This window comes from Cinclus cinclus, chromosome 2, assembly GCF_963662255.1.
Source record: "Cinclus cinclus chromosome 2, bCinCin1.1, whole genome shotgun sequence".
Lineage (NCBI taxonomy): Eukaryota > Metazoa > Chordata > Aves > Passeriformes > Cinclidae > Cinclus > Cinclus cinclus.
This window is the reverse complement of record NC_085047.1, coordinates 54,462,803-54,748,618: the sequence shown is the minus strand read 5'-3', so window position 1 is coordinate 54,748,618 and position 285,816 is coordinate 54,462,803. Positions and strand designations below refer to the sequence as shown.

Sequence of the window (285,816 nt, the reverse complement as noted above, 5' to 3'; positions counted from 1 at the left end):
TGTTGGTAATACCAATTCCATGGATTTCTGAATGGGGCAGCCTGGCTGTGACCTCTCCTGAACAGGTGCTGCAGAGCAGGAGAATGCTACACTGTCACTGCCCTCATGTCAGATTTTTTTCATCTTTATCCTACCTTCTAATATTAGTTCTCTGGAAATAAACAATTCTTACATCTGGGGCCTGAATTAAAATCCTTGTAAACCAAATGCAGGCTTACTTATCTATGTAATAGCTGCTGAGATAAACGTTCGTATTTGAAGACAGGTGGTTCCCACAGATGTTATACTGCTTTCAGCCTCAGGCCCAGGAAGGATGGTTGAGCAGACCCTGTTCAGCTGTGGCACATTGTTGAGCTCTTTTACATATCTCACCCTTTCACAAGTGTTTTATAACCCTTTTGGGTTTCTCTAAAACACAAGTTTCAGCCGTGTGGGTTTTAATAGACAAAGTACACAAAACACACATCTTTTTCCTGTGCCTTGGGCCACCCTCAAGCTCATTTAGAGGGGAGCCCCTCCATTTTGGCCACATTAACATAAGTGCATAAGAGCAAAAGCAGAAAGAGCACTTTTACACTGCATTCACCAACACATTAAAAAAAAAAAAACAATCTACCAGGACCACTTCTGGGGTTGTTCCATTACATGTCACAAAAAAATTGTCTCTATGCATGCTGGTGCTTTTAAAGCTGCTGCTGCTGACTGAAAAGCTGTCAGTGTTACATCTGTCCATTAAGTACAGATTCCTGTATGTACAGCACCAAGGTGAACAAATCAAATGTACACTCACACCACAACCAGAGAGCTGCTGTAGTGAACACATCTGCCTGAAATTCTCATATCCCTGACCATGTCTTATTATTGTGGTTTCTAGTCAAAATACCAAGGTAATGCCATCAGGTTTTTTATGAACTTGATCACAATGGTTTGACAGTTATCTTTGTGTTAGTGTGATACTGACAAATTACTGCTGTAGAAAAGTGTATCCCCTGACTGGGGAATGCTGAGCCTTGGTTGAAGCACTGATCTGACACTCAGTGGCTCAGTTCCTTGTTCTGCCAAAGACTTGCAAAGCAGCCTTGGCTCAGTTAGGATGTATTGGATATGTATGGATGCATTCATACTGTTTGGTTTAGCCACCAAGTTAGACATAGATGTTTCCTAGTCCAAGTTCAGAAGAGACCTGAGGGCCATATTCAGGCTGCCTTTTATACATGCTGGTATTGCTATCACAGCTGCTTAGTGGTCAGTCTGACAGTCTGAATAGCTCTCCAGTGAGCATCTCAGTTACTGTCAGAGTCCATGCGCCATGCGAAGTGGCCTGAATACAACCCTTTGTCTCAGCTCCCTCATCTATAATACAGGGACAATAACAAACCTCAGCAAGACTATGGGGAGATGTTCAGATCCCAGTGAAGAGGACAACATGGCTACTTTTATAGGCAAAGATGTACTGTGCTATATACAACATAAGGGGAACCTGGGTTTAGAAGAGTTTGCCATCTGCAAGGGCTCGCTCCTGATAAAACATCCAGAGTTAAAAAAGGGATGTAAAAGTTAGCAGGAGTACACCCTGGCACCTGCAGCAGCATTTTTGCATAGACTATGCTGTATTCCAGCATAGCTATTTCAAGATGGCACTGTATTTTTTAATTTCCTCTTGAAGTTGTCTGCTATCACACATGAATTCTGTACAACAAAAGTGTACACAAGGGTGAATTATTGCCTGTTCTTTGTTGCACATGCTTTCCCAAACATCTGGAGATTTATTTATGTAGCATTTAGTCTTCCTCAGAAGAGAATCTTTGCCTGGAAAAACAGTATATGCAGCAGCTACAAAAGATAAGGAGAAACAGAACAGTATGGCTAATAATGAGAACACTGACAGCAAAAATGTACAGGGTTTTGTCACAGTAATCTTGAGGCTGATGAAAAGGTGGGATGAAGTTTGGCAGATACACAGAAAAAACCCAGTAGTTCCCAAGAATGAACCAGAGAAATAGGAAAAGGCTGAGGGTTAGATGGATGTAGTACTTGTGAGCATTCTGCCTCCAGGGATACTCATCATCATCATCATCATCAATCACAACAGACTTGGAAAGCAGCTGCCTCATCCTGGTTGAGTCGTACAGCAGGAGAGTCACCTGGAGGCATTGGAGGAGAAAAGGGAATAAGTAAAGTGGCTGCAGAGAGTCTGAACACCTTCTGGCCACTGCCAGTCTGGGTCAAATAAAATTGGGTGTGGGAAATAGTGTAAGGGGAAGCTACAAATGAGGCAAATGACTGCTGGACAATAATGTATTTTTTCTTTGTAAATTATTCACCAGTGGGGGGGTCATACATTGGAAAAAAATTGCTGATGGAAAGGCATGAGAACAGATTGTGTAGGGAGATGTCAGCAGCTCCCACACTGGAGCCTTTTAAGAACAGATTAAGAGTAACAGCTAAATGACTTAAGTAGTGTAGTTCCTGCCTTGTAGTGGGTAGAGTTTTCTATTCTGACTCTATTTTGCCATGGTTATAAAGGTGAATCAACCTATATCAAATTATGAAACATGTAGACTATGACTTAAAACTCAAAGAAATTGCTTTAGATACTTGCAATGTACTGTTGTCCAATTTTCTTCAGTTAAGTGCCATTTTCTCAGATTGCCCCATTCCTGCCTTCCATCAAAACCAGCAGAGAAATGTGGAATACCATGATGCCAGGTGATTAGGAAGGTCTGGTATATAAGGAAATGCAGTAGGACTCATCAGTGATGCCTGGATTTCTCATTTAGTCTTGGCAATACAAAGAACACAGGCAGACTCACTGGAGTTCTCAGTCATGTTCTCGTTCACAGAGTTATAATCTGTGCTCATTTTTCTGCTTGAAATGAAAGAGAAGAGCCCCCCTCATTTAACACTCATCTTTCTCCAGAACATTGGCCAAGGAAAACCTGTTTGGGAATATATTTTGCTGGTTCAGGTTTTATTCCATGTGCCCCATTTTCAATAGGAAAAGCTTAGCAGGAGAGTACAGAGTTTTCTCCTATTCTTACTCTTTCCTGTAAAACTGTTTGATTAAATACAAATGATTAAATAATTGTTCACAAAACCAACTGGTTTTCCAGCCCAGATGTTGGTACCAGTTTTTGAGAAATGCAGTTTTAAGTCCCAGCACCAACATAGCCATAAAAATGGTGTTTCCACTGATGTCTCACATTCAACTGAGCACTCAAAGTGACAGGCTTGCTAAAACCATCATTTACTCATATGAAAATTTATTTTACACAGACTCATGAGACACAGGAGGGAAAAACTTGCCTGGCCAGTGGCACTGAGGTTTCTGCATTGGGGTGCCTGTGGCTGGACCTGAAGCCTGCTGCAGTCCATTTAGCTTTCAGCTCAGCACTCAGGTTCTATCAAGCTCAGCAGTGAGAAAGGGGTTAAATGAGAGATGAGTATTGGGTTTGAGGCAGTCAGAGAAACCTCCCAGGTAGATTTATGAATCTCAACTGCATCTAAGTAGTTCACGGAAAGTGCATTTAATTCTTATGGATATTGCCTTGCCAAGCATGATTGAAGAAATTGCTGGCAGTCGCTCACATTGTTACTAGCTGCTGAATATACATTTATGGAACAGCATGGCATGAATTCAACAGGCCTCTCTGGGTGCTGAAGAATGGTTCAGTTGCCTCAGAGAACAGTTACCATTGCTTTTTAAAAGACTGGAGGTGATAAAGAAATAGATGAGGAGCCTGCAGTCTGCACAGATCTGGGCTAGAATGACTTGCCATTAGATGATGTTCATCACAGGACAGCATCTGTTCAGACTTCATCCTGCACCCATTCTGTGACCTTTTAACTTTCAGAGCTCAAGCAAATGCACTGATCGATGAAATCAGTGCAGTCCAGTGAACAGAACAGAGGGCAGAGTTCAGGCTGGCAAGAGACTTGAATTTGGCTGCAGACCAAGTGCTGAGATGACCTGTGAGTGAAGCTAATCAAGTTCTGACTAAATGCATTGCCAAACTACAAAATAAGCAGTTTGCTTATATATGCTTATATGCTGCTGTCAACAGAAGTAAAATTCAAACCATCATTTGACATCAGCATGAATATTAACTGATCCATTTGCCACCTTATTTGTAGTGAGAAAAACTGACTTTAAACCAGAAATAGCTAAGAATCAGTCAACATTTTTTATGAAAGCTTCAATCCACTAGCCTCAAAATTTCCTTTCAGTTCTGCCTTAATCTTCTCTAAACTATTATTAAATCAACCTTTGATTATACAGATAAGTCCACTGGTGTGATCGAATGACTAAGCATTTGCCAGTAGAATTCACAGCGTAGCAAATTCCTTCTCGCTTTCTTTTTTTTTCCCATTTTGTTATTAACTGACCAAAGGTCCTTGGAGTGAATGATTAATATCCCAGTGATGTACTGTGCTTTGGTTGGGTTACCACTGTGAAAGAGTGCAGTGAATGCAGAGACCTGCAGAGGAGTATTCTTTCCCCTTTCTTTCAGTCCTGGCAAAGAAAAGAGGTTATAAATGTTGTGGCAAGACTCTTGGTGCTCCCTAGCAGCCAGTTAACACCACCTGCAAAGGGACTGTCAGAACAGTGTGATCCTTTAGAGTCAATGCAGAGTTGCAACTTTATAGTGACCAGAGTTTATCACAGGTATGAGGGTGTCTCTACTTGTCAAACTGCCCAACTGTGGCTCAGTGAAGATTAAGCGAGCACAGTCCACTAGAAGACAGGTAGTTGTGGTTAGAAAACGCTGCATCTAGATTAATAAGCCCTCCTGTGTTGCAAGGATATATTTACTTCGAAGGAAGTGATTCTGTTGCAGTCATTTACTTCTAGCCAGGTCAGAGTGGGAGTGAACTGTGAAGGATTGTGTACAAATACAAGTGATTCTGTAGTATTCCCAAAGCAAGGAGAGTAACTTTACTTTTTGTCCTGTCTCTATGAAAATAATGGAGAAAGACTTGACATGCTTGGAGGATTGCTTGTGGAAAAAGGACCCCATTTACCACTGGCATCCATGTTAAGTAGTCATTTCCCTCAGTAGGGATGGTAGCACAGCTGCTGTGATGCAGGAGAAAGTCACACCACAATGTGTGGGACAATGCTGAGCTCATTAGCAGCTCACTTGACTGGCAGGTGCTTTTGGTGCTGGAACAAGCACAGTCCAGTCCCGGTAGCTCTCCAGTACTGGGTGCATGTGGCTGTCTGGAGCTATCATTATGTCTTAACTAGCAAGTCAATGTCGAGTCACACAAAATATTTTTCACACACAGAAGGCACATTACCTTTAAACTGCCAATCACGCCACCCACCAACAGATATAAGGGAATCAGTGGCTGAACTGGGCAGTCTTCCAAAAACTTCATTCCTGAAAGGCAAAAAAAAGAATGTTTGTTACCTCAAGTGACCAGAACTTGCAACAAGCTGTATAGTGAAAACTTACAGATGCTGCAAGTGAAGTGTAGTGCTCACACCCAAGGCTTGTATCCTGTGTCTGTTGAAATGGGGGGCTGAAGTAAAAGGGGTTTGCACATCCCACTACAGGAGTGAGGGCCATGAACAAGCAAAAGGTAGGAGAAGGAAGAGAGAGACCAAAGGCAAAAACAACATTACTGTTTTCTGGCATTACTAATTGGAGCCACGTATAGAGGTCATTAGCTTGAGCCATAGCTTTGTTAAATGAACCATTGACTGTGCTGGACAGGAAATTTTCATCAGCAGTAGAATATTCACTGAAAATCAAAACTGTGAAAAGAAGGAGTTCTGATAGGCTTCACCCAGGATTTTCCTGCTCATTAATTCCTATGAGTGTGGCATGTTCCTGAGTCAGATGCCCGGAAGCTTGGAAGCCAATACCCGTGGGAGCACCTGGAACCATTTTAGCTTTCCAGGCAGCTGATAGGGAGCTGTAGAAACTCAAGTTTGCAAGCTGTTTGATTTACTGGAGGATAAAAGAATTGGTTGTTATGGAGCTAGGGACCCTGACAACCCGCAAATCTGCTGCAAGAAGGAGAAAGCTGGGTAAGTTTTAGGGAAGAGAGTGTATGGCTGTGTGAGGATGTTGCTGGCAATAGAGAGTGAAGCTTGTGATACAGGTCTGTGGCAGTGAAACTCATCTGTCCAAATATAGATGTCTGCAATGCAGGCATCCATATGTGAACTAGTTTTCTACACTCTGTAGTCAATAGGGAGAAATAGGCACTTGTAAAATTCAATTCATTTATCCTAAGATAGGCGCTTGAAATGGGTCAGGTGTATTGGTCCCTGAAAGTGCTTCTGTCTCTCCATGGCTACTCAAGAAATCCAGACAGCCAGCTGTAGACACCTGCAAGTTAGCTGGGATGAGTCCCCCACCCAAATCTCTTATCCAATGGCATCTTCAGAAATTTTAAACAGTTCATTACGCTGTAATTTTATTGGTATTGATCCCATGTTTCAGGGCTTTTACCAACCAGTTGCACAGGTTAGAAAGGATTTTCTGTTTTCTTCTTTCTGTAGAAATAGTTTCCAGGAGATATTCTGAACTCTTCTCTGGATAATCTGGGTTACATAGTCACAGGATACTGAAAGGAATGTTCTGGTCTTAGTGCTAAATATCTCTCACATGGAATGTCTTGCCTCCATTTTCAGAACTACATTGAATAGGAGGAATTAGGAAAGAAGTACCAGTGGATTTTGGTTTTGTGGGTTTTTTTGTTGTTTTGGGTTTTTTTGGGGGGAGTTTGTTTTGGTTTGGTTTTTCTTTTCTGTAGCTGTAATCCTCTTCAGCTTGTCAGTTTGCCTACCAAACCCACTGCTATTGCTGGTGCAGAATATTGCTGATGTCCTGAACCTCTCCTGCACTCTTTGCATGGCATAGTACAGGTGCTCTGGATTGTGGTTGCCTGCTACAGGTCTGACTTTAGTCACAAAACATGGGACAGTGTTTTGTGGTCTTCAATTTTGTGATCCCCTGTGTGAAAGGGCCATGGAGTCCAGTGGACTCTTCTGTACTAAGTATTTATTACCAACCTTTGTAGAAATGAAAAAGGCTGTGCTTAGATGGATTTGGACTCTCTCTCCTTTCATTCTTACTCAAAAGCTGTAATTTTTTTGTCAATTTTGCCGCTATGTAACACTGAGACCAGCTCAGACTCCCAGCTTTACAGGGGTGGGCAGCAGGGGAATTGTCAAAAATTGCATCATGTTCATCAGAAAGCTGCTGCCAGGGTTTCCAGAGTTCTTGGCCATCTAATAGCCTACCACAAAAGCAGCTGGCCAGGGATCACTGGGAATATATTTCAGTTTAGGCAATTTCTATTTCCATTGTGTGCTAACTGAGATTTCAATTTGAGGGGGAAAAATATAGAAAAAAAATGCATTTCTTTTTTTTTTCCCCCATGCAGCTATGATTCTCTTTCCCAGATGAATCTATTATGGAATCCTTTCATATATATAACATGACATCAGTCAGTCTTGGGAAGGACTTGAGTGACAGACAGCGGCGCTCTGTAGGTTTTGGGAGAATATTGCAGACAGATATGACAGCAAAAGAGTAGGTCAAAGCAGGTGGCACAGTAGTAACTTTAAAAATACACCCCAAGATGTGAATAGGAAATATGGACCTACAGTTGGCAGATGGGCACTGGTGTTTGTTACAGTGAAATCAGTGAATGTGCTAATCAGTTCTCATGCAGCGTGTGTTTGGTTTATCTGGGAACACCAAAACCAGTAGGAAAGCATCAGTGCTAGCTCTTCTTTCCCATAAACAACAGATAGGTTCTTCTTTGACTGCTAGAGATGGGATATATGGACCATGGGAGATCAAAGGTCTGCTTCTACTGCAGTGCTCCCTGCAAGCCAGAGCAATATATGGTTCAGAGCAAAAAGCAACTGAGCCTGACCACAAAACAGACCAGCACAGGAGTGTAAATGAATGAATGAAAGACCGTTGCAAGATCAGACAGAGCCTGAACAGTATCCAAAAGGGAAAAAAATTAAAAAAAAAGAGATGGGAGGCATGGGAAAGCAGAGGTACTTTCACATTTTACCTCTTGGCTACCACAAAACAACACTGCAGTGTGATCCAGGACACAGGGTCCAGCAAGTGGAAAGAGCACTTTTGAGCAAACAGGACATGAGCACCATTTGGGGCAGTGCTTTGGCATGGCTCACAAAGAACAGCTACCAGCCAAGTGTCCTTGTGACTCATGATTATCCATGAGATGAGGGGTCAGGACAAATGAAAATCAATACAACATTGACCTCTTTTTAGCTGCTTTACTCTTCTCAGCTGAAAGTGGCTGAAGTACACACATAGGAAAGGAAGGCTGCTGTGTAGCAAGGCTGATCCCCTGTTTGGTAGCCGCTCAATGGGAGGTAGAGACCATAACATGCCAGCCATTTTCAGGTGCTCTTCGTGGATGGCTGCAGCTGTCATTACTTAGCACAGACCTCAGTCAAGTCCTGACTGTGGGCCTTACACTTGGATCTAGGTGCTGCAGAGAATTTATCTCAAAGTAATTGCTTTTGGGCACTATTTTATCTGAAAGGATATCAGCAAAGCAGAGGACTGGCTGAAGGACTGAAATGCAAGGAAAGATTGTGTTAAACAACAACTGCTAAAGCGCAAGACTGCCTCCCACGTAAAGGCATGGAGTATGAAAATAGGCTGCAGACAGTTCTCAGGAGCATTTGAGATTTGAGAATTATTTGGTGTTATGAGTGCAAGGAGTAGTACTGGGCTGAATTTGAACAGGGTGCAATTTAGACTGTTTATTAAAAAAAACGTGTCATCAGCTTTCAAATGTGATTTACCTACCTTTGGGGAATTCTGTATATAAAGGTACTCTGGACAACATACAAGAATGGGTTATTGAGAGTAATCCTTCACTGTCCTGGAAATAAATATAAATCTCTGAATCTTTGGAGTTTTTAGTGGAAAAAAAAGGGTTCTTCTCCACCAGTAAAAGTGAAAAAGCTGCTAAGCAAATAAATGATGTCACAAGTCTGCAGCTTGGAAAATATGCTGAGTCCTTTTCATGTATCTTGAATTATACTGTGATTTACAGCATTATCAAATTTTAAGAGTGTTAGCATGTAATTATTACCAGGGCTGCCTGTTATTCATCTCTGAGTTTTAAGTATTGTATCTCACAGATTTCCTCTACAAAACAAGAGCTAAAATGACTGGAGGCACATCAGCAAGGTTTTTCTGGGATAATGGCAACAGAATGTTATCAGAAAATCATAGGGTTTTGCTTGGAAAATAAATATCTGCATTTTCCTTGACATTTCATTTTCCTATAAATGCCTTTGCTGATAAGGAGCTGCAGGAAACCAATATTCTCTGACAACACTATATTACAGTGACATTATCTCTTTATTTCAGTAAGTTGTAGGGAAAAAAAAGGGCTTGGTATCTGATACAGGAGATATCCAGAGCTCCAGGCTAGTATCTTACCATAGACATTCCAACTCTCACTGATTTTAAAGATACTGTGAAATATTCCTGAGAAATTATAAGTGGTCGGATTTCAGACCTGGATTAATTTCCTGAAGGCAGGATGTCAATATGCCTGGAAGCCATGCCACATTTTGTATTATACCTTCCCCTCCCTCTTTCACAGTTCAGACATATTCAGCCTGGGGAAAAGCTAAAGCTAGAATCTTCTTAAGGGATGAGGAGCAATCTTAAGTCATGGATAAGTATAAGAGCAAATAGTGTTGAGATTTAACAGTTCAGTCCATTTCCCTACTTCTTAATTGCTCCCCAATCCCTCATTAGAACTCCCTAATTCCTAATTAGGACATCCTCATCAGAATTCCACCATAGTCATCAGTGGTACTTTGAAAGCCCCACATTAAGGGAGTAGCACCAACCTTTAACTTATTATGTGGGTTTAGATAACTGTTTGCACCAACGGGCCAGGTGTCCCAACTGCCTTAAAAGTCACCTCATCTCAAGGCAGACACCTAAGAGAGGGTGTGGGAATTTCACTGTCAGGAACATCCATTTCCCTCAACAGCCTGCAAGAACAACACAGAGCTCAGCCTGGCTGTGGATGCACACAGTCTGAGTCTAGGTGGGATGCAGCTTGCCCTCAGCATCTTCATATAGAGCTCCTTTGGACCATCCTTCATGAATAACAAGGCACAAGGTGAACAGCTTCTCAAAGACAAGGGCTCTTGAATTCAAAGTGATCTGGATACACTGGGAAAAGGCATTCAAAACCTACGAGATGAAAACTGATAGAGCTGAACACTGCGTGTAGAGGAGGCAACTTCAATGTAAATGAAAAATGAGATGTGTCTGGTAGGGAGCAGCACTGCCAAAAACCATCTGGGCTTACAATGTGCCATAAACTAAATTGGAGGAAATGGGTTGGTGCAGAGAGACCATGTTTCATTTTGAGGTGTGTTTACAGAAATCCTGCATGTCAAACAGAGGAGCTAATTACTCTGCACTGCTCATTCCTCAGGTCTCAGCTGGAGGCCTGTGTTACATCTTTTTTTTTTTTTTTTTTTAATAAGGAAAAATACTTACATTGGCCAGAGGTCAAAGGAGGGAGGCAAAAATAAATTAAAAAAAAAATAAAGCTACAGAAACAGTGACCTGTGAGGTCAGGATGAAAGAATTAGGATTTTAAGACTTCTGGGAAAACAAAAGAGAAGATGGAGCAGAGTTATAATAGCAGCCTTCAAACAGTTCAAAGGATCTCTTGAGTAGGACAGTGACCAATGTGTTTTTGTGACCACAGTGGGCAGGACAGGCTGTAATCTATTAAATTTGCCATAGGGAAGATTTAATTTGGGTATGGGGACAAATGTTTTGTTTTTGAGAGCAGTAAAATGTTGAAATAGCCTCCTGGGGAAGCCTTGGAATTTGCTTGAGCAAGGGCAAGTCAGGCATCTATCAGGGATGCCGTGAGCATGCGAGCCTGTCAGAAAGCAGAGGTGGATTGGTATCTCCACTGATGTTTCTCAAGTGAGGTTCACAACCCATATGGAGAATGTGAAAGGCTCAAAGGGAACAATGAAGTGTTAAAGAAAAAATAAAAATCTATGTTAATGGTAAGGAAAAGGCAATGCCTAAGAAAACAGGGTCCTTATGCAGTTTAAAAATGTTTAAAATTCTGCAACTCAAAGGATTTTCCTTTCTTTAATATTTGATCTTAAAATTCTACTCACAAATCCAGCCTTCAAGAAGTTATGCAGAGACAGATCAGCCAAAAACCAGGTCTGACTTCTAAAAGAGTGGAGAAATAGCAGCCTACAGCATCTCTCTTTCCCTTCCAGCACTATGCTTCTGCAGTTTTTTGCAATGTAGTTAATACAGAGGGATCCTGAGTAATGAAATCTTCTCATGTGTCAAGTTCTGAGCTTCCTCCCACAGACAAAGCTGGGTTTTGAGGAATAACACACTGGAGGGGTTTTTACGATAAACAGGGTCAGAATTCAAGTAGTACTTCCTGATAATGGAGTGTGGGCTGAGGTTCTGTCTGAAGCTAAAGTATCAAGACAGAGTTTTAATAGTTGGAAACTCTGAATTTTCCAAGTCCTTTCTTCCACCAGATGTGTTAACCTGCCACATAGTGCCAGGAAGTTTCTATTTTCAATTTGCTTTAGTAGTCAACTTACCTATAAAAGTCATGGACAGTGGTAAGGCAAGGAAAGCGAGTAGCCCAAATATGAAGCAAGCTGTGAAGGAGAAAAGAAAGACAGTGTTATTTGGGCTAGTTCAAGTTTAGAGGCCAGCATTCCCATCCAGTTCTTTACAGATGTTCTGTATCCACACAATTGTGTAGGAAGCAATGCAGTGCACTTGATGGTGTGGGAATATCACCTCTGTGGTGCAACTTTTATGGTGATGGGACCAGCATATTTTACCACTTCCAGGGTGTAATGAAAGACACAGACTGCTTCTGCAGCTACTACTTGCAATTTGTCTTATTTCAAGGGCAAGAAGTCATCCACTGCTGCCTTATCCTGCATCCTTTCCAGAGGCACTGCTAAGTGATTTTGCAATAACAAGTAATTTTGCATCAGCTAATCCATGGCAACTTATGAGCCATATCTGTTTGCTAAGCAAATAGCAGCTTTAATGCCATTCCACTTAGTTTTCACTGGTAGCGAAATAAACTGTCTTTATCACAGATGTGAATAGTTTCTGGCTGGTCTAACTCCTGACCCAGCTTAACTCATGAGTGCAAAGGCAGCAAAGCAGCCCTGCTGCAAAGAGTGGGATTTGTCATTGGGATAGATCAGCTGAAGCTGTGTGGAAGGATGCTCTTAGGGGTGCACCTAGACTCTCCCTGCAGGTGAGTGGACCTGAGGTGCTTACTTACTCCCTAGAGAGTTGCTGGTGTATCTGAGCCCTGATATTTCCCCTGCACAGGCAGGTGCTGCAATGGATGAATACTTACCTTCACAGTGGGTGAGGGACACTAGCATCAACAACAGTGTGGGCGGCCTGTCTCACAAGAGCTGCCACCTCTGTGCCTAATCATGAACACTTGGCAACATTAAAGTGAGACGCTACCCTGCCAAATGAGAGTAAAATATAATGAGGACATTCTGTGGCAAGTGTCCCTGCAGAGCCCTTCCAGAAAGGACTCAGGCTGCAAGTGGGTGCCTAAGGGTGCCAAAGTGCAGGTGGGCATAGATTGCAGAGGAGCTGAGAAGGGCACGGATAAGAAAAGGAGTAGGACGTCTCCTTGGAGGCTTGTGAAAAAAATCTTGGGGCAAGTATTTGGGGTTGGCTTGGGACGAGCCCTTTCCCCGGGTAAACTGTGTCCCGCAGTTCCCCATGACAGAGAGCTGCAAGCTCTGCAAGGCACGTGGTGTCCCTGTGGCCGTGCAGGAGCAGGGACACTGCCAGCACCCTGTGGACAGTGCCGCTCTGGGAAATTCTGCAGCACTACCAAAATATCTCCCTCAGGCTGCTTTAGAGAAAAAGGGCAGCATCACTGCCTCTGTTTTACAGAGGGAGAAACAGAGAGGGGACATAGGAGCAGCATCAAAATTCAGAGCAGATCCACCAGGCTTTCTGACTCGCAGGCACTCTTCATGGGAACACACCATCCCCCACATACTGCTCGTGTTTTCTCCACAGAGAACCGGGATCTTACACTTTAGCACTTGGGAGACATCTTTCTCAGAAGTAGCTTGTTTGTAATCTCTACGAACTGGGAGAGACTGAGGGTATTTTGAATTGAAGAAAGCAGTTCTGTTCCTTTGAGCAGCCCTCTCCTCTTTTTCCCTGTCGTCCAGTCTCTGTCTCTATATCTGTCTCTCTCCCCCTCTCATTTTTGCTCAGACTCCTACCTCTTGTATGCTGCACAGTACAGAAATTCTTCCTCTGCTTGAATAGTGTCCTACACTTGACTAAGCTCTTTCAACCACTGACAGCCTCTCATTAGAACAACTCAGCCTAGAGCCTCCCTTTTCACCACATCACATTTTGCTAGCTCTTCTTGCTGTTGACTTACCTAGACTATTCTTTCATATTAAGAAGCTACGGTGTTGTAAATGAGTTGGGCTTCCAACATAATTTGTGGGCAAACAGTGCCCACAGGCCGGGGAACTCATTTATCTGGCGCCCAAAGGGGTGCAGCTCAGGTCTACAGGCATTTCACCGACTGTCTGGTGTTGACACAAGTCCTGTCATTGCAGCGCAGCCCTCCGAGCGACGTCGTCCCTCCGCCTGTGATTTCGTAGCTGCCTCCTGTCCCTGTCCGTGCTGCACGGGAAGTGCTCAGTGCCCGGGAGGAGGAGGAGGAGGAGAAGGAGGAGGAGGTGGTGGTGGTGGCGGTGGTGGCGGCACGGTGTCATTTGTTAATTGTGCAGCTCCTGGTCTGCCTGACCCCGGGGAGAGATGCTGCAGTAAGCTCTGAAAAAGGCTCAGGGGGTTCATGTGCATGTGAGGCTGCACATCTGGCACACAGGTGTCCGTGTTTGCTTGTGTCTGACATCTACCCAGCAGCCCGATCTTGGAGGGGAGAAATGGGAGGTGGAGACCACTCAGAGCTCAAGAGAAAAAGATAATGGTTCATTAATTCCGCTCCCAAAGCAGTCGCTGGGAATGTATTTACTCATTATCTCCCCATTCAGCTACAGCCTCTTAGGTCTCGAATTGGAGGGGCAGATGCATAGTCTGGGAAGGCTTCCAGATCCATGTTTAACAAAGTGAGAGTCTTCAGCAATTGCCTACATAACTGACAGGGCTCTGCAGCCACTCTCAGTGTCGCTAGCAGCACTAAAACCTGATTTTCCCTAGATAGGTGGGGTTTTCACAGAAATGCTGCTCAGCTGGGATACACGCAGTCTTTGCCTGGGTTTGTCTGGGCTGTACTGCCCCGTTCTGGTCCGAAGACAAATTGCTCCAAAAAGCGGTACTTAGCCGCAGGGTAGAGCAGCTCAGGAAAAAGCAGCAAAAAAAAAGGGCTAGTATTCTCTAAAAACACAACACAACCCGGGAAGCGTTTCCAGGCATGCCTCCAAAGGGTATCTGTTCCGTGAAACTGGTGCCGGGGCAGCAGGCAGGAGAAGTCACTGCCCTGGACCAGCACGGCAGCACCTGATGGGGCACTGGTGAAGCCCTGATGTGGGATCCTCATGTGCCGGGAGAGGGATGAAGGGAAGAGCTCGTGTCTGGGATCACAACAGAGGAAGAAGAGAACAAGCGGCTGGATATCTTACACATTCCTTGAAATCTGTGGTCACAAAAATTAAATCATTGGGTGCAGATTTTGTGTCACTGCCCAGCAGTGCAGTCAGCTGATACAAATCTGCTGTTTGGCTGAGCTCCTCTTGCCAGGATTTCCCCACAGAAGTGAATACACTTGAGATCACTGTTGACATTTTGGCTGTATGTCATGGTCTCTCTTGTCTGATGCCTTAACCTTTGTATTTTCCATGGCCATGCCTCTGCACTGCAGCTCTCCTGCCAGTCCTCTGCCGCTCCCTTATTGTGCCTGGCCTCTGGACACACAGCTTATTGCGCTCTGGAATTTGTTTGGGAACTGGAGACACTACTGGTGCTGACACCAATTCTCCCATGACTCCTCAGACTTTATTTTGCTGCCACAAGTTTTCCAAGAACTTGGAAGTTTCAGATCTACTCAGGCTGTCTCTATTTATTTTGAAGAAAGAGAAAAGTTTCTTTCTTTTCAGGTAAGAGTCTTCACAGGATTTTCAGAAGCAATTTATGAATATAAATCTCAAACTGCCTACTCTTCTCAGTAGCATGCTAATACAGCTGTAGTGCAAGCTCCTCAGAAGAGTGACAATCTCTCTGTTAATAAATACAGTAATAAATGAAGTGTTGGTTACATTACCATCACTCCCAAGTGCTATTTGTTCTGTAGCCAGTCAGGTTCAGGATAAAAAAGGATTTTTTTTTTTTTTAAAGAGGTGCTACCAGCTTCCAAACAAATTCTGCAATTACCCCAGGATTTATCTGCATGAACAAGCTGAGGAGCAAAACTGTGTGAAAATATACAGTATGCCCTTTGGACACCCTGTGAGAGTGCTGTTCTGAAGGGGCCTCCCCCTCAGCAGTCTGGGTGTCAGGAAATTTGGGTCAAATTCAGTTGGCAGGACCCCATGCCTGCTGATACCCTGAGGCAGATGCAGATGGTATTGCAGTAGCTTAGCAAGCAGTGTCACAGTGTGCTGCACTGCAGCATGGGTGGTGTAACAGGCTGGAGTGCAGATGGGGAGCAGGTATTTTCATCCATGTTTTATTCCTTCATGGTATCTGCAGGCATCCCCTGCAGTACAGATAGGCATTTGGAGAAAAGAAAGAATGCAGCCTGTGAGGGTGTCATGGTGGCAAAGGAAGTCTTGATGGATCTTTCTGAGGAACCAGCCCCAGTAAGATTGTATGTTTTACACACCAGGAATGAGCCCGTGATTTTGGTAGCTGTGGATACTGGCAGTCTTTCTGTGCTTTCAAGTCACAGGAAAATGTCACTATCTCAGATAGGATATGCAGAAAAAGCTTGAATGAAGTAACATGAAGGAAAAGAATTAAATCTGTTCAGCTTAGCTAGCCACCACCAAATAAAATAATAGCAAGGTTTGAGCACTCAAAACCAGACCTGTGAGTGATCTGAAGAATAGAGACAGGAGATAAACTTGAGCAGAACCAATGACTGCTCTGTTCATGAGACTAAATGCCATAACATTAGTCCATATTGATGGACTAGTCTCTGGGGCTGAATGGCAGGAATCCCATCCCTGGTGTGATTTAACCCTTGACTAAACTGGATACTCAGAAGCTGGAGGATTCAGGGTAAGGAGCAGCCATTCCCATGGAGGCCTCCAGTTCCAGTGCAAAGCCACCATTTGAGGCAGGGGAAGTGTGACAAAACTGACCAAGTTCCAGGTCAGGGGCACCAGCTCTTTGCTGTGTTCCACCACTCTTTGCTTAGGCAAGGTTGAAATACTGCAAAATGGAATTTTGATACCCAGATGTCAGCATTGCATCACTTAAAATTTGTGTTGTTGGTGTAGGTGCTTTGGGAGTTGAGCAATACTGCAGAGTGTGTAGCCTGAATTTTATATTATGCCTCTGGATATTGAACTACAGTTACACCATGGTCTAAATTCTGGATTTGGCCCCTTGTGAATAATTTCCAGAAGTAATTTTAAAACAATATTTAGGCATTACATATAGAGTCATTCAGTTCACTTTGCAGTAGACCCAGGGTGGTGGATTAGGCTTTTTTATTTTGGTCAGTAAATTGAAGACAGAACTTAAGTTGCTACACCAAGAATGAAAAGATGCTCCACAGGTGGGTCGGCTCTTGGGAGTTATTGAAATACCAGGAGACTGAAGGTACAAATGTGGGTTTTTGCTGAAAAGCTCTTTGAAAAATATATACAGGACGATGAGGAGAAGTGAAATTAGGCATCATTGCACTTCATGAGGGCTTGCATTTTAATGAATATAAAATCAATTTTGGATGCACTAGCAGATCCATAGCTAAAGCTAAGCTTATTTTGAACTTAAGCATGATAAGAACCTGAAGATACTTTCCTGGAATGGTATTTCTGAGTTCCTGACTCATGGGTAACTTTTCAGGGCCCAAGAGGGTGCTTCTGGTGTAGACAAGCATAGCTGGGATCAGAACTAATCCCAGTCTTTCAAAAATAGTTCAGAAGGATTAATTATTTTCTCTCTCATCATTGAAGTTTCAGTGGTAATTTAATAACAGGGAACAGTAACATTTTGCTTGTAGGCACTAGGAACAAAAATCAGAGAAAATACCACTTTTGACCTTTTAAATAGTGATATTCACCAATAGGTCCAGATCCCCCCTGCATATCCTTTGTGCAGGATGTGAGAGATCCCACAGGGACCAGTTGGGTCCCAATTCCAATCCCAGGCTCTTGTCAGGGTGAAATGAGGGTGCATGCTCTGCATTCCTTGTTTTCCATTGCTCCCCAGCCCTCCTTTCCCCTGGGACAGTGATGATTGTGATGAAAAACTGGGCCAGAAAATATCCTCTCCTACCCTACCTGTGCCAGGTTTCTGCAGGGAGGCCTGGATCGAGCTTTCCATCCCTTTGGCCTGATTTTCTCTGCCAGGTTGTACAGCAGCAAGGAGTTGAGGGGTTTAATCATTAAGAAAAGTTCATTCTGAACTTGGAGAGCCTTTCAAGCGAATCAAAGATCAGGAATATAGAAGACCCCAAGGTAGCACTGTAGACTGGCAAATGCAGGAATTAGTGTGGGTAAAGTATCAATTATGAGTGGTCAAGGGGTTTGCTGCTTCTTGCATTTGAATGGAATTAGAAATTGCTACTGCCTAGAAGTGAAAGCAAAAGGCACTTGCAACTCAGAGTGAAAAGGAGATGCAGTCAGAAGGAGTAAGGTGCTTGAAAACCCATGGATTTTACCTACTGCTGAGGACACTGTTTCCCTGATCTTACAAAACCCCACCTCTGAAGTGCATTTCTCCTGTGCCTCTGTGCAGCTTGCACAGCCCCAGCCCAGGTCAGTTTTGTGCTGCGTTGCTCCTTGGAGAGCAAGAACCAGCCTGCTCAGCCAGCTGTTAGTTCATTACAGCCCTCTGTGTCCTCCACCCTGGGTGGGAAGAGCCAGTTGTTTTAAAACCTGAGCAAGCCCAGGCTGTCATGCAAAAAGATCCTCTCTCTGTCCAGATAACTTGTGCTTCCAACCCACAGCAAGGAGCTGCTGATGGGGGATACCCGCACCTGCAGTGGCCCTTGTGCCAGGGAGCAGACAAGCAGAGGGAAGAATAACCTGTCCCAAATCTCACTGGGTGAAAGGGGGGTATTCCTGACTATATTCCATCCCCAGACTTATGTCCCTGTGCCATCACACAGGTTGGCAGCAGTTTTGCTTGGCGGGAATTGCTCCTAGGAGAGGTTGCTCCCAGGCTGGCTGTGCTGCTCTTCACAACGTGATTTTCCCTGTGGATGCTTCTGCTGCACGATTTCTAAGGTAATACTTCAAAGAGGAGGCAAACACATTATTTTGCTTAGGCTGTCTGTTGCTGCCCATATTAGGTACATGGTGGTGTTTGCATTTGTTTGAAATTTTGTGCTGCTGCTATACTTCAAATACTGCAACAGGCATGTGCAGCTGTTAGGGTAGAGTTAGTATTGCACACTCCATCCAAAATTGTCTAAGAAAGGAAACTTCAGTGGAAGATTCAGGTTGGACTTGATACCATTGTGATTCCTATATATAAATACCAGGCTTAGCAACAGGGCTGCTTAAATAATTGAGGCAATTGCTACCAGAACTGCCTTACCATTGCTGGCAATTTTAGATATGCACCGGTGGCAGGCTTTCTCCAGGCCAGCAGCCATTGTGGTGAGCCTTTTGGGATACCTGTGGAGACAGAGAAATTTATGTGTCTATGAGAAGTGTCTTTACCTTATTAAGTATCTTGATTCAGAGTACTCACGCATGCTGGCAGGCTTTCACTGCCCTCAAGAACTCCAAGCATGCACAGACCCAGCCAGCAGTGTGGCATACCCAGAGGTAGGTATGGCTTCCAGCAGCTCCAGCCTTGCCTGATGGTGATGATGCTCGAGCTCTGGGGTCATAGGGAGGCTGGGGGAGAAGTATTAATGACATCTTCCAGAAAATTATGAAAGGTTCTCTCCTCACTTTGATTTGGTTTTGGGCAGAACTGCATATTTAACTGTTATGAGAAAACCCAGGGAAAACAGGTGGGGGTTGCTACACAAACCTCAGCATGAATTAACTAGTGAGCAAAAATGAATTAAAGAAAAAAAGGAGGAGAGAGGATGAAAAGAGTTTTAAGACTGAGGAGGATTCTGAAGAAGAATATGGAATAAAATCTTCAAACCACAGGGAGCCCAGAACAACATGGCTTTGACAGAAAAGGGACTGAATTAGAAAGTAGCTCCTTATAAAGAAGAATTTTTACAAGGTGGGGTGAGGGATGAGCAAGCAGCCAAGCATCCAAGGTCAGGCTTCAGACAGCAGCAGCCAGTTAAATAACATCCCACATCAACAGGAGTGTGGAAATGTCTCTCACACACACAGACACACACACATAGAGACACACAAGCTCCAAGCCTCAGCTTCTGGCCAGGGTCACCACAACTCTGCCACCACCAGCAGCTGTGTAACAGAGTAAGGTGTGTGTGGAGGAGGCCAGGATAAGGGAAGCTGCATTCCTGCACCTACCTCAAAATAACCTCTAGATTTCTTAATGGTTAAAGAGCAGTATTTTAAGCTTAGCCTCATTGTGTTCCAAGTTGACATGAAATCCACCCTAGGGCTTTCACATGCAATGCTGTGTCCAGCTTGGCCCAGAGCCTATGAGGGACCATGGGCATGTATTGAAGATAGAGATATATTCAACCGACTGATCCATAGTCATACCCCCCTCCAAAGTCTGTCCAAGCCCTACTAGTCATGGCTGAGCAGAGGAGGCTGTCTCCAAGCCCAGACAGGACCCTCTGCTGCCATGGGGAAGGGGATGGGGTTTGCTCCTTGCACAATCACTTTGCAGATTCCGTTTCCTGGTGGTTAATAGAGGCAGGTGTGGCTTTACCTTTGGGTGAGTGACCAAGCAAGAGTCAGGGACTGAGACATTCACAGACATCCCAGCGGGTCAGTATCCCTTGCAGGTGGCAGCCAGCCACCAACATTTGCATCCAGGTTTCTAGTGTGCCTGATCTCATCAGATGTCTCATGGAATTTAGCTCTTCTTTTCCAGCCCTCATCTTCATATCCCAGAGGACATCTCCATCAGTTCTGCACGATGGACTGGAATGGAAATGACGTATGAGTGCCTGACCTCTGGTGAGTGCATGTGTCTCATACCAGACACCAAACCTTCTTCAGCAGAGCAAATACTATGGGCTGTATCTAGTGCTGAGCATTTCAAGGGAAAAAATAAGCACTGTTGCATGCTCAGGGGAAACAGAAAGGAGGCAAGGAAAGTGGTACTTTTCCCAACCAAATAACACATTAACTTTAAAACTTTCAGTGCAGGTTTGTTCCTAGAAGATGCACAAACATGCATTCATTTTGCATCTGGCAATGGCTGCTGACAAAGGTGTTCTAAATTATGCAGAGATCAGGAATAGTAGTCTTTATGTAAATGTTTATGACTAAAATTACTTTTATAGCAGTAATTCTTACAGAAATTATGTTAATCAATCCAATGACATATTAAGAATCAGTTAAATATCAAATTATCTTAAGCAGAATTTATTGCGGCTGGGAATGCTATGTTATCATAAGCAGAGGGTAAAACGGGCGTTTTGTCTTTATTTATCGCTCTTTCACACTAAACGAAGACGAACTGAAGGAGAACTTGGTCTCTGTAACCATGTCACCACCTAGTGACGGAGTCCAGGAGTGAGCGCGAATCAGAGCTCTGTGTGTGCAGCCCTAACAGGTGAGATAAAGAAAGCAATTTCATGATGGCTGCGCACAAAGTGCGTTCACATAAGAGCACAACACACCTAACTACCGGGTCATGGTTTCAGACCTTCCTCACACGTTGGCTTGGACTTCTCCAGGACTGACAAATCCCTCAGAGAAGTCATCATATTTGCCAGATAAAAAGGTGTTGCCCCTTTCCCCCACACCTTTGGTGGTTCTGCAGAAGCTGCTGGGGGTGTTAAGGATGGATTATTTTCTTTTGTTCCAGTGCATGAGGATGCTGAAGTGCAATTCAGAAGCCAGGCAGCTGCGGAATTGTTTTGTTTCCCAGCTGGAACAGGGAAATTGTCACTGAAACTCGCAGGAAACTGAAATTGGCACAGCACGAAGACTGGTGGCATACAAGGGCAGGAAGGTTTCCTGCCCCACACTGTACCTGCTCCCAGTTTGATAGTGAGTTGGGAAAATCATATGCAAAACATAAAACTCAGCCACAAGTAGGAAAAAAAGTTCAGGACCAAAGCCAGCTTCTGGACCTCCTGCCATCAGTCCTTCCCTGAGTTTGCTTTCCCGGAGCAGAGGGACCTGCCCTTGGGCTAGAAGGGTTAGTAAGCAGCAGGGACAAGTCTCTGAACCCCTCGCAGGAGGCTGGAGCCTTTCCATACAGCTGCTTTTCAAGGTGGCAGGTTACAACTGAGCCACCCTAGAGTCACAGCACCCCCGTCCCTCTTCCAGGCTGTCCAACACTCCTCACCGAGTGCCTTCCCTGCTGGTGGTCGGCAGCCAGGTTTGCCCACCTGGAACACACGCTGTGTCTCACATTACTGCCTCCTGTTGTAACTCGGTTCCTTGTTCCTCACAAGCAGCAGTGATAAGTGTGTGTAGCACAAACAACCACCCCCCCCCGCCCCCCTCCCACCTCCCCAGCCTGTTTCCTTTGTTATTTCAGCTAGTTTTAGCTTTAAACTATTTTTATGGTCATTATTGTCATCCTAAATGTTTAGGCAATAGGAGTCAAAAGAAGGTGAGCACTGGCTGACTGGTGCATGCCTGACCTACAGCAAAGCCAAAAGACAGTTTCAGGCTGGCCCCACCATGTGTCAGTCCAAACAAGAGCCATGTCCACATTTGTACTGTGGTGTTCAGACTTTGCAAACTGAGCCCTTCCCTCTCCCAGGTGCAGGTGCCACACTCTGCACTGGCAGACACAGCAGGCAGAATTGCTGGGGCATCCCAAGATCCCAGTTCCCACTTGATGGCTTCTGACTGCCAGGGTGTCCCTGCTGGGACACAGGAGGTACACATGGGCCAGCAAACCCCTTCGGAGCAAGGGCTCTTCTCTAAGGACTGCTAGAGGGAACGATTTCTTTTCATTTTTCTGAAATATTCAGAGCAAGGTCCTCTTCCAGACCCGGTTTCCTAACAAACCACAAAGCCCCACGCTGGCTTTTATGCCAGCACATTGCCCGCTTCCCAGCAAACCCCTCTTACCTGAGAGCGCTGTGGCTGCCAAATCCCTTCACCTGCACGAGTGGGAGATGGGGCAGAGGAACGGCAAAACCCAGCCTTCGGTGGAAGCCAGCTGGGAGAGCCCTCTCCGGTGGGACCCCAGAGCTCTGCTCCGCTCCCTGGGACTCTGCCCGTGGGCGGTGAGGCACGGAGGGGGGACTCGGTGCTTTTTATTCCTGCTGGCCTCCCGCTCTCACGGCTCTCGACGGCAGCACCGTGGGAGCTGTGGGATGCGGGAGCGCCTGCCGGCAGAGCCCATCCTCATTAGTTTCCCCACTCCCACGGCTGGCTGGAGCCACAGCCCACCCTGTGCCGTTTCAGGGTGACAGCAGGGGGAAGCAAAGGACCCCACACAACTGTGACTGTACAGGAGGAAAAAAAAAATAAAAAACAACCCCCCCCACACACAAAACCCCCACAACAACAACAACAGATTTCTTTTATATTAGAGTGGGGGAAAATTATTTATTCAGTAGAGTGGTAAGTATTCTTTGCAAGCTGCCAGATGTATCACCTCAGCTGTTGGCTCGGTTATGTCTTGTGTCACGCTGGCAGAGGTCTATTTGTTAGGTGGCTACCTGCTAGGTCGCCTTCCCATCAGCAGGTGACCTGGCATCTGGCATCTCAGGCGTAATTATAGATATGGATAATCTGCTGGAGAGCCCTTGTTTCTGCACAAGGAAAAGTGGGTTTGAGGGAGAGCACCTCTGCAGGAGGAGTGACAGCATTAATAAGGATTGATGTGTGTTTTGAGTCCATTCAGGAAGGCCCTGCAAGAAAGAAAAGGTTATCTCGTGCATTAGTCATTGGCAGGGAGCTGACAAAGTGCCTGCTCCAGCTCTGAAGGAACACTTCTGCCTTCAGCTGCCAGGTTTGCACTAGTAAAGTGCACTATTATAACTAGTATAGTTATAGTATAGCTAGTATAACTCACTAGTATAACTTCCACTGCTACACGTTCTGCATTAAGGAAATGGGTCCACACTGGGTCAGCCGAGGTCAAGAAAATGATGGTGTTTGATGGGTTACTTTGCATGCTGCTGGGCCAGCACGTGCACAAACACAGCCACATGCTGGTTCTTACACTCTCTGTGCTTTTCCCTGCAGCAAGGTCCAATATGCTGGAAAAAGCCCTGACCTCGTGGTGGTGTGACTGCCTGATTTCCGTAGCCTTGCAGAGTGAAAACTTTGGTGGAGGAAGTTTGGCAGTGAAGCAGAAGGTGAGACTGTGGCCTTTATCCATGGCACTGAAGCAGGGGTTTATCTGAGTACTTAGACAAGGAAGCCATGCACTCTGTATAGGCAATGAAGGGAGCAGGGAGACACTTCTGGAAGACTCTGGTGCTTTCCACTGGTTCTGGAAAAGGCACAGCAGGAAGAGACTGAGACACACAATCCAAGAGGCCAAATTGGACAGCTGGGCTTTCTGTGCTCCTAGTTCTTCTTTCCTTCAGTGTAATAAAGTTTCTTCTTCCAGCAGAGAAAGCTGTTTTTCCAGTGGTTATTCCCAGGCCAGTGCCTGGCATTAGACATCAGCAAGGATTTCATTTATGTCTGATATCACTGCCCGCTTTTGGGGTGCTTTTTCTCACCCTCCACAAAACCCTGAGGCAAGTGTGAGTTGCCTGTGTCTGCTGAGGTGATGCCACAGGGTCACACATTCTAACCCAGGGCATTCCAGCTTGTGTGCTGCTCTCCTTGTGACTGCTGAGGTGAGCAAAGGGGCTCCGTAATGCTACCACTGAAGGCACAAACCAGAGCATGCTCTCCTCAAACACAGCCCCCACTTAGACCAGGAGGGTGTTTTACATCCCCACATAATACACATTTGGGGGCTTTTCTCCAGGTGCCTTTTTGGAAGGGGTTGCACCTCACCATGAATTTTCCTGGGTCCATAATGGTTAGCATGGAGAGGGAAAGGGCCATGTAGAGATGCTCACTCCTTTCCACTTTGTGTTCATGTGTTCATGTTTAGCTTATTTTCACACTCTGTGTAGGGTGAGCACTTTTGCCACAGGGCCTTCTCCTAGCTTGATGACTCAGAAGTCAAAATCAACATAGAAATGTCCCCATCTCCTACATATTTTTTTCTTTTCAAGTTGGAAGAACCTGACTGTTTTCATAAATGCTTGCTGCAATCATGAATGTTATATTTTCTTGTGTAAGTTATCCTTGTGTGTTGAAATATAAACAGCCAGTGGGAAAGAAATTCAGTGTTCATTTCTTTCACTGTTCAAGGCAGAAAATGTGTACTTATCTGCTGAGAAATACTCTGCTTGTGCAGTGGAAACCAATCATCAATACCAACTTGCCAGTATTTTAATGATTGCCTGTGAGGATCCTGGAAATTATAACATCCAATCGTCACACGAAGATCATAGCAAAAAAAATAGCAGGGATCAAGAGGTCCTGTGGCAAGTATAGCCAATGTGGACAGTGACATTTAGTAGTACCATTAAATTGCTTGATTCTGGTGTTTTTGAAGGAAAACTTAAAGGCAGTTTAGGAAGATCCTGCGACTAGAAGTGCTGTTGATGCAATGAGTCACTGTGTGCCCAGCCTGAAGTCCCCTGAGCTCTGAGACCCACAAGGTGACCATCTCCATCCCCTGGGACAGTCTGGAAGCTGCAGAGCTTGGTGCTGGGCAGAAGCTGTGAAATGCTTCTACCTGCCGACACACATAAGATCAAACCAGGCACTTTCCTCTGATCTACTTCACTGAGAAAATGTTTTGTGTGGCTGTCACTATTAATTACAATGCCAGTTGAAACCTGCTGCTGTGGATGTTTCAGTTCCTTGGCTTCTTCCCACAAGACTGTCTTGGGAAAGGGATGTTTATGTGCTAGTCTCCATTGCAATTTACTTGGCAATGCCCAAGAAGTAAGGCAAGAAATGAGAAAATATCAGACTGTCTGCTTCACACTTTCCTTTACTCAGGATAATTTTTCACAATGTAATCAAGGCCTAAGGAATAGAGAGACAAAAGACAAAGTGTGCTGGATAATGTCCATGGAAAGTAACTTTAATGAAGTCTAGTAAGGGATAACTGCTCATGTTGCAGCTTTCACTCAGTCAGGTTATTCAGAGGGTCTCTTTTCCTACTTTAAATATTTGTCACGCAAGCAGAATAGGGCAAGATTTGCCATGGTTTTGTAGGAAAGATTACAAGACACAAAGGAAGCAGCTGTGGCTTGGAATACCTGAGAACCTCCGGATGCCAGAGCATAGTCCTGGGAAAGTAACAATAGATGTTCCCTGGGTCCATAGCCATTATCTATCCAAGGCATGGTAATGAACCAGATGTCCTCACCTCATTTGCTTGTATCACTAAATCTTCAATTACTCTATCCAATTAAATCAAAATTGGCAAATAGATTTGCAAGATATTAGAGGGAACAACCAGAGAGCAGAACCCATTGCAACGAAGGCACATGGTGTGTGTCTATAGAAAGCCAGGCTAAACCAAAGCTCCAGTGTTTGAAAAGTTACTAGTGGACTTACTTCCTTAGGAATGGTTGCTGGTTTCCTATAGAAAAAAAACCCCAAAACAACAACAACAACAACAACAACAACAACAACAACAACAACAACAACAACAACAACAAATGTTTATTTCATTTTTATTGAACGGCATTCATCAGAGATTCTCCCAATGCTAGTTCAGGAAGTGAACCTGTGTGTTGTTCTGTGTACAGAAAATGTTCCTTTAAATAATAAATAAACTTCTTTAAATTTTCAAGTCCTCTTTTCCCCTGCTTATCCACCAAAGTAACAAATAGCCCAAATTAATGTGAGCAAAATTTACCCCCAAGCCCAGAATATCAACTGGGAAATTCCAGTACTCTTGAAACTTGCAGTAAGGGAAAGTGGAATTACTAAAAATATAAAAGCCAAAGCCCCTACTGAAGTCCATATATTCTTTGTTTATGTTACTACAGAGTGTGCTAGACAAATGTGTAGAGTTTGCAAGACCCTTTGGGAATCCCTGAAAAATGAAGTGGGGGATAAAAAGATAAGCTGCTCACACAAGGGCATAATAAAGCTACTGAATATTTCTGTCTTAATCGTGCTTCGTGCTAGAGTATAAGGGAAAGTTACCACAGCTGAATAAAATGCTGAACTCTCCTAGCAGCAAAATGCCTCCTTTAATATAACAGCAGTTATATAAACATCTCAGTTATAAGATATAGCTGACAAAAAAGGCTTATAACTCACAGAGGTTTTACATGGAATGAAAAAAAAGCCTATAAAGTTACTATTCTTGAAATACGAAAATCTAAATCAGCAGTTTAATTTGCACTTCCGCGTATCAGACTTAATATTCCCATTGCATACAGACATAATAAAAAGTGCTGTTCCATTGACAACAGAAGATAACATTTTGCATTTTCATTTTTTTTAAATTTCATTTTGTCACTCATGAAATATGCCTTTTGACACCTTTCAGTGCATTTGTCCTCCTCAGCTGGAGCATAGTGAACCATAATTAACACCATATCTGTTCAACAGAACTGAAAATTCTAACCCTCCAAAAGGGAGGAGCACAATCCCTGCTTGCAGCCTTAACTTGTGGAAAACAGAACAATGTAGTTACTGTAGACTAATTATGGTGAATGATAAGGAGAAAAAGCAGGAATACCACAGAACAGCGAGTGACCACAAATGAGCTAGGATAGAGTTCAGTGCAGCATCCACATGTGTGGAGCGAGGAGTCTTCATTGCAGTTGCCTGAATATGTGATTTCTGGGAAAGAAAGAGAGGAAAAAAAGTCTTGCTGTGCAGTCGAGCTGAGAAACAGGATTTTGTTCATTCTCACTAATGGATCAACTGAGAGTCAAATGGAGGTATCTACCCAGGAATTCCCATTAGGGTCTGCAGAGAGGCATGATCTGATGTGGTTCCCTAAGTGCATCTCACCTGTCCCAAATAGAAGGATGTAGGTCTTGTCTTGCTAGCCTTGAAAAGAGGGGTAAGTGAGGGCACCTCGAGCAGTTCCAGAAACCAGTATTTGTATTTACCTGAATGGTTACTGCTCTGGCTCTGTCTGCACTGTGATGTGGGGCTGGACACCTGCAGTGTGTGTAGATGCCCATATTGCTGACAGCCTCATTTAGTTATCTGCAGTATGGATTCCAAAGTCATCCCTGTGATCTGTGCAGGCAGAAAAGACAGGAGTTGGTTAAGTTTGTGTTTCTTTCTTCTGTAGGGCTGTGTTGGGGGTGGGAGGAGAGGTGTGCTGTCCCTAATACAAGAGAGAAATGATTCTCCCTTCTATGCACCTGGACGTGTATATATTTAGGTAATGCATTAAAATCTCTACTTTGAAAGGTGAAATTCTGCTTTATGCAGCCACTCCAAGTCCCATAAACTAGAAATTACCCCAATGATTCCTGATCATCATTGCGTGACCACAAGGCTGGTGTCAGTCTGCAGCTCCCAAGGCGGGAGTTTGTGTTCATGGAGTGCTTGTGAGAAGGATCTTTTGGTGGCAGCCAGGACCATGAGTTCTCACAGCCAAGTGTTGTCATGCACAGAACATCTCATGCCTCAATAAGAGAGCATGTGGAGCAGCCCCTAAACACTTTGTAGAGAAGATATTTCCCTCCATGCCAGTTTCTATTTGAGCAAGAGCCAGAGAGGATTCCCTGGGGACCCCAAGACCTTCCTCTGCAAAGGAGAGCTCTGTGGGAGCAGTTCTGCAGGCAGTGATAGAGTGTAACAAATCCAATGGCATGCCGAATCCAGTGTCTGTTCAAGGACTCTTCATATCCCGGACTCCATGTTCCGAAGGATTCAGTTTTAGATCTAGCTACAGTGGATAAAGGCTGGATTAGGAGCCAGCTCATCTTGGGGCTGTAGTAAATCCATCCTCTAGCTGATACCTGAGCAAGAAAACTCATGCAAACGAGCCATTTCTGTGAAATTCTAGGCCTATTGTTGCTTCTCCTGATGAGATTATGTCTCAGAGCTGGCATTTAGGCTCAGGCTCAGGTTTCCCCATCCAGTGGGGTTTGTGAGTGAGAGGCAAGGCTCGTTTGGGCTGCAGACAGTCTCACCAGATGGCACTGTGCTCACGGGCTCAGCACAGAACCAGGGTGGACATGTGTCCGAGCAGGAGGTGTGGAGGGGTTCTTGTGCTGCGTGGGATACACCAGACCCGGCTGGGGGGCTGCAGCTCCCATTCCACAACCTTAGCATGCCTGAAATCAGACTCCACTCAGAAGTGGGGGCAATGTTGAAACTAAGTCACGTTCACTTGCATGTTGGATGGGCTCCGAGTGCCATCCAGCCCTTCCCTTGGGGAAACAGGGAAGCAACATGTCCCATGCATTGAGCACACCAGATGGCAACACCATACTATCTACCATCATGCTATCTCCTTGGGCAGCACTTCCCTAAGCCCTCTTCAACTAAAACGAGCCTTAAGACTCTCAGATGTAGCATGAGGAGCAGTGGATTAGTGCTGCTAGAGCAGAGCCTGCCACAGAACTTTCCTCTCAGCAATATCTGTGTCTTCCAGACAGTTTTCCAAAGTAGGGGAGCTAGTGAGGAGGGTAATGACACCCACAGATGGGTTTATATTATGCCTAAGAAGCAACCAGCATGAATATGGAGCAAAGTACTCATTATGGCTCATAGCCTGCCAGGAACCCAGTGACTCCTTCCAGCTCCACCCAGCATCACTGGGCTTCAAACCAATGGCTCCAAACTTTGTGAAATTCTGCCACTGTAGGTGAACAAAGGATCACAGTCACCACTGAGTATCAAAGACCCAGCTGCCATTAGGACTGCACTTCTCTAAGTGTTGTGTGTCTCTGTTCTGGAGTTTTCAAAATGGTACGTTTTCCAGCAGCATGACACAATTCTTTGGGTCTTTATTGCTTTGGATGGTAAGAGATGGTAACAGAGAGGAATAATGAGTCTTAACAAGTAAAAGCATAATTTTTTTCAAATTTATTTTGCATCTGTTCACATAAGGCCTCTCTCTAGTCAGAGAGCAGGTCTAAACTAGCATCAGACTTGATAGCCATTAGTTCTGCACTCTTAGATTTGTCTGCAGAAAATTATCTTGATAGCAACCAAAAGAGTGTTTGCAGACTTGTGAAACAAAATTATATAATTTAGTAATTTTCTGTGAGATAATAATGATGTTTTAGTTGAAAAATATACTCTGATATTATTACACTACATTTTTATAAGCCTGCCTCAGGAGCACAGTAAGAGAACAAGTGGCAATATTTTTACTGTACCATGTGAGAAAAGGTTCTCAAAGCCTTATCTTTATAATTTTATGCATGTTCAGGTGATGGAAGCCTCATAAAAGCAAAATGATTTCCTGATTTTCTCTGATCCAAAGGAAACTTCAGCCACATGAATTAGAGGCAGACTCAAAGGTGGGACTCACTCATACACCTGGGTGCCCTGTGCCCAGTATGTGTTGGGATATCTCCCTCAGCTTCCACCTGCAGCTCCCAAAGGACATGGGTCTCCTATGTGTTGTCTTATGCAGACCATCTGCAGAGGGTTTCAGTGTTAAAAATGTCATTGGATGCTTCTGTTTAGACACCTGGACTGCTTCCTCCATGACAATCAAATTTGTTTTCCTAAGAAATTTTCCAGCTGAACCCTGAAAGGGCAGGGAATGGTATATATAAGGAAGGAAGAAGAAATTATTCTTTTTTTTCTCCCTGCCTTGGGTTGCTGTTCCTCTGCCATGCTTTCAGGAGCAAGTCCTTTTTTTTGCAAAGAAACCAGGCTGAAATTGCTGCACAGAGAAGTTTTTTATTTATAATGCAGCCTACTCCCTCTGTGGAGCTGGAGGCACTGTGCAAAAAGTCATAATAAATCTAATGAAACAGGATAAATAATTAAGCCCTCTGAATCCTAGCTGTAGAATTATGAGGTAGAATAGTGAACAGAAAATAAGATTTTTGTGGTCTTTTTGTTGTTCAAGTTTCATGTGATTTAGGAAGCTGTAAATATTTTGGGGGAGTCTGTGAAGGGGCAGGAGACTGCCAAGGAAGAGTTCCTCGAGCACCACAGGGAAAAGGGCAGAGGTGTCTGTCCCTCAGATGGGAACCTGCTGATCTGGGATGCAAGGAGCAGTGCACTGCAAAAGGCTTGTCCATCCTTCTCCCAACCATCAGCACCTGGAATCATGGTGGGAAATGACTTAGAGAAATCCCAGGATAAGAATTTCTGGAAAGATCAGCTCCTCTGGGGGAAAAACAGGGCCCTGCTGGATCAGGACAACATTCTATGGGAAGAAAAAGAATCTCTGTGGACAGATAAAACATCTCTCCTGGAGGAGATAAGGAGGCCCTTCAGGAATATGAAATAGCCTTAAGGATTATAAAATGTCCATCTGAGTGGAGGCCTTTGGTCCTGAAAGAGGATATCTCCATGGGGAAAAAGCATTAATTTTTCTGCTAGGTTCAGAAACGTGGAAAGCCATGCATACTGAAGTGAATATTTAAGTAGTGATGAATTTCAACCAGTTCTCTAAAATAACATCTGTCATCCTTGGTATAAATCAGAGGAGGGGTTTTAGTGTGATTTTTTTTTTTTAAAGCCGTTGCACTCAGGTTTTCAGGGCACTATTCATTCTTTCGAGATTCTGCAGCCTAAGGCATGGGGTACACCTCTGTTTTTCTGGCCTGTCAACAGGACATTTGTGGGTGGGTAAAGCTAGAAGAAGGTGGGAACTTGATGGCTGAAATCACCTGGAACTCAGAACAGCTCACCTGACTCAGCGCAGTACATGTCAGCTAAATAAGACACTGACAAATGGTAGCAGTCAGATCCCCAATATTTAAGGCTCACCGTTAGCACCTAAGTCTTAATGAGGCGACTTGTGCTGTTCCACCAGGTTTGGTGGAACATTTAACTTCCCACTGCTCTTGGGAACATGATGGGAACATTTACCCTCTCAGGTGAGCCTCTCTCATCAAGTGTCTGTCTGAGAGAAGTTTTGGCATCAACCTTGCTGCAGAGGGCAGGGAAGAAGTGCGAAGGATGACAGAAATCAGCAGTACATGGGAAAAGATGCAAGCTGGAGGGAAAGTTGGCAGCAAGTCCCTCAGCAAGAAGGAAACAAATTTATCAGTTTATGTATATTTGTGTGTATGTACGAGCAGGAGAGGGTGCACACAGGGATTATTATTCATCTCCTGAGCTCGTATTGCCAGTGCAGATACAGGAGCCTCTGACAGAAAGTCCACAACAAATGTAACACAACATGTGGTCAGTATTAAGCGATATTTCATAGAATCATAGACTAGTTTGGGCTGGAAGGAACTTTTAAAGTTCACCTAGTCCAACCTCTCTGCAATGAGCAGATGCCCGTCTAACCTGACCTTGAATATTACCAGAGTTGGGGCAGCTACCACCCCTCTGGGCAACCACTGTGATTTTATGTGATGTGAGTACAGAACCAGAGCCTTCTGCCAAGCTTTGGCACAGCAACTGGAGCTGTTATTTCATCTTGAGAAACCACACTCAGATGCTTTATGCTTTCAAAGGTTGAGCTGTACAGGCTGTTCTAGAGACAAATCTCTATTTGACCGTCTGTAGATCCAGAAGGAACATGAGGGACAAAAGCAGCAGTGAAAAGAACCAGGTATTGAATTTTTCTCTGGAATGGTAGCATTAGAAGCTCATTCTCCTTCTATACAGGATTTTAGCACTGAATAGACTCAAGGACACAGCGTAAGAAACCTTCACAATTGCTGTTAAAGAACCCGATACTTCTGTGACTGTCAGGCATTCTTAGGCTGTCACTCAGGGCTGTCACTCAAACTCAGTCCTTTGTCATCTCCTGAAGAAAAGGGCTGCCTGTCCTGTTTCATTTTGCTCAAGTTAAATTATGCACTATGTCTTTCCTGTCAAATCCATGCATATTTATTGTTCAATCAATAACCAGTCCATAAAAAAAGCCAGTTGATTCAGCTAGGGTAGGAATATTTTGCTACCTTGGTTATTATTATTCTATTATTGCCATGTAAGGCAGAGATGAAAATGACCTATTAGACCATTCAGTGCAACTTCCTACAAATTCAGGACTCTAATATGTTAGAGCTTTATTATTAGGTGCTATAGAGAAAAAGAACCTTTCAGAAAAATAACTGTATTCAAAAAGCGTCACTTAATACATTCTAATGTCAAAAAGCCAATAATTTATCTCAGTTATTCAAAAGCACATGTCAAATTAACATCCATTTGAACTAAAATTAGGTATGCTCTCTCTGGCAAAGAGCTTGAAGCACATGAAATGCTCTTAGGAGAGCTGCTAGTGACTTCAATTCTGTGAGCAGTGTTCCTCTGACACTGCTGGTGACAAGACAACTGGTGTGAAGTTTCAGGCATTACACAGTGCAGCACGGAGGAGCCAGAAGTTCAGCCAGAGAAAAGCATAAACCTGCATGGTTTTAGGATGCTGGTAGCTCCCCCCAAAATATTGTATCCACCTGGTTGATTCAGAGTGGCCTTTGCTTGGGTGGCATTGCTGGAGAGAGACTGCATGCAAAAGTGGGTATTTCCAGGGCTGGGTATTGGAAGTGGGAAGTTAGAGGGCACCCGATCTCTCTCCAGCAGCTCTGGACTGAGGATGAATTTCAGCCATGAAAGAGATCTCTGCTAACTCTCTGGAGTGGTAAAGTAATGAGAGGGAAAAAAATAAAATAACTCCCATATATAAAAAAATAAAAAGGAAAAAAAGCAGTTACATTTATCACCTCTGCAACATGCAGGGAGGCTGTCAAGATATGATATTCAAAGTGAAAAAATACACCTCAATTGGAAGAGCAAATCTGCTGATTTGGCACAAGTTGGCTGGAGGGACAAGAAAAAAATTGTAGATGTCTGAAGAGCTGAAGAGGACTGAAAGAATAACTCACCTGGAGTGGAAGGATCTAAAGAAGCTGCCAAGCCCACTTGTGCCTCAAAAGCAGCTGAACCTGTAGTGCTCTGTGTAAACACTTCTCTAAACTGTTTTTCTTATTTAATTCCCAGCACCGGTGTTTCACAACCATCACTTTACCTCTAGGATTTTATTTACATTAATGTAATGTAGTTTTTTCTTTCAAAGGTTCTGCTCAAGCAATTCACATCAGGACATTTTCTGCTCCAGGCCACAGCAAAAGTAGAAATTATGGACACAGCTTTGCTACTCTAAAACCATTGAACATCCCAAAGCCCCAAGTATCTTACAGAGGGATGACAACTCCCACACAAAGCAATAAAGAGATTGAGTCAGTCGTGACAAATCAGCTTAAATATTTGAATGAGAGAAAGAAATAGCTCCTGAGCTCACCTGCGCAATTTTGAAATGCAGCAGTGTCATCATAAAGCATTCCTGACACAGCTGTGGAGCTAACCCGTGGGAGAGACAACATGCAAAATGGCAAGAAGTCATTTAAGTCAACAGACACGTCTAGCTGTGTCACAAACCAGAATGGTAAGAGTGACAGAAGAAAATTAAATTTATTCAGTATATATATGTGTATATTTAGCTAAAATTATTGACTCTATGTGTCAGTCATTGCATAGGAGGAATGTCAAATACCTGTAAGGCAGTCCTGTGAATCCTGGGAAAACTGGAGGTATGGAGACCATCCAGCCACAGAGAAATTATGCTGCTGTTCTTCCAGTAAATCTAACTGAATTGCTGAAAGTCAGAGCAGAGAGTTCCCACAGATATTAAAGAAGATAGATCACTGTGACTGAAAATACCAGATAAGAAAAAATAACCATACTTGAATCCTTCATAAATTAACATCTAATGTGGGTTAAAGAGGAGAAGAACCACAAGGAAACTGTATTTTAAAAACAATTCTATGATGCTGCAAATCTCTGTATTTCTCCCTTTCTCTCTTTGTTTCGCCCCTCTTTTCTACTTTTTAAAATATTTTTTTTATTGATTGAACTAAGAGCATGGCCTGGAGAGAGAGAGGGAATTTCAGATTCTTGATATCTGGGGAATATCTGGGAAGGGTTTTGTCCTGATCCAGTGATTCACTCAATCTACACAGTCCCTCAGAGGATCCAAAATCCCATATAAATCCATATTCACAATTAAAACTGGGATTCTGCTCTTGCTAGTTCACAGGGGGTATGAGAAGCAGGCAAGGGGAGCACTGAGAAGAAGTTGTGAATTTGAGCACAAGCACACCTCCCCTTGAGGACGCGGGCTTTTGTCAAAAAGAAAGACAGTACAGATTTGCACCCAGGATCTTAAAAAACCACCGTGGCAGCCCTGGAGTTGTTCAGATAAGCAGAGGTTGTATCTTGGTTCTTCAGGTTTGCAATACATGACACAGAACCACCAAGCAAGCAACCAGTTTCCCTGGGGTGCAAAGTGTCCTCTTCTTTGTGATTGCTGTGTGTGCACCACTGTGTGTGTGTACACAGGCACAGACAAAAAGCAGGAGAGAAAAAGTGGCCAGGAACCAGTCAGTGGTGCACTGCAGGTAAAACACTGCCACCTCCCTGTACTGCCCCTGCTATTAGAAGTGTTGTGTTAATGGCTAAGAGCAGGAGCTGTGCAGCCACGGGTTTACCAAACTTCGGCTTTAAGGCTGTGGAAACAGGCAACCTCAGCAAGTGACAGGACACCTTCCCTGCCATCACCACCTTCATCAGCATCCTGTGCCTCACCACACTCCTCAAGAACAGCGTGAAAAGTTAGTTTAGAATGGTAAATTTTTGGTGTGAATGGCAACATGACTGCTCGGCCTCTACATTTTTAACTTGAGTTACAGCCTCAAGGTTCTGCTATCTTGCAGTACAGCTTTCTGAGTGTTCTGGCGTGGGAGCTTTTCCAGAAGAATTACTGTTATTAGTCTTCATGTGAATGTTGCCTTTGCAGAGATAGCTCTCAGAACTAGCTAAGCTAGCCTGAGAACACCTAAATGGAAATTGGGTTGAAAAGCTGTTATTTGGTTGCTCTACCTGACGTTAAATTTTCAGTTCATGTGTGGATTTTCTGTCCTGTTCCTCAAGAATTGTGGCTTGCTGTTGTACTGCAGGAGGGAAGAACAAAGTGTGAACCAAGGCAAAGTCTCTCTGGGAGCACAGTGAATGCCTCTACTGTGAACATCCTCTCTCTCTGCTGACTTAACAACAAGAAAACCAGTTCTCCCTGCATACTCCATTGCAATTTCAAGATTCAGCCCAAACACACCAAATCCACTGAAGAAAGAGACATACATCTCTCAGTTGCTTCATACCTGCCATATGTGCACCAAATCTGCATTTGAAGTGACCTATATTGCCTTTACATCCAAGATACACAGTATTTTCTTCTCCATAGCACTCAGATTTGCATTTATGCAATTAACAGCAATGTTTAATTTAAAAATCCAGCCAATCATCAGCCTGATGGGAAGGCTTTAGTGCTGTGAAATCAAGAGATGAAGAAATTATCTGTGACCTGAGCTTTTGCACTGCTCACTCAGGAGCAGCACTTCCCTGAGAGCAGATGCAAACGAGAGCTGGTAGAGGTGAAACTGATTAACAGGGCAGATAACCCTTCCCAAGGATGGGGAGAGGAAATTTATGTTAACTGATCTTCCTTCTAATGAAGGCATAAACAACAAAGCCTGCAAGGATCCCCCCACAGGGAACCATCAGCTCTGCTCCAGCCTGCTGGAAAGCAGCAGCAGCAGCAGCACAGCTGGGCACTTTCTGCGTGCATGGTACTTATACCATACACTTATATAGAATCATAGGTTGGAAGAGACCTCTAAGATCACTGAGTCCAACAATTAACCTAAAAATGCCATTTTCACCACTAACCCCTGTCCCCAGGCATTTTATTCTGATACGGTTCATGGTATTTTCCATTCCGAGGTCTCACAGGGTGACACACATCAGTGCACATATCCCGTTGTTCTCTGGAGAGATGTGCAGAGGATGCTGTTGCCATTTTAAGGAGCAGATCACAAAGAAGGGCTGAGAGGTTCAAGCTAAAAAATTATTTTGTGGCAGATCTCCACTGCGTCCATGGCACCAGCCTGCAAAGAGCACTCAGAATACTCACAGATAGTAACTTTATAAAAGTTTGGTAACAACTGGCCATTCCAATCCACACCACTGTCTCTTATGGCTCCTGATATACATATCTCTGAGACAGATAAAAATGCAATTCTTTTTACTTTTGATCCACTCTGTTGGAGATATTTTTCAATTGTGAGCTTACATTAAATCACAGGTGAGTATGTTCCATCTCCTTAGTCTCCTGTTTACACCATTAGTTATGATATATCCTTATTTTCCATTTAAACAGCCCACTTACTACCACTGATTCAAAATACAACTTTTCCACAAGACTGAATCTGTTTTTCAACACCTGAAGTTTTCTTTTGTCAGTCCAAGGGTCACAGCTGACTCCAACACTCTCCAGAGCCATGGTCCGTGGCTTTCCTGTGGAGTCCTCTATAGAGCCCTGCTTTCCAGAACATGGATTTCTTGATCCTGAGTGAGTAAAGACACTAACCTGCAGCTCCAGCTGTGGAAAGGACTATGGATTTCATGTAAATTCTTGGCTGGGGATGTTTGGGGCAGGCAAGGAGCAGCTTGTGGTGCTCTGTCTCAGGTCCCCAGGCCTAAATGGCCCTACAAAGCATGCAAGGAATTTACTTTCCTCCTTTTGGGTTGTCCTCCATGTGATCTTAATTGTTCTTTTAAGATCTCAGCCCTTGCACTGAATCCTGTGTTGCAGCAGCCCAGCCCTGCTCAGCCCCAATCTTTCCTCTCTCACTTGCGATTTCCTGGCTCATGTCAGCCTACCTGGAGGCAAGCATCAGACTATGGTATAACCTACAACTAGACACTTTGAGGAATAGAGAAAATGCACCAAAATAAAGAAGGTAGAGGGCCTGGCTGGAAAGAGAGGACATGGCCAGGAAAACCCAAGTGGTTGGCAGCTACAGCCAGCACAACTCTCCTCATCATGTGCCAGTTTCCCACTGAACAGCAAATAACAGTGACAAATACATGTAAAGTTTCATTGCTAAAACGACTTGTATTTTGGGCACAGATGCTGGACTCCTCAGTTTAATGCTGGCATGTGAAATTATCAGTTTGCAGCCTCAAGCACAGAGACAATAACTGCTGCTGCACACATTGTCACTGCTGTGTATTTTTAGACTCTTGTAGGCGTTTGTAGTTGTTTCAAGGTGCCTTGATGATTTTTTTGACATGTTTTCCAGCAGGAATGAAGATGATTTCCTGAGCTAGCTGGATATAATGACCAGTGTTAAGAAAAAAAGCCAAGTGACTCTTTTTATTTCAGGTCCAGAGCAATTCTGAGGCTGCACAGACATTTCCTTTTGCTTTTCATATGAAAGACTTTGTGATGGCAGCTAGAATGGCAGCTATTTTTCATGACTGCCCATTTTACTATGCCCCCTACCAGGGACATGCTGCTCAGGGATTGCAGGATGATTTCACTCTCAGATACTTAGGATGGGGCTGGTTTTCTCCCTTGGGCTCCCTGAAAACATACTGTCCTTAGGATAATTGCAACCAATTGCCTTCATTTAATTATAAAAGAAAACATGTGAAAATTAGATTTTAGTTGGAGTCACAGTTCCTAGGAGATCAGTGCTGGATTTTTCAATAAATAATGTTATTTTTCCACAAGAGTCTGGAAGGGCTGAGCCGAGTCCTGCAGGGAGCTGGGGCCAAGGAGCCACAGAAGAAAGTTGGAGGGCAGCACTTGCCTCCTTTCAACTCACCCATTGCAAGGATGTAAAGTGGGGCCAGGAAGGGAGGGAAAGCCCCAGCCAGGGCAAAGGAGGAGTCACGAGTGGGCAGAGCAGGAGTGGTCAATGCAACTAGCCAGGGAACAGAAAATGTGGGACAGGCCGTGGGCAGCTCGGCCTGAAAAAGAGGTGAGCAGAGACACAGGTGAAAAAGGTCTGTAAAATCCTGAGGGGCACAGCTGAAGCTACTAGTCTCCACTACTACAAAATTCAGGAGGCGTGAAAAGAATCATTTCCATGAGCAGTATTCCTCGTTTTAAGTGGTCAGCATTCCCTAATTTCCAGAAATTTAGTTTTAAATACTAGCCCTTTCGAAGTCTTCAGGGTTTGGAGTATGTGGCCCCAAACACTAAATGTTTAAATGTTTAAACTAGAGGCAATTAATTCCCCTTTAACCAAGGTCTTCTGCAGGGTTTTGTGCTGAGTGCCTGTCAGCCAGTCATTTCCAAGGGACTAGAAGCATTTTAGTACCTGCAAATCCATCAAAGAGGTCCTGCACAGTTTTTAGGTTCACATTTCTGTGAAAATTCTCCCATGTTAAAGGATGATTTCTTCAAGGGACACCAGCACCACAACCAGCTCCCAAGTATATCCACAAAAAGAAAAACCAGGGCATAGCAGGTGAAGAAGGGAGCATCCATGCAGCCTCATGTTCCTGTTCCTGCTCCAAATGGCTTTCTGACCTGTCCACACCAGTCCCAGAGCTGGCACAAAGCATGGCTGCACAAGGACAATGAACACAAGAAATACAAGAAAGCCCTAGGAGCAGCCTGCTGGTGGCTGCCCCAGGGCCTGCCTGGGCAGCCTGGGTATGCAGCAGTCCCAGTTTCTCACTGCTACACTGCCAGACAAGCTTTTAATAGTCTTGTAGGAGCTTAGGGTTTATTACTGCCTCAGCAAAAGTGTTCCCACTCTCAGCAAAACCAAACCAAATTTATGGGTTCACATGGAAGAAACAGACACTGACACCAGTAAATTCTCATCATCTGGTTTATTATATGTTCTAAACAACCTATTTGGTGCCAATATTTCTTGTGTTAGATACCATCAGTAATTCTGTCCTCCTCGTTTATCAATTAAAGTTTGTAATGAAAATGTACCCAGCCAGTTTAACTCACTGAGCAACTCTGCTGCGGTTGTAATCATGCCTCTAAATGTCCAGCATTACAACTGCAATCAGTGGTAGAGATCATCTATGGTATGGCTGTCCTCTCATTCTCTGGAAACAGCTAGAAGAAAACAGCAGTGAGAGACAAAATAACCCTCTTGTTGCTCTTAAACATTAGCCACAGCCTACAAGGAGCTGGAGAAAAGGATCTCTCTTATTAAACTGTAATCAGCACTGTCCTTTTTTTTTTCATTATTATTAACTGAGTTTGACAAAATATCCAGAGAATCACAACTAAGCTCCAGGATCTCCAAGATTTCAGGAAGCAGTGTCTCTGAGTGTGAGCTGGAAAGACCTGAGACCACCAAGTCTGCGTCACTGAACTCTCTCTGCAAAGGGTTAACCTGGGTGATGGGGCAGAGTGCACCCTCAGCAAGTTTGCTGATGACAAACAGGCAGAGGTGGATGATACACCAGAGGGTTGTTCTGGCATCCAGAGAGAACGCAACAGGCTGGGGGAAATGGGCTGGAAGACATGCCATAAGGTTCAACAAGAAGTGCAAAGTCCCACACCTGGAGAACAATCTGAGGCACCAGTCCATGCTGAGGGCTATCCATGTGGGAAGCAGTTTGGCAAAAAAGCACCTGGGGGTCCTGGTGGACACCAAGTTGATCATAACCCAACAATGTGCACTTAAGGCAAAGAAAGTGAATGGTGTCCTGGGCTGCATTAGGAGAGGTGTTGCCAACAAACTGAGGGAGGTGATCCTTCCTCTCTGCTCAGCTCTGGTGAGTCCACTGCTGGAGTGCTGGGTCCATTCCTAGACTCCCCAGTACAAGAAGAGAAGGCTCAGAGGGATCTCATAAATGTGCATTCACCCACCTGAAGGGAGGGTGTAAAGAGGACACAGCCATGCTCTTCACATTGGTACCCAGTGTGAGGACCAGAGGCCATGGGTGCAAATTGAAACACAGAAATTTTCCCCTAAACATCTGGAAGCTGCCATTGTGAGGTCACCAAGCACTGACATAGGTTGCCAGTTTTCAAAAGCTGTCTGGAAATGGTCCTGGGCAATTGGGTCTAGGTGGCCCTGTTTGAGAATGGGAGGTTGGCCCAGATGACATCCAAAGGTACCTCTCAACCTCAACAATTCCATGGCTCTGTGAACCTAATTGCTCCCACCACTGTGTGCTCTTAGCACATTGCTCTTTCACATCAAAACTTTCTTCACAATGAAATGACATGGAGAAAAGGTGACCTCTTTCCAGTTCTCAGCTTCCGGAGGCAGGGACAAAAAGCACATTCCCATACAGTGACAGGAAATGCATATTCCCAACATGGTGCCATGTGATCCTTGGCACAGGACCAGCAATGGGAACAGCATATCTGATGTGGACAGAAAGACAGGATGTCCACATGGACTTTTGTGGCTGAAATGCCTTCCCAGCTTTCTGAGACCATGGGAATTCTGATTCCTGGCTTTTCCTATAGTCAAACCAGTCTTTCTAAGTGGGAAAACCATGTCCAAGATCCCTGGTAATTGCTTTTGTGGTAAATAGAGTTGGGGCTGAAAAACACTAAAAACGATAGCTTTTCAGCAATTAATTATTTTCAAAAGTAACTGGGATTCAGCCAAATGCTAATGAAGCCAGAGAGAAATGGGAGCTGGGCCACTCCTGAGGCAATGGAAAACCTTTACCAGCAGTTTAAGAGCAGTATAATTGTATTCACAAAACCAGACAGATACTGCCCTTTGCATCCACTTTTCACACTTGAATTTTCCATTCATTCTGAAAACAGTATCACTAAAATCCTGCACTAGTATTTTAATACTAAGATTAAAGACATCCATACAGTGGGAAAGTCCAAAACAGAATTTGAAAATATTAATTAATGAAAAATGGGGTTTTTGAAAAATGTCTGAAACGGCTTGCTTAGTGTGGAAAATATGATGGAAAGAAAAACAAAACTGAATGAAACCTGTGCAAGAGGGACTGCCTAACATTTTTTAAGCGCGGGTTGAAAAAGAGATGTAAGTACACAGGGGCATGCAGGGCTCTAAGTTGTGATGTCATGCCTGGTCACAGGATAAATAAATGAGACGGTCTAATGGGTTTGATACTACAACTACCTGCAAGAGCAGCAATAAACTAAGGCTGGGAGAACTGCTTGATTACAAGGAGCTACCAGGGAACAGAGGGCAGGGTGAGTGGTAGACAAAAGTTTTGGAGTCTAGGCTTGTTCCATGCCCCATCATCCGTCTGAGCAACTCACCAGATCAAAGAAAATGTAGAAAAAGCCATTTCTGTCTCAGGCTTTTTTGGCTCTTGTGTGTTAAAAGCTCTTTTTTTTTTTTTTTTTCGCTGAAGCCAGCGTACACGTTGCAAAAAAAGCTGTGGCCATTCTCAGCACCAGATGTGCATGTGTGCAGCACTGTAAATCAAACAGAGAGTGTGTTAATGCTGGTGTAGGTACTGTCAACCTCATCACAGCCTCTGCCACTCCTAAATGTGTAATTTGATTGATAAAGAAGTAAGCAGAAAGGGAGCAGGCAGAGGAAGTGCTGCCATCATGCAGATGGAGAAACACGATGTACAACTACACACCTTGGCAGAACACTAAATCTGCTCTTTTCATTACTCTTCAGGTCTCTTGTTACAGGGGTTTCCAACAGATCTCTTTTCTGACTCATCACAGGATCCTGACAATTATGGAAGAGCTGTTGAGAATGAGGAGGGTGAAGATGCTGGGAAAACAGTCATACATATCTGAATCAGAGACCAATAACCTGACTGCTGGCAAGTTATATTTTTGTTTATTTGTTATTATGGAGCTAGAAGTTCATTTTATCAAATTCAGTTTTTATTTTATTGGTGGCTTTTGAGTTTTTTTACAAACAAGTCAGGCAATCAGGAGAACAAAGCAAGATAATGATGCAGAGAGAACTGAAATGCAAAACACCCTTGTTCTGCTGGGGTCAGACACTGCTTAGGTCACTTCACCTGTGCCTTAGCTCAGCTTTGTATAAGATGCAATCAAAGCTTTCCTTGTGGAAGTGGCTTGATGTTTTATTGCTGTAAAGCAACTTTATCTCAGGGCTTACGGTTAATAACTGCACAGGGAATTATTTAACAACATTAGCAACAGCAATGGCCACATTATCAAATCAGTGGTGTGCTTTCCACAGAATTCAACATTTTTTAAAGGAAGAAAATAGTGAGGCTGCTTTGAGCTCAGCCTGCATCCCCTGCCCTTTCTGGCCTAAGATCCTGGAACCAAATTTTCCAAGCAAAGTTGCTTTTCTTGTTACTTTAAAGACATCTTGCGAGCAAACCAATTTTTCTGCTTATATTTGTCCAACCTGCTTGTTGTTTAAGCAAGAAGACATTTTCCTACAGCTTAGTGTGATCAGAAGGAAGGACTTTCTGCCAAATTCCCATTTCTTCCCTTCTATTTAACTTGTAAAGTTTTTGCTGTAACTATTAATAACTGGTTAATGGTTTCCTTGGGAAAAGGAGTCCTGATGTAACATCTCTTTCAGTGCAGAGGTGAAGTGTGAAACTTACGTTGGACTTGCAGGTTTTGGGGTGATCATGTCTCCATCTGTAGGCTGTGGTGGGTGTTGGTCAGACCTTGGCTTCCCCCTGAATGATCGAGGCTTTCCACTCTCTGAGATCCTCCAGCGAAGTGCCCTGGTGGCCTGAAAATCACGTTTCCTTCCCTTCCCCCCCACCCCCCAATAAAATCCCATAAAATCAACCTTTGTGTCCTAGTTTCTCTCAACCCTGCACTTGGGTCACAACAACCCCTTTCAGTGCTACAGGCTGGAGGAAGAGTGACTGGAAAGTGGCCCAGCAGTAAAGGACCTGGGGATGCTGGTCAACAGCCACTGAACATGAGCCAGCAGTGTGCCCAGGTGGCCAAGAAGGCCAACAGCATCCTGGCCTGTATTAGGAATAGTGTGACCAGCAGGATCAGAGCAGGGATTGTGTCCCTGCACTCAGCACTGGTGAGGCCAGACCTCAACCCTGTGTTCAGTTCTGGGCCCCTCACTCCAGGAAGGACACTGAGGTACTGGAGCATGTACAGAGAAGAGCTTATACCTCACCTTACACACATGGATTTTCTCAGCCCACATTTCCCACCTGTGGGTACCTGCACCAGCAGAAGCAGGTGAGTACAGGCATCTTCCACCCAAACCACCCTTCCAGCAGCTTCTTATTATTCTTATATTATTCTTATATCCAGAGCTACTGTTTTAAACTTTCCCTTTATAACATGGCCTTGGCCAGAGTAATGTTGGCCAGGCCCTCTTTTCAGCCCAAATTTGCCTCCCCCACAAACTTGAAGAAAGCAGCATGCAACCCAAAAGCCTTGCCTACCTCTTGTCCATCCCTAAGATGATGATACACTTAAAAAGCTCCGTGGTCTGTAAAGGGAGTGATCAAACAAAAGCTTCTGAGTAAGTTAGTTGTGGCACAAATATATTGGCAGATGTATGGGGCTTTTAAATCCTCCTGCCATAGCGAGAGGATAAAATTCCCAACGCAAATGGCAACTCTGCAGCAAGATTCTGACATAATTACTGTAATTATATTGTCTCTGCACTCTCTTATAAATCAGTGACAGTACATATTTAATGAGCCCTTTCCCGTTCAGCAGGTTGCTCCCAGCCGCTCAGATTTGCAACTGCAATGCAGAGGTATCTTAAAATAAAATTAACCCTTGGAAGTGAGGCCCCTTTCTGTGAGGATGCAGGAGAGCCTCTCAGAGCCTGGCACTGCACACCCTTCCCTGCATGGCTGAAGCACATGGGCAGGCTTCAGAGCAAGGGCTGATTCATCTTGGTGAGTAAAATTTTGGCAGTGTTGCCTGAGCGAGCTGGGTGTGGTGGAGGTGAGCAATGTCAGAATGTGACCTGCTAGCAACCTGCTCGTGGGTTACACTGGCTCAGCCCACAGTGGTTGATGTTGCAGAGTCTGATGCGGTGCCCTGTAGGAAAGCCAAGGGTTGCTGTGACTTCCCCTAAGGTCTACCTAAAACAGAACCCCACCAAACCAGCAGTCTTGCACCCTGGGGAATTTAAACTCATACCACAAGGTGCGAGTTTGTCCTGATGATGCAGGCACCTTGTTTTGACTTCCTGCAGTGCATATTTTCTCCTTGAACCTCAGCTTGTCAAAGGAAAAAGAAAGGAATTTCATCAGACACATCTGTGCAACCCGGGATTTGCTTAAGCATCAAATTATACAAAGTACCAATTCAGAGTTCAAGGCAGACAGACACTAGCCTAAAATCTGTTCCTGGGCTATATAATATTGCCAGACCAAAATTTTAGACATGAATTAAACTATCCCTTTACAGTTTTTCCCTTGCAGGTAACCAGCAGTGAATGTACTGGATCTTCAGATGCTTTGCAGATTAAGGGGTTTCTGTGGCTTGGACTGGACCTGCAGTGACATCTCGTGGTCCCCCACGAGGTGAGGTGCTGGCTGCTGAGTGGCACAGCCCCCTACTCAAACCTTACACCGACGTCCCCAGAGCGCAGAACTGCTCAGCGCTGACCAGCACAAACCTCCCTGGGGACATGCCTCCACCTGGGGTGCTGAATGCCCACATGCTGAATGGGGGAAAACAACACACACCTCCCGCTGCCACATCCCTTCACCTTCACCTGCAGCACCAGGGGAGACTTCAGAAATCATCATTTTAAGCATGAAGGTAAATCAGTCATGAAAATCAGATCATTGCACAGAGAGACTGTTGGTGGGCTGTACTTGCCTGCAAAGCCTTGTCTGTCTCCTCCTGTGCTTATGTCTGTCTGAGACTCACATGTGAGCAGGATGTTTTGCGCTTCACCACTTCTTTTGTTGTGACTCTCAAATAATTTCCCACTGTAAACCAGCATGCTTGCTGTTGGCGTCTTAGCAGAGGAAATTAAATCCAACATTTCAGTGTTATCTGATTTCACATCCCTGCACACCATTGTATAATTTCACCACCTACTCGTTCTTTTTCTTCACACACAAGTTCATTTAGAGAAAATACAATCCTTGAACAAATACTTAGTCAGAGAAAGGTTGTAATCAGCTTGGATAGAAATCAGAGAGCTTATTTGCTTGAAAAAAGGTGAAAGGAGGAGGAGGAAATGAAATGGAATAATTTCTTTCCTGTGAACTTAGGGCACCAAAAAATTGTATGGCAAAACTATAACCAGAGAAGAAAAATAGTTGAAAACTTAACAGACAACAGTACTCCTGAGCTATTACACTAAAAACAACATGAAACTCAAATATCTGATTCATTATATATCTTGTGTGTTCATTAAAATATAATTTAAAAGTTTCAACAAAAGACAATTTTTTCCCAGAGCAAAATAACTGGATATCCTCTGTAAATCATCAGATATATCAACACTTACCATCAGATAGGCAGCAACTGAGTCATGCTGGGAGAGCATGCACAATGAAGAAACCTAAGATTAAAACTGAATTTGAAAAGTTGTTCTGCACTGTCTAATCCATCAAAATACTCAGTCCTGGGAAAGAGGAAAAGTGTGGCACACTGCTGAGCACCTTGGGCACCAATCTGAGGAGTCCACGAGTCCACCCTCTCAGGCACCTTCCCCCAGCTCTTTTGCTGTAGGGACAGCACAGGCAGCAGTCCCAGACCAGTACCTCACTCTGCAGGCAGGTGGGCCTGGTGGGGACAAGGACAGCTGGTAATTACATTATGCAGAAATGCAAACTCTGAGTGAGCTCTGCCTCATACACCCCTCCAGTGAGACGGATGTGCTTCAGGAGCTCAAGTTTAACAAGAACACATGATCCCAAGTGTCAGGACTATCACTTATAATTCTATTTCTTGACTATGTATAACTATTCTAACTATCTCACAGACATTTTTGCCTTGGGGGTGTTGGTTGGCGAGAAGTTTAACATGACCCAGCGATGTGTGCTCACAGCTCAGGAAGCCAGTTGTATCCTGGGCTTCATCCATTGCAGCATGGCCAGCAGGGAGAAAGGGAATTCTGCCATTCTGCTCCCCTCTGAGACCTCACCTGGAGTGCTGCATCCAGCTCTGGGGCCCTCAACATAAGAAGGATATGGACCTGCTGGAACAACTGCAGAGGAGGGCCATAAAGCTGCTCAGAGGGCTGGAGAGCTGCTCCCATGAACACAGGCTGAGAGAGTTGGGGGTCTTCAGTCTGGAGAAGAGAAGGCACCAAGGAGACCCTAGAGCACCTTCCCAGTGCCTAAATGGGGCTACAAGAGAGCTGGAGAGGGACTTTTGACAAGGGCATGTAGTGATTAGACAAGGGGCAATGGCTTTATACTGACAGAGGGTAGGTTTACATTAAATGCTGTGAAGAAATTCCTTACTGTGAGGGTGGTGAGGCACTGGCACAGGTTGCCCAGAGAAGCTGTAGATGCCCCATCCCTGGCAGTGCTCAAAGACAGGTTGGAGAGGAACTCTGAGCAACCCAGTCTAGAGGACAATGCCCCTGCCCAAGGCAGGGGAGTTGGACTAGATGAATCCTAAGGTTCCTTTCATCCCAAACCATTCTATGATTCTGTGATTTATGCAAGTTTCACAGCCATTTAAAGCCTAAGACATTATGCAAACATAATGAACAAACATTTTCCAACTCATTTCAAGTATAAAATAAGTCAATCTTTCTTCTGGTTCTTCAGCACTTCTTGAGAGCAGAAAGTGTGGTCAGTCCTCCTGTCCAATAGTTTTTTGGTTCATATTACTTTCACAGAAATAAGAGAAAGCCTATCTGGGGAGAAGGTCAGGAGCTGGTGTAGGGCAGCTGCCTGCCCCAAGGCAGGATTCTCCTCTGGCTAACACATTATCACCAAATATGTGCCTGATTGCCGTGTGCATCTGAAGAACCCCTATCTGCAACCTCTTCCAGTGCTCCACAATCTTTCCTGTGACACAGTTCCTCATCAGTGACTAATCTAAATATTCTTTGGTTCAATAAGCCTATTATTTTCTTGTTCTAGTCACCATGAACACAAAAGACACTGAAAAGATGAAAGGAATAATTTGTTCTCTGTGTCTTGAGACCTGTACTTCTTTATGGCATTCAGTAGGCAAACCTACTCAAACTCCTTCAATCTTCTTCTATTTTCCATTCTCATATACTTATGTTCTCACGTTTTCTAGATTTCTTTTAAATCTCACTGCTCTTCTCTGAACTTTTTCCTGACAAGTATGACATAAAACTAGACCTGCTATTTCAGCTGATGCCTCTCCAGAGCAGAACAGAATGAGGTTTTTTTGTCATATTGGTGATGCAGTCGTTACACCTCTCTATGTTTCTCTTCATTTTGCAGCATCAATGTGGTGTTAGAATGGGTCACAAAATGAATGCCAGACAACTACCTGGCCTTTTTCTGCTGCATCGACCTTTAATTCCTCTCTGTTCTGTTTGCAAAATTTTCTGGTTCTGTCCAATTTCCCAAGATGATTTTGAATCCTGTTTTCACCCTTTAACGTGTGTGCAACCTCACCTGTCTCAACATGAAACAACACTCTTTTTCCCTCCTATATATCCTGCCTGAAACAGATCACAAAGCAATCAGAAAACCCTGTGCATATGTACCCTGCAATCCAACAATCTCTTTTTATGCTCTTTTTATTCTGAACCCTTCAATAAAAAGAGAAAAAACACACAGTTGTTTGATTTTTTTTTTTTTAAAAAAAGCAAACCGTATCTTTACTGTAAGAACTGGTAAGAAAACACAAAACAGTAAAACTTCAGACCCTCTTTCCCACAAGGACATGTACCTATGGCATGTTTGAAAGGTGTGTGTGCTGTGAAAGTAATCTGTACTTATATAGAGTTTTAAAACTGATTTATAATTATATTTGAGTGCTGAGAAAATAGGAACACGCATCCAGTGCTTTAAGAACAATTCTTTTGCTCTCTGACTTGTTCTTCATTTCTACATTAGGAGAAGGATTTGAACCCACGTTAGAAACAGCTTTATGTTTCAGTCAATGAAAAGAAGCAGCTATTTTATGTTGTTTAGCAAAGTATTTCCCCTTCTTTCAGTTTCTAGATTAGACTATAAAACTGCTTACATCAGAGTCCCACAGCTGGACAACACAGCACTCTGGGACTGGAACCAGTGCACCAAAGCTGTTGATTTCTACTGTCCTGAGTCTAAAAAGTGTTAAGGTAAATCTGACTTCCACAGCGATGAAGTTACTGCAAGCTTTGGTAAAGATGTTAAAGCAAAAAAAGGTTGTCCGTCACTTTGATTTTTCACTGGGGGTAACTAAAACAAATACAAATTTAAATTACAAATTTTCTTAGTTCGGGTCCTGTCATTTATTCATATGGTGGCAAATAGAAGCCCACTTAAGGACATTTTTCCACCTTTATAATTTAAACATTTTAAGCAACCAGCAAGCTGGGGTTAAGTTATGCAATAAACTCACTCTGCTCAGCTACGCTGGAGTCACACAAGTGTTAGTTCTGCTCAGCCACACAAAGGTAAATATCACCTTTGCTCACACTGGCATAAATTTTTCACTCTGTCAGAGGAATGAGACTGACAACTGCCCAACTTTAAGGACCTCCCCAAGGTCCAGCAAGGTATCTTGGATAACTGTGACCAGGAACTGTTCTACCTTTATGGACTTCAATAGGAATGGAACAGTTCCTGGTGACTTAAAGGAGTTTGTCCCAAACAGGAATATCTGTAAACATAATGATAACTCATAGATCTCTTGTGCAAGAAAAGGGGAAAAGAGCTCACATGGAGCAAAAGAGAAAATCAAAGAGAGCAGTAGAAATGTGCATCAAAAGGATGCAATACCTCAAAGCAAGTGAAAATCTTTGAGAAAGACCTTTCAGAGAGTTATACCAGGTGAAACAACAAAGCATTTTTGGTCCCAGGAGGTGCCAAGAATCCTAAATACAAAGTGTTCTCAAAGTGATATTACTAGTTAGAATTATGTGTAAAAATTCAACTTCTGAACACAGAGTTCCTTATGCCATTGCTAATTTCATTTAGACACAAATTGATATTTGGCAGCTCTGAAAATACTTTTGCTTCATGTGGTCTTGAAGTAGGAAAGTTTGAAAGAGTAAAAAATATGAAATTTGGTTCTTAGCAAAGAGTCATAGATAAACAGTTTTAGACTCTGAAAATTACAATTTTACATTATTTCACTAAATGCTGTGTACAAACAAGCCAGTTCATCATAGTGCCACAGATTATTTCTGCAACTATAAATAACTGGTGACCTGAAAAAAATCCACAATCCATACAACCCAACACTGAACTGAGTTGCAACTGTCTTATGAGCTGAAAGAATATTTCACTCACAGCACCAAAGCTGTTGATGAAATAAGTCAGTCCCTCCCTTAACTGGAGAGGAGGAACATTTCCCCCTGTACTGAGTCCAACGTTTCAGATGTACTGTTCTTCATCCGCTCCATTTATGAGCAATGACCACTTGCCCCTTTCCTCCTCAATGAAACCATTGTGTCTCGGCAGCTTGTCTGAAGCCAGGGAAGAGAGGGACACTTGGCTACTCTGATCCCAAGGAGGTTTGGAAGAATCCCTCCTCCTGTCGTCCATTCCAATGTGAACACTGATTTGAGAAGGAGTGAGTGGCTTCATGCGGCCTTGAGCTTGTGCTTCATAACTTTCTGTGTCTGGCTTCTTGTAACTAAGAAGAGAAAGAGAAAAGATATTGACAACTATTCAACATGTAGAAGCATGTGGCACTAGAACAAATCAGAAATTTTGGATAACCTAAATGTATTGAAAGTGTTTATATAGAAAAAAAATAATTACAGATGAATTACATATGTTTAAATTAATTTTCTTTTCTAATAGCTCACAAACAATTAATTTAAAATGTGTGGTGTCAAGAGTGTAATGGTCTCAAAAATCAGTTACAAAATAATAACTTTTATTACTACTTTAATTTTAAGCCTGCCAATTCTCTCAAGCCAAAAAAACCCACAGAAGAATAAGGGAGGATAATGGAGAAATGCAAAACACTCTTCAAGATGTTTTGATCTGAGTTTTCAGTCATTCAAGACCACATACCACTAATTGAGCACTCTTGCATTTAGGGTCATGGTTTAGTGGTGGACTTGGTGGTGCCAGGTTAACAGTTGGACTCGATGACCTTAAAGGTCTTTTCCAGCCCAGATGATTCTATGATTCCATGCACTTCAGACACAGTGTTAAATAGCTAAGGGTACTCATCACACGGCATTAAGACATTTCAATAGTAAAAGAGAGGGACTCTCAAAGTGAGGTTCTTTAATAAAAATTATGAGTTTGCTGAATTATTAGAAGGTTCATAGAAGACAATTACAGATGAATGGACTCAATGACACAAAAATCACTTTCTGATTCAATGTATACTAAGTGAAATCCCAGCAATGGCAAGTATGTGTGGTCTTCTTCATATATATATGCACCATTGTGCTCTTTGGAACCTGAAGTTCTATTTACCTGATCTGAAGCTTCAAGAAAGATTATTGTCCTAAAGTATATACTGTAATACAGCTTCCGTAAGTCTGAAGCCAAATATTTTTTAGGAGGTTCTCAATATCTACGCAAAATGGTGTCTGACACTTAATGCAATCAACATATGGCCAAAAGAAATGGAGAATTAAGGAACCCCTTTATAGAAATTTCTCATCCTTTGGATAACTATACACTGAAACCTTTTAGGATGAAAATCCTATAGTGGTAGGGCTGATTCTGCAAACAGATGTGTATGTATGTCATTTGTATCCATACTGAGCATTTGCAGGATTAGAAACATGATGCACTAAGACATTTCCTACATTAGTTTATATTATACTGTACTGTATTATACTGTTAACACACAGAAGACCCAAGCTACAGCAAAAATATGTGAAGGTTTGGACCAATTTCAGACACCATAAAAGGTCTTATTCTTGAAAGGTGTTTGCTTTCTATGCTGTTAAGAACAGGTCCACTGTAACTGCCAAAAAGGGCACCCAAAAATGTAACATTAAAATGAATAGAACTTGAAAAATTTTGTTGTAGTTCAGAAATGGATTTGCTTCCAAAAGAATAAAGAAAGATGCCTTATCTGAATCATGGTGCAAAAGAAGAAATACACTGCTTGCCCATTTCTCTCTGGCTAATTAAAATAGACAAAAATAAAAACCAAACAGGTACAAATATTTTTTTCCAAAAATCTATTGTTACATTATGGAGAATTATCTTTCAAACTAATTGTTAATTTGATATTCACAGAAAAAAAAAAACTCCTGATCATTACTTTACTTGAACTAGATCTCCACCACATGGGCCCAGGTGATATCCAGTGACACTTTTAGCTGCTAGTTAAAGCATACTGCCTATTGTCTTAGTCCAGGTAAGTTCATAATAGTGACACCTGTCTCTTTTGGAGCCAAAGATTAGACAGAACAAGCCCAAGCTAATGGACTTTGAGCTACTTTTAAATGTAAAAAGCCCAAAGTAGTGTCTCACTTGAGTCCCAGCCTCAGTACTGGCACAGCTCCCCAGCTGATAAACACAAGACAACTTACCATTTCAGCTGCAGGGAAGACAGCAGGACAGAAACAGAAGAAGCTGCCATTGCAGCTGATCCCATCCAAGGCTGAAGCACGAGGCCAACAGGCATGAACACACCTAGCAAAAGAACATATGGACATGAGCCAGAGCTGCTCATCCCAGCATGGGCAGTTCCAGCCCTGCATATCACAGAACAGATCAGTAGTTCTGCAACACAACCTGCTGAGACATCCATAAACACAGCTGGATCAATATTTGTATTTACTCACTTATTACTAAACATGTCCCTTCCACTGCAAGGGATGACCTTTGCACCAATACAGGTACAAGACTGCAGCCACAGGGTGAGAATACTTGCCCCTTCCAGATATTCTGCATATATGAAACACAGCAAAAGCAATAGAAAGACAAGGCAATAGTACGGGAAAAGGAGGGAGAAGTTACTCATAAACAAAACAAAGAATACTTGAAGTAAGTTTTAAGTAGGAATTCAGAGCATGAGAAAATATCTGACAGAAGCATAATGAATGCAAGCAGTAGGAGAGAAAATGTGTGATTCAGGTCACATAAGAGGGAGCACCCAAAAGTAGGATGGTAGATCTGATTAGTGCTGGGTTTGAGTATACTGAAACTAATCCTCAAGTACTGCTACATGAAGTAAGAGCATAGTTTTAATTTCATCTAGAAGTATTTATTCCTAAGAGGCAAGCAAAGAAAAAAAAAGTATTTATTTTGCCCTTCTTCCACCAAGTTTTAAATAATCTAGGAACCTGTCTTTGGTTCCTTGAGCAAGGAATCAATGCCACAAGAGGCACCACAGAGATCAACTGCACTGCTGTCTTTGACAAGCTGAGCTTTGGCAGCCACATACCTGCTGCTATGGGTATTCCGAGCATATTATAAATTAAGGCAAGGATCAGATTTATTCGTATTCTTCGAACTGTTCTCTTGGATAAGTGAATACTGGCAACTACATCCAGCAAATCATTCTGGAAGACAGAAGATTACTGAAAGTTTTTCACATGCAGTCTTCAGAAAACTAAACCAAAATGAAGAGTGTCAGTGATAAAAGAGGACAGGCCAAAACTGTAGTGCTCACTCGGATAAGAACAACATCTGCAGCTTCAATGGCAACATCAGTGCCTGTTCCAATTGCAATTCCAACATCAGCTTTGGCTAGTGCAGGGGAATCGTTGACTCCATCACCAACCATTGCAACCTTCTTCTTTCCATTTTGGAGTTCCTGGACCTTTGCAACCTTGTGAGAAGGAAGAACCTCCGCAAAGACTTTTTTGATCCCAACCTACGTACAAAGAGACATTCCATTGTTGACATGCTTCCTGCTGGAAGGAAGAGCCACTTGCTGTTCCAGGTGAAGGGCAAACAGGAATATCAACCAAACTGATTCCAGTGAAAGCAACACTTGCAAGCTACACAGAAAACGTCCTGTTCTGCTGGGCAGCCTTTCAGTCACTCTGCCCCCAGCCTGTAGTGCTGCAGGGGTTATTGTGACCCAAGTGCAGGACCTGGCACTTCACCTTTTTGAACCTCATACAACTGGTCTCAGCCCACCAATCCAGCATGTCCAGATCCCTCTGCAAAGCTTTCAAGCAGATAATGCAACACATGAACCATGTATGATCAAGCAATTACAGCAGGGGAAACACAGAGACAACAAGTATGTGCAGGTCTCAGGGAGGTTATAAAAATAAAGCAGATGGCTGGCTAAATGCTTCTACACATCATAACTTATGTGGAGTGGCTAGCAATGGCTCTAGTGTTGTAGCTGGAAAACAGAGAAGAGTATTAAATAGTGCTGGGATAATGCCCTTTGTTTGGCTGCCTCACCAAATAGAAACAGCTTTTCACCACATAAGAGGCTCCCTTTTAACCTTTTAAAAAGTAACACTTTATAACATTTTTAAAACTGCTTACCATTTCTTTCCATTGGAAAGTATGTTCCAAAAATTCAATGAAAATGTAGGTTGACACAAACTAGCTTCTTTAAAACATTCATCTGTGTTCCTGGAACCATAAATTCAAGCCTGTTTCTGAAAGACTTTTCTCCCTTGACAAAGGAAAAGTTGGGTGGGAAAGCACTTTACCATAACTGAACACAAAAGCAAAAGTGTGAAACCCAGTAGGAGTAGCATTAAAGCATCACACAGAGAAACAAAACAGACCTCACAGCACAGAAGAACGTGCATACCACAGTGCTGGCTGAGTCAGCTGTGTGGTGGGATACCTGAGGAAAGCAAAGTGGCACATGGTAAGATTAGAAGTAGACCTTTGCAAAGGGAAAGAAGGAAATGAAGATTGAAAGAGTGGAAACATAGCAAGGTAGAGTGAGAATCTGACTTTTCATTTATAGTTTGAGATGGGGGAAATCCTCATGACCCAAATCTCCTTTAGACTGCTATGCTTCTTGACAACAATTAGCTATATTATGTTACCCTTTAAGATAGTGACAAATCCACACTGTGGATTCCCTCACTGTGACCAGGACTGGACCTTCAAGGAACTTTCCTTCATCACTAACCAAACAGGTCTGCCTTTCAGCGAAGGGAAACAGGAGGCTTCAGTTCAGCAGCAATTACTGCAAGAAACTCCATTATTCTGGGGAAGTACTGACTGCATGTCTTCAGTGGGATCTTAATGCAGCCACTAGCCTCTACTATGCCATAAGACTTGACCTGATTCATTCCAGTCCAAGAAAAATTAGTCTTCATTTAATGTATCCAGGGAAGCTGCAGTTCCAGGGAAACTGAAGCTTCAGCTTCAAATTCACCAAACAGGAGTTTTAGAACATCATCATGTATCTTTTTGAAACACAAGAAGCAGATACCTGAGTAGCGATGGCTTTTGCAGTTTTCCTGTTGTCCCCTGTTATGAGCGCCACATCTATTCCCATGCTCTGCAGTGTGTGCACAGCAAGGGCTGCCTCCTGCTTCACAGTATCTGCTATTGCGATCATTCCACACAACACACCTGCACAAATAAAAACATCCTCTGTCAAAGAGAGCTATGGCAGGCAAAGTGGCAGCAAGAGAACAGAGCTCCCCCTCCATCGCACTGTGGCAGCTTGTGAAACAACACATTCTGAGCAATATTAACACTCATACCTGCAGCTTTCTCACTTATGCTCTCTTCTTTTCATCATTTGCCTGTTTCAGATCAAACAAAAACACCTTTGATATTTAGGGATGAGGAAGATAAGGAGGAGAGTAGCTTTTAAACATGCCTGACTTTTATGTTTTATGGTATGATATAGGTGTGTGACAGTGGGTCAGAGAAAGTGTTGGTGTTTGTGCCCAGGTAAGATGTTGAAGCCACTCCTCCAAGAAGAAGCGTATAGACTCTGGTTTTATGTCCCCCTAGACTTTCAGGTTTGGATCTCTGCTAGAATTAATTACTTTCATTCAGAAGTCTTGCATCTGCCTTCCGGTACATTGGCTCAAAGATGCATTCACACTTCCTTCACAAGCAAATGCCTTTCAAAATTGCTCTTTGGGAGCACTAAGAACATTTGTACAGTAAATGAATCATTGGCCTCATTTCAAGATCACAGGTGTGCTGGCAATCTATCACCACTGCAATAATTTCTTGTATCAAGGTATTGTCTGTGATCTCTTTCTGCATTGCACAGAACAGAATCCCACAAGCAAAACTTATTTAGTCTAATCTGTTATACTTGAGTGATCTAATGAATCACCATGTTTATTCACTGCATGTTTTGAAACCAGTGATGTGATAGTTTGGTCCGTGATCCTTAACTGATGTAAATTAAGGATTGGACATGGCACCATGATCCTTAATTGATGTAAATTAAGGATTGGAGATGGCACAGTATCGGCACCGCTTGTTTGAACAATGATCCTAGACAACAGGGGGTTCAGAAATTATTTCTTAAATTAAAAACTACAGAACAAAATCTTATAAACACTGTTCTGTGGTAAAAGATTCCTTTAAGAACACCTTGATACTTCACAGTTCACAAGCAGTTCTGCACTAAAAAATTTGTAGCTTTTTTTGACACTAAGCCAGTGATCAACCACTTCAGATTGTTTTCATCTGTTCCACAGTAGGACTGACTCATATTTGTTAAGTCACTCTAATCAAGAGCAGTTACCATCTATAGCCACTAGTATGGCAGTCTGTCCTTTCATTTCATGGCTTGTCATAGCATCATTTACATCATTTGTAATATTCAAGCCATTGCGTCGCATCCACTCACGATTTCCGATCAACACTGAGTATTTCTGAGAAGCTGATGGACCTTTGTGCAAAAGAAAGAAAAAGACAAAAAGAAAAATGAGCATCTCAAAAGCAGTGTACACAGGCGGAGATGTTTGAGGAAGACAAGTTAGGTGGAGGCACTGCCTGAAGAGAGCCTCATACAAATTTTCTCTTTCAAGACTCAGTCTGTGCCTGTTTACACACAGAACTGCGTCATGGACTTAATGGAAGTACTTGCTCATGTTTGCCCTTGTCAGCTGGCATTGTTTCCCTGAATAAGCACAGTAGGCGCATTTAGTAAATGTCATCCTGCTTTGTTCTCACAACTAATGACTTTCAAATATAAAGGCTATTTCTGACAAGAAGAAAGGAGTGTAGTTCTAACAAACAATGCACCTCATTATTAATTCAGTCCAACTTCACAAGAACCATATAAGCAGGTGAGAAAATATTACATTAGCACCATTCACAAATGGCACAGTTCTGATGATTGAAGTCCTCATTCTATTTAATTCTTCTAATAGTTTTCTCAAAAAGGTCAAGAGCACCACAGCCTCCTTAAGAGAACTGATGAGCTCCTTCAGGAAAGCTTTAAATACCTTTTCTTTCTCTCCTACACTACAAAATAGCAAAGTGGCTTCCAGAGAAGCAAGCCTGAATGTATTGATCTAATCAAAAATATCAAGCACTAAAATAAGATATAGCATACTTCATTTTTCATCTGCTGAATAGGTTTGGGTTTGGGTTTTGGTTTTGGTTTTGTTTTTTTTTTTATAATTAAGTGCCTTGAGAGGTATATGAACAGGAAACAAAAGGTCCAAGTAAATATGGAACTAAAGGGGAGGATATAAAAAGTTGCAGTAAAATAATATATGTTAAAGGTAACTGCTCTAGATAGGAAGATAATGCTAATGGCAAACTTTGCTGTTTGCTGGACCATTCTTATGTCCAAAAGGAACATTGCTTGATATGCCCTATTTTTTATTGAATTTTCAAGTACCCATCAGTATGCCTAATTCTCATTTAAGTTTCTGAATTGCAGAGAGAGATCAAGAGTTATAGAGAGGCCTTCAATTTTTTGTTAAGGCACATTTTTGTCCCTCCTGTTCTTTGCCTTCTTCTGCCCCATATCCACCTTTCTCTTGTACATAGTCTGGTAGGTGTTTGGTGCTACTGATTCACTCTCCCTCACATTGCAGCTGGCACAGGGGCATCACAGAGGCAGATAATCACTTACCTTGAGATTCCAAGAGTGTGATCACTGCATTATTTCCCAGAGCAGCACTGCTGTCCCCACTCCTGTTAGCATTCAGCTTATTGGGACCTTCTTCAGCTGTGCCAAGGATGGCCTCAACTCCTCCGACCTTGCAACTGATACCACAGCCTGGGACTGCCTGGAAGTTGGTGCAGTATCCCAGGCTCTCAGTACCAAGCTCCTGAAGATGTAACCAGAGGCCATCATCAATCTGTGCTGCCCACATGGGGTACAAATATGAGATAACTCTTGCCAAAAAGAGGCCTCATTCTTCCTCTTGACAATGACTGACCAACAGAAAACTAGCCTGGAGTATCAGCAGCACAGAACTAAAAATAAGGATGCTCTGGGTGTGCTGCGTCTTAGATTTCTAGAAAGGGGCAGCCACACAGATCACAGCCAGGTCTCAGCCCTAGCACCAGCAAACCATAAGGAACACCCTTTTCTGATAATTCAAGGATGAAAAAATGAAACTGGAGGTTCATTACTTCAGGCAAGACTAGGAATGAAAGAGAAATATTTCAGCATCAAGCCATTCAGCTTCTAAAGGATGCAACTTCTAATTAACCAGACAACTGGCTGTATGGGTCAGAATTTTTGTATAAATGTAAGAGTAGAGTGAAAAACTGTATCTAATTCCTGGAGGGATCTATCTGGATGTTAGGGAAACTGGGTTTTCCTGCTGAGTTAAGGAGAGAAGCCAGTGAGTACTTCCAAGACCCTATGAGTTAGAAAAAGAATGGAGAAAATATTAATTTATAAACAAATTATTCTGGGTTGCCTCTTAAAGTTGGAATTATATGTACCTTTCAGTGATTTTAAAACACAGGGATGATAAGGCAGGTGGTAAGAACATCAGCAAACAGTGTAGCATTACAATTCATATAAGCCATGATCCAGTAATAACTGCTGCATGGGATGACTACAGAACTGTCAGGGTACCAAAACAAATTTTAAATAAAAATGTAAAATACAAGAAGGACAACTGGTTTGTTGCTTATATTCTCTTTTTCCTTCTGAGTTTATGTTTTACTTCTGAATTTTATCACTGAAAGACCTAGCAAATTTGATATTTTTTTTAAATTATTTTTTCCCTAAATCAGTTAATGATTTTTCTTAGCAGACATAAAATGTTTATTTACACAGGCTCCTTATTTTCACTGTATTGTGTTTTAATTCTTCCTGAGGCTTGAGGAATACATGACAAATATAAATGATCTCTGAGGATATGCAAAATTTGAAAAGACTTGAGTAATCTATTAATTCATTTGTGAAACTCACAAATATTACAGTTTAATATTCAAGCTTTAAAGCCTTTTGCCTAATTTATTCTAATGAGTAAGTGACTAAAGAAGTGACTATAGTCAGGCAATATGAAATGTCATCACATACATTTGCTTCATGATGTTATTTTAAGTATTCCTCCTGCACATTTTCCTTATTTTCTCATTAGTTCAAGATAAACTTAGCAAGATCTTCCTTCAGAACTCTACATTGTTACCAGAGAAGCACAGCTTAGAATACACTGTCTGGTGATGCCCAGTCCAAGATGCACAACCATGCAATCTCCCAGCTTCCCAGCCTGTTACTGCTTAGACAGGCCTTTTCCTTTGGGACCTGCTCACTTTGTATGACATTGCTGCATTTTCACATATGCCTTCAGGCCCTAGATGATATAGGAAGGCTAAGTACCTCTTTGCAGTATTTAGTGACAGCCACTCCTAAAGGATGCTCACTGCTGGCTTCTGCTGTACCAACAACAGCCAGTACCTTCTTCAGGGGGAACACAGCTATGTCTCCCATCAAAAGCACCCTCATGACTTTAGGAACTCCATAGGTGATGGTTCCAGTTTTATCAAACATCACAGTCTTAATCTGAAAGAAAAAAAACACAGTTGCTGCCTAATCCCTGCAAGTGCAGGGATACTTGTATGCTTATGGCACATAAATACAGCCAATACTCCATTAAACAGGTGACAGTTTAATCCACACAAAGACAGAATAAATCTACAGAAGCAGGGATTCCTGTAGGTACCTTGAACTATCTGTACAGCAGGTCTTCTTATAATTTCTTACTCATTCCTCATAAAGCTACAAGATCCTCCTGTGCCCATATCAGGATCTCAGACAACAGTGTAATTGTAGGACTGAGATGCATACACAAAGGACAGTACATGCATTCACATGCAGGATTCATGTAATTGCACCTTAATCACTTTTACCACAACATATGTGATGCAAAGAGGGCTTTTTTGAATGCAGTTCTAAACAAATAACAATAACACTGAGGAGGGAGGACTCAGGAAGTGGTTTGGTGATAGAGAAGATTGAAAGAGTGCAAGAAGTTCAAGAAACAACAACCTAAGCAAAATTGATGTCATGCTATTCACCAAACTCAGCCATCACTTGTCAGCCAGGCAAATGGGTCTTGAGGAATCAGAAATGAACCAAAAAAACACAGCACCACATATACTGGAACACAAAGATAAAGTCAATTCTAACCCTGAAAATAAACACAGCAGAGAGAAACACAAAACCCAAAAACTTAGCAAAAAGTAGGCATTTCTTCCATATCCAGCCATCCCAACACACAGACCTTGCAGTATCCAACAGGTCACATAATTTTCAAAGCCCTGACCTTGCTTGGATCCAAAAGGTTAAAAGTCCTAACATTAATTAGAAGTCTTTTTTTTATTTTTCCCAGAGCCTCAGAAAAGCTTCTGGTCAAGTAAGAACAAGAATTATCAGTTGGTTTAACTTGCTGTTACCATCCTCTTCCCTTAAAATGTTCTGCATATGCTTAACACAGTCTATCACAGCATGGTTTTGATTAATTTTCTTTTCAGCTGCTGTGGACATGTCAAACCTCTTTTTCCTTCTCCTTCAACCTCTTCCTCCTCTGCACAATTTTTCTGTCTTTGAAGGTTTTTTTCTGCCCCCCTTCTATCTTTCTTGTCTATGCACTAATACAACTTCAAATAATTCTTTTTTCTTCTTGCATTCTACATTTTAAACTACTAATCATGAACAATATGCATTTTGCAACAGAGGAAAGAAAAAACCCCAATGGATTATTGGGCTCTTTTACAGAAGAGGTAAACGAAGTCCAAAATCAGAAACTTCTGAGGCCATGAAGTGGATTAGCAATCACACAGTCGTTCATTTGTAGGATATGTTGGCTCTCAACACTTTGCTGTGACTACTTTGAAGAAGGTCTGGTTTGTCTCCTTAAACTTAACAAGCAGCAGTCAAATAAAAAAAAGGAAAAAAAAAAAATTTCCACCATATTTCTTTCAACCTGCAGGATTTCCCAGGGAATTTTAATTCATGTAACAATACCATGGTAAGCTACAAAAGTACAGAATGGACTATTAACCTGATGTGCCATTTCCAGGGGTTTTCCACCTTTGATGAGAATGCCATTCTGCGCAGCCACTCCTGTGCCCACCATTACAGCTGTGGGGGTAGCCAGGCCTAAAGAGCAAGGGCATGCAATGCTCAGCACAGTAATCGAGGTTTGAAACGCAAACCTCAGTATTATTTCAGCTTTTGAAATGTTTTTGCTCTGATTCTGTGAAAAGAGGGAAGAGAAGGGGAAAAAACCAAAGAAAGATATGTAAGATTGCCAGTAGCAGATAACTTAGTGTACAATCAATCACAGTCATTTCAGAAAACACATTTATCTGGAAAACTTCAGGAAACCAATCTATTATTGTTACTGTAATTATAAAGAAAGGTCAATGTTATGAATTGTTTCTGGCAGTATTTTCTGGATTTTTTGCTGCTCAAGCATACAAATGCTTGTCTCTGCTCTGAGTCTCCCAGGTGTCAACATAACTTGTTGGAATTTCCTTTAAAGCTTTGCAACGGAGAATGTTATTTCCAGATACACAGATCCCCCCAGCTGCTGAGCATAGCAAATACACATCCTAAAGATAACAGCTCAGCTTCTTTCTCAAGCTGAAACCACTATCTGCCATCAGAAACAGGATTGCCCACAAAAAATTCAGACACAGCAGGAATGGCTCAGCTCCTTGCAATGCAGCTATATGTTTAGTGTTTAATGTTTAGTCCAGAAATGCTGTAAATAATTACCATTTGTAAGAAATTACTCCATGCAGAACTATGGATAAATACAGATATACTTATACTTGCAAAGAAATTTTAAATAGCATAATTATCTGCTCGGTGTAGAAAATACCATGTTTTACAGAAGTATTTACAGAATATTCTGAGTTGGAAGGGACTCACAAGGATCATGAAGTCCAACTCTTAATGTAAAAGGCCTATACAAGGACTGAACCCATAACTTTGATGTTGTTATTATCTAACCAACTGAGCTTCCTCTGAGGGTGATTAAAACATCAACCCCTATATAGAAAAAGTATGTTAATTACATTGGAAGACATCCTAACACAAAAATCCAGTCATAATAATAAAACTACTTACAGGAAAATATTTTTTAATAATATCAAAATTTACAAAACCAATTGTGATCCATACTATCAATGTCACCGTTGAAATGATGATGATAAATGGAACAAAGTATCCACTAAATTTATCTGCCAGTTGCTGGATGGGTGCCTATAAAAAACAAACCCAGTTATTTGCATGTTCATGGTTGAAACACATAAATTCGCAGAGTCCATGAAAATACACAATTGTTCTGGAAAAACACAGTTTGCTGAAGTTTCTATCAAAACATAGAATCATTTTATTATTCAATCAAAATCTGTGAACAAAGTTTTCTTCTCCATTATTTTTACCTTTGACATTTGAGCTTCTTCCACCAATTTCACAATCTGTGCCAGAGTGGTGTCATTACCAACATGAGTTGCATTAATGAGAAGTGAGCCATATGCATTTATAGAACCTGCAATCACTGTGCTCCCAGTCTTTTTAATGACTGGCATAGGTTCCCCTGGAAAGAAAAGGTAAGAATAAATGAGCCAATACCCTTAACAGCATAATCCATTAGCACACAGCTCGCTCTATGCTAGCAAAATCAGTGCTAAGCAATAATGACCAGAAATTACATACTGTGTATCTCTGTCTGGTGATGACATGGATAAGTAGTGTCATAGTTTTATAAACCTTTTTATAGCATTAGTTTCAAAGCAAATGATGTTTCCTTGGTTGTAGCTTTTCAGTACACCATCCCTCAAAAGGGCAAGGAGTAAATTGGTTGGAAAAGGTACTTCTAGGAATTTCTCCATTAACAACTTGCATAGCAATGGGAGTTTGAGAAATCTGTCTTTATCTCCACAAAACTCAGTTGTCAAAGACCAGAAAGCTTTTTTTCTGTGGAAAAGCTCCTGTTCTCCTGCTACCTCTGCCAGAATACTAGCTCTAGAACATCTTTATTTTCTCTAATTAATGGTTGTGATAACAACTGGTTTCCTGAGGCTAAAAGTGTCCCAGTTCCCAAATAAAGCAAAAACAGAACTGGAACAAGTAATCCAATGCCAATGTAAATTTTTTATATCCTTTATTTATAAAGAATTGTACAATGCATTGAATCCTTACTATATTTAAAAAATGAAATTAAAATTTCAGAAGTTGTAAAAAAAGTCCTCTGACCCTTCATAAACATGAGATTTTGAGGCTTTCTTTCCCCCTCCTTGCTCATTGAGAGAGCCCTGTCATAGAAACTCCAGCATCTCATCAATTTCCACATCATCCTTTAGAACTTATTTCTGAGAAGGTACCATCTCTGCAAATACATTCCAGGGGAAACTCTAATCAGATCAGTGGAATAATGGCAATACTGTTATGACTCTACCCATCCCATCAGTAGGGTAGTAAGAGAGGAAAACCTTCAGTTTTTTAGAGTGTGCACAGATGCAGGATTTGAATTCAAGCTCACAAAGACACAGCATCCATTAAGGTGGGAGGCTATTCAGACAGCAGTGTTTGGGTTGGGTCTGCCCTCTTTTCTTGTAATAAAGAGTTCCAGAAGATTTCACTTCTTTGCGTAAGATAAGGGAAGTTACCAGTAATGAGAGACTCATCTGCCATAGAACTGCCATCAATGACCTTTCCATCCACTGGGAACTTTCCACCAGGAACAACTTTTATAATATCACCCCTTTGAACCAGTTCAACAGGTACTTGTTCCTCCCTGCAAAAGACACAATTAGAACAGGCAGGTTACTTATGCCATCAGCTTTCAGGTTAACTGGATCAAGCCTAGACTGTGACCCAGGCAGGTTGAAGGGATTTTGATTCATAAATACATACCTGACAATAGAGTGGCCAGGTCCAAGAGTCACCACAGTGGCTTCAGTGGCCTGAAGAGACATAAGCTTAGCAAGAGCTTCTGAGGTCTTACCCTAAGAAACAGAAATTAATGTTTAAGATACATTGAGATACATAAAACCTGATAAGTACTTAACACAATGAACACTAACCAATCTTTCATGTTATAGACTACACCAGAAACATCTGACTCAAAATTCCTCTGAATAGGTTATTCAACTCCAATCACAAACACACAATATTTGTTTGAAGATGAGTTACCTTGGCTATGTGTTCCAGCCATCTGCCAAGCGCAATGAACACAAACAACATCGGAGGAGTGTCGAAGAAAGTGACTGGGCTTTTCTCTGCCTTTTCAATGATTGCTACTATCAGGATCACACAGGAATACAGATAAGCAATCGTTGTGGCCAGTGTGATGAGCACATCCATATTGGCCGTCTTGTGGCTCAGTGACTTGTAAGCTTGTACATAAAAATACCATCCACCAAGGAACTGTTGGTGCAAGCAAGGACAGACTCGTATTAAGATCAGTAACTACAGAGTACATAATACTGCCCACAGCAAAATTAAAACCATGTAGCTCATAAGGGAAGGCATTGTTGACCCAAGCAAATTTGATACTGATATAACTTCAGGTCTACTAGGAGACTGACTCCTTTGACATCCTCTCATTTGCACTACCTTGTTCTCAAAACCAGCAAATATCATCCTTTTCCTCAGCAATGCAAAGTAAACAAGGCATAGAAAATAAAAGGATTTACCTGCAGCTACCAAATTAGTTTGTAGGTATCACTTTATTTTAATATCACCTCCTCCACTTGGAAGCTATCTGATGCAACTTTGGCAGGAGTAAGATCTATGAGCAAATACAGAACGTATAACTTGCAGAAAAGTGCCACTTTGTTCCGCATAGGTGGCACAGACAAGAGGGCTGGCCTAATCCACTAAATCTTTCTGTTAGCCTGTCTCTATCACATCAGATTACATAAATGGAAAATTAATAGAAAGCAAACCCCTAGGAAGTAGTATGGACATACCTGAACAAAAGTGCACAGGATAAAGAAGAGAAGATTCAAAATAGATAATCCAGGGACAAGGTTCTGTTCCAGCACCTTAGATCCATGGTCTTCACCATTGGGTATTTGCATATAAATCATTAGGACTACAACAGGGATGCCAAACACTAGGCTGTACAAGAAAGATTTCCTCCACCTGAGAAAGAAAAACTGTAAATCCATGGGTTTTTACATCCCACTCAGGCCCAACTGTGCTGGTAGTGCAGAGCTAGGGTTATTAGCACTGTAGTAAGACACAGCTTTGGGGTATTTGCAAAGATCCAGTATTTTGGAACAGCTTTTGTGTCTGCAACATGTTTAACTGTATAGACTTCTGGCAGTTAAAAACTAAAACTAATGAAAGTAATGAAAGTACTTCAACCAAATGGTGAATGGTAAAATTAAATATGTTTTACATAAGAATAATCTAACTAACTGGGAAGAGTGCTGGGGGAGTAGAGTTACAAGATATGATCTAGACATATTCATTAGTGAGAGAGGAAATAATTACTTACTGCTGTATTTCCTTTTTATGATCCAGGTTATGTGCATTTGGAGCTCTTTTAGCCACAGAAGCATGAAAGCCAATTTCCTTATTATTGAAAGGGAAGGAAAGTTAAGTTAGTTTTGATGAAGCTAACCATATTACTTACAACAAATTTAAATGACACTACTTTCAGAAGAAATGTCAGAAAAGGACACCGTTCAATGTTTAATAAATTCAAGCCCCTTATTTATTTTTACATTCTGCCAAAATGAGAGAATATTTCAGTCAGTATTCAAAATTTGGACTGCAAAGGACTTGTGGTACCTATACATGAACACAGTGTATAGATGTTGTAAGTGTCCAAGTTCTTAGGCATGGGAAGCTTGCACTGACAGGTGGAATCCTACTACCCTCCTCCTAAAGGAAAATAAACCCCCTTTCACATCCACTGGAATAATCAGGATATATGGCACATACCACAAAGGAAGTTAAAATGCACAAGCCACTGGGAGCTAGACAACCTTGTAAGCAAGTCCCTAACGCTATAGTTTATTAAATACACCTGAAGTTGAAAATTAAAGTGTCTAAAGTTAGTTTAAACCTGTAGGACTACAAACCGCAGGACAAAAGATCCCAACCAAAAATCCATCTTTCAGTTACACTTGGGTGAGTTATTGCAGTAGAGCCATACCTCCTCCCCTAAAAACCCTAAGAATGCTCACAAGAGCGATACACTTAACTTCCTACCTGCATCATGAAATGCTTCTGTGGTAAAGTATGCTTTAGAGAACTACTCTGCCTGCCTGAACAGTCTACTAGTTAACATGTTAATAACTGCTGCTGCATTGGTTCTTTGGTCTAGCAGATCTTTTCTGAGTAAATACTCTACAGCATGGAAGGCAAACAGTCTCTGCTGTCCTTCTGACTGCTCACTGCATGCACCTCATATGGTATTATCCCTTCTGGTGGGACAAAAAAAGAAAAAAGTTTTGTCCAAATCTGGGCTGTGACAACAGTAGATTTTATGATCTTTGTGATTATTAGTAAGCCAGGATTTTTTCATTTAATATCAGGCTGTATCATAAGCTGTTTCCATACAGAAAGATGTGGGAATAGATGACAGTGTGTACAGAGATACATAATATTTATGGCATGAGCTGTGGCAAAATTTCTTTGCCACTGTCAAGAGAAAGAAGTACTTTTTTCTGAATTAGCAGCACTTCACTGAAATGACTGTGATTCTACACACAGAATTGCAAGAAATGAATATATAAAACTTTTGCCAGATAAAGATAAAAAAGGTTCATTTTGTAGTGTGTGTTTTTAGAGTAAAAGCTGGGGAGCCTATGCATTCCTGTAGAGCACAGCAGCCCCTTCACAAGAGCATAAAAACATGGCAGTAACGATGGCATCTACAAAATCAGTGAAACCTCTCAAAATTTCCAAAGCCTACCTTGATTACTTTTATAATATCTCGAGGCCCAATAATTTCGGGATCGAACTGGATGTGAGCTTTGCTAGTTGCAAGTGCAACTGAGGCAGAGAATATGCCGTTTGTTCTCATGAGTTTGGATTCAATGTTGTGAACACAAGAAGCACAAGTCATCCCTGTAATCTAAAGAAAAGACAATTTTGTGTAGTTAACAATCCCCCACATTCACCCAATATTTGTAGATGTACTTGAGAAAAGGCCTCAGCATAAAGGTTTTATAGCTATCCACTTTCATTATAAAATTGTGCAGACAGCAGATATAGTCATAGTCATGTATTTGCATGGTAGCCCTCAGACATGCTATTAAATGTAGAAGCATAACTAATATTGTTTTATCAACACCTATATTAACCAAACTCTGCACATGTAACTTCATCTCTCTTAAATTTTTCCATGACTTCAATAAGGCACGTTACCACTTTGTGATCTATTAACACAGCAGCAGATTGCTGTTCTCTGTCTTGCAGTAAGTATCTGTCAGAGAATAAAAATTAGTACTTGAGAAATCCATCCTTCATATAAGCAATTTACTAATTTTACTGATTTTAGCCAAAGTTCCTAGACCTCTATGCAAAGCCCTTAACATTAGCAATACATATTTGTTGACACATTCTCAGTTACTCAGAGTCTGTATTAAAGTGCCTTAACAGAAAACTTCTGTTTCATTTCTGCTTGCTAAGAAAAAATCTAATCTGTACATAAAACTATCACTTTTTATTTCAGTGCTTTTGGATGGGTTCCTCTAAGACAAGTTGATTTTGTCTTTTCAGTTATGGAAAAAATAATGTCACCAGCCAGAACTGAGCTGCTGAAGCCACAACTGCTCGAGCAATGCTACTTGCAACAAAATGAGTCTTCCAGACCTCACTTCTCCAAAACAAACATATCATTTCAAATACACACGACTTACAAGAAGCTCCACTTGCCCTTCTGTTTCTGCATTATTTTCCATGACGGTAGCTTCAAAACCCAAACTCTGGATCAGCTGTGCTATTTCAAGAGGCTGTATGAGTTCTGGCTTGTATTTTATCTCTGCTTTACCTGCCATCAGTGCTACCAACACTGAAACAATTCCTGCAGTTGCAATAACAAAAATATTAGACGATGTAGCTCCTCTGAGGGAAAGAAAAAATAAATATTACAAGTGACTGTCAGTGAGGACTGTAAAACTTAGAGATACTATAAGCCTAATGATTTCTCTCTGCCTCCTTCTAGTGTTGTTCCCTAGCCACAACAGCAAGTTTTTACAGAGATCCAGCCACACTGAGTGTCCCTTTAGCAATGAGAGGAATTGCAAGATCTATACATGGCAAGAGGTGAGTTTTGCTGTGATCTAGTGAGACAAAAAGGACGTTTGGAAGCAATCTTTACATCCACTGCTGCAAGATCTACCCTGGACTCTTGTAGTTTGGAATGAGCCCTGCCACACACTGACTCTTTTATTTTCCTGTTCTCCATCCCTCCTTATTTTTAATAAATAAAAAGCCCACAGAATTCTACATTTAGAATTGAAAATCAAAACATAAAGATCACAAGGCCAAAAAAAATTGTTTTGAAGAGCTACTGCTTTTTTTGATTTCTAAGTCAAGGCAGTGAGACCACCACTGGGAGACTGGCGAGAGAATAATCAAAAAGCAAAACCTCCCAAAGGCATGCTGACACAAATGAAATCAGAAATTGTTAAGGCTCATCCGTTAATCTTCTACATGGCCAGAAGAAAGGCAGCCCCAGCCTACAGATTTCTAGACTAGTAAACACCACTCTGCCTAAGCTTACCCTGGCAGTGGAGCCATACATCTGCTTGCCCCTGCTTGTGCAAATAGGCCCAAGCATGCCTGAGCTCTCAACAGCTCTGGGGGAGATGGATTTCTTTGTAAACCAACAAGGCCCTGAAAACTAAATGACAACCATTTTTTTTCCTGTCTTCAGAGTTACTTGAATTTTTTATCACATTACAACCTGTCAGAAGTATGTTCATCATGTTTGTCCACCAGTGCAATAGGATAGCTAACCAGTGACATCGTTATGTTAGCACTAAGAAAGAGCATTAAGTCTATTTAACTTCCAGATGTTGTATGACAGCCTCTTATTAATTTCATAGAATATCTTTTCCATCCCATCATCCCTTATTATTAGACTCGTTATAGGAATCTTAAATTTATTACCATCTTCTTTCTGCAAGTTTCTTTCAATGGTAGACACACACGATGCACAGGTCATGCCTGTGATTTGTAAAACACACTTTTCTTCTGTGGCTCCACTGAGCTGGTTTGACCCATCAGGGTGAGGACTGTCTGCAAGAGCACCCGAGGTGTTGCCTTGGAGAGGAGGCTCTGGAGCTCGAGGCTGCACAGCTGCTTTGCTGGCATCATGCTGGCACCTGTGTTCTCCAGTGGCGGTATCTTGAATAAATGCACAATACACTGAACTATTTACAGTGTGATTGGATAACAGAAAAGTACAAACAAGTCACATTCATCAACCCCACAAGCCCTCATAATTGTTGAGAAGGTGACACAATAACCTTGGTCTCTATATGGAAATAATATAAGTTGTTACTATGCTTATAAAAATACATATTAACCAGTACCACTTGCATGACCATCTAACTCTACAGAACTAGCTTTCCACATTCAGATGGCAAATGATTCCCTCCAATTTCAATGCCTAGAGCTGTCAGCTACCTACATTTGATAAAGATACATTGGTATCTAGAGGGTCCTTATCCAGCACAGAGAATGTAGTCCAGTCTTACCCATTCTGTCAATGTTGCCATCTATGCAGCACTCCTATCACTTAGTCTCAAACAAGGAAAACAAGTTTCTCAACAGGTTTCTCCTTATGGCACAATATTCACACTGCAAGTGCTGCAAAATGAGTATTGGAAGTACCCCAGAGACCTGAACACAAACAGGCCTCTTGCAAACCTTTTTATTCCTTGCCAGATATTGAACAGACACACAACAGCTCCAGCTGTGTTCACAAACTACCCCCCTTGGGCAGAGGTTTGTGTAAAGGAGAAGGAGCTGCTTCTGAACATGTTAAACATAGGGGGGCGGTCCCTTCTTTTCCAGATGGAGTGGAAGGTCTCCTACCAACAATATTATACATAGCCAAACAAATATAATTAAACACCACATACAGGACCCTCCTTATTTGTAGTAGCACTATAGATTCAGAGGGATTGGACCCATGAGAGAAATGAACAGGATGTGTATTTTTTGTGATCAAACTACTTAAATTCAGGTAAACTACATCAGAATTTCAAATATGTTTAGTTGAAGCAGGTAAAAATTGCAATATTCGAAATTTACAATAGAGGAGATTGTGTATCAAAACAACTTTTAAAATCTTGAGCACATGTACAAAATGCATACACTGCTGCAGCTGATATGTAAAAGCAGCCGTTCCCACCAAAGAGAACCTGCATTTTGCCACTTACCTTGCTTAAAGCAAGGTTTAGTGAAGTAAGGCAGGTAAAAATACTCAAGAAATAAAGGTCAAAGGCTAAAGACACTAAAAAGAGGTTTTATCTAGGTAAAAAGTGGTTTTAAATGAAAGATACTTTATTAAGTTTGTAGGTTTTAGTATTCTGGAATGTAAGTACAAACATTTGGTTTGATAGATCTACTTACACCAGCCTGTAGACATAGGAGGAAACCTACTTCGGGGGTAAGCTATTTTTGAAAGACTTTGTACCTCTGACCTTTTGCCTTCATAATGTAATTCAGCTCTTACACCCACTGCTGCAGGAAAGAAGCTGCTTTACAACTTACACCTCTCTCACTTGCTAAGTGAGGTTGAATCAGGCCAGGCATTCGGAAGAGACAATGGCAAAGTGATGCTTTAAGAGTTTCTCTCCAGAAATGAATCTCAATGAAGACATTGCATGACTCACCTTGGCACATGACCCACAGAAGAAAAATCACTGTTACCTGTCAGCACAGAGGCATCAAATCCCATGTCTTCTATGGCAGCTCTTAACTCTTCTCCACTAGTGACAGCTGGATCATAGTGTATGGTCCCAGTACTGCCAGCTAGAGAAACTGCTACGTGCTGCACTCCTTGCCTCTGCGACATGGCCCCTTCTATGGACTGTACACAAGAATTGCAGGTCATGCCACCAATCTTAATAATGGCCACATGTGTCATGCCTTGTGGTGGCTTTCTGATGACATTGTATGTGAAAGTACCCGAAGGAGATGCTGCTTTTTTTGCTTCTGAACCATTAAGGAGGCTTACTTTAAAGTTTCCAGGTGGAAGGGATTCAATAGCTTGCTGCAAAGCTGACAGGGTGATTAAATCTGGGCTATACTGTACCACAGCACATTCATGCTCCAAAGACACTTTAATACTTTTTATGCCAGGAAGATCTGATACATTTCCTTCAATGTGCCTGACACAGGACTTGCAGTGCATGCCCTCTATCCATAGAGTCACTGTTGCTGTGCTACCCCTCTCAGTGACCAGCAGATCCAGCCCATCACTCTCAAGACTTGCAGGTGTCTCCCTGGGATTCACATTCTGCAAGAGCTGGAGATCAAGGGCACCCAGCTTCAAAGGGGCTGATTTACTTTTAATGGTGCAGTCATATCCCATGTCACCAATGTGTCTCTTGAGGTCATCAGGTTGAATGATGTAAGGATGGTAAGCAATAACTGCTTCTTGGTTATCAAGTGACACCTTGATTTTTGCTACACCGTGCATTTTCCTAATCTTTCCTTCAATGTTGGTGACACAGGACTGGCATGTCATGCCTTCTACCCGAAGCTTAACTACTGCTTCTTTCAAGGTCGGCAAATTTACAGTTGTTGTTGTTGTCAACTTTTCTTCTGCTATGTTGGCATCAAAGCCCATGTCCAGAATTTCCTGGCAAATTTGTTCAGGGTTTATTTCCGACTGCAGATACTTGATAACAGCATTGTTCTGTTCGAGGGAGATTTTAATTCTCAAAACACCCTTCACCTTGGAAATTTGGCCTTCTATCGACTGCACACATGATTGGCAAGTCATTCCCACAATGTTGACTACCACAGTATGCTCTTGGGAAGGTGGAGAGGGCACAGTTTCAGAGCTCTCCTCATAGCCCATGTTGTCAAAAGCAAAATTATGTTTCATTGTAGGCTTCAGCTCACAACCAGGAGGAGAATCAATGTTGGACAAAGCCTAAGGAGAAAGTGGAAAAGTAAAAATAAATGCATGTATCTTCAGCCCCATAAATGCAACAACAGACTTCATATGCTCTCGAGCACATACTAGAAGTGCTCTGAAATTAGTCTATACAGCCAAAACCCTTTACAACATTATTTTGCACTTTGAATATATTACCAGTGAGTTATGTGCATGGTAATGAATCAGGCTTCTGAAAGTCTCTTGAGCAGCAATTTAGAAAATACTGACTAGGGATATAAAAGCAGAATTGACTCAATATTCCTATCCCAACCAAGTAATTTAAAACTCGAGTCCTCCGTAGCCACGGGACACTTCCATCACACAGCCTGAGCGGCTCTTCAGAGCACACTTTCACTGGCACAGTGGGTCACAGTAAGAGTGTGCGCTGACTCCTCTCCAAAAAGGTCATAAACTGGCCCAGTTTGGCCAACCTGCTACTTCCCAGGAGGAGTTAAAACCAAACCAAAGAAAACCAGAAAGCTAAAGAAAACAGAATCATGACTTTTCCAGAAACCTGAAACAAGTTGGTGCAGGGTGGGTCAGGTGCATGATATTTGAAGAACTATGTGCATACACGCAAAGGCCTGGGCTCTCTGCATTCAATATATAATCCTTCTAAGTTGAAATCTGCATCTAACAAAGACCTTGAAAGACAGAACTGTAAGCAGATATTCTCACTATGGCTTAATTTTATTTACCTACTTGTGAGACTATAAATTGTGTTACAGTAACTCACTGATTTGTTCCAACACTGATTTTCAGGATGGCCATTATTGAAATAGGCCAGCCAGAAATGAACTATCTCTCAGTCAGATCACAGGCTCTGCAATAATGGAACACTATAGCTGAATGCATTAAATTCAACTGATTTTTTTTTTTTTTAAGTGCCAATGCCTCTTACAGAACAAGTATTGAGAGCACAGACGCTGTCTCCAATTGCTGGAGCCATGTGATGAAAAAGATTGAAGAGGGCAGGGACAAGTCCTAGATTGACAGGTTCCATGGAAAGAAAATGAAAATTCATGTCCACAATTTAAGGCAACTTGAAATACTAAACATCTAGATGAAAGTAACTAGGATAAATCTGTTCTCTTGCCTGCAAAGCCTTGGGCTCTCTGACATTCAGTAAAGCACCTGATGCTTTACAGTATCATGGGCATTACAGCAGGAAGAGCCTGGAGAAGGGCCCACCGGATCAGGCTCAGTACTGCAGATCCTGTTCCTGTGACCCACAAGAAAACTCCCTTCTCAGTACCACATCATGGATGAGAAGCATTTAGGCTGCTTAGTAACGCTAGACTGCATGCAGTTCATTTGATGAAGTATTCAAAATTAATTAACTTTATTTTGTTTCACGCTTAAACAGCTTGGGAATAATGAGGTCTGGGGTCACAACAAAACAGCAAAAATTTAAGATGAGAAATTTGCTTTCAGCCTTTTCTGTACTGTATTTGTTAGAACAGGAGGAGGAAGGAGCAAGTTCAACTCCTCAAGATTATGGTCCAACCCCTCAACTATCCTGACAACAAACTCTCCTTCCTTCTCCCCACCTTCTGCTTGGCCTCATGGCTGCACTCCAGGGATGCTGGGGAAGAAGAGTCAGAGGAATATTATAGTCCCGGGTGCCCCTTTTTTCTCCTCCTCCCACAGGCCTGGCAGCACCCAGGACACTGCTCTCCTTGACCTTCCCTTATCATAAGTTAGTGGAATCCCCAACATACATGGAAATGTGCCACAAACACCTCCTTTCAAAACAAAGCATTAACAGTTAGTCAGACTTCCCTGCGAAAGTGGTGCCCTTTTAAAGCACCACACAAAGACAGCCAAGACACACCCCTATTCTTGTGTCTTATTGTTGTGACTTTCTAAAATTTGCAATAATAATCTGGCCTGATGTATGAAAAAAAAAATCTGAAAACAGTCTGCCAACCACCACATTTCAAATACAGCCTAAACTCAAACTCACATTTATTGCAAAATTCTGCCTCAAGAAGTGTTACGTGAATATTGTCCATCATCCCCTCTTCCCTGTCCCCAGTCTCCCAAGGACACTGCCTGCTCTTATCCAAAACACTTGGTGAAATCTGTGTGACAGCTACAGAAGATCACCTTGTTAGGTCACCTTGTTATGCATGTTCTTAGGCAGGACAAAGGCATTTTGCCATCTGCATCCTTTGGTGAAACAGAGCATGAATGGAGGAAACAAGCATCCTCCACACTCTGTTTCACTGCCTGTCTGGCCATCTGTCTGCAGATGAAACTCAGAAACCATCACAGGTCTTATGTCCTCCACTGTGTTCCCTCCACCCCCACACTCACGGTCTCACTTTTCCTAGGTACCCTGTGATATAAAAGCAACTCAAATTAATAGTGTAAAAAGATGAGGGTATTTCTCATTATTCAGTCTTTTGAAAAACATAAAAACAAGGACTCATCCCACTATTTTAATGCATTGCAAGCCACAGAAACTTCAAAACTTGGCCACTGCTTTTTGTTTTGCATAAAAAGCTATCCCAACATTCAAAAGAATTGGAAAAAATATTTTTGTTTGCTACTTGTCAAAACCAGATGCTTATGCTCTGTAGGAGAAAAATCCTTGCACACAAATTTTTAAATGACAAGATAGAGAGGGCACATGGATATAAGAAAATGAAAAATCTTTCCCTTAAAAAACCCAAAAACATACAAGTGCCAAAACACTGAAGAACCTCCCCCCAAAACCAAGAAATGTGCACAGGTGCAAATACAGTATTTACAAAGCCTTTAGTATTTAACAGCTTAAAAAAAAAAAAAAACAACAAAAAATACCCCCCAAAAAACCGCAAAACCAGAATAGGCAGACATACATCTATGCGTGTATTTGCAAGAAGGGTGTTTCTACACCAGACAAGAGGAAAACAGCAGATTCATATCAGGACACAAAGATGACACATACAGAAATGTGTCCATAGTTTTCCTCAGGTACACGCTGTGTCTCAGAAAAAGGTTTCCTGATACCAGCTAACACCTACACATAAAATGGCATCTATGAGGCTGCGTAGTAATTCAGAGACACTAATCTGCAAGAGGACCACAGAAGCAATCACCACCAAAAAATGCCCAAAAAAGTGCTTGGGAGTGTCAGGAACTGCCCCTTCTGCTTTTTTTCTGCCCAGAGAGAAATATGAACAAAAGAATGGAAATGGATCTGACTCTACATCCAGAAGGGAATGTGTAAAACAACTGGCTCAAGTTACTCTTTTGTCTTTCACACCAAAGGAGAATGGCCCACTTTTAAGGGCAGGTTTACACCAAGTCTGTTTGCTCTACCAGTCTCATATATATTTTTACACGATGTATGTGAAGAATATGCAAATAATTACACATGAAATTATGACAATTTTTCCCTCCTTTGTTCTGCATGGAAAAGTTGGAACTGAAAGCGCACAGCAGAGTTAGTCTCTACTCTGAAAGCTAAGAATCCTGACACAAAGAAGTTATGAAGCTCGTGTTAACAAAAAATTGAAGAAATTTGAGAAATCATTGACACAGAATCAGTAGTAGATGGAGAGAGCTTTAAAGAAAGCACCAGAACTGGCTGGAAAACACTTGCATCTACAGGAGCTCTGAACTAGACCAAATATGAGTAGCAAATGTGCAGGAGTGTGGCATCTAAAGCCCAAGCCCCAGTATGAGGATTTCAAAGCAAGAAACAAGACATGAAGAAACAATCCTTGATGTCCCAGACAGGAGCTGTAGCACTCATGCCTGTCCAGGGGCAAAGCAGGGTTTGGGAACAGCTGGAAGAGGCAGTGGCTCCTGCTCCCCTTTCTGACTGCCTCCAGCCAGCAGGAAGATCATCCAATAGGAATATGCCCTGGGGCTGGACTAACTTTTTGTGAAAGCATGGAGGTGAAACAGGGCAGGGAGATGTTGCTGGACTGGAAGCACCAAGTCTTGAGCACTGGTTTGGGGTGAGCTCTTGGTATCACCGTATCCAGTTCATGGCCGGTCCATTTGGGGAAGGTAGTCCTTGCCCATGGTCTGTATGGCTGGTGGGACAAATCCACCCCACTAAGGGCTGCCCTTAGAGTCCTAGCATCATGCTGACCCAGGGTCCCCCAAAACAGGCTCCTTCTTTTGGATATTGCCATTCAAATATGCAAAGGCTGAGAGTCCAAGCAGTAAAGGGATACATAATAAATCTGAAAAAACCACCTGAACTCAGAAAAAAAACCCCCAAACACAAGTAAACCACAGCACTGGGTAAGACCTCACACATGTACACATAATTACCCCTGTCTTGAGAATGGATGCAACACCAGGACTGTGAACTCAACAAGGTTTGTGCCTTCCTTGGCTTCACAGCCCAGCCACCAGCCACCCCTGTCCAAGTCCCCATGCTGCCTCCATTGCTGTGTTTTATGGTCACCTCATGAGGTGGCCTGTCACCAGGAAAACTATCCCTCTACATATTTTCCTTTCCCAAGAGGTGCAACCACCTCCAAAGTTACAGTATAACTCTCCTGGCCTCTGCAGCACAAGACTGAGGTTGTGACAGGCACACTCCACAGCTCTCTGAGCATCACCCACACCAAGATCCAGCACAGTACCTCTCCTCTCTGTTCATCCAGCAAGGCTCTCCCCCCTTGACTGGCACTGCTCTCCCGCCCTTCATTGCCTGGCCTGCAGGTATGGGAATTTTCACATCCTAGAACTCAAGCACCAGGCTCCTCAAAGTGATGCCAGGCAATCAGCTGGGGAGGAGATGGGGCCCAGCCCCCTCAGCATCTTCCCCTCTGCCCCTCTCTGTGTGTTCATCCACCAATGCTGGAGGTCACTGAACCCTTCATCCACCATGTCCTGAAGTTTTGGGCTGCTCTTTTCCCTGTGCCTCTGTGGGCTGAAATCAGTTATTGCCCTCTTACCTTTGAGCGCACAACTGACAAAGAATAATCTTATCTGTGTTTTACCTTCCCTACTTCCTTCTTTCACAAATGCCTGATTCATGGCTTTGGATTCAGGCAGCAGCAGCACACAACTGAAAAGCCACACACTAATAATTAAACGCTTCAGATGTTTCCCAGTTCATTTTAGGCAGACAGTAAACAACAAAATGAGGGCAGAGCAGCCACAAAAACATCAAAGGTCATGAGTCTTCAATTTTGTGTCTGTAACAGCAGCACTCTGGCACACAGAGTAGCCAGAAATTCAATCCTTATCCTCCTTAACATTTTTCAGTGCATCTCATTACAGCATATTGTTTAAATGTATCAGATCATAACCAGTTGTTCTTTCTCCCCTCATCTCCCAAACAAAGATTAATAAATGTCAGTAGCTACTATATTCCGTAACTGCTTACAGCACAGTTTGTTATTTTTCAAACAGTTCCCGAGTCTTAAATGAAGGAAAAAAACACCTTCTAAACCTGAATATCAAGATTCAAAGAGAATATTACTACAAAGCAGCCTTTGTGAGGCTTCTGTTTCCAAAATACTAAGTTAATAATACTAATGCTTCTGCCAAGGGACTGCTATTCCCCATGTGGGATCAGGTTTTTCTAACAGTACAGATGACAGGGAAAGATTTAGGCAGTTGCAGCTAGTCATAGTGAAATGACACCTACACTGTAGTCAACAAACCTCAGAGATCTTAACAGGCACTTTTAAATTAAAGGGAGCTGTGTAAACCAAGTTTGGTTTATAGGAAGGGGGAAAGGAGTGCTGTAAATGAAATGTTTCTAATTTAGAATTAAAACAAGGCAAACCTCTTCGTGACGTTCTTCACAGCACCAGTACAAGCAACATATATATCCCAGTAAACTGAATACAGAGAAGAGACCCTTTGGTAGAACAAAGTCATTTATGTCATGATTGTTTTCTAACAAACATTTATAATACAAGAAGTAACTTGAGGCAGAAAAAAAACTTTGGGTATATTTGGTCTCTTCTGGCTGTTATTTCATTCCAGTCTGACACTATTTGAGCCATTCTAAGCATACATAGTTTCAAAGAACATGAAAACGCAGAATCACAGAACATTCTGAGTAAGAAGGGACCCACAAGGATCATCAAGTCAAATTCTTCAGAAAGCGACACATGCAGGAAGCAAACCTGCAACCTTGGCATTATTAGTATCATGCTCCAACCAACTGAGCTTTGTTCTGAGAGTTTCTTTTCCTTAAATATTCACAATATTCACTGATCCAAACTACATTAATGCAATGTACATACATTTTAAACAGCAAAACTTTTAAAATAATAAACTGCATCATGTTTCTAACAGCACTGATCTTTCTAAGTCTCTTCACCACAGCAGGTAATCTCTAAAAACTCCACAGTTACATAGAACATGAATTTTAAAATAATAATAATTAAAAAAAAGTCGCACAGATGTATTTATCAAGAAATTCATTAACACCCACTAGGTAGATATAAATAAACTACTTACATACAGTGAGGACCTTTTAATGTTTCTGCATTTTCTGTTATTCCAAACTAGTATGAGCTTCTGTGAAACTACTGGAGCAATTTGAGTTCCAAAGGAGAAATACTATTATGCTTCCTTCCTAAGAATCACCACTCTGTATTATTAGAGGTGGAGCTGAAACAATGCTCGTTAGCTTCTGCAGCGTAAGCCATCATTAATGTCTAGTTTCAAAGATTATTTTCGGAGGATCCCCAGAGGACTTTGTATTTGTGCTGCTTGTTATGGGGCTAGCATCCCTGCTGGGGATTGAGACAATTTAGATAAAGAAGGTTTAACCTCCTTTAATATACAACCCATGTCCAACATGCTTTGTTTCAAATTCACCAGTTCAGAAACATCATTTCCCTCCCAACATGCACACATACACACCCACACACCAGTGCTCACTGACCTGTGTTTCAACTGTATTGACTTCTGTCATTCCCATGGAGTAACAGTGCAAAAGTTTCTCTTCTTTCTGCAAGTTACTTCTTGCTTTTACCGGTGACGCCGTCTTGGACTTTTCACCAATAATCAGTAGTTCAGGCACATCACAAGTTGCCTGCTGCTTACGAATAGACACCAGGGATATGTTTCTGTCATTTAAAGTAGCTAAGTAGGACAGTCCCCTTTTCATTTTATTGTCCAGATTTCTCTCCATTATTTTTCTGGACTTTAAGTATTGCAACGCCAAACAAAAGCTTTATGAGGGCAGTTATTTGGTGTCCCACAAGCCACACTTCTTTCAGCTACATTTACAACAGTTTGAAGAGTTCTGCCCGTCAAATCCATGTGCTTATTAGGCATTCATCACGAAATCCCAGATGGAACCTCTGATCCTTATGTAGGCTGCCTGCTGCCCTCAGCTACCTGCTCTCCCTGCCAGTTCAAATGTTTCCCACCAATTGAATCCCTTGTGCTTTCCAAACTGCGTTCGGCACTGCTGATCTCTGCACACGGCGTTGCAGCAGGCTCAGCCAAGGCTGCCTTACACAAGCTGCTCAAACATGACCTGTGTGCAGCAGCCAGCACATAACCAGCCCACACAGACAGGCATTAGCTCCTTGTGGCCATGTGCACAATCCCAGCTCCCACACAGGGAAAACGCTGTTCCATTTCCTCCTTCTATGAAATACGGGGGGATTCTTGGATAAAATGACGTCCCTTCTAACACTGAAAACATGCCCACGATTACCTAATTAGGTAAGGCTCCTACACCAAAGGTCTTTCACTCATTCAGGGCACAAGAACATTCATTCTTTGTTTCAAGAGGGAGAACAAAAGAGTGAATACAATACTTTCACTTTCTAAAATGTGCCTCTTTACCATCAGCAAGTTTCACTAAAAACCAATGGGCCAAACAAAATTAAATGAGCAATTAGTGCCAGAAAGGCAAGAAATAAAATATATTCTCCTTAAATTCTCTGCAAGATCAGAATCTAATTTAGACAGCCAGACACACAACAGGTACCACCACTAGAAGTGACTTGAGCCAAACCTGAATATATTTCTCTGGGATTGCCCACAGCAAATTCACAGCACTGTGCTAATGCAGTAAGTGGGATCTCCTGTTACCAACTCCACAGTAGTGCAGTCCACTTCTGAAGGCACTGCTGAACAGGGCCATACATTTGTGCATTTATAAAATTTATAAAATATAACAGATGTTATTATTTATTGATTTATTTATTAGCAATTTCCACCCGCCCTGCCTGTGCAGTGACATCACTGCATATGCAAACCTTAAAATAATTGTGTTAAATTTAATTATAATCTCTTGGACTTGTTGGAAAAAGTAGCAAATTTACTCCTATGCAGAGGCTAGCACACAGGGTCAAAAACTCAGCACATCTCTGTCACATCACGAAAACCTGAGGAATAAATTACTGAGGGATAAATTACTCCACCTGATGAAAGAATTAGTATAATATTTATAATTTCAATAATGTGCCTCTTTACCATGAGCTAGCTTTAGCAAAAAACAATGACAGGAGAAATTCAGATTCTTCTTATTTCTGAAGGCAGAGGTACATCCCTCACACCACTGTCACATAGAGACTAGTCCAGAAAGCCACCATGCAGGACACTGGCATCCTAACTTGTCTCCCTGTCATAACTTCCCCACAACTATGGATCCTCAGTTACTGGAAAAAGATCTTCTGCCAGAGAAGTGAAACTCCAAATACTGCTGCAGCACTATTCTGTATCATTGTATTAATATAAAAAATCAGCAATAATATTAAACTTTTAAAAGGGCTATTTTGAAAACATTTTGAGAAATGGTCCTTCTAAAGAGAATTACTGCAAAGATTAAAGTGCCTCTGTTCTGCATTTATCAAGCCAACCAGAGCCACATCTGACTTCAGTTCAAACACTTTACTGAAAAAGAAAATTGTGCTAAAGGTGAAATAGTTCAGGAATTACTGATTTTAACTGGTTTTGAAATGAGCAATTGAAAATCATACAATTTGATGTATGTGAAAAATTTCAGTACAACGTGTTTAAATACCAAAGCTATGTCTACATACTAAATGCATATATAAAGTTAAAAACTAACATTCATCCTTCTAAAACAAAACAGGCCTCTCATCCCAAATCAAGGTATTCAGAAATTCAGCTCTGTGTTCTAGTTCCAAATAATGACAATTTCAAATTCTTCATTTTGTAAGAAAACAGGGATTCTAGTTTCTGGCCATCAATAAAGCATATATTCAATCCACTCATCTCTGACAGTATCTTTGCTATTAAAAATATCCCAAACCCTACTAAGCAGGTAACTAATATTCAAAAACACACTGTGATGAAAATGACTGTAAAAACAACTTAGGGTTTGGTTTTTTTTCTTCATTTCAGGTTCACCAGCAAATCTCATCTTAGACTGACAGAATAAGAAGATGTTGAATAAGTATCTTCTCTCCAATTCCCCTCAATCATCCCTCCCCCCCACCCCCCCCCCGCACCCCTGCCAACTTCTGAGCAACCCTAAGATAAAAATCTGTTTGTTTCTAACAGCAGTGGAGAGAAGTTCTTGCTTAGTGCCCCACCGTCTGTCTTCAGCAGAGTCCTGAATACTGATTTGGAGATAGAGAAGAAACACATGAAGTTGTGCTTTGAGCACATTCTGTTTACAACATATTTATCTACATTATAAAGGATTTGGCTGGGGGGAAAAAAAGCTTAATAGAGTTCTTCAGACAAAAGGGACATAAGATATATTTTAACAACTTTAAATACCTAGTTTAGCTGTGGGCTGGAGCAGAGCAGTGGCAAAAGAAACCTGTGCAGCTGACAGTCTCAAGCAGCTCTTGGAGAAGAGGCACCAGTGACAAAGCAGAAACCACTGAGAGTCTTTTAAAGCTAAGTAATTCCCATTTACATTAATACATGAGACTGAAAGCTCAGAGGTTCTGCCCCACCTCAATCACTGCACAACTCTCTTATGGCACAGGAGACATTTCAGGAAGGGATCCAGTATTGGCACCTCAAGGATGGCAATGTCTGCCAGGGAAGTGAGGCAGATGCTTGGAATTAACCTCTGTGATTGTCTGCTGCTGCTGCTGCTGCTGTACTCTAACAGACTGCTAGTGGCTTCCAAATTATTTTCTCCATTCTATCTCAATCAATTGCCCCTTTAGAGTCTAAGCTAATTGTGTCAGCTGCAGACTGAGGGTGAACATTTTACTTAATGCTGAAATAGGAAAGGCAATACTTCCCTTCTCATCTGATAACAGTGCCACTCTTGTTTAAGGCAGGACTTTGCAGAGCTTAGGATTTTCACAAGGAGGAATCATCCTGGCTTGGTAGTATGAAATTCAGATGGTAAATAAAAACATGTCTGCTAGTGTCTGGCAATGGTTGCATTTTCATGAGAGAAAACACAGCACATTCCAAGAAAATCAAATCTCATTGATTTAAAGGCTCAAAGCTGATCAAACATGGGTTTTCCCCTTCATATTACCTGCATTATCAGACTACGTCATAAACACACAAGAACAACGTGTTCTCATATAAATTTTGTTTCCCAGGTGGTGCATTCATTCTTGGCTTTATAGGATATCCTGGCCTGTCTCTAATCCCTCTGCTTCCATGACCAAAGAAAGCATCTTTAATAGTCTTAACAATGCCTTGAAAGATGAGATGCTTGGGTTGAAGGAAAAAAATGGGGACTGAGAGGTTAGGGGATCATATTTCTTTAATCTGTGGAGGGAAAAAGAATGAAAAACAAAGTTCAGTGAGAAGGACCACATGTGTTGGCTATAGTTCACCAGGAACAAAGTGCTGCACACCTTAGGAGCAGAAACACTGAAGGAGTTTGATATATCACTCTAAGAGAGGAATGAAACAAAGGGTGGAGCAGCACGGAGGTGTAGTGGTCATGCCCTGTTTAAGACAGTGAAGCTATCAGGAACTAAACCACAGGAATGACCCAAATGGTGAGCAAAAGCTGACCTTTGGTTCACTAACTCAAAATACATACTACTTTTCATGCCTCTGTACATGCTAACAGACTAAAACCTGTACATGCTAACAGACTAAAACCTGTACATGCTTTAGATGTATGACTGCAGTCTCTCAAACTACACTTAAACATGGAATGACATCAACTTTAACTTTTCCCTTTTTCCTCCTCCCTCAAAGAAAACAATGTAGATATAGCTTAAGTGGGGCAGGAGGCTAAAGGAGACTCTACCTTTGTGAATGCTTAAGAAGCAGGACTCGAACACTCAGCTGCACTGAATGCTTTTTTGGGAAATTTAAAAAGCAGTCTTGTATTTGTCATCATACTTTAGCCCTATAGAGCCATCTGGCAATTTAATGTCTTTGTCACCAGCTGTATTATTCATATTTTGTGTATTCACACATTTTGTGTATACACATTCTGTGTATTCTCAGATGGTGTATTTATCAACAACAATCCAGTAACAATCTGCATTTCTGTTGCTCAATAAATGACACTACCTTGTACTTGGCCATAAGATATATTGAACACCACCAGACTTCAGATCTGGCTGCAAAAGCTCATTGGGCACAGACTTACAGTGAAGTGCACTGTTTGTGCATCTATAACTGTGATGCTTCTTACTGAGCACAATTGGACTTGCGGTGCCACACTGGCTCTGCATTTCTGATGCTCAGAGCTGAACTGACTGCCACACAGCTATCCCAAGTCCCTGTGATACCTGTGATCCAGCTGGTAACCAAAAGGGGGGTTATTTTGTGCCAAATCTCCTTCCTCTTAATGCAACAGAAAAGTGAGCCTTACTCTTAAGACAATCCATCAGACAGACAACAGGATTCAGTTCAGTTATGCACACTTCATGTCAGTGCAAAGAGGGATGTATTGGTATTAATTTATCACCTTAGAAATCCAGTCTGCCTTAGAATGTTAATAATTTTCCTACTCTCCAGACATAATTTTCAATCACCAAAATACAATCATACAATCATCAGCAAAATACAATGAGGCATACAAACCATGATACAAGGCTAATCCACAAGTCACGTCATATTTGACAGTATTTTGAGTTATTCCTAATTTGTCTTCAGGATGTAGTCAGATAAAATGTTTGAATTCCTCCCCCCTCTGCCAATCTTAGCAGAGTTAGGTTGTATTTGGTTTTAACACATACAATGCCACTGCAGGAAATTGAGCATTTAGTTAAAAAAAGTGAGTGGGGGAAGTAAAGTATTGAAAAACTCATAGTAATATCACAAACAACAGTGCTGGCAATTCACTAGGTATCAACAAATTGTTTAAACATTGCTTGAGTGTGAACCCGGGAAACACCCAGTCCTTATGTGAAACAACTATTTCTCCTCTGTCAGTGCTCTCTTTAAGCTAAAAGCAAACTAGTTAGCAAAGGTATCCACTTTTTTTTTTCAAACAAATCCTTCTGCTTGTTCCACATTCATTTTTCTGTCTTACTAAGCAACTCAAGCCTCCCATTTCCCCCATGGATCAATCAGTCACACCTGAAAGTTCAGTGGAAGCTCAGTCACATTCATGGTACAGAACTACATCCATTATTATCCGAACTGATATACTTCTTGCTGAGCACAAAGAAAAAGGCCATACTTCATTTTTATTGAAGAAGCAACAAAACTCTCTCTTTACCTACATTTACACCTAGTTTTGAGCTGCAAAATCAAACAAAACTCTTAGACTACAGTTGTAAGAAAACTGGCAGCAGCCAGATAAACAAGTGTTTCTATAGTATAAAAGATGTAGATATTTCTTTTAAAATATGAAGAAGCACGATCATTATTTCTTACATTATAAGGCAAAAAGGAAACTACAGAAATCTGAAATACAAGGAAACAAATTCCTACCTGCTATGATTAAAATTGCTTAAGAGTTTATGACCTAATTTCAAATCAAACCAGCTCAGACTTTGGCTTCAGTTTTTCAGGAAACAGGCTCAATCTTCTCCAAATATTTATAAAAGGTTTGTTTGCTCGAAACCAGCAAAACTCAATGAAGAACCTCGTTTGTAACAGGGCTCCAAAACGTGTCCTGATCTTTTTCATTCCACAGCTTTTTGTATGATCACAAATTGTGTGGACTTGGTACTTCGTCTGCTTTTAAAAGTGCTGGTTTCAGTATGATAATTTCTATTATCTGTTTATACTGCAGAAATTTGTTTTCAATACCTGGAACCACGAGGCTGATCTTATTATCACACAAAAAGGCACACCCTTGGGGTCAAGGTTTAAGTGCAAAGAACAATTGCAATCTGCATGAATTAGAGTCAAGATTTTCACTACTGCTTATGCACCAAGCAGTTTAAGAAGGCTGGCAGAACCTGTCAGGCAGTGCCACAGCAAACCTTGTATTTTTATTTCTGTGTTTCCAACATAATTTTCTTGATTTGCTCTTGCTCAAAGCTGGTTTTGTCTCGTGTAGTTTGTGCAAAAGCTGTTCAGAATTCCATGTAGAGAAAAGAAACCTGCATTTTACCCATTTTAACTGCAATATTTAAAATTCAACTTGAGAATGAGTAACAGAAAGGGCTATTACTTGGGAACTAATATTTGCCGTCCACATTTAGAAATAAGAAATAATTAGTGTTGCTTCTTAAAATTTGTAAATTTCTCAGTATTAGTTGTAGCGCTTAAGAAATATCTCCTACGCTTATTTTGATTATATGAAGTGATCAGTCTCTGGATTGTGATTTACATAAATAACAGAACTGATTTTTTTTTTCCCCAGAGTAAGCAACCATTCACCCTGTAGCAGGCAAACTAATACGATGGGGCACCTGGGACTACATAAACAGCATAAAGCACATCATATTTATAAAGTATACTGAAAAAGAAAAACAAAACCAAAGACAAAAATACAAACAACCCCCCCCCTCCCCCAGAAACTGATAACTCTGATTTAAGCTTGTATTTCAGGTTCTGTGGCCAGTCAACTGCTCAGCCTCTGAATTCAAGGAAAAAAAAAGGCAAAACAGCATCTTGTGTTTGCATTACAGATGCCACATCTAAAATAAAAACATACTGCTTTTGTTAGGACAGGCTAGATATGTAAAGGCAAGACCAAATTCAGTTTCTTTTAACAACGATTTCTATCTATCTCAGACTGGCAGGAACCACCTACATACACACACAGAGGAGTTTCCAGAAACTCCCAAATCCCTAAGTAAGCCTGAAAGCTGCACTCCTCACCACAGCACCTGGGCTCCTCCAACATAGTGCCTGGAGCAAAGTCCTGTCTGCTTTCTTGGCGGTCCAGGCAAAACTCTGTCTAGAAAGAACTGTTTGGTTCTTTTACTTCTTCTTTCCTTGCTCTCCCTGTGGACTGGTTGCAGTTACTGGGTAGAAAAGGCAAGACAGCATTAGAGCCCTCTCTGTGGTGTCATTCTTGCAGAGAGCACAATTTCTCAGGTGACCCTGTGTCTCAGGGCTCAGGTACAGCCCCGCCAGGCTGGCATGAGAGCCCTTCTCACTGGCCTTCCACCTCCTGCCCTTTTGGACTGTGCCATGTGCTGCCGAGACAAGGTGACTGCCCTTCCACGAGGGAACAAACCACAGCACTGCTCACACGCGTGGCCACGCTCATGATGGGACTGAAGGGACACAAGGGGAAGCAGCCAGGGTCTCCCCAAACACAATGCTGCCCTTAGGTGCATTTTTTCCTCCCAATTAAGGGAGGGAAGAAGATGTGCCAACTCTCTGTTGTCAAGAGTTCAAAATTGTAACATATGCAAGCTGCTGTTTAGCTAACTTATATTTCCACAAAAGTCCTGTAGATTATTTGCTATCCAGGGTTAAGAACTATACAACAGTGCCCTATCCAGGTCTAATATCTCACATAAACTTACAGTTTACTCTCAGCAAGAGCTAAAGTCACAGAGCTGCCAGTTTCTATCAGTGGAAAAAACATACTTCAAATGACCATGGAAGTTAAGTAGAACATGCCTGGACAGAGACATACTGAATCATTGCAGAGCCTTACAGAAACCAAGAAGAGAAATAAAAACTAAACATGAAAATATATTTGCTCTCATTGTTTTTTCATTTTATGTTTGTTTGTTTTTTTCTGCTGGAATACCTATTGAATAACATTACACTAGCAGCCTACACTAATTTGGTAAGAATTCAGTACAAATGCCAGAATTAAAGCAGCAGTCAGGGATGAAAGTGTGAACACAGGAAACTGCTGCTAGTTTTATGCAATCTCTTCCATACAAACAGCTGTTTTGGAAAAACATCTAAGGGAAATCATAATACTGAGTAAAACTCTTTCTGTTTATAAGTATTTTATCTGAAATATTTAACACCTGGATTGAAATACGGTTAAAATCCTGGTTTCAAATGCAAACATGTTGTTTCAGGTTGTTTCCTGTGACATACACTCTGGCTCATCACAACTCAAACTCACTTTAAAAACAGCATTCATTTATTGCATGAGGATACAGAGGAAACTGGAGATATCTGACTCCTGAAGAGCGAGTTCCTGGGAGCCTGAAGCTGTGAGTAAAAGAAAACACAAAAAAACTTTCTAACTTTAAAACTGAGTTTATGCAGCTCTCAGCAATACTCTCATTTCCAGGGGTCATGTCAGCCTGTTCTCTAGGTAAAGAATGATTCTTCCAAAGACACATTTAGCCAAAACCAATCCATTCCACAGCTCAGCATAAAAGATCGTACCAACCCTGGGAGTTGCTGAGCAACCATCTGAGATTTGTTAACTGCCCTCAATTCCTGGAAAACATAGATGTTAGCCATGGAAATTCAGGCTTGGTTCATTTACCATTCCCTTCTGGTACCTCTGCTTATTGAAAGAAAAGGTAGTGCAGCAGGGAACTACTTTTAAGCAGCCCTGGTCCGTCCCCTGGAAGAGAATCTTTGATTGAATCTACTTCATGGGAAAATCACCAACCTTTCAAGCTTTCTTCATCCTTGGAATAGAAATAAGTCAGAGGAGGTGATGAGGGACAGTATCCACAGCTCTCATGCCTGGACTAACTAAACAGTCTCTTCCAACTCCCCTCTGTCCTGCTCTGCATGCTGCTTCTGGCTCCCTTCTCTTTCCTAATCAGTGCCAAGGAGCCAGAGATGAGCACAGAATGCAAATGTTGCTTTATCCTGGCTCCATGTGAAACAACTTGGATTTTCATCTGAATAGCACTCTTCCTTGCTTCCTGAAACAGGCAGAAACACATGTGGCAAAATGCACATTGAACGAGTCAGTGCAGTGAACAAGTTATGCGAACCCTTTAAAGTCTGAAAAGAAAAGCATGTCACTCAGTAAAATAATTTACAGTGAAATTTGACAGCTCCCTGTGGATCCATAGCTGATCTGAGCAGGTGTTAAGATGGTGAAACATGTGGTCCTTCATGAGCCACTTCAAGTTTTAATTAGATGCAGATGGCCACAGATATATTGCTATCTATCTGCAGATAGCAGATAGCAAAAAGGGCTTGGGTCTGCTATCACAAACCCTCAAAAATGGTCCCTAGCTCCTCAAGAATCCTAAACTTCCACCTGAAAAAGCTGGGACTTAAGATGAGTCCAAATGTTCTTTTGCACTCAGTGATGTTATCATTAGGGGTACATCATTTGCCATCTCATTTCTGCCAGTGCTCTAAGTTGCTTGAAAATGTTTTCTTCAGCCACCTTAAAAAATGGCAGATGTTTAGAACCCATGGGAGTTTAAAACACTGTCACCATCTACAGGAACTGATTTGTTTTCCTTCATGGTCCTTATCCAACTGGGACAATTTGTGTGAGAATAATCTTCTCTTCATCAAAAGATATAGGTTCAACCTGGAAAAATAGTTTGGTGATACAAATGAATGTGCTTTATGGGCTCTCCTGCAAATATAATTTGTAGTTCCAAGCTGTTTAATTCTTCATTGCTTCTGAAAAAAAAAAAAAAAAACAAAAAAAAAAAAAAAAAACAAAAAAAAAACAAAACAGAGCAGCTTTTGCTCACAGATTCATAGCATGAACACCTATGCCCTAGAACATGTAATTCAGAATTAAGGATGAGAGTGAAAAAGAAATTTCTAGAATTGCTTGTATTTAGCAGCTCCAATATTACAAGATACCAGTAAAAAACAACCCCATAGTGTTTTATCAATGCCACAATTTCTTACCAATGCTTGGGCTTTGCTTCACAAATATTTAGCATAGAACTCGTGAAACTTTATTTCCACTCCTGTTACTATGCAATGAAGATGCACTGTAATGTTCAACAGCCTATCACAAGACACATACAAAAGTGAAAAAACTTACTCTGTGTATGAATGATCTGAGATTCCATCTACTAAAAACAGTCCCAGACATTTTCATAACTCAGACAGCAGCGCTGAACAAGAGACTTGGTGCTACACACTGAATATTTCTGAAAGAAGTAACTAACTGCACAAGAAAGTATAACAGACCACATGACTGTCATATGAATATCCTTACACAATACTAATCCAGTTTCTTTCTATTATTATTTGCCAGTGGTTTTATCTTACTAAGTTATTCATACTTGGACTACTCAGCAAGAAGAAGAGATACAAAAATATACTTTCAAACTGTCTCAAATGTCTTGAAGGCCTGGGGAGAACACATAGTGAGTGGATTCTATTCTAATTACTCTTCACTTTAAAATGGCCATTTGCATGTGCTTTCTTTACAGTAAGGAGTTTAATAAGGAAAGCAATTAAAACAGGACAAAAAAGCTTACAACAGAGGCAACAAAAAAATTAAAAACTTGGTACATCTCTGGGAAGGTGAAAACAAAACTGACTTCATAACAAGGCTAATTTACTTTCCCTGGCATGTCAGCCTTTGGAATTTCTACAGACAAGGTTTTGAATAGCATTCTCACTGCTGGAGTGGGAACATCACAGAGAGCTCATCACTGCTCGTGCTAAAGCTCTTGTCAGTACCCTAATATGCATGCATGCAATATCCTCTTCTACATATGGATGTGAAGTGTTGATGACTCAATTCATTAGCCTGTGCTGGATGTTCACACATAAAAGGTAAGCTTTCTGCAGTCTGCAAGTCTGTCAGCAACACAGGTTTCATACTGCTCGCATCAGCATCTGAAAACTCTGTGATTAATGAAAGCTAACAGAACAACTTTTAAAGCATTAGTACATCTGTTTTTAATTACCACTAGAGGGACTAAGAAAAAAAAATTAAAGGACCAAGATGATTAAAAATGTGGGACAATTTTTCTGTGAAGAAAGGCTGAGGGAACTGAGATTGTTCAAGCTTTGACAAGGCATGACAAGGCCTTCAGTGTGTGAAGGAAAGGAGAAAAGAGGAGCTAAGCTCTCTTCACTGGGGTCCAGTGACAGGACCAGAGGCAATGGACACAAACTGAAACATGGAAAGTTCCCTCTGAACATCAGGAACGCTTCTTCACTGTGAGGGTGACCAAGCACCGGCACAGGTTACACAGTCAGGTTGTGCAATGTTCATCCTTAGAGGTATTCAAAACTCACCTGGACTCAGTCCTGGACAATCTGTTCTAGGTACTCACTTTGGGTAGGGGGGCTGGAGAAGATGGCCTCCAGAGGCCACAGAATCATAGAAAGGGTTAGGTTGGAAGGGACACTAAAGATCATTTAGTTCCAACCCCTCTATTCTGGTCAAGGATGCTACCCACTACATCAGGCTGCTCAGGGCCCCATCCAACCCAGCCTTGAACACTGTCAGGGATGGGAAATGCAGAATTTCTCTGGGTAGCCTGTTGCACCCTCACAGTAAACAATTTTTTCCTAACAAGTAATCTGAATCTCTCCTCTTTTAATTTAAAAATGCTTCCCCTTGTCCTATCACTATCTGTCCATGTAAAAAGTCACTCTCCCTCTTTTTTTATAAGCCCTCTTTAAGTGCTGGAAGGCTGCAATGAAGTCTCCCTGAAGCCTTCTCTTCTTCAGCCTGTCTCTCTTAGACTGTCTTCACAGGAGAGATGTTCCAGTCCTCTGACCATCTTCAGGGCCCTCCACTGGACTTGCTCCTACCCTGTCTTTTCTGTGTTGAAGACCCCAGAGCTGGATGCAGCACTCCAAGTGCGGTTTCAGCAGAGTGGAGCAGAGCAGCAGAATTCCCTCTGTTGTTCTGCTGGCCACAGTGTTTTTGATGCTGCCCAGGATGCTGTTGGCCTTCTGCACTGCAATTGCACATTGCCAGCTCCTCTCCAGTTTTTGTTTTTTTCCATGAGAACCCACAAGTCTTTCTCTACAGGGCTTCTCTCAATGAGTTCTTCTACTCTGTACTCATGTCTGGGATTGCCCTAATCCAGGTGCAGCACCTAGACGTTGAGCCATTAACTGCATCTTTCTGTCTGCATCCATCCAACCAGTTCCTCCCCACCTCAGACATTCTGTGATTCCGTGAACTGTAAGTTATTAGAGATGAGAAAACTGTCTGACACTCCCACCATTATGCAGATTTCTCCCTAAACGAGCAAGTGAAACTCGAAAGCCAAGTATGTAGGTGTCTCCCTCATTAATAAGTTCTCTTGCTTCCAGGAACTCTTCATCATTATTACTTAAGTCTCATCTTAATTAAGGCATGACCTGTGGTCCTTCAACTTCTTAAAGACTTGGTGTAAGATTCATACCTTCCAAGGGAGTGACCATGGACTCCTTTCCAAGTCAGTGGGGAGAAACATAAATTTCATCATCTAAAATAGTCTGGACTTCCTGCTCCCTAGAATAACTTGCCTCTTCCTCTTCCTCTGAACTCAGACAATAATCTTCAAATGTTGAAGAAAGAAAGGTGCTTTGAGTTCAGAGATGTAAATCTAGCAGTGATCTATTCTGTAAACATTCCACATGCTTTTAAGGCAACTGCTCTGTCAGGGAAGAGGAAAAAGATTATGGGAGAGAAACCAATACGTGTTGCATAGAGACATCCTAGTAAAACCTACAGTCAAAATTTAGGACAGTCAAAATATTTAAATAAAACTATCAGTAAAATAACCAATAAATTTCTGAATTTCCACATTTCTAGTTTCATTCTTACAGGGTGAGTCCTCCTGAACGGAAAACTCAATCCAGGCAGGTCAGAACCAAATAACTATTGTTTAAGTTGGACTCTTCTCACTCCAACTGGAGCAGAGCCTTTGTCTCTCTGCTTCTGGTTATAGCATTCATTTACGGCCACAAAATGCATAGGTGGCTAGAACATGAATTAGATCATGCCGACCTCAAAGACACTGAAGTATCACAAGTTCTGGAAAGGTCTTGTTTAAAAAAAACAAGGTTTGAAACTCCCTCAAATTTTGGACAGCTTCAACTCTGCAAGAGACTGAAGAAGGAGTTATCTGGATCAAACTTCCCACATAAAGCATTTTATTATTTTAAAATGGAGAATGGAGGGGGGGGAGAGGAGGGGGGAGGAAGCATGTAGCAATGTGACAGAAGATCAGAAATGTTTCAGATTGTTCTGCCGAAGTCTCTCCTGATTTAGAGTCTGGTAGTTTCACTCAATGCTTCCCAGGACCCCAGAGATCAGGGTGAGTTCCTTATGTTGTTCAAAGGATGACATTTTGGGAACAAGAAGTCTTGATGTGGACTGACACATGATTAGTAGTATTTTGAAAAAACAGCACCATTCAGTCTTACTGCTACACTGACCCTCTGGTATCCAATCAAGACAAAATCGGGGGAAAAGTATATTACATAGAGATAATATCACTGGCAACTGACCCCATGATCGTGTTCATGGGATCGTCTTGGAGACGGCGCCAGGCGCAGCCCTCCCTCACAACATTAACCTGCACACAGCGGCTGGCAGCTCCCTCTGGATGAGGGATTCACTGACAAGTAGATTACGGCTGCAAGGGCTGCAAGCCAGGACGTGGAGCTCATCGCGGACATCCCCTCCTGGCCAACGAGAAGGGCCAGCACTTACACAGGCTGAACCTGGGGGAGTGTGGGATGCAGAAGGAAACCCGTGTGCCCGGGAGGCCTCGGCCTGCCCACAGCGCCCTCCCTTCCATCCTGCCCAAGGAATCCGAGGACGCCACTTGAGGAGGACGCGATGTAATTCAAGAAGCAGCACGCCTCATGTCTGACTACACAGTGCCTCGGATGCGTTGTTGTCCGCTCTCTTCGGCGTCTGTAGGAAAAACGCTCCAAGAATCGGCACAGGGCTCCCAACAACGTACTGCCCTCACGGGGCGCAGATTCTGTGTTTGATGGGTGGGGCGAGAGCAAGGAGGGGAAGGAGGCGGAGGAGGGGAAGGACGTGAAGGAAGGGAAGGAGGCGAAGGAGGGGAAAGAGGCGGTGGTGGCGCCGCTCCCGCCCCTCCGGAGCCCCGCCAGCCCGGGAGCCGCTGCCCGGCTGGTCCCGCCCCGCCGCCCGGGAACCTCCCTTTCCGCCGGGAGGGCGACGCAGCGCTGCCCAAGATGGTGGCGGCAGGGCTGTGCCTGTGTGGGCTCCTCAGGTACCGGGGCAAGGGGGCGGCGCGTCCTGGCGGCGGGCAGGGCAGGGCAGGGCAGGGCAGGTAAGGCGGGCAGGCGGCCCGCCCTGGCCCGGCCGCTCCTCCGTGTGCCGGGGTGGCCGCTCCTGCTCCGCAGGCTCGGATGGGTTAATGTGCCTTTCCGCCGCTCCCGGCCCGAAATGAAAGTGCTTCCTTACGTGTCAGTCCTGACGCGTGGGTCGCTCCCTTGGTAAGTGGGAGCGGCAGAGTAAACGCTGTTTGTTCCCGAGGCTCAGCGGCGCTGTCCCTATGAGCTCCTGGGCCGGGAAACCTCCCGCTACAGGATTAGCAGAGCTGTCCGGGAGGCGGTGCACATCGCACGGAACACCCCTGGCAGTGACTGAGAGACCAGAGGAAAATGCTCTCTGCGCAGAGACTGTACAGAGCTGCTGGGGACAGCTGGCATAGCTGTTCCTGCCTCCGGGGAGTGGGAAGTGCAGGTTGGAGTAGGAGCTGCCTGGTCCCAGTAACCCGGCACCAGAGCAGCTCACAGTAGAGTGAACCAAACAGGAGATTGGGCTGAAAAAAACTCGTTGAAAATCCACTGGGAAGTCGCTCTGCTGGTTGTGTATTGCCAGGTTGCTATGGGCGTACAACTTGTACCAAGTGTGTAGAGCACGTGGAGATACATAACACATACAGGGCATGAATAAACAATAATAAATGATTGCAAGGTAACAGCAGGGGGAAAAGAGATCTTTGGATAAACGATGCAGAGTAGCGATCTCATTTCTATAATTGTCAGTTGTACACACTGATGATTTCTGAGATTAGAAGAATTCAAGAGGTTGTCAAACTCCCTACAGCTCTGTTTTTAAGTCCTTCTCGTTCAATGCCATACACAGTAGTTCTTTAAAGCAATTGCGTATTTTAAAATTTCTGGCTTGTTTCAGATTGCTGTGCTCATTGTTACTCCCTGCATTATTTCTAAGTGGAATTTTGTGCATCTGCTTGGTGGTACTGCTGTGGGGAGTACGGCTCTGGATACAAAGAAAGAAACAGTTGAGCTCGGCAGGAAGAGATGGGAAGCGGCCACTGCTGGTGGCCTTTTTTCACCCATATTGCAATGCAGGAGGTGGAGGGGAGAGAGTCTTGTGGTGTGCCATAAGAACGCTCCAGAAAAAGTAAGCTTATGTGTTTATCAAAGAACATATTTAATTCTCAGCTTCTGTTGCTATTCTTTATGCACATGTTGGCGTTTTACATATTTAAGTATGTGTCATTAATCTGCTGGTCTTACATTTTATTTTACAAGATTTTCATGTGGTTGCATTCTACTTCATCCTTTTATGTTTTGATATTTCCTGCTGTGGCACCTTTAACTTTTTTCGTTTCTTTCCTTGAGAAAAACACTCCTCCCTCTTCAGTTTTCCACTATTGGTATGGAATTTTGCATAGTCATATCTCCTCAGTAGATAACTGATCATCTTTACACTTGCCTCTTGGTGCAGGAGGCAAAACAAATTAGTACCTAAAGTGGATTTATCATAGGCACATCCATTGATTTGCCATCATTTGCATTTTGCTCATGCTATGCACTAGACAGATATTTCCTAATGCAGAGCAAGGTGTTCTGAAGTCTGTAGAATAATACTGAGCTCCTTTTATGTTTTACTCAAAATATTCCCCAGGTTCTCAGCCATATGTTTTTCCGCAGATCAGAAAAAACCCGTGGAAGTATAGGAAAAGTATCATTTAGTTAAAATCATTTCTGGGCCAGACATTTGTTCTCACATTCTTCTTGAGTACTTCTAAGTGGATTATATTTTAGTTTATTGCTGAAAAATATGAAGAGAAGAACATATGCAATTATTTTTCTTTATTCTTACAGGTACAGAAATGTAACATGTGTTGTTTACACTGGTGATAGAGATGCCACTGGAGAAGAAATAGTAGAAGGTGCTTTGAGAAGATTCAATATTAAGTTAATCCATCCTGTGAAGTTTGTATTTCTAGAAAAACGCTTCCTTGTGGAAGCTTCTCTTTATCCTCATTTCACTTTGCTGGGACAAAGTTTAGGATCAGTGTTCCTTGGCTGGGAAGCTCTTCTCAAGTGTGTTCCTGATATTTATATTGACTCAATGGGTTATGCCTTCACAATTCCCCTCTTCAAGTACCTAGGAGGTTGTCGCGTTGGATGCTATGTCCATTATCCCACTATCAGCACCGATATGCTCTCTGTGGTGAGGAATCAGGATACCAGGTTTAACAATGCTGCCTTCATTACAAGCAGTCCTCTCTTCAGCAAATTTAAACTTGTCTACTACTACTTCTTCGCTTTCATGTATGGGTTGGTTGGTTCCTGCAGCGATGTGGTTATGGTGAATTCTTCTTGGACACTGAATCACATCCTTTCCCTCTGGAGAACTGGGGTTTGCACTAGTGTTGTATATCCACCATGCGATGTTCAGACTTTCCTGGATATTCCACTGGAAGTGGAAAAGAGCACCAGTGAATATTCCATTGTTTCTGTCGGCCAGTTCAGGCCTGAAAAAGATCACCCTTTGCAAATCAGAGCCTTTGCTAAGTTGCTGAAAGAGAAGAGAGTGGGGCAGCAGCCATCACTGAAGCTGATCTTAATTGGTGGCTGTCGTAACCAGCAAGACGAAGAGCGTGTAAATAATCTGAAAAGCCTGTGTGAAGAGCTGGGTGTCAGTGATGATGTGATATTCAGGATTAACATTCCCTTTGAGGAGCTGAAGAGACACCTGGCTGAGGCCACCATCGGCCTGCACACCATGTGGAATGAGCACTTTGGGATCGGTCAGTAAGTTTCCTGAGTGTTCAGCTGCTTGTCCCTGGCTGTCTAAGCATAGAGGTCTGCATGCCAAGCAAGTGTCCTGCTCCTGTTCTTGTTGGAGACAGTGTAGCTGCTGTAAAGCCTACAGGACCTGTGCAGATGATGCACATCTAAGTGCTACTGTAGTGCAAGCTGAAGTGCTGTAGTCATAGGCCATTAATTCTGTGCATCCTCTGGTCACGTGAACACAGAACTAGTCTGTGTGCTGCCCAGGATGTTCTGCTGACCTCCAGCTATCGCCCTGCGAGGGTCATCCTGTTGTCCTTGGGTTAGATTTTCCAACCTTCCAGAGCTTAAAGGGGCTGCAGGTGCTACTCTTTGAGCACCTTAAATTGTGCCCTGGTGGCTCCCCTGACTGCAAGGGGAGCTTAGAGACAGTTCATATGTAGACATCCATGTCAGAGATTTTGGTTGTGTTTCACCTGCCTCAAATGCCATTTGAAATACCCTGTTTATGTCATGGGACTCCAGCTGCTGTTTCAGGGGTGTGAGTCTCCCACAGATCCTGCCTGGTACAAATAAGCCCCATGTAGATGCCACCAGGTACCATTGGTCATCTCATTGCATTAGGCATCTCTGCTGAGGCAAATGTATGAAGCCCTTAAATTGGTGGGTAGAGCATGGAGCAGACTGCCAGAGAGGAGCTGGGGCCCAGAATTAAGGTGTGGGGCTCGGTTTATTTGGATTAGATTACTCCTGACCTTGAAAGGGAATGCCAAATTGCCCATCTAAATAAGTCTATACTAATAAATAAAAAATCTATACTAATAAATCTACAACAGTCAAGTAAGTTAGTAGCCAAGCAGATGGATGGTATACTCTGCTATAACGTGACTGAACTGCAGTTAATGTCTTCAGACTTGATCAGAAAACAAGTTCAGTAAGTATAAGGAGCAGTAAGTAATTTATGGTCTGTAGGAGCTTGGTATAAAAAAAAATGATGCTGAAATGTCTCTCAGAAGCAATGGCAAAATATTGGAAATTATGTCTTCCCTTTTTTGTTTTTCTCCCAAAAAACAGTTACATTTTATTTTAAAAGTGATATAATCGCACTATGTTTTTGAATTTGAGCAGGTTTTAACCTTCATCTCACAGGCTTTTTATGTGTGAAAAAAAAAAAAATTCCAAAACTTTGGAGCACTATTTATAGTAGGCAATGTTTGAGCTGAGGGAATTTATAACAATCAAATCAGAACTGAGAAGAATGAGCATTTCTGAGGTCTGCTTTGGAACTGTGGAGGAGAACTGAAGTTGCTGTGTACATTACATATTGTTCCTATCCCACAGCTTTTGGCTGAGGAAAGCCTACTGATTCCCATTTCATTAAAATTTCTTCCATCAAAAATACGGATGTAGAGATAACAATTTTTACTAGTGTCTTGCTGAATTGTCAGAAGCTGTAAGATTTGTTCATATGCAAAATACTGAGCTTCTGAGTATTTTCTGATTGAAATGTGCATAGTCAGCTTTTTTCTCAGGATCTTTCCAAACGTTTAAAGTCAGGTATTTTACAAGACGCACAAATTAGCCACTTATATATGAAATCTAGTTTCAATTTCATGTGCTTACGAGAAACTGTCATTTCAGTCCTTAGAACAGAAAAATTTAAATTTGTGTTTCTTATGGGGCCATTTTTACTGTATTTTTCTAGCAGATTTGGAATGGCAGCCTGTAGTGAATTTTGCTGTTGGTTTAACTTTCCAGTATTTTACAGAAGGCCAAAGCACATGATGTGCAGACTCACATCAGCATTTTTTGTATCTCTTACAGGAGTAGTTGAGTGTATGGCAGCTGGCACAGTTATCCTGGCTCACAATTCTGGTGGCCCCAAATTAGACATTGTGGTGCCCCATGAAGGACGTGTTACAGGCTTCCTAGCAGAAGATGAGGACAGTTATGCTGAGACAATGGCTTGTATCTTTTCTCTGTCTCCTGAGAAAAGACTGGAGATCAGAGAAAACGCTCGTCGCTCTGTGCACAGGTTTTCTGACCAGCATTTTGAAGACACATTCCTGTTATCTGTGGAGCCATTATTTAAATTAAGTGTATATAACTGAAAATGAACATGAGTAAAATTAACTTTTTATATTTGACTGTGTGGCTCTTGTAAATATATCTAAGCTATGTTCCCTTGGTTCCTACCAATAAAAAGGTGTTTTTTTCTTTCTGTCAGGCTGTCTGCTTTATGTGACAGACTTTTTCCTGGGAAGGAAATGCTTCTATGTTAACTACACGAGAGTATGGTTCACTTAAAAACCATGTGACTTCACAAACCATGATACTGCTTCAGTAACAGAACTACATCAAGGAGTTATTTATCAGGAACCCCTTTTATTTATTGAGTATTTTCAGTCTTCACCTGTTTCAGGACTCTCTACCTGCAGTCATACTTCTTGAAGTCAACATTTTTGTTTTATGGCCTTTGTACCAAGAATTGTTTTTTTCCCAAAATCTACAGTATGCTTGTATTTGGCACTGGTGAGGCTGCACCTCAAATCCTGTCATCTGCTTTGGGCCCCTCAGTTCAGGAAGGATATCAAGGTGCTGGAGCATGTCCGGAGAAGGTCAATGGAGCTGGGGAAAGGTCTGGAGCACAAATCCTGTGAGGAGCATCTGAGGAAGATGGGGGTGTTCAGCCTGGAGAAAAGGAGGCTCAGGGGAGACCTTACCACTTGCTACAAGTGCTTGAAAGGAAGGTGGAGCCAGGTGGGGGTCAGTCTGTTCTCCCAGGTAACAAGTGACAGGAGAAAATGGCCTCAAGTTGCACCAGGGAAGGCTTATATTGGATATTATAATATTTATATTATAAATTTTAATACAGAAAAAGTTGTCAAACATTGGACAAGACTGCCCTGGGAAGGGGTGGACTCACCATCCCTAGAGGTATTTAAAAGAAATGGCCCATAGGGACATGGTTTAGTGGTAGACTTGGCAGTGTTAGGTTCACAATTGAACTCAAATGATCTTTTCCAGCATAAATGATTCTTTGAAAAAACTGCTAAAATCAGACTACAGACTAGTTTTCCTTTTATTTAATATTTACTTGGATGGCATGAATTTTTTTTATGTGAAAAAATATGGTTGGAAGAACCTACATACCTACATGTCTTTTTAGGAACTGGGGAATGCACAATTCTCATGGCGCTAATAAACACTTTTACTGCTACTCTATAAAGCTCCTGAACAGTTAATGATACTACATAAGGTCAGTACTATGTAAATGAAACTGTAGATTACAAAGCTGTTCTGGCAGTACACATTGATTATGAAAAGCTGGAAGACATTTTTAAAACAAGGAGTTGATTTATCTAGGGAAAAAATACACAAACTAGGAGACTCGCTTACATGATACAAAAATGGTTAAACAGAGTACACAATCAGAAACTTGCTCAAGCAAGACTTGTCAGGTATGTCCAGGTAGTTCAGAATAATAGATGAAACAGCATTTCAGTCTGGATTTTTCAATATTCAGACATCTGAAAAGTACCTTGTTTATTTTTCCTTAAAAGCAAAAGAACTGCAGCCTTCTATTAATTTTAATTCTTTTTCATGATGTGCATCAACATCAAATTACCCATGATTATTTTCTAAATCATCATCAGATTTTCCAAGTTTGTGAGGTAAACTCATTTTTTCTTCATCTGTTTGACCTGTATTTATTGAAAAGTTGTGAGACTCCATGGTTCTCTCTGCTGGAGAAGTTGACAATTTTTCCAGAGATACCTCCAGCTCACGTCTGAGTTCATCTTCAGAATCTTCAAAATTCCTGCACAGTAAAACAAGAGAATTATATTAATTAAACAAATATAACTTTATTACAAACCCTTCTCAGTTCAAGGACTCTGGGGTTTTTTTTAACACTTCTAAATAATATACAAGCGACACACCTAATTGTCAACTGTTTCTTCTGTCTGACAGATTGTTTACCTGTATTTAAAAGGCAAGAGAAAAGAGCTGCAAGGCCAGCATTTTTAATGACAGCGTTGGCTGTGGCAAATTCCAGAATTAAAAGTTAAATTAGCAGACTCTGTAAATTTTATTTATGAATTTTTAAGAACACAGAAAAACTTTAGGCAATGCAACCTAAAAACTGTCCAGTCGTGTGGATTAATCTTCTGATGTGCTTGACTTACGTGTCTTCATCATCTGATCTTGGCTCAAGTCTACCTTCATCAACAGCAACAGAGTATGTTTCTGAATCATCTTCCTTCTTTTCTTTTGGAGGCAATGGAGTTAATCTTCCTTCTGTAAAGAATGAAAAACTTCTTCAGTTACATAGTAGAAAACTATAAATGTAAAGGAATGGCAAATAAAATGCTTGAAGTGTTACGTTGTTGTTCAAATTACAACAATGTAAATGTCACACTTGTGTTGATACAAAGTAAAAGTAAATTTTTTAAACAGTCTGTTACCTAAGGAAAGTGGGCTGCAGTGTAGGTGAGTTTGAATCAATTGCAGTGTCAGCTGTATCAGCATGGACCCTGTTGTAAAGTGTCCACTGTCATTTAAGTCACCGTGTATGCATGCGAATAAATGCTTTTTACAGGGTTCTTCAAGCAGTTGCAGGGGCTAGCTCCAGGCTCGTGGTACCTACCAGCCTGCTGGCAGTAGTAGTTTTGCTCTGTATACCCAAGCAAATGAAAGAATTACATATGAAGGTAATAGCCTGTAAGTAGGGCTTGCCCTTTTCCCTGCTTTCTTTGTGTTGCTTTCCAGCAACGTGCTGGAAGAGGCCTCTCAGTACCTCAGGGAGAGAGCAGAGGTTCTGTCTCTGTTTTTCTAGGTTGCTAGCTGCTTCAAAATGTTTCTCATCACAGACCCTCTGCCAAGGGTAGAAGAAATACTACACTAAAGAAAAACATGCAGAATTTACAGGAAAAAAAACATCCTACCATTGTCTTCCTCAAAACAGATAAAGTAATCATCAGACAGCTCTGCTTTTGCTAAGATGCTCAGGAGTGTCTCTGGTGGTGTCTGTTTCCACTGCTTCCTGTTTTCTGGGATGTCTTCAGGCAGGATAACATGGTCAGCTGAAGAACATCAAGGTTCTCAGGTCACTAAAGGGTTACTGTAGCTCGGTACTGTCTTTGTCAGATTCCGACTTTGTAGTCTCAACCCTGATTTCTGCCTTTTGTGCAATTCTGGAATCTATTTTATTTTTCCTTTATGGAATACTCCTGATATTTATTTTTGTTGTTGTTGTTGTTGTGGGGTTTTTTTGTTTTTTTGTAAGTACTTGACCTGATGGATAGGGAAAAAGAGTCTGGACTACTCATCACTAAAAATGTTTAAGACTGGTTTTAATGCTTAAGTAACTTCTTATTAAACGTGGAATAAGCAGGTGCAGCTTCACTAAGCAGTCCTTGCTCTGAAACTTGTTGGCTTCTTAGTTTGAAAGAGCTTAAGAAAAGTTCCTGTTTCTTTTGTGCCCTGTGGTCTTTCATCTAAGGCAGAAAGAACAAAAGATGGTGTATTAATAATATCCTGCTTTATCTTTACTGTTCATGCAAGCTCTTCAGGTTATTTTTTGTCTCTCTCGGGTGTGTGGAGCATGCTGGAATGCTGGAAGAGCTCCTTGTTTGCAGAAACCAGTTACTGGAGATACTTGTCTGCCTGGAAATACATACAGTGGTGCTGTAAGAAGCCTAGGTACTTTTCTAAAGTGGAGCATGGCCACAGCCACAGCTGGGTGAGGTGGCACTCGTGACAGTGGTGGCACCACTACTGTGTGCAGACAGAAAACAGAACTTCACCATACTCCAGAATGGCACTGGCACTCACTGCCCTAGTTCCTGTTGTGTCAGCAGCTCAAGACCTGAGAAATTGGTGATGATTAATTTAACGGATTGGCATTTTGACCCAGGCCACAGAGTGATTCATAAAACAGCGCTTTGATATGTATGAGCAACACAGCATGACTGCAGTGTTAGAGGGGAAGGTGACAACTGTTTCCTATGGCTTAACACGTGCAATAACCTCTGCTCTTGCAAAGTCCTGCTGGACCATGTGAACATTCAGGTATAGATGAATTCAGTCTGGCTGAATTTTAGGTGCTCACTGCTTTCACTGAAAGCCAAAACCTTCTCACCGAGTTCATTTTCAGCCATAGTAGGACATGCAGATGTCAAATCAGCACCAGCTAAAAAATTCAGTAGTGTCTGAGGGGCTCCAAGTTGCCAATGTTTTCTGGGTTTTTTCATATCCTGTATGGACTCTAAGAGGAAGAAAAAGAAGAGGCAAAGTTCTCTGGGTTTTTTGTAAAGTACATGTCCATGTGATTATAATATTATGTGATATAAAGAAAGAGCTCATGAAATAAACTTGCTATAGCCTTGAGTTACTGGATTTACTTCTTATGTAATTTTCAGGATTAATGCTCAGCATTGCATTTCCCCAATAAATACCTGTTGGGCAGTCAGACAGTTTTTCCAAAGCACTGTCTGTACGATTTTCATAAACTTCTACCAATTTCTCCTTAAGATTCTCACCATCCACAGAAGTTAAAGTCTCATTGAGTTTATCTAGTACCTGAAAAAACAGTAAGTTACTCTGGAAGCAGTAAACAAATACGGTACAATCGCTAATCCCGTCTCATTTTACTGTGTTTGCCAGCCAACCTCACGTATGCACAGGAGAACTGTGTAGCAAAACGTGAAGCAGCAGGACTCAGAAGTCACATTGTGATTTGTGCATCAGAGGGCTGCATGGGGCTCCACAGAAATGGGAAACAACAGAATGACAAAATAGTGCTTTATAAATTAAAAATATATGTACTAGAAATAAAATGTTTGTTGCTGTTAGGAATATTTTTAAAATTCTAATATTCTAATAAAAATGTTAATAGGTAGCTATTGCATGTAGATAACCCACAAATACAATTTTACTAAATGAAAACATAATATTGTCTGTAGTTGTTTTTGCTTTGTGAAACGGTATAATACTGCTTCATTTCTGAAAAGTAACAGAAATGTACTAAAACAATCTACAAATCAAATTTAGCATTTGCAAACAAACTCAGTTTTGAAATAAGTTCTTCCTCTCAAGCCCATTCTAGGAAATTTAAGTATCTGCACTCCTTCATATTTTACCATGTGAAAGGCTGATCCAAGTATCACCCAATTTTCTTCTGAGCAATTATCCTCTTGTAGAAGGGCAAACATATGCAACATAACAACAAATCCTCAATAGGAAGCTTCATGATAACAGAGGCAGAGGATGATGGTAATGGAAACAGATCTCAGATTATGGAGCTGTCATGGTTTCCAATTTCTAATGTAAATGCTTTGAATATAACTAAAACATACCTCTGCTTCTTGAATACTGTCCTCCTCAGGAAAACATACATCTAAATTAATTTCAAATTTTACTCCTCCCTAAAGAAAATTCACATGTTATTAATTTGTTTTAATAAATAAAAGCATTTAATTAAAAGTACACAGATTATACGGAACTACAAATTTGAAAATTATTCTTCTGTTGAAAATAGCTTCTATTTAACAATATTTTTCTTCTATTTAAGAAGACCAAAGTTGAACACATTGGACAAAAATATATTTCCTTAAACATAATCCCTTTTCTTCAGTGATATTTTAAAATTACTACATTAAATTTTGATTTTAATTTAGATAAACACTTAATTCAGACCATTGCAATACTCAGAGTTGGTTCTGACAGCTGGTTGTCAACCAGAAATAAAACTGAGTACTGTACTGCTTCCATGCAGTATTTCACAAAAGACTTCTAGTCCACAGTGATCTTGTGGTCAGAAACATTCCTGGTATCTTATGTGCATTTCTAATTCAATTCCTACCTCCTTCTATGATTTAAAAAGCAGTATAGGGAATCACATTTTATAATAAAATATTTTAAAATTAGCAATTTGACTTGACTTTCCTTAGACTTTGTATAAACATGAATTCCAATGCACTACTAATGCAGTTTGATATAAGAAAGAGGAGGTCAAGATTGATTACTAAGTGGGAATATCTAAAGGGAATCTCCCTCAAATGATCAGAAAAGCTCATTTATTTTCTTCTGATATAAACTTCTAGCAATCAGAAAACCAGCACTCTTAATTGACTCTCAAATCACTTCATTTCCAGACCTACCATGATAACACAGTAATTTGAAATGTACAGACATAACAAGAAAATTTAAAAAATACAATAAAGACGGATACTTTTGTGTTATGTCTCTTTTCTAATATTGTTTGATCTTGCCTATCCTGGAGTCTGACTTGTTTAAAGTTTTCCTCCATATCCTGGAAGGAGAGAAAAAAACAGTTTTAATTACACTCTTCCTAACTATGTGCATACCACATAAAGAAAGACAATTCTTTAAGTAGCAAGTATAGTAATAAATTTCCTTTACATAGATCTGTAAGAATATTCCATTCACTGCCAATTCTGGCTTATCTGGCAAAAAGAAAAACAGAAATTCTTGCATAAAGTTCAAGCCCCTGATTTTTCATAAACCCATCTTAGAAAGATACAGAACTGTGTCAAGATATAATACATCTTTTATGATCACATGCAAGATGACTCAGACTAATTTCATTCTGGAAAACTCTGGAAGTGATCAAAATCAAGATTTTAGTGGAAACCTATGCCTCTAGAAAGTATAGCCCTGTTTTGCAGTATCTTGTTTCCTGGCAACAGCTAAAAATATTTAATAACTCCTTTTCATATTATTATGTCTCCTGTAAGAATGTGTCAGAGAAAAGGAAATTAAGTAATGGTATACAGCTTCTTCTGTGATCTGTGGCAATCAGTGCATGCCTTCAGCCTCAGAAGAAACCACATTTCACAGATTTTAATTTTATGCAGTTCTCCAAAAAATGGAGAGCCCGTGAAACAAAGTGCTACTAGGCAGGCCCAAAATCTAATGTTTCTTTTGCATTATCATGCATTTCCTATTAAATTTCTGGGAATCCAAATTCTCTCCTAATGTGGCTCTGGCTGCCTACAACCCACTTAATTTCATCAAGTGGTGTGAATTCATTTTAGTAAAAGTCAGATCCAGGATCACTGAGGTGGATACTACTGATATTGGCAGATTTGTCCCAGAGAATGAATCAAAGACAGTGTGGGAGTTGTTCAGAAAGATCTATTTAGATGGGATTATACTGATACCTGAAGTGATTCTTCTCCTGTTCCAGATTCATCTTTGTTTTCAGACTGCTGCTGCTCAGCTTTCCCTTGCCTCACAAGATAGGTTTTATCTTGTATTTTCTGGTTCTCCTAGGGAACATTTAAAAAAAATGTTTATTTAAATTCCTAATAAAATATTCTAGCATAAAAAAGTAAGTATGAATACCCATATGCTTGAGCTTTGTTACCTGGAGTACTCCTGCTCTAACTCTGAATTCTTTTATCTCACTGTGGTATTCTTCCCGAATTTTCTTCAATTGTTTCAAATATTCCTATTAAAGAATAGTAGGGTAGAATATGTTTTTAATATGTTTTTTTAAAGATAGAAAGATTAAATGTATTTATGTACGCTCACATAAGATAGAAGTATTGGTTTGTTTTCCCTGTCTCCCAAAAGCAAAACTATAAAAGTATTATTGTTTCTCTATTAAAAGATGGTAAAAGAATCGATGGTGAAAAATAATTCTTATGCAAGGAATACTACTGTCAAGAAGTATAAGAAAAGAGTTTTAGGCAATTACCTGTTCTTTCATTTCATTCTTTCTAGACATGTTTTGCTGATGGTTTTTGAGATGCTCTTCATTTGTTTTCTGCTGCTCTATTTGGTGTTGATAAGGGTCAGCAGAGGATGGTCGCAGTCCCTATGGATGTACAAATGAATCTCAGAGCAAATGAGCTTTCATTTAGAATCCTCTCCTTCAGTGCTCACTCAATTCACTCTCCCTGTTCCACTGAAGAATGCAGTAAGGCAAGTACACATTTTTGGAGGAAAAAGTCACAGTACAATTTTACACTGTTACAGTTTTGTATGAGAAAATAAAACTTCAGGATGAACATTGCAGAGCAGATCAGGGAATTTGCTGAAGAAGAGCAAAACCTTCTACCTGACGGTGTTACAGTTTGATGTTCAAAAGACATCAATTCATCTTTGGACTTTCATTCTCCTTCTTTTACAGATTTTATTCTGTGGTTCAGCATTTACCTACCATCTGTTTTTCCACTTTAATCTTGTACTGCTGGGCTTCAAACCGCCTTTGAAGAAATTCTGCAGTCCTGAGAGAAGAAAGTGATGTACATATACTACGTTTTATTTCATAGACTCTGCTACCTTTGCACAAATAATTGTCTAGGTTCTACCACATACGAAAAACAAGAGCTTGCTTTGCACTACACTAATATTTAAATATGGATAAAATATGTGTAAATAAGGCACAACAGTAAAATAAGGAAACATTTCTCCAAGCACTCCCTTTCCTATTACTTCAGTTACTTAAGCCTTTTGAAGAGCACAGCAAAGCCCTTCCACCTTTTATTTCATAAACGGTATTGAAAGCATTAATTAAAACAAAATTGATTTCCCTGGTCCTCAAAATGAATGAAAATTGTCAAAATGGAGGCTGTATATTCAGCAACCTTTTTGTTGTCTTTCTCCTCTGTGCCTAATTCTATCAGTCAAACTTTGTGTAGTTTCTAAACTTCTCCTTTGCTTTTTTATATAAAATAACCATTTGTCACTTGTAAGCTCCCTGTTGCCCATTTATTTCATTTCCTACCTCAGGAATCCACTTGTGCCGCAGGGAGCCAAACTGAATTGACTCTGTCCTTAAATAAGGCACCAAATTCAGGTCAGGAAAGATGTTCTAAATCTGAAGATCTGTCACTGAAACATTCTAAACACTGTAGTTGTTGAATGAAAACTAATGATTCTGTCAACTTTAGAGGAAAGCTTTGGAAGTATTCAAAATTTCTTTCTCAATATTTTCAATGTTCATCCACATCCAAAATGGCCAGTCACAGAATGGACAGGAAATCTCCTAAGGTTGTACCTCTGCTTCGCCACAAAAAAGCTTTGAAGTAAATAAACTGCTAGAGAAAGGGTCTTTATATCTGAAACAGAAATATAAGTGCTGCATGGGAAAAGAACCACTTTCATGGCCTGCCTCTCACTCTGTTCCCTTCAGCGCAGAACTCCTTCTGATCTTTGTATTATTCTCCTCCTGGTGTGAAAAACAGACAGTTTTTGTTCTTGGTGTAATCAGATTCTACAGAAAGCTTATGTTTTACTTTTTGCCCAGTAAAAGACTGGGCTGAGACTTAGGAAACATTCTGACAATGAAATGTGAAACACCAGGTCAATTCAAATGGAATTTCTGGACAAACAGGAACAGGAATTGTGTTGCTGTGTAACAAACTTACATTAAAAAGAAAAAAAGAAAAAATTTCAAAGACTAAGCAGAGAAGGCATTCCACTAAATCAGCTGTGCCCAGCATTACTTATTCAGGAAGGCTGATAGCTCAAAATGCACAAGACAGATATAAATAGGGTGAAATGTTTACCAGTTGGGTGGTGGAGGTGCAACTCGTCCTTTTAGTTTAATGCAATCTTCAACTCTTTGGCTGATATGAGAAAGGTCATAATGTGCATTAGCTTTCCTTTGCAAGTTGTCAAGCTCCTCGTAGTAATGACCAAAATGGCCATGTACTCTAAAGCTTTCTGGCCTCTCTGCCACATTAAATCTGGAGGTCTGTGGCTGAAAATATAATAAAAAATGTAATTTTACCTGTACTCATTTGTAGCAGCACAAGTTTGAATTCATCTCCTGTACTTCTCAGTCTGAGTTGCATGGTAATATGCATGGCATGTCTATGGTATTGATAATTTTCCAAATCCTTTCAACTATAACCCAGAAACTCCCAAACTTCTCAGGGCTTATGTGATCTCAACATTTTTCTTTCCCCCTGTTCCATCAGCTCCTGTCATTAAGCAGGAGCCCACAGTGTTGTGTGAGTGAGTCAGCATGGAGCTTTGTAGTGTCCTTGCCCTAGAGTCACTTCATTGTTCCAGAGCCTAAAGCACTGAATTATTTCCAGGAGAGCCTCATTTTGACATGTGATAGCAAGGGGAACCTGGGATGTAGTTTTGGACAGTACAGGCATTGATGGCTGCTTTCAGGGGAGCACTGTGCTGCTTCATTTCACATCTCTTTGATTATGTGCATGTGAGAGTTGGGCTATCATTTCTCAAAGCCCTGACTGTGATGAAACACCCCTGTATTTCTGCTTTGAGACAAGACTGTCATTTCCATTTCTCATAAGAACAATGGGAGAGAAGATTATCACCTAGCTGCCACTGCATGATATAACTGTGGTCAGACATCCACAAACTTTTCCATTGTGGGAGACTATATGGTGCATGAGAAAAATGCTAAATTTTGCTTACTTTCTTACATGAATGTAAATGCATCTAAGTATCACTTTCACAGATGGTAAATACAATAACGATTCCTCTGCACTTTCATTCTTAGATACACTGAAAATAGGCTCATGTATCTGTGGTACAGTCCAGATTACAGCAGAATATAACTTCCTATCTGTATAAGAAGAAAGTTTCCAACTGTCAGAAAAGTTCCCAAGGAAGAAGTAACCTTAAAAAGTGTTTATCTCATTCCTCAGTGAAGTAGGTTTTACAGGACAGTATCCAGAAGTATGGGAATCCCAAGCAGCAGGAAGAACAAATTAGTCTATCCAAATAAATGCCAGAGGACTGAGAACTGTGACTAGTGAAGCAGGAACCACGAAGTCATGCTTGACCAACTCACTAACGATCTACAATTAAATGACTGCCTTGACAGACAAGGGGAGAGCAAGGGAACATTTCCTACCAGGCAACTGCCTTCAAGGAGGCTTTTGACTGACTGTATGCCTTAAAATCCTCACAGAGAATCTGATGAATTGAGGGTGGGATGAGCAAGCACTGAAATTGCTTGAAAAGTGGCCCAGAGGGTAGTGATCACAGGATGAAGCATAGCTGAAGGCCAGTAACTAGAGTTCAACATCTTCACTGATGATTTAGATCACAGGGGAGAGGGCACCTGTAACTTTTTCTTGTGTCCCCTGCCCAGTTGTTGTCGGGCAGGGGAAAGTTCCAAGGTTTGTGAGTGCTGGCCTTTCAGGCACTCAGCTTCATGGTTTCTCACAGAAACCTGTAGTTTCCAGGCAGCATAAAAAGACCGGGAGAGCAGCTCAGACTTTTTCCACAGGCTTTATTATTATCCCTGAAGGGGTCAGGCCACAAATCCAAAGATGGGGGATCACACATGTAATTTATAGGGTTTGGGGGGATCACAAGTAAACCAATGGAAAACAGGGTTAACACACTTTGGCCAAGTACATTATCTTTCTTTGTTTGGGACAACCAATTATAAAGAATCAAACCTAACCAATAATATTCTAAAAAGATAAGAATAAGAGCTTACATTTTTCCTAGCATGAGTCATTCTAAGCAAGTAGTTTTTCTTATCTCAAAGAAAATGCCAGGGGCCCCCCACAGGGGTATCTGCAGAGGGATTTGTCTCCTGTACAGGCACCCTCAGCAAGTTTGCTGATAATACAAACTGGGAGGAGTGGCTGGTACACCAGAGGGCTGTACTGCTGTCCAAAAGGACCACAAAGGGCTGGAGAAATGGGATGATAGAAACTTCATGGAGTTCAACAATGCAAGTGCAAAATACACTCTGCACCAGTATATGCTGGGAGCCATCCAGCTGGGAAGCAGCTTGGCAGAGAGGAAGAAGGGGGGCCTGGTGGATAACAAGTTGACCATTAGCCAACATTGTGCCCTTGCTGGAAAGGTGAATGACATCCTGGCCTGCATTAGTAAAAGTATTCCCAGCAGGTCAAGAGAGGTGATCTTTTTGCACTGCTCAGCACTTGTGAGGCTACACATGAAGTGCTGTGTCTAATTCTGAGCTCTCCAGAACAGAACAAAAGAGACAGTTAGAAGCTTGAAAAAGTCCAGTGAAAGGCCTGGAGCATTATTCCTATGAGGAAAAGCTAAAAGAGCTCAGACTGTTTAGCCTGAAGGTGGGACCTTACCAATGGTTATATCTACCTTAAGGGAAGGTGCAAAGAGAATGGAGCCAGACTCCTTCCGCTGGTACCCAGTGACAGAACCAGAGGCAATGGGCACAAATTAAAACACAGAAGGTTCCCTCTGAACATCAGAAAACATTTTTCTCACTGTGGGGGAGGGTGCCTGAGGGTGAGGCACAGGTTGCCCAAATAGGATTTAGAGTCTCCATCTTTGAGATATTCAACAGACAGCTGGACATAGTCCTGGACAACTGGATCGAGATGACCCTGCCTGAGCAGGGGTGTGAACAAGGTAATGATCACAGGTCCTTTCCAACCTCAACCATTCTGTGATTCTGTGAATCCTGAAGAAACACCTTCAAAGTATGGCACTAAGCAAGTATCCCTGGAACCCTGCACACTATTTAACTGGATGTTGAAAGAATATGGAAACGTTCCCCATGTAGGTCAAAACACAGTGGGCAATATTCTGCCTTTGATTATAGCAGTGCACAGTGAAAGGAAACTACCTTTGCAATTTAATCCATGTCTGGATTTGCATTGGAACAAATGTAACTGTGAGGAAAACAAAGTCCTATGTTCCACAAAGGGCCAGTATTATTCATAGTAAGTGTCAGTGATTGCATGATGGATGAAGTTCTGGCAATTCCATGTTCCCTATCAGCAGTTAAGCTCATGGAACTGCAGTGTGTAGATCTGGGGGCTCCCCTATCCTAAATGCACTGTGCTTATGTTCACCAGCATTCAAGGTAATACTGCATGCTCTTAAAGATAAACATAAAGGTGTGCAGTGATGTTAAGAAAGAGGCTGGGCATAGCATATGGCTGATACCTTACCTGAGGAAAGGAGGGGGTGGAAAACAAGTGAGAGACAAAGTGGTTGTGAAAAACTGGGCTTGCATTTGGGAGAAGGCTGTCAGTGACAAGCATCTGAGGCAATGGCAGTGAGTACTGGTGATTTTGCCCATGAATGAGCTGTCAGAAGGGCTGAAGCAACAGGATCACTGTATTTGCTCCTATAGCAAAAAATGCAAATGTGGAGCCTATGTGCCTTTGTGCAAACATAAATGCAAAGCATGCTGGAATTCTTTGGTTACAAAGGACCATACCAAAGCAGCCTAGATTCAGTATTTACCATTTAGGCTTTCCAAACATCTGTTCTGAGGATTCAGACACGTTTAACTGTCTCTACTGTCTTAGTAGGCATTAAGCTAAATATGCATCTTCCTGTCTTAAGCATTTTAAAGTATCTTCCTTAAGTGCAGGTATTTGCTTTCTGAAGATTATATATGTGTGTGTGTCATAATGTATAATTCTGAAGGTGTGTGACTGTGTGTATATATATGTATACACACAGACAAACACACACATAGATATATATATTCTCATATATATACATATATACATGAGAATGTGGATACACAGTACCTGAATAATAGGCTGTTGTACTCTTGAAGGAGGCTTCCATTCATTTCTTTGAAATAATTCTTGTTTCTTGAAAGTCATCACTGTTCTAGATTCCAAAGAAACTGGGTCCTGGACTCTTGATTTCTGAAGTTTATATGCTTTTAACAATAAGAGATTTAAAAATTGCATTCTGTGCTCTCTATGTGATTAATGATCATGTGATTGCAAACCATAGTAGGATGCCCACACCTAACACTGACAGGTTGGGTCAATAAACATTCCTTACATCCTTTCACCAACTTCACCATACCTCACACCTCGTAGGCATTCTGCTTTCATTCTGAGAATGACATGCTTTGAAAAACATGGTTTGTCACATTTATGTAAAGAAGATCTTATTGATTCATTTTGCACACTGAATCATGAGTATCATGTTTGGGAGATAAAATGTATTAAAACTATGATTAAATGACCAGAGATTTTTTTTTTTAAGTGCCTAAGTTATTTGCTTGTTGAGGTTTCTGTCCAAATTGCACTAGTTGTGTGGGCAGATAAACCTCATTGAAAGTAATTTTAAAAATAACATAGGTTCCTACACTACTGATAAATATTTGGGCAGGGATGGGGGAGAGTCCAAAGTGTAGTTAAGTAACTACATAGGTTATTTTCACAGAACTGTTCAAACTGTTCTGATATTCCAAAGATAAATTTGAGGACTTCTGATACAATGAAGAATACAGAATTAGAACAAAGTTACACTGCCAGAAACACGCCAGATATTCAACAATTCATAGACATACATTTAGTCTCATTCATGTTTTCTTAGAAACAGCATACATAATCTGGTCTATCAATGAGCACTAAATCAAAATAGATTTCACTGTCTCACAATTTAATCAAATTTATAAGACCTTGTAAAATACTTTTTATTGTTTTGTAAAATACTGTGGAGTAAGTTTTGCAATATTTACACTTTTTTCACACAGTAAGGATGTTTTCCTTAACATAAACTAGACCAAAACCTCTCATTACGGAAATCTGGGTTTTTTTAAATATGTTTCAGAACTTGGCAGCTCTTCTAGATGACTGTAGCTAATGAACTAGTTTTAAAGCTCTCCTTCCCCTGAACCAGACACCAGGGCATTGCCTGGGTGAATGGTTCTGCTGTTGCAGTTCTCTCTTCTATTTACTTTTAGCTTTGGGTGAAACCTTTCATCCAGATGTGCAGTAGAGACTGCTGGAGAAAGTTGCCGCCAACAGCTGTATCATAACTAACAAATGTTACTGCAGAACTAATGATACATAATATTTTTATCATTACCTTGCATCTGCTTGGCTCTTGAGTGAGATGCTGAAGGCCTTTTCCTATGCACCACAGTGTGACTGGGTTCTTCCTGTGCTACCTATCCGAAAAAACAGTATCTGATGGAACTGTCCATACTACTTTCATACTTATTTTCTCTCAGCAGGCAGCAGTAGTCACTCACCTCAGGGGGCAGATACCTGAGAACAAGCTTCTGCAAGAAGGGTTTCCTTAGAATAGAATTGATGGATGGTCGATCTCTCGGAGATATTTTAAATAACTGGGAAATTAATATCCTCAGATCATAGGAATAGTTAGGAGACACTGGCTGAAAACGTCCTCTGCAAATCTTCAGCACCAGTTCATGCAAACTATTGCCTTGAAACTTAATTAGGGAAAACAATAAAAAGAGGACAGTAAATATTGCTGGTTCAGAAATGATGGACTATGCACTCTAACTTGAAAATAGGTACTTGTTGACACAGTCATAGAATGGTTTGGGTTGTAAGGGACCTCAAAGATCATCTTGTTCCAACCTCCCTGTCATGGGCAGGGACACCTTCCACTAGACCAGGCTACTCTGAGCCTCATCCAACCTGGCCTTGAACACTTCCAGGGATGGAGCATCCACAGCTTCTCTGAGAAACCTGTGCCAGTGCCTCACCACCCTTACAGTAAAGAATTTCTTCCTAATACCTATGTTTACCATCTTTCAGTTTAAAGTCATTCTCCCTCGTCCTATCAATACATATCCTTGTCCAAAGTCCTTTTCATCTCTTTCAGGCCCCCCTTTAGGCACAGGAAAACTGCTCTAAATCTCTCTGGAGCCTGTTCCCAGGCTGAACAGCCCCAGCTCTCTCAGCCTGTCTTTGTAGGAGAGGCGTTTCAGCCCTCTAATCATTTTTTGTGGCCCTCCTCTGGGCTCATTCCAATAGGTCCATGTCCTTCCTTTGTTGGGGGCTGCAGAGCCGGATGCAGGACTCCAGGCAGGGTCTGACAGAGGGGAGTAGGGAGGAGAAGCCCTGTGCTGTGGAATCCCTTCACAAATCCTTCCTTGCTAACCACGGTTTGCTGTGGAAAATTAATATAGCCACTCTCTGATTGTGCTTTCTGGTTTCAGCTGCACAACTAAAAGGTCTACTGACTTCTGTACCTGGAAGAGTTTCATTCACCTTCTGCTGTCAAACAGTAACACAAAAGCCCATCCTTCCAGAATGAAACATGATGTGTTTTGCCAAAAGCTGTCCAACAGAGATCTACATACACACTGTCTTCACAGGGCTCCTCTTCAAAACCTCACTTCACCCAACAACTTCTGCATTCTGTGCTCCCTCCAGAACGAAGACACACTCCTGATTTTTTAACAAGTGATGCCAGTCAGGTAATTCAGTCCTCTCAGTTTACTAGATCTCTTAAAAGGCCAGTATCAGTATAGTTTTTAGGGCCTTAGGCAAAAACCCAAGTTCTTTCTAAAATCACCCTTTTATTTATGTGGGTATTTTGAAGGTGGTAGAATTGAATTCACCTTAGTTTCACTTGCATTTCCTATCTATGTCTGCATTGAGTTACTGCCCTCACACTGAAACAGTGGGCAGCAATACAGAATAAAGCACCTAATATTCATACAAAGTAATATTTCACATTTTGCTGCTCTGTGAAATCAGCAGTTTTCCTCAGGAGTATCCCCCTTGCTCCTAGCTCAGCACAATTGCTCCATTAATGCTGCTCTACCTTCTCCCCCATTCGAGCTCAGCAAAAAGTCAACATCTGCTGGTCCCAGGAATTTGATCTCTCTCCTGCTGTCAAGATTAGTTTCTGCTGTGTTCCCTTCTCCATGTAATAGTCACAGGCTGAGGATTACCTAAGGTTCAGACCAGGATGAGGACAACTCAACTTCCTGAAGATGTTATCTCTGTTATTTTCTGACATAAATGTGCTTTCAAACAAAATCTGTTTCTTTTAGGAAAATCCTTCCAGCTACTCAAACCACTTTCTGGGGAAATGTGGGGTTTAGATTCTTTAATAAGTATAGACTGGTATTTTCAAACAGAAATGAGTGAAATTATATGCCTAAGCCTAACCTTGAAGCCTGTCTTTAATTCTTGCCATTATTCATCTGTCTTGAGAAAGTTTAGTAATTTTTAAAGAGCAAATACTTGTTCAAAGTATGTACCCACACATGCATATATGTAAGTTATAGAAATACAACATAATACTTTTTATTTTATCATGCACAAAACAGATACAATATGAAAAGTTAAATACTAGCAGTCATTCTTCAATGTCACTAAATAAGATGAAAATAACTCTTGTAGCTGACGGTGAATACTATTATTACTACTACAGGCTTTGCAAGGTGACCACTACATTTTTGAACAATATGGTAATGAGCCGATTGTACAGTACTTACAGGATGCTTTAGTGCACACAGCTCATAAAGCACACAGCCAAGAGACCAAATATCTCTGTGAATAAGAAGTAATTAAAGTTTCAGTGAAAAGTCTATATTATTTTCACTCATGTAATCAGCTCTTCTCAGCTCCCAAATTTATTACCATTATTCTGCCACAGACTGGTGCAAATTTTATTTTTTCTTAAGATGCACTAAAAAGAACAACTAAACATTTTTTTTTTTTAGTTGTGGCACCAATGTTTATATGGTATCTAATTAGGTTTTATCATTATAATTGGAAAAGGCACATGATACAGGAAGTTTGCCTAATATTTCTAGCAGGATGAAGGACAAAGCTAATTTGATAGCTGAGGAGACAATAAGGGAGTAAACTTGTCTGAATAGCACCTCAGAGCTGAGATGCTGCTCTGAGCTCCAGAGCATTTGGTATTGATCATACTCCCCACACAGAAAGGGGGTCTAGGCCCACTCACCTCCTGACCCTGCAGTGTTTCTTATCTGATATTTTGTGGTAAGCCTCAGGCCTATTTGTCTTTCCTGCAAGTGGATACAGCAAATTTCCAAAGTAGCCAAACTAGCAGCTTTTATTTTAGTGTATTTTTATAAATGGTGAGTGTATCAAAAATTCACTAACTTGGAACTGTAAAGATGCATTGGTTATTACATCTTGGAAATTAGAGAAATTTAGTAATTCATGAAGAAGGCAGATTAAGAAAGGAAATAATACTGGCTTACATTTCCCACCACTCCTAACAAAAAGTATTAAAATAGAGTTTAAAGTATAAGTAATTTTATAAAGCCGAAACATATTTTAAGCCTGTAGATTAATCACAGCAAAGTGATGATTGCTATATTTTGGACATTGTGAGTCAAAATACTACGTTACATTGTTGTATAGTATAAGGTAGTTGTGTCCAATGATGCACCTGATTATTGTACACAATAGTGCAAAACTTCACAATAGGTCACCATGAGAAATTCCCATGCTCTACACAAATACTGATTTAAACCATATTACTAAAGTGAGTTCTTTCATCCTCACACACGTAGGAAGGAAAGACAGAGACTTACGTTTTGTTGTTGTATGGTCGATTTTCACATATCTCAGGTGAAAGGTAATAGGGGGTGCCTACACAGGTATGGGCAAACTCTGTAGTACTAACGAAACATAATGAACAAAAAGGTTCACACACTGAAAAAGTTTACATAAAACAACTACAGGCTTCTCTGCCCCAGGTTAAAAGCCTATGGGGGACATTACATCTGCTCTCCAAACAGTTCAATAATGGAACATCCTATGAAAAACTACATAATTTCCCAGTTCTGTGTAAGATGACCCACTATTTTAATAGTGGGGAGTGTTTGCAATTCAACAGAAAGCACAGCAATTCCCTGTCCTTATCCTGGCCCACAAGCCTTCCATTTCATTTCCTCTCTTCTGTATAGCTGAAGAGGGGAGTGACACAGCTTTTGTGGACACCTGGTATCCAGACAGGGTCAACTCACCACAGAAACTTAATTCACTTGTTACAGGAGGAGAAATACTGTCAAGCTCCAATTATATTGTTGTATAAGCCTATTATATACTTTTGTAAATGGACTTGGACATTCAACTTGTGAGGTTTAGTTCCTATCTGCTAGGTACTGTTCTGCTGTGTAGAAGCAATCTTTACAGCAACTATGCCAGAACACTTCCAAAGGAAGGTACTTTGGGCATCAGTAGTTTATATGCTGAGAGTTGAGTTCTGTCAAAGATAATAAAAAATAACAAAAGGAGATCAGTTCTAAGCATTTTCCTGTTGTTATCATGCCCCTGGCATGTTTTGGCCACACCTGGCCACTACACAGGATAGGCCAATCTTGTCCCCAAAGTCATTAAAGATAAGGCCTCTCTTTTTGGGAGAAGAACACAGCTGCAAGGCCAACCATGCCATGTTCTCGGGTCCTGGTTGCCATTCTGGGTATTTTTTAAAAATTAACAGAGGCTCCAACTTGGAGGACACACATGTCCAAACCCTCTTCCTTTACTCTCTCTTTAGTTTTAAATGCTCTTCACTTTTGTTTTTATGAGGTAACAGAAGTTATTATCAATAGCTGCATGGGCAGCAACTGTGCCTCAAGAATCGCTTCTTGTCAGTTCCACAGACAATAGGCAAAGGCTGTAGCTGCTTCACCCTATGTCCTACACCTAGCAGAAGTCCAGTTCAGTTACTAGAAGTTCAGTTACTAGGCTACATACATCTGTGGTTCCAGGCAGGATGGCACGTTCTAGGATAACAGGAGAAAATGTAGCATCAGACCATTTGTATCCCAGACCTCTTGAGCAAGCACAGTCCACAAACAATTTGCATGTTCAGGTTGCATTCTGGACACTCACAAATATTCCTCTTCTGTGCAGGTCACAGACTGATTAAAAACTGAGCTTACCTGTTCAACTGTCTTGCTATGCCAAAGTCTCCAAGCTTTGCTACCTTTCCATTATTGCTAAGAAGAACATTCTGCAAATAAACCCAAAAACAGTATGTGATAATGAAAGATAGCAGAACTTCTTAAACATATGTTTCACAGGACAAAACAACCCCCTCTCCAGTACCACTTTTAGTACCTGTGCTTTTACATCTCTGTGTAAAATCTTCTTGTCATGAATATGCTTCAAGCCCAAGGAGATCTGCACAAACCAACTGAGAATCTACAATGAAAGTTACAGACAAGTACCTATAAATCTGTGTGACTGTAATGGGGCATCTTCCTGAAATATATAAAATAAAGACAACAACAAAATCTAAAATATATAGAATATATACAATGTAAACCAGTAAAAAATGTATTTTTAAAGCTAATGCCATAGACTTTTCCTTTCCATTTAGTGCTACCACTAAACTAAACGGGAATAGATACCTACCCTACTTCCCTTATCCCCATCAAGTTTTCCCTGACTGTGCCAGGACATACACTTGAACAGGGACTGAAGAATCATGCCAAAGGAAAGTAAGAATAATAGACATTTTTTAAGAAGAAAGGGAGTGTAAATAACTAAGACAGAATTGGGAAGTGGCTTCTTAATCCTCAGTGATGGAACTCATACCACGCAGCAGTAGTATTTGCAGTGCTACTGAATGTGGTCCAGGTGCACACACACAAAAAAAAAAAAAAAGGAGAAAAAAAAAAAAGGACTGAAATGTTATGAAAGAAGAAAGCTATGAAGAAACTTGCATAATAAGTAAGCACACGTGTTTATCCTTTATCCTGATCCAGTACAGCTTTCAAACATATATTTAACTTCCAATATAGACATGTCTTCTTAATGGCCTTTTGGACTAAATTCAGAAACAAAACTATAACCTGCTGATATACTTCTCTGTTTAGGAAAATTCATGCAGATGAAAGACTTTGATTCAAGTAATAGAGAACCTTCTATTTAGCAATGTTTGGCATTAAAAAGATGATTTCCTGATTAGGGCTGATAGCACAAATGAGGCTTTCTCAGAAGTACATTTGAAAATATAAAAATATTTTAATACTATTATGTTAAATTGGGAAAATTTTCTTTAGTTTCTTTGATCAGCAGATATGGTATTAGTTTCTGTAATTCATTCTCCTGTCTGTATTTCTTTTGCCTTGCTTTGGATATGTATTATTCTGTGTCATTGTCAAGGGGTTTCTGTGTTGGTTCTCTCCTTTGTGCTTTCATGATCTGTGGGTTTGTCCTCTCTTTATTTCATTTCATGTTCTCTCTGCCTCTAGAATGACTCCCAATAGGATCTTAAAATTCATTATTACTGAACCAGTAATTCACTTTCAACTGACATCTCCACCAGGAGAAGGAGCTTCTCTTTTACTACTAAAACAAAAAGAAAAGTCACAATACTTTTTTTTCTTCAATTTTATGCCTTAGAGTATATTTCCACTAGCAGGTTGGATACTATCTCCTTGGTTTCTAAGCAAAATTTCATTGTACCTGCAAAAGTATATTTTATTTATGACTAAATAACCCCAGAGTTCAATCCACTAATTCCTACATAAAGAAAATTTCCTTCAGAAAGCTAAGAGTAAGTAAAAAAATAAAGGAGTAAATAAGGATTAGTGTGAAATTCTACTTCTGTGAATTGCAATACTTATACTCACCTATTTACAAAATAAAATATACATTAACATGGCCCAAAAGCAGTCATATCTGGGCTTGTTTCTCCGTGCTGATTTAACAATCTAAATGGCATCAGAGAAGTTTTGACCAAAATGAAATGAAGGAGAGATTTACCAAAGACTTCAGCATAAAGGAGGCTATGTCGTAATCCAAATAGCACCAAGAAATTAAGAATTCATATATAATACATCCTCCCCATAATTGGAAAGCATTATTTAAAAGAAGATCTTCATGGTTTAATGGGTATTTTACTAATGTAAAGAAAAAGTACATCTACAATGCAAAGAGCAATAGGAGGAAGGGGGCATTTAAAAAGTCATCATCATACTGTTAATGAATTAATTTCAGATCTTAAAGAGTGCTAAAAAGCCTTCCTACACTCCAACTAAAATTAACAAAGTTTTCTTTAAAAGTTCAGTCATTACTGAATAATTGAAATGTGTCTCATTTATGTTCTCCACTTTAAAGAAAATCTTTCACCTGGTCCTCATCAAACAGCACTCCATGCTGCATATTTATCCTCTTCATTAAATCTCCACCATCACAGTATTCCATCACAATATATAGTTTGTTCTTTTCTGAAAGGAAAATCATAATTTTGCCTTTATTCCTGTATTATTCATTATCACAGCAACAACTTATTTTTATTTTTATGGTCCTTCTTTCAAGAGGTAGCAGTTAACTTCTACCTACTAATCCATTTCAAAGAACAACTGAGAAAAAATGGATACTTCTAGTGAAACCTGATGCAAAAATAGGATGTGAAAATATATTTAAATGGAGATTCAGCAAAATATTAAATATATGAGGAAATCCTCAAAAGACCACACTGACAGATGCTCTCACAGGAAGCTCAGCAGAATGCTTCGAAGTTCAGGTTTTTTGCTCTAAGTATGCAGTAAGGCTTAGGGGAAAGGTTAAAAGTAGACAATATCCAAAAAGCAAAAAAAACCCAAAAAACCAGCAAGGCCTGCTTAATATAAAAATTCAACCTATTCTTACCTTTCTGGCGTCAGAAGACTATTTGATGTACATGTCCCCTAAAACATTTACAGTCCTGGTCACAGACAACAATTTGAACAGAAGCTGCAACTACAGCTTTTATTGCATAAGGCACTGCTTATGGCAGATATCAAAGGAAAAATAAATACAGGGAATTTGATTTCCTGGTGAATAGAATTCCTTCTATTTGTTTCAGTCCTGAAGAATTATTTATCCTTGAGTGACAATTCAAAATACATCTGAAGAAAAAAGACTAGCATAGCATTATGAGATTGATATTGGATCACTGGAAAGATAGTGCTGTTTCAATGTATGAAATGCCAACACTGTTTTTACATTCCAGATGCTGAAATACATTTTCAGATGTATTTATAGATTGCATTTCTATTTAATGGCCTTTTATGTGCTTGCCTGTTTTGTCTGTGTCTATGTATATGCATACATAAGTATGTATATATATGTGCATGCATATGTGATGCATGTATCATAACCATATAATGTCATATGTACATGATGGGGATAAAAAAATAAAGATGAACCTGAGGTCAGATCATGATCATTCTATTTCTTGCCTATTTCATTAGCCTTTTGTCCTATTTGATCAGTCTGTTCCATGCTTTACTCAAATGCTCTCTTCTGTTGAAACTCCTAGAAAATACCCATAAAACTTTGGACTCCCATAAAAAAATCACGACTAAAGTTCAACTTGTACAGTACAGACACCTCAGGATCCAGGATCCATTCCAAGCACCCACTCACACGTGTGAAAAAAGGAAGCGATGCTTGAATTTGATGCCTCATGCCCATTTCTAGTTGAGACCTTTACCCACATTTAAGTAAGGCATTAGGAACAGGGCTAAGGGTGGTCACCACTAGCAGGGTAGGTTTCCTGCCTTCCACTCCTTTCACCACAATTAAAACAGAAAGTTTAAAAGTAAACCTTGCAAAGAAGCATAGAAGGTTACGATATTTGCATGCTTCATCTTGGCCAGCAGAATGACTTCTTTCTCAGAGGCTTCTTTTTCTTTCACAGGCATCTACAGAGAATTAAGAAACTAAATGCTAGCAATGATACATTTAACCCTTTTCAAAAAGTTACATCATTACCAAACTATTCCCACTAATACAAAAATACAGTGTACCAAGACAATGTAGAAACATCATAAAACATGAAGTATATATCACATAAAGAATAAATTTGCAGTGTATGTTTGAAAGTGTATTGGAACATTACTGCAGTCAAACCCAATTTTGACATTTTACAAACAGGTAAATATATACCTTTAAACTTAAGTTAAGGATTTGAACTCTAAAGTTAAAGAAGTCCTTTAGGAATTTGAAGAGTATGGATGTAGATGACTCTGTAACGTTAACAGAGATGATGTCAAAAGATCAAAGTAAAAAGAAAAAAATCCTTCATTTTACTGGTGTTACTTGTTGTTGTAACACTTCAGGCAAACTCTGTGCCATGTTACATTAATGGAAAACTTCCATTTAGTTTATTATGACCACACTTCCATCAATACTACTTAAAAATTAATTTCTCTGAGTATCTATCCTTCAAAATGTCCTCTTAGATTTATAAAGTTTCTAACTCTCATTCTTAAGAAATATTTTTGAAATGTAATCCCTAAAGATTAAAAAATCAGTAACTGGGTAAAACACACTCTACTATATAAAAAAAAATCTTTTGACTTCAAAGTAGCAAGTTTCTGCCTCCAGCTTCTGATTTTTGAACAACTGGGATTCACAGTAATATTTCATTAGCAGCCATTCTTCTAGCTGTACATCAAAATCTAAGATTAGAAATGCATGCGGTTTATTGGTCATGAGCAGAGAGAGAAGCTATCTATCTTTTCATTTAGCTGTCATTATTAATGTATGAGCTCTTCCAGGTTTGAATCTGGAATACATACAGCTCTTTCTAGAACCCTTTCTTCTACTGTAATTTTCTAATGTATTAGAAATTCACTGGGGTGGCCCAGAATAGCAACAGACCTGTCAAAAGCATGTAGGCACTCGTTGAAACTGACTGTTAAAAACCCTGTATTGAAATCACAGAGATTTTAATTGCCTTTATGGAACCAGATAGAGCCATGGTATTCCCTTAACACCTGAGCAAGCAGCCCTAAACTGCCTCTAGTCAGTGGGAAGACAGAAGTTTCAATGCCCAACTGAGCTCCTAAATCAGAAATCTAAAACACGTTATCAACAGCTTCCTAAAAAGTTTTAATTCTCTTATTCTCCTTGAAAGGGTGTCAGCTCAAGTGCTGACAGCAACAGAATGGAAACTTAAAATCAGATGAGATGAATGGAACTGCCATAAACATAAATGAGAACTGGAAGGACTCCACTGTGAATTACTCATGTCTGAAAATATGGATGTGGGAAACAAGGAAATTAAAAAGCTCAGAGAAATTTACCAAAGAATTGTGATTTTAGTGGCAATATTTTCATCATAGTTGAATCAACAATTACAGAATTGGAATTAGGCAGTGCCACACACTGTAGGCAGAAAGAAGCTTTGAAAAGAACAAAAATGCAGTAAGAAGCAAAGATTTAATATCAAAATATGTATTTAATCTATGTTCTTAAAATAATAAATTAGCAAAGAATATAGTCTTTGGAAAGCTTAGCTCTACATAATTGAGATGGAGCTACAAAGTAGATAAAATATAACCTAAGTTCATACCCAGCTAAATGCGAGTAGCACAATCTGGTAAATGCAATTCAGGTTTTGTTGGTTTACCTTAGTTAAATTGATCTCTTTGATAACACACTGCTCATTATCCATTTTTCCTTTTGCCAAGAATATTTTGCCAAAAGATCCTTCTCCAATTTGTTTAATGACTTCATACTTATCCATGATGTATTCGTCTTGGAGCGGTGACTAAAATAAAAATTCCTCAAATTAGTAGTGCAAATAGGCAGTGCTTTAACGTGAATTGGTGCTACTGAAATAGACACTACCTTTTAAGACTGTAATTTTTATTACTTTTTGTAACGTTACTGTGGTTGATTCTTCCTAAAAATATTATATCCTGGAAGTATGCAAATTACCGCAGATCTTAACTTTTAATAAGCAGCAAGTTTACGAGTGTCTCCTAAAGGAATGCACAGTGCACCCTAAAGTTAATGCATGAGAAGGAAATAAGAGTACTGTGCAGGATTAGGACATGATTTTGTAAAATGTGATGTTATTTCACGAGTGGAATACTGTAGAATTGATCTTTTAATGGGAAAAAATAATCTATTCCATATTGATTCAGTTCATACTAGTGTGATCTAACGTTGGCAGCAAAATGAAAAGCCGCAGGAGACCACGGCCAAGTGAAGTCAGGCATCAGCGGCAGTCCGGAAACCTCTGCGAGGAGCACTGATGTCACTGGGTGCTTGCAGTGGTTCCTTCCATAGGCAAAGCTGCACGCCTAAACACGAGCGAACACTACAAAACTGTTCCTGCTAGTTGTCCTGAGCTTTAGCAAGGGAGATGAGCTCCGGCACCAGACGGTCCCCGCCAGGCAAGCTCTGCAACACGCTCCGAGCCCCAGCAGCCGGCAGTGCCAGCAGGCACTTGGGACGTTCGGGATTTGGGTGTCGGGGTCAGAGCCAGCTCCTGCCGGCAGCCGCAGGGAGAGGCGGCACTCGGGACAGATGCCCCGGCAGGGTGCGCTCCGCCCGGGCTCAGCCCCGCATCCAGCGGGGCGCATCCACAGGGGAGCTGGGGATGGCGGCGGGGCCCGCCCCGAGTCCCGCGGGCCCCGGGCGCTGCTCGGCCGGGGAGGACACACCGTGGTGTGCCCGGGCAGGGCCGCCCTGCGTCCCCATGGCGACGGGACGGGACGGGACGGGACGGGACGGGACGGGACGGGACGGGACGGGACGGGACAGGACGCGCCGCCGGGCAGCCCTCGCCGGGTCCTCCCTGCCCTGCGGACCTGCTCGGCCCGGCCTGGCTCGGCTCGGCTCGGCTCGGCTCGGCTCGGCTCGGCCGTCCCTGCCCCGGCAGCGGCCGGGGGGACGCGGTACCTGCGCAGGAGCCCTCAGCCGCCTCCGGAGCCCGCCGGGCCGCGGGGAGGAGCCGGCCCCGCAGGTGGAGCGGCGTGTGCAGCAACGTTCGGGAGCGGCGGGAGTCTTGTTTCCCTGGCACGAACCGCCCCTCCCTCCCACGGACACGGACGTGTGGTTTGCGTGGGTAGTGCAAGGAGTGGGGCGGCCCGGAAGGAAATCTCCACTGCCTCAACGTCTTGAATCCTTGGTGGAGACTCACGTACCGGCCTGTGTGCAGTAGGGGAGGTGAGGTAATGACTGGCTGCACACCAGAACTACAGATTTCCTAAAGCTTTCCTTGTGCATTATTCCTAAAATTATTTATTACGGGGACATAGTCCGGGACAGCTGCCCCAGAGCTCTGCCAAGAGCATTTGTGCTCTCCCTTGCCACATTTTTCTTGTAAAGTGTCTATTTATTACCCAGTTACCAGAACAGAGCCGAAACTTGACATTGCCCATAGCACTCTCTGCAGCAAAATTTCGGATCAAAGTCAGAAAATTTGCCCTTATTCGTGAATACAATTGCTGCCTTTCACATATGCAGTGGCATATAAAAAACTCTTTTCACTGAATCAAGGCAAACGTTCAGTCTCAAAAGTTTTCAGGGGATTAATAATCGCACGAAGTAAAGCCTCACCTATTTATCACAGCTAAATGTTTCCCATAATGTGCCCTTCAAACATCAGTTATGTATGTATGTATGTATTGGGTTTATGTGGCAGGGTTTCGGCAGCAGGGAGACGCTACAGGGGTGGATCTGCCAGAAGCTTCCCACGTGTTTGACAGAGCCAATGCCATTCCATGTCCCCGTCCATGCCCCCACACCTTCTCCCCTTCCCTGATCTCTCATCCCAGAGGCGCCACCACCATCGTTGATGGTCTCGGCCTTAACCGGTGAAATGAAACTAAGTCCAGGAAGTAGGGAGGGTGGGAGAAAAGTGTTCTAAAATTTGGGTTTATGTTTCATTACTCTGCTCTGATTTGGCTGGTAATAAGTCAATAAGTCAAGTCTCTTTTGCCTGTGACAGTAACTGGTGAGTGATCTCTCCCTGTGCTTATCTTGACCCTTGAGCCTTTAATTAAATTTTCTCTCCCCTTCCCACTGAGGACTGGAGCAGCAGAGGCTTTGGTGGCACCTGATATCCACCCAGCATCAACCCACCACAATACTGCATTTCATTATGTACTGAGGAAAAATACCTTTACACCTTCTCAGAGTGCTATACCATCTCCTCGAGATATGACAAGAGGACAATTTGAACAATGCTGTAATTCAACTGAACATTTCTGCAAAGCTATTACCAACTCCAAACATACTTAATACATGGACTTGTTTACCTGTCTGCATGTTATTATAAATGAGAAACAAACTCTCGATATTTAGCAAAATTTAGATTGCTTTTTTTTATATAGATGGAGCAAGCAGCGCTGGGGAACGTGAGGGGTCACTGCTCACTCCACGCTCCGTCAAACCTTGGTTTGCAGCTCCTTTTCATAGTATGGTTTTCCTTGTAGTCTCTGGACAGTTTGTTAAGCAGCCATGTGGTCTTGGTAGATAAGGAACAGTAGACATGGAGGGTCTGGTCTTAACAGGTAGGTTGGGATTGATTACACCAAGGCAGGAAATCTGCTATTGCAAAATCTTTCAGGCTGCAATTGATTATACAAAGGCAGGAAATCTGATTTTACAATATCTTTCAGGCTGTGGGAAACGCCTGTTTTACAAACTGGTATCAAATACAATTTACTAAAAAACACAATATTCATAACAGGGGATTTAAACAGAATGATTTAATCACATATAATTTTCTCTATCTAATGTCCATGCTTCATTTCAGACCTAAGTATCCTGGTTTATACAAATCCCAATGCTTTTATGGTTAGCACGGATCTTTTATCAATTATCACAACGTTTGTTCTAAAAAAGTTTATTGTGCATTTTCCATCCTCAGTTTTGAGACACAGAGAACATGCCCACTCAGATTTTTTGATTGAAATTACTTAATGAATAACCAATTATTAACAACTTGGATACCGGCACACTTAACTTCACTCATTGTAGGTAAATTCAGGTTTTCAGTCACACTGTTTCAATACCATTTTCAGTTCTGACACCCAGTCTGGGTCATCTTCCTCAAAGTCCCTAAATATAGATTTCAAAAAAATGTTATTTTGAAAAACAAAATACAACTTTATAAATCTTTAGTTTCTTTTTCCCCATAAGAAGTTACCCTGTAATTAGGATGAATTATGTTAAAAGTATCAGCACAGGAGACTTCCTGCCCCACTGTGATTAAAGAACCAATAGATGTTCTCTATGGAATTCACAAAAGTAAGTTTCATCAAAAGCAAAGACAAATTAATATATTAAGAGACTGCAAATGTGTTGATAATTGACAGCCTGCAGCTGAACTGCAGCAATACAGGGCTATATAATCACCTCTAGGTGCCACAAAAATAAACAGTGACACAAAGTGAGTTTCTGAGAATCTAAGAACCACCCCCAAACCACACACACATCCAAAAATCACAGCATTTTTGTTCATACACTGTAAAATATCAAATCCTACTAAATTTAAATTTCATTATGTAAGAGAGGGATGGATTTAGATGCTGAGAAAAATACTATTTTTTTCCCAGGAGAATGTTGTTATAGAAAAATCCCATTGAGGAACCAAAGAAAACATAAATGCAAGGACGTAATTTGGACGTACGTGTCATCTTCATCAGATCTAGGTTCAAGTCTCTCAGAATCTATGACAACAGCTTCATGTTCACCATCTACTTCATCAGATGCTTCGCTTTCATCAGAAAGTGGACCTCTTAATATGTTTTCAGAAGCTTTGAAAGCATAAAAATTAAAATGTCATCAAAATATTTTAATTTTTAAAGTAAAACTATTAAGAAACTAAATACAAAATAGACTTTCTAATTCATCCCCAGTTTGTAGCAGATTCCAGGATTGTTACCTATTTTAGGTGGGAAGATAAACTAGTAGGGCAACTGAAGTGCAGAACATGTATTTTTGACTGTGGCTGTGAACATCTGTAAACTGCAGCTGTCTTCAGCAGTGCCATCTGACCATCGTGCCTTCAAACCAGGGCACCACTGCCTTACCTGATGGGGCTACAGTGCATTTCCTGCACCTCCCTAACACACAGACACACACCCACACACACAACTCAGTGGGAGGGAAGACATAGGCGGTGTCTGTGTCTGTCACAACCTCATTCAGCTCTTGAGCTGCAAGTGCAATTCCATCACGAAGAGCTGTAGTGGAGATGTACAATCATCACTCATGAATTCCAAACTTGGCTTTTTAAAGTCCATATTTCACTTGGTAAACTTAAAAACCCCCAAAATTAGCCTGTTGTGATATGAACAGAGATGCACAGTCTTTATACATAGGAGACAATGTATATATATTAAAAAAGCCTTTATTAATAAACCTGTTTGCAAAAGTGTATGTCCAGAAAATGGGGATTTACCTGGTTTATAAATTGTGTATGTTTTAAATGCTAAGCTGACATCTGCATTGCTGAGCATGTCCATCAGGGTCTGAGGGGGCTGCTTGTTCCACTGCTTCCGTGGCTTATTTTCACTGTAGTTTGTAACACCACCACCTGGGTGTAAAATCATTCATAAATGCTATTAAAATAAAATTGCATTAGCAGTATGGATTAAATTCAAGGTCACATTCAAGACAGAAATGAGAAACAGAAAGAAACAGGAAGAAAAGAGTCTAGATCACTCCATCTGTCTCACCACTGTCCCCTCAACAAACTGAGGAAAACAGTGGAACCTCATTTTGGCCAGGGAGCCCGCAGGAACTGAGGGGTATGAGGAGGCAGAGCCTCTGCAAACTTATGTGGTGGCTCTGCAAGTCTCACAAAATGAAGCCTGAGGCTGTTCCTATGCCTTTTAATAGGAGAACACCTAAAATCTCTGTCCACTTCCCTTGCCCTGTGCATAACTATCATATAACATTCCTACCACAGCTTGGGAATTTTCTGACTACTCATATCTTGATTATTTATTTCCACAGCATTTATTCCCATTTACCTAGAACGCAGATCTAGAATCACATTAATTATAGCAACTGCATCAGTGTGGGGCATTTTAAAATTGAAACCTTTCTCAGAAGAAACCTCATGGTAAGTGTATTAATCAAAAGCTTTTAATCAAAAGAAATAAAAGTCTCTGCCTCACATCTGAGGTTCATCACCGATAGTTCCTGTCACTGGTCTTAACCTGTATGTTAAATCACAACAGAAGTAGAGGTGTAGATGTTCTATCTCCCAATAGTATGCTGTACTTGAAAGACAGGTGGTTGCATCCTGCACCAAATGAATTCCTCGCTGCTACCTCCCCAAATGGTGTATAAAAGGAGGATTGTAGGATAATTTCTTAGTGATGATGATAATTTTAGGGTTGCTAATGTTACCTGTCAGTTTCGTCACTCTTTGCAATCCTCCTGTCACACAAAAACACGAAGAAATTCTCTTCAGCACAGTGAACTTTTTCAGTGTTCAATAATGAAATATTTTTTTAGTTATTTTAATGTAATTTTAAACATGCCACAAAGTTCTGGCTTTTAAAATCTGTAAAGAATCACTGACATTACTTGAATTAAAAGAACATTTAATAAAATCTTACTTTCACTCTCTTCAGGTGTAAAACTTGAAGAAAGCAAGGACGCATTTTCCAGGACATCCAGCACAGTACTGGATATCCTCTTTTCCCATTGCCTCCTGTGGGTGTGTGACAGATCAGCACTTCCTGGGAGGACAGCAGAAGCTGATACTGTAACAAAAAAACCTCATGATAACCAGTATCTAACTTGATTCCATGTCCAAACTGCCCTGTCCAGGCAAAGGAGTACTAAGAATCACTTAACTAGCAGTGATGTTTGATTCTATGGGTGCAAGTCTGAACTGGAAAGTGTTCCCCATGCATTTACTCTTCTCCAACTGCTTTCAAACAGTCATTTTTTTTTATTCCCTGGACAAGAGAAATTTTTTTAACCTCAGATAAGCAGCATGAATCAATGTACTTGCAGAAGTAACTGATGGTGGCACAGTTTTCTTGTCTTGAGTTACTTGAGACTAGTTTGAGCCACCTATTTAAATGGCTGTATGTAAGATACCAGCACACAGAAGGAAGTGCATCTTCCTTAAAACTGTAAAACTTACCTTCTTGATAAGATTTCCTTTGTTCCCTTGTGCCTTCACTCAAACCCTCAACATTTTTCCTTTCTAAGGGGCTATGCTTGCTACTTTCATTTTTCCTTCGCTTTAAAAGAGTAAAGACTGTATTAATTATTATCCTTGTTGTCAAGAAAGACAAAGCAGTCACATTTACAATGGCGTTAATTATTTCAGTTTTGCTGTAAAATACCTGGCCTACAGACTGGAAGATTTGAAAATGAAACCACTAACACTGTGAAGCCAAACTGCAATTGCACAGTACCTATTATTGCACTGTATTTCACACTGTGTGCCCATGACAGACAACCTCAGTTTCTGAAGCTAAGCACATGTGTAGTCATTTGATATAATTTTTTGTTTGTGGTTTTGTTACATTTAAGAACACATTATAACTATATAAATTATTTACATTCCCAGAGAAAACAAGATGCACCCAAATATTAAACTTCTCAGACTGACAGGTTTGTGAAAAAAAAAGCAAACAAACAAACAAAAAAAAAAGCCCCAGGGCAACATGCTTTTCAAAAATATATAGAATATGGCTGAGTCTGGCTATGGTAATGTATCCATAGGGGACATCTTGGCCATCTGTGACTTAATTCTCCTCTCCTGAAATCTCATATAGGCCCTAAAATCTGGTAAGAACTATATCCAGACCAGACTGTTTCCACAGCAGCCAGTTCTAAATGTGTCCCAAAAGCAAAGAAAATGGATTATCTTTCGCAGTATCAAAAAAAAAAAAAAAGTTAGAAACACAAGAGAAGGTTGTTTTTTTTTTTTTGTTTGGGCTTTGTATTGACAGGGTTGTATGAAAACCCACTTTGGAACTAAACTAAACATGGGAAGAATCAAAAAGAGTGGTGGGAAATGCACAGGAAAACTGCAATTTTAACACTGATAGGCTGATTTATGGTTTAGCATAGAAATAATTTTGTGTAATAAATTTTCTCTAACACAGAATATTCTAAATTACTAAAATATAAATGTTACATGTATATTTGAATACTTACTATATTTTCAGTCTTACTGTTTGAGCTTCCACCAGCCATGACACTACCTGATACATTAACAAACAAATCCAAGAGTTAACACTTTTAGCAAACATTTGTAGTCAAGTGGTATTCCAGAGGTATGTCAGCAATGCCACTGAACCAAGCAAGGACAATTATGTGACAACTTCTTCACACTTCTTACAACAGAACTCATTCTCGACAGAGTCCTGCTACTATTCCATTCCACATGGACCCTAACTGTGGTGTAGCTAAATTTATGCAGAAGAAAATGGTCCAACATTCTCTCTCTGAAAATTAAATAATGACATAACTTGCTTCAACATATTCTGGGAAAGAAGGAAGTGTCATATTTAAAATACATGCCACTGTTAAAAGTTTTGCTGATTCTAAAATGGAGAAGTTTATTTCTAGCACAGGTCTTAAGACTTATATATATGGCAGCTTTGCACTCCACTTATGTTGGAGTATAATTTACACCCTTCAAGCATTTTTCCATGTAAGTTAAATAATATTAGATTTTGAAGTAATTTAAAGTAGATTTGGACTATAATACTAATGCTTCATAGCTGTATTTAAGATCTTATATCTCCTACTCATTTTGTCATTCCTTACATCAACACAAATGTTACTGACTTACCCTTTTTTCTTGCTGCACTGCTTTCATGTTTCTTGGTTTCCTTTAACACCTGCTCAAACTCATTTGCCATCTGAAATGTGTATGAAGAGATGCAAGTACCGTATCATTTTAAACTTCTACAAATTATAACACATACTATCTGGTGAAAATAGACTCACTATACAAGTGCACTGCTCCAGCTAGCAATATCTAATTTTATCAACATCAGGTCAATATCCAACTTTAAGTTTCAGAAGAGACACTTTTAAAAACTCAAGTTTTCTGATAAGTCTACAACTGTATGGATTTTAGAGTAGGACCTACACAACACTACATTTTATAGTTAACTACACACTAACAAACTGCAAATGAAAAGGATTTAGTATCTAAAAAATGTAGATGGTATTGCTTAAATCTAGAGACAAAGAGTATACCATACCTCAGAAGGCAAACAATTTTTTACAAGTTTGGTTAGGCAACCTCTTGCAAGAATAGTACTGGCTGATGGACGATTCTGTGGATTTCTCTTAAACATCTGTTTTATTAAGTAATGAAGTTCGTAGGAATAGTGAGATGGAAGTGGATCATAGGACCCTTTGCAAATCTTAAGGATGAGATGTTTCCAGCTCTTGGCTTGAAACTGCATTAAAAATAAACTGATATTAGAGCACAGAGTATAAGCAAAAGGTAAAAATTAGCTGATATAATTTAAGATAACTTCTACAAGTGAAAAGCAGATAGGAATTACTCTTGTAAATTTATGATTGTTCAAATTTTATTTTTATAGACATCAAATTCATCAATTAATATATTTGAGATCAGACTCAAACTGCCAGAATGAAACAGTAAGCTTGGAAATATAGAGATTTTGATTTAAAAAAAAAATCATCAAAAATAGCCTGTCAAAGCACAAACATCCTCTTGCAAATCTAATATCTGAGAAGTTCTATGTCCCATGCAGGAAGTTTCCTTGGATTACACCCCACTGGCTTGGCTGCAGGGTACCAAGCACTCAAGCAGCTTCATCTTTTTGTATCACCTCTGATAGATTATGCAAGAACATATGTGACCATCACATCAAACCAGACACATTTTTCAATACTGCTAATAAGGGAAGAATACTCCCCTCCTTGGAATTCCAGCTCGGAGCTCTGCCTCAATTCCATGACACTGCCAAAGACTTGCCAATGACCTACTTAGGCTAACACACATCTATGCACAAGCTCTCTTATCACTCAGTCACATCAGTATGAACTCCCACATTTTTGCACAGCTTGCAGCTGTGGAGGATCTTTTGCTGATACACAGGATTTGAATACTACTCTCAGGTATATGTGTGATTCTTGGGCTGTGCTTTGCAGGGTCAGCAGCTGGTACTTTGATGATCCTTGTGTGTCCTTTCCAACTCAGAATATTCTGTGGTTCTGTGATTCAAGATTAACTCACTGAAAGGAAACTGCTGCCTATAAAAAACCTGAGATAAAAAGACCCTCAGTTAGGATCTCATTTTCCTGCAAAACAAACATATCCTGATAAGGGCTCTCATCTTACCTATGTATCTGTATTTAAAAGCCAGAGGAAGTTTAATACATAAGAAACATAGCAACAACACTGTACAAGACAGTGTCCCAGAAATGACAGAAAGACAGAATCATTCATCAAGGTCCCTACTGCTCCAACAGTGGTGCTTGGACAGTGACTTGTTTGATTTGAAGAATAAGCAAATGTGTATCACAGATATAAACTACAAAAATGCTTATTCCTTACTACATTTTGCTGTACTCGCACACAGTATATTTTCATAAGCAAAGATATTGAGTGTCTGTCACTATGTCCTGGGATTATCTTGATCCTGTAAAATGCAATGCTCTTGCAACTGCAGGTATCTGGAACCAGCCTGGCAGCTGCTGGACTCAATACACCCAGACCACCTCACTGATATCAAGGAAAATTAACCAATCAAAAAAACCCAGTTGTTTCCTAACAAATTTGAAAATTCTACAGAAGGTCCCAAGAACTGCTGAAACAGAAGCATACAGTGGAGGAGGCATAGGAAGGGTGAAGCAATACTTCCCTCTTTTGGAAGCAGCAGCAAGCCCTTCAGACAACTCTACTGTACAGCTAATTGCTAATTAAGTTTCAAGGAATTCCAAATCTTTTCTAATAGCAGTAAAGCTGTACTTACCGGGTGTTTGAGAGTGCACAGCTCATACAGAATGCACCCAAGAGACCATATATCACTGTAGACATAGAGAAAGATGAAAAATGTTGAGCCAGAAATTACAATTTAATATCTTGCTTAAAAGCATGAGATTTAATCTGTGTAAGTAACTGAGCTGAATAAGCTAAACATGAGTAACCAAAAAAGACAATGCAATTACGTATTTAACCTCTCCTGTCGAAATGTTCTTGCTTATTTTATCCTACCCTGATGTAAAGAAAATATGACTGTCATACAGTTGTAGTTGGCTTTTTATTCCTAGGATGCCTCTTAAGTAATTTGCTCCAACAACATTTATCCTCTTGCACTTGAAAGCCTTTGCATTCTGTGGCCCTTAACATCAAATGGCAACCACACAATTCTAATTGAGAGCTGGAATTCTGGCCCCGACAAAAAGAATTCTCCTACTGAGAAAAACACCCCCATCATTTTCCACCAAAAGTGAGTACTGACATTTGCACAAGAAGCAACTGAAGCCTTTCTTGCAAGAAGAGCAGGAAACAATTTGAACTGTAGAAGGTTTCTCACCTCCCCTGAAAAATCAATCACAGCTCTTGCATAAGGACCACAATAACTGGGCTCTGTAAGTCTGAGTAATCCATTCTGTGCCATTATTCTTACATTATCAAGACTGGTATGAAGAGGTTAAAAAATCATCCATCAACCATCATCCAAATAGCAATCCCCCAAAAAATAAGACCAGCAAAAGCTGCAAACACATACCTATGTTTGTGCAAATATACACACTTACAAACATAACACACAAATATGTATGTATTTACTCTCCCAGACAGAGGGCTGCACACTCTTTTTCAGACTTCAAGGACTAAAGATACTGTGCTCTCAGCTACCTAAGTAAAGAGGAATTTGTGCTTATTTTTAAGATTAATAAAAAATGCCAGATTGAGAAAGCAATAAAAAAAACCATCCATCGGCCCGGCATTATTTGTGACCACTGAAAACACAAGTACCTTTTGTTGTTGTATGGCAGGCTTTCCCATATTTCTGGAGGTACATAATAAGGAGTTCCCACATAGGTGCAAGCATAGGACACTGGACTAATGAAACGACAGAGAAGAAATGCCAGGTGAAAACTAATGATTTATGAACTCTGTACTGTTTGTCAATGGTAAAATAAAACCTGACAGCACTGAGATCAGTTGGGATGTCCACATACTGTGCAAGAAGGCGTGCAGATCCAAAATCTCCCAATTTGACTTTTCCACTTTGAGTGAGGAAGACATTCTGCATTTCAAGAGCAAAGATTAAATATTACTAAATATTAAATATACTTATTTTTCTTCTACTAATAATTTCTGCAGTTTGGATATAAAGAAAACACAGCAATAACCACTTCTGATATTTTGTCTTTGTATTTCTTTTTACTTGCTTCTCCTAATACTTCTACCAAAACAGAAAGGCTCTATGGGCCTAAGGCCCCAGCATCAGTAGCAGGGGAAGAATCAAGACTTAGAATTGCCTTAATCTCTACGCTATACTCAAAGCAAGGGGCAACTTTCTTCTGAATTTCCCTCTTTCTGACAGGGTAGAGTTAAAAAAAAATTGTGAGGCAAGATATTTGCAAACTGCATAATCCATACACTTTTTAATAGTTCTGTAATTCTTTTAAGTTATATCCAGTATCACAAGCAATTGGTGCTATCAGCAGTGTGAATATGAAGGATATAGCTATACTTAGATGATGTTTACACCCACAGTATTACATCATTCCATGCACTCAACTATTTCATTTACATAATATACTTAGCCCTAAATAAAAAACACAGAACTTAGGAGTCATGGGAAATTGTGAAAGAGGGGGTTTAGCTTTTGCATACAGGAGAGTTTCTTTAATGGCAACAAAACTTGCCCTATTCACCTTGGATTTTATATCCCTGTGCAGCACACGTTTATCATGGATGTGCTTCACGGCAAGGCACATCTGCACAAACCAGTCAAGGATCTGAAAAAGAGCAGCCAAGAGTTATGCTCAATGCTCAATATAATGAATACTTTACCGACAGATTAAATAAATAAATAAATAAAATAGGATAACAAAAGCATTCAGAACATTTGAGACTTAAAAGTAACTCCAGCATAACAGCCTCTAACCAGCATAACTGAGTTCTTCAACACAGATTATATTTTAACATGGCATAAGGAATGTTTATTGCTGTATCCCAGAAGTTCTAATAATACATAGCAATAATGAAGTTGGGGAATCACTACCTGGTGCTTTAGCTGATGGCCACTTTATAAACAAGTTAACTAAAGTTACACAGTAAATTAGCAAATAGAAAAAAAACCTCAAACCACCGAGTAATAAACAAAAACAAAATTCACATGGAAGTAACATACTATTTCTAAAAGCACATGTGTCCCTTCCTATCCACAAAAGAAAACTCTTAAAGGTGCATAAAAAATCTAAATATTCAATTAGTTGAGGTTTCTGGTCCTTTCATTTTAATGAAGGTGATGCTCCTAACTGTAGCAGGAAATAGCTTCTTATCACTACAAGGTCCCTTTGAACCTTCTAAGTAATTTTATACCTTCTCTGCTTTCTCTGGTAAAAGGAGTTAGCTCATACTGAATGGTTTAAACATTTAATTGCTACATAAAAAGCAGTCATTTATTCTCTTGGTTAGCTTAACTTATCTTACCAGAGTGGTTTGTTCACTTTTCATTTGTAGTACTCTTACTATGTTTTAAATTCTGCCTGAAGGTTGTGTAAAATTCCTACCTAACTGCATACAAACCTGACTGATTTTCACACTACCTGAACAATTTTCAGATACAAGCACCAATTTCTTTTTTTATTCCTTTCAGTCCAATTCTTATCTTGATCTGCTGGAAACTATAAAAGAAGTAAAGCTCCAATTCTATCTGTAAGTTACTTTGTTTCATCAAGATGTCTGCATATCTCTAATTTGGTTTATGTAGCATGCTTCAGTTTACATGGAAAAGGATTCCCAACCCCCTTGGTTCAAAACAATGTCTTTTCTTACCATATCTTCAGGGAACAAATTTCCTCCTTGGTGTTTAATCTTTTGCATTAGATCTCCAGCATCACAATATTCCATCACTATATACAGATGTCCATCAGCTAAAGTTTTGGTAATTTAAGAATAATTAGTATTTTCATTAGCAAGATATGTATTGATTTTTTATTATATGTAATACTTTTTTACTACAAAGCACCAACTACATGGTATGTATTATGCTACAATAAAACGTGTTTTGTTTATAACATATACTATAAACAAAAAAAGTAATCTTAATTCTTGAGGAATATGCAACTTAAAAACAAATGAAGGAATTAAAATTTTTATACTTACCTTCAAATGATTCTTTAAAGGCAACGATATTTGGATGTTTCATTTTAGCCAAAAGAACAGCTTCCTTCCTAGAATTCTCTACACCAGAGGAAGACTGAAAATATAAATACCCTTATGACTGACTTCACACTATTTTCATGCATACACATGAATATTTTTAAGAATTGTCCTTCAGTTATTATAAGCAATTTAGAAACTCTGAAAGCCCCATATCTATGGTTTATTACTAGCTGAAGACTTCTTTGGGTTTTTTGGACATTTGGTATTTTGTTGGTTTTGTTTTGTTAAATTTGAATCTTTTCCTATTTCAATTAATGACTTTTTCTATTTTAAAAGTGCAGAACTGTATAACAAAACAACACTCACTAAATTTGAAACAGCTGATAGTCTGCATAAACTCAATATAAAGTCCAGGTCTTAGCTGAGCTTTGGTGTCAGAAAGCCAGTGCCTCCCATTTTATGACTTTTAGCTTAGCTGAGTGCAGAGAATGTAACCCAAATACCTGATTACTAGCAGTAATAAGACATTAATTTCCTCATTAGACACTGAAGATAAATTTTGTTTCAAAAATACACTCAGGATTTTTTAATTTTTTTTTTTTTAAGTGATGGGTGAGGTGATGTTTCTGTCACACTTACCATGGGAAGCCTTATTTCCTTCATTACATACTTCTGGTCACTGAATCTGTGATGAACTAGGAGAGCTCTGCCAAAGGATCCCTCTCCCAGTACTTTCAACACATTGTATCCTTCCATTCTTTATAAATTCAGTTCCAACACTTTTCTTCATTCACAGGATTATCTTCTAAACTTTATCATGACCTTAACACTTTAAAATTTTTTATCTTAATATAATCTGCATGAGAAAAGACCCAAAAACAAAATAACAAGAAGGGGTGATAAATGTGGGTACCTAATTATCCAGCATTACCATGACACATCTCCCTGCACTGTTACCTTGATTTTACTGAAGATGAGACCTCCAGAAAGTACAACTTGAAACATTATAGTGCTAGTTCTACATTTTTAATTTAAAATGCTAAAGATCTTACAAAATGTCAGTTACAGGCTTACAACTTCACATCTTATCTTTGTTACCTGCACTCCTACAGGTGGTTTCATAACACTAAGGACAACTCACAGGCATAATAATGGAAACAACAAGATCAAAGCTTTCTGTGACATTTCTCATCTAAAACATCATAAGCAGGATCAAACTGGTAAAAGTTACTCTGCAAAGACTTCAAGAACTAGAAGATATGGAATATTTTAGTTGCAAGGAACCTACAATGGTCATCTGGAGCAACTGCCTGACCACTCCAGGGATGACCAAAAGCTAAATTAGCATGACTGTTTCTTGAACAGTAACAGGTTTAGGGCATTGAGCACCTCTCTAAGAACTCTGTTCCAATGTTCAACCCTCTCAGTAATATTTAGTGTAAGCTTTCCCTCATGTACTTTTTGAAATGTTCCCAGTTGTCCTACCACTGCATTTAGACTCCATCACAGGCTCACAGAATCCATGAGGTCGGAAAAGACCTCCGAGATTGTTAAATCCAGCCCCTGACCCAACACCATGTCAACCAGACCAGGGCACTGAGTGCCACATCCAGTCGAACACCTCCAGGGATGGTGACTCTGACCAGCTCCCTGAGCAGCCCACGCCAATGTCTAACCACCTCGTCTGTGAACAAAGCCTTCCTAATGTCCAACCCGCAAATCCCATGGCACAGGGCGAAGCGAGGTTGTATCCTCTCCTTCCATACCGAGCTTGGTCCCAGCCCTCCTGAGAGCTCCCACAGCTGCTGAAACTCTTCCCTGCTAAAAACACATCATGCAGCAGGGGACCGTTATCCGTTTTTCAAAACCTTGATGCTTTTAAAATTTTATCCATAGTTCAAACATAGTGTTCGAAGGGGCTGATGAGCTCTTTACTTCCTCCACCTCCTTCACGCCGAAGAGGAGCAGCCCAAGCCCGCCCCGCTCCCCTCAGGGGACTCACCTCGGCGGGCTGGGCCGAGAGCAGCGATAAGGCCGCGGCACAGCGGGGCACTGGCTCCGGGCTGCCCGCCCTGGCTGGGGCGGAGGACGGGCAGGGAGGCGGCGCTGGCTCCGGGCTGCCCGCCCTGGCTGGGGCGGAGGACGGGCAGGGAGGCGGCGCTGGCTCCCAGGGCGGCCGGCGGGAGCGCTGGCCCCGCCCGGCGCACGGCAGCGGCACTGTCGGGAGTGGCCGTAGCAGCGCGGCGCTGATGGAGGCGCGGGCGCTGCTGCTGCGCTACGCGGGCACGGACACAAGGGAAACATGGGAAATATGGCAGCGTTCTCCTTTGTCAGCTCACTTTCGAGAACAGACTAAAGAGCTTTAACCTTGAAATAACGAACAAACACAACTAAATTGATGAGTTTAATAAGTATACCATAGTACAGGCTAATACAAACCGACATTAAAACTGTCACATAGTAAGTAGTGTATCAGACCTCATCTACGCGTACTTGATAATGAGCAAATCTCAGTAACTGGAGCTTGAACTCTTGTCCTGTTGAAACAGCCCCAGAATACATAGAACAGTTTAAATTCAGCACACACCTTATTAGCTAGCTTCAGTTTTCCAAGCTAAAGCTTGTCAGAGTAGATGCTGCATTACTGGAATACCTACAGTACTTTGTTTTCTTAAACTAACTGATTGCATGTTTCTAAGGAATTAATAGGAATTACAACAAGAAAACAGTAGGTATTAGTAATATACTAGTATCAACTACTAACATGAAGCATTATACCTAGGCCTTAATTGAGAATTAAATGAAACACAGTCAATAACCAGGGCAGTCTTATTACAATTTTGAGAAGGCAGAAACTTAAAAGCTTATTTAGTGACTCCGGCAGTCCACAAAAGTTTTAGACAGCTCCTTTCTCAAAGCTATGTAAAACAAGTACCCTTCAACTCTCCCTAAAAGCTATAAAATCTTTTAACACCCCCTGTAGCAGTAGCACTACACATTTACTCTTCTATTTCAGCACTTGTTTCTTGGAAGGCATGGCTCTGTTTGTGGATAAACACAGTAGCTTTTGATTCCAAGTCTCCCAGCTGCTCAAGTGAAGAGACACATGGATCTTGATCTTTAACAGCATCAGGCAGCTTGCACATCTTCTCCCGAATGCGTTGAGAATATCGCAAAGGAGTTACAATGTTCAGATCTTTAGCACTGCCGTTTGCCTCAGGATGTGTCTTGACACTTGGGAAAAGAAAAAAACAAACCAAAAACACTAAACATAGGCACACCATCATACAAGTTGCCTCTGCAGCAACCGGCAGCAATAGCAAGTCAGGATTCCTATTCAACTCTTTCCCATTCCAATAGCCAAAGGAAACAGGTCCCTTCCCACTCATTCATTTAAAACCAGACATATAAATCTTTTCTTGGGCAAAATATTTTAAACCAGAAAGCGTCCTGAAAAGAGTTCCCAAGGAAGGGCTCTTCCCTCTGCAAGGGACAGTGGACAGCCACCAGGACTAGAACTCCATCAGATGTCAAAAGCTGAGCACAACTTCCCAAATCTACCATCTTAGTAGATTTTTATTTTTTTGCCCTAAGTATTAGTTGGTTTGTACTGAGGCTACTATCCAGGTTTTTGCCTCAAGATACAATTAAAATAATCTTTACAGGCCAGTAACATCTTGTTCACTAATTCTGTATTATATGACATACCACCTTATCTACATTTGGAAAGGAGAGGAATGGAGACCTCTTTGTCTTTACATAGCTCACTGTAGAGCTGCTACTGCCATGTCAGCAATGGGAGGGAACCCTCACTCTGGAATTTAGGTCTCTGCCACAAAAGTTTGGTTACTCTGTAGTGAACCATTCAAAAAGCAAAACAATTTGACTAAATAAAGAAGCTTACTTAATACTTCCTTCTGAAGAAAAGGAAGCAATCCAAAAAAAATAGGACTCTTGAGAGGTTTTAACTAAATATTCATAAGTTGAGTGCCTCCCTATTTTAACAGGACACAAACAGCTATTTCAGACACTACAGATTTCCATGATCACCTGAAATAATCTTACCTTTCCAAATATGGTGTGGTAGGAGGGTTGTATCCCATTGAATAAGATGTGTCATTCTCCTTCTCAGGAGAATTAATTGCTTGGCCTGTATTTTTTATCCCATCCTTGTTCTGTTCTCTTTCGCATTTTCCTTTCTTTCTTGCCCGTTCTTTAGCCTTCTGCTTTCTATTCTTTTTTGGCAAGGTCTCTCCTCTTGGTTTTAAGTCTAAATCAATTTCTTCTCTTTCGGTAACTTCACTGTTTGTCTCTTCCTTCTTATTATCACTCTCCTCTTTTTTGTCATCATCAGGGCAGAGATCTTGGAAGGCTTCCTGAACTGGCTCTACAGATGAATTTGGTTCCTCGCTGACTTCCACTACCTCACTTAAATGAGTTTCTATCACAGATCCCCCTAAAAATGAAACATTGAAGAAAGTACACTTGCAATTAGTTACAACTAAAGAAATTTTTTTAGAGATATACCTGAAATCTTAGAGCTTTACATAATAAAGGTTAAGTATGGATTGGAGTTTGAGCCACAGCAGTTTAAGTTCCTGATAATGTTAGCCACCTCCAAGAACCTGCAACCTGAAGGCTCAGGCTAAGTACACATCCTGAGAAGTCATTGTCTTCCTTTTCAAATGCAGCAACTCTCAAGAGGTATTTCAGCCAGTTTCTGGGTTCAGATACTTAGCAGGTTATGTTACACTGAAGGGAAATACTTATAGCTACTTTATATCCAAAATTAGAATATTTACTACCTTTAATTGACAATATACCATAACACAACCAGGCTTCTGGTAGTGAAGGAGTTTGTGTCAGAGGCACTGATTTCTTAGCCCACAAGAGTATATTTGATTATCAGGCTGAAACACTTGGACGACACAGCTTAGATAAAACTTAAGTAACGAGTTTGAATCAAAGAGCATCTCCAATCATTTTAACATGCCCACTGTTGAAAAGGATTTGGTTAGCCAAGACTGTTTTCAAAAACAATGGAGTATAAAATGATCATGGAAAATTCCCCATGAATGAAAATTTAATATCAGTACAAACAGCTAAAACAGCTAGTGTTGCCTATCAAGTCAGAAAAGAGTAGTTAGAAAAGAGACTTACCATTGACAGAGTTAAGAAGGCCTTCAGTATTTTTGATTGTATCTATTAGTGTGTGTCGCAATTCCTCTTTGGGCTGAAAAAAAAGGTTGTACTGGGTAAGAAAAACAATTCCAGAATTAACTATCTCAGCTTATTTGATTGGTATAACAGTTACAGGGAAAGTGGAGTAGGCTACATGTTGTTCATATTACAAATCCTTTATTTAATGGTGGTCAGACTTAAGTCAGAGCACAAGTGAATCCTGTATTTTCAGTATTTGGTGTACTAAGGATATTTTTGATGCTCTGAAATCTTGCTGATATTAAAGCATAGAAATCAAGTTCATTAGTAAGTATAAAATTAAGTTCAATTTTGTGTTTCTAGTGGTACTAGAAATCTCAGTCCTTAATTACTTCTAGGCAGAGCATCATATGGCAATTTGATGATCCTAAACCTTTCTTGTTCAAAGTAGTACCTACAGTGGTTGTAGAGCAAACCAAATCCATTATTTTTATGGTCCAGTAGGTCATGTGGCCCTTCTCCTATTATAAATGTATTTCATAAAATCAGAAAAGCAGTTGTATTTTACATGCCATACTTTTGTCTTTTTAATTGTTGATCTCAAATTTTAAGAAGAGTTGCTTACCATTGCTCCTGCCAAAATGGCATCCTCATAAACAGCAATAAACTTTCCAAGATGGCCCATCTGTTCGAGACGCAAACAGCAGATCCAGTATTTTGCAAGCTTTTTAACCCCAGGAATGCTCAGTATCAGATCTTCCAACATGGCACGTACTTCATCACTTCGTTGTCCCTAAAGTCAACACAAAAGTAGCTATTTAAGTACATTTGACACACTGAGATGCTGTAGTTTTGCTGCTTTTGAACTAGAAAGCAAGGATTTTTTCTTTGGCAGAATTGTCATTCACCTATTCTTCAAAGTTATAATTACTCATACAGTATTGTAAGTAGAAGGGGCAGTAAGATGTACAAGCATCTTCTGAACTACTTGAAACAGACTTTTTGAAACAGAAGTACAGAAAAGATTCTGCAAATGCAAACTTGTTTTAGGTTAATTCCTTCTAGTTACTCTCATTTGAACATTATAGTTCAATTACTATTATTACCATTTTTGCCTATACTTTTTTAGCAGCTCAATGACTTAGTAAAGGTTAATTTCTTCAGCTATTGGCAAAAGCTATATTGCTTAACTTGGGGAACAATTAGACTCCTGTATCTGACTCGCACGGGTCTAATGTGCCCAGAGGATTTTCATATTGTCAGGACCTATACCATCAGAACTCAGTAGGCAGGGGTCCAAGTACCTGTTCTGTTAACTGCAGGCATTCACTCAGTGTCTTGTTGACCTTTTCTGTTTCAGCAGCAGAGAATTCCTGTTCTTCACTTTTAGACTGAGGTCCCAGAAGTGCATGTATAGGAGGTCGTCTCATCACTTTTCCTCTAGATGCCCTCCATTCATCCAGGCGAGCTCTGCATGTAAGAATATTATCAGCTGAAGTGACAAATGGTTTATATTTTTTTTTTACATTGACTGACACTAATTAGGGTAAGTCATGCTGAGATATACTTTTCAGGTATCTGAGTACTCTTCCTTTAATTTCAAGAGGAATAAAGTTGCCTTTTAGATCTGCATGGAAATTTCAGAACTATGCATATTACTGTCTGCTTTAGGCATCTACCAGGTTAAAACATTTTAATCTCTTCCCTTCCAGCTGCAACAAGAGACTTAGGTTACAGACCCTTCTTCTCAAAAGAAGCTTCTAAATTACTCACCTATGTCACCTTCCCTCCCATTCCCCTACAAACCAGAAAAGTAGAAACCAATATCTTAAGACAAAGTGTAGAGAACAGCCCAAAACAACCCTATCACCCAATTTATAAAATGTGAAACTGATGCGAAGGGTAATTCAGTTTTAATGTTTCATTTCAACCCCACCCCATAAACCATCAATTTTTAGTAAATGTGACTTACTACAAGCAGCACTATATAAAGAACATTAAATAACTTCTAGACTTTGAATCGTATTCCCATCCAATGTCTAAGCTGCACTCACCAAACTGAAGAATGTCATTGACAAGTTCTCTCCTTCAGTCTGTAAAGATGCTCCTGCCTAGGTCAATTTTTTTTTTTTAACTGTGACATGCATGTGAATTTACATGATTATCTGTCATCCTTAAGGCTGTCACAACACTTAGACTAAAAAAACAGCTCCAGCAACATCTATCTTTTAACTGCATAATAAAAGTTGTAAGCTTGGAGAATTCCTGCAATTAGTTTGAATCCTGATTTCTCAGTTTAAGCCTAAAGTTTTAGTCTGCTGCCTTTGGGCATCAAGTCCCAACTCTTAGTTCACTGTTTTTCAGAGTCCATACAGCAACAAATAGATCAAACTATATTTTTGGGAAAAAGGCCTGAATAACTTCCAAGACTAAGCTACAACAGTAATTTAGTTACCTTCTCTCTTCTGCTGACTCTTTTGGCAGAATAGATTTTCTGTCGCCGTTTGTTTTAGAAATCTGTCCTGATTTTGCTGGAGCTTCTGGTCTTGCATCTTTACAAAAATCTCTATGTTTCTTCACAGCCCGCCCTTTGCGATCAGGATTGCTAGAAGCAGCATTCAGTGGCTGTGGTCCCCTTCCACCAACCACTTTTGGGACTGTTATTTTCTTTGTTGCTACAGCAAATGTCAGCTGTTTCTTCAGACCAGACTGTGAGTTAATAGCTTTGTCAGATGGTTTGCTGTGAAATGGCAGGACACCATTTGATTTTACAGACTTAGTGTTGTTTGAGACTTTGATGGTCTTCAGAACTGCATTACAGCTTTTCGTGGACAAAAGATTAGCTGCTTGTTTGGTGGCAGAAGGAAAATGCTTCTTGTCTGGCAAAGAACTCTTTTCCTCCTCAGTTTTTCCTGCTTTCCAGAAAGAATTTACCTTGGATGGGATAACTTTGCCACGATATCTGCCAAGAGCTGGTTTATTTGGTACGCTGATACTTGCATTTTGCTTTTCTGCTGTCAAATGCCTCTCTTTGATTCTTTTAATTTCCAAGAAAGCCTTGCTAAGTGATGCATGCTGAGATTTTATCTCAACAACTTTGTTCTTTGGAGCTTGATTTTTAAGATTACAGTTTATCCCTGATATGTCAGTTGTCAGTGGGACTGTAGAAGGGTTTAAAGCAACATTTGTTTCTGAGTTTACAATTGATTGGTCCCATGACACTTTATCAGCATTCTCTTTATTTTCCTGAAATCGAAAGCAAATTATGGAAATGTTAGAAGTATGTTCATGCTACAAGTCATTTGTTTCTAAAGAGGCTTCCAGTGATTTACAGGACTAAAGTGCTTAATGGTAAATGTGTTTGGAGGGTGCCTAAAGAAGTAATGTATAAATACTGAGTAGAGTATTTGTCACCTATTACTGCAGAATGAACATCAAAAATCAAAAATTGCTTAAATTCTGCCTTGCAAGTAAGAAATAAAACTCTTAAAGCAACTGCTGACTTTAAACTGCCTAAATTGCCTCCTTAGAGGAGTTATAAAATAGAAACATGCTTTAGGCTGTACAAAGTCAAGAGCATACCTCATCACCTAATGGCTTAGTGTGAATAATAATAATAATCTACTAACAAAAAGTAGTGAATAAAGTAGTAATTAGGACACTAGGAGATGGTACCAGAATAGAATTTTTCTTACTATTGAGACATAGAATGCTGCAAGTTGAGAATAGTTCTATCAGTTTTACATGGCTTTACTGAAACTCTCAGCCATATGCTCTCAACACAACCCCTCATGAAAAATGGAATTTAGTCTTTTCCTCAAAAAAAGTTGCTCTACAACAATTCAGCACTGTCCAAGCAGCAGCTTTTGGAAGAGTGAAATATCCAAAGGCAGGAGAAAAGCATGCAATAGTCACATGGAAGTCTGCAGGAGCAGACTTTAAGGAAGATGCCCTTGACCTGAAAGAAAAGAAAACTACACGGCATCTAATTTCCTGGTCTGTCATTGAGGCTTACTAGTTAGATTTGATAAAGCCTGCATAAGTAGAATTTGAGGGTGAAGACTGTCATTTCAGGAAATTATGTAGCTTAACTTTAAATCACACAAGACACTTATACAGAAAAATATATGTCCCTTCGGGAAACTTCTAAAAAAAAAAAAAAAACAAAAACCACTTGTTCTTAGTTTTGCAATTTTTCTCATCAACATTCAGTTTTAAAGTTTTTTGCTTTTCTCCTCAAATAACTCCATATCTCAAATCTTCTGAAACCCAAACTCTAACCTGTCTAACATGAACTCAGGTCTTATGTCTATTTTTTCCTTACATTTCCCTGAGAACAAGACTGGAGAAGAATCTCTGTTTTGTTATTTCTAAGCTGCACCACCATTTGTATCTTAATTCCAGGAAAGTGACATGAAATGATACAGAGAACACATTCCCTTAAACTCTGATTAAGTATTGGCATCTACTTCTGATTATGTTACTTTTGCCAGCACACCACTGAAAAAATACACACGCTCAACAGTGCATTTTGTTGATGGTTTGGATTTCTTTCAAGTAAAAGCAATTTTTTTTTTATTGTGACAGAAGACCTTACTCAGATTTCAAATAACTTCCCTGATGACTCAAAATGTATCAAAAACCCCTCTGACTTTGAGAAGTGTTGTTAAACTTCAGCATTATTTCAGCAATAATGGTATCCTCTTTAACTCTCCTGTTGGGTACAAACTGAATACCAATATGATCCACTTCATACTGTAATATGACATTTCCAGAAGGCATATAATAAGCAGTGACTAAAAGTTCTAACAAACCACACCTCCACACTCGCAAACTTCTCATGATGTGGAAGTCATACAACATAAATAGATTTAAGTAAGTGGAATGTTGTAGCCATAGAAACAGAGTGCCAATATTTAAGTATCAGTCAAAAATTTACCATTTCTGGCTTGGGAGATGTTGAAAGCAGTAACTTGTCTTGCAGTTTACTGGTAGTCACTCTCCTAGTTCTGCTACTGTTTAAAAAGAAAAAAAAAAAACTTAAATCACACAACAACTTAATGTATTTTCAGAGGATGTTCATATGTTTCAGTTGGCAGTCTGCAGAATGTACTTATCATACTGAAGCATTTCTGTTCAGCTTGCACTATTCCTCCAGGGAAAACAAATGGTTAAGCAACCACTGATCAGAACCCAGGCTGCAAAGCATCCTTTCTTACACCATAAAGAGTTGTCTAACAGATTGGAATTTACTGCAGGTGTAACCTCTCATATTTAAGAATAAGTACCAACTTGTCTGGTCTGATGCATCTGCTACAGAAGGCCAAGTTTCTAAATGCTGCAGTTGAGGGGAAAGTGGGAGTAGCACAAGAAGCTGAAGCTCAGCCACTGCAATCGTGAGAGTCCAGACCATTCTGAGGCAAGTCTGAACAAGGATATGTAGCTCCTACCACACTGACGGGTTCTAAAGCGTTCTGTCAGGCACCAGAGCTGGCATCAGACTACCCAGAAAGTTACAAAATCACCAAGACCAATATTGTCTCCTAGCAACTATGAAGATACATTAACAACTCAGAAGAAAAACATCTCAATTTAAAGTTACAAATCCAAATTCTTCCTCAGGCGCTTTGTGTTGTGTTATACAAGATGTGGCACTACTGCATGTGACTGAAAATGAATATTCTAGTTGGCAAGCGGTATCTTTGCATCAGAGGGTCTTGCAGAAGCCAGCTGAGATGAAATTGAAGGAACATTAGTGAATATGAAAATAAGAGAATGTAGGCCGTAGCAGAAGTACTACCTGATCGATGTCTGGTTTTCTTGAATGGGCAAACCAGAAAAAGTCTTCTTTCTTGATAGATATTCTTCAACTTTCTGTCGTCTTTGTTCTAGCAGATTTTAAGAAAGACAGACTTGGTACATTTTCAGCTAAAATATTAATGCTAAACTTTCTTATTCAAGAAGGAAATTAAGTTGGAAAAACATGAAGACATTACAAAACATAGACACCAAGGATTAAGATATCTTTCATTTTTAAAGCTCCATGTCTTACACATTCTTGCATTTCTTGAGAAAAGCAATATTCAAGGAATGGCTGAATGTAACTTCACAGCTATACAAAATGGCTGGCTTGCTGTATTAAGCTAAAAGAAACACAGTTTTGTGACATGAAGAAGTCAGGCTTGCTGTTATCTTCTGTATGCCAGTATTTCACAGTTATTGTTGATTCAGCAAGCACACTTTTCACTTGTGGCAGTAGCAAGTATAGCACACATGAAAAGCACCATGCATGTGAACCCAACTGACCATCTGTAAAATCATTTGCTTCTCTTCCACTATCACTCAGACATCTGCACAAATGTTAGACATAACATGTGAGTGTTATCACCAGCATGAAGTGATCCGGCAATGGCCCTAAAGAACAGCTGTCACTGTCCCTCCAGGGATGGCAACTCCACCATCTCCCTGGACAGTCCATTCCCATACTTAATCACCCCTTCTGTCAAAAAATTCCTCCTAATGTCCACCTAAACCTCCCCTGGCACAGCTAGAGCCTGTGTCCTCTCGTCCTGTCACCTGGGAAGAGGCCGGTCCCCACCTGGCTCCACCCTCCTTTCAGGCAGTTGGAGAGAATGATAAGGTCTCCCCTGAACCTTTTCTCCAGGTTAAACACCCCCCAAAAGCTTCTTCCTCACAGGGCTTGGGCTCCAGACCCTTCCCCAGCTCCTTGTCCTTCTCTGGACAGAGAGTACAGAAGGCGTTGCCCATCACCTGCTGCTGAAGGAACTGCCACAGCTGGTAGAGCAGGCGAGCCCCTGCGTAGCAGCGAGCCTGGCGTGCATCCCAGAGCTCCCCAGCACCTCCTGCTTCAAGAGCGGCTCTCACCGCCCCTCGCACGAACAGCAAAGCCCCACCAATGCCAGCCCTTTGCTTTAACTTACAGAAGCCTAACCGGTCAGAAAGTAAATAAGCACAAGAGCGCGCATCTAGGTCGGCGCCGCGCTTGCTGCTGTCAAGAGGATGCTCTTAAATATCAGGGCGTCCCGTTGGTCATGAGGGAAGGTGTCCAGCCAAGGAGCCCTACCTGAGGCAAGGGATGGGATGGGATAGGATGGGGCCCGAACCGGCCCCGGCCCTACCAGAGGAGGGTGAAGTCTCGCACGCCCGCTCGCACCGCTCGCGAGCTCTAAGACCACAACAGCGAGCGCTGCTATCAAGACCTGCCCGGTCTCCGACCTCGCCTGAAGCGCCTGCCCTCCCCTCCCACTGTCCGGAGAGACCGGCGGGCTCCTCTCCCGCACCGGCTCTCCTCCACCCACCGCGGCGACGCGCGAGGCTCTAAGGGCGGCCGGTAACGCTCAGCCCCGCGCGGGCAAGCGAGCGGCCCGCAGCTGGGAGCGGCTCTGCCCCTCGGTGCCCAGGTGCCCGTGCCCCGTCCCCGCTCAGTGTCCCGGCCTTACCGCGGAATGCGGGCTCGGACCTGCGGCTGGCCGAGAGCTGCGGAGCCGCGCGCGCCGCCATAGCCACCGCGCAACGGGCGTTTGAACCGCCCGGCGCCGCCCCGATTGGCCCGGCCGCGGGGCTTGAACTGGCCAATGGCGGGCGGCGCTGCCCTCCCGCCGCTCCCCGGGGGAGAACATGGCGGCCGCTGGGCGAGCCGCCGCTAGGGGGCGTGGGGCAGCCGCGCACGGTGCCTGCGCACCCGGCGGCCGCGGCCCGGTGCGGGAAGGGAAGGGTAGCCATGGACAGGTTCTCGTGGACCACCGGGCTGCTGGAGCTGGGAGAGACGCTGGTGGTCCAACAGCGCGGCGTACGCCTCAGCGATGGGGAGGAGAAGGTGACGGGAGCTGGAGCCGCCCTGCGCGGGGCCTGGTGGCGCGGCCGGGGCGGGAGAGGAGGGTAAAGGACGCGGCCGTGGGCCGCAGGAGGCGACGGGGGGGGTAGCAGGGCTGTGAGTGCGGGCGGCGTCGGGCGAGAGATGCGACACGAAGGGTGTGAAGGGCTTGGGCTGCAGGCGGAGCATCGATCGGGGGTGTGGGAGGACGTTCTGCGCCGGGGTCTGGCAGGGTTTGCCTCTCTGGGTAGATTAGGGCGGAGTTGCAGGATTGGAGGGGCTGTGCTGGTCGACAGCAGCTGGGCGTGAGCCAGTGTGTGTGCCGAGGTGGCCGAGAAGGCCCGTGGCACCCTGGCCTGTATCAGCAATAGTGTGGCCAGTAGGACCAGGACAGGAATTGTTCCTTGTACTCAGCATTGGTGAGGCTGCACCTCAAATCCTGTGCTCGGTTCCGGGCCCCTCAGCTCAGGACAGGCATTGGAGAGGATCCAGAGAAGGGCAAGGGAGCTGAGGAAGGGTCTGGAGCACAAGTTTCAGGAAGAGCAGCTGGCGGGACTGGGATTGTATAGCCTGAAGAAAAGCAGGCTCTGTGGGGACCTTATTGCTCTCTACAGCTGCCTGAAAGGAGGGTGGAGCCAGGTCCGGGTCGGTCTCGGTCTCTTCCCCCAGGCAACGAGTGACAGGAAAAGAGGAGGTAGCCTTAAGCTGTGCTAGCTGGAGTTTAGGTTGGCCATTAGGAAGAATTTCTTTGCAGAAAGGGTAATTAGGCATGGGAGGGGGCTGAACTGTGAGGTGGTGGAGTCACCGTCCCTGGGGCTGTTTAAGGAAAGACTGGACATGGCACTCAGAGCCGTGGTCCGGTTGCAGTGGGGATATTGGGTCATAGGTTGGACCCGATGATCTCAGAGGGCTTTTCCAACTTAATTGATTCTCTGAGAAAGGCCTTGGACAGTGTGTGTGACGCGGGGTGAGGGTTGGGACCCCCGCAGGGTGTGTAAGCCGTGTCACTGTCGCAAAGCGCTGCCCACTGCTCGGGCTGCCACTCCTGTGCGGGGCTGAGCTCTGGCTTTGGTGTGGTACAGGGCATGACGCACAATTCACACTTGAGTCGTCCTGGGTCCTGACGTACCCTCTACTCTTTTCTGAGCCATCCTGCTTATTGTTTCATGTCACTGCCAGACTGACTCTTGATCTCTGCATTTTCCTACACCATGGTAATTGCATGCCGTCACAAAAAGTTGTGAAAACGTGCCTCCGATTTTACAAGTAGAAAGCAATTTGGTAATGCAGATTTCCCAGGTACTGTTTTGCCGTCTTTGATAAGTAAAGAGCTTTTCAGCAGCAACACAGATAGAAGCAATACTCCTGTGTGACAGGATGGAAGATTTCAGACTGTGCAGTGTCTTTGTATTAGGGTGCTTTGCTTTTTTTGCATAACTTCTACCTTCTTTGTCAGCATATAGTGAATAGTTCCAAAGCCAATAGCCCTATTTAAAATACATGTAAGAACTTCTGTGTATCTTGCAGAGTATATGGAGGGAGGATCCCTCAGGATTTCCGGGGGGAAAGTTTGTGTTTATCCATCTAATCCTTTTATCCTATTTTTCTCCATTGTTTCCTAAACTTCATTTATTTTGTTTTGTGGAAAAAAAGGGAGTGTTCTCAAAATACTGGCTTGTTAAATCTGATTGCTGTGTTGTGGTAAGGTGTAATGTTTCCAAGACCAGTATTTATGTAACTTACTGGTTCAATTTGTTGTTGATCTGTTTTATTTTTCCTACCCAGGTGAAATTTGATAGTGGAGTTTTACTGCTGAGCACACACAGACTGATCTGGAGGGATCAGAAGAATCATGTAAGTCCCACTTTTGTCTCCTGTATGTCATTCAGTTGTAAATTCCATAATAAACAACAAGGATTTTGCAATGAAAAGCCTGGACACAGAGAGGGGATTATTCCTGGCTTTGTGTGTGCTTTGTTGTACAAGTATAGTCCACGTTTTGGCTCTCACCAGAAAGAAGATTATGTAGTGTTCTTTCACCCAGTCCTGCTTTAATAAAATAATCATGCAGAGATGAGAAGGCATAAGAGTGTATCCTATACATTTTTCTTTGCTACTGCACAGCAGTAAAGGAGAAAAGAACCTGGTGTCATGTACTAAAAAACATTGATTTGGAAACTGAGTGTGAAGTTCTCTCCCATGCTTATTGTCTAGGAAAGCCTTTTGTTACTTGTTGGTTTCAAGTCCAAGTTTCCCCACCATGTGGTCCCAGACCATGATTTGATAATAGGATGTGTTTGGTGGCAGTATTGTTTTGCACACACCTTGCCCTCCCAGCTGCGTGTTCCTGCTGTGAACCATCCCTTCAGTCAGCCAGAACATTTACTGTATTGTTGTGGACAACTGGCCACAGGTTAAGTGGCACTGCCAGAACTCCAGTGTGGTAACTGTAGTAAAGCTGCTGAATGCTTTGTGTCATCAAACACAGCCTGGGAATGCAGGCTGGAAGTGGGAGAAGGTGATCACAAACACATAAAGCTCTAAGCATAGACCATGACAATGCACACCACTCCACAGATACAATTAAAGGAGAAGTCTTCCTCAGACCAGGTTGTGTTATGCCTGTTTTGGACACAATAAGTTGAGAATTTTAACCCTGAAAACCAAAGTTTAGACAGAGCACGTTTAGATGATAATTTTGCAAAAGCAAATTGTATTCCACTAGGCTTTGGTGCAAGGGAAGCTGAAGCACCTTCCACATTCAAAGGATGATCCCTAGAAAATATTAAATCCTTGCTTCAAAGCAGGGAGCTACTAAGAGCATTCTGAAGGTAATGCCAGCAAGGATGTTCTTAATTTGGCAGAGCAGTATAATTTTTTTCTCTAGGGATTGTTTGCAGGAACAGTAGACCTATTTTTAATACAATTTCATCAAAATGTTTAAAGAGCTGTGTAACCCCCATGGTGGGGTGACTGTTACCCAAGTTAGGGCTTGATTGTCCAGACCATGAGCTGTTCTGTATAAATTAACATGGGGCTTTTTATCACATGAGATAATGTACTAAACTCTGTGTTAATCACTTTTTATTTCTTCATCAGCATCTCTTTTTGAGAGCTGAGCATGTACTGCAGCAACCTCTGCATCTAATCTTTTCACTTGGACATTTTGCATGCTTGCAGTAACATTGTGTGTTATGGCTTCAGCAAGTCATAGAACCAAACATATCTCCATTCTCTCCTTTCCAACAAAAAGATTACATTTGTCTCTTTTCCCAATTTCTCCATCTGTGCCTAGGTCATGTGATTTCTTGTACTCTTCAGAGGTCATTGAATTAGTTAAATCAGCAGAGGAAAACCTTGTAGAAGAAGAAAAATAATAATCAAGCTCAGGCTTGTTAAACAGAAGGGGCAGAAATGTGGCCTGGAGATGGGCAAAAATTACCCAGTTCTGACTGGGAGTTGTAATTAACTTTGTTAGTTGGGTAAATAAAGCCAATTAATTTACAAGCTCTCACTACTGAAACATGGTGCCCTTTTGTTGTCTTGGTGAGTTGTTGACTAAGCTCAGCTGTGGTTTAACATCAGACTTAGGAACCTTAGCTGGCTTACCTAGAATAAATTTGTAGAGAGAGTCCCCTTCTTACTGTGACAGCAATGTATAATAATTAATGGGGTACATGTCCTTAGGTTAACGTAGCAGACCTTCTTACAGAAACAGACAGCTGGGTCCTATAGCTGCTGTTTTTACATGCCATCTGCAGTTGAACAGTGTTTAAAAAAAATGAATTCTGTAAAGTTTGTTACATAGCTAGATTTGTACAAATTTTTAAATTATAAAATCATAATGTGAGCATGAGGCATTAGAAGACAAAATTCAAATAAACACACAGCATATTTAACACATTTCTGTTTTTGTATCCCTTCCTGTAGCTTCTCTCATCAGGAAGGGGTGATTCTAAGTCCTTGTACTTAAAATAAGTTCATAACTCTCTATCTTGGAACTAAACAAATCAGTCACTTTGACAGTGCACAAACTGTGTATAATTGAACTATTTTTGGCACTTTCAAAACCTTTTTTTAACAGAAGCATAATATTGCCTATCTTTTAAAGTGTCCAGAACTTTGTGGCTGTTTTGCAAACATTAAATGTTTGTAATGGCTTTAGAAACTAGAGTCATAGAAGCGCCTAAGTAGTTTGCATTAAGAGCTTTTAGAAAAGGAAGTACAGCCCAGGATTTTCACCAATAAGAGACTTATTAGTTGGAGTTCCTGCATGTATACTTCCCTGCTCTCAAATTTAATGGTTATTTCATTACTCCATACAAAGAGGAACAATTTTGGTAGTAGGGATTGAGAGGGCCCTGTAACAGTGTCTACTGTAAATTGGTGCCAGGCAGTGGCAGGTGGAAGAGAAAAATTCAGAGAGGGAATGCAGCCTGTGTTTCCTGCATTCTGTGTGACTGTATCAATCACCAAGGTGTTACGTGGGATATGATGTTCCTCATAGGATGTTCACCAAAACAAGACCAGGCACCTTATTAGATGTTTTGAATCATTCCTGTAGCCATTTCTGTCTCAAACGCATGTAGAAGGAGTTTAGCCTGGGATAGGTTAGTTTCCAGCAGATGGATACAGCCTTGTTTCTTGCTCTTTGTTTTGTTTAAAGCACAGTCCAATAAATGTGTGGTGAGATGCATCAACTGCTGGATTAAGTCCTTCACCGTAGGATGGGTGGAAAAATTCCTGTTGCATTCAGACAATAGTGTAGATTTTAGATATTCAGCACTTAATAAGAATGGTGGGTTTGGATATTTTTTAGCTCCCAAAGTAATATCAATGCCAGAATGTCAAGAATCTATGAGTATTGTGTACCTACAGAGATAAGGTGCAGCAGTGTGGAAATTTTAGTGTTTAAATTTTTACCTTAGTTCTAAAGATTTGTTAAAACTCATAGTCCCTCCTATGAATCTGGCTTGAGGTTTTTAAAGTTGACACATTGACAGTTAAGTTTCTTGAGGTTTTTTAATTAACTAGAACTCAGTTTAAATGTTGTGTTATTTTCTACGTATATTTCACTGTAATATATTATTTCTGTTGTTACCATCATATTTCACGTGGAGTGGTTCAGGCAGCACCTGTAGATATCCATACTGTTTGTGAAATGGAGAAAGAGAGCACTTGGTTTAGAAAGTGAATAGACAGGATATAGTTTAATTCATCTGTGTTTGTGGTGTTTGTTCCAGGAGTGCTGCATTGCTGTACCTCTATCTCAGATTGTATTTATTGAAGAGCAAGCAGCTGGGATAGGAAAGAGGTATGGCTATCCTCATTGTCTTTTTCATATGGATCCTTTCACATGCATGTTATGTGAGGTACCCAATATTATAGATTAATTCATGGCAGGTTCTGTTTGCAATCTTAAGTTTCCATACTGACAGTCACAAGGACCATTGAGGTCAAATGTATAAGAGAGTCATGACTGATGTGATTTGTTAAGTGATGATTTTAGAGGTTTTTTCCAACACAAATGATCTTATGGTTTTAAGTTTCTAAAGAGAGAAAAAAATTTGTCTGAAGAAATATATGCTTAATTAATATCTGCTTGCAGCCTACAGTCAGGCTGGTAATATGCTGGAGGTATTCAGAAGAAATCAGTCTGTTCACTAATGCTGGAGAAGTAAGTAAAGACCAATGCAAAGATTATCAGTAAAATGAGATGGGAATGGAGGACTTGCAGTCATGTTGTGATAGCAGTCTTTTAATTTTCCTAAAATTGTGCTCCCCCAAGGGTTTTTTTTTGATAGTAGGCGTCCTTTTAGACTGTTATTGTCATGCATGTTGGCTTTGAATATTGGTTTTGGATAAGTTCACACACAGTGTCCACAAGTGATACATAAAAGTGGGATAGGTTACATATAATATTGAAACCTTTTGTTTTCCTGTGTCAAAGATAGTGTGTTTTGGCTTTTGACCTGTGATAACTACTGCCAAATTAAATAACTTTAATCAATCAGTTTTTATCCTAACTAAAAGGGTTTTTGGAAATTATTGCTTGAAATTTTAAAATTTGTTATCTTCATTTCTTTAGAATTGGTGGTAGGTACATTTTAAATTTGTAAAATGTTTTTACTTTAGAGCCTATAGTTGTTTTTATGTAGGATCTACTCCATCAAAGTATTTAAATGTTGATGCATAAATGTAAAGCATTATTTGTTGATCTTTAGCTCTTATATGAGATAGTTTATAGAGGTTTTGATGAAATGGTTAACTTTGATGCAGAAATAGTTTATTTAGATATTACAGAAATATCTTTTCTTTCCTTTACCTTTTCCTTAGTGCCAAAATAGTAGTTCATCTTCATCCTGCTCCTTCAAACAAAGAGCCTGGTCCATTCCAAAGCAGCAAGTATTCTTATGTCAAGCTTTCTTTCAAAGAACACGGGCAGATTGAGGTAAGTCTTGTACCATGGATGCCAAGCACAATCAGGTTTTTGGACATGCTTTTCTCCTCTTGCTGTGTTAGTGATAATTTCCCATGGTCTTTCCATGTTTACTTTTGAGGTGGAGTTTTTTCAATAGAACCTTTTGGGAGACAAACAGCATGAACCTCCCTTGTTCTATAGTTTCATTAACTACTGCAGATAGAGTTCCAAAAATGTCAAGAGGCATTACTAGCCTAGTCTTTATTTTAGGGGGTTTAGTATAATCTTATACTTCCTTTTCTAATCTACTAAATTGAACATGGGATTTTCAAAAATGACATCTCTGAAATCTGTTAAATGTTTAACAGAGTAAGAGATGTTTCTTTGTACGTAACCCTCTATTGAACAGGAATCATACAACTTATTCCTAATTATCTCTCTAATTTTGTTGCTGAACACCTTTTGTTGCCTCAGAACTTTTGTTCATTTTACATTGTATAATTTTTTTAACCTACACCGAATTTCAAAGGCTTAGAGCATTCTAAGAAAAATGTAATATATTCTTAAAAGAAAGCTTATCCTAAAAACCAAAGAAATTGCACTCTGTAAAGAAATTTCACAGTGGAAGTTCCTAGTTTGACAAGACTGAAAACTTTAACTTTTGACTATGGAAAATGCTGTACCTGTTCATTGCAGAAAATCAGACTTGCAACTCAAATTAGTTAGAAATGCCTTAAAAATTGATGTGTTTGATGAGACTCACTTTCATTTCTTTGTGGGCAGTTTTCAGATTATGATGACTGTTGATTTATGCGTAGTATAAACGTCTGTTTTTCACAACCATAGTCGTATTTATTTTATTGTTGTGTCTAAATATCAACCTTACTGTGTTTACTGGTTGCTTAGCCCATCAAGTAAATCCCAGCCCTTCTTTATGACTTTAGAATGCTTTCCTATGAACTTGAACAACGAAAAGGGTGGAATAGATTTTCTTTCTGGATCTTGGTCAGCGCTTAACACTTAGTGTTAACTTATGCCACCTTCTGGTATTGGTAATAAACAAATCGGTGTAACTGATCTGTGTGGTTGTTTTTATGTTGTTGAATTAGCAGATCAATAGCAGTTGGATTGCCCAGCTTTTCTTCCTTTAAAAACAAGCCTTTGAATATACCTCAGTATTTAACATGGTTTGGGACATTTTGAATATCTGAAGAAATATATTACAATAGAAGTACTTAGTGACTACATGGCTCCTCTTCTAATGTGAATACTTTTGATGACTGGACATTGAGAATTTCTATATAGTGAGTTCTGTACCGTGGTTATGTAGGTGTTACCATGTTTTGTGAAGTTTATTTCACCAAGATACTAAAAATATACAGAGACACTCTACACAGTTCATGAAACATCTGTTGTCACTCTTTAATGTTTACAGTTCTACAGACGCTTATCAGAAGAAATCACACAAAGGAGATGGGAGAGCATACCCACTGGTCAGGCCATGCAAGTTAACAAGGATTCACAGGTATGTGCAGAGTTTATGAGCAGGATCTGTGTGTAATCTCTTACTGCCACTTCTTGCCACCTCCATATACCACATCCAGCATTTGATCTAAACAAGATCATAGGCATGTGCAGGAATTCAGTTTCAGTTTGCCTGTTATTTCACTGGCATAAATTAGTTTCTCCTTTGCATTTTTCACTTGATAGAACACAGTAGCCTCTCCTTCTTGAGTGTGTTTAGGTAATGAGCTCCTTTTTTTTGTTTGTTTTAGTTAGGCACACACACACATAACTGTGTAAATACAATATTTATTTGCATGTACTGTTATTCAGCATGTGAGGTCCAATGATGCTGAAAAATTTTTTGTCTTAATTGTGATTCCTGGCTTATTTTTTTGTGGCTGGAAGTCAACTATATAACATGACTTTTATATAACTGTTTGAAACTGATATTTGTTTGATTTAAATGTGTATTCTAAATGGACAGCTATTAGGGAGAATGTCAGATGTTAGATGACCTTTATCTGCATTCATACTTTTAGGTTATAAACTCTGATAACACGTGGGTGTTGTTTCTATATATTAATGTGCTGGATATATGAATATACAGTATTGGATGAGTGAATGGGACGATTTAAAAATTGTTCATGAAATCCTGTAGGTCCCCTTAGGTAAATGTAGCACCTATAAGCACAGCTTCATTTGGAGCAATGCATGAAGAATGTAATCAAAATGCCTTGCCTCTACTTAAGTCATAGCAACTCATTAACACCAGTGCTAAGCTTTGCAGTCAGAGATGAGAAGCCTGACACTGCTGCTACTCAGGTACCAACCCTTCTAGAACACAATTGGCTTTTGGTAAAAGTTTCACCATCATCTGCATTCTGATATTTCTGAAGAAGGTAAATTAGACTGCGCTTAGCATTGTGTTTCTATGTTTCTGTTTTTGAGGCTGGATTTCTTGAAGTAATATACTCAGGCAGTTCTACAGCTCTAGTTTGGATATTCACATGGACTTGAGAGGCTAGAATTGAGATGAGCTGGAATACTCAGTCCAGATGTTAAGCCATATTAATAGCTTCAGTATACTATCAGTATTATTTGTCTAGTACAACAAATTGATACATGCTTCACATTTCTTGTTTAGTTTTTTTACAGTGGTTTAAAAAACACTGTCAAGAAATGCATGAAATATTGCATGAATGATATCTGCTGTTTGGGGGAATATTTCTGGTCCTCTAATTTTCACAGGGGCGCAAATGAGAAAACTTAACATTTCCTGTTTTGACTCTTTCCTTGTTTCTTTTTTTTTCCTTTATTTTCTTTCCTTGTTTCTGTTTTTTTTCTTTTTTGTTTTTTTTTTTTCTTTTTTTTGCAGGCAGGAAGAATAAGGGCTGTAGGAATTGTAGGTATTGAAAGGAAATTAGAAGAAAAAAGAAAAGAGACTGACAAAAACATTTCTGAGGTAGGTACTTTTTAAGTTTCAAGGTCAACCACCTGTCTGAACTATTTACATTCATTCACACTTTCTTTTAGGGACAGTTGAGACTATTTATTGTTTCTGTTGAGAAGTTTGTATTAAGAGTGTCCAGTTTGCAGTTATTATTTCTTTTTGTTTATCTGGCTTATCAATATATGTAAAGGTACTTCATTTAAGAAATTCCTTTCAAGAAGATTGTTCTTTGAAACCAACTGTATGTATTTATTAAACTAATTTTTGTTTCAATTGAAAATCGAATATATATTAAGCAGAATATGCTGATCCAAGTGTCTGCACATAACTGTGATGAAGCTAGATTTTCGTCTTATAGTCAGGTTTTTAGATGTTACATTTAGGCTTATAATTACAGTAAAATGATTTCCAGTTCAGGCATCGACAAGATATTACAAGTATTTTGCAAAATACCTGGGCTAGATGGAGACCACCCTTTTCCATAGAACCAGCACAATAGTTGAATTCCAGATATCAATACCGGTCGACAGTAGGGACATTTAATTTCTTCATATATACCTGAGAGCAATACCCTCAAAAGGAGTCTGATTCTGTCTTGGCAGTAAAGATTGATACAAAAGTACTCATGAACTACATGCAGCAGATTTGTTCTTGTGGCAAAGCTTTATGGGACTCAGTGTGCCACAAGAAAAAGGCATTCCCTGCTCTAATACTTAGGAAGATTAAAGTGCTTTTGCAGGCCACATGCTGTTTCAGATACTGGCAGCATTAAACTTTTTTGGTTTCTGTCTGTGAGGAATGTAATGAATGAAGTTTTGTGTGTAGTTCAAAAGGTATTGTGGTTACATGCGTGGGTATATAGTTCAAAACACATTGTCTGCTTATTTTTTCCTTTAGTAGCTTTGTCAGAGAGTAAAAGAAATCCATTTTTACATGTTGTATGAGCAGAGGAAAACCATGACTTGTAAAATCCTGCTTTCCTCCAGCTTTAAATGTTATAAATGACTTAATTTAAAACATGGTGCCCTGGCTTCCAGGAAAAGGCTTCCTGCATCTGCTGTTCAGTGCTGATAAGAATCCAGTTCTTTAGCCTTTTGTTTATCTGAGGAAGTTCCTGTTAGGTGTGTGCACATTCCCCTTTGTTTCCAGGCCTGCCCCGGGTGAGTCAGGCAGAGGAGGAGTTAGACACGGCATACTGTTTATTTAATTGAATCAGGGGTTCTTTTGATGAATGTTGTTTTAATGCAGGTATAGAGATTAAAAATAAGCTGGGAAAAGCCCTGTCAGAAAACTTCTTGTTGATATCATATACAAGTAGAGTAGCAGGACTTTGATTTACACTAGAGATTGGGAAGTCTATTGTAAATTATTCAGTTTGGCAGATTAGGGAGTAAGAAGTATTCCAAAGAGAAGCTTTTGTTTTCTTAGTGGTAAATTATTGTTATACAGTGGTATATTTTCTTTTCTCCCTATGGACCACTTAATTTTGGATATCTAATTCAGGTACCAAGTGTCTGGGGGCTAAACTTGTCCAGTCAGTGGAGAAACACTGGCACTATTAGGAGATGAAAATCAAACCCTGTCTCTTTCTAGAGGCATCTCTTTTTGTTCTTTGCACAGTTGAATCCCTGACCCATATGCTGCTACATAAGGCACCTAAATGTAGACGGGAATAATGGGGTTTTCCTGCACCAATACTGCTGAAGTGTGTCTTTCTAGTGGGGGATTAGTTAGAGAAAGCCAGAAATTACATAAAGGCAGTGACAAGAGGCTGTAGGCAACATGTCTTTCTGGCCATTTGACAGTGTAACTGAACCTTCTTTACTTCTGGCTGGAGGGCTTGGGTGCTGCTGTCAGGCAAAATTTAGATGAAAAGATTCGGGAATTTTTCTCACACCAGTTATTCAAAAAAGGTTGTTTGAAAAGGCTGACCACCTGGACATGTTGTCATGTGTTTGAGAGGAGTGAGGAGGCTGAATGAATGTGTGTTGATGAGAGTGGGAGTAAAGAGAGTTGCTTTTTAATATAGTTGCATTAATGGAGTTGCTAGTTCTCTTTTTTTTACATTAATTTTCCAGTTAGAGTTTATCATTACTAAAAGTTTGGAATTACAGTATACCTTCAGCTGTTTGAAGGTATGATTTATTTAAGCCTAAAAACCCTTTGTGGGTTGTTGTAGAGTTGTTGTAATTGAGACCATAGCATTTTACTGGCATACTTAAATGAAGAGATGTTGCCACACATTTCAGAAGTTTTGTCCCTCAGATATCCTCTTCCTTGTTCATTTGAAATTAATGTTTCTTGCTAACTAAGTAGCATTCACTGATGAAAGTTGTCTTGTTAGGAGGAGTATATCTGTAGCTTTACAGCTGCCTGGCAGCTGGCCAGAAGCAACAGATCTTGAGTGAGGGTTGACTGTTGGAATAAAACCTGCTATCACCATCCAGAAACCTTCCCTCACCTTACAGAGAGCATAATAAACTTGAGCAGTTTAATCTTTTCTGGGACTCAGTATCTCATAGTCCCTATCATGTGGACCTCATAAATCATACCAAAATTCTGTTCATATACTGGAAAAGTAATTGATTGTTTGATTCTCTTCTTCATTGTTTGTGGTTTATTTTAATTATACAACACGCTGTAAAACAGTTGTATCAACAAATAAAGTATGGTATCTCACATTGTAACACACTCATCTAAAGGGATAGCAGCTCTTATGAATAGCATAGGTAGGTGGACAAAGGCAGCTCCCTATGTCCATGAAACTGAATACTGTAATTATACTGATCTGCATTCTCTGATTTTCATTTCAGGCGTTTGAGGATCTTAGCAAACTAATGGAGAAGGTATGGATGGATGGCATGTGACACTTGTCCAAATAGACTTATGCTTGTTTTCTCAGTTTTAAGCATGCTTTTCTCTCTTAAGCTGGAAGTTGACTTTTCTGTGTGTGTTTCTTGATAGGCAAAGGAAATGGTGGAATTATCCAAGTCAATAGCTAACAAGATTAAAGAAAAACAAGGGGACATCACTGAGGATGAGGTAAATTAATTTTCTTTTTAAATTCTACAAAAATGTTCCTATGAAAAGCAAAAAGTTACCTTTTTAATAACGTAATGTTAATAAATCCCATTGCTCGTTGGTTTTGTTGTGTTTAGTCTCTTATACTTGGTGTACAGTTGACTTGCTTAGTATTAGTTCTTCTTTCAACCCTTTTTAAAACCAATGATTTTGCTGCTTTTATATATTTTTTTTTTTTTACCAGTGCTGGTCAAAAATAAATGGTACTAAGTCTTGACTACTCACTGTGTAGTAATTATCTTTATTGGTAGAAAACTGAAGGATTTATTCACAAAAACTGTATTACAGTAATAAAACTAAAGATTTTTACAAACCAGAATCACTTTTTAGCTGATGTACTTTTAAATGTATTTGTTTGCTTGCTTGTTCAGACCATTAGGTTCAAGTCCTATCTACTGAGTATGGGTATAGCTAATCCAGTTACGAGGGAAACGTATGGATCTGGTACACAGTACCACATGCAACTGGCAAAGCAATTGGCTGGAATCCTGCAGACACCATTAGAGGTAAAGCACCACATCTTGCACCATCATTTTCCATGTGTTGCTGAATTTTGATGTGTGTTTTGGCTGTAGTAATCTGCCTCTTTTTAAAGCAGATTTAGCAGCACAGCCTCCTATTCAATGTTAATGAGAGAAATATATATTGCCTTTTTGAATAAAAAAGCTCAGTACAAATTTTTCTTTGGACTAATGGCATCAACTTCTGATTTGCAAAATGTTAATGAGATTTAGAAAATTATTCAGGTGGTCTTCCTTCTATTTGAGCAGCCCTGTATTCATCCCTTTCTGCAGAATATTTCTTTTTTTTAAAGAAAGAGTGAAATGACACTGACTGAAAATAAAACTATTGAGTTTTTTTAGCTAGCTTAAAATGCACATATTTTGCAAATATAGGACAGAATTATTAAGTAGATTACCAGCCCATAGTAATATCTCCTGTTTTAATTTGTCTTAAGATACTACAGATTACAGATTTCTCACCAAAATGTTAAATTTCATATTGCAACTTACAAGGTTATGTTCCTCCTAAAAAGCATATATACTACAGTATTTTTGTGAAAGGTATGTGCTACCTACTGTGACCAGAGTGGAAAACTGAGTTTTTCTGAAAAGTAAAACCAGTAAATTGGTTGATAGATTTAATATATTGAAGTTTCTTGTTCCTGTGATTTATTCTCTGCTTTAAAATCAGAGTAATACACAGTCCTTGGGTGTAGTGTCACTATTTTGCATTTTAAAAGGATAAGTGAAATGTACAACTTACCTCTTCAGTTTTTCCCCATTAGGGCCCATCATTTAGCCCCTCTGTTTCACGTGTTTAATCAGCCACCTGCAAGTAGAGATGCTGTTTTTACAGGGTGAATGCTGTTTCTCTTAGCAGTCTTGTGCTTATTACCACAGGAGCGAGGGGGGATCATGTCTCTCACAGAAGTGTACTGCCTGGTGAATCGTGCTCGAGGGCTGGAGGTGAGACACTGCTTTGGGGTCAGTATGTTATAACAGGACTTCATTCACAAGGAAATTAAAAAGGGTAAAAATGCTCCCTACCAATTGCTCATTCTACTTGTCTACAACATGCTGTGATCAGCTCTTTATTAAAATTAGAGGGTTTTTACCTTTCTCATTCTCCCTTATAATTCTAATGCATGTTTTACAAGTAGTAATAATGTATGCTGCTTTTTATGATATCATGTAAAAGAGAAAATCCATACTTATCTGGAAACAAAAAAGATCAGAGACTACTAAAGAGAGGTGAATGTTCTGGGAATATTTTTTTTTAACAAAATATAGCAATTCTTTCTGTAAACAAGGCAAGGAGGATTATTATAGAACACAAAGTAAGGGAACAGAAAAGAGCATAGAAGCCAAGTAAATAGACTGCACAATAGAAGGGAAGAAGAATTAACAATAAGTGTAGCCTGGTGTGTTTTATAGCTGCAGCTACTAAAACTTTGTTTGTTTTGATGTTATATTATACATCTGAAATGCAAGCTGTGAATAAACATGTTTTACTGTTTTAATAGTTGTTGTCACCAGAAGATTTAGTAAATGCTTGCAAGATGCTGGAATCACTGAAATTGCCACTAAGGTAAGAGCTTTACAAAGCATGGCACTCACAGGTTCAGACCATGATGATGTAATATTTTACTTGAAGTCAATTGTTTTTTGTGGTTGTTGTGGGTGTTTTTAACAAAGTCATTCTTTGCTCAAAGGATGCTGCCGTATGCACCAACATCCACTCTACACTAAAACATTAATTTTTAGTTAGGAAGACATTATTTTTTTCACTTATTTTTTTTAGACTGGAAAAGGGTTTAACCAAGACAATACATATGCTCTGGTCTTTTCTGTCTCTTCAGATTTTGAATATGCTGCTAATCTTAAGTTCATCTTAGAGAACTTGTTTGGGTTTGGGGGGATTTTTTTCCCTTCTGTAAAGTGGTTATAGGTGTGGATGCATTAGAAATGTGACTGTAAGTGTTATGCACAAGGTTTTTAGTTACTTTGCCTCTCTTCTTTTGATTTTAGGCTTCGGATATTTGATAGTGGTGTGATGGTGATTGAACTCCAGTCTCATAATGAAGAGGAAATGGTAGCTGCTGCTTTAGAGACAGTAAGTATACTTCATTTCCTTCAGTGTTCTGACCATGCTAGAGAAATTCAAACACATTAGATAAAAAACTTCAGGTATGGGATTTCCTCTTGAGGTTTCAAAATACAAAGCATTCCACTTTGTATCTTCTAAGAGAAATATTTAAATAGCACTTCTCATCTTCAAAGTTCTGTGCAGGCAGTAATCTTAGCCATTACTTTCTCTTTAAGGAATAAATCACTTTTCTATCTCTTTTCAAACTTCATTAACCTTCAGCCTTCCTCCAAATCTTTTGCACTGTAGGCTGAAATTCATGGCATTCATTGAGCACCTAATTTAACAGAAGTGGACTTCAGACACTGCACATGATGTGCTTGAAGGCAGTTGAAACAGCTCTTAAATGTTGATATAGGTAGTCATTTGGTTTAGGTTTATTTCACAGAACAGTACATTGTCTGTGTACTGAGTTTGCTGCTGTGAAGAGCACTTAGTAGGAGAGTCGTATGTATAGAGTTCAGCCAGCTTTCATCAGGGAAAAAGACAGTATGAATTGCTGAGTGTCATAAACCTTTGTGGTCTTGCTGCCTCTGGACACTTTACAGTCCTGTTATTCTGTTAATTGTTACATGTCTTTCTGAGTGGAATGTAATTTTTTGATTTTCATACATTTGAGAAAAGGCTGATCCAATGTTAAATGCCAGAGAGGGGGCAGTCAAGAAAAAGTAGAGCTATCACAGACACCTTGTCATTTGACACAAGGTAGACTGCTCAGTGCTCTTCAGATGATTGTCACCATACAGCTTTTGCTCATCAGAAAGATTTTTTGAGATAAGAGAAATATTTACAGGCATTTAAAAGATTCCATTCTAAATCAACAACAGTAAAATGTTTCAGTCTTTCCGTATATGTTAATATTTTCAGTTTATTTTCTTAAATTTATAGGAAAATACCAAGACCATTTTAGGGCTTTTTTCTGATTATTTTTGGTTTCTAATTAATTTTTTGTCTTTAGTAAGAGTGCTTATGTCATTGAAAAGAAAGGAAAAACAAAGAGGGTCTAGTGCAAAAACTAGCAGATTTATTACCAAGGTGCCTTTTTTCTGTTATTTTCGTAATATGAGACTTTGGCTCCATAGAAGAATGGAAGGGAGAGGCTTCAACTGAGGGAAGACTAGCTTGTGTGGGAAAGGGAAGATGAGATCAGACTTGTGGCCAAAAGCACCCCATACTTTTGTGTTACTGCACATTATACATTAAGTTCTGAGAAGTGAAAGGAAGCCATAGAGTTTCAGGCAGGAGAGAGATGTGATTTTGAATGGCTGGTGAAGACAGGAAATGACACGGACATCAAAGGAATCTGAAGTCACCCTTGATGAGGGTAGTGGTTTGGGAAGGAAAGATAATTAATCACTGATTGTATAGCTGACATCCATTACTCAGATTTGATCTCTTAGCTTCCGAAAATCTCATGTTAGGACTAATTTAATCTGAGTTTCTGTAAAAGGACTACTGCTGAGAATGATGCAGAATAGACCCCTCCCCACCCAGTTGTGTGGGAAGCAGGAAATGGCAACTGCATCCGGATTTACAACTTTGCTTGAATCTAAAGCAATGGAGTAATGGAATAATTATTAATTTTTAGGGAATAAAACACTTTAATTCAATGCAGTAATGAGTCTAGACTTCATATATAGTATTTTAGTATTTTAAACATCCACATGTCCAATGTGTGTTAGAAGGTTTCATTTTATGAAGTAGCATGGCTGAGACAAAAGGGCCAATGTTTTGAAACCCAAGAGTGAGCCAGTCTTTTGTGTCAGCTAAATGAGATGTGGCTTTTAGTTACTCCTCTAGTATGCCATAATGCCATGTGAAGTACTAAGGTTTGGGGATTTTCCTATAGGCAGTGGGTGTATTTTAAGTGCCATAAAACTCAAAATCTTCTCTTCCACCTGAGATGACTTACATTTCTACATTGATGAGATGCCCTAAACAAGTATTTCATTTCCTCATTTAGGCTTCAGTGTTTGCAGAATCACTTAGAATTGTTCTGCTGTGCAAATACTGATGGAGACTGTATTCTGCTCTCTGAGCTGTTCTAATTTTTCAGTTCATTTGGTTCCAAGGCATCTTAAAAAAATCCAAAGGAAAGGGTACCATATGATTTTTTTTACAGATTTAACTCTTTTCTCTTCCTTTTTCATACTTGGCAATTTTCCCAGGACACAGAAGAGATGTTTTTAAGGGGAAATACTCATAATTAGTTGTACTTTCAAAGAAAGCAAACAGATTTCCTTCTTAAGGGATTTGCTATCATTTTATCACTTCTCAAGGCTAGACCAGATTCAGTAGAGAACTTTGTTGTTCTTTTAATGTCATAGTTTGTTTATTTATGTATTTGGTTTTTGATAGGTATCTGAAAAGGGTTCTCTCACAGCTGATGAGTTTGCTAAGCTGGTGGGGATGTCTGTTCTCCTAGCCAAAGAAAGGTAAGTAATAATTGTTGTGTTTAATACTTTAGTTATCATGTTGTCCTCGAGTAATACAGGACATCTTCTTTTGCTTTCTCTAGGCTGCTGCTTGCTGAAAAGATGGGCCATCTTTGCAGAGATGATTCAGTGGAAGGCTTGAGATTCTACCCAAATTTATTTCTGACACAAAGCTAATACCATTTTGTATACAATTTGTTATGTAATAGTTGAACAAGAGAGCAGAGGGCAGAATCCTTCCAAGAACTGACTTTGAATTTTTTATTTCATTAGTCAACTGCAACAGACATGAATATGGCAATGCTTTTACAGTTCTCAGGTATTTCAAGTGCTGAATCCTCTTACATGGAACTGAAAGGAAATAGAAATCACAAAGTCAGAAGCATGTCTATTGTCTCAAGACAACTCACTCATTTTTCAAGTTTTATTTGATGTGCTGTGTAGTTTCTCATTTCAAGAGAAGATTCCACACCAGTGAAAGTGGAGAGAATATCGCCGTAGAGCGCTGTGAGGGTCAGCGCCCAGAAGCCAGGTTACTGCATACTCCAATTCCAGTTTGTTTGTGTCTGGAGCAAGAGAGCAGACAGATGTATCCACAGTGATAAGAAACGGGACTTCGGTGTGTACTGAGGTATATGGAACAAACTAGTGTAGAATAACCCCTTCTCCCAGAATTAATGAACAAGGGGAGGATCTTGGGGTTCTGGAATTTGAGATAGAACTGCTGCAAGAGAGATTATTGTATGTCATGCAAATCTAGAAATTACTGTGTTTGTCACATCTCACGCAGATGTCTCGGATAGAAGCATTGTTAGCACAGACTTCCTCCCTTCTCTTTCCTTGCCATCTTCCTTCCTGTGCATTTATGTTGCACTTCGGGTGCCCTTTCTCTGTCCTCTCTGTAGCAGAGTGGAGCAGCCTCCTGTCACTTTACAAGACTCTCTGCTTTAATGTGCTTGCGTTTTATCTTGTACTTTTAACAAAAGATAATTTGTTTGTTTCATCAGCCTATTACCTGTTTTGGGGAAACAGTTCATTTGCTTACCCCTCATATGTGAAAATTAACATGCTTTCTATATTGAAGGAAGGAAGAAGACTATCACCCTGTGCTTAATAATCACAAGGTATCATTGTTTGGTATTCCTCACCCTGTGTTCACACTGAATGCAATATAATAGCCTCAGTTTTCATAACTCCAGTGGAGTTGCTACAATACTTGAAGATCTATCATGGTAATAACTGTTAAGTGGATGTTTATGATCCACATAACCTGAATTTTTGGCATTTTGAAGTGACTGTTTTTAATAAATAAAGTTAATTCAAGGTGTGGCAAGGGCAGCATACAGGTAACTGCACTGTGGTTGTGATGGCCAGATCAACTTTACACAAAAGACAAAAATTTTAATATGAGCCTAAAGATATGATCAGAGCTATTTCAATGTTACCATAGCATGAGTTAAGACATTAGTTAATAGCCAATAGGTCTGTGTGAGATTCCTACAGAGATTATGCCTGTGGCTTGTAGAATACCCTTTATATCCAGGGAGTTGTGTCCTCTTACTCTTGTCACAAGCAAACTTTTCATGCAGTGCTTTCCTCTGCTCCACAAGGGTGCTAAAACTTAGGTCTTTGACACAGCTAAAGGAATCAGTTCCACATTATTACTACCTTGTTAGTCACCTGGTTTCATCTCTTCAGGAGCCTTACAGCTTGCTGCTTTCCTTCATCCTCCTCACAATCCACAGGAGAGATTCATGTGAAGTACACCGAGCACCACACATCTAAGGAGAGACTGAAAAGTGAGAAATTTGGAAGCAAAAAGCTGTTTGTGACAACTGTCTCTTTTGCCCGATAAAAACCTGTCACGGAAGGCCAGTGCTTTGTGAGCCTGAATCTCTCCCCACAAGGGGGCATGTCCTGTGCAGGAAGAACAAAACCTGAGAGGAAATGCCAGGTGTCAGCTGCCACCCTCTGTTCCTCCAACCCTGAGTGTTTCATTATCTTAATTAAGCAATAATAATACAGCCTATTTAGAATAATGGTACCTTCTCAAGTTTTTATTTTCCAAGATTTTTCCTTGACATTGTTTTTCCTCCAGGCAAGAAGTCTGTAGGGTAAATTGTATTGCTGGTTTAGAATTTAAACAAATACATGAGAAAATGGCTACTAGAAAGTAAGAAAAATTAAAACATTTTCTTAAATAGATTTTTCTGCTGATTTTTTTTTCCCTTCTAAATGTTTTAAAATCTTGTGGTTCCATGGGGCAGGTTTTTAAAGCACATATTTTTGCTGCCTCACTTTGTACTTAAAAGGGTACAATATAGTTTTGATTTAAAGGGCAGAATTAAATGTAATTAGAAAGCCTTGCTTCTGTTGCTGAATAGCCTGTGGCCCATCCCAGCCAGAACAGTCTAACTATAGGTGTCTACAGAAGCACTGCTTTCATGAGATCATACTAGTTTAATACAGAAGGTGCATATATGAACCTATCCTGTTTTGATAATTCCTGGGATATTTGTATCACAATATATGACCATTACCACATTTTGCCAGGGCTGCTTACAAAAATAATGCTTGTCTTTATGGAGCAGTCTTAAATGATGATTAAGTTTTTCATTTGAAGACGTTAGCCTTTTTATACTTTGGACAGGAAAACACTCCTCAGGAATCTGTACATCTTTTCCGTTTCTCCTTTGCCTTTGTTTTTGGGAAAATTATATTCAGCCTATGGAAATATGGATCTAATCTGAAGTACGATTTTTTTTTTCTTCTGAAAAGTATATGTGGATATGCATTTGTCCTCAGAAATGCATCTCCTAATCATTAGTGGGTATGTATTGATTAGCTGAACTCTTTGATGCTCAGTTCTTCTAACAGGACTTTTATGGTTTCCCCAAAGAGCCTGACTACTTCTGAAATTAGTGCACGCATTGTCCCTGAATTCACGAGTACCATAGTGGAAGACAGTAACAGCCTGTTGCCAACAGTAGAGGTTCCTGCTTCCTGAAGCCTGCGAGGCACTCACTTGCAACTGGACAGTTCTTTGAAAATACATACTGAAAAGTCAGTTCAAAATTATCTGTGGATATGATAAGAAGTCATTGTTTTCTCTGGGTGGAACTCCCTCACCAATGTATTTTCTGTTGAGTTCGATTGACAAATCTGACAATTATGTTCCTTCTCCTATTATAGTATTCCCATTTCCTAACTTTCCATTCCCATCCTAACTTTCAGCCCTTCAGGCATTCATGTGAAATAGAAGACCCTGCAGTTCCAAGTCACCTGCTGGGAAGACTTACCTATCATTTTGTTCTCCAAAGAATGAGCTACAAATATTCATGTGGAGAGAATATTCTAGACATGTCTCTTGGCAACATTTGTCTGTTTTTAAAGATGTATTTAAATACTTTTATTGGAGCAGAAGTCCAAGTATCTATCCTCCCAGACACCTCCCAGGTACCTCCCAGGTAGTTGTCCTGTCCAGCAGGCTTGAGAGTTAATTCTTGTTTGTGGTTTAGAATTAAGGTATTGTTAAAAACAAACCAAAAAGAAAAAAACAATCAAAACACACATCAAAACAAAAATTCCAGGAGTGACTGAGACATCAAGCTTCAGAAATCCCCACAGCCTGCTAGTTAGCACATGCTCATGGAGAGGCAGGCCTGACAGAAACTGCTCTGCTTCATATCCCTCTCTACACCAAAGACCAGGTAGGACCCGGGGTCTCCTGCTTTCCCACTAGACTCTGAATGCTATGACTTTGTTTTCTATTGATGAAAGAGCACATTCAACCCTGCTCTGCCATGCTCACAGCAGAGATAGAAGCAAGCTCAAGGTAAAAGGGGCTGGTACTGATGGAATAGTCGATGTGAATCTAGTCCTGCTCTGACCACAAGGCTCAGACTAGACTTTTTGCATTGGAATACAATTCCAAGTATTTTATGTATTTGTATTATCATCAGTATTATCTCAGGAAGTTGTAAAGATGGGGACTGATCTAATCTAAATGCTGTTTCACTGTATTTTTCAAGCCAAAGATCAGTCAGTGCTCCCATGTCACTTGTTTCATACATGCAGAACACTCCCAGAAACTAAAAGATAGGAGTTGTTATGTTCTTTAAACAAGCGAAGAAAAAAAAATTGCAGGAGGATGTATTCTGTGTGAAGCACTCTCTTTTTACAAGGAACAAAAAGGCCAGCACAGTTGCACAGAATACATTTGTGTCTGTTGCTGGTTTGGCATTTTTACTGTGGCTGCTTAGTGACTCACATCATGTAGGTAGAATTCTTTCTAAATGTTGCCTAAATATAACAGTATTGGACACAGTATATGGGAAAGGTCTGTTGTTTCAGTCAGGCTCAGCAGTTTTTTGTGTGTGGCTTAATTCCCTTGAGTTTCACTTAGCACTGAACAGAGAATTTGAGGTGTGCCCATAAATTGCAAAGATCTGGATTGTTCCATCCATTAGATAGATGAGAAGGACAAAACTCCCACTGACTTCAAACCCAGACTTTGTTGTGATTATCAAATGTTGACCAGTTAGCAGCTCTGGAAATGGATGTATTAGGTGTGGCTGAGCTCTAGCAGGGAGAAGGAAGACCTTAAAACACGGAGTGAAAATAGAAGTGTTTTGGTCTTTTCAGTGGAAAGATCAAACTAGGCACAACTGTTGCAGAGTGAGTTTCTGATCTTTGTGCATTCTTACTGTTTTATCCACAGTGTTTTGGGAAAGTCCAAGATTCGGATAATTCTTTGTTTTTTCCATCAGGACTCTAACCTATTTATAAGTTACAAGGCCAGAAGTGACTTATGATCATTTCACTTGAACCTCTTGGGTAGCAGAAACTGTAGGACTTCCCTTATTTAATTTGTGTTTGAGGTAGAACTCCTCCTTTGGAACAACAAGAGATTGCATTTTCTGGGAAATCCCACTGCAGCTGTTGGCAGATTATTCTAGTTACTATTACCTGTTGGAAAAATTATTTTGGTGTACACAATCAGAATGTGTTTAGCTTTGTTTCCTAGCCACTAAACCTAATATTCAGTAAGTGCTTTATGAAGCATGAGTTCCTGTTATACCCAGTCTCCTGGAATATAACAGCTTCTTAAAAGTTGATCATTTGAGGTCTTTTCTCACACTTTTTTGTTCCTTTTTCTGCTCTTCCAAAGGCTTTCCATAGTTACCTAATAGCCCCCATAAACTGTGAACACCACCACTTGGCCGAGGAAAGCTATGGTAGAGGTGTTAATTGCAGAGGCAATTTGTTGCCCTAGTTTTTATACCCCCAGCCATGCCCACAGAGGGCATTCCTGCACTATCAAACACGTGCTTGAACTTGTGCTTGTGCTCAGTTCACTCCACATGCACAGAGCTCAGACTTGTCAAAGCAAGGTGACATCGTTCTCTGCTTCAAACCTGTGGGTAGCAGCACAGATTCACGGATGTGACAGTGGGAGCTCAAGATTAGCTAACAACTCAGTCTCATCTCCAGATCTTTGTAAAGTAATGACTCCCCAGGAGGGAGCTGTGCATCCCACAAAGTTCTACAGTCTTTGTTCCTAGATGTGTCATTTTATGGGAGCTATATTAAAACAGGTATTGTTGGCTAAAGCCCAGCTTACTCAGACATTGGTAAATTCTGGAGACAAGTCACTATCACTGAACGTTCTCCCAATCTGTGTGTTATCTGAAAATTTGAGCAGTGATGGTGCTATATCTTCTTTTAGGTCTCTGAATTTTTTTTTAAATGCTAAAGCCTAACCTGTGTTTAAATCTTTAGGTTAATATGTCCTCCATGAAAATTACACATTAAAAGGATATTTTGAAATTGATTGGTCAACACCTAATTCTTTTAACGCATAATGTGCTAATTCTACACAAGCATTCTTCATGGAAATAAAAGGTTTTACCAATCCAAATATTCTGTGGTAATGTTAAGTATTATTACATTATAGCATTACTTCCTTTACTCACCAAACTTGTAAATTTATCTAAAATACATTTTCCATCAACTTCTGTCAAGTTGGTCAAGTGGTATTGGTGATGCTACTCTCCCTTTTATTATCAGCTTTTCCATCCATGTTTCTAGAGTCAGGGTTGTTTTCTCTTTACAAAATAACCAAATCAATGAAAAACCACTCATGATAATTCATCCAGTGGTCTGAAATCTTCACAGGCTCTCCAGACCAGCTGATTGGGAAAATAATATTAAAAACTGTTGGATGAAACAGAGCTGCTGATTCTAAGTTCTTCAACTGGAGCTGCTTTTATTTTACATTCTCAGGTTTGCACTGGTACAGGAAGTATTTTGTTACCAATCTGGAACATGGCTTTATCATCTGTTTTTCACCCCAAAATGGAACAGAAATACTTATTGAACATCAGTGTTTCTTTTGCACTCTACTTGATTAGTCAAATTTTTCAATAGCAGTAGAATAGTAACCATTCTTTTGTTTCAAATTTATATTAAAACTAGATTAATCTTTGTCAGTCAGCATTGCTGACTGCAGACCTCATCTTCTTTGATATTCTTTACCAGCCTTATGTTTCTGATTTCTGACAATTTTGGCACTTTTCTCCTACTTATTTTTATTAATTTAAAAATTTAAATTATTATTTTATTTAGATAATAATATCTGTTTTAATTATATTAAATTTAAATTTTTATTAAATTTAAAGTAATTTAAGCCTTTGGTCTCAGCCTTTTTTTTTTTTTTTTGGGAAGTTTCTTGAACAATACAGAGGTATCATTTCCAAAAGGACATGTTTCAGTTTCTCACTTTTTTCAGCTTTTTGAATTTTCCCCTTAAACCACCAAATATTTATATTACCATTTTGGCCCTTACCTTGATTCTCTGTAACAGATGACTCTCTTGTATCCCAGCCAGCCCTGCTTTGCAGGTTTCACAATTAAATCTCGTTTGCCAGTGTGGATGAGGGCAAACAGATTTCTCTGGCTTACCTGCTTTTTATTACTGCTCCCCCAAGGAAGCTTGAGGTCAATTTAGTATCAGCAAGAGAAGGCTTTTTAGCATATTTTGCACAGATAGAAATCGCATACAATGTCACATATCTCCCCACTACACAGAGCAGAGAGGGAATTTAGTAGCCAGCCATTCTGCTTTCACACTTGGTGGTCTCTGGACAATATGTGCTACTACAAGATCTTGTTTTTATGCCAACATAAGAAAAAGACGTTTTCTTCCCAGCCAACTGTGCCGGCAGTGGGGACAGAGCCAGAAGCCAACACAACACCTTATGCCCACTGAAAACCACCAACACAGCCAATCTGGTGATTGTGCCCATCATGTAAGTACCCTTAATCTGGTTTGGGTAAAATCAAGCAGACCAGTTTCAGCTCCTGGCTGAAGTCAAGGTGGCTGCTCTGGCCTGGCTAAGCAGAGGCAGCTGCCCACATCTTCTAGCAGCACCCATCACCACACATGCAAGTGATTTCTGCATGACTGTCAGCAGCTGGAAAACACATAATCCCATTTTTACAGGCCCTGAAGCTTTTTCCTGTCTGACCTTCCTGCCATGGCTGTCTTTAAAGTTTCAGCCACACAGGCTGCCTTACCCCAGCAGCTACTTGGGATCTGTGTGCAGGTGGGATCCATCTGCACACCCCACTTGCTTATCACACCGGCAGCTGGTGCTAGAGATCAGCAATTAAAGGTTACTTTCTCTTTGTGTCCTTCAGTGTCCAGTTTAATTTAGATCTCAACGTTTTGGTTGTGGGCTAAATGGGTACTCGTCTGCTCCCTTGTTTTCCCACCCCTTCTGTTATTAGTTTTCCACTCTCCAGGGAGGCCAACTTTAATGGCAATGATTTTATCCACCGCTAGCCAGATGCCTCAGAGACCAGCTCAGTTGAAGTACTTTAATGAAAAATATGTTTCTGACGAAATTTAGATGGCATGTTAACAAAGACAGATCTTAGACCTTGGCATCACAGCAGGTGTATTATGTGCAAACATAATCCACTGTGCTTCAAAGGGTTTAATAAAGTAGCCTGTCTATTTACCCTGTGTGCATCCTCCTGTTATCTGGGGCCCTTACAATTTCTACCATACAATCATAGGGGCAGCTTGTGATTCTAATCACTGCTTTCTGGACTCTGTCCCCTTTCAGACAGGTCTGAAAGAAGGCACTGAGGGGAAGTGCAGTGACCTGAGCTGCTGTCTTGGCTCTGTTTCTGACTTTAGAGCTTGAGCATAATGTCAGCAAATCCATTTACTCTGGTAGAAAAAAAAATAAGGCAAAGCCTTTTTCATCAGCACAGGGAAACAAAAGATCAAAGATCACTCGTAACTCATAAAATACTGCAAGGCCATTGGATCAAAGGCACTATAATAATGCAAAATACTGTGATACAAGTAAAACATGTTGCCATGTGTTCCAGACTCTTTCCTGCTGCATGGATTTCTCTACTTTCTCCTCTGCATTACAAGAGAGGAAAGAGATTTTTTTTTTCCCCCTAGTGATTAAATCTTCAAAAGATTGTGCTTATAGTGGAAAAAATGCCTGGCAATAGATTTCACCCATGTAAAATTTTTCAGATGTTAAATACATGCAGCAAGCAAGACTGGAGTTTCAGTTTTGGACTTGAGCAGACATTTCAGAGCAGACATTTCATCCACCTCACTCTTTTCCTTCTCTGAGCTTCTCCATCATCTGGAGCCTACTTACAGTATTGTTTTCTTTATAACCATGTGTGATTTATTGCCTGTTTCATTCAAACCAGACCCAGTGCCACAGTGCATTCATTTGTGCCTGCTAGTACCTTTCATGATCAATGGGAAAGATGCTCCTGGCAAGACTGTGCACCTCTGCACTTTAGCACCTCTACAGTGGCACTGCCTGAAGATGAACTCTTGCTGCCAGAGTCACATAGATCAGGACCAGACAAGGACATGGGAAGCTCCTCATAATTCAAAGGAAGTATTGGCCAGTCTCAGCACAAGTCATGTAACAGGTCATGTAGCTGCAAGTGTCTGGTGAAAAAAATGTAGCATCTTTCTTATCTACTTATTAGACCGAATACATGTGTCTATATTCTCCAAAACATCAAAATCTTACCTACAATAAAAGGCAAGTTAAAAACCCCCAATTTTACACTCTTCTATTAAAACGAACACAGAGAATGTTTAGAATTTGGATTGTTCAAAATAAAATGTTTAAAAACAGCCCAGAAAAATCTTTCTGACACACAAATGTTCCCTTTTTGCTGTCCAGAGTAGTCTGAGTTCCTCAGCAAGGGTTTGTCTTGCTCTCCCAGGGGCTTTGTCAGTTGTACAGACGGCAGTGTGCCCATGAAGCATTAACCACCGCAGACCCCAGCTAGCATATGAAAAGGCTGTTAGCATCAGGTTGATCAGAGTCCAGTCACAGCAGTGGCCAACAACCCTAAGCAGTTGCTTGTTCTCAACACTCACTTGGGGCAGAAATACCCATGTTGCGTGGAAATTGTGTTTTCTCAGTCATATAAAGGATACAAGTTAACCAGGAGGGAACTTTTAGTCCATTTTTATTTCTGAACACCAAAAGCTGACAATTCCTCTTGAGCCTTTATGTCATGCCCACACTTACCATAAACGAATTATGGAAGGCAGGGAAATTCGTTACATGTAACACCGTCTGATGTAAACACTCCTTGAAATCCTTTCCTACCTTTGTGGGCATGTAGGTTACCATCAGTCTGTATTTAAATCACAGACTTCATGTCATGCAAATAAATTTAACAACAGTTTAAGATAAATCAGTCTGTTGCATAAAAATGGATTGAAAGGGTTTTTCTTAAAGAAGTCTCTGCCCGAGGACAGTTTGATCGTGTAACAACAGTCCCTGAACATTATCCATGAACACTGGACATGGCAAATACCCACATCCATGTGACCCCCAGCTGCAGACAGGCACATTAAGAATGTGGTGCTGCTCTTTGCTGTTCGATGCTCCGTCTCCACTGCTGCAAGCAGACTCGCTGACTCTGGAGAGCGGCCTCCTGCCTGCCCGCCGCTCTCTCCATAAGCCATCAACCAGCCCGGCTCCGACGTGCCATCCCGTGCCTGGGCAGGTTGCCCTTACCAACGCCCAGCGGGAGAGGAGGGATTTTCACGGAGCATGCTGAGTTGGAAGAGACCCACAAGGATCATTGAGTCCAATTCCTGGCCCTGCATAGAACCATCCCCAAGAGTCACACCATGTGCCTGAAAGCATTGTCCAAATGCTTCCTGAACTCTTGTCAGGCTCGGTGCTGTGACCACTTCCCTGTGTCCAGCCACCCTCTGAGTGAAGAACCTCGTCCTGATACCCAGCCTAAACCTCCCCTGAGACAACTTCAGGCCACTCCCACAGGTCCTGTCACTGATCACCACAGAGAAGAGAACAGTGCCTGCCTCTCTGCATCCCATCGTGAGTAATCTGTAGACTGCGATGAGGTCTCCCGTCAGTCTCCTCTCCTCCAGGCTGAGCAGACCGAGTGCCCTCAGCCTCTCCTCGTACGGCTGCCATACAAGCCGCACGCACCGTGAGGGGAACTGCGGGGCTGCCCCAGGGCCCTCACGGCCGGCCCAGCCCGGGGGCACACACGGGTCGGGCGCGCCCCTCACGGCTCTCCTCTCCCGCAGGGCCGCCGCAGCCCGGCGGGCGGGCGTGTGAGGGCGGCGCGGCCGCGGCGGGGCAGGGCCGGGCTGGGCCGGGATCGCCTCGCCGCCAGGGGCGCGGGCTGCCCTCGCTCGGCGCCCGCCGCCGCCCCGCGCCCGCTGACAGCCGCCCGCAGCCGCCATTTAACCCTCCTGCCGCCACCGCCTCTCCGGGCAGCGAGCGCCCGCCCGCCGCCCCGGGCAGCGCCGGCGCCGTCTCCTCCACGGGAAGGACCGCGCGCCATCCGCGACCCGCCGGCCGCTCCGCGAAGGTGAGCGCGGGGCGGGCGGAGGGGGAGCCGAGCCGGGGGGTCCCGGGGCGCGGGCGGATCGCTGGGTGCCGAGGGGTGGGGCGGTGAGGAGCCTGGGCTGTCCCGGGCTCGGAGCCGACCGGCACGGGCGGGGAGAGCCGTCGGTCGGAGCGAGCGGTGCCGCGGGATCGCGCCGCGATCGCCGTGACGCGCGGTCCTGGAGGTGTTTTAAAGCACCTGTGTGCCGGCAGGTCCCGGGTTTGCCCTTGCCCAGGTATTCCCTGTGGTCGCCTCTGCCCCGGAGGCAGCGGGCGTCCCGCCCGGAGCCCCGGTGCTCCAGCGCTCTCGAAGTGCCTGGAGCATCGGCACGGGGAACGACTGCCCGCGTTCCTCACCCGAGCCCGCAATAGGTAGGAATAATTTTAGTGTTTTTTACTATGTTTGGTGATTGCTACTTCATGTCAGTCGCTAGACCGGTCGAAACAGCGTGAGTACACGGCAAACCCAGGGTAAAGCGTAGGAGAAAGCTTCCCAGTTCTCTTTTCAATACCGGTACTTCATGGTATTTCAGACCTGCTTCTCTAAAAAACTTCTGATTGTATCAGCTGTGCCATATATGATCTCCATACGATGATCTTCCTTATAATCTCCACCAAAAGGGGAATTCCAGGAGCAGTGCACAGTATATATATATATATATATATATATATACATGTATGTATGTATATGTATATATTCAAGAAACTCTGAAGGGGGAAGGAAAGAATGGATGACTGCATTCCATCCCTTATGCCCTAAGATCTCATCGAATGTATTTACTTCTTTGCATTGTTTATTTATTGTTGAAGGGGAACCTTCCCAAATTTCCTTATGCTTTATAAAGTTATTTTCACTGTACATTTTCCAAAGTAAGTATGTATCCCTGTCATTGTAAGATGTTGTTATACTCTGTCTATTGTAAACCCTTCGGTTTCAAAGGACAGATGTTGTTGGCCAGTCTGCCCTTGAATTGCTGTTAATATCAAAAGGAGCTGAGAAATCCAAGGATTTTGTGAGATCTGACGCTAAATATTAATGAAGATGGACTTTACCAGCTAATTACTGTTTTTTTCTTGCACATGGAGGATCTGGTGCTGTCAGTTTCAGCCTAGTGAATTTAGATGCATAATTTTAATAAAGTCATTATCTGATAGCAATGTAAAGTTGTTGGATGTGTAAATAAGAATGAAAGATGCCTTTGAGGATGTCAGCTCCAACCCCCTGCTGTGGCAGATACCACATAGACTCTTTCCTGGCTAAAGATCTTCCGAGAAGTGGCACATTTTTGGCCCTGACCACTCTGGCTGGTCAGCAGTGATTAGATTTTGATAAAATGTGATGCACAGTTGAGATGTTCATTCTTTACTGTCAAAGTGGAGAGATTATATGGGAGGTTTTGAAATTCCCAGCAGGTGGTAACACTTCAATAGCTGCCTAATCCCATTGCAATAAGCGTATGATGGTTGAAAATAATTAATCTCTTTTCCAACATACAGATAAAATATGAAGAAATCCTTAAATCTGAGGAAATGTTGCAGATACACATTTCTTTTTGCTGTTAGTGCTGCTTGTGAAATGTAGGGAGGATTTAGGGACTTTCAGGCTTTTCTATCTGTAGCCTATTTTGCCGTCAGCCTCTCATACATAGCCAGAACTGTGCAGATTTTGGATTGCAAATACAATTGAAAAATGTTTGCTAGTGAACAAGTATAAAGGATTTTTTTTTCTCTCCATAATTCCAATACGTATCCAGACCCTGGCTGGTTGCTGGTGTATCAGAGTGCCTGGGATAGGTCCTGCTGCCTGGGGCAGCGCCTCGGGCAGAGGCAGGTTCCAAGAGGATCACTCCTCAGCTTGACACCATATGGCCCCCCCACACACTCAGTCCTTCCCCAAGCCCTTCTCCCACCGTGTGCCCTACGTCGGGGGGGTTCTATGCCGTGGCTGGGTCCACCTTCACCTGCAGCTGTGGAGTTGGCAGTACATGGAGAGAGCAGGGCTGTGCTCAGAGGAGAGATGAGCAAGAACAGGCCTGAAGTTACTGAAGGAAGGTGGGAGCTAGGATAGGGGAGGGCTCAGCTCTTGGTGGGGATTTGCAAAGAGGAAGAGGACTGAGGGTGCTTATGAGTAGGTGAAATATGGGATCCATCAGTGGAGCTTCCTTTGCATGAGTGAGACTCCAGAGCACAGAAGTTTTGAGTGCCATGGATTTGTGTTTTCATTAAACTCATGCTTGGTCATGGAGTATCTGATTAATTCCTGATGGCCCTTTCTTAACTACAAGGGTTATTTGCCTCTCATCTGCCTAATGAAGGGGGAGTAGGCACTGAATGCTGTGCTCTTGCAGTTGGTGAAGGTGTTAACTGCTAAATCAGCAGGTGACAGCTGTCAGAAGAGGCGGCTGGTGTTTGAAATGTCATGTCTGTGCTGCAGCCTTGGATACTGCTGCAAAATACTAGGAGTCATGAATCCAGTTGGCTTGTAGTTTTTTGTCGGTTTGGTTAGTTTGGTTTATTTTAGGTTTTTATGTAAAACCAAAATGATCCAAATATACTTTGTGGTTTAATGATGTAGGGAAATAGGGACATTTTTCGAACAGGTCAATATATGTGATTCTAATAGGCAGTATTGTAGCCTATTCTGTCACTTACTTGCAATTTTTTTGCAAATAAGTACAATTTCAAATTTCACATCCAGCTCTTTCATGGTTCGTGACACTGTGGTGCCTGCAAACCTCACAGATGAGGATTTATTCTTGTAGCCCCCATAGCATATAGTGAGATACAGTCTCCAATGGAGTGCTATGCCACAGGAAAGCTAAGAGATGTGACCAAGATAGCACAGGAAATCTGCTGCAGAGCAGGGACTCAAAGTTTTCCCGTGTCATTTGCCTTGCACACAAGCCTCTTGGTCTTTGCTTCCAAAGCACTTTATGGCTTATGCCCTCCTCATCTGTCATTTTAAATTCCCTTTGGAGAGGAAGTCTTCCACTTCCAATCCGCCCATTACACTGTCTCTTGGAAGAAGAAAGCATCTTTTTATGTCGCTGTGCTTCTGCTGCATTTCACACAATAGAGCCTCAGTTCATGCTTGTCCACGAGAGCAATAAATTAAAAAAGCCAATTATTTGAAGTTTGATAGCTTTCTCCGTTCCATCATTTTTCATCTCATTAAGTTAATGAACTTGAGGTAGACGATCTGAATAGAGTAGAAACCATTTAAATGTACTGTCTGCTTCAAAAAGCAAAATTTTATATGAGTGCAGAAAGAGGAAAAATATTTGAGCAGGGGGCAAATACGTGGAGAATCTGAAAGAAGACCTAAAAATGAGAAGAAATCTAGAAAGAAATTGGCTTAGAGAAGACAGAGAGGAGAGGGGAAAATTCTGAGCTGTACTTAGAGGTCATTGTAAGGCCTGTCCAAAACTGAGATGAGGCAAAAGGAAGGAAGAGTGAAGGAGGGGAAAGGAACAAACCTGTGCAGAAAGAGAGGAGTACAGTGCCACTAGTACACCGAAAATGGGCTGGCAGTCCTTTTAGAGGTGCTGTTGGAATTCAGCTAGCAAAGGTGCAAAAGCTCAGGGAGGCTTCGTGGAGCACTTTAATTGGAGTTTTGTTCAAAGGTAGGGCTGTACAGCAGCCGGTAGCCTGAAGTAGCTGGATGAGTGTGAGGTGGGAGGGCTCCTGCTGCAATTCAGTTGCTGCAGAGGCGTGCAGAGGGTGAAGTAGCCCCGGGCTAGGCTTCCAGAGGTACCTGATCTCACTAATTGGAAGTTAGTTTTGGTACAGTTTCAAATACTCCAGTTCTAGCCTGGGTGTTACTTGCACTGCATGCTGGAATCTTTTCCCAAGCGAGCCAAGATAATGCAGAGGGAAGGGTGAGAGGGAAGGAGGTTTTGGTGCGACGAATGATTGGTGTTCCTGAAACACCCAAGGGCTCTCTGGCGCTGGGCTCCATCCACGGGCTTGGTTAGAAAGACTCTCTGTCCTGAAAAGTCTTTGCTATAAATACGGAGTGTGAAAGATGGGGAGGAAAGGAGGGGAGCAGATTAATGCTGCAATTTGCTGACATTATGTCTGGCAGTGGCAGGAATAGGAACAGAAGTCAGGTCTGGTCCCTGTGCCTCCCGCTGGCACCCTGTCTCATGAACCATGCTGCTTTTTCCTCGGTTGGGCAGATGTGCAAATTAAGATACAAGACAGCTACCCCAAGAGTGCTCTCCTACACAGGCTTTTTTCTTTTTTTCCTGAGCATTTATTCTCCCTTCCATAGCTTCATTTCCTCTGTGCGGTGTCGCTCATTAGGCTGAGATTAGGATTATTTGAATTTCATCCATCAATGTGTGACTTTCTGAAAGAAGTATTTGTTAAAGCCATTTGAAGAATCTGCAGCTAGGAAAGCTAGGAATGGAAAGGACCCATTAAAGTCATCCAGCACAATCACAGTAGTGGCACACTGATCAATTTTCCCCTACTTGATTCCAAGGCAGTTTACAGCAATGCCACATACCTTCCGTTTTCTTTGAGCAGTTAATGATAGAGGCCAAGACATCTATCACAATTAATTTTTTAAAAACAAAACCTGCTTGTTTTCTTCTTCGGACTACTTTGATTCCTTGTTTCGATTAACTGATTAGTGATCAATAACGATACAGGCAAAGAATGCTGTTCCTGCTGTGATGCTGCGCCTGCTGCCGGCAGCCGGAGGAGTTCGGGAGCGGCTGTCCCTGGAGGCAGGCTGGCTCCCCGCCGCCCTCCGTCAGCAGCCGCCCCTCTCCTGAGGCACAAGGTTTGTCTTCCTGTAATTTACAGCGTATAAAGTGAAATTGAGGGTGGTGGCGGTATCACTGTCCCTATCTAATGCTTTCTGGAGCCCTGTCAAGTTCCTGGGCCAGATGATGATTATTCCTTTCAGATATGTGCAGCTATTATTGTAATGGGCTTTTACTGAGCAAGGCTGTGCTGCTAGTCCCTTCTTAGAAATTATTCTCTCCAGCCACTTGGCACAGAGAGCAGTTCAAAGAGCTTTCAAGTAACATGTCTGCTGCCTCTTAGTTCAACAAGCCGAGCGGTGTAATTGTTGAAATATCTTATTTGTGATTCCTAAAGATGTGCATGATCTTTGCCATGCTTGGTTCCCATGTTTTACCATTATCCTCCACAGTTTTGCTCATTCCCAACTTCTGCCTGCTCCAGTGCCAGATTTCTCTCATAAAATTAGGTTGTAAACTTAATGGATCAAGACTTTTCTTGCATGTTTGTGTGACGGTAAGCATAGTGACACTGATCTACAGGTGCTCCTGTGAAACACAGGAGAGAAATTCTTCTATTTTGAAATGGCCTCTAAGTAGAATTTCTTTTCAGATTCCCTCCTACCTATGTTTCTGAGGGAAGCTGTTTGGTTTTGCTGCTATCACTGTGCTTCCAACCTGTTTTATCTAATTGTTACAAGACTCATAAAGGCTAGCTTAAACCACATGCACATAAAACTGGGAAACTTCCCAAAAGAAGTCTATTTCTGTTGGCTTAGCAAAGGCTGTAGTGAATGTAAACTTAAAAAATTATGGAGAAAAAAGTGGAAGTTAGCACCTTCTCCATCTGATCAGTCAAAATGACATAAAAAGCAGTTATAGATCTTTTATAAATCTGGTTAGAGTGCCAAGTGTATTACTAGACCTGAATTACAGAGGAGTTCGATGACCACAAAATTAGTTTGTTGTTGAGCTGCTTTCCCGTTTGAAAGCAGCTGACAAATGATATGAATTGTGTACCAGCAATAAATCTCCAATATCGGTATGTGCTGAGCTCAGAGTTACGTTTTGTATAAAATACTCATTATTTTGCTGTTGTGAACCTTAGTCATAATATATCCTCTGCAGCAGTTCCTGCAGTGCAAAGATAAAAATTGTTCCTATCTGCCTTTGTTGTTCTGGCTCAGGAGCTGCATTTCAGGATGGAAAATTATTGTACAGTGAGTTGTAGCTGTGCTTATTCAGATGCATCGATACAGTGTTAGTAATTGTTAGGTAAACGAGAGAAATGTTAATTAATAGTTTATTAATTTTTTTTTACTTACTAATGGTATGTCTTTTGTCTTGTATTTTAGGAAGCAAAGTTGACACAGCTGTAATTTTTTAACTTTTAGGTGTTCTTGGAAAACGTGCTGGCACTTTGGAGCTGAAAAAGGACATGAGGAGTAAAAGGACCCAGGATCTCAGTGGTCAGAATGAAACAGATGTTGAAAGATTTTTCAAATCTGTTGTTAGTAGTTCTCTGTGACTATGGTGAGTATTAGAGCTGTCAGGGGAAATCTGTGATGTGCATTCACCAGGTGGTTTTGAATGGTGATGTTTCCGGGTAATCTGTGGAAAATAAATGCTACAGAAGCCAGATATGCTTCAGTATGCGTATATAAATGCTACAGATAGGCACAGAATTTAGTCTAGATCTTATGCAATAGTTATGTGGAAAATGCAACTTGCATGAGCTGCCCCTTTACATCAGTGTCAGGACCCTTTTCTGATGCAAATTTGCTCAGAGGAATAAATGAGATAAATTAACAAATGTCCATGAGCATCAAGGGACTGGCTGCGCTAGAAGCAGTATCTGGAATTCTGCTCTCTTGTAAGACTTACATTTCATAGTATTTAATGAACATCATGGAAGATAGGCCTGGTTTAGGTATCCATAGTAGGATAGGTGGAAGTGTGCACAGAGCTACCTGTTTCTCTCCATTACTAGGAAAGGAACCTGGGTGGTTGGCTCATATGTAAGCATCTAAGAATAGCCAACCTCCTATGGCTGAGTGAGCCCCCATCTGAAGGATCTAAGCTTCCATCCAGAGAACTTTTGAGTAGAACCAAGAGAAATAAGAGATGTTCTTTCCTCTGATTGTATAGGAAGCCAAAGGATGATGTTCATACACATTCAATCTTAGTCACCTTATATTTGGCAGGTAGTCAGAGACAATCAGTCTTGTTTGAGTAATCCATGCACAGATCCATACATACTGAAAGCAGCTCTTACCCATCTGCAGCTGAGATGTGTATAATGAAAAAGCACCTGCTTCTCAACATCAGCTGTCAAAGAGGGAAGTTAGACATCCTAAGTTCAAGTCAGAAACCTGCAAGATGTCTACAAGATGAGGAGCATCATATGTATGGTGTCTTATCCTTTCCAAAAATGTACTAAGTAGGAAGTATGTTTGCAAATTACTTTCTTATTGCAGAGTGAACTAGAAATTTTGAAAATTGCACTCTTAATTCCTAAGCAGTTCATATGCTTTAGAAAATTTCATTCCTAGTTTAAAGGCCAGTGTTGTTCTGACAGCTGCAGTACATTGTCAAACCACAGTGAAGGATTAAGGTGTGCACTGCAGAAATAAGTACAACGTGGAACACATAGAAAAAGAAGTGATTAATCCCCACTTATGGAATGAGCCGTAGCAGGTAGTTCTTGCATCAAACAGCTGAAGATGTCTTACAAAAGAGAGAAATGGACAAAAATGTATGCAGTTTGCTGTCCTTGCTTAAGTGAGAAAAATCTGATTATAAGTAATGACTGAATAGTAAATATGCTCATTCCTCCATGCGTCCTCCATCTCTGCTGCAGAACAAGGGATCCCTAAAAGATTCTAGAGAACCTAGTATTGCCATCTTTTAGATGAATTTGGTTCTAGTAGAAGTAAAGACTCTTGTCTATGGCTTTTAGTACCATTTCTTGTTTTAATAAGACAGCTAAGCAGCCCAGGTAGAAACACTGCACTGAGTGGATAACACAGTGAAGGTAAGCATTAAATTCACTGGAGGCAAGATGTGAGATGAATTTTTACAATATCCACTGGTTCTTGGTGAGCCAGTCCTGTAGACATTCACAACTGGTTGACTCAGAGGTAAAAGCTATTATTCATGAACTTTATAGAGCATGGCACAGCAAGTAATTACGAGGTGCAGTTAATGAGCTAAATCTCTGCTGCAAACTTTAGGTGCATCAACTTTCACCTTATTTCCAGTTAAAGGGCAGCCCATAATTCAGAAATTGCTTCCAAACAGTTCTGCATATGTGTATCTTTGAATATTACTATGTACGTAGATTTTTAGATAACTATTTCACTTACATAGTTCTCTCACTATTTTTAAGTGATCCAATATGCTCTGGAAAATTACTGAAGTGCTATAAAAAGCCCTAGCATCCAACTAAACTGCATTCTCATTTCTTATCAGTTTTACTGATGTTTTTATTCTACTTATCTCTGCATTACCGATGGCTGACAAGACAACAGCACAACCCACTTAAAAATAAATAACTATCTGAATAGCACCCTCAAGTAATTCTTCTTGCTCTTCAGTGAAAACAAGGATTTTTCTTTTGATCTTTTAAAGTGTGAATTCTTACAAAGACTCCTCTGGCAGTTTGCTGGTACCACAGCTGGACTTCTTTCAATGAGAGGCCATTGTAATGACAATGACAATTATACAAATGCATTGAGAGATGCTCCTGACTGGCTGTCCAAACGACTGGGACCAAGCTTTGGCACATGGCAGAGTCATGGGCACATAGTAGGCGGGAGGGCAACTGAAGGAGCTTGCAGTGGAAGCTGGCTCCTTCTGACTGGTGTCTTTCGGAGCATTGTGAAAAACTGCAGCGAGGGCTGTCCAGAAGTGCAAAGTTCTTGTTTACCAAACTGGGGGAAAGGATGCTATGAACTGGAGTGCACCAGTCAGAGCCCTGCAGTGCTGTAACAGCTCACTTCCCTCCCTTCCTAAGTGACCTGCACTTGATGGACTGCTCCACAGCAGTCTTCTGCCCTCTCTCCTGTCCTTCCTCCCAACATACAGAATGGTGTTACTCTTCGTCTCAGCCATTCCAAATAAAAAACTCTGCAAAAAGGTCAATACAGTTGTAAAAGAGAGTAAGGACAATAAAGCACTAGGTACAAACATCAGTACTTTTCATTACTATCACTTGAATGTTTTTGTTTTATGTTTAAAGCTTAAAATTGAAATTTTTCATGCTGGGATTTTGCCATAGTCTGAGCTCCTTTAATGTTTCAGCTACATTGAACTTAGCTGATTCCCATGTAGAGAAATGCATCATTTTGCCCACTATCAAAGAAACAAAGCCCCAGCAACTCACAGCCATTTCACTGGGAAACTCTAACACAGCTGTGGGAACTTCACCTTTGTTAGAGAGCTCACGGTGGCCTGGGACATGCTTTCTCCTGTCCTTATAAAGAGTTACCTAGATCTGGTCCAGATCTAAATCCTTGCAGATGACTTAGTGATGAGGTTCTCTGAAGGGTTAAGTGTGCCCCAGCTCCCACTGGCTCTTCTTGTCAGCCCCATACAACCCTGTGCATGCTCCAGCCCAGGGCAAGAGCTCCCTAGTATTACTGAACACAAGAGTTGATTGTCCTGTGCTCTCTGATGGAATTCTAGCACTGAGCAAGGAAGGTGGGAATGTGCCAGAGTTAATCACATGCCCAAGGAATAGCAGAAGATAAAAGAGCTATAAGGTAAAGAGTTGAGGGCAGCAGTTTGAAGAAGTATGGTAACAATAATAGAGTTAGGCTAGTACTCAAGAGAGACTAAAAGTAGACGGTGGTAGAAACAGGATTGTAAAATAGGGGCAGGCACACGTGACAGAGCCAAAACGTGAAGAACAAGGAGAATGTGTTGCTGGGAAGTTCAGAGAGACATTTTTCACAGGTGTTTAGGGTCTGTCTCTTGCTCTCTGGGTGTCCAGGTTGAGATAAGATTGGCTGCGGTGCCATGTGCTCACTACAGCTGTGATGAACAGGATCCTGCTTTGAATGTCTGAAGGACCATTGTACTTAAAATCAGGTCCTGGCTTTTACAGGGCACCACAATTAGTTGATACTTGACAGTTTTTACCTTCATGCCTGTGCCTTGTTTCTTAACACACTAAACAAGAGTAGTGACCTCCTCTCATATTTAAGGGCTATTAGAAGGATAAAGTCATTAATATTTCTAATGCACTAATACACTACAATAAGAGCACAATAGAAGAGTCCACAGGGGAAATGAATAATTCTGTGTTATCAGGAAGGATTTTGGATGGTGTGCAGTCAATAATACACAGGACCACCAACAGAACAATGAGAACAAAAGAACCTGCTGATAATGAGCACTGTCCATCTGCCAAATGAAGCAGCGTCTCGTGGAAATGCAAATTAAAGACTTGAGTTATAGCATGTACATGTAAGTGTATATGTATGATTTATATGTGTAAGGCTGTGTATGCCACCTTTACTCTGACTTTATGAGTATGGTTGGAGCTGGTTATTTTAAGGACATGTTATAGCTGGTGGCAAGCAGTAGGCTCCTTTTTTTTCTAGTGCACACTGCACCCTGCCCAGATGTAAATGTCTGTATGCAGTCAGATGAATTTCTTCCTAAAAATTTTTCCTGCTGAGAAGAAAGTGAATCCAAGGTGACTAACTCAAATTGAAGCTTAGAGTAGTAGGCGTCTAATATTATGTGAGATGAGTCCAGCTACTCCTGACTGCTGAGTGCTTGCCTTGGCAGTTGCAGTGTTTTTCCAGCAAAGCTTTCTTTGAGGTAATCTTAAGACATGTGTAACAGATTTAACAAGTCAAAGTATTGTTAGTTGATACTACTTATGAAAGGATTGCTTTAACTGAAGTTTTACACTTCTGAGGCACCTTCCATCCAAGACTCAGAAGCCTTTCCCCAGACAATTAATTAAATAAAGATGTCTTACAGCACATTCCGTATCTAGAATAGATGTATGCAGTTCCCATTTTTCAGATAACCTTTCTGTGTCTGAAATACTTAAGGTGCAAGCAACACAGAGAAAGTAGCTGAGCTAAGAACGGAAATGTGATCTTCCCAATTTATTGCTTTAGATATCATCACTAGTTACAGCATGTCTCAGGATAATTTGGCAACTTGCACAAACATGGTCATGCAAGAAGTGAATTTGAAAAGACTGCACCATTTATAATGAAATGATGTCATTTAGACATGTTGCACCACATCTGAGACAAGAAAAGTGCTGCAGTCACCATCACTGTTATTTTCAACTCTTTCACTCAAATGTCTGCGATGCAAATGAGCAAAATGAAAGATTCATAAGACAGAGCAAGAGAAAAGGCTTCAAAAAGCATCATGCAGACTTCCTATTCTGTTTAACTTGGGGGATATTTTTCATCTGTCTGTATAAGAAACCGCTGTCCTTTTTTTTGCTAAATTACTGCTGAAGCTGAAAAACAGCTGGCTCTGTGGAGTAAAAGAATCTGTAAGTGAAAGTTGGAAAGTTTAAGAATCTGTTCTGATAAATCAAATTTTCTGTTAATCTTTTGGGTGGTTTGTGGTTCACTTTAACATACTTGCTTTTACCTTCCTGAACATGTTACTGCAGTGGACTTTGAGCTGCTCCAAATCACATCCCTGCAGAGAACAGAACTGTTGAGCTCTAACTGCTACAGCTAGGACCTTTTCTCTTTTTGTCATCTGGTTCACTTGAAAAGAGAACCACTTCTAATATTTTTAAAGAATTTATTTTCTTCCACAGGAACGATCACTTGTCTGTTTCTTAATACTGTTGTGGAACTTTTCCTTTCAGTTCTCGGCGAAGTGGAGTATCTCCTGTTGGAGCACCCGGATCATGTAGCCTTCAGCAATGACACAGTGTCAGTGGAATATCAGTACTACAGTGGTGGTAATGTGACAGCAGAGCCTGTATCCATCCTTTTACTGGATGCCAGCACCAGTGAGATAATTGCAAGAAAACTGCTTCCAGCAAATCAGTCCCAGGGGACAGTGGTGTTTGAGTGTTTCCATTTCAAGAGTGCTGGTGATTTCTTGTTCAGAATGGTCTCTCCCAGTGACAACAGTAGTGCTGCCCAATGGAGCAGAAGCAGCATGTCCACCCTCCATGTGGAATGGCCTGTATTTCACATTGATTTGAACAGGAGTTCAGAGGTGCTTGGGACCTCCCTTCAGGTTGGACTTTTTACAAATGAGCAGTTATGTGCCATGAACAAGACTTTGATTTCACTGGATGTGATATTCACCAGCACCCTTTATGAATTCAGAAGAGTAAGCTCTGATGAGACTCTAGGCATTAGAACTAGCAAAGGAATCCCCCTGTCTAGGTCCCAGTGGGTAGAGTTTGACTGCCCACCCATTGGTCAAGAAATATACATCACTGTATTACTGAAATCGTTAGAAACACATTCCATCATTGCCTCCATAGGACCTGTAGATCTGCTTCACAAATTTGGATACAGACTGGTTGTGGCAGCAGAACCTACATGCAAAACTTTGGTTCAGGTCTTTGTAATCTCTCCACCATGCACTTCTATCAGTGGAAAAATTGTTGCTTATAAAGAGGCTCTCAAGCATCCGAGTCAAAGAACAGCTTGGCTGTATGAAAACATCCTTCACCCAGGGGACAACAGGACAGAATTTAACTGCACTTTGTTTGATGTGGGGAAGAATAAATACTGCTTTGACCTCCTCAGTTTCTCAAACCGAAGCTACTTTCCAGCAAGAGTTAAGGAGTGTGTGCTGATCCAAAGGAATATGGGTTTGTACTGATGTTTTTTCCTTTTTAGCCAAAATCAACATTCTTCCCAGCCAGTGTGGGTAATGATTTTGGGTCTCCTGCACCAGACAAAATAGTTGTAAAGTCATATGCAGGTGGGAACATGATAGACTGTTATGTACAGGAATACACAATGACATTTGGTAACAAGTGCCACTGTGGTAGCTTAAGGCTGCACTAAGTTAACGCTAGGTACCAACTAAAACTACTTAGGGCATTCTGAATGATATAGCTGTCTAGTCAGGCTGAAAATGAAACGTGTCCCTTTCAGTGAGGTAAGAAGCTACTGCAGTAGAACTGGCCCAGTGGAGACTCTAAAGGTAGGATTAGTCTTACCTGCATTAAAGTGTCTAAAAGACAAGGACCCAACATTAAGTAGTTGCGTAGCTTTTTAGTTGAGAGGCATCTTGCAAAGCTGATTTACAGGTGTTGAACATACAGGGGGTGAAGCCTCACACGGATGTCTTTCTCTACCCATTTGGTGTAGAAGTTTAGAGCCCTATACCTGTAAGATGCACAAACTCTGGGGTGGTAAGTCAGGATTTGGCTACAGTGAAAGGTGCAGCTGTGTCACTTGAACATCTGGCAGGTTTTCTAAGCAGCATTTTGAGAGATTTGTCTGCTGCTTAGAACAGACCAGGGTGCTTTTTCTGGCCCATGAGACTGTCTGGCAGATCATGGGTCAAACTCATATAGCCAAACTTTTCCTTATAGGAAAGATTAGAATAGTACAATCTGCCAACTGGGAACTTTAGGCCATGGTCAAGCATGGTCTGAGAGAGTGGTGGTTGGCAGAAGCCAAAACCATGTATATGTTATGCAGCTATAGCTTTAGAAGTGGCAGTCCATGGTTTGACAGTCTGCAAACAGTTGCATGGCAGAGGAAGCAGATGAGCCAAATATCCTTCTCATCACTCATTTGTGGAAGGCAGCCACAGAGAGAGATGGGCCCTATGTGCATGAGGGAATTGGGATTTGGTTAGGTTGCATTGCCTACACCTGGAAGGTCAGTGTTCTCATTTGAAGTAGACTTGTGTCTATAAGTAATGAATTAGTCTTTTCCGACTGCACACTTCAAAGAGTTTGGATTGAACGGTTTAAGATGTACATAATTTTCCTCACCTTCCCACTTTGGTTCCCCTGAAAAGAAAGTGCAGGAACTCTAGCCAAAAAACGGCCCTTGCACTTAATGGACAGATATCTGAGAGGGATCATGAGGAAACCAGGAGTGTAGGACATGCTCCAGAGCACACAGTCCCAGACACAGCCTACCTTAATGAGGTTCCTAGCATCATATGGTCTTACTTTGTGCTATTTCAGAAATTCTAAAACTGTTAGCTATTTAATTAACTTTCTGTAGTAAAAAAGACCTCTATTTTCAACACATGCCAAACCCAGTGCGTAGGTCTCTTCATCTTAACTTCCCATCTGCATTCTCTGTTGGCACTCCCTCTCTTCCTTTGGCACAAGAAAGTCTATCTAAAAAAGAATGGAGGTAAATCTCAAGGAAAAAGGAAGAGAGAATTGTAGTTTTTCATCTATACCTGGGTGGTATGTTACACTGATATGATCTAGATAATTACCTTGACAGATAAATCATAGCATATTATATCTCTATGATTCTGTGCCCAATATTTAACTGTTTTAATTGATGAGATCTGCATTAAGCAATGGTTCCCTGCAGTCTGCTCTGTTTCCCTGGGCTCCTCAGTAGCCCCATCTTTACAACCACATTCAAAAGAATCAGGCTATGCCTCTTGAAGAGCAGAGTTAGGTCAATAGCTGCCAAGTTAAGAATATCGCATCTACAAAGCGATGAAAGCGAAGCCACACCATGTAGTTGTAAATAAAATGTCAACCTGAAATTAATTAGACTGCAACACATCTGACTTTGTGCCTGTATCTGTGAGACTTCAAAGCCTGCAGGCAGCGTTTGAAAAGGAGCAGGGTGTTCTGGGAGGGGCACATCAGCCTGAAGCCACGACAGACAGAGCGAACCTGCGCTGCCTGTGATGGCCATCAGCCTTCTGGCTCCTTTGGAAGGAGCTGCCCTGAGCCCCCTCACCTTGCTTATGGCAGACCTCGACAGCTGTTTATGTAAAACATGCGACTGCTGCAGAACAGATGCCTCTCCTCAAGTGTCCTAATCTCTGCTTTAGACTTCTTGAAGTTTAAGGCAAGGAGAGGTGGTAAGCCTCTAGTCTGGGCTCCTGTGCAGTGTGGGCCATCATTTTTCATTCTGTTACCCTGGTGTTGAGCCCCACAGCTAGTCTTTGCATCTCATTGCGTCTCACCCTCTACAGAGTAACCCAGTCTTCTGCTGAAGACACAACAAAACAGACTTTTCTGGTAATTTCTCTCAACACTATGCTCTGATTTATTTTTTCTTTTGAAAAGGGAAACTTTGTGTGTTTCATAACTAAAGTTAATCTAGCTTAATCCTCTGGTGACTGAATTTTACTCTGTTGCTTTCTGACATCTGTTTCCTATGTACTGTCTTTGCCTCACAAAGACATTTGCACATCCAGGTCATCTCACTTCTACCAGATTTCCTCAGTGTTCTTTTTAACAAACTGAAAAGTCTTTAAATGGAAAGCAATTTCTTCAGGATTTGATTAATTTACTGATACTAGTTGGCTCTCTTCTGTAATTTAAACACTTATGTTTATTTGACAACCAGGGTACCAGCTTTGTGTGCTGTGTTCAGCTTTGTGTGCTCTCTATGTGTTAGTTTAAACACTCATGTTTATTTGACAGCCAGGGTACCAGCTTTGTGTGCTGTGTTCAGACATCCTTCTCACCGATGCTGCTTGATCATTAGCACCCTCCCTATCCCTACCCCTACCTCTGCTTTCATTCCACTGATTGCATTATGCAATTTTCCATAACTTTTGCCCTGTAAACTCCTCCTAAGCTGTTTCAGTATGGCATCTACTGTCCTGCAGGTGCAATTTTCATTCTTTCTTCCTACATTTTTCACTTTGTTGATTTAGGACCTATTTTCCTTTAATTGTTCTAACTTAACAAGTACCTTATGTTGCTCCATACCACTGCACTATCTGGGTATTTCATTACAGGAGTGACATATTTTCTCAGTAATGGTTTATATTTATTTTCATGTCAACTAGGGAAGCACTGAGCCTTATACTGATCCCTTTGGAATCTCTCCAAATGCATTCTCACTCAGTGATGTTTTTCTGTTGACAGTTGCATATCCAATCTGTCACTCAGCCAGTTCTTACTTCATTTAGCATATGCTCTATTGTTATGAAGCAGAGATATTGTTTTGTGAAAGATCAGAGTTCCTAAATCATTAAAATTATCTTCATCCAAACCACAGATGATGAGATAAAATATGATTTCGCCACATCTATTTTCCATAAATCAGACATGAGTTATATTCCTGATGCTTTGTCAATCCTGCTCTTTACTCCTCATTCAGGCCAAGTTGATTACAACCTTTTGGAACAGGAATCTGTCTTGTGTTTGCAGTAAGAAGTAGAATGTACCTAGTGGCCCTGAGCGGGCCAGGTAAGCAGCTCCTTGAGCCCAGACCATCAGCTTCAGAAAAATTGTCACAAAAAACTTAGGCTATCCGAGACTGTGAATGTGTCTGTTAAAGGTGGGGAATACATCTGTTAATTGTGAGACAGCACTTACGCAGTTTTTTGTAGACCCTAACTAGAGAATCTGTGGAAAAATTAATATTGAGATGTGTCACTTCATTAATCTTGGTGGACTCTTCACTGTTTGACACAGGAATATGCAGCTCATTTTTTCCCCAGTGTTTGACTGGATTATTGGGATGTCTGAGGTAGGAAACTCTGTTAGATCATCTTATCCAGCAGTAGATGCATTGCAGGCTCATTCTTTTTCATGCTTAATCCTGTGTTTTGCTCATCTGGGATTTAAGTGTCCTCAGCAGTGAGACTTCTGCTCTCCTTAGAAGGTTGCCCCATGTTGTAGCCTGTATCCTGTTTGAAACATTCAGGACAAGACTGATAATATTAATCAGTGATGCTAAAGCATAGAAAAAGGCACCTTTTTTTTCATATTTCTGGTGTTAATTAACTTTATTTTCAGTTCTTAGTTACATTCCAGAGACCAATTTCAACTTCAGTGTGATTTAAAGTGAAATTTCTTGCAGCTGCCTGCAGCACGAATGAATTTTGTTCATCTGACTTTTGCTAGCTGTCAAAAAAATTATCTGGGATGTTGGCAGGGCATAAGAAATGCAGCTGTTGCCTGAAAAGGGATAGAGGAAGGTGTGGGAAGACCTTTTAAAAAGAAAAGTGGTCAGTAAGGGAGGAGAGGAGTAAATGGAGTATCTAGAGGTCAAGCAGGGACGTACAATTTCTGTCAAATTTTTGCTTCCCGAACAAGACTGTGTGAATCAGATCTGCTTGTTGGTAGGAAAGTCTGGGAACTAATTAGTTCTATTGCTTGAATGTGTACCTGGGTTGGGTGTTCATTTAGAAACAGGCATATGCAGGGGATCTGGGTATGCCAGGGCTGATTTGTACCCCATCCACTTTTCCTGTGTCAGTAAATGCTTCATCTCCACACATTAGGAATAAATCAGGTTTTACAGACTCAGCTTCTGGAAAAAATGATTTTTAGGCTGTGCCTCCCCATTTCTTAACAATGCCTGTTTGTGGGGAAAAGACTCTAATTTTCCCAGAGTCTAGGATTTCTTTCTTTAAAGGGATCCTTGTCCTTTGACTGTCAAAATTAGTGACCTGTTGTTAAAACATGCCACCATTTCAGTGCACCTAGGCTTCATTTCCATGGAAGGGTGAGAGGTTGTTTTCCAAGGTCTTGTCTAAACACCAATACAATATGTGTGAATACATTCTCAGGACCTAAAAACTGATTTCAGTTTCCAAAAATATCCTGCAGTCTCCTAGTCTAGCATAGCTATTTACATGAACCTGTCAGTAATCAGTGATTTTTGTCCCATACCAATGCCTGCTTGAAGTGTTCAGGACTGTCTGGTGTGTCACGCTGGAAGGATGATACTGAGTGTCCCTTGCTGACTGTGCTGATGGACAGCACTTCATGCACAAAAACTTGTGAACATGGAAATCTGAGGAGAGAAATTTATGCAAAGCAATAATTAACACAGTTAATTGCATTTATCTTTCATGTTGGCAGATCTGCCAACTGTCAGCTATTTCAAAATAACTCATCAGTTAGATGTTTTCACGTTGATAATTGATTCCTCAATTGTGTGTGAAGAAACCTCATGCTTATTAGAGCTAGTTTGCAGTACATACCTTCTGTTTTTTCCCCTGGCACTTTCAATCTGTTTGTCTTAAATGGAGGTTAATAATTTCATTTCCTTGGGGGAGAATAAACTATGCTTCATTTTCTTTTACATTCTGGCAATTGCAGGGGATTGCAGAGCAAGATGCAGGAGTTTAAATCTCCCATCTTTCATGGGAGGTGGAACATTTCTTGATCTCCTGCTGTTTGAGGCACATTTCTTAGCCCCAAAGCTATGCATGCCAAGTGCTTTTGCTAAGGAACTCTATACCTTTAGTCAAAGTCCAAGTCAGTGAAAAGTGTCCTGGAGCAATGGGCACATCTTGGGTTTGACGTCAGTGTTGGAAAATTACTTGTCCTAAATGTTCTTGTATGTTGAAACCCACAGGCATCAATGTGGAGACTTTTGAGCACCCTCCGCTATCACCAGTGTTAGCACTGGAAGCAACCAGAACCTTTCTGAGTCTGGCTCTGCATCTGACTTTAATTAACAGAAGTTTAAATGAACAGGAAATGTGGAGAGAGGGAAACAAGTTAGCTCATGCACTGGAAATTATGACAGGAACTCACCAAGCTGCTCACACAACGAGTCTCTAGGTCTACAAAGGAAGTGGGTCCTTCAACTAGCCCTTCAGCCAGTGGTGAGGGACACTGCTGGAGTCCTTCAATATCCTGATACGAAGAAAACTGTCATGACATTCTATGATATATATGATTCTATGATACCATGAAGTCTTTTTGAGAAGGCATCAATGAGCCCTTGACTGACTGTTGATTATGAACATTTTTTCTTCCTGCCCTCAGTAATAGTTTGCTTGCTAATTGATGTGGTTTTGCAAGCTGTCCATGTTCTGTACCTTTGTGGGACTCCTTATCCCAGCAAACTTCCTCAGTTATCTGCTTCTTGGCATCCTCTGGTTCTCTTTTCCCTTGACACCATACATTTGCTCTGTTTTGCACTTCACTGGGACCTGACATGGCTGCAAACTGAAGGAGGAGTCTGAAGGCTCAGCCTGCCTTTGGGCTCATCACCAGCTCCAGAGGCAAACGGGTCAAAGCGGAGAGGTGCACAAAAAGCACAAAGTGAAATACAGCCTGAGATCTGAGTCAGTGACAAACACCCGGGCTGGTCACTTGGTGTTGTGTGGGCTTAGAACTGCAGCAGCACCAGGGTGTCTTGCCATGCCCATCTCTCCTCTGTGTTAGGCCAGGCAGATGTCCTGGGGCATGCAGGCACACAAATGTGTGTGAGTGTGTGTCCACACACACTCTGCCGCCGTGGCTGGCAGAACGAGTGTAAGCTCAAAGTCTGTGGCCCCATCCTGCATTGCAGGTGAGGATCTGCACCAGAAGGGCAGCCCCACTGGTCCTCTTAGTCTGCTCACATTAATGCTGACATGCTCACAAAACTTTGTAGGACGGGGCCCAAAGCAGTTACAATTTCATGTTTATTGAAACACAGCTGTGTTTATTATTGTTAGAGACATTTAAAAGTAATAACGCACTAGGAACAATATAGCAATCAATAAAACATGAAATCATAAAGCCGTTTTCAGTGATGCAACATTCTCTAGGGTTTTGACATCATAACTTGGTTAAGGGCTCGGGGCATGCTAGCAGCAATAATAAAATTAAAAATCATGGCTTGTGTTGACAGTAGCAACACCATAAATTATCTAAAGGAGCAAAGTTTAATAATATTAATTTATTATTAAATTAATAAATTTTTTAGGAGTTTATTTAGCTTTTTTTCTACTTTACCTGTGAGCAGTGTAATGGAGTTAACTAGTCTATTGTTCTTTCTGTCAAAATCAACTGACTTATAGGAGCATCCCTAGGGCTTTTATTTTTAAGATTGCACCTGAACTCATGCATTACTTCGGAATTTAAAGTTGTGGCCCTGCCTCAGTGTCACAGCTGTCAGATAGGGGCAGGAATGGTCCCATCTTTCTCTCTGGGTTCTCACTGCTGTAAAGCTCAAATGTGGAGATCACTGGATGAGGATGCTGTCTAAGAAAAAGAAGGATTTTATTACACTTTAAAAAATTATAGTGTTAGTACCTGAGTCTGCCTCCACTTAAATAAATAGCATGCAAAATTTCATTAACTTAATTGCCTAACCATAAGCAATAAAACAATAGATACCTGTAAGTTGTCAGATGAATGATTCAATAACATGCTTGTGTGCTGAGAAGAAAATAAAGAGTAAACCAATGTTGCCATTTCATTAGGCCTTATAGGCTTATCATCCTGTCGCAGTCATATAAATCATCAATAACTGTACTTCAGTCAATCAAGTTATCCTGCTGTAAATGCACTGTTTGTCAGGCAGGAATTGGATGAATACATGAATTACCAGTGCACTTCACAGATCTGTAGATTCATTTCCTTTTGCTGTTGTTCCAGGTGGAACCTGCCTGCCGGTTGACTGACCACTGTGTTGCAGGCTGACACTGGGGTGATAAAATGAAAACAGGTGGAAGCTTTGGCTCGTGGCTGGATGCTGCTTGCTTTTTTTTGGTCTTGCTGTTTGCATTGTTTGCTTATTTATTGCTGTTTTTCTCAAAAAGAAGACAAATGGCTGTGTCTTTAAAAGTAAGGAGGCAGGCATGTTCCTCATTGCTGTGATCTTGTGTATTTGTAGAAACGTGGAGCCGGTGGCAGCCCTGGAGCCCGTGCAGTGTCACCTGTGGGGACGGCATCCGGGAGCGCTTCCGAGAGTGCCTCACCTCCTCGCCGGCAAAACCAGGCTGTGCTGGATCACCGAGGGAGACTTCCCTGTGCTCGCTGGAGGAGTGTGTGTGTATGTAGCTCTGCTGTCCTCTTTTTCCGATCGTGTGACCGCCCTGGCAAAAGCAAACTGACTCTCTTTCAGTCATACTAATTTTGGGGGGCTGTCACACTCCTGTGGTTGATGGAGTAGGGCAGGAGCCTCTGTGTATTTGTTGGGACACTGGAGATAGGACTCCAAGGCATAATATTTCTGAATGGCATGAATGCAACAGAAGCAGTTTAAAATCTCCAGGATGGTCAGGGAGTGGAGAAGTCCTGAAAGAGAGATCTTGGGGCTATCAGAACATGTTCAGTAGTGAAAGCCAAAGACTCCAGTGGAAACCTATTAAAATGTTAAAGTCAGTTTAAAAAGGGTGCTGGTTCCATTTGGGAGCTGTGGTGTGAGGTTGCCATTCTGTGAGTATTTTGAGGTGGCAGTGCCAGGTTTCCCCCTGCTCCAGCCTGCCACTGCTGCTGGCCTGTGACAGGGCAGGCTGGCTGTAATACAGCCTTTATAAACCCTTACCTATTGGTAACAACTGGCCACTGCTGGCGGGTGGCAAGTGGGTGCAGATACAAGAGACCTGAGCCTTCTATAACATGATAGATTACAACAACCACATGGCTCACGGCCGCACGAGGCTGGATGAGGCTGTGCCAACACCATAAATGGGTGCTGACAGCCACCACTGAGGGGTGTGAGAAGTGTCCTCTTTTAGCAGGGTGCTGGTGCTCAGTCTGTGAAAAACTTCTGCTTCTTGCAAACTCTGTGCTGAAAAGGAGTGTGCTGATAACAAGGGACCACAGACACCAGAAAGATCATCTACAAGCTCCAGTGCCTTTGTGTCACACAAGTGCCATAGGAGGAAGGGATGAGGAAGGAAAGATCCCCAGGAACTGTGCAGGCTCCTATGATCTCAGACTATAATTTAACAGATACATTAAACCATTACAAAGTGACAAATGCCTTATTCCTTACTTCAGCTGCTTGCAGGCACTTCTTTCTGCTTGCAAAAGTGCAGTGTGTAGAACTGGAATGGAGGCAGCTAAAAAATGGACGGTTTGGGGACATGGGGAGCTGTTCAGCACATGGCCACTGCAGTGCTTGTGCCACTGAAAAGAAAAGGACAGCAGGTGGAGAGAATATGCAGCTAGAGCAAGAAAAGGGGAGAACAATGTTTTTTATGGAAGTGTTTGCTTGAACCAACTTCAAGGTGTCTGAGGATGAAGGCAGGACTGAAATATGTTGAGGATCACAACAGGAAATTTTGGGTTGTAAAAGTTTGGGTGAATGGAAAATACTAAAAATTATATTCCATCAAGCCAGGTATTGCATATTGTCAGTGTTCATGAAGCACTGGGAATGTTTTAATAGCTCTAATGTTTTCAAAGACTTGAAAATGCTGGCCATGTTGCTTATTTAGTAAAGCTGTGAGTAAAAGCAGAGAGGAGCAACTCAGATGCTTTGGGCCCCAGCTTAAACCAGCCCTGCTCTAGTTGTCTTCTCTATGCCAGACTCTCTGAGGCTACTGTGGGCAGTAATGCCACCACCAAAACACAGTGGGGGATTGTTAGTGTTTTTCCAAAGCTGTTGCTGAGCTGTGCTATCCCTGTCTATCTGCTGGAGAGATATGTCTGTAAGTATATAATTTGGTTTGGCTCCTTGCTATCCAGTTTCACTCCCCACTTCTGGAGCTCAGAGAGCAGTCCTGGTGCAGGGAGCTCGCTGGAGCTTGCAGAGCATGTGCTGGAAACAAGATTTGTGTGTGGACCTTGCTTTGCATGCATGTAGTTGACAGGCATCTGGTGCTTCTCAGAGAGCTTCTTCACACCTCCTGTGCAGGTGTGCAGCTGTAAAAGATGTATGATGGTTTCCAGCCATCCTGTGCATACACTGTGCACACACCTGTGGCAGTCTGGTTGGACTCAGCAGGTCTGAACAATCCCTGGATTCCAGTGAAGTCTCTGGGTTAATAAGGAGGGTTAATACATAGAGAGCACAGTTGCAAAGGAGGCCTGCATCTGCACCCATTGCTGTGGGATCATCTGGAGGAGATGCCTCACTTCTGTCTTGCACATGGTTTCTAATCCTCCTGCCCCCACATGGGCAGCTTCCTTTACAGAATCACATACATGATTTCATCCCACTGAATCTCAGCTTGCTCAAGAAGTGATTTGACACTGTGAGTTAACAGTGTTGTTCATCCACTGCAATTTAACAGTGTTCATCCACTGCCTGATCTCAAGCTGGGAGTGTTACTTTTCCCACTCTGGCTGTCTGCAGCTTTCAGAAGAAGATAGGCTCTGTTTCCAGCATAACTCTGCAGTCACTACTCCAGCAGATGGAGCAAATGGCTGAATGAACAAGGCCAGCACGTGGTACAGGGGCCATTGATGTGCAGGGAGAAGCAAACCATAGGGACCCAGTCCTGTTTGGAAGCTTGCAGTTCCTTGCTATTTGCTGTGTACCCCAAACAATGCAGCACAGCATGCATTGCAAGTAGAGAATGGAGTATATGGAAAATATCCGTAAGCAAACGTGACTGAGAGAAGGATGAGAAATGTATGAATTGCTCTGCTGCAGTGGTGCTGAACAGTGGCTCTGCCTGCTTCCCTGAGGTCGGGTTGCTCACTCCCTGTTCAGGTGTCCATAACAGCAGTGCTCCAGGCTCTGGCACAGGGGTGTTGGACTGAATGCAAGTTTTAGAGATCCTCCTATAAGATTCAAGAGGCAGTGGCCTTGCTTTAAGCTGGTTTCAAGCTCTCAGAGTGACACAAAGACCAAAGTTTATCCAATGGCAGGATTTTTAGAGGAATTGAGATTGTTAGGCAGCGCTGAAATAGGGAAGTGGATCTCCTTCCCAGCCCAGCACCCTGAACATCTGTTCTGTAGCAGCCCAAGACCTTGTGGCCTGTGTTCATCAGTGCATTTGTGCATCCTGCCCACCTAACAGCTACACTACCAGCTTGCTGTTGAGTGTGTGTTCTTCCGAATTATGGGAAGTACATGGTGTCCAGTTCTTGTTATTCTGCAGTCACGTTTCCTATTCCTGGACAGTCACTGTGGTGAAGGCAGGAGCATCTGCCAAGTCTTACAGCTGACTATCAGTCTAATGGAAAGCTTTGGCTTCTGGAAAAAACTGGAGGCTAGGGCAGGGTTGTTCAGTGGTTTTGTTTGAGCTCACAACTTCATGGCCAGCTCTTGTCAACTGCTACTAATCAGCCTTGTCCTCCAACACAATCTTCATGGCTTTATGCAGCTGATGTCTGACCAGAATAATTTGGGCAGTGCTAACAGATACTAAAATTAGCTACTGGACCAATTAATTCACTTTCAACCATGCTGTATTCTGCTTAAGATTGCACTTGGAGTGCTTGAGATCTCATTCAAAAGAAAAATTACCAATTTGTCATTGGCTCAGCCATCTGTAGTGGGGTGGAATGGGCAAGTGAGAGGTTTAAACAAGGCTGTGGACAGCTTTGAGATTGTCATATAACAGGTTATAATCACAGAATATTGCAAATTGGAAGTGGCCCATAAGGATCATTGAGTCCAACTCCCTGCTCCAGCAGGACTACTAAAGCTAAACCATATGACTGAGAGCATTTTCCAGGCAGTCTGTGAATTCTGGCCATGATGACTTCCCTAGGAAGCCTGTCCCAGTGGCTAATTATCCTGTCAGTGGAGAACAGTTTGCAGGGTATTCTTCCCTGTTTGAAGTATCATTCCATTTCACAACAGAAGAGTATCAAGAATAGAATGCTGGAGAAAGAGCAAGGGCACTTTGAAAGCTTGCTGTGGCATGGGAAGGTTTTGTCCTCTGGGACTGTGGCAGCAGACAGTGGTAGAAGCATCTTCAGAGGACTACTTAGAAAAGTTACATTGCCTCTCCTGATGCTGCCTCTCTCTTCAAGCTCATTTCAATTCTCACACCCACTTGAGCTCTCCTAAAATAGTTTTAAAGTGATACCTGAAGTACTGTCCTGGGTTGAATTAATTTTGCCCCCTTTATGTCACTTTTCAGCAGGGAATCTAAATGTACTTCATAAAGAAAGGCAGAGTTCCTCCATTTTACAGGGATTTAGAAATACTTTATGGAAATGGCAGAGCAGGGAAAACCAATGATTGCATGTGAAAGGTCTGTGGGAGCCTTTGTTTAAAGTAAGGATATGTCTGTGCCAGTTTGAAGTCACGAAGTAGTAAGTCACCTCCAATGGGCAGATTTTATTGGCAAACAACTTCCTATACTGTGTTCATGGCTTGTTTTCCTTGGTAGTAAAGTATCCATCCTCAAATACCAAAATGCTGCTGCCAGTGCAACTCTGACCGATGTGTGTGCTCTTTCTTACAGCTGTCCAGCCTCCCACCCCACCTTCTGTTCAGCCAGGAGAGGACCAGAAAGCAAATAATATAGTTACCATCACAGGTATCTCGCTGTGCTTGTTCATTATCTTTGCCACTGTTCTTATCACCCTCTGGAGGAAGCTGTGCAGAGCTCAGAAATGCAGCACTGCTGTCCGACGAAACTCTGTCCATTCCCCTGGCTTCCGGAAAAACTCTGATGAGGAGAACATCTGCCAAGGCAACAAGCAACGGGACAGCTTTGCTGAAGGAGGGAATGCCCCTGTTAACATTCCTCTAACCTACAGGCGAAGCCTCCAATTTGCCCAAGAAGATGATGCCTCTGGGAGTGAAAACTTTCAGCCAAATGCCCAAAAAATAATCCCTCCGATTTTCAGCTATCGCCTGGCCCAACAACAGCTGAAAGAGATGAAGAAGAAAGGCCTGACGGAAACCACTAAGGTGTACCATGTCTCTCAGAATCCTCTCACGGACACGGTTCTTGGTGCCACCACAATGCTTCCCCTGAGTGGGGAAAACCAAGAGGAGGCAGACGGAAACAAATTTCGGATCAAGTCTCCATTTCTGGACCAGCCAGCCAGTCAGCCCAAGTTCCTGGGAGAAGGCTGTCACCCTAGGCTGGATCTTCCATTCTCACAGGCCAATACTGCAATGAGCCCTACCCAAACCTTGGTAAGAAGAGGTCATTTCAAGCACCAGGATAACAGAGTGGACTTGCCTGAGAGGGGCTGTCACAGAAACTCGCAGTTCAGAAGAACAGCCAGTTTCCATGAAACTAAGAAGGCCAGGCCTTTCAGAGAGAGAAGCATGTCCACTCTCACACCCCGACAGACTCCCCTCTATAACTCCAGGACCAGGACATGGGACCACGGTCTGGAGGACAGGACACGGCCAAAATCACGAAACACTAATCCAGCTTGTGAAAAGCTGGATCAGCCCCACAGCACTGTGGTGGGGTGTGAACCACAGGGCCATGGTGCAAAGCTGCACCACAGGGCGGGTCCCCCGGTGAGGAAGCTGGACCTGGTCACAGACCACCAGCCTGCTGGTCAGGAGAGGGCAGCTGAGAAGCCTGAGCCCAGCCGAAGTAAGAGGGGCCCTTCACCTAACCCCAAAGGTGTGTGGCAGAAAGAAACAGGCTCAAATGGCAAAGATATTTCCCAGAGAGGCCAAAGTGTCAGCCCTGCCCAGTATAGAAGGGACAAGTGTCAGAGCTTCCCCTTGGACCCTGAGTTTGCCTTTTATGACAATTCTACTTTTGGCTTAACGGAGGCAGAGCAGCAGATGATTGACCTCCCTGGGTATTTTGGCTCAAATGAAGAAGATGAAACAAGTACTCTGAGCATTGAGAAGCTGGTGATCTGAGTGACTCATTGCGGCCCTGCAGGAGTGGCATGCGTGGGAGAGGATCTGCAGGATCAGTTGGCTTCTGGTGGAAGAAAGAGCAGCAATCACATTACCTCCATACACAGGAGGGGATAATGCCCCAGGTCTGGCTTGTGGGAACATATTCCTTTCTAATTACTGAAAAGTGCTTTCATATAATTATTTTTTGTATGTATGTGTGTACAAGGCACACAAAGTACCCTGGGAAAGAACGTGTTAGGTAAGGTGTGGCACAGGAGTAGCCAATAGATTTTATTGTGTAAAGCACTCATGTTTTGTGCATCATACTTGATGAGTGCCACTGACATTTCCCACCTTGTGGAGTGTGTACTGGTAGACTGTTAGATACTGAAGCATCCACTGTCCAGCACCCTCAACCATCTGTTCTGATTTGTGAATCATTTCCCATCTTGAAAGCACAAAGCTCAAGCTGTGAGCAGTTTTCATCATTTTTCTGATAGTCATCAGTGAACTGTGTTGATTTGTCATTGTTGCTCAAATAACTCATATGGTAGGGGCTTTTTAGCTGGTTGTATGAGAGTGCAAACAATTAATGCTGAATTCCTGAGTGAATTTAAAATTGAGCAGGCATTTTAATCATTCAATACTTTGATATTTTCTTACTGTCAATATTTATATCAAGAAAACAATGTAAAACATTTACAGGAAATTAGTACAAAAGGCATGCTCCAGAGAGGGCAGAGAAAACAGATGATCAGATTGTAGTCCTCACAGAAATGTTACCACAGCATGTTACCTTTAAAAAACAGCGAGAGAACTGTTGAATTATGTATCCTTTCCATAGTCATCCTTTCCTTGATTAAAATTTTTAAATGTAAATATATTGACAACAATACTACTATGGCAAGCTCAAAATAAATTATGAACAAAACCAGCAAACAACAAGATTATTTGATTAATACCTGTTCTGGGAACAAAAAATAAAATGATTTGACAATGTCTAATGATTCACAGAGAATCTTATAGAATCCTTTACTTTGGGGAATACCTCTAAAATCATTAAGTCCAACCATTAGCATAACACTACTGTGTTCACCACTAAAACATCCCTTAATTGCCATATCCCCACACCTTATGAACATTTCCAAGGACAGTGATTCCACTTCCTCCCTGGGATGCCTGTTCCAGCGCCCAACCACTTTTCCAGTGAAGAAATTTTCCCTCATATCAAATCCTAGTCTCCCCTGGCACAACTTGAAGCCATTTCCTCTAGTCCTGTCGCTTGTTACCTGGGAGAAGGGGCCAACCAACCCCCACCTTGTTACAACCTCCTTTCAGGGAATTGTAGAGAGCAGTAGCAGTGAACTACAAAAGCCATGGTGGGCTTTTTTGTTGTGTTTTACAACCAGACATCACAAATTTCCCATTAGATTCTGCTGTAAGTGTTCAGAGTTGTGTTGGAACCCAAATTAACAGCAGAAGGAGAGCTCATGGCTTTGTGAATGACTAAGACTTTTCTTGCCATTTGTTATGATAACTGTCTGTCTGGGGACTTTACAAAGACCAGGGGAATGCTAGCAGGCAAAAACAAGAAAAGAAGAGATGCTGCCCATGGAGGTTGGTGTAAGATAAGAAAGGTTTAGGCAGTGGACTATTAGTCTTAAATCAGCTCTTCCCTAAGGACCCCAACCCTACATGCCCTTTAACCTGCCTTGTGGGTGTGAAGGCAAAATTAGGATGTGCTCCTTTCTCAGGAATTAGGCTGCTATCTTTCTCAAAACTGGTTTTCTGAACAGAGAGAGAGATTTCCCAATCCCATGCTTCTTCCTCCTCCCCGTTCCCCCACAAACCAGCAGCAATTTTAAAGGAAGAGCAGCATTGCTGTGTTAGCAGCCGGTTTCCAATGGCACCCCACTGCAGTGTCCAAAGCTGGCACTGGTGGTTTGACAGGCACACAGTGTTACCTGCTGTGACAGCACAGGGGCAGCAAGCCTCAGCATTTGGCTGCCAGAGCCAAATCTGGCTGTTTGAATGGCCTTTTTGATGGGTAACATTCTGCAGCTGCTGCTGGAGCAAGGGATCCGTCTCACAGGGTGATGTGAGCTCCCTCCTTCCCGGGAGCTGTGCCAAGATGCCGATGTTCAGCCCTTGGCCCAGTGTGGTGTTGGTACCAGCCCGTGTGTTCCCACAAACTGTCAGCTTGAAAAGCTGTTCAAAGCATTTCAGAACATGTTGATGCTTGAAGAGTTATCCAAAGGCAATCAAATGTAATGAGTCTTTAAACTGACTTAAATGAGCTGGAAATCAGACCTCTGAAACAACTGCTGCTCAGGTTACTTATCCTGCCTGGACTAAGATGAGGTCTGTGGTGTGAAGTACCTTCTCCCTGAAGCAGTGATCCATCATCATTGGAGCTGCAGGGCAGCATTATCTGTTTAAGCTTTGTTGAATCTCTCAGCATGGGAGAGAGACCCTGGGAGATCAAATGTGCAGTGCACCAACATTCAGCAAGCATTCCCCCAACCTTCAGCAGGAGTGATTTGAGCTTGGCAGTAGCCCTCAGATCCAGTAAGTACTCAGCTAGTGGCATGCTACCCTGTTTATTAAGATTAAAGGTTCTGAAATGCTTCCTGGGGTTTGCTGTGGGATTTGCAGTCTCCTGCACAAAGCCCTATGACCCTTGCATCTCAGAGGGGGTTTCCTTTGCCACAGGAGGGCAGAGAAGGGGGAACATTGCTCTGAATCAGATGCTGCGTTCTGCAAAGTTTTCCCGGTGTTGTGCTTTACTATGCATTAGATGTTCTCAGGTACATTTTACATCAAAGACAGCAGGGCAGACCCCTTCCCTCCCAGCCTGGCATACCTTGACCTCCCCTTTCTCTCTCGGAGACAGGAAAAGGTGCTGTAACATTGATGCTGGCTGAAGGCAGTCCAGCTGTTATGCCTGCCCCTCCATACTGACACACAGGGAAACAGGCTCCATAGTCTGGACTGTACATCGCTCATTGCTCACTCGCTGGGAAACTGGACTGGGTAGTGGTTGTCTGATTAAGCCCTGCTGACTTCATCTCCAGCTTGATATTTCATCATCAGATGGATTACCAGCTGCTTAATGAACTGCCAGACCACAAATGCTGTCCCTTAAATTCTGTAGTTTTCACAGTCTTTACCCTACTTCCTTAGCTCTCTACTAAAGAATGGGATTGAGCATCACCTGCCAGAAGGCATGAACTTATTTCACTCACATTTCTCTGTGTCTTCCACTTAAACAAAAATTATCCTTTCTGCCTTCAGCACTGCATGAGCCGCCAAAGACTTATAATGAGTGCAAAGCCATTCCTTATGTCCCAACATGCAGTTACAACCTTACAACTAAGATTTTACCATATCAAAATACAGAACTAGTGATCAGAAGGGAAAGAGTAAGTGTTGCCTTTCTACCGCCCTTTCTTCACAAGGGCGATCTCATTTCAGACATGCAGGTGCAAATTTCGTTCCACATGAGTATGCTTGAGAAGAGGGCAGGGGGGCAGCCTGGCCAAGGTAACAGGCTTTAGGAGCACAGCTCTCTGAAGTGCTGCCCATTACACCGGGATGTTTGTGTTTGCAGTCACTGGGATGTTTAGGAAGCAGAGGAACCAAACCAAGTTTTAAACTGAACCTTCACCTCATGCCTCTGTGTTCTCTCCAGGAAAGCTTGAGCCATGAAAATTAAACTTACCTTGCAGCCCTTTCAATTACCCAGGACAACAGGTGAAAAAGCACCAGAGCCAACACTGAAAGAATAAATTTCTCATATTATGAGCTTTCCAACATTTTGATCCATATTTCTGTTCCCAATCCTATTGTTGAATACCAGAGAAAAATTATTAAGTCCTACTCAGATGGTTTTATTTCACTCTTTATCGATATGCATATGAATTACAATATGTATGGATATAAAAGCAAGTAAATGGAAAAGAAATACCAGTTAAAAATTGTTATAAATCAGAAGAAAAGGAAACAGGTTTATTCTACAGCATGGTAGTTAAATGATTTGCATGAAGCTGATACCACTCTTTAACTGTTGTTATTAACAGCTGTAGAAAATAAATTTTCAGTATTCCCTTTTTCAGTCATTTGTGTTGCTCTTTCATTTCACCCCAGTGAGACAATGAAAGCAGTGTGCCTTGTGGTTCAACCACTTTCTGATTCCCATCACTAATGCAAAATCATCTGGTAAATTACAGGAGAATATACAAATTAATTGCGACAGCATTTTAGGAACTCCTAGGAATATCTGTGCTCACCTTAATTTTAGTAAAATGTGTCTAGTTTTAATCTGGGGCTTAAATCTGTTTGGCAGGATTGTCTGTGCTTTAATGTCTTGTGGTATATTCTAGGAGTGGATCTACAGCAGGAAGCTGATGGAACCCACACTGTCCATATTGTGGGTGTTTACTTTGAAGCAGCATTAGTCTGGATGCACATTAGCAGTTGGAGCATGTCCATCCACAGGTTTGGTTTCACACACTCATGGAGCACTCTGCAACTGAAGTGTGGCTATTAGAACCATAGGGAAAGTTTCTTTAACACATTCTCCTGATGCAGAACAAAGCACTAACAAAGGCACATCGGATTAAGTCCAATTCCCCATTCCCTTTTTCTTTCTATCCTGATGTTCTCATAACTGAAACACTGATGGTGAAAATTAGTATGAGAAAGGATTAGATTTTTAAAAGTATAGATTGATTAAAGGATATGTTTGATCCTTCGAAGTCCAGAGAACTTTCAATAAACACTCTCCAACAAAGTCCTGAAAACTGCTGAAAAAGAAATATCTGGTTATCCTGTGACTGAGATCCATATGTTTTTTATTAAATTGTTGTCTGGCTGTGCTCAAACAACTCGTGCTGTTAGCTTCAGGTAGCAGAAGCAGGTGCAACTCCAGCTATCAAGTGCAGGTTTGGCGATTGGCAGCAGCAGAGCACTGGTTATCAACTTACACCATTCTTTTTCTCTCTCCAAAGCAGCAGGTTTCAGCTGCCCTGACTGTTCTCACCATCTCCACTCTCACTGTCGATAAAGAATGGAGCCCTGATTTTCATGGCTGAATATTTCAGTGAGTACCACATCCCGTGCCATGTAGACCAAACCAAGCCATCATCATGGGGTCCATTGTACCGCCCTCCTTTGTAGTATCGCCCATTGAGGTTTACAGCATGGCACCTTGAAACAGTGTAGGAAAGACAAAAAGGGAATTATGTTTAGCACAAGAAGATATTGCATCATTGCAGTGAAATACCATTTGCACACAACATATATTTAGATATACCAGGGCAGGATGGACTAAATGGTTAATGCATTTAGAGAAACACAGAGGAATATGTGGGTCATCCTAAAGCAGACATGTACACTGGTCAGAGAATTCAGCCTGCTGGCTCCTTCAGGTGTATTAACTACGGACATTAGATCTACATGGCCTGAACAAAGGGGTGTAGTGCCATTTGATATGCTCTAGCTCAAATGTTGGCAGCTCCATATTGACACCTAAAAATTCAGATGTCTTTTTATCAAGCTAAATCTTGCTATTGATGCACGTTTTTGTAGCTCCATTGATTTTAATCTGATGCGAATCTGGTCGAAAAGGCTCATCCTGCACTAAAGCAGAGAAAATCCAAGAGTGTTATATCCCTGTTTCCAGGTTTGTTAAACATGAGTCCCTATCCATTGATGTGTGGCATATGCCCAAACAGTAAATATACTAGCATAACTATTATGGGTTAGCTCTGCCCTTAGACATGCTCCACTCTAGGGAAATGTCCTTTGTGCACACTTCACCTTACCATGGCTACAGTTGTTTTCTTCACTGGAGTATAACACAAAGCACTTTCAGGAATTTTAACTGGGCTCTTTTCCTCCCAGGTCATTGTCCCTTGTGCATGTGCTCTGACCCATTTTCTTCAAGTGAATTCAACTTACCTGCTTTTCTATAATAAAAGTAGTAAATTGTTTTCCTTTGAGGATCTGTAGGTGTGGTCTCAGGTTTGGCTGTACAATGTGACAAGTGCACACAGCAACCTCCAGCTGCTGTAAGGCAGGCAAGTCCTATGAGCTGTACAGCCACCCACACCCTTCACACCCAAGAGGAATCAGCTGTTTTCCATACCTGTTAAACCACCAGCCACCCTTGTTCTCTGATGCACAGTTGCCCGCCAGGAATCGATCATGATCCTTATCGGATGTGGTGAACTGCATCCCTCTGTGAGAGGCTGACCACTGATCTTCAAAATTGCTCCCACCAGACAGAGCGTCACCAGCATTACCAGAATAGGTGCCAAACCACAACCTGTAATTGTCCTGTAAGAATATGTGAAACATTTATTTTATATCCATTCTTTCTGCCTTTCCTCCCATTTTTGAGGTCAAATTGGCTCTAGACATTTCATCCACTTTCAAAGGCATGACTGTTGAAGTCAAGGGTGAGTTTTGTCTCCATGCTTTAATGATCCTAGCATAGATCAATGCAGGATTTAAACTTCCAGAAGGGAGTGGTAATAACTGCTGCTGCTACAAAGGGCTTCAAGTTTATTGTCATTCAATAAGCATTTAATACACTTTACACCAAGATGGAAAACTCTTTCTATCTGACCAAGAACAACCTAACAGGAAACTGCCATGTGTCAAGTAATTGTCTTCATAAACAGATCAGTTATTCAGCTAGAATAAATGCTTAGGCATTTTGCTCTTCCAAGGACTAAAAGCCATCTGATTTCTGTGGTCTAGCCCTGGTAGGAATACTTAGAATAATAGTTCCATTATGCACAGCTAACAGGTCTAAGAGATATTTGATTAATCCACTTAATCACTTTATCACTTTTGTGCTGTGGGCTTTCTCCTGTCATCATTGTCCTCATTTCTTTATGAAAAATGACAGATATTAAAATGAAGCTGTTCAAACTTTCATAAGAACCCTCTAATTGCTAACTGAGTGTAATGTGCAGATTTCTGGAGCAGTGATGGAGTTGGAACTAGGACTGGTCCATGCAGTATCCTTAGTTATTTGAGCTACTTACATGTGGTGCTCAGGAAGGCAAGTCTGCAAAGAACAGCACCTGTATGGAGCTCAACACTGTCTACAGCTAGAAAGCACAACATGAAAATACAGGATGTGTCTGTCTCTGGGCTTTTGGTGTCTGCAGCAGTAGGTGTAGTGCTACAGGTAACTCTCTTCAAGATAGGAGCTTAAAACTGCTCTTTCAAAGCTCTGATTAGAATTCCTTGTTTTATTTTAGAACAAGGTGAAAAGGATTTGCTCTGGCACTTGCCTTCTTTGTGACAGTCAGAAAGACTCTCTTAGGAAGCAGGAGAATGGGGTTCCATTTAGTTGCAGAGGTTCAAACCCTAAGGGTTTTCTCACTCACAGAAGACTCTTGATCATGAGTCCAGAGGCAAATAACATGTGGGAATCCCTGAACCCCTGTTCAGCAGCAGAGTTAGCAAGAGGGCACAAACACATGATCCTGTTGCCCACTGATCTGGGCACTCAGTTGTAAGGAAAAAGTCCCAGGATTATGTCCCTGACTCCAGGGCTGTTAGTCAGACAAACTACAAAGCCCAGGAAACCAGAGCAGCTAAGTTTTGCAGAGCTGTAGAGACAACCCTGATACTGGTCTGATTCTGCATATGCAGCTGCCCCATACTCACAGACCAAAGCAAACAAATCACTGCTCTGTCCATTTTTTACCTGTTCATTTGTAAGCTGGAAATTTTCATAGATTGCATGACGACTTTCCCCATGCCAGTCCATCAAGTCAATCTTTAATGAATTTTCTCCTAAATATAAAGTTGTGTAATGTTAGATGAACTATCTCATGCAAATTAGAAAGATATCTATGGAGAAAAAATACTTGGACCTCTAGCAAGCAGGTCATGGATGTGATCGTTGCCCAGCCAGTATTCATCATTCTTGCCCTGGAATTTCCCAAATCCCAGTTTGTAATCATCCCATTTCCTGCAGAGAGATATAAATATCAATTTCATCATGAGAGGGGATTAGACAGTTTGTGACATTTGAGTATGGTAACAAGTAAAACTCCACCTGTATCTTTAGATATTGTTTCCTAAAAGTACCAAACTCATCACAAGCTGAGCTGAGACTTGTCACTCTCTCTTAGAATTAAATACAACTCACAGCTTACTTATTCCCCTGCTAAACCTGTGCACACGCATACATGGGGATCAAACCTTCAAACTGCCAGATGCGGTGCTCTTAGACTGACATTTCCAGTTAAATGGAAAGGGAAAGCCGCTGTCACGTCGGTCTTCAGCAAAACATCTGATATTGTTCTTCAGCAAGTCATAATTCACACTATCTTTGTATTGCCTTTGATATTCTCATATACTTCCTTGTGTGTCATCATTTCCAGTTTTAGCAACCCTGCGTTTATTCCCTCTCTCACGTTGTTATGAATATTCATCCTGCCCAACCTATATACTAGTAAATGCTCCTGTTCAGGATGTTTTTATTTCACCTGAACTACCATGGATAGATAGCTACCACTCTCTGGGAAAGCTGGCTTAGAGTCAGTTGAGGCAGCTTTGCAATGCACTGCACAGACTTTAGGAGGCATTAGATACATCCTGAAATTGTGCATGCTGTGATAAGTGCATTAACCTTCATGGGGACATTTCCTCTTAACTGTGCTACCAGAGCATCTCTCCCTCTGTGAATTTTAGTATGAAAGTCACCTCTCTGGAGTTTTGCATAGGAAAAGGACAATCTGGTTTGGCATATTTTAGAAATATCTGAATATGATAATGTTACAACATGCTGAACGTAATTCCTGATATGAGAACAGATCTGTTCAACAGGTCTCAGTCTGTGCACTGGTAGCAGATACCTGCCAATTTGGAGCCTTTGGCATTCTTCAATAATGATAAAATATACATTCAAATGCAGAGAACCCGTGGAAAAGACGTTATAGATCCATTTTGAAAATGGTCCCCTGCTGCCAATAGGTACCACCAGATTGTCCTAATCCTAAATTATCATTACTAATATACAATCTTGCATATCCTGCTTCTCAAGGGTGGGCTTTTGCCTAGCAACAGGACAGGGGTAGGAACAGGTAGCCTGACTGCAAGCCCTCTTGATGCAAGAACAGTGCACCCACCTGTCGAAATTCTCCTTGCCGTTACTCCGCCGCTGAATGACAGTCCAGCCCCCGCCACCAGACATGTCACAGAATGCCAGGAAAGGCTCTCGGTCTGCTCTGGGCCTGATGCGGTAGTAGCCACTTGTGGTGCTCTTCTGGTTATACACTGCAGAGCAGTCTGGGCAGAATGGCATTGGTTTGTTAAACGGGCTGGGGGCAAAGCCGAGGGCTGTGTGCCACCAAGAGAAGATGTCACTGAGAGGCTCTATGGGACAAGGACACTTGGCCAGCCTGTGTATAGCTCTGCAAGCCCTGTAAAGTCAAAGGACATGGTGCAGCAATGTAGTAGCCACACCAGTTTGCAAACTGCCAGACTGACAAAGAGCTTTAAGGCTTGACAGCCTTTACAGCCATGGCCTCTGAGGGAATAAATGCCCAAATCCTTGGTGAGATGCAGGACAGCTGCACCTTAGCCTGGGGATATATCATGAAAGCCTGGGACTGAAACTTTATCTGTTAGCAAGATCATTTGCAGAGAAGCTAATTTCCATGTGGAAGGTAAGGTAACCTCTGCTGTACTTCTGATAAGATCAGAGAACAATATTTCTAAAATAATAGGCTAAGCTCCTGTGTCCAGCTCTGCCAGGGCTGTATCAGGAGACAGCCTTTCAGGATCTCAGTGCTTCACACTTTCAATGTAATGCCCAAAGGCTAAAATCTGTGCCACAGGAAATAATGTCATTTATGACCATCTTCTCAAAGTAACACCAAGGAACAAAGTATGCATGCCTGTTCCTGTGCCACAGAAGTAATGGGAGAGCTGAGGAACAGGGAGGCCTGGCTCATCCAAACAGGTCTCAGTGCCTGCAGCTGAGCCAGGCACTCTGGGCTCCCCTAAGCCACTCAGGGAATATGCACTCTTCAAGAACAGGACCCGTCTCTTCCTAAAGCAGACATCTAAAGTAAATCCAATGGAAAATATGAGAGGTGATTGTTCCTCTCTGCAGGTAAGAAGCCCAGCTGAAGTTGTCATTTTTGTATCTGGGTGATAGCTGCCTACAGCTGGGATAAGTGACTCTAGCCCCAAAGGATATCTTATAGTCAGCTCTTCAGGGCAAACAATCAGCTCTTCTCCTTCCTGTGTATCTATATTTTATATCACAATCCACTTTAAAAAAAATTTAAAACTTTGAGCAGAAATAAAATATGACACATGGGACACTGCAGGGAAAAATAATCATTGTGGCACACTACTGCAAACTGTACCTTGGTCATACACTATCAAATTTCCACTGGTTGTGGGTAAAAGAGTCTCATGCTGCACACTCCTGTTGCCTGAGAACAGTTCACTTTTCGTTCTGTGGTAAGTGTTCTCCAGTATGTCCTTCAGCTGCAATTCATATATGTAAAGCAAGTCTTGAAGATGTTTTAACCTTTGTCTTAATTTATTGTTGTCTAGGAGGCAGATATCTTTATCCTGTGGAGAAAATAAAACAACCCCCCACACACTTCAGTTCTTGCTAAGGAGAGACACAGAGAAAGGAGTATCTGTCCCCTCTTTACCCTAATATGTCACACTGCCCATGTGGTTCAACGTGATTTCATGGTGATCTCTTCCTAAGATGTCCAAATCCTGCACAGCATGAGCTGTTGAATTGAATCCAGTGGAAAAGAGGTTTCTGCAATGACCTTGGCATAGATCAGAGCATGCCAGAATATGATCAGATGCACAAAAATTTCCTTTGGACAAAAATAATTTGTCTTGACCCCCACTTGATGAGTTCAAGAGGAAGGTTTGCAAACTATGAAAGTGCTCACGTTGGTAAGAGAGGGAAAACTTGGCTCTTGCACTGCAAATGGGTGAAACCAGCAAGGTTCCAGAATTAGCTTTGTGTAAAACTGAAAGAGCTCATATTTTACCTATAAAAATGCATTTTAAAAAAATATTTTTGTTGTTGTTTTTGTTCTTGTTTTGAATTCTTAGTAACTCAGTTCAGTCTCCCAGACAGCCCTTAATGCTATGAAAATCCTGTATTATCAGGATGACATTCCTTAGCTGCAGGCAGATGCCTTTTTGCTCTGCTCTTGCAGGTCTCCATCCCTCTTGTGGGGGAGTGTATCCATCTCTGTATGACTGGGAATGATGAACCACTGAGGGAGTGTACAGACATAGCTAAAAGATACACACCGAAAACCTGGGTGCTGGTGAGCCAAAGCTGACCAGGAGAAGGAGCAGCAGCAACCAGTGCATCATCACACTCATTTCTTGTCACCTGAAAAGAGGCATTGACAGGCTGTAATGGAAACTTTTTTAGTTTTTAGTTCCTCTCACAACTTAATTTCCCCTCACACTTACATTTAATTCCCCAGGAGATGCTGCAAAATTTGTTAAGGAGGTTGCTTGAAACTAGAGGCAGGACAAAACCAGGGTAAGATGTACATTAAGGAGAAGCTGAAACAGTATGCTTCAGTATGCAGTATGTCAGCAGTATGCTGACAGGGAAAAAGGCTTAGGTCTGCTCCTGATTTCCCACAGAAACAAATACTCTGTGTGACTTTCCAGCAGCCTCTGTATCTCCTCCCAGGTATCCACACAGATAAGAAGTTGCTTAGGAATCATGTCTCCTTGAGGACTTTTCATCAAAATCCCACAGGTTTATCCAGTTCAAACTTCTCAAAGTGGAATTGAGAGGAATTTGCCTCCTGATTAAGTGACTGTAGCCATTGCCCCTCCTCAGTCCTTGGAATGGTCTGTGAGGATGGGATTACCTTGGAGGCCAAGTCACACATGTGACAGAGTGGACATGAGATAGTTTTCTCTTTGATTTCAGGGGAAAAGATGTCTACTGGCAATCCGCCCCAACACACAGATGTGGTTTTGACTGGAGAGCCTTAGCTAGAAAATATGATAAGTGACTGCCACTGGGAACATTCAGCTGAATGTGAACAGTACAAATTGTTCAGTGTGCTTGCATGGTGCTTAAAAAAAAAATTCAGAAAGAAAAATTATGAAAAACAAGCTAAACCAAACTTCCCTGCTTCACATCTGGAAGTGCTGCAAAACCTTGGCTTCCCAGCTCTGTGCCCTGCGTGATGTGCTGTTTCAGTCATGGCTCTATCAGCATCCCCGCAGTAGCTGATGGTAGAGCTGCTTCCAAACCACCAAAGCCACTGCAACAGAGGAGCCCTCTGCCAAGATGGGCAGGCAGGGCTCACAGCAAGCCAAGGGAAGAAGAACTCCACAGAAGTCACCCATAAAAGATGATGCGCAGGTAGGTGCTCCAGTCTGTGACAATTTTTCGGCTCAAAGAGAGAAGAGTTCAATATTGCAGCAGGGGAACCCTGCAAGCCCAGGACCAGTGGTGCTGTTCACATCACCCCACAGTGGGGCCAGTGGCTGCAGCATTGGTATTGAGGTCAGAGTCAGACCCCCACACGGTGCTCACAGGTTATGGCAAAAAGATATCAGGAAGGGTGGGATGAGTGACAGCTCCTAGAAACCAGACAGTGCAGAGCAGAGAGAAAGAAAGCCCCTCCATCCACACCTTTACCAAGACACATGAAATGCACATACCTGAAACTTGCCTTTCTTCAGACCTCCTCCTGGAAAGATTATTTCCCTTAAAAGTCAACTGTAAAAGAAAGTGATCGTAAACCTGGCTGCATTTCAAGAGGTTGATGAGATTTTCCTCTCCAGATGACCCACATCAAGGGCACAGAGACAGAATGTTTCACAGCACTAGGCAGTTTCACAGAAAAAGTACTTGCAATTCCTTGTGTGAAAGTTACCCAAACCCCAAGTTTTCTGTTTTTACCCAGTATTCATCTTGCTGCTTCCCAGTGAGAGTAAACAACAGGAGGTTTCTATCAAGAGCACTCTCTAAAGGAAAGGGGAGAGGGGCTCTGCTGCTTGTGTACTATTACCTACCTTGACTTGGAAGCTCAACCAAGACTGACTTTGAGTGTTTATGTGAATCACTCAGACTAATGCTCCCTGGGAGCATTAGTGGGAGTTTCTGCTCATGTTTAACACAGCCAGGATCATTTCAGTAAGTTCTGCAAGGTGGAAGTAACCCAGCTTTTCCATTTTGCATTCCTTTTGCTGTTTAATCTGTTTTATAAGAGCACAGCTGTAATGCCAAAGAAGCTTCAAATCTGAAGCAAGAAGTGAATGTGGGGGTATTAAGCAAGATTTGCTATTAGACTGAAATCTCAAGAGGGTTGTGTAACTCTCCTGTGAGCTGGATGATTAGATTTGCTAGTTAACACAAACAAGGACATTTGTGGAAAAGAGAAAAAAAAACCACAAAACCAAACAGATGGGTGCCTCCCTTTGCATTATGGCCAAGGAATTACAGATCATTTTAAATGAAACAGCAGGAGTGTTCCATTTTACAGAGCTTTGTTCAGGGGAGACACCATGGGCACAAAAGACAAGGCACATAAACTCATGGTGAATGCCTGTCCTACTCTTCAGGAAAACAGGACTATCCAGCTACTACCAACTACAGCAATGCTGTTTACTCCTTAAAAACTGCATTCCTCTTCTCCCGCAAGAACCCAGAATAATTTCACTGCCAAAGGATTATGTAAGCAGTGCTTTTCTTCTCACTTGTTTTCTAGCTCAAGTTTAACACTGGTTTTGACAGCTATGAAATTAGGTGAGTGAAATGTTTCCTCTTCTCCCTAGTGGGTACTTGGCCCTTTTTTTCTGCCTCTTTAGCGGGGAGCTGCAGCTGGCAGCAGGGTGCTCCAGTGCCATGAATTGGAGCGCAGGGAGGCTGCACATCATCCCCTGGGGCTTTCACTGGCAGCAGCAATTCTTTCTCAGCTGGGCCCATCCAGTCAATGCTCAAGATGCTGTGCAACAATTTTATGCTCTTGTCTAGGTGGCCAAAAATCTCCTTGGCCTTGTGAGCACTTCCTGATCCCAGGTGGTGTGATCCGAGGTGGTGTGAGCACTTCCTGATCCGAGGCTGTGGTGTCAGTGTTGGAGTCGTGGTGTGGCTGACACAGTCTGTGCCTGCAGCTGTCTGCAGGGCCATGTGATTAGGGAGCATCAGGCCTCATAGCATTAAGTTCTGCTGGTCCCAGGGCAGAAGACAGCAGTGAAACTGCAGTGTGTGAAACACACATGTGTGCTTTATCACCGCAGCTTTGCAGGAACAGGACTCACATTTCCAACCCTCGTTCAGTGGCTGCCAAAACATCTCTCAGAGCCAAGACATCTGGAGCACTCTCACGCTGCCTCTAGGCCTCCACCAATGTTCGTCTCAGCAACATCTGCATGTGAAAATCTCACTCAGCTGGAACATGGCTCTTGCATACCTGTTTCATGATTAACTTATTTTCCCAGGCTTCAAGAGAAAGCTTTAGGAATATGTGAAACACAATAGAGGGGTTGCCGTGAGGTTGAGTTCACATGATGTGGCTCTGGCAGGAGAATGTCTTCAGGTACTGCTCCACTGGCTTGGAGCTAAAATAATCAAGTCATTGTAAAGAATGTGGACACCGTGTGTTCACCAGTGTTTCCTCACAGATGTTGAAATCCCTAGGCAGTGTGACAATAAATTCTGGGTTGGGTTTTTCCTGGAATACATATGCTTCACAAATATTCTGGAATGCAAATTCCTGTTTAGTGACTTGGAAGATCAGATTTCCTTTTCTTAAGATACTTGTCAGCAAAAAATAACAGTCTCATTAATACAAACCTTCCTACCCTGCTGTCCTCAACCTCCCTTCCAGCAGAAGTATGTAGGTGTTGAATAGCAGTCACAAAAAATTATTATTCACACATTAAATGCAATACTACCACATGCAAACTGGTCGGTAATTGTGACTGAAGGATATGGCTCTGGGATAGCTCTTGATATTCCTACAGTTATGGGAAAAAATGTCTTGGTATGAAGATAGGAACATGACACCTTCAGAGCCCAAAGGAACATCACTGCAGCTGGAAGACAGTAGTGGCATCTCAAAACTCTTCCAAGACCAGTTCCTTGTTGTTTGTTCTTAAGGGGGAAAAGCAAAAAATGAGGCAGGCTGCTTCAGGCTCCAAAGGAGTAGAGAGACCTGAGGACTTTACAGCAAGGGTCTGACTGCCTACCAGGAAAATACAGGGTAGTCTGGACCCAGCTCAAAGACAAAGAGATTACTTGCAGTGAATCCAGGCACTGTATGCATTTGCATTATTTCTATAAATTTCCTACCACATCCTTCCATGAACACTCTGCTCACTGGGAGAGACTACCAACCAGGCTCCTTTGCAGGCACTGCAGGTACCTACCAGGGACCTGCAGGCTTGAGGTTTGATCTAGTATATATCTCAGCAGGAATCTGGGCCACCAGGTTTTTTAAAAACAAAGTTAATATATTGAGATCTGAAACAAATATTTATTGTTTTTTAATCTAACAATAAAGGGTTTCATCAAAACTAAGATAAATTTAAAAGGATGACATCAGCCACCATGGTTTCAACCTACGAAATAACTGAAACCGGCATTTGCGCATGAAAAGTCTGAGGTTGGTAAGCAAGGAGCAACCACAGAAATCTGTGTACAAAGAAGCAGCAATGGTGGCAGACCATAAACATACTAGATCTGAATATTTTGATAACGTTCAAAGAGCAAATACATAATTCAGTTTAACTAATGAGTCTGCATGCAGCCTATGAGTATCTAATGGGTTGACACAACAAAGGTAATTAGTTTGTAAGTTCCTGAGGGCAAGCACAGGTCCCAGCAATCCCACGTCAGGAATAACTGTACCAAAGGGAATTAATCACAAGACCAGAGGGAGCATGTGGATTCCACCGTCTTCCACCTACTTCAGGTCAGAGAACTTCCCTGACCTAATTCACTCTCATTTGAACTGAAACGTCCCTTTGAGAAAAAGACATTTTACTGTAAAATATTTAGTGCAGAAGAACCAGCCACAAACCTTAACATGTTCTTCCACTATTTAATTGCTCGCATTATTTTTTTTTTTGCCTTGAGTCAGAATCTTCAAAGTCCCATCCTGCAGCCTTTTAATTTCATGGTGCCTTACTCTGAGAAGGGGAAGAGCCCTCTGCTTCCAAATGCCTTTTTCCCTGCTAAAGGCTAGGTCCAAACACAGAAGCTGTGTGCTTGCTCCTGGCTGGGAATCCAAACCTCCATTACGTGCTTTGGCTGCAGGTGTGTGTGCAGGAAACCCAGCAGGGTCAAGGAGCGAGGGGCTGCTTGAAGCTTTTCTTAGGCAGGGCTGAGGAACACGGCACAAGCACATCACACTTGTGAGTAGGACACTTGGCTGGCATGGAGATGAAGGGCAGGAACAAGTTCTGCTCCTGGAAATATTTCATTCAGGGCAGTTTAATGTAGAACAAGTACACAGAGGTGAGAAGGACTGTGGGTGGTGTATGACAGGGTGTGGTGGAGGTGGTCTCACTGGGCATGTTGAGGGGGCTCCAGGAGCTGCAATACTCCACCTAGATTTGGGAGCCTGATCTGCCCTAGGAAGGGACAAGCAGCAGAGATACATGGTCAGAACAGGAGCAGAACTGCAGGTTCTGGAGGGATCCTTGCAGCCCAACAGAGGTGCCAAAACAAGTTAACTGCCTCAAATGTTAGGAAATTGCTGAACAAATGCCTTCCTAAACCTAAATGTTGATGGTGTAAGTCTGCTTACACCCCTTCTGTGGCACTTTGTCTTTTTCCAGATCCAGCCCTGTCTGACTGTGATTAAGTCACTGACATCAAGAGCCATAAAAAGAACTCAGGCAATATTTCCAAAATCTTCCCTGTTTGCAGCTCCAAGGCTCTCACTCCTTTTGTCACAGGGCTACCTGCCACAGTCATCTGTCACTGGCTAATTCCTGCTGTTGCTCCAGGACTTGTCAGTGTTACCTGACTTCCTGTCACTGATGGTCCAAGTCTGACCTGCATGGTGTTTCCCTTTGCAGTCAGGATCACTGTGATTCACAACACCTGAGAAGTTAGTCCAGAAATGCCTGCCAACTTTTCGACATGTACACACACAGGCCATGCAGGTGGCAGGAGCCTTGCTGGGAGTTAGAGGGACTGTAAGCAGACCTCTATTGATGATGAGAGAGACAGGGATACTGAATGATTAGAATCCAATTTTTTCTGAGCACTAAGTGTGCTTATATACCATTTACAGGAAGGCATGTAATATTTTACTACAGTCATCTAGTTAACCATCACACAGACAAACTTTACATTTTGATTTAGTAAAATCTTATTTCCCATCACCCAGACTTGATTAAATCTTCTTGCAGTCAGAGCTCTGCTTGCTCTTGCCAAGGCATCCTCATCATCAGGCTGCATATGCTGATTAAGTCTACAGTACTACTAGTCTCATTTGCATCACCTATATCCACAGACCTAGAAGGTTTTTAACATATGTTGCACAGTCCTTCAGGTACCAAGGGTACCAAACGTCATCCTGAGGTCCTGTGCTCTGAGATTGACAGTGGATGTCAGTCACAATTTACTCAGTGCCAGGTGGTTGCTCTTACTCTATCTGACCATGGTTATAACCTCTGTGTGAGCTGTAAACTTTGTCACTCAGGGTTTTATCCAGGCCATGGTTTAAAATAAAATAACACAACATTAAACAGTGTAAGACAACACCCAAACTCTGCAGAATCACAGGAAATTAATTGCTTAAGGATGGTTTCTCTTTTAGTTATTTTAAGACTAGTGTGCTGCACTTATATCACTGTGAAATGTATTTACTGAACCTTTTAAATCAGTTTCTAGCCAATAAGTTGCTTACAGAAGCAACAAAATACTTTTATTTTAGCAGTAAAACTTGCGATCTTGTTTTAGAAATATATTTGACACAATTATATTCCTTATTCACATGTTGATTTACAATTATTATTAATATTATTATTAATATTGCTTCTACTATTAAGCTTCTTTAATATTTTATTAAATATTAAATAGTGTTTTCTGTCTAATCTGCTCTCATTTCTCAGGGAGCAGAGCCAAGCTGACAAACTATCACCATCAGGTCATCTGATCTACCTGTTTTTTATATTGGCAGAGAATTCATTTTTTACCCACTTATCTTCATATTTCTGCTATCTTAAGACTTAATAAAAATGTAATTATTTTTCTTGTCTGTCTTAAAAGAATCAGATACAGAAGAGCAATACCTACCAATTTTAAAATCTGTCAAGAGTTCTGTTTACCACCTTCTCTGTTATTTTTGGAATGCAAAGTATGTCATCACCCCTCTGAGAAATGCATACTTAATCCCCCTCTTTAGCCAGTATGTAACTGGATTATTTATTAAATATTTAAATCTTTTTTACATTTTTTTGACAATTCAGCTATTTTATACTGATGAAATATTGCCAGAGGATCAGAACTGGTTTCTCACGGGTTATTAAATATCAGTATTATGACTGAACCACCAAAATATAATGAAAAGTATTTACAAGTCTTGAATTTAAAAAGCAGAACACTTTCAGTGCTTCCTTTTTTTACTTTTGGCTTTATGAACTTTGGATCTTGTTACCATGCTTTTCTCTACCAGCTGAGAGATAGGAATTTAATTTTATTAGTAAAATGGCAGTATTTTATTTTAGTCATTCGAGTCCAGAAGTTAGGGTCTTAAGAAAATAGATTAACCACCAGGAAACTCATGATGATGCATGAGAGCTGGCAAATATTCTACAGCATCACCAATGCTGTAAGATTAGCAACATTGAAAGAAGTAGTCAACAACAATCAGTATCACTGGCAATGAAAATAGGGAAGAGCTGTTCTTCCTTTTAAAGTGCACCTGCAACCTTTAGCACCTTAGTTCCAGGTCCTGGAACTCAGCCTGGATGCCAAACTGGAAGCCGCCAACCTCCAGCTCCTCCTTTGGCTGGTTTTTACAGGTTGTTCTGTGAGAATTCCACTTCAATACCTAGACTGCTCCCACACATTGGTGCTTCCAGAGCCCAGGACAGGGGGAACTGGATTTTTGTCTACACTATTCTCTGATGTGGGCCTCCCCCCACTTCCACCTTGAAGATGCTCCACAGGTGTAAACTCCTACTGAGAGTAATTCACAGGATCTCCACCCAATTCATGGGATCAAGCCTGCTCTAAGTAACCTGCATTGCAAGTGCACGAAAGAAACACAGTCCCCAGTCGTGGCATAACCAGTTTATTAAAAGTTTACATACCTTTTATAATAGCTTAACCATTGGGTTAGAATAGCACGAGTCTGGATAGCCAATAGTATAATTATTAATAAGCTTGCTAACCAATAATATGTGATCAATTCCCTGGAAACAGAAGACTTTTCTCTCAAAGATAAACGCTTGTATAATAGCTCTTTCTACAAACTACTGTGCACCTACTAGTTACATTTTTTGAAACTTTGTTACATCTTTCCTGCCTTGACTTAATAGTTTTTCTTTCTAACTAAATGCTGTCCTCTCAATTACAAGTTTACTTTGTTTTTTCCCTACATTGCACAGGTATTTTTTTAATAACTAAAATAAAATTAATTGAATTTTTTTTCTCATCATCAGACTTGGTTTCCATCCTTGTTGAGCTGCTTCTCAAATACAGAATTATCTGAATATACTAAACATGCTTTGCACCAACCTCATGAAGTTTAACAAAGACAAGTTGTCAGAGTCTACACAGGGGTTGGGTCCTGCTGGATGACAAGTTGGACATGAATCATTGTCCCCTGGCAGCCAGGAGGGCCAAACCTGTCCTGGGGTGCACCAGGCACAGCATCACCAGTTGGGCAAGGGATGGGATTGTCCTGCTCTGCTTTGAGCTGGGGCAGCCTCACCTCCAGTGCTGGGGGCACTTCTGGGTGCCACAATAGAAACAAGACACTGAGCTGTTAGAGAATGTCCAAAGGAAGGCAATGAGGATGGTGCAGAGCCTTGAGGGGAAGCTCCATGAAGAAAGGCTGAGGGCCCGTGGTCTGTTCAGCCTGGAGGAGACTGAGGGGAGACCACAATGCTGCCTAGAGGCTCCTCATGAGGGGAAGGGAAGGGGCAAGCACTGATCCCTGTCACTGGGCATCTTCTCTGTGATGCCCAGTGACAGGATCTGAGGGAGTGATCTGAAGGCATCTGAGAAGGTCTAGGCTGGATATTGGGAAAATAGTTCTTCACCCAAAGGGTGGTTGTGCACTGGAACAGCTCCCCAGGGAAGTGGTCACAGCACCAAGCCTGACAGAGTTCAAGAAATGTGTGGAAAACACTCTCAGGATTCTTGAAACGTCAGGAGTGGGACAGGAGTTGGACTTTGACGATCCTTGTGGATCCTTCTAACTCCACATATTCTATGATTCTATGTTTCTGTTACTTGCTACCACTGTCTCTACTAGATATTTATGTATTTATACATACACGTATTTGAAGGGAAAACTTTCTCTTTATTCCAGTGCTCAGAAATGTCCCCTATTCTCAGCATCCACCTTAAGGATTTTATTTCTTCTGGGCAGGGAGCATCTGGACAGGCTTCTGCCATCAGTTACCGCATCTCCCCCTCCAAGCCCCAGCAGTCCTGGGAGCAGCCGCTAAAAGCTCGCTTTGGGCTCCCTCTGGTGTCGGCCGTCCTGCAGAAAGCCTCTTCAGCGCAACCCTGGCCTCAGCAGCTACAGCAGCACTGTTGTACATTGGGATGGCCGGGGACTGCCCAGGTCACTTGGTTGTTGGTAACGAGGTAAGCTGAAGCCTCTGCAGAGCACAGGGTAACACATCACATTCTGGAGTCTCCGATTCTGCGAAAACCTAAGTGCTCAATGCCGTGTGAAAATCCAGGTGCTCACCGAGATGCTCTGCCCTGGATGAAGGCAAGAGCTGCCAAAGGCTGTGGGGGACTGGCTGGCCTGCAGCCGCTGTCTGGCCTGCACTGCCCCTGCCTCGAGTGCAGCCTCTCAAAGCTGTCATGCCACGAGAAAGGCATTGAGAGGCATCAAACCACAGCAGCAGAAAAGTTTACAGAAACTGAGAGGCTGGGACTCAGAAGCAGATGGTGGGGCTGGCTGGGGTCTGGTGGCCCCACACAGAACTACAGAATCAATTAGGTTGGAAAAGACTTCTGCAGTCATCAAGCCCAAGCTATGTCTGAGCTTCCCCATGTCAATTAAACAAGGACACTAAAGTGCCATGTCTAGTCTTTCCTTGGATACCTCCAGGGTTGGTGAATCCATCAGCTCCCTGGGCAGTCTGTTCCAATGTCTAATGACTCCTTCTGCAATTAAATTGTTCCTAATGTCCAACCTAAACTTCCCAGCTTTAGACTGTGTCTTCTTGTCCTGTCACTATTTATTTGGGAGAAGAGACTGACCCCCCCCCCCCCCCCCCCCATCTGGCTCCACCCTCCTTTTGGGCAGCTGCAGAGAGTGATAAGGTCTCCCCTGAGCCCCTCTTCAGGCTAAATGATCCCAGGTGCACTCAACTGCACCTTGTAGGACTTGTGCTCCAGACCCATCACCACCTCTGTTGTCTTCTCTGGACACACTCCAGCATCTCCGTATCCTTCCTCAGCTAAGGGGCACAGAACTGGATGCATTACGGCAGGTGTGGTCTCACTAGCGCTGAACTCACTGCCCTGGCCCTGCTGGCCATACTGTTTCTCATACAGGCCAGGATGCCATTGGCCTTCTTGGCCACCTGGACACACGCTGGCTCGTGTACAGCTGCTGTGGACCAGCGCCCCCGGGTTATTTTCTGCCGGGCATCTTTCCAGACACTCTGCCCCCAGCTTGTAGCTCTGCCTGGGGGGGTTGTGACCCAAGTGCAGGACCTGGAATTTGGCCTTGTTGAACCTCATGCTGCTGGGTGTCGGCCCATGGTTCCAACCTGTCCAGATCCCTCTCCAGAGCCTTCCCAGCCTGCAGCAGATCCACGCTCCGACCCACCCTGGCGTCGCCCCCGAACATGCCCGGGGGGAGAGGTAACCCCGCGGTCTGTGCGGGGCCGTTCCCACGGCAGGGCAGGCCCGGCCCGGCCGGTCCAGGTGCAGCCGTGCGGCGCCGCCGGGACATTTATCCGCGGCCCGGGGGCGCTGAGGCGCTTTCGTGCTCCGCGCCTCGGCCTCGGCTCGGCGGGTGAGAGGGGCTGGCGGTGCGGGCCGGAGGCGGGAAGGAGGGGCCGGGATCCAGCTCTCAGGAAGTTTAACCCAACTTTCCGCTGAGTCTGCGGGGCGCCGGGGGCGGTGTCCAGGCTCGACTTTGAGCCCGGCGGCCGCGCCGAGGTGAGGTGTGGGGAGGGCTCCGGGGGGGTCTGAGCCAGCGGGATGCAGCGGGAGCAAGTGCGGGCCTCCCGTCCGGGAAGCTGATGAGCGCCGGGAGGCAGCTCCCGGACCCGCTCCCTGCGGTTCGGTCCGCGCCCGCAGCTCTCCCGGAGGTGCCGGCTGGGGCTCTGCTGTGTTTCAGACCTTGAAGCAGGGTGAAACCCTTCGTCGTGAGGTAGAGATGCTGTTATCGCTGTGGCACGTTTGGTGTGGTCAAAATCACGTCGACAGAGTGCTGAGTGCCTCGACTCTCACCCATGTTATAGTTAAAAGCTTGAGCTATGTCAACCATAGCGGGGGGCAGTGGTTGAAAATGAAGCAGAAGCCTGGCTGCTGGGACCGTGAGGGTGAGGCTACTATGATGTGCTGCTGTTCGCTGTTTCTTGTACTGTCTCACTTTAACTCGGTGTGCTTCTCTTCAGGCCAGCAGGGAAACAGCAGGCAATATGACAGCTGTGAGGTATGAGCAAGCGACCCATCCGAGAGAATCATCTGGGTGAGTGAAATGAACTATGTCAGTGAGGAGGTTTGGGATCGAGTGCTGTGTGGTCCTGTCTTTAAGTTCTTAATGCTTCAAATATAACAAAGGGAATAAGGGTGGAGCGTCTGAAGTTTATATAGCATACAGTCCTTTTATCTCCCCTCTCCCACCCGTGCTGCTGTCTGAGAGGAGAGGTATCTTTGTCAGAAATATGCTGTTTTTATTAATTTCTTGTAAGTCATTAGTAAGTGATTAATGAGTACAAGGTCTCCATCCCTGGTATAATAAGCCCATGGCATTAAAGTGTGCTCTCTTTTAGCATCCAGACTGTCAAAAGACTTACAAGAGAGTGTCAAGGACTCTTGTAGAGCAAGACGCTCTTTCTCTGCTTGCTTTAAAATCCTCAAGTCTGAAGTTGCTTTTAGCTATGAGCAGTCAGAAAATCTTCTGCTCTGTATGGAGTGTGTGCGTGAAGGGAACAATTTCTTCTAATATGTCCTATTTTTTTTTTTATTTTCTTCCACCCCCCTAGTCAAAGCCTAATTGTAGTAGCTTGTGACTGAGAGCTTTTTCTGCCTTGGACAGCAAGCAGATGTAGAAAGGTCAGCAAAACAAACTCCCTCTGAGGAAGGCATTATCTAGAACTGAATTTTTGTGTGGGAGCACTGTGGAAACAATGTGCTTGGACTTGACTTCTGTTTTCTATTTGTATTAAAGATTGTCTTCCTAACTGAATACACTTCTGTTTCTCATTCTTCTTTTGGCATATTTTAATGACAGTAGAGGATAAGAAGGTGGCATTTGGTACACTTTATGTGCCTGCAAGTATAAGCAAGTGACCTGTAGCAAAACTGCAGTAGCAGGTTTTAATAAGTGAAGCATTTCTGCTGTTCAGTAAGTGTAAACACCCAAGTGAATATTTTGTAAGAATAGCCAGGAAGCAAACCTGAATGCTTATCCATCACTAGAGCTTTGTTTCAGCCCTGGGAACAAAATGAGGACATTGGTTTCATGGAGAGCACTGGAGCTGGGAAATAAGGCTCGAATGTTAAGATTGCTGCATCAGAATAATTCTTCTACAGAGCCTGATACTGAGTGCAGGTGCTGAAGTATCAGTACTGGTTGCTGAAACTGTAGGAGAAGTATCATTAAACTCCTTGCTTAAGAGGTGGTTAGCCCAAACTGCAGAAGCAGTACTGGTGTATGGGCCTGTTGCAGAGGATAAGGAATATTTGAATCCTCAGAACAGCATGGGAACATCAATACTGAATATCTGTATGTAGCTGTTCCTGCCCATGGAGCAATGAAACTGGAGGCAGAGTCTCAGCAAACAGTGTGGCTGTGCTATTATGCATCCCAGTATTTCTGTGGAGACAACTGAAATGAGGACTTCTGGATTTTGATGCTACACTTTTTCTTTGAAATTAGTTGTCATGTGGCCTTCAAAAAAAAAAAAAAAAAACCCAAAAACTTCATCTCACGAGACCCTTTTAAGGAAGTTAAGGCAAGCAGCTGCTACCCAAAAAAAACTGCTGTTCTAGCACTAGCTCAGCTGCTGCTCTGGTCATCCAGTTTCCGGTCTGGTATCCTGCTCTGCACAAAAACATTTCTATGCAATGGCTTTTCCTGGTGAAAACATTAATTCTGTGTACAAGAAGGTCACTGTAACAGCATTAGTGTCACTTGGACTCTCTGAAGCCATTTAGCATATGCTTATTTCTGGCACTTCAAGAGCCTGGACTGTTGAGTCCTTAGCAGACTCATGGATGCCCTGCTTCAAAGCCTTTTGTACTACTGCTGAACACATCTGTCTCTTTTTGGGGTAAAAAGCCCTTTGAGAAATGGGCTGCTAATAGGAAATAGATCAGCACAAGCTGAGGGGTTCGGCTGTGCCAACATGGGGGACGTCTTTCTTCCCCTAGTACTGGGCCTGTGCTCTGGCTCAGGCTGCTACTCACTTGACAGTTATTTTTTTTATTTTTTTTGAGCAACAAAGCATAGCAATATACAGAGTTGACATCTCTATCAGTGTGTCACTTGTATTATTTCTTTGCCAGCTCTCCAACAGCTGAAGAGGCCACAGTCAAGATTGATAATGGTTGTGATGAAGGTAATGGACCAGACAGCTGTTCCAAGTAAGCTAATGATATACTAAATTTCTTTGCTTTCCCCCACAAGTGAAATCTGATGAGCCAAAATAAGAAGGCAGGTGGCTTGTTGAAGTAGAGATAAGTGCTTGATACTGACATTTCTTTTAGTACATAGTGAAGACAAGCTGAGGAAGCCTTTTTATCCCTCTAGAGATAAAAGCCCAACCCAAGAACACAAGTCCATCATATTATGGAGAATGGGTAGTCCAAACCACATTGATTAAATTTTCCCAAATGAATGAATTTGTGAGAGCACAGAAGAGCAAGTACCAGTGAGAAAATGAGGTGAATGAGTATCTGAGCATAACAACAAGCATTGTGGCACTCATCAAGACTAAATTGTCTGAACTTGCTGGATTGTTAACTCTATTCTTGAAGCAGTTATTTCCTGACAATGTTTACATCATTTTACTCTTACAGCAAACTTAGTTAAGTCAGTGGCAAGTCCTGTAGCTCAAGAACAGTAAGCCTAAGCCTTTTATTTCAGCTATTCTATGTGACAATGTGTTTTTCTAGATTTCAGAAGTCAGAATTTACAAAAGTATTTCACAAAAGCTCTAAGTTAATTATGTGATCATATGTGCTGTGTTTCCTTCAACTGATTTAATATGTTGGCCAGCCAAATTGGAGGTGGTGTGTATATATATTTTGGTCTGTAGTGTACCTAGTTAGAGGCACTTGTCCATAGACTGTGGAAGCTGAAGTCTTGGTGTCCCCACTATAGTTGTAGGATTGACTGGACAGACATAGACCAGCAAACCATTAGTGTCACTATTGCAATGTTTCCTTTGATATTTGGCATTCATAAATGCCAGGAAAACCTTCTATATGTTAGGCTGCCTTCAGGACAAGACATGGCATTGCATCCTTGACTTCTATAGGAAAAGTGAGTACTACAACTCACGTATATCCTTCCATCTTGGGAATGCGAATGTTTGCTGGTTAGACCTTGTACCTTAGTTTAGAGTAAGAACCTAATAATGAAAAGTGTGGGTTAATTCAGTAACCCAAGCAAGATGCTGCCTCAGCACTTCAAAGGTATCTATCCTTGTCTTAAGATGAGTTATTGAAGTGCACCAAGTGAAATGCGATGCTTAAGTTGTCCTAGAGGAAACAAGTATTTTGGACAGGATCACTGGGGTGCAATGTGCATTACTGAGCTGACAAAAAAACTCTTGTAACAGTGCGAAATAAATCTATCAGTGCTTCTTTCCAATATGTTAGGACTAATGGTAAGTCCTGCTGTCAGTAGTATGCTTGAAAAAAGGTGTTTTCTTCTAAATGTTGAAGAAAATACTTGATGCTTACAGTAGTTAAATAATCTTGTGATTACTTAACAGACTCTCAGTCTGTTTTTCAAACTGTCAGGACTTGAGGTTTGCAGGTTCTACACCGAGAACTTCTACCTTAGCTCTTGGTGTAATCTAAAGAGGCTTCCAGGCAGAAAGAGTTATATAAAAACTTTGTTCTAAACCAAAGGGCTTAAAGCATACCAAAGAGGCAAGAAAATCTACTGTAATTGGAAACAAGAGCTGTGACCATGCCAAGATTGAGGATAATTCTCACAACTAGAAAAACATGGCTTCAGAAACACTTTTTCTTAAAAAAAAATTGTATTTTCAATCTGCAAGCTGAACTGTTGTTTCCTTTTTGAAGTAGAAGTGGGATTTATATTCCTCTATTCCGAAGGCACAGGAGCTGTTAACAAGTGCAGCTCTTTTCAGGCCTGGGAAGAAAAATGGTGTGATACAGTAAGTTAATACATGGAACGAAATATATTAAGAGATGTTTGTCTTCCTCTTGACCGATAGCTGTTATATAAATCCAATTCTTATAGCTTACTAAGCCAGAGTTCAAACGTCACTGGAATTGTGACATAGAATAATGTTATGGATAAGTACATATGGCTGTATTTCTAGGCTCTGGAAGCTGATTAATACATTTTCTAAAAAGTGATCAAAACACTGTTTTCAAGTGCCTCTCTTAACCCGCATACATGAATGAAACTGGATAATCTCATCTCTTGGTGAAATCACTACTATGCAGAACACTAAAACTGAAGGAATGTGAACAAAAGAATATAACAATGCCCTTGTGGCTGATATCTGTAGCAAAATGTCACTTGTCTTGATGTCGGTTCTCTTTTCTTGCAGTGCAACTAGGAGAAAAATCGCCCCATTTGTGATGTCATTTGGATTCAGGTAAAAACTCGGGCTTGTAATGATGTGGGAAGGGTAAAAATAGTCCTCATTTCTGGTGTAAGAACTTGGAGAGTTCCTTAAAAGTCAGTAACTCCAGCTTGCTTTGTCTGAAGGTACTGAATCCCTTGTCACCCCCAGGAAAGATAACTTGAGAAAAGTACTAGAATTGAAAAATAAGACTTAAACAGATATGACTACATTCTCCAAGAAGAACTGAAAGTCAGAACTGTAAGTGTCATTGTCTTGGATAAAACTTCTTTAATGGCTTATTCTTGGCTGGCAGCCTTTGAACAAACAGCTGGTCAGTTGTGTATAGTCTAGGTGCTGGAACAAGGCAAGCCATTAAAGACAGTTATTTTTAAGGGACTGTATTCAGTCATGAGAGGGAGGGAAGCTGAGTAAGGTGAAAGCAGCAATAATACTTGTATGCCTTAAAGCATTCAGCTTCTACGTAGCTGTGAAATCATAAATTAATAACTACAGCTGTGTCTGAGGCAAATGTGTGGTTCCACATAGATGATGGTCTCTGTGCATTTCACTTAAAAATACTATTGGAAACCTTCAGCTTCTAATTAAGCAGGCTTCAGTCTGTGTAAGAGAACACACTCTTGCTGGAACTGCTTAGGAATCAGGGTTTGTGCTGGTGAGTTAATTGTTCATTCCTGTCTCTCAAACTTACTTGTATTTTTCTCTTTGCAGAGTATTTGGAGTTGTACTTATCATTGTGGACATTATAGTTGTGATTCTGGATTTGGCTATCAGTGAGAGAAAGAAGAGTACAGAGATTCCTGAAGGTGTTTCCCTGGCAATAGCACTCTTCTTTCTTATCGATGTTCTCCTGAGAGTGTTTGTTGAAGGGTAAGACACGTGCAAAAAATTAAATCCATGTGGGAAGTTCTCAAGCTAGAAAGGAAGCAAATCTTCAAGCTTGAACTATGAATATGGTGTCCTGTAAGCTAATTTTCTGGTCATAGATAATAGCCAGAGTCTTTTCTTAGCTGTGTGTGTTGATGTTTACCCTTCTATAGAACAACCTGTAAGTTTTTTCAGTATAAGTGAGCACTTGGAAGCTACATCAGCTCTGCCATAACTTGTATGTGAATCAGGGATAAGACTGCTTCCTTAGTCAGACTTTAGTCCTTAGTGTTAAGAATAGCTGCAGGAGAGCTTGTCTCCAGCAGTAGGTGTGTATAGAGGGCTCTCTTCTTGATCATGTATTTCAGTCTTTGCTACCTATATTAGCATCTGTCTAAAATTCTCCTTGGTTTCAGCTTCAGGAACTACTTCCGGTCCAAACTGAATATTTTGGATGCGTGTATAGTGGTGGGCACCCTGTTAATTAATTTGACGTACTTCTTCTTAGACCTTGGTGCAGCAGGGGAGATACCAAGGTAAGAGTGGTATGGCAGCTGGTGAGTGTGAGCTCTCTCCTTGACAATCTAAGGATTTTCTTGGGCACCTCTTGTTGTAGTGTATAATTATGGTTTTATATTGCACTGAAAATGGTCTGTTTTGTTTTTTTTTTTATTTTGGTTTGTAGTGTGGTCTATTGTTTTATTACTTTTTTCTTTAACGCTGTTTTATTGGCTGTGATATGTTTTTAAACTGTCCAAAAACTAAAAACTCACAAAATAGTAAACTTCCATAGTTAAGACAATCTTGTCATTTTTTGTTGTTCTTTTTCTAATAGTATTGACGTTCGAAATCTTGCGTTGCTTAATTTTTAAAGCCATTAATGGTCTCATTCCTTCTACCTCAATAGTCAACCACATAAAATTGACAAAACAAAAACAATCTAACTTGCCTGCAAACTCTAATTAATAAGCAAATCAATAACCTCTGAGCCAGATGTGTGCACATGAGATGACAAATGGGACTGTGATGGTGTGTCATGGTACAGATCAGTGAAGGATAGACACACAGCTTTGGTCTGTGGTTATGGTGTAGGTTGTCCCTGCATCAAAGGCAGAGGGGGTGTGAACATACTAGTCGGGCTAACTAAAAGTGAGGCCATCAAATGCTCTGACTCAAGCACTTTTGGGGAAAGGTGTGCAGTAGCCCTAATAGAGAGGAGGGTCTGAAGAAGGTCAGAAAGAAGCTATTATCATAGCACGTGGAACAGACAACAAAGGGACGATCACTGTCTAAAGGATCCTGCAATATAAAGAGTTGCCAGACTGTCTTGTTTCTTTCACTTTGCTTTCCCAAAGGCCTTGATTTTTCAGCCATGGTCTGGGGAGAGGAAACATGCTGTTTATGTGCCTAAGCTGCTTCAAGTTCTATTTCGTTCTGATTTCTGTATCTTGATCAGCTAATAACCTGGGATGAATCCATTCCTGATGGAGACAGAACTACAACCTTTAAGATGAGTTTGTCTGCACTAGGTTTGACTTAGAGAAACTTTCTTGCATGACCGAGGGAAAAGTTGATCTCTTTAAAAAAAAAAATTAAATTAAAAAAATTGAAAGTCACCCCCTGCCCCAAATTCAGCTGACTAATAGGCATAAGAGGGCAACATTATTCCAGAATAAAACAAAGCTTAGTTATTGAAGAATCCAGAGTTGGACAAATATCTGTAAGTTTTCTCTTGAAGTGCTTGCTAAACTTGGGTGTCAAGAAGTAAAACTGTCAAAGGAATAGCTTTTGCAACCTACCTTCCTCCTAGGTTGTCTTAAAACATTCACTGGAGTTTTTAATTATTACTTCCCATTTCTATGGCCACATTTTTCTGAAGCAGCTTTCATCTCATAGGAGCACCCAGATAAAGGGAGGGGAAAAGAGCAGTGTGACAGGGTAATCTGCACTCTTATCTCTACTAGGCTATCCTAGTAGTAGGCCTGAGCCTACACTGATCCACCTGGCTGTAGATGTGTGGGTGCAAGTTCTTTGTATGCTGACTTTTTGAAGTTGATGGGAATTTAGAATAGGTTTTTGGCTCACACAAAGAGAGCTTCACACTGCTGCTCTCAAGACACTCAGCTGGGGCCTACCATCTTACCCATTCAATTTTTTGAGTCCCTATGTAAGGCTCCTCTTGTTGAAGGCTGTAAGATTGTATTCTGACCAAAATATTGCTACCTGACAGATACCTCAGATTTGACCAAATCCCATATCTTGAGATGGTGGTCTTCCCATCTAACACAGCAGTAGTGTCCACAAAATCCAATTAATTCCCAGTAACCTTTTTGGGGTTTACCAATTTTCTTTTCTGAGTCCTTCCTCAAGAAGCAAACAGCAATCTTAAATTCTGATTATTCTGACATGTATCTAAATCTGATACATCTCAGAATAATTAGAATTTGAGAAGCTTATATGTGGATGAGAGCTTATACATGACAACTGAAATGTCAGTGACAGACCAGAGGTAACTGACCCTGATGGAGGAGTGTGGTTTCTTTTTCTAATCTGGTTTAGCTGGGTGTGTGTAGGTATGAGTTAACTGTTTCCTTGAAGTCTGACCTATAAAAGGACTTCAGGAATGAGAGCTGGATGTCAGTCTGGGGGCTAATGCTTAACAGGCTGACTTCATTAAGGACAGAATACAAACAGCTTTTATCTTGAGGAGTTGCTTCTCAGAGTTGTGGGGAGAGGGGTTATGGAGTTTTCAGCCCAGTTTTGGTTCATCTCATTTGCTGCTACCTCCAAGGAAATTCTGTTTTGAAAGCAGGAGGGTGATAGTGAGTTTGGAAGATGCTCAGGAAAAAACTGTAACTTTCCTCCAGGTATCCAGGACAACCTTACTTTGCTGACTTCAAGCTCCATGTCAGTAGGGAGCAGACTATGTTCAGCTGGAGTTTTGTCTCCCTTACTGTTGGTATTCACCAGCATTTTTACACAAATATATCAAAACCTACATGTATGCGCTGCTTAAAATGTATGCTCACTTACCTCCTTAAGGAGTGAATTGAATATTAGTTTGCCCTTGTCCCTAGGAGTGTGGGAAAGCAGCTGCTCCTGTTCAGTTGTTTTGATAGAACCACTCACCTAAGCTTCTTTCCTGCTTCAAAGTTCAACAATAGTTCAAAGTTCCTCAAACTGAACCAGGTGCTCAGGTTGCTGAATGATTAAACACAGGATATATACTGATCTGTTCTCAGATTTCTTAATCATGTCATGACATACTTAGGCTGTCTAGCTTCTTTTTAGTTATTTTTCAGGTGTCTGCATGCACTTTAGTGTGGCTATGTACACTTAAATGTATAGCTGAGAATAAGCTTCAAGGAACAAAAACTTGGTGATAATAACATAGGTAATGTTAATGGAATTTGTTGCTTTCTAGCCAGAGGTGCCTGTGGAAGTCTGCTTGAGCAAGTAGGGGGATTTCCTAGGTCTGTTAGCTGTTGAGAACACATACTCGCAAAAAACCTTTAACAATAAACCCATGATATTGTATTTGTTCCAAAATCAGCCTAAGATGTCCTAGTTCAACATATGAAACAGAGCTTTAAGTTTTCCCTGAAACAGCTTTTAAACAGCTTTACTCTTTGCCTGTAAGTTTATTTGTGTCCATTTTCTTTCATGGTGAACCTGTCGGCTAGAATGGTTATTTTCCTCCGAATTCTGAGAATTGTCATCTTGATAAGAATATTTCGTCTCGCTTCACAAAAGAAGCAACTGGAAATGGTGACCAGGAGAATGGTAAGTTGGCCTCTTAAGGTGTCTGAGCTACTACTGTTTCCAACTCTTTCTTCAGGCAGCATCAGTGGTAAATAACAAGACTGACCTGGTGGTCTGTAATTGATAGTGTTGCCCAAGTAGCACATCTGTTCAATGTCCCTGACAGGGTTCTGGAGCTTTGTCTCCACCTTCAGAAAAGCCTTGTCATTTTCAAGTTGCTCAATTAAACAGCAACTTGACCTGGAAAGTCAGCATATCAAAGTGATTGCAACACCCTATATGTCTCAACTGATAATTTCTACCTTGTGTGGTACATAGTCTGTTTTCCCTCACATGGGGGAAGGTAGGAGTTTTAATGTGTCTGATGCTTTATTTTGGGTACAAAGCAATCTATCTTTTGGAGCCCTCTCCACTGTCAATGCCTCTTATTTTCATCAGAGCATTCAAGTGGTACTTCAAGTATGTCCTATTGTTTAGGAATAATCAGTCTTGGTTATAGTACCCTTAACTTTATTCTTTTTTCCCTCAGTCTCCAAACACTCAAATAACAATGACAGATTCATGCTACAGTATTCATAGAATCTGCAGTGTTCTTTTCACTAGCATAAATTTTGATATTTAAGGGTAAGAATTCTATACAGAGCTGCTTCCTAGAAGTTAATACAAGGAATTTGCTTTTGGATAATGCTGTAATAAAATGAGGCTCTGATACTCAAGCTTAACTGGAGAGTCTAGATGGTTGACTTTTCTTAGTAACAGGGAGCACTTGGTGATTGTTGGCATTCTTGTGGAAGATTAACTCTTACTTTTTTTTTTTTTCGGGCCAGGTCTCTGAAAACAAAAGACGTTATATGAAAGATGGCTTTGATCTGGATCTCACTTATATTACTGGTTTGTGGAAACAAATGTCACTTTGCAGCATGTTGTGTCCTGTGAAGACTTGTTTTTCAGTTAATAAGAGCTTGTCATGAAATACAGACAATGTTTTAGTTGCATGAAATTTAAGTATGAAGTCAAACCAGGCCTACTCCTTTTCTGTGGGATTGTGAAATATGGATTCCTGACTGATAGTGTTCTCTAGAACTAGCCTTCTGGGAGAGCTGTACATGCTGTATGTAATGATGGAAATTTATCTGAGGCCTAGGGAACCACTGTTGGGAAACTATTTACTTATATTTGCTTCAGATTCTGTGGAGACTGACACTTGATGGTGGCTGATGCTTTGGGGAAGCATTATCTATCTTGCTCTAGCTATGCTAAATGTAGGGGAGTGCTGACCAGAAATGGGCAGATTGTTCTTATAATTAGGGTAAAAAATAAGACATTTCATAAGGATGTTTCTAGTCATGTAGTTCTTATGTGCAGGGGGGTTTTCTGCTGTTATTTGTGATTGCTTTCTTCTCAACAGATCGAATTATTGCAATGTCATTTCCATCTTCTGGGAAGCAGTCTTTCTACAGGAACCCCATAAAGGTAAAAATCTTGCCTACCAAATTCACTGTTTCTGAGACCTGTTTCTTTTATAGGTTCCCACTAATTTACGTGTGGCCTAGATCATGTCAGTCCTTGTTCTGCTGGCTTTGCTGGTTGGAATGACTGACTGATGATCTCCACTGTGCTGCACTGCTTATGTTGTAGTGTCTCAGCTAAACCAAGTGGTTTGTAACTCACAGTGGGGACACACCAGTGCTTTGATGCTCCTGTCCTTTGGGAATGTTTTGAAGAATGAAGGCAGTTCTGTCACAGGCTAGTAATGGTGATAAGATCTATTCACCTAAATAAAGTGGCTTTAAATGTCTGTATACATAATGTCAGAGCTCTGCTTCCTGATATTGTGGAAATATATATATGTAGGGCCAGGAAGATAGCTGCAATAGTACTTTTATTCCAGATGAGAACCTGAGCTGTCTAGTTAGAAAGGCCTGCTTTCCAAGGGCTGTTCATGAATGCAGTTGTTGATCCCATGTGGAGAGTTGAGATGGCAGTGGAAATAACAAGTAGAGCACTAACTACTCTGAACTCATTATTGCTTAGGAAGTTGCAAGATTTTTGGACACCAAACATCCAGACCACTATAAAGTCTACAATCTCTGCAGTAAGTATGTTTAGCTGCTGACTATATTTGAGATAAATTTTAGTGTATAAGGGAAAAGTATGAAACCAGAAGATAAGCATGCCTAGTTTTAGCCAAATTACCTTCGTTTTTTTCATTTTAATCTGTCTATTAACACTGCTGTAGTTTAGACACTGGTACATGCTCAGACCAGCCATTATGTGTTACAAACCACTTTGCAACAATCCTTCTCCCTTCCTGGCATAACTACAGATCTTTTCCTATAGGTGAGAAAGGCTATGACCCCAAGTACTTTCACTACAGGGTGGAAAGGATCTTCATTGATGACCACAATGTCCCAGCACTACAGTGAGTCTTGTCAAGAAATACATACATTACAATAGTTCTATGTAGGCATTTGACTTGTTCCACTAACTTCCATTGTATTTAGGGACATGCTGAAATTCACTGCCAGTGTCCGTGAATGGATGAGTCAAGATGAGAAGAACATTGTAGCAATTCACTGTAAAGGAGGCAAAGGTAAGATTTCTCATGTGTAATCTGTGCATTCTACAAATCACACTTCTTTGTTGTAGCTTCTTTGAATAAAGTGTGACCTTAAACCATACTATGAGATGTGTTTACAATGTCACTTGACAAACACTGCAGACCCTGTGATGACTAGCAGGAGCATAGTACTCTGTGTTTAGTATTAAAAACCCCCATTTTTAGGTGGTCTAAATTGGATCTTAGTCTAAGCTGTCATTATGTCTCTTAAAATGTTCTCCCATAACTTTCTGGTGTTCTTGCATGTGGGACAGCAGTCCCCCAGGAAAGGCTGGGGATAGGGTGGCTACTGAAACTGCTACTATTTAAAGTGTTAGACTGCTGCTTTGTCTTCTGGTAGCCAGTCACCCATTTTGAGTATTATGCATTGTAACATAGTGCAACCTATCCATTGTTTAGGTTGGAAAAAGACCTTTAATATCAACTCCAACCTTTAATCCAGTACACTGGAGATCCACCACTAAACTATGTCTCTCAGTGCCACATCTGCACATCTCCAGGAATACTTCCAGGAATGGTGATTCAGCCACTTTCCAGGGCAACCTCTTCCAGTGCTGTTGGAGAAGTTTTTCTTAATATCCAATCTAAATCTTCCCTGGGGCAACCTGAGGCTGTTTTCTCTCTTCTTATTGCTTGTTACTTGATGAACGAGACCAACCTTTACAGCAAAAAGGTCTCCTCTGAGCCTCCTTTTCTTTAGGCTAAACAATCTCAGATCTCTCATCTGCTTCTTGGAGACTTGTGCTCCAGACCCTTCCCCATCTCTGTTCCCTTCTCTGGACACACTCTAGCATCTCAATGTCTTTCTTGTAGTAAGGGGCCCAAAACTTAATTGAAGGTGCAGCCTCTCCAGTGACAAGCAGGGAGTGACAATCGCTGCTTTGGTTTTGCTGGCCAGAATATTGCTGATACAGGCCAGGATGCCATTGGCCTTCCTGACCACCTGGGCACACTGACTCACATTCAGCTGCTGTCCACCAGCACCGTCAAGTCTTATTCCAATGGACTGCTTTTCTGCCAATTTTTCCCTGAGCCTGTAGCATTCTGTGGGGTTGTTGTGACCCACATGCAAGTCTCAGCCTTTTACTTTATTGAACCTCATACACTTAGCCTTGGCCTTTCAATCCAGCCTGTCCAGATCCCTCTGCAGAGCTGTCCTGCCCTCCAGCTGATCACCACTACTACCCAACTTGGTGTCCCCTTCAAACTGACTGAGAGGATACTCATGATATCAGGTGACACAGAGTACAATGAAGTCTTGTGGAAACAAGAAGAGTGAGAACTATCAAACATATGAGCTAAACTACAGGTGCTATCTGAACCAACAGTGGTGTGGGAGCTGTTGAAATGCATAAATAACTGCAAGTAAGACAAATTTCCCTGTAAATACCTGACACATCTTTGGCCACCTGCTGTTACTACTGCAAATAGTTGGCTTAAAGTAGGTGGTTACTTAACATTAAATAGTTGCCCCCAGGTGGAGCTCTGTATTAAAGGATTTTGCAAAACTGAATGTTGAAACTACCTGCAGGTCAAAACCAGCTTGAAGAACAAGTGTAGGGAGGGTGACTTGACCTCTGAGATTTTAAATTAAAAACTGAAACTGTATAGGCATCTTCATGCTAACAGACTTGATGGCTTCGTAGTAAGGTCGTGGGGAAAACAGGGCAAAGAAACAGCTCTTTACACTTATACATTGGGAAGTTTCAGTTTATAGCCTCATTTAGTAGAGTGCATGACTCTATTTCTTGCTGAATGGAGTATGCTGATACTGACCAGCTGCCGAAGTATTTCTAGTAATGAGAATGTGGGGACAAGGAACAAGTTGACAAGCTGTAGTATCTTGTGTTTAACTCATTCTTCTCAGAAATACTTGACTGTCACTTAAAACTCTTGAAATACATGAGATAACAGGAGATTACTTAGCCTTCACAAAAATAATCCCAAAAGCCTTTGAATTACCGTAATTCAACTTGTATTGCATGTCTAATACAGGCAGGACTGGAACAATGGTCTGTACCTGGCTCATAGACAGTGACCAGTTTGAGAGCGCAAAGGTAAAAACTGCAGTTTATTTTTTTTTTTTTAGTATTCAAAATCTTTTTAGGATTTACTGAATTGGTGAAATGCACTAATATTCTGCAAAAATTCTATACTAGAAAAAAGATTCTCTGAAAAGTCTGGTTTTAAAACCAAAGTTCATGCAAGTCTTGCTACAGTGCAAATTCTGATGGAAATTATTTGTGATCTGAAAGAAGTGAGAAAATAGAGTTTAATGAGTTACCGGCTTGAAGGATTCTTTTTGGAGGAATAGTGTGTCTAGGGTCTTGAGCAACAACTTAAGCTGGAGGTGACTTCTGAGCAAAGTCTCCTAAAGATAGTATCAGTAGTTTTAAGTGGTTTCAAGCAATTTTTGCCCAGTCTCCCTCCAAGTTGTGTGAGGCATCAAGAATTGTCTTGTCTTGACAGCCAGCATTACAAAAGGAAGCCCTTCTAGGGAAAGGGAGAAAGATCAAGTCCCAACCAGGACAGGTGCTGATGCTGCTTTAGTATCTCAGGTCTGATATATCAGCTGGAAACTGGGGATGCAGAAGGCCCAGGACACTCAAGGTAGTCTGTGCAGACTGTATGTCCATTTAATCACTGTTTTCCTGAGTTTGCTTTGTGAAGATATGAACTGGTGTTCACTTGAGAAATATAGATGGTTCTAAAGTAATAGCTTAAAAGTCATATTGCTCTCCTTCACTCTTTCTTGAATGACAGATTTAATTCCAACTTCCTAATTAAAACTTTCTTCTTGTAGTTAAAAGTCTTTTTTAGAAGGTACCAAAACAACTATTGCATATTTCTATTTGAATTCCTTTCCTGGACTTGAGTAGTGTAATTCTTGCTTACTATCCGCTTCTCAAGAAGGGGGTTGGTGGTGGGATGGATAGCTTAACCCTTGAAATTATCATCCTGTGTAGGAAAGTTTGGACTACTTTGGGGAGAGAAGAACTGATAGAAGCACAAGTACTAAGTTTCAAGGAGTTGAAACTCCCTCACAGGTAAGTTCAAGCAGGTTCAGGAGCAGTAGTCAAACCAATATTAACCTTGTGAGTTCTTATGCTACCCCACCTCCCCTGCCTTGTTTCAGAGATGTAGGTTCCTATTATTTGCTTAACTTCTGAACTTTCTGTACTCTTTCTGTGAGAGCTGGAAGATGAACAGCTGACAGGGTTGCCCTGCATCTTTCCTTGCATAATAGCATCAAATCTGAACTATAGTATCTAGGATAACAACAGAATTTTTGAGATCAGGAAAGCTACTGTTCAAGCAGGGTGACCTGTACAGATGTGTCTGGTCAGGTCTAGAGGAGCTGCACAGATGCAAATTCCACAGAATGCTGACAGGAGCATGACACTGTAAGGCAATTGGACTGTTTAACAAGGATGCACAGAAGCCTGCAGCCTAGCCTAGGATGGGGCTATGGTGCTGATTTGGCTTGGGTGGAGAAAGGCATCTTCTGCAGACTGCGTTCACTGGGAAATACTACACAAGATTTTGCCTCAGACCACAGTTTTGCACATCTTTACTTACTGTTCTGCATGATGCAGAGTTGGGAAGTGAATCTGATGATGGGTACTTTTAATTGCTGGTATAAAATAGAAGTATAGCTGTCCTTCAGTAAAATGAAAGTATCTTGTATGTTTAAACATTCAGCCTCTTAAGGCTACAGTATAAAAGCTCACTTCTTGCTGAACTAAAAAGTACAGAATTCCTTTTAAAACATTAAATTTAAATGTTGATTAGAAACCTGGGTGTTGAATTTGTCTAGAAGATTGTTTCACCTGGGAAAGGGAAGGAGAACAATTGTCTTTTTTCTTAGTTTTAGACTTTGAAGAGCTAAAAGCTTGGAGTAAAAGATGTATTTAAATCCTACTTCTGCCTAGAATTAATCTGTGTTGGGTAAAGTAACTGCATAATGTTTCTGGGTTTTTTTCATTACAGAGTAGGTATGTTGGGTATTATGAGATCCTGAAAAACAAGTATAGCTTGAAACTCCCACCAGAGAGACAACTCAAAATAAAAAACCTCAAAATCCACACTATGCATGGTAAGAACTCTTGTATTTGGGCATTCCTGTACTGGTAATAGTTTCCTATTACAGGCAGCTGATAACTGTCTCTCTTGCTAAGCCAGTGATAGGAATGTAGGCTTACTGGGATTTGATAATTTAAATGACCCAGAACACAATGAGGAGTATTTTGTAGTCAGTTGCACTGTGTTATGTCACTTTCACATGATGGTTCACATACAACCTGCTCTTTTTTGGAAGGGGAATTACTTTTCAAGTGAGACTAACTCCCCATATGGGACCAGATCCACTAATGTTTCTGAGCTTTAGATACATGTCTGCTACAGTACATGTGTGTACTGGCAGTCTTGATCAAAAGCTGGAAGTTCATCCTTGTTCCAGAGGAGTTCAAACTGCTGTTATTGTTCTGTAGATGGAAACTAGAGTTTACATTAACCTGTTCCCCTATTGAAGAGAACTTCAAAATGCAATTTTCAGCCACTGAATCTTGGCTTACCTTTAGCATTTGAGTTTTCTAGGGTCTTGAACAAGGAATTCTGGAAGGAAAGCACTTTTGAATGGGATTGCACTTGGTTTTTGTGACTACTGATGTTTCTAGCTAATGTCTATGCCTCTGGTATAATGAAGCATTTTGTTCTTAGGAGTTGGGAAAGGCAATGGAACTGATATGAAGGTGCAGATAATAACAAGGAAACAAGTTGTACTACAATGTGTATGTGCCAATCAAAAAAACTGTAGGGTGAGTACTATGAAGACACACGAGTTGAGTCACAGGAGGTTAAAAGTGTCTTAGTTTTATGTCCAATATTCAATTTTTATGTAGTCTAAATAAATGTATAATGTGAATTCCAAGAGGATAAAAAAACTAAACTTTGCCAAATCCTAGGAAATGCAGTGGTAAAATAGTGAAAAATTTCCCTGGGAGTCATTTAAATGCAAATAGTTCACTCTGTCCCAAGCAGTTTAAACTGTTGTTTGCTATTCTAGCACTGCTGTTCTATTTGTGTACCATGAATGAGGAGTTAGGTCTTGTCATTAATTGGTCCCTTGTCTTTCTGCAGAAACTTTCATAAAAAAAATTCTTTATACTGTTATCTAGCTCTTCTTTGATTCTGAAAGTGACTCTGTTGTGATTGGCTTGGAAGACTGCCCTGTTTTAAGTGGTGATGTGAAAATCAGATTTGAATGCAATTCTGTAAGTATACCAGTGTGAAGACCTTCAGTTGGGTATGGGGAGAAGCTGCAGTGCAAACTGCAGTGGATCCTGCCTGGCTGGGCAGCATGGGGCAGAATCTGTTCCTCCCAGTGACTCCTGATGTGTCTCACTGTGCAGTGAGTGGTGTAACATCAGCCTAGGCAAGCAGGGGAAGCACCTGGCTGTTCAAACAGCAGTACAACTAAGGCATCTTAGCTGGGTACCTACTGCTTCTAACCATGGGGGTCTCACCTCATTGTATTGAGTCACTTGGTACTGAAATAATTGCAGAGAAAATAGTGATCTGTGTATGACATGGGACTCTTCAAGTGTACTGATTCTGGTGCTGTAGTTTTGTAAACCAAATTAGTGAAGAAAAGTGGGTATTGTTGCTCTACAAACAAAATTTCTATTGTATAACACATTCCTTAAAAAATATGTTTGTGCTTAGGCTCTCCCAAAAGGCTATGATGACTGCCCATTCTTTTTCTGGTTCAACACTTCCTTTATTGAAAATAACAGGTAAGTGATCATAGTGAATGCCTTCAGATCCTAACTTCTGGTGTCTGCATGGAGCTGAAAGATCATAAACATAGTACTGAAAGCTGAGATAAGGCAGGCCTGATCAGTCAGCTAACTTTCATGTGGGTTCTGGTCTTTGGCCCTCAACTGTAACTTGTGAGCAGACAGTTGCTTGTGCCATGACAAATATTTTAAACATATGGGAGCTTTTTATCTTAACTTAAACCACTGGATGATTTCCTTGGTGCTCTCTAACCGTTGTTAGTGAATGTGAATTAAAAAATGTAATGCTAGCTATTCAAATCTGCCATCCTTTGTAGTATGGCTGCCTGAGAAGCAGGAACTCAGTAGCTTAGCAGGCAGACATTAAGACCACAGTTGGAAGTACTTATGCTTGGGATCACAAAGAAAGTCCCTCTTATGGCTTCTCATGCATTCTATAAGGTTAGAAATTACTGTGATTTTGCTTGCTGAGACTGGAACCCTTGGAGAAGCTCCAGCCGGTGAAGGGTGGGTTTGTCCACCTTGCTTTGGGAGGGATGTAGAAGTGTCGAGACAAGAGAGCCTTATCTTTGGTCTGCCTTACTTGACAGATTTAGGTAGAGGAGCAGTGAACTTGGCATACAAGATATAATTACTGTGTTCTCCATGACTGGAATACAAAGAAACCAGTTTTTACTTAACTGATCCTGTTAGAGCCTAAGGACAGGTAGCCATGATTCTGTTTATAATAGTTAATATCCTCAGCCAGCAATGCACCTTGTAGTCTCGATGCAGACCAATTAGACCAAGTCAGTGCCAGGAGAAATGTATGCCAGCTCTCTGATGGCCCTGCAACATTGCCATCTTGAGGGTTTTGCTAAAGTGCTTTGTTTCCTCCAGAACTATGGAGGATGCCCCACTAGGGTACCTTTTCTCCCTTTCTGCCCAGACCTTCTGGTAGACCTGAAGTTGACTAGGTGTGATCAGAAGTGAAACAGCTGTTAAAGCAGTGCTTTTGTACTTCTCTGTATCTCTAATTCAGACATGGCTGATGTGCAAGTGCTTTTAAGGGATAACTAGACATGAATTTGGTAAACATTAAAATTGGAGAATCTGTCTGATGAAGCTGAGTACTGAATCAAATCCTTGCGTTTAGGAAGGTTGGTTGTTAAATTCTGGCACTTGCATCATATTAGGAGGCTTTAAACTGAATGCAATGTTAATTTCTCTGTCTTGTGCTGTGGGGCTCTGGGAAGGTGGTGAGAAGCCAACTCACAAACCTGTCAGGTTGACTTTGTTTCTGAGACTGCATAAAATGCAAAACACTGTGCAGGCATGGCTGATGTCTGTTTAAATTCGAGGTCTGGGGCTGTATTTAATATTCTAGGGCTGAGCCAGAAAGTCTTTCAGCTGGCTAAAAGGAAAAGCATGTCTTAGGCTGTAAGATATGCTACTGAATTTTGTCTTTCAGACTCTACCTTCCCAGGAATGAGCTGGATAACCCTCACAAGTCTAAAACATGGAAAATCTATAGTGAGACATTTGGTGTGGAAGTGAACTTTATTGATCCATAAGGGAAATCTGAAAGAAGGGAAACATGTGAAATTAATCTCTTTGCTGGAGAATGTCTTGCTGTTTCAGTATAAAGTGAAGCGGTGTCATTTGGATGTACTTAATGTATTTCTGTGTAGATATAACATCTCAAATAAAGTCACATGAAGTTCTGTTGTGCAGGGCAAAAATACTCTGAAGGGTTACTTAATGTCAGTTGACTGTCACATCATGGGCTGTTGGATTCTTGGCACTTAGCTATCTCTGCTTACAGCTAATTCCTGTTTGAATAATCTAAGTAAATTTTGAGTAATCTAAGACAATTACCTGTCTTTAAGCATGAGCATTAACATGATGATGGATGAAGACCAGAAATCTACATGAGACTGGAAAAGCCTGACATGACTCTGTCAGCATTGGGGTTTTCCACAGATCAGTAGAATATGAGAATTTTGAGGGAGAAATATTAATCTTCCTCTGTTGGATTGTTGCTTCTTGAGCAGAAGCCTTGGTATTGAACTGATCATCATCAGTATTGAGTGATGTAGGGCTTTGAGCAACTTCTGGCCTGGGAGCTGCCTGGAGAGGTTGGAGGCTGCACAGCTGCTTTTCTACTGCTGTACCTCCCCACAAAGGGATGCACTGGCCACTTGCCCTAAGGCTTAAGTCTGACTCTCCTGAGCATTCCAGCTGCCTGGGATCAGTGTAGCTGCCTCAATACCTGCATATAAGGGGTTTGATCTGTGCACCTGCTCATTTGAGCAAATAGTGCAAATGCTCTGGCTCCTGTAATACACAAACTTCCACGATGCTTATTCTACTTCCACCTGTTCTCGGCAGTGCAGCTCTTCTGTGGAGACTGTGCCTTCATTTGTGTGAAATGTGTTGAGGTGTTAGCTTCTTGGTTCTGCTGCTTCATTAATCTTTTTGTTGCTGGGAACCAGAAAGTGGAAGTGACATAGCTTTCCAGTTAATGAAATAAGCAGAGAGGTCATATACCTTCCCTGTGCTTACTTGAAGGTAGTTATGTATTATGAAGTACACTCTGTGTAGGCTCAACTTCTGCTATTGCTGTGTATTTGCCTCAGTGTCCCTGTGAATGGGGCAAGGGCTAAAAAAGGATGCCCTTTTATTGCAGCTACAAGTGGCTGATGCCCAAGTTCATTTTGGCTTAGCTCAGGCAGTTGGGTATCACTGTCCTAGGATGAACTTTCATATAGTTGGCAGGGCACCAAGGTGACCCATCATCCTGCTTAAGGAGTAAGCCAGTTTCCTCAGATAGCAGCAGCAGAGGCTGTAACAGCAAGTTGGATTTTTCTAGCTGAGGCACATGCAGTTAAGTAAAAATTCATGTGTAAGCAGGAATGAGGAACAAAATAGCTTTACAAGGGATATACTATGTTTCTCTTGGGAGAGCCAGGCACCACTGCTCAGAAGAGGGTAACAATAGGCCCTGCCTCCCTGTTCCACTGACCTTCACAGAGTAGTGGACATTTATCCCTTGTATATGTGGAATTTAGGTAACCTATGCCTTATAGCCTGCACCGTGGTAATCTAGAAACTTGGAATTCAAGGTGAACCCTAATACTAGAACTGACATTGATACTACAAAGCACCAGGCCAAGTGCTGAACTACGGGTTTCATTTTCATACATGTAAAATCAGCAGTTGTTCCACAGCACCTTACTCTAGCCATCCCCTTCCCCTCAGTTCTGAGGGCTTTATACATTCATTGATTGTATAAATTTCTTTCTTTAAATTTTCTTTATAAATCTCTTTCATTCCAGAGAGGTGGTGATGCTGAATTAAACCTTTTTGTTTCTCAGCTAGAGGAGCTTGTTAAATGACGTAAGCAACTATCAGGTACTCAGTTAATCAAAATGAAACTTTATTTCTGTGAGTTCCTGTACCAACATAATGAAGTTTTTAGCTGAACAACTGATAGACATGTACAGCTTAAGCAGCTCTGAATGGAAAAGTTACTGCTTACATCAACTTCAGAAGGTAAACTCTCAAAAATACCACCAGCTTTTTGCTGTAGGTTGTTTTAAATACCCTGCTTCTCTTGAAGCTTCAATTTTTGTATGAAAAACTGCAACCATGAGCTTTAAAAAATGAAAGCAAAGACAAATCTAAGAAATAGATTGAAGTATTCCACTGGGGTGGAGTCTGTTCTCACCTTTTCATAACTACTAGAAACATGTACAAATATACTATTTCTCTTAGCTAGACAACTTTGAAAAGAAGGGAAATCTAACAACTCTTAAAGCCTCATCCTCCTACCTGAATCGTTTAAACATTTGGTATACATTCCTTTTAAAGTACTGGCAATGCAGAGTAGTGCTGCCTCTAGTGTACCAGTCAGTCAACGCGTATTGGTGCAATAGACACTGTCTTCAGCCATGTCCTGCTTTAACTGCCTTTTCTCATGGTGTATGAAAGGGGAACAACCTTCCATCAAAGAGGCTGCAACAATGCAAGGAATGAGCCAGTTTAAGTGCACCCTGGCTCCACTGCAAGAGACAGCTGGTATTGAGGTGATTTCATCTATGTCTAAAGCTTGTTCCTATTTCTGGGATCTGAAAGGGAAGCTGTAACATGCAAAACTACGTTGTTCCAGCTCTGACTGTTGTCTGTCACTGACAAATGGGGTTGCTGTGACAAGCTGCTACTCTCCATGTAGCTGTGATGATCTCGGAGAGTTAAAGGGTTCTGTCTGTGCCCCCTACTACCCCCATACTGGGGGGCTGCACTTAGAGCACTCAGGTAGCATCTCTGTACAACTCCAGGACAAGTTTGTGCTGTTCTAAGACCTGTTATATTTATTCCAGGATAAGGCAGTAGCTGCTTTATCAAAGCAGAGCATGCTTGTACAAAGCATTATACTTGAAGAACAAAAGTGGCATCTGGAAAGAGGTGTCACTGCATCATTTTGGGTAATACTGACTAACTGCATATTTAATCAAGTAACATCACCAAGCAGGCCATGCCTTCCAGACCTGAAGGCGATACAAGTCATATGAGCTTTTTCCACTCAGCTGAAGAGGCACAGCAAGTGGCAAAACTCTAGCCCCAGTAAGACTGCTATGTCAGAGACCATGGTGTTAGTTAACCACTCAGGTCTGGCTTTCTGTTCCTCTTCAGCTTCCTGTCCTTCTAGCATGTGGCCTCATTCATGCCAAGGTGACCTCAACAGGAGCCTGAATAAAGTTGCAATTCTGTGCTCAGAGACAGAAGCTATTTCCAGCAGTGTTCCTTATGGTAAGTGGAACTTAGCATACTTCAGCACTCCTTGACAGGATTTAGAAAACAATACAGTGCAACATAATCTCCTTAATGTTGTTACTGTGCTGCTTTTATCAAAACTGTAGGCATATCTCAGGTTCTAAGTCTCATATAAGGTAAAGGTGAATATTTCCTATGTTAATAAACCCAATCACTAAGACAGTATTTAAGTCAGACACTCTCTGCCATGACCTTAGCAAGTCACAGAGCAGCAGGGAGCAGGGTAGGGGTGTAGCTGGAGTAGGAAAGGTGTCCCTAGCTGAAGGGTATGTCCAAGTCATTTATACTCAGCAAGATTGGACAAGAACTGACATTCTGAGTCAGACATTGGCAACAGCTGCAAAGGGTCAAAACTTCAACACAGTTTTAAAACCAGTGCTTTGCTGTATACAAATCACAACCTATTCTTGCATGTTACATGAAACCCCACAGGTCAATGTAAGTATTTTTAGCACCATTAGAGGTCAGAAAAGACATTTATGATATGCAGTGTACTTAGTGCAGAATCTGTAAGAGGGAGACAGTTTTGCTTGTGCAATACAAGCAACATGTACACACCTCCATAAAAATCACCTGATTTTTAAAAGATTACAAATCTTAAACTGGAGTTGAGTTCCTAAAATTAGGTCACTGATTTGGTTCTGCTCAGACCATCATGTGATCTATGTGTTTTTCATCATTTATTTAAATGACCTCTAAACAATCTCTTGTTCTTCATCTGCTAGATGGTATCAGTAAGAATCTATTTGTTTCATCATAAGTTTCCGGCTGTACTCATAGGCAAGGAACAGTGCCCCATTGGCCACGAATGCACGGATCATAGTTGGTGTTAGTCCAGAATACAAGGCAAGCACACCTGGAAATGAAACCAAAGCCAGTTAGCAATTTATTAAAGTGACTGTCTGTATCAACCACTGTGCTCTTACCTGTGAAGGATACTGAAGCAATGCTTCTGCTTAGAGAAGTATGAACACAGAGAGCTGAACTCACTGATCTAGCTACTGACTGCAGTGGTACTGGATATTGATATGGGAGTATTTAATGTTTTAACAGGAATTTAGCCATGTAAGGACTAATGCTAGATGCTTATTTCAGGTATGACAAGGTCAGCTGAGATAACTTGACAGTGACTGTACCACAGCTGGCAAGGGGGCAGCATGTTAGAGCTGTGCCCCAAGTCAGACTCCAGGTCTGATGAGTATCTTACCTAGCAATGGGGCCAGGATTCATATCTGCTGCCATGTATATTCTTAGACCCTCTTTCAAAGCACCTGACACAGGCCTTTTCCAGAGAGGAGATGCTGTGGTAGATGCCTCAAGTTGCCAGGCTGGATAGGGCTGTTTGATAAATCAATCCTCAGCCATATATTAACTTCCAGAGGTGAAGAAAACTTTTGCATGAAACTTACCTAGTTCCTTCAGTTTTCATGTATAGGTTTGGTTACAGGTAATAAAGCTCATTTCTTTATCTGCTTTTAATGCATAGTAAGCTTCTGTTAGGTTTAAGTGAATCATCTCCTGAACCAAGAGGCAGGGAAGATGAAGTAGGTTTTAGTTTCTAGATTCCAAGCTTTCCACACTACATGAAGTAGATATGTGTTTGCTAGAAACAGTTATTGTCTGTCTCTAACACATTGTCACTGGACTAGGTTTCTTAAGTGATTTTGGGTATTGGAGGGTATAGATTTCAGTCTGCAGCCCTATAGATTCAGTTGATCTGCTTGAATACTTACCTTCAGTTCTCACAACAGTTACAAATGTTCCCATAAAGCCTGCCTGTTTTCCAGCCATTGAAAGAACCTGAATTCTAGATTTGACACAATCCACAGGATACACAGCAATCCACAGACAGCTGCCTCCAAAACCTCCGCTTAGTAACAAAGGAATGGGACCTAAAAGTTAAGAAATATGTTTTTATACACCACAGTATTCACCAACACAAATATAACATTATTTCATCTATAGGATTCAAAGAGAACAGAGGAATCTGCTTATGACAAGAGTTGCTGTTCTCTCACTAACCTTTAAGTTAATTTCAAGCCACTGGTAAATTGCAAGTCTTGACTAGAAACTCAAAAATTATAAAGAGTGCCTCTTAGATTATTTGCCATGCTAAAAAACTAAGTCAGAATTCACTTTTTAGACACTTGTAATCATTTTCCAAGGTTAATTTTGAAACTGTTTAGAGCGATATCATATAGTGTTACTAATCACATATACAGAGATTTATTTGGTACAGTAATTTTGTGATCAGTAATTTCTTTCATGATGCACCCTAATTTTGTATTTCAGATCAGATATTTGTAAATGTTTTGTTACAAGTCCAAAATGCATAAAGCTTAAATCCTGACTCCAAGCAAGACAAAATATTACTAGTTCAGTCTTTTAACAGGAGACAGGCAGTCTTTATTCTGGCACTGCCATGTGTTTTTTCATTTCTAATTTCCAATCTCAGTGTTCTCTTACTATCCTTGTAACTACATCTAATGGTCAGCATACAGTTCAGCATATACTTGAACACACTGTTCAAGAGAATGCAGCTAAATACTTCAAAATCACTCTGAATAACAGATGAAATGAAATAGTTCAGAGTTGTGTTACACTATGGGGTCAGATATTTCAGCAGTTTTGTAGTGTTAGCTCACTGTATTAATTTTCTGTTTATTATAAGTCCTGTTTCATTGAAAGTGGTCCCTTCAATAATTTATTACAATGTATACATAAGATGTATCCCTCCATATTTAGTATGCCTCATTTCCTTCACGTTGCACATATTTTACAACATCATTAGTATATCTTTAAGGAAGATATGTCCCCCCTTATGTCCCCCATGACAGCATGCTAAAACCCACCTGTAAAAAAGGCACCATACCTAATTCATCTTTTGATCTCCCAGAGGCAAAGAATGTCCGACTCAGTTCATAGCCTCCAAAGAAAAAGAAATAGCCTGGGACTTCCCGCAGCAATGTGCTTGACAGGCCACGATAAAATCCAAGGGGACCATCCTTTTGGATAACACCCTTCACTACTGACCAAACTGTACTGAGAGAGGTTGATCCAGTTAGTGATACTTATGAGCCAGATAATGAGAGGTTACAGAACAATAGGCAACTGCAGCAGTAGTGAGACCTATTGTGCAAACAATTGAATTCATATAAGACTTAGAGCAAGATCCTTCTGGGAGCCCTTCACTGGCATCCATCTTTACTATCACACAGAAGGTCGGCAGGCTGTGACCCTCCCAGCCACAACTCTTCTCTAGTTAGCAATGCATTATAAATGTGACACAGAGCCAATACAGGATGTGAAGAAATAATACACAAGAAAGGGCTTCAGAGATATTGAGCAGGGTCTATACTTACTTGTGTCCCTGGATTATCTTTCCTGACAACTGCATTTCATGCATGGCCTGTAGCCGGCACTTCACCAGCTCTGTGGGACAGAGGACAAGGGTGGCAAAGGCAGAGGCAAAGGAGCCTGCAGCAGCATTCTGTAGATCACTGAAAGAAAGAAACTGCAGAAGGTATTTGGGCACTGACCTTTAGTGCAGTGGAGCCACCACACCAGCAATCAGCTTCTTGGACCTGCACCCTAAATTGCATCACGAAAAACTGACAGTCTTGGGGGGAAAGATTCTCAAGGGCAAAGGCAGTTACTTGAACCAGAGGGAAGACAGACCTAGCTCATCCCATTTTCTTATACAACTGAAAGATACCCTTTTGACACCAAAGAGATATATTGCAACCTCTTCCCTTTCTGCTATACATATATATTTGCAGAATAAAAGCCATGAAGGGAAGATTCGATAGCATTTATTTAGATTTTTACAGACTTGTTTTACTGGGCAATTTTTGGTTACTAATTACTTCCTCAAAGAGAATAGGAGCAATAATCACCTCATATAGATAGATGTCAGTATTTTCAAATTCACCTTACCAGTCTTAATAAAGGCTTTCAGTCAAAGATGCTGGGAAACTGAAAGCAGGCACAATGGATCACTGTAATCTTTGGATGGATGTGCTGCTATGAATGCAACTGTGTGAATCAGAGACAGCACAAACATAAACCACACCACCAAACAAGACAACACTGTCATCTGCAGTGACTCAATGTTCCAAAACGGGGCTTATTTTGTAGTGATTTTACACATACCACAGATTCCAGGTTGCTAAACTGCCAGGACTCAAAAGGCTGGTACTCCAGGGCAACACTTCTTTATGATGCATTTTAAACAGGCTCCTATGGACACTGGTGTTTTGGACAGCAGCTACATAATAGCATAGTAGTGGAGCTTCTCTTTCAGAACCTGTGGAGTCAGCACAGCTGACACTGATCTCACAGCTGCATAGAAATTCTTTCCATGCGAGGGAGGTGCTTGCCTTGTGCCCAGAAAGCCTTGTACCTTCTTTGATACATCTATAGTATCAGAGATTAAAGCTATAACTTTTCACCTTGAAGCATCACAAACTCAAGTTGTTACATGAAGCAAAGCTCCTGACATTCAGATATGGTGGTAATGAGAACTTTCAAAGTGGAGGAAATCAGTAACTGCCTGCAGAGCAGCAAATGAAATTTAGCTCTTCTCTTTCCATTTTGTTGTGTCTCTTTAGTCTTCAGCACGAAATGAAATCTGTTAATTGAACTAAGCATATGTTGAAAGATAAAGAAAATTTAGCATTTCTCTCTTCATTTCTTTTCTTTGTCACTTATGCATCAGTGACATGTATTCCTTTAACTGAAAAATATTTTATAGTTCATCCTTTTTTGAAGGTGTAACAGTACAGTAACGATAGGTGGGGATGTCCTGACAGACCACATGTTCTCAGGGCCCTGCTGAAGACCATGTCAATACAATTCTCTCCTACATGTACCTCATAAGGTGCCCCCACAATGATCCAGATGAAGAGAATAAGGAAACAACATCAACACATCTTTCAAGTAAACTTAAATTCTTTAATGTTTTCTCCTAGAACAGCTCTGCAGTCACACTATTTGTTGAATCAACAAGGCATTAAAGAGCCATCTTGGATCTGAAAAGCACTATTACCTGACCAAGGAAAGAACTGTTAGATGCCAAAGCTGCTTGCTATTGCTACATACTCACATTCCCATTCCATATCCAGCTCCAAAGACAGAGTAGTATACCAATAGTATTGTTTCAAAGTTTCCTGCACTACCTTTCCTACATCCAGCATGACCACGGTGCTTCAGTCGTGTGAGATGATCCTAAGACCTATGCACATCTGTGGTCTAGCTCCCAGGATGATCACAAAAGATGGTGAAGAAGTGAAACATATTGCTGGTAGGCCTACCTCCTACATTTTAATGGGTCAGAAAAGGTAAGAGACTTGTAGGGTGAGCAAACCTTTGAACCTTAATTAAATATATTTTAAAAGCAAAATATTAGAAAAGTGCCCTTCCCCCTTAGTATGCTTCCTTGTAGGAAGAGCCACTACCTCCTCTGCAAAGTCAGAACAACCTAGATATTAAGAGAATACTAACTTTCAGATGTTGAAATGCTCAATCCTATTGGTAAAAATGCTCCAGGTTTTGAATACTTCACTTAAGCTGTGATCATCTAAACCAGCCAGCTGCAGTAACTGCTTAGTAGATAGCTCTGTTATATTGGACACGATATTGTCACACTAAGGCCTGTATTCCAAAATTTACTGCTCTGTAAACCATCAGAGGAGAGCCTGGGACCTCATCTGCACCCTGACAATACAGTATTGGCAAATAGCAATTGCATGAAATGTTATGTATTTATTTTAAAATACACACCAGATATTTATTACTAACCTGAGCTTTGTTTTCCTGTCTACTCCAACAATTCTTCTCACAATTTGTTGGCAAAATCCATAGCACATGAACAGAACGGAGTTCTCTGCAATGTTGGCTACAAGTGCTGGTGTGGTTCCCTGGTAGAAGCCTCGAAATCCCACTTGCTTATAGGTTTTGACAAAACAGTCAACAAGTCCTTTGTACATGTTGGGGAACGTCTGCATCTTCACCTTTGCAGTGTCAAAGGGCTGGCCAGTCACCACACAGGCTGTCCCACCTAGGCAAGCAGAGGAAGTTAACAGAGTGGCTGGAGGTTATTGTAACTGAAACACCCATGCTGGAGCACCAGCATTAGGAATATCACACAGAAAGCAAAGATTAATTAATTCCCTGTAGGGAAAGACAACTGCACTGATTTTAGCACAATGGCATCAATTGTCACTGGTGAATTTAGTTACCTTAAGAAAAAAAAAACTCAGGCAAAGGAGCAGTAACAGCATGATTCTCATTAAATATTTCTTTATCTCATGAAAAGCAAGCATCTAAATGAATCAGCTCACTTTTATAAACTTGTACTGAATTAGAGGTATTGTTCTGCAATCAAGTCAATTGTGTCAATGAGTTAAATAACATTTTCCTTTGCCCATTAATGCAGTGGTTCAGAAGGCATCTCTGATTTTACATTCCAATAATAGCAAAAAAATCCTAGACCTGGAAGATTACTAATCAAGTGATTCCTCCGATACAAAAAGAACACTGCTGAGTGCTAAGCTGATCATAAATAATAAATTGATAACCAAAGACTCAAACCCTTTACTTCAAAACTCCAGATGGCTCTTAAGCACATTTCTTTCCAGAGACTGAAAGAAAGTGTTAAGTATAAGCTGAAAAAGGGCAAAAGGGCAAAGTTTCTCAACATGTTATCTTTTCCAAACTGAACTGCAAGGTCAATACCCTGAAAACTTGTGTGATATTTCCATCGATGTCATCAATAACCATTTTGCTCAAGGCACGGTATTCGTCTGCAAGATCTAACTCAATTCTGTAGTCTGCAGGAAGACCTGATGTTACTTTTTCAACAAGGAACAGTGTACAGCAATAGCAATCTATTAGAAGCAGATACCTGACAGGAAGCACATGATAGGTGTACCATATATAGAGTTCATGGTTTTGTTTTTTAGCAAGAGAGAAGAACTGTACTAAAACAGAACCTGATCTTTAACTGAAGCACAATTGACATGCCCATACCTTAAATTATCTGTAAATGGAGATAGCAAAGCAACTGAAGTGGAAACAAATTTGTGCATCCAATTAAGATTAGTTATTTTAAGTGGGCAGAAGAGTAAGCGTTTGTTTAACTAGTGTTATTTGCAATCCATTTTACTCTTTGCAAACACATTTGTATAACATTGTTCTTGCCTCTCTGTGAAGAGATACCTTTGAGGGAAACTCGGGATCTAGCTGCCATAAAACCTCATTGCCAACCAGATGGATCATTAAAAGCTTCAGAGCAAATCATGCAAGGCAGCACAAAGAATTTCCTGCTCTGGAAGGATAACCAAGGGGAAAAGTAGCTGGCTCAGACCAGTAACACACATGTAAGCTTCAAATGAAAAGCAGAGCTGGGAAGGCTTAGACAATGTTATTTGCAGGGAAGTCAGGTAGATATTAATCTACAGGACAAATGCTAGGTTCCTGTAATAAAATAATTGCTGTTGGAAGATGTCCAGGGAAACCAGGAACAGTCTTGGTGAAAAACTGGGAGTTGCCAGAATGGCTGTTCCAAAAAGGCTGTTATTGGAGTTGGCTCAAAAAGCCTAGTAAACTGCAGCAATGAGCTATGTAAGCCTCCAGATAATGACCAAGAGTCCTAGTCATTATCTGAAATATTAAGAAAAAAAAATAATTATTCCAGCCAGCAGTAAAGAGTCATAAAAAACCCAACCCACCTACAAAATTAAAACAAACCAGAAACCCAAAAGGTTAAATCTTTTTGAACATTCAGACAAGTGTGGTCCTAATAATAACAACACAGCAGTGGTGGGGAAGAATCCTACTGAATCAAAGGGATTAGACATTGCTTAGAATCTAGGCAAAGGACTATTACCACAGACAGCCAAGTGACTTATTTATTCTTGTCCAGAATTTGCTTGCCTCAATATGCCATTACTTATCAGTTAGTCAAGACTGTATCTGGAGAGGAAGGTAAAACCAGGTTATGTGTTTTCTGGAGGAACAAGCTGTTTGCTTACTTAATTACATTTTCTAAGGAGCACGGAGATTGCCACACCAGACTTGTGCTGTTACCCCTTGCTTTCTCATTGCACTATTAAGCTCCACTCTGACGAATGATCTCAAATAACTACCATTGAATGCACTTAACACCATTAATACTGTCATATTTACAGCATTAACACTCTCATAAAAGGACTGGCTGTAATATTTATTGTGTGGGAAAGAAAAAAGACCACTAAAATTGTCTAAACTAGTTACAAAAGTAAATTGGACAAATCTTCCACCTTTTCCATATAACCACTGTTAGATTAGAAGTGTCAAAAAGACCCCTCTTCTCTGGCAGAGTTCAAAATTGTGTCCCTGAGCCACAGACATTACGAATATGGCAATATCAGTGAGACAGTGCAACCATTTTCACACAACTGGTCCAGCAAAATTTTACAGCACAGACTAGACTGAAGTGGAAGTCAGTTACACAAATTCCTCATCAGTTCTACTACTGAGCTTCAAAGGCTTTAGAGATTAGACAACATCCTCAGACCAGGATGTTGTCTGAGCTAGAAACTCTTCAGATAGCCTCTTGTCCCTTGCAGTTAGGGACGGTTCCTGTGACAAAAGCAGCACCTCAGTCACTCACACACTGACTTCCTTGCAAAACTCTACTCTGACTGATACTTAAATACTCTGACTGACTCTTAAACTTGTGTAAGCACAACCTAAACCTCCTTATAGAAAACTATTAGCTCAAGTGAGGTGTTATGTTCACTGTGTGTCAGGAGTTTTGCCAGGGAGCAGCAACAGTGATACAGTTAAAATACTGGCTAAGGTCACTGCTTCTCCTCATACCCTTAAAATACTGAAGGTGAGGATTTTTATAGCAACTGGAAACTGCTTTTATATTTGTCAATGGCATTAAAACTGTCCCTCGGAGGTTTTGTGCAATTAAGCATTACCTGCAGCACCTGCTGTGAGGTCAATAGCAGCCTGAACAGCAGAGTTGATCCTCATGCTTCACACTTGTTTATCAGTTATTTCAGAGCAAAGTCTCACGTTCCCTGGTAGATATGGAGATACTTCTGTCCTGAGGGAAAAGAAAGATGAAACATACACAATTTACAATAACTTCACAGGCAACAGCATTACAGGAATGCCTTCAGAGCTACTCTTCCATTTAGAGACAGAAAACGGTTGTGCTCAGGAATGAGACTTAACATATTTGTATTTTGACTGATTTTGATGCACTGGACAGGTCTCCTGGAGTATCACTGCCTAACTTCAGCTTACTTGGGCTTTCCAGCTTCTTACCTCCCTGGATCTCAAATGAAAGCAAAAGAGTGCATCCAGGGAACACTGCTGAGGGTTACTTTTATATTGATTATAGAGGCATAGTCTTCCCTCAGGTGTCTAAGGCTGGAATATTTCATGCTTGTCTCAGCTCCTCACCTATAAAGCAAAACAGAATCTGCTCTCCTCATGGTGAAGAGCAGATAAGAAAACTCTACCCATGATGATACAGGTACATTGGGCTTTCAGAAGTGGAGTAGAAAGGGAACGAACATGAACATCTTGAATTGTGTCTGGCTGTCATGTTCCTAGTACAAGCCATCCCTCCCCCCCACCAGAATATTATAAACAAGAATTGCACCTCGTCTCTCAGGAAGGCAGAAATACAAATGTGATACTTTGAAATAAAACATTCAAATTAATACAGTTCTCAAGTTTGTAGCAAGATACTTTCACTGGGCAAGCAATTAAAATAAGCTTATTTATCTGGGGTAAAATAACTCAGCCAAAGATCTCCCACTGTTTCAGAACTGTGTGAGACACTTCTCTGGCAGTGCTGTCAAAAAGCTGCATGAGTCTTAAAACCTGCACAAATACACATGTGAATTAGTGCCTCACTGGCTTTTAAGCCTGTCTTCAAGCACAGTACATCAGTAAACATAACAATTTTCACTCCTCTACCTACTGTAATGCTTCTTTTGAAGCCTGTTACCTCCCAAAATATATTTTGGCATAATATGAATGGGAAACATAATTCCCAGTAGGTTATGTTGAAAGAATCATAAAAAGACACATTGTATATACACCACATCCTTTGTACAAGAAACATAAGACACTTGAATACAACCAAGGCTTAAAGAAAACCTATCTCTTAACAGATTTATTATTCTTGAACATTAAAAAAAAAACCCCATCACTAGGCCAAATACTATCACTCAGTGACTTTACCCATCCAATCTGCTACATAAATCTAAAAGAGTTTAAATGAAAGCATTGCTCTTGCAATAAATAGCACTAACACAGTTTCACAATTATGGCTTCAGATTTGAACTGTTCTATTTCTGACAGCACAGCACACTAGGTGTTACTTCAAAACGGAGGCTCCAAGGCCTTGTTAATTATGCTTTGTTATCTTATTTATCTCCCTAGTATTCACACTGCTCTCTGAGTGTTGCTCCTCATTTAGGGGAGAAGAAAATAAATCATGGAGACAGACATTGAATGAAAGGAATTACTAGAGAGCAACAATTACCCGTGTTCAGTAAAATGTACACTGCTTTCATTACACTGAGTGCTTATCGACTTGTGCCAGTCCCCAGAGGGAGCACATGCCAGATTACCCACTGAAAAGTCGGCAGCAGAAGGAAAAAAGTATAAGTCTGTAGCAATATGGACCTTTTAAGAGACAAAGAAGTTTAGTTGACTGATCCATATTAGCACTGTCCCACTTCCGGAAAATTTAAGTCTTAGTCAAAACTAAATTAGTATTGCATGAGTACATACCTTTATTTTCCTGCTTGTAATAGTACTACTATATTAAAAGTTGCATGTAGGTAGAAGGAGGCAGCAACTGCTCTGAAACTTCCAAAGCAAATCCAACCTCAAACCTGGAAATACAGAAACACTGGTTAGTGTAACAGGTCCTGCAGAGTCCTCTGCAAGCAGATGTTATTTCAGCCCCAGATGTTTCTCTCAGCCCATGCACTCTCCAAAGACTGAGATGCACCCAGGAGGCAGTGCAGATCCTTGCAATAGCCCGCGTGGGCAGGCCGTAGCTCCGCTTCCCAAGGTCACAGCAGGCCAGCACCCCGGCGGCGGGGCAGCAGTGGCGGGGCAGCGGCGGGGCTCACCGCGGGCTGTGTCACACGTGCTGCCGGCGGGAGCGCACGGACCGCTCCCGGGCCACACCGCCAGCTCCAGCCTTCCTTAGGGAGGGAGGCTCCGGATTCCCGTTCCGCCAGCACCCGCCCGTTTGGAGCAGGAAGCCCCGGCCTGCCCTCGGCGGAGGCCGCGGGGGCAGAGCCCGCCCGACCCCGGCCCGGCTCTCCCGGGCGGCCGCACACGCAGCCGCAGCTTCCCGAGGGACCGCGCATCGCCGAGACCGCGCCCGCCGCGCATCCCGGGCCTGTGCGCGCTCCCGAGCCGCGGGAACCCTCCGGGCCGGCCGCCACCACCCCCGGATCGCCGGCGGAGAGGGCGAGCCCGCTGCCCCCGCCCGGAGTCCCCACTCACCGGAGCCGCCACCCGCCCGAGCGGCCCCGCCGCCTCTGCCCCGAAATAGGCGGCGGCGATGGAGGCGGCGCGGCCCCGCTGCGGCCCCGGGCAAGGCGCGGGCAGGGCAGGCGGCGGGGGGGGGGCGGCGGGGCTGGGCTCTGCTTAAGCTAGGGCTGGGTTGTGTTTCAGTTTACTGAGCGGGATGCAACCGAATTTATTAATTAAAATCACTTTTTAATTTTTAAAATTTTCTTGGTTTTTTTTTTTAGATGTATGTTTGTTTGATTATTTTTCTTCTAGTTGGGTGATTTTGATGTTTGTTTTTTTTTTTTTAAAAGGATTTGTTTAGGAATTCTGTACCCTGAAATATCAACAGTTTATGTATAGAGAGGGAGACACTGTCCTAAACTGTCAGTTTCGTGATCCTGGCTTTTTGGGACTTTGAGGTGGCATATATTGACCCTGAAATGCTTTCAATAATGCTCACCAGGAACAATGTCTGGTTGAAAGCAGCAGGACGCTGTACAGTCTGTGGAAAGGTAAATGAACAGCAGCCATAATATGCATCAGTGATCAGTCATATTTGAGCTACTCTTACAGACCAGGCAGTGTTTCTGGGAAGCACTGTACGCCCTGTAATCCCTGTTGAGATGCACATGTGTTTGCGTGGGTTGAGACATGCAGACCTACGTATTTCATATTACATCCATGGTGTTTTCCACAAAATAAAACTGATGGCTCTTACTTTCACAGTTCAAACCAAGAAAAAAAAAACAGCATAAAGAAAATTATAAACTTAAATGTATCTTTTTTTCCAATCCCTATTAATCAATTACAAGCTTCAGATTTTATTTTTTTATAAGTTTATGTAACATATTGGTTGGAAGAGAACTTAAAGACCATCTAGTTCTGAACCCCCTGCCATGGGCAGGGACACCCTTCACTAGAATGAGTTGCTCAGTTTCATCCAACCTGCTCTTGGACACTGCCAGGGATGGAGCATCCACAGCTTTTCTGGGCAAGCTGTCTGAGTGCCTCACCACCCTCACAGTAAAGAATTTCTTTCTAACAACTAATCTAAACCTACTCTCAATTTGAAGCCGCTCTCCAGCTCTCTTGTTGGGTCCCTTCAGGTACTGGAAGGCTGCATTTTGGTCACCTCTTTTCCAGGCTGAAGAATCCCAGTTCTCTCAGGCTTTCCTTGTAGGGGAGATACTCCAGCCCTTTAATCAACTTGGTGTTCCTTCTCTGGACTTGCTCCAACAGGTCTATGTCCTTCCTGTACTCATGACCCCAGAGCTGGATGCATTACTCCAGGTGTGGCAATTGCTAAGGAAGAACAGCCTAGGTTATAAATGGTTTTAGAAATTGAACTGTAACTTCATTACTGTAAAAAATTTGCTGAGTCTGTTGTAATAAGTGATTTTGAGCTAATTGTGCATCCCAAATAACTGGCAATACTTAGAGATTGCTGTTTCATTGCAAAAAATTTTGACCTGTATGCTGAGTTCTTGTTTAGCAGGACTGCAGCACTGTTGGAAGATCCAGCTGGTGAATGCCATCTAAACTCCTAACGCAGGGAAGCTTGCGATTAAGCTCCCATTAAACCACATGCTGCCTGCCATAACCGTTTGCCAGCTGAAACATCAGGCCTTGAGCATTCCTCGGGCAGACCACCAGTCTTGATCTGGTCTTATCTGGTCCCCGTAGAAAAGATGGAGACGGCTACAGCACTTGAAATGTTGCCTGGGAGCTTTTATAGTCCTGGAGTGCAGTACTTCCACGAGCACATCGCCACCACGTGGCTTTTTCTTCTGCCTGCACCCGTGGCTGCTCAGCCATACGGTACTTTCTGTCCATGCACCGTGCTGTTGGTGAGCACATTTTTGTTGTTGTTGTTGGTTTTGTTTGGGTTTTCTGGTTTTGTTTTTTTAAATGAGAATTTATTTAGGAATTGCATGCCCTGAAGTAACAACGCTTGGTGTGTGTAGGGAGACCATGGAGGGACTGCCATAAGTCCCGAGAGACTCTCCTAAATGAGGTATCAATTTGTTTGGAGCTTAACCTCAAGCTTCCCCTCAAAGGATTCAGGCATGACAGAAATGGGACGTGTGTGCAGAGACCTTAACTTGTAAGAGCTTTGTAGGAATGTGGAAGTGCTTTCTGGCACTCAAGGGGTCTGGTTCGGGGTATGCGTGATTTGCTTCGGTCCACTGTATGACAGAGTGGCACAACTCCTCTTCAACAAAGTATTTTGGTAGTGGAGGGCTGGCTGACCTCTGGGGGATGCCATGGAAACTTGTCTGATGTAGGAGAGGGAAGGGTTCCCTTCCAGGGTGTTTTTCTGTCCATCCCTTGCAGTCCAAGGCTGTCTCTTGGGCCCTGCACCATCTCCAGCCAACCACAGGCAAACCACTTGTTCCCTGTAAGGCATTTCCTAATTCTTATGGGTGTCCTCATTGTCCAGGAGGATGGATGTCATCTCTTGGCAAGTATTGTCCCAGAATAGCAGCCAGAGCTGCAAAAACATCAAAACTCTCCCAGCACCTTGCAGTGGGTGTTGTTCTGAGAGGTGGGTCAAGCAGGACATTACCACATGGAGGAAAAGTGAGATGGCTTCTGCAGGTAAGGTCTTATGCAGGTGACAATTGTTTGTGTGCTACAGTCAACTGCAAGAGATGGAACAGTGCTGGCCTTTCCAGGGTAGGTTGCAGTAGTGAAATGAAGGCTTGGGGACGTTTTTGAAGTATGTTTCAGAAAGATGCGAGCCTCAACCTAATGTCTCTCTTGCACAGAGGAGCCCAGAGGTGGACATAACATTCCAGATGTGGCCTCAGCAGGGCTGAGCAGAGCAGGATCACTTCCTCGACCTGCTGGCAGTGTTGTCCTAACACCTGAACTCCTGGCGCCGGGCGGCAAAGCTGCCAGGCCGCGTCCTGTCCGGGACGGCTTTTCCGAGGAGGAGCTCTGCGGGGCGGAGCCGGGAGGAACGCTGCTGCGCGGAACGCCCGTGCGCGGCTCGTGTTGCCGGCCGGCGGCACCGGGGAGCGCGGGCCGCAGGCGGCGGTGGCGGTGCCGCCATGTGGGGACGCGTGCGGGGCGGCGGCGGCTTCGGCCTCGCGGCCCGGCTGCTTGGGATGGCGGCGCGGCCGCACGGCGGGGCCCAGGGCAGGACCCACGGCAGGGCCCGCAGGTACCGGCCTCCCCCGCACCCTCACCTGGCGGGCGGCGCCGGCCGGGCATTGCCGTGAGGCCGCGCCGTGCCGTGCCGTGCCGTGCCGCAGGGCGCGGCCTTCAGAGGGACGGGGCTCACCCGTCCTACCGGGGCTGGGTGGCGGTGACACGGTGGGCAGAAGGTAGCGGGGAATGGAGTCGGGTAGAGGGGAGTGGCGTTTGTTTCTCGTAGTGATGTCCTTGCCGTCCTTCCCATCTGGAGCGGTGTGAATGATGCGCGTGGGTGACCGGACCGTAATTGTGCACTCTATGTCAGCAGAGCGGCGCTGCTTGTTGGGCGTTGTTGTACCTGCCCAACTACGGGCTAAGAGCAGTGTTTGGGAGTTCCTTTTCGTCTTCACGAAAAGATTTAAACTGCTTTTAATGACTGCTTAGTTGTGCGTTCATTTATTTTTTTTTTTAGATTTGAAACTCCTCAGTATTTTTGAACAAGCACCGATGCGGTGATGGCCTCATGTACAAAGCAGCTCAGGTTCTTTGGTAGCTGTGTTTGCTTTCCGAGGCCAAGCTCCCCTGCAGAAAGCAAACTGGATGGTAGGTGAAGTACAGGGATGCAAACTGCAAAGCGCTGCTGGCTTTAAGTTCCTGAGGCTTTCAGCCTTACTGTGCTTTTCGGATGCTCTAGGCAAAGATCAGGCTGAGAAGGTTGGAGCTGTTCAGCCTGGAGAAGGGAAGCTTGCATGGAGATCTCAGAGCAACCTTTCAGTTGGGGCCTGCAGGGAAGCTGGAGGGAGACTCTGTCAGGAATATGGGAATATGACATCAGGAGTAATGGGTACAAATGGAAAGAGGGGGATTTAGGTTCAGTATTACAAAGAAATGCTTTTGCTTGAGGGTTGTGAGCTGACCAGGGAGGCTGTGGATGCCCCAGCCTTGGCAGTGTTCAAGGCCTTGAGTGACCCAGTCTAGTGGGAGGTGACCTTGCCTGTGGCAGGGAATGTTAGGGCTAGGTCATTTTTAAGGTCCCTTCCAACCCTTTAACATTCTTTGATGCTGTGATTTCTGAATGTTACATAGTTTTAAGGAACATTCAACCTGAATTAATGAAAAAATGAGTGTTTCCTGTGGAGAACATGCTGCTGTGTAAAATAGCAGGGCTCCTAATGTAATGAGGTTCTGAAACTTTGCCTAAATTTTCCTGTTACTTCTCAGCATTGAAATTAAGGGTTTGATGCTGACAATTTATCAAGTCCAGAGTGACCAAAGTGTGATGCAGTGCCTGCTGAAACTGTCAGACTTTCCTTTTTTAGCCAAAGAGAGATGTGTGTGAGGAGGAGAGATATGCCACAATTCCTTCAGATTTGTGGGAGTGTTTTAAGATCTGAAGTTTTTTATTTTGAATCAATTTTTTTTTTTAATTTATGTGACTTGAAGGTGATTTTTAAATAAAGTAAGTAGGTGTGGATGTAAAGGTTTAAACACTGCATTTTAGAATGTTATAGGAAAGAGGCTCTTTGAATTGTATGATAGTTTTCCTAGAGAATGCAGCTATGTCTGTGTTGCAGAATCTCCTGAGCAGCTCCTTGCTGTCCCTGGCTCCGCATCCTCAGCTGCACTGTGTCAGTTTCAGCTACTTTGCAGTGATGTGCTAAACTAAGAAGAGGAGATATAACCTAAATAACTTTCCTGTTTGTTACTGGGTTACCTTGCAGCAGAATCCATGTTGCAGAGTAGGGAAGTGTGATCTGCAGTAGTGCCACAAGTGTGAAAATGTGAAGTGTGTGTGTGTACAGTCTTTTTTCAGATGTCTGGGAGTGGTCTCTTTATTGACTCATATTAAGAATTTCGGTGAGTTTTCTGTAGTATCAATGAATTCAAGTACCAGGTTCCAGTAAATTCAAACTCTGCTACCTAATGCAGAAATACTTAGAAGTTCTAAGCTCTTGTATTATTTTCCTCCACAAATAAATGGTATGTAAAGTTGTTTACTTTGTATTTGTAATGAAACCATAAGTAATCAAGAGTTTGAAATGGTGTCCCAGCCCTTCTCAAAAGTCAAAAGGTACACATTTGACATGTGCTTAACGCACTCAGGCTGCACTCTGTTGGGCCTTCACAATTGTAACTGTTGTTTTGGGATTTTTGGTAGGTTTACAAAATTCAGCCTTGGACCCTATTTTTAACTTCTGTTTCCTAACTTTGTGTATCATCTAGCAAACAGGAACTCTTCAGCACAAGCAGTGTGCTTTCTAAAGACAAAGATAAATCTGCTGCTTCCAAAGACAGCACGCATGAAGGGGCAGCGAAGAGGAAGGAGGATGGAGCAGAAACACCAAAGCAGCAGCTCTTAGACATTATTGGTAATATGAAGGTGGAAGTGAGCTACAAGAAGAAACTCCAACAACTAAAAGCCAGTGAGAGCAAGAAGCAAGCCACGAAGAAGCGGGAAAGCCTGGACATTGAAGGTTCTGTGCCTCAAGGAATTACAGAAGACACCCAACGGTAAAGTATAACCAAGTCTTAGCCTGTTTTATCCATATTTCAGCTTTCTTTTTCATTATTTGGGACAAATTAAACCATTTCCAGCAGTGGAGAAGAATCTTGTAAGGGAGTGTGATGCACAGTTGTAGGCCAGAGTAAATCACAGGGGAGAATCTGGGCAAAAGGTACTGTATGCTGTCAACCATATGGTGCCTTTTTCTACAGTGAGATTGTGGAAAGGTAGCATTGTCATCTGCTTGTGGAAAGTTATTTTAATGGGAGAGGGGAAATACTGTTCAGATGAAATACAGCAAAACTGAGGAAAAAGAAAAAAATGAAGAATGGCATCATGATTGTCAAATCTTTGGAGCTGCTCCTGTCCACAATGCGTTACATCATATTTATTGCCCCGTGGGTCTGTGCTGCCAGTGGTCTTCAAGCTTTGTGTCCAAGGGGCTGTGCAGTGGCACAGGATTGCTGTTTCCTCAGGCTGGGGAACAACAGCTTGTCAGAGATAATTAGGGCAACACAGGGCAAACCTGCCTGTCCCACTGGCCACCCCTGTTTGGGAAAATATCTGACTAGTTTCTGAGTTATTAAAATAAAAAATGGCAGTACAGAAGTGACAATTTGAATATATTAAAGCCTTTTTTGTTTTGTTTTGTTTCTCTATCTGTTGTGTCGCTGTTTACAGAGGCAAGCCTTTAAATCCAGAGCTGGTGAAGGCTGCTTCTGCAGTTGCATCTTCCCTTCCATGCAACAAGAAACAGACAGTATCAGAGCTCCTTGCACAACTAAGAAGACATGAAGAAACCACAGATAAACAGAAAAAGGGTGGAACTATTAACATACGGTCTGTATATTGATTGCTTTTCTCAATTACTGTAGAAATTCTGATTTTGTGATGTCATCCTGAAGGTGACTGACTTCTGTGTTGGAAAGGTGGCTCTAACAGATACCTTTGGACAGTTTATCCTTAGGATTAATGAATATTAGTAACATTATCGATCTGGTTATAACAAACTTTCTAAATTTTGCTATCATCTTTCTAAAGTGGTTTTGCAGAAACAGAATTGCTTTCATGCCCAGGATCATTGCTTTCTTGGACAGGCTAGCAAAATAACAGCTCTTCTTGTGAGGTTTTTTTGAAATTTTTTTGCCACAAGCTTCCAAAATTCTCACACAATGGATGGATTTGTAGATGTTTCAGACGTTCTGTCTGGACTGGTGAATTTTCATGACAGCTCTGCAGAACTGAACTAGAGCAGCTCTGTTTATAGCCCCACCCTTCCTTTCAAAACTTTCCAGTCAACGCATGAAACTCATCTCTTGGCTTAACTGTGTTTCCAGTGTGGCTTTCAAACAGATGAGAAACATTTGTTTGGAAACTCAAACAGTTGTGCATACGGCTCTTTTGGATAATGGTTAAAGACAAATTTTTTTCTACTTTTTTTTTCCAGCTAGTAGTCAAATAACTACTCAGCAAATAAGGCATAAAATCTGGGTGAAATGCTGAACCAAACAGAAAACTGAATTTTTTCCAAAATATTGAGTGTGAAACCTTTCTTTATGTCTGTTTGCAGTGCGAAATGCAAATTGCTTATCTTAGTTTTGTTCTGTGAAAATGAATTTGCCCCAACTGAGGATCTAAGCTTCTCCCATCTATTATCATTTGTAGGTTACATGTATTTCTACTTGTAGGTATCAGGAAAGGATCTGCTGGAATGATTGTCAGTGTTCAAGCAAACAGAGCTGATGGTGTTTGTGGCTGATGTCTGCCTGAGTGGAAATTAAGGAAGAAAGAGACAGATGCTTGCAAGCAGGTTGAGTTAGATGATTGCATAGACTGGGGTGTGCAATGCTCATTGAATAACTTCGTTAAGCAAAATATCTGTTCTTCAGCTATAAGAACTGTTTATATAGAGCATATGTTTATCAAATTGTTAATTACCAGGGAGCTTGTTCCCTCTCTGTCACTGGGTTCTTTAGAAGGGCAGAGTATGCAAATGTCTTAATTGTGGCATAGGCTGTGGGTAACCAACTTAAATGTAATTCAAACCTACTTGAGTACCCAAGATGTTGGAGGACCACAGAGATACTGAGTGAGCTAACACATGCAGTGCCCAACCTGGAATGTGCCAGTCTCCTTCCCTTAGGGTGCACATGCTCTTGTCTAGGGGTCGTTTCTCTGCCTACTGGCATCACAGACTCTCTCTCATCACCTATGGCACTTTCCCTGAGGCACTGGCCCAGCTCTTGCTGCAGTGGAAGAAAGACGGTGACTAAAAAAGTCAAAGCAAAAATGTTTTTTTTTTCTCTTGAAAGAGAGTTTAAATTCTTCAGAAATTTAAAAGCTGTGGCTATATAGTGCCTCTATATTTGGTTGGTGGGTTGTGATGTTACAATATTTTATGACAGGCTTGTGGATGAAGAACTGTCGTTAGAAAAAAGCATTTTCCTCAACCAGAACCAGCCCTTTTGGAATGTCATGGCTGGCTTGCTGTGCTCTGAGTTGGCAAGTTCTATTCCCTGAGGCAGCTTTGTGACCTAGCTTGTTTCTCCCAGCAAATACAGTCCTCTTCCTGCTGCCATTTGCTGAAAACTTTTAGCTTTCTTCTTTCAGAAAGAAAGGTAACATGAACTCTATCAGTGGGTGAGTTTTTGAGAAAGATCATCAATTTGTGCTGATTTTCATGACAAAAAACTTGGTCATAGTAACCTTTTAGAGCTAGTACTGACCTCTTAGTTCTTTGAGATAAATACAGTACTTTCAGGTTTTTGACTAGAAGTTTAAAAGTGTTGATTTTACAAAGCCCAGCAGCCCTCAGACTTGATTTTGTGTGATTTATGCTCCATGATGCCTCAATTCACACAATGCATGAAGATGATTTTGATATCTTAGAAAGCATTCACTTTTGTTCATACATGATTATTTTGTGTTGAGTTTTATTTGGCAGTAAGAGAATACCTGCAATTCAACTTTCCCTATTTTTTCTGTAAAGGTTTTGCATTCAATGTACTCACACATATAAAAAGGCAATATATATTATATATAATATCCTCAGTTATTTACAATATTTAAAAACAAGAGACTTTCACAAGCAGTAGGGCCACATAGTGCTGAACTGCAAAAAACTGGATACTGCTATTGTGATTTATAATAGATTTGTATGTTCAGATATTTTGTACAATTATTTTTAACCAGGATTGTAGCAAGACCTCCAGAGGTCACTGTTGTACTCAGTCATCTCATTGCTTTGTAGAGAGCACAGGGACAGGGCGCTCACTAGGAGGAGAAAATGTTAATGATACAGGAATTTATTTTCCTCAGTGTGGGATAAAGTTTCACTCAATGGAAATCACAACAGCACCAATTGCACCAAAATAAAATATGCAGCCCTACAATTTCAGCTCCTGTTTTGGGTGAACAAGAGAAGTAATTCAGAGCTTTGGCTAAAATGTATCCAAAGCTCCTTGGGTCTCTGTTTTAAGTATTGTAATTATTGGCTGAAGATCAGGAAAGAGAGGGAGAGAGAGAGAGAGTCTGTGGTTGTTACAAACGTCCTACCACTTCCCATCTTTGGAAGGCAGGTGTATGTAGGAATTTCAGTTTTTAATGTTGTGTGGGAGCATGAGGTAATATATAACATATAACCAGTCTGGGTACACTGGGGTTAGAGTGTGACATTTTAAACCAATACTTTTTGCTTCAAAAGGCATTTAAAAAATCCTTGTAGTTCTGCTTTTGTTAGTACAGGTGCACTTTTCGTGATAGAGTGATGAATGTTGCTGCCAGAAATGTTCATATACCAGTGGTGGGGTGACATTAGGATTTCCCAGTGAGGAACATGATACCATTGAGTGTGTGTACTGATAACTCAGTAGTGTAGTCTTTCCACATCTACAGGGCAAAACTGCAAGTAAGTCAGGGAACAAAGCTTCTCTGAGCAATCCTGACTCCTGAAGCACAGGAGCATACCAGCCTTCTAGGTCACAGCTGAGTCAACCTGTTGGGCTGGGCTGTGTGTGGCTGACCTTAGGAATTATGTCTCTTTGACCCTCATAAGTGTGTCAAGCCTCTGGCCCAGCACCAGCTCACTAATGCCAGTAGCCACTTCACAGAGTAATTTCTAATGTGAGATATGCAACTAATCTGAGATTGATTTTCATTTAAAAGTAAAATGAAATTATTTCAAACTTGTTTTCAGATGCCTTTATTTCAGAGTAGGTACTGGAAGAGATGTGCTATTCTTGTTCTGCCATTTGAAACCACATCTAAAACTGAAGAGAAATCATGCTGTGTTTCTGTGGCAATTAGCTTTTACAATTTTCCAGAAGTATTTCTTTCTTGTCAGTAAAATCTCCTTTCACTTAAGCTGCCAAAAGCATAGTTTGAATTTCATTCAAATTTTCATAAAATGGATAACTCAGTATTTTTGACTTGGCCTATTTTTTTTTTTTTTTGAGACCATATTTATGTCTTAAAACTTGAGTGCTGCAATTTGGGATGACTGCGTGTGCCTGGAAGTGGTTGTGTGGAGAGGAGGCTGTGAAGAGGAGCTACCAGCTTGGCCTTTCCCAGCCAGCAGAGTTGCCAGTGAAGGGAGCTCAGGGGCAGGGGCAGAAAGGGGCTGTGATTTGCACTTTGTGATCAGACCAAGCTGTGTAAGGTGCTGGAGGAGATCAGAGTAGTTGCTGTTGTCGTATGATTTTCACTCTAGAATTACGAAGGAAGATGTGGTCTGTTAATGCTGTAACATGCTTATGCAATGCCACAGATTGCAGTGGATCAGGAAAGGTGACCTACTTATTAGGGTGGCATGATTGGCCCATGTCAGCTGATGTGTGAAGGCAAGCTTCCTTCTGGTCTGCAGCTTTGTCCCTGGGCAGTGTTGGTTCCTGTCCAAAAAATGGTGACTTTTTACCTCCCTATTTCAACCTATTTGTTGTATACAGAGAAATTCCCCATTTGCTTAGGCAAAACATGCCTAGTACACTCTGTGAATATTGGTGTACAGATATATGAAAAGTAAATAATTTAAAAGAAAGCATTCATTGTTGATTTAATAGGCTAAAGTAGCACTTTCAATACATAGAATGTAACAAATGGTTTAAAACAACAGCCTTGAATGTTTGACGGATTAAAGATGGGTGTATTTTGTGAGGAATGTATAATTCTGTCTCATAGAAGCTTATGATACCAATCAAGAATAGAGTTTCTGGTTAATACATATGACAAATCTCCTTGCTTCGTCAATCTGTTGAGTTTTTACATTTCGTGTTTTTCATTTCAGCAATGTTATTTCAGAAATGACAGTTAAAAGGCAGTCCCCAGCCCAGAGGGGTGCGAGGATATTTGGTCGCATTTCCTTGCAGTTGGATGAGGATGGTCAAAGAATAAGGCGTGAAAGGTCATCAGCTCTGTCTATGGACTCCAGAAGGTATTTTTGTTGTGTTCACTTCCCATAGAAGGAGCATGCAGTTACTAATGGATAATACTTTAAATTTACTTGTCCACATTAATGTTTCAGTACTTCAAAGCTTAAAGAACTTACGTAAGTATTTTTCAAGAAAAGTACTGTTAGCATTAAAATAAATTCTGGGAACAAGGTAGTTAATGGCAACCAGCTAATCAAATAATGTGTACTTCTTTAACATTACATTTTGGATAATTTAACATACTTGGTGCTGAAATGTAATTGTGCTTGTTTTAACTAGATTAAATTATTTTCACCTACGCATAATACAATTTTATGTCACTTTCTTAACTTCTTGGGAAATGGGGCTTTTGAAAGCTTGCTTTTCTCCTCTAAAAAAGTTGATAATGTTTTATGATTGGAAAAGGTTCATCCATTCTCTTGGGATTTTAAAGAGATATTAAAGTTGGTCTATTTATATATATGTATGTATGTATGTATTTATTACCACCTCATTCTGTAATTGATTTCTTATCTGTGATAATTGTCTATTGAAATTGACTTTATAATTTACATGTGATTTCAGGGTACTCCTTAACTTTATTTTGCTGCTGCATTATGTGGCCACTCTATTTTTAGTGAATTAAGGAGAGCTGTTACATTTTTTGGTTTACTCCTGTAAGCTGTGCTTTTCTTGCCTGTGGTCTTTGGATTTTCCCATGGCAGCTCATCGTTGCATTCCTTCTCAATGTATTATTTCCCTAGCAATTTTTAGTAAAATTAACTTCTCTTGTAATTAATTTACTTTGCAAATAAATCCCCATTTTTGGGGGTTAGGGCCTGAAAACTGAGGGAATAATTTATGCTTAGATAGATCATGGTGAAGACAGAATTTGGGTAACAAAGGAAAAGAAAAGCATGAATTCATGGGTGAGTAGGTGTACAGTGTTCTGTGTGTGTGGTGAAACTGTGCTTGGTATATAACTTCAGAAACAGCACCTTAAAATAGTTTTAAAATCCCTGTAGTGAGTAAACTCTCCAGTTTAAGGCCTAAGTTCCCTCCTGCATACCTGAAAATCTAATGGATGTGCTTATCAACTGATAGCAGGGAAAGAATGGGTTAGGAAGAATACCTAAGTTTGAGTTAGTGCATTGCAATGAAATGAGTGATGTTGCTTTATAGTATTTAAACTTTTAGTTTTAAAATAAACATTCTTCCAAGACATGCATGTATCTTTGGCCAATGTCACTGGGAGTTACACACAGATAGGAAAATATAATACTGAATCAAAATTCTTTTAAGGCACTCTAACTAGATTGTTCTGTGCTGAAATAGATCCAGGGTAGTTTCATCACCAAAAAGTAATATGACAAGTGCAGGTTTGTGGAAGTAGTTGAGGCCATTAGAAATCTCCAGTAAATCCAGAAGGGTAGGATTTTAAGGTCAGAAAGGGTAAATCTTGCCAGGGTAACAGTGGATATGTCATAACAAAATGAAGGAACTGTTAGAATTTCATTGGAAACCTGAAAGATAATATGATTAAAACCATAATTGATTCTAAAGATATATATATATTTTTTTTTTTTAGTATAAGCTTATGGTAATGATAAATGTGATTGAAAATAGGTGGTCAAAGGGAAATATTTTTGTGTTCTTAAGAGCAGGCATCAGGGTTATGATATTGAAAATATATCGTATGGATATACTCTGACTGTTTGCCAATAGCAGAGAAGGTGGCTGTGTAATCTTCCAAAAGGGCTATTTATGTCATAAAGCAGGAATTATTTGATTTACTTGTTGCCTTTTCTGTTCCTGAATTGTGCAATATTTTTTTTACAGGGAAAAAACCCAAGTCTTCAGATAGTCACAGCTTTGTAAAATCACTTAAGTACTGTGGTTTGACACTGTTTACCTTTGTTCAGATTCCTAACTATTCCAGTTAAAATTGACTGCAAATAGAATGCTTGATTTATGCTCATTCTTTCACATGGAAATGTTTATAGAAACTGTTAAAGACAAATAGTAAAGCCATAAACACTCTCTTGATTAAAAGCCTGAAGATTCGGTGAGAGTTGCTATCTTTTTTTTTTTTTTTGTTTTGTCTCCAGAGGTCTGTTAGTTCAAGAAAATATTTTGTGCTTTTTAATTTGTTTTCTGGCAATGTTGTAAGGTGTTGTGAAATACTAAATATCAGTTTTCTTTTTTTGTTTACAGAAGTCTCAAAGTAGGAAAGAGGCTTAATATATTCACTAAGGCTTCTACAGAACAAGAGCACGCACTGGAAACAGGTTAGTGGAAATTCAGTAATGAAAAATGCAGTGAGGCTAAGTTCTGCATTTTTAGAATATCAAGAGATTTGTTTTTGTGAGGAGACATGAACTTCTCACTTTCTGCTTTCAGCCTGATAAAAGAAATGAATACTTTGATGTAGCACTGATTTTTACCAAGTGAAACTTCCATGCAGTGTAATGAAATGTAGTGAACTTGAAGGGTTTATCTTGCTTTTTGCACAAAGGTCAGTCTTATTTCTGTGAGTATAAAGCCAGCCTGGAGGATGGTTGTGTTGGCCAGAGCTTATTTGGTCAAGTTGCAAGGAAATAGGAGGCTGTGATCCCAACTAAACCAGCATGCTCTGCAGGTGGCTAAACATAAGCAGGGTAGCAGGAATCCAAGACTACACACTGTATTGTTCTGGGGCCTTCTTCTGTTTAGTGTTGCAGGTGGAGCTGGAAAGATCCCATTGGCAGCTGACAAATGACACCTTGCTTCACCTTTTGTAAAGTTCTTCGTATATGTTTAGGATCATAAAGTTTGGGTTGGAAGGGATTTTTTGATGTTGTCTGGTTCCACCCCCCCTGCAGTGAGCAGGTACCTCTTCCACTAGATCAGGTTGCTTGGAGCCCCACCCAGCCTGACCTTGAATGTTTCTAGAGATGAGGCATCTACCACCCCTCTGGACAACCTGTTCTAGTATGTAGCCTCATTTGAAAAAAATTATTCCTTTTGTCTAGCCTGAATCTGCCCTCTTCTGGTTTAAAACCACTACTCCTTGTCCTGTTGCAATGTGCCCTACAAAAAATTCTGTCTTCATTTTTAATTTTTTTTTAATAAACTCCCCTTAAGTATTGAAAAGATTGAATAAAGTCAGCCCAGAGCCTTCTGTTCTCCACAAGGAGCAACTGAAGCTCTCTCAGACTTTCCTCTTAGGAGGGGTGTTCCATCCCTCTAATCATCTTCATGGACCTGCTCCAAGCGGTCCATGTCCCTCCTGTGCTGAGAACCCCAGAGCTGGTTGCAGCATTCCAGGTGGGGTCTCATGAGAGCAGAGGGGAAAAATCTCCTCTCTCAACCTGCTAGCCACACTTTGTTTTATGATTCTAGTTGGCTTTTTGGGCTTTGAATGCACATTGCTGACATGAGTCCAGATTTTATCCACCAGTATCCCTAAATCTTTCTAGGCAGGACAGCTCTCTGTCCATTCATACCCCACCCTGTGTGCATACTGGTGGTTGCCCCAAGCCAGGTGCAGCACCTTGCACTTGGCCTTGTTGAACCTCATAGGTTCCTGTGAGGCCACTTCTTGAGTTTGTCCAGGTCTCTCTGGATGGCATCCTGCCCTTCACGTGTGTCAGCTGCAGCGCTCGGCTTGGCGTCACCTGCAAACGTGCTGAGGGTGCACTCAACCCCACTGTCTGTGGTGTTGATGAAGACACTGGACAGTACAGGTCTCAGTATGGCTTCCTGAGCAGCACCGCTTTGTCACCGATCTCCATCCAGACACTGAGCTCTCTTGACCACTGAACGCATGGTCTGGATAGAGCCCTGCAATGGCCCATGAGACCTGGGCCATCTGGATGTGACCACCCAACCAATTGCTTATCCACTAAATATGCCAAACATGCCAAAACTCACGTGAGATAAAAGATAGCAAAGCTAAAGTCAGAACAGGTGTGACTCACCTTCATATTCACTGAATGGCACAACTGTGCAGGAACAGTCTTAGTGCTGCCTAACAGGGATAGCTTTCACTCAGGAAGACTTGGCTTTAGTACAGGCTGGGTTTGGCCAAGAGTGTGTGAATATGGTCAAGTCATGTAAAGAGCTCTCGCTTTTCTTCGTGAACAGTGACGCTGTATTGTTAACAATGATCTTTAACACGCTGTTTTGTTTTCCCTCAGCTATTCTGAGGTCCTTTTAAAATACAGAATTTATTCCAGTGTAGTGACTTGGAACTTTATGTAACGCTAGCAGCAGCAGAAGAAATAGTATTTTTTCTCTAAAATCTTATCAAATGATGAGTATTTGTTTCTGTTTCAAGAGTAGAACTGTAAGTTTTTGCCAGATTCCAGCTGAGTAGATTTTTATTTTTTTTTAACACTTGGAACTGCAGGGAGATACTAATTTTTTTTAGTGAAATGTCAAATAGTGCCATTTGCATATTTTCAAGCAGCTGTGAACTTTCTGAATACAACCACCTCTATGAAAGTTGTTTATTAGAATGGGATTCAGTTTTCTGTTTTTTAAGACTGCCAATATCTGTAAAATTGGTCCATTTTACATGTAAAAACCATGATGAATGATGTAGTGTTTGTTTTTAGCTGTCCTAACAAAAGTGCTGTTCAAGAAAATTGATTTTGAGTTGAGTCAAATTTTTTCAGGTAAAATGGTGAGAATATAAAATTTCTTTTTCACATGAGCAGAATGCAGACACAATGGCTCATAGTAGTCACCCCACGTGAAAGCTGAGATGCACTTTTGTTTTTGAACACAAAATTGGAATGTGTACAAATTGTTTAAGAGAGCAAGTGGACTTTATTGTACTTGTAATTAGATGTTGAGGCATGAGCTTCTTTCAGCTTTTTGTGTGGTGTTTCCTTGTTTGATTCCAGGTAGCTTTGAGGAAATCTTCAGTTTATTCTAGACCGGGTAGCTGATTTCTTGGCTTACTGACTAAGCCTGATGACAAACATTTTTTTGAATGTTAATCTCGGGAAGCACCAGTGTGATACTTGATACCTTGATTCATTTGTTTTCACTGTCTTGGTTCATATTAAAGGAGATAATGGGTTAAAATTTGTTTATACATAACAAAAAAGCAAGTTTTGTTTTAGGTATTGAGTATTGACTTCAAAAACTTGAATGTTAACTGGAAATTGTCATCCTGAAAATGCTCTTCATAACAATTAATGTTAAATGTCAGTATTATTTTCTCTTTCATGAGGTGAAGTTATAATCTTTATCACCTCTACTGCAAGCTTGAAAAATGAGGTTTGCTTTCCTCTATTAGAGGATTTATTAGTTTCTTTATGACATGGACAATAATTTCATTCTTGTATGGTTTCTCATGTTGTCTTGTAGCTGTATTTTCTTCCTGCCTCCAGCCCTCAAATCAATGTAGTCAGCCTGGTAATATAGTTCTGGAAATTTCCCTCTTAAGGAATTATTTGAATAATTATATTCTGATTTAACACAACAAAACCCCGAAAACACTTTTCTGTATGTAAAAATACTGTTTGTCCTTTCATTGTGATTTCTCTTAAAGGAGGGGGAGAAGATTTTTTTTTTAATTTCAGTTAAGTTGTAAGCCACTGAGCCAAAGATGAAATTATATCTTGACCTCAAGTATTTACACTCAAGAGTAGTAAAATAATGGGTTATTGGCTATGATATACTCCAAGTGAACTGTAATACTTGAATTCAGATGAAGATCAGTGTTCCAAGGAGCTTAGGATGAATTGATAACAGGGGGAAGCAGGAAAACAAAGGGGAATGCAGCTTAGGCCAGCTCACTCGACAGCAGCCCAGGGCACTCCCAGAGGTCCCTCCCTGTCCGTGGTAACAGCTTGTTCCCTTCAGTTCAGCGAAGCGGTTCAGTCTGGGCTTGTGACCAGTTCTCCTGGGTGGAGAGACAGGAACTCCTTGAGAAGAGTAACTGCTGCAATACCAGTGCACTTTGATTAAAAGAAAAAAAATCAGGAAAGATACATCCCTGAAGGAACTGTTTAGCTTTGTGAAAAGAACAAGAAATCATGGTTTCTCAGTCTGAGAGACAAAACCTGGGACACTTGGGAGCACTGGGGAAGGAATTGCCATGCCTTGTGGATTTTAGTTGTTTCCCTGAAGGAGAATATAGTTGTGAAGAACCTGAAAGCTCCTGTAGAAGTAAGGTTCCTTTAGCACAGTGCACCAGTCAAGTTCAGAATTTGTTGTATCCATATTTTTTGAAAGATAAAACTGAAGAACCATTGTGGAAAAATTAAATTATTGCTTTATGTGAAAGACATAAAAATAAATATTTCCTAGGAGTTCAGAATAGATTTTCATCAGACATTTGAGAACTTCAAAGAACTTTCATGTCAACAGAGGATTCTCATTTGAGAAAGGTGATGCTGGTGTCTAAGGTAGAAAAATTTGCACAGGTGAAAGTATTACTCTCTGTAAGGATTGATGTTAGAGGACTTTGTCTTATCTAGTGAGAAGTCTTTGGTTGCTGACAGCTCTTTACAAAATTTCTTTTTTAGTATCTTCACCAACAATTTGGGATCTGGAGTTCGCAAAGGAGGTTGCAGCAGTAACTGCGCAGCCTCCCCGAAATGGTTTTGAGGAGATGATCCAGTGGACTAAAGAAGGAATACTGTGGGAGTTCCCAATTGACAATGAAGTTGGTATGTGCACTGTGAGCTTTTATCTGTCTCCGTTTAGCTTTTCTGAAAATTAGAGCATGTTTGACCTTTGACTGTTTTAACATAGTGTTTCAGCTGTGAGTCATGCTTTTGATAGTAAACAAACATAACTTCCTGACTGTCCCAGATCAGAGATGCTTCAGATGAACTCATTCTGGCACTCTTCAGGTGAAGTCTTTCTTACAGGTGGTTTGGCTGATCTGAGGATTGGCTGCTGCCAAAAGGGGATGACTCCCACCCTCACCCCCAATGTGTTTAACATCAAAAGGCTGTTCGAGTCTTTTGCATAATACTTTTTACTCTTCAACTTATTTAAATTAAGCTCGTAGCAGAAGTTAGGGAATCTTAAAACTGCCGCGTGTGTTTTATAATGCTGATTCTGTTCTTTGGTGTGGCTCTTGGACCAAGTGTCTTGCCAAATCCCAAACAGCTATCTGCCAGTTCTATATCTGGGCAAGCCAAGTGTTAAACAGTTGTTTGCTCCCTTTGTTCTGTCTGTTTCATAAGAATAAAGAGTCACAATATTCACTCACCCTGGGCATCTATGTTAATTAGGCATCTTTTTGCACAGTATTTTCTTTTATTACCATAAAAACAAAAAAAAAAGCTCTGTGTGAAGTTATGCCAGCAGAGAGAGTGAATGTTAAGGAAGTGAAGAACAGCTACACTAAGTGTGCAGTGTAGGAAAGGGGACTTCATAACTTTCGGGACAGCTTGGCTGTGGGTTTTGGGGTTTTTTTTAAAGACTTTAAAGACATCAAACAGAACTGCTTTGTAATGTTTCAGTCACTGAGAGCAAAACAGGTTGGTATCTGAGGCTGGGAGTCTTTGAAAATCTGTCCTATACCGAGTTGCAAATTGAATAATGTGCTTCATTGTTTCTTAATGTTTATTCTCATCCTATTTGGCAGTTTCTTCACAGAATTTAATCACTGCTCCCAGAACTGATCTGTTCCATCATGTAGAAATCCAAGTATACTCTAGTCATGTTTTTGCAAGCTTAAAACCACTGTGGCCCATGGTTTTTGTGTTGTTGTAATGTGGCTGGAACCGTAGTGTCTGGGGCCGTCAGTTGACAAAGTGTCTTTGGCGGGCAATGGTTTCCCTGTTGCAGCCGTGCGGCTGGGACCGCGCTGTCTGGGATGGGGCGGCCAATGGACAAAGAGTCTTTACATATAGTTAAAACAGCAATCTTTACTGATTTGTCCACAAAGACTAGTCATGTGGAAAATACCAGTGGAGCCTTCCAAAACCTGTTACCTCTCAGGCTGAAATACCAAGTCAGTAAGTTGTGTCCTATCAGACTGCCAGCCACAGGTTGTTAATCACCTCAGGTGTGTCAAAGCACAGTTAAAGGCTCGGGAACCTTGCTCTGAGTATATCAGCATGGTGTAATTTCAGTTTCTCTGCAGAAGAAGAAAGATGCCCCTTTCTGCTGTTAATTTTGCAGTTTTGTAACAGCCACTTCCCTCAATGAGGAGGAGATTACTTCAGCTTGTATATCCAGAACTGTGTGATTATTCTTCTATGCCAAAATCGTGGCTTTAAAAATGTAAGTGCAATTACATTTTCTGCTGAGGAGGCATGTATACTCAACTTCCAGCATTATGAAAGCCTTTAAAGTTTTAAACCAAATACAAAAGACAGCCTCTTGTAACTTTTTCTTGGCTCCAGAGCATTTCTGGTGTTCTCGTTAGAGTGCTTCACCAAGGCACTGTGCTGTGCTTTGTGGCACCAGGGCAAGGTCATGGTTTTTGAAATGATTTTGGTGTGAACATCTGAAGATGTGGCTAGACATACTGGCTTGCTACAGTGGTCAGCAGCAGTCTTCTCCCTCCATACCTTACTGCCCTGTTGTTTGCTCTTACCTGCATGCCCTTTCCCTTGTCCAATGCAGTTGAAGTCGCTGTTAGAATATTACCTTTTTTTTTCCTCTCCATCTCTGCAGCCTCTGATTAATTTTTACCAGTTTAGCAAACCATTAGTATAGTTTGCATAACATTCTTCTCACTCCTCCTTCTTTCTGCTTGCCTCCCCTGTTTCTAAGTAGCTTTAATGCTGCACCATGATTGCCATGGCAAAAAGTTGGGAAAGGTGCTTATTTGTGCCTCATTTATTATTTCTGTGCATTTATGCCATAATCACTCAAAAAGCTAAAAAGGACAGAGCAGATTATAGGTGTGAGTTTGCCTTAGCACCTCTTTACAAAGAGCAAATGCTTTTGGTGGGCCAGAGGTTGTTACTGCACAAGTGATAGGATAGGAAGGTCTCAGAAAATTCATTCCTCAGTTGCTTCTGATGGCTTCTGCAGGCAAAAGTTCACCATGTCCTGTTCTAGTTGCTGCTGTTCCTAGCAGAGAAATATTGGATCATCTTCCCAAGAGAGTTGGCAGTTACACAACCATTGCGTCGGGGTTTCTTTACTAACTCTGGGTTTGTTCTAGGGACCTACTGGGGAGCGTGATTGATGTAATTCTAAAAATCCTGAAAGGGTAGAATACTTTGTGTTGAAAGGAACCTTTAAAGATTATTTAGTCCAAACCCTCTGCCATGGACAGGAACATTTTCTCACTACATCTGAATGCTCAGTCATCTTTATATGTCAGCAAAACTCAGAAAAATCTCTCTATAAGAGATGAACACCTGTGTTTGGATTGACATCTTTAAGACAAGGTTGGTCATGTCTTGGAAGGACTGGTGTTTTAGCTAGCGAAATTCCCCAGACTTTCTGTTTTGTAGCATGTGGGGGTTTGGAAATAGGATATTGAGAGTAGGTGTCTTTGAAGTTATGATGTTGAAAAAGAAAATTCTCTACTTTAGACTTCCACCAGGCATGCATGTTCTTTCAAATTATGTTTCTGAGGACCTTGCAAGAGAGGCTGAGGGACAGGCTTGCAGCAGGAGTCAGGGCTTGCTAGGGGTGAGGAGAGTCATTATCTCATCTAATCTGTTCCCGCCAGAGGCTTCAGCCTCTGATGCTTTGGACTGTTGTAGTCTCCTTTTCTGTGATGCACACTTTACTTTTTTGAGGACTGAAATATATGGTCTAACTGAAGTATTTGGACATAGCACCTCATCCCCAAACCACGTACACTCTGACAAACAGGAGAGCAGAATATGTAATATAATATTTCTTTCTGTCCTGCATTTTTGTGAGACTCTAAATTGCTTATTTTGGGTTAAAGATGAAAATTGGTGAAATTATTTATTAGATACATTGTATCTCTCCTGATACCATGTATCTGTCCCCAGAAAAAGAGCATCCAGAAGGCCAAATTTTACTGTCAGCATTATTTGGATTTTTTCAGTAGTGAGTTTGTTTGGTTTAGTTCTCTTGGATTTTTGAGATCAGCAAAAGGATGGAAATCTGGAAAGGTTGTTATTTTGAAAAATGAACCAGTATCATCCAGATACAGTGAGATTCTACCTCCCCTTGGTGGAGGAAAGCCAGCATGGGTGGCATAGTGAAAGGATTATCACTGCTTCTGTCCCTGGACATAGTTTTCCAAGCACAGCAGAAACACACTTTCTGGAACTGACATTACCTGTTTTTTTTAATTTTATTTTAACTTTCAACATAAAGGAACACTGAGAGAGGTCTGAAGAAGGAAACTTGCTTTCTTTTTTCAAGAACAAAGGAGATAAATGTGTGCAGCTGTGGTATTGATGCACTCAGACATTTCTAGGAAAAATATAAGTATTTCTCAGCTCCTTCAGCTATTGTAGTACCTCAGGTTTAAAGCAGGAAAAGAGTAATGCAAACTTAATAAAAAACAATTTAAGTGACTTCCGCATCCCAGAGATGTGCGTAATTTCTTCTGAAAATGTAGAAGCTCTACCAAAGAGTGAAGCTTAGAACTTATGTGGCTTAATTACCTCAATTTTAATAGTCCTGATTTAATTTTATCAAATAATATAGAAAAACATAACTAGTTAGCTTAGAAAAACATATACACCGTACTCATGTGTATGGTATAGGCTTCTCATTTTTGTCATCTTGAAGTGCAGTAGTTTTCTCTATTAACAGATTTTTATTTAAGGGTACTAGCAAATTGAGATAAAATAAAAGTTTTCATGTATATCTAACTGAAGAAAATAATATTTTGTTACAAATCCCAGACTGCTTTTTATTTTTTTCCCTTAAAATTAGGAACAGCAAAAGCAGCCTTGTTCTGAGTCTTTATCTCTACCATCATAGTATGAACAACAACAAAAAAATCCACAGGTCTAAGAAAACAAAAGTTTACCTTGTCTCCAATAATCCTTGTCCCATGTTCTGTGGAGGCTTTTGAATGCATCATCTCTGGTGATGGCTATGACTTAAAAGCAGCTGGTGAGATACACAACACTTCTACATCATCATACACTCACAGATTAAAAAGATGTCAGCAAACCAAATTTCTGTGCCCATTTGATAGCAATAGGATGTTAAAAGCTTGACTTGGAATGGACACGTGTTTGTTAGCTGTTCAGTATTTGATACTTTATGAGGTTTCCTTATTTGTTCAAGGTTAGTTTGTATTCTTTAATCCTCTGCAGAATTTAGGCAGTGTTCTCTTTAAAGATTAATGAAGAGTGTGCCTGCAATCTAAAAGGTGGTACTAATGATGAATCAAAATTTTCAAGTATTGAACAAACCGGATTTTAGAAGATTGATTTATAATTATTCCTCCTACTTCCACCCCAGCATCAGGCTTTTATCAAGATTTCAAGCCTGAAAGTTGATTTAAATGTTACATATTCTTAGAAATGCAAGCAGAACCATTAATTTTACTAATTTAAGATTATTTTCAATCTATATTATTTTTTACTTTGTTAAATTTGCTATTGTATTATGATAACCACTGTGTCTTTTTTGCTTTGTCTTTCTATTAGGGATGGATGATGATGCTGAATTTCATGAACATATTTTTCTGGAGAAACACCTCGAAGGCTTTCCCAAGGAAGGACCTATCCGCCACTTCATGGAACTAGTCATTTGTGGGCTTTCAAAAAACCCATACCTCAGTGTTAAGCAGAAGGTTGAACATATTGAGTGGTTTCAGAAGTATTTTGAGGAAAAGAAGGAACTTCTTCAAGAGATTTGAGATTTGGGAAGGTGCTTACCCTGGAAATGAAGAATCGTTATGTCAAGGGGTGTGATTTCTTATGGATGGAAATACTGTCAGTGCATAATGATCGTGTGGCCTGAAAGTTGTATTTTAATCAATAAACTGAAAGGTCATATTTTCTTACATATGTGTCTGTGTGTGTGTATATATATACTTTTGACAGCAAAAGAGGGAACTGAGAAGTATGGTTTTTGTGGAATGTGCATTTGTAACTTAGCTTATCAGAACTGTTGTCTTTTAAATTTGAAACTAGTCTTTCAAAATACAAAATCCTAGGTCTAACTCCACTTCTCCAACCCTTCACAGTTGGACTGTATCTTGACAGGTTGGATTTTCTTTCCCATTCTGGAAAACTTCCAATGCTTTCATTTTGCTAATTCATGATCCGCACTGGTGTTTGGATATTATTAATCCTTTCTCCCCACTTTCACTAACTACATTTATTGGTTCATTTTGAAGTTTTTGGTGATGACAAAGTGATTTGAATAGTATGCTTTTTGGTTCATATGCTCATGTTGAAAGGCTGTTGTATTCCTGAGATGTGTGCACAGCATTACAAAGGTAAGTTACAGAAAATAACACGGGAGTGATGTTCCTTAGGGTTTGCTGTTGGGGCTGCCATCAATGGCTTTAAACTGTAAGAGGGATGGTTGGCATTAGATGTTAGGGAGCAATTTTTTGCCTTGAGAGTGGTGAGACACTGGCACAGATTTCCCAGAGAAGCTGTGGATGTCCCATCCCTGGAAGTGTTCAAGACCAGATTGGATGGGGTTTGGAGCAGCCTGGTCAGGTGGAAGATGTCCCTGCCCATGGAGAGGGATTGGAACTAGATAATCTCTCAAGTCTCCTCCAACCCAAACGATTTGATGATTCTAAAGTCTCTCATGCCATCCATACATCCATTCTGAAGCTTTTAACTTCCCATCAGTATTGTTTTAAAAAGGATCTGAATGTCCGGTGATCCACAAAGTGCTGTTTCACTGGAGCAAGCAGTTTTTTGATGACTTGGCTTGGAGGTCAGACCTTATCTCCTGCATCTGCAGGGCAGGAAAGAGATCTTGACATTCCTGACAAGGAGAGTTGTTGCCTACAGATTACGTGGTGCCACTGTCATTTTCTGTCTAGTCTTTTGATTCTGCTGAAGCAGCTTCATATTTTCTAGATAATCCTTTATTCCAATTAAATGTGCATGGACCTTCGTATCTATTGAACTATTGCAATGTATTTTACTTCCATTATCTTTTGCTAAATTTTCATCCAGAACTACTGAGTCGTAATTCAGGATTCTGAATGACCTTGCTGCTTAAATTTACAGAGCGTTTCTAGCACTGCATATTTTGTTCTTCCTTGTTCTCCCCAACCACGCTAACTACTGGCCCTATAAATACACTCCTGTGTTTCTCACATTTCCTTGTAACTCAAGCAGGAAGGAGGATGAATATAGAATTTGTTACAGATTGATGGTAAAACACCGGCTTTGTATGCAAATTGATTTTAAAAATGGGAGTTACACGAAAGAGAATGAAAAATAAAGAGTTGCCTTTCTCTATGAGTTGGAATATTGTTGCTGTGTTCTGCTCATCTCCAGGATGTGTTTACCCTTCTGGCAAAGGGAAAGGCTCAGGCTGTGGAAAGGAAAAGCAACTTTTTGACTTTCTGACTGTAAGAACAGCAAGATTCAAGTTCTGCAGGAATTTTTAGAGGCTTCCTGGCTTTGGAATGGAGAGAGTGAGAATTATATCAAAATATCTCCATTTGGTACTATGATAGTTTTAATTTTTGGTTCAATGCCCAGATATGTTTTGCTTGAAAAATACTGTT

The 285,816-nt window shown here is 41.3% G+C and overlaps 13 protein-coding genes across 17 annotated transcripts; 5 read left to right on the top strand and 8 right to left on the bottom strand.

The window, feature by feature from the left end:
* Nucleotides 1-1,781: 1,781 nt before the first annotated feature.
* Nucleotides 1,782-18,840, bottom strand: TMEM272 (transmembrane protein 272). The gene is made up of 4 exons (XM_062514739.1): nt 18,783-18,840; nt 11,636-11,695; nt 5,302-5,384; nt 1,782-2,144 (listed from the first exon to the last, which is right to left on the bottom strand). The coding sequence occupies exons 1-4, from the start codon at nt 18,838-18,840 to the stop codon at nt 1,782-1,784; spliced, it is 564 nt and encodes a 187-aa protein (XP_062370723.1).
* A 30,874-nt stretch (nt 18,841-49,714) lies between these two features.
* On the bottom strand, nt 49,715-71,872 carry ATP7B (ATPase copper transporting beta). The gene is made up of 21 exons (XM_062514924.1): nt 71,855-71,872; nt 70,520-71,745; nt 68,787-69,001; nt 67,532-67,695; nt 66,583-66,744; nt 65,158-65,234; nt 64,625-64,799; nt 63,846-64,079; nt 63,567-63,658; nt 63,320-63,447; nt 62,093-62,247; nt 61,776-61,910; nt 60,703-60,897; nt 59,019-59,201; nt 57,357-57,507; nt 55,965-56,102; nt 54,681-54,823; nt 52,935-53,138; nt 52,707-52,824; nt 51,850-51,952; nt 49,715-49,976 (listed from the first exon to the last, which is right to left on the bottom strand). Exons 2-21 carry the CDS (start codon nt 71,737-71,739, stop codon nt 49,715-49,717), a joined length of 4,254 nt encoding a protein of 1,417 aa, XP_062370908.1. The 5' UTR covers nt 71,740-71,745; nt 71,855-71,872.
* Nucleotides 71,873-93,114: 21,242 nt separating this feature from the next.
* ALG11 (ALG11 alpha-1,2-mannosyltransferase) lies at nt 93,115-98,160 on the top strand. The gene is made up of 4 exons (XM_062487662.1): nt 93,115-93,152; nt 94,082-94,312; nt 95,020-95,951; nt 97,759-98,160. The coding sequence occupies exons 1-4, from the start codon at nt 93,115-93,117 to the stop codon at nt 98,043-98,045; spliced, it is 1,488 nt and encodes a 495-aa protein (XP_062343646.1). The 3' UTR covers nt 98,046-98,160.
* A 1,398-nt stretch (nt 98,161-99,558) lies between these two features.
* NEK5 (NIMA related kinase 5) lies at nt 99,559-123,144 on the bottom strand. Its single transcript, XM_062487661.1, has 22 exons — nt 123,028-123,144; nt 121,219-121,315; nt 119,757-119,854; nt 117,738-117,821; nt 117,560-117,630; nt 116,204-116,290; nt 115,130-115,184; nt 112,904-113,104; nt 112,738-112,819; nt 111,438-111,574; nt 107,475-107,668; nt 106,124-106,190; nt 105,659-105,778; nt 105,326-105,409; nt 105,120-105,227; nt 104,168-104,248; nt 103,293-103,361; nt 102,393-102,516; nt 102,077-102,202; nt 100,881-101,018; nt 100,122-100,233; nt 99,559-99,754 (listed from the first exon to the last, which is right to left on the bottom strand). Exons 1-22 carry the CDS (start codon nt 123,142-123,144, stop codon nt 99,559-99,561), a joined length of 2,448 nt encoding a protein of 815 aa, XP_062343645.1.
* Nucleotides 123,145-126,406: 3,262 nt separating this feature from the next.
* Nucleotides 126,407-137,501, bottom strand: NEK3 (NIMA related kinase 3). 3 transcript variants are annotated; one of them, XM_062514738.1, is made up of 15 exons: nt 137,362-137,501; nt 136,723-136,816; nt 136,393-136,490; nt 135,267-135,350; nt 134,565-134,632; nt 134,359-134,445; nt 133,352-133,406; nt 131,606-131,806; nt 131,184-131,257; nt 130,548-130,590; nt 129,523-129,622; nt 128,987-129,109; nt 127,819-127,953; nt 127,045-127,171; nt 126,407-126,473 (listed from the first exon to the last, which is right to left on the bottom strand). In XM_062514738.1, the coding sequence occupies exons 1-15, from the start codon at nt 137,476-137,478 to the stop codon at nt 126,407-126,409; spliced, it is 1,473 nt and encodes a 490-aa protein (XP_062370722.1). In that variant the 5' UTR covers nt 137,479-137,501. The 3 variants fall into 3 exon arrangements, with proteins under 3 accessions (XP_062370722.1, XP_062370720.1, XP_062370721.1); XM_062514736.1 differs by having other exon boundaries at nt 128,987-129,133; nt 130,548-130,594; nt 131,188-131,257; XM_062514737.1 differs by having other exon boundaries at nt 130,548-130,594; nt 131,188-131,257.
* Nucleotides 137,502-139,211: 1,710 nt separating this feature from the next.
* Nucleotides 139,212-149,403, bottom strand: CKAP2 (cytoskeleton associated protein 2). Its single transcript, XM_062514735.1, has 9 exons — nt 149,343-149,403; nt 147,683-147,770; nt 146,822-146,897; nt 144,338-145,128; nt 143,187-143,352; nt 142,508-142,675; nt 141,883-141,955; nt 140,788-141,178; nt 139,212-139,956 (listed from the first exon to the last, which is right to left on the bottom strand). Exons 1-9 carry the CDS (start codon nt 149,401-149,403, stop codon nt 139,722-139,724), a joined length of 2,049 nt encoding a protein of 682 aa, XP_062370719.1. The 3' UTR covers nt 139,212-139,721.
* A 207-nt stretch (nt 149,404-149,610) lies between these two features.
* Nucleotides 149,611-169,463, top strand: VPS36 (vacuolar protein sorting 36 homolog). 2 transcript variants are annotated; one of them, XM_062487659.1, is made up of 14 exons: nt 149,611-149,692; nt 151,502-151,570; nt 154,960-155,030; nt 156,053-156,167; nt 157,573-157,662; nt 159,019-159,105; nt 161,907-161,939; nt 162,058-162,135; nt 162,546-162,680; nt 163,578-163,643; nt 164,201-164,265; nt 164,706-164,790; nt 167,182-167,258; nt 167,342-169,463. In XM_062487659.1, exons 1-14 carry the CDS (start codon nt 149,624-149,626, stop codon nt 167,433-167,435), a joined length of 1,134 nt encoding a protein of 377 aa, XP_062343643.1. In that variant the 5' UTR covers nt 149,611-149,623; the 3' UTR covers nt 167,436-169,463. The 2 variants fall into 2 exon arrangements, with proteins under 2 accessions (XP_062343643.1, XP_062343642.1); XM_062487658.1 differs by having other exon boundaries at nt 149,611-149,719.
* Nucleotides 169,464-184,415: 14,952 nt separating this feature from the next.
* THSD1 (thrombospondin type 1 domain containing 1) lies at nt 184,416-204,545 on the top strand. 2 transcript variants are annotated; one of them, XM_062514733.1, is made up of 4 exons: nt 184,416-184,473; nt 189,797-190,762; nt 198,690-198,848; nt 203,170-204,545. In XM_062514733.1, the coding sequence occupies exons 1-4, from the start codon at nt 184,416-184,418 to the stop codon at nt 204,543-204,545; spliced, it is 2,559 nt and encodes an 852-aa protein (XP_062370717.1). The 2 variants fall into 2 exon arrangements, with proteins under 2 accessions (XP_062370717.1, XP_062370718.1); XM_062514734.1 differs by lacking the exon at nt 198,690-198,848.
* Nucleotides 204,546-209,545: 5,000 nt separating this feature from the next.
* Nucleotides 209,546-215,927, bottom strand: LOC134057735 (fibrinogen-like protein 1). Its single transcript, XM_062514732.1, has 7 exons — nt 215,853-215,927; nt 214,931-215,141; nt 213,683-213,842; nt 212,423-212,520; nt 212,254-212,342; nt 210,676-210,866; nt 209,546-209,735 (listed from the first exon to the last, which is right to left on the bottom strand). The coding sequence occupies exons 1-7, from the start codon at nt 215,925-215,927 to the stop codon at nt 209,546-209,548; spliced, it is 1,014 nt and encodes a 337-aa protein (XP_062370716.1).
* Nucleotides 215,928-226,797: 10,870 nt separating this feature from the next.
* On the top strand, nt 226,798-246,352 carry LOC134057734 (phosphatidylinositol 3,4,5-trisphosphate 3-phosphatase TPTE2-like). The gene is made up of 19 exons (XM_062514731.1): nt 226,798-226,893; nt 227,355-227,428; nt 229,471-229,548; nt 231,717-231,764; nt 232,464-232,622; nt 233,036-233,155; nt 236,303-236,402; nt 237,209-237,272; nt 237,790-237,854; nt 238,416-238,476; nt 238,722-238,803; nt 238,886-238,974; nt 240,997-241,058; nt 241,968-242,048; nt 242,992-243,097; nt 243,721-243,818; nt 244,179-244,274; nt 244,726-244,796; nt 246,250-246,352. Exons 2-19 carry the CDS (start codon nt 227,379-227,381, stop codon nt 246,350-246,352), a joined length of 1,533 nt encoding a protein of 510 aa, XP_062370715.1. The 5' UTR covers nt 226,798-226,893; nt 227,355-227,378.
* A 3,993-nt stretch (nt 246,353-250,345) lies between these two features.
* SLC25A15 (solute carrier family 25 member 15) lies at nt 250,346-258,638 on the bottom strand. Its single transcript, XM_062514730.1, has 6 exons — nt 258,584-258,638; nt 255,414-255,672; nt 252,977-253,114; nt 252,487-252,656; nt 251,348-251,506; nt 250,346-250,470 (listed from the first exon to the last, which is right to left on the bottom strand). Exons 1-6 carry the CDS (start codon nt 258,636-258,638, stop codon nt 250,346-250,348), a joined length of 906 nt encoding a protein of 301 aa, XP_062370714.1.
* A 1,780-nt stretch (nt 258,639-260,418) lies between these two features.
* LOC134057732 (myosin heavy chain IB-like) lies at nt 260,419-262,037 on the bottom strand. Its single transcript, XM_062514728.1, has 2 exons — nt 260,765-262,037; nt 260,419-260,521 (listed from the first exon to the last, which is right to left on the bottom strand). Exons 1-2 carry the CDS (start codon nt 261,005-261,007, stop codon nt 260,516-260,518), a joined length of 249 nt encoding a protein of 82 aa, XP_062370712.1. The 5' UTR covers nt 261,008-262,037; the 3' UTR covers nt 260,419-260,515.
* Nucleotides 262,038-264,208: 2,171 nt separating this feature from the next.
* On the top strand, nt 264,209-284,068 carry MRPS31 (mitochondrial ribosomal protein S31). Its single transcript, XM_062514727.1, has 7 exons — nt 264,209-264,321; nt 266,517-266,804; nt 267,478-267,636; nt 272,078-272,224; nt 274,416-274,489; nt 278,723-278,866; nt 283,760-284,068. The coding sequence occupies exons 1-7, from the start codon at nt 264,209-264,211 to the stop codon at nt 283,969-283,971; spliced, it is 1,137 nt and encodes a 378-aa protein (XP_062370711.1). The 3' UTR covers nt 283,972-284,068.
* Nucleotides 284,069-285,816: the final 1,748 nt, after the last annotated feature.

Excerpts from the sequence above, each read along its gene's own strand:
- NEK5 (XM_062487661.1), bottom strand. The coding sequence starts at position 123,144 with ATGGATAAGTATGAAGTCATTAAACAAATTGGAGAAGGATCTTTTGGC. Across the intron at positions 116,291-117,559 it reads ATAGCAAGACAGTTGAACAG|TACTACAGAGTTTGCCCATA; the intron begins GTAAGCTCAGTT and ends ATGTTTCGTTAG. Across the intron at positions 107,669-111,437 it reads TACAACAGCCTATTATTCAG|CCACAGACCTCCAGATTTAA; the intron begins GTACTGTGTATC and ends TTATATTTTCAG.
- NEK3 (XM_062514736.1), bottom strand. The coding sequence starts at position 137,478 with ATGGAAGGATACAATGTGTTGAAAGTACTGGGAGAGGGATCCTTTGGC. Across the intron at positions 133,407-134,358 it reads CTGCCATACAACAACAAAAG|TGATATATGGTCTCTTGGGT; the intron begins GTACTTGTGTTT and ends CTATGTCTACAG. Across the intron at positions 129,134-129,522 it reads AAGGAAATCTTATCAAGAAG|TATCAGCTTCTGCTGTCCTC; the intron begins GTAAGTTTTACA and ends TTTTTGTTACAG.
- TMEM272 (XM_062514739.1), bottom strand. The coding sequence starts at position 18,840 with ATGGCTGCTGGCCTGGAGAAAGCCTGCCACCGGTGCATATCTAAAATT. Across the intron at positions 5,385-11,635 it reads ACTGTCCATGACTTTTATAG|GAATGAAGTTTTTGGAAGAC; the intron begins GTAAGTTGACTA and ends TTTGCCTTTCAG. Across the intron at positions 2,145-5,301 it reads GCGTGATTGGCAGTTTAAAG|GTGACTCTCCTGCTGTACGA; the intron begins GTAATGTGCCTT and ends CAATGCCTCCAG.
- VPS36 (XM_062487658.1), top strand. The coding sequence starts at position 149,624 with ATGGACAGGTTCTCGTGGACCACCGGGCTGCTGGAGCTGGGAGAGACG. Across the intron at positions 164,791-167,181 it reads TAGCTGCTGCTTTAGAGACA|GTATCTGAAAAGGGTTCTCT; the intron begins GTAAGTATACTT and ends GGTTTTTGATAG. Across the intron at positions 167,259-167,341 it reads GTTCTCCTAGCCAAAGAAAG|GCTGCTGCTTGCTGAAAAGA; the intron begins GTAAGTAATAAT and ends TGCTTTCTCTAG.
- MRPS31 (XM_062514727.1), top strand. The coding sequence starts at position 264,209 with ATGTGGGGACGCGTGCGGGGCGGCGGCGGCTTCGGCCTCGCGGCCCGG. Across the intron at positions 264,322-266,516 it reads ACCCACGGCAGGGCCCGCAG|CAAACAGGAACTCTTCAGCA; the intron begins GTACCGGCCTCC and ends TGTATCATCTAG. Across the intron at positions 266,805-267,477 it reads ATTACAGAAGACACCCAACG|AGGCAAGCCTTTAAATCCAG; the intron begins GTAAAGTATAAC and ends CGCTGTTTACAG.
- ATP7B (XM_062514924.1), bottom strand. The coding sequence starts at position 71,739 with ATGAAACATAATTTTGCTTTTGACAACATGGGCTATGAGGAGAGCTCT. Across the intron at positions 62,248-63,319 it reads AGATGAGTCTCTCATTACTG|GGGAACCTATGCCAGTCATT; the intron begins GTAACTTCCCTT and ends TTTTCTTTCCAG. Across the intron at positions 61,911-62,092 it reads AAGAAGCTCAAATGTCAAAG|GCACCCATCCAGCAACTGGC; the intron begins GTAAAAATAATG and ends TGTTTTTTATAG.
- THSD1 (XM_062514733.1), top strand. The coding sequence starts at position 184,416 with ATGAAACAGATGTTGAAAGATTTTTCAAATCTGTTGTTAGTAGTTCTC. Across the intron at positions 184,474-189,796 it reads AGTAGTTCTCTGTGACTATG|TTCTCGGCGAAGTGGAGTAT; the intron begins GTGAGTATTAGA and ends TTTTCCTTTCAG. Across the intron at positions 190,763-198,689 it reads GCTGATCCAAAGGAATATGG|AAACGTGGAGCCGGTGGCAG; the intron begins GTTTGTACTGAT and ends GTGTATTTGTAG.
- SLC25A15 (XM_062514730.1), bottom strand. The coding sequence starts at position 258,638 with ATGAGGATCAACTCTGCTGTTCAGGCTGCTATTGACCTCACAGCAGGT. Across the intron at positions 255,673-258,583 it reads CCTCACAGCAGGTGCTGCAG|GTGGGACAGCCTGTGTGGTG; the intron begins GTAATGCTTAAT and ends CTGCTTGCCTAG. Across the intron at positions 252,657-252,976 it reads AAGATAATCCAGGGACACAA|TACAGTTTGGTCAGTAGTGA; the intron begins GTAAGTATAGAC and ends AACCTCTCTCAG.
- CKAP2 (XM_062514735.1), bottom strand. The coding sequence starts at position 149,403 with ATGGCGGCGCGCGCGGCTCCGCAGCTCTCGGCCAGCCGCAGGTCCGAG. Across the intron at positions 141,956-142,507 it reads CCATTTTGGCAGGAGCAATG|CCCAAAGAGGAATTGCGACA; the intron begins GTAAGCAACTCT and ends CTTTTTTTTCAG. Across the intron at positions 141,179-141,882 it reads CCTTCTTAACTCTGTCAATG|GGGGATCTGTGATAGAAACT; the intron begins GTAAGTCTCTTT and ends TTTCATTTTTAG.
- LOC134057734 (XM_062514731.1), top strand. The coding sequence starts at position 227,379 with ATGACAGCTGTGAGGTATGAGCAAGCGACCCATCCGAGAGAATCATCT. Across the intron at positions 236,403-237,208 it reads AAATGGTGACCAGGAGAATG|GTCTCTGAAAACAAAAGACG; the intron begins GTAAGTTGGCCT and ends TTTTCGGGCCAG. Across the intron at positions 243,819-244,178 it reads CCAATCAAAAAAACTGTAGG|CTCTTCTTTGATTCTGAAAG; the intron begins GTGAGTACTATG and ends ACTGTTATCTAG.
- LOC134057732 (XM_062514728.1), bottom strand. The coding sequence starts at position 261,007 with ATGCGCGGTCCCTCGGGAAGCTGCGGCTGCGTGTGCGGCCGCCCGGGA.
- ALG11 (XM_062487662.1), top strand. The coding sequence starts at position 93,115 with ATGGTGGCGGCAGGGCTGTGCCTGTGTGGGCTCCTCAG. Across the intron at positions 94,313-95,019 it reads ATAAGAACGCTCCAGAAAAA|GTACAGAAATGTAACATGTG; the intron begins GTAAGCTTATGT and ends TTATTCTTACAG. Across the intron at positions 95,952-97,758 it reads GAATGAGCACTTTGGGATCG|GAGTAGTTGAGTGTATGGCA; the intron begins GTCAGTAAGTTT and ends TATCTCTTACAG.
- LOC134057735 (XM_062514732.1), bottom strand. The coding sequence starts at position 215,927 with ATGAGTGTGATGATGCACTGGTTGCTGCTGCTCCTTCTCCTGGTCAGC. Across the intron at positions 212,521-213,682 it reads GGCAAGGAGAATTTCGACAG|GAAATGGGATGATTACAAAC; the intron begins GTGGGTGCACTG and ends ATCTCTCTGCAG. Across the intron at positions 209,736-210,675 it reads GGTGGCTGGTGGTTTAACAG|GTGCCATGCTGTAAACCTCA; the intron begins GTATGGAAAACA and ends CACTGTTTCAAG.